Raw genomic sequence first — 241,233 nt, 5'->3', positions numbered from 1 at the left:
GTATCCTTTGAAGATTTCTTGGTTTTTGACATAGAAATACAGAAAGTTGAGCTTAGGATGCCTATTCTTATTTTTTACTCCACTATATTTTCAGGCTCTCTCCTCATTCGTTGCCTTTTTACCAAAATGGTCATAGTGCATTGTTAGGAGAAGAATCATAAAAAAGATGCTCCACTCGCTCAGCCCAGACGTCTGCCTTTTTTTCTCTCTCTCTCCTAACAGCTTCCCTTTCCCTTGGCGTCACTCTCCCTGTCCCAACATTCATTAAACTCATGCGACCTCCATGTGGGGCGTAGGCAGTGTGGCTGCACCACCTCTGATGCCGGTCTTGTCATCATACTCGCCAGCAGCTCATTTATGTGGCTTACTGAGCACACACAGGTGAATGTCTATTCACTCGTCATTGTGAGCGGCAACTCTCTATATGGTACACATGAGTCCTAATTAGGCCTGGGGGCTGGAGAGGAGCAATACCCTAGAACAAGCAAGTCTAATCAGACTCTGGCTGAAGTGAACGGCTCTCCAGAGACTGCTTGCAGGTCAAATCTCTCTCTCTCTCTCTCTCTCTCTCTCTCTCTCTCTCTCTCTCTCTCTCTCTTTCTCACACACACACACACACGCACATACACACACTTTTTCTCTTTCTTTTCAAATATGAATTCCCTCAGGAACCAGCCAATGCAAATGATGAAATCCTTTGCGTTTTGGAGCACCGTGACGTGACCTATTTGCACTCAAGCTAATGAGGTGCTTGTTAAGCTTAATGAGTATTTGTTAAAACTGATGTGTGAATACTGTTTTGATTCGTATTTCTTTCTTGGTGTCATGAAACATTATGACTATATGAACCATTTTCAAACACAGTCCTACACAAGGTTATGTTAATTGTGTCGAAAATCTAGATTCTGTTTTTAATTAAACGATCCTATAGCATAATTCACTTAATTTCATCCCAATGGAGCAGCTTGGTAATTATTTAATGCTCAAAACACCTGAAGGAGCTGAAGGGATTAGTTAATACTTTAGTGTGGATGAGCACTAGTTATTGCTGAGACTAATAATAAGACCTCAAGGACAGGAGAAGACACACATTGTTCTGTTTTATCTTTCATACTCCTTTGAGAGTTTTAGAAAGAGGCTTAGTGTTCATGATGATAATTTTTTGAACATTGGGATCTGATATTGATTCATGCTTAAAGCAGCAATATTGTTTTTTACTGGAGGGGTGAAAATCAAAACTGAAAAGGTCAACTTTTCTTTGGGGCACCAAAAAAATAACTGAATAATATCAAGCGCAGTGGCTGAAGACAGACTTTCAGTGTTTAAATGTCACTGTGATGTTCTTCATGCACATAATGTAGTTCATCTACATTCCCGGTTGGTTAATGTAGCTTCAAACATCACCACTCTTTTGGATTTTTAATGAGCTTAGTAGTAAGATAGAAGTACTGGCAAAGGAATATTTCAAAAGCAATCCTTCTCTGAAACCTTAATATTGGAGTCATTTTTATAAATTATTGTGAACAATGCTACAACAAATTTTAAAGCATGCCTTCAGGAATATGCATTTTACATGCATGCTCTTTTTGCACTGAATTAAAACAGCACACATTCACACAACATTCCTCGTCCCTTGCTCAGGATGTTCACATGAGATAGAATGAGGTTCCCTGCTATCCAAGTGAGACAGCAGCTGACACTGCAGAGGCAGAGATTCAGAAGAGTACCTCGTACAGTCCAATTGCTTCAGAATAGTTTAACTTCTGCAGCCGACAGGATATCCCAGTGGTCGAAATCACCAGTGGCTTAGGAGCCAAATTAAAATGAAGTGCTGACAACTGTGGCACAGTCTCAAGTATGTAATGATACATGTTCTACAACTATTTGCAGACCAGTGTTGGAACTGCAGTCTGTGGGGATGACACTTAATAAAGTGTGTGCGTGTGATGTGCTCTATTAACCTTATGGAACAAACCTTCAAAGTGAAGAAGTGAAATGGAATATTTTGACCCAAGAAATGCCATTTTGTGACTGTTAGCCAGTCTAAAAGCAGCAAAAAAAAGTCATTTTCATTTGCACTCAGATACAAATACTGTTTACAAATCAACAGCCACCTGCCCGCCCCTTTTTAACTCGCCTGCAGAGAGGGAGAGGAAAATGGCAAAGATGTGAGATTTTGTTGGGCGCGTGCCCTTTCAAGATTTTGATCTGTGAAATTCTGCAAAGTCCTCCAAATTAGAAACAGTTGTTCAGTGCCATCTCCTTGTTGTTGTATCCGTTTGTCAGACGAGCAGGAGTCTGTTTTCGCTGGAGTAGCTAAAGTGAGGTAGAAAGCTGATTAGATTGGAGCAGTAGTCAGACCTCAGCATCTCTCTCACCAGGAGATGTGTTCTAATTAGAGTGCGTGTCTCATGTCTCACTGAGGAGAATAACAAGCCTCATCCCAAGGCTGCCTCCAGATGAACCTCACATCCACAGCAAACCAAAACACATCTGATGTATCAGCAACCCATGGACTCCGGACCACACCTGAGTCGACATGCGGCGCATTAGGATTTTGATGGGGGTTTACATCATGTGGCAGCGCTCTCTAAGCAGGAGGCCTTGCAAAGCTGGAGCAACAATGAAAGAAGCCAGGTAGAGTTGCTCTGCCTCCTGTTTTTATTGCCCAAATTATTCTCTCAGGTAATGAACACATCTTCAAACCCCAATCATTAGCAAAATGGAACTTCCATCAGTAGGGCAGCCATTTCACTCTACTAAGAAGAGTTTGTGTGTGTGTGTGTGTGTGTGTGTGTGTGTGTGTGTGTTTTTCCTGAGCAGTCTGAAAGGAGGGACAAACTGAACCCGATGATGTTCTGGGGGCTGTGATTATAGGATTCAAGAAGCAAAGATGATCCTGCCTAAGCCTGCTCCAATGTGTGATGCCATTCTAAAGCGTGAGAGTAGGCAGGCAAATTAGATTTGAAAAGGAAGTTCTGTTTGAAATTCTTCCCAAATATGGTGAGAAAGACTGAATATTGCCCTTTTTTGAGTCTTACTATTTCTGATGAGTAAATAATGATTTTGTATTTGATTTGATCCATGCTTGGATCATTACCATTATTGATATTATGTTTCACAATGCCACATTAAGCTGATATTAAGCAAGACTTGAATTTCCCTGCACACCAATGTATTAAATAACTAATATGTATTAAACTTACATTTGATATTGGCAGGTCTACATTTCTTAATCTACTAATATGTTAATTGGCTGACCATTTTAAATCATAATCAACCCTGAGGAAAATTGCCTCTTCAATCAAACATTGAACTCAGACATTGAACATTATAAGACAATCTTTTGTACTTTTAGAAAAACAATCATGCAGTGCTTTACTTCACAGACATTTAAATTGTACTCCATCAGACAAAAAATTCTTTGTTGTGCCAATAAACATCAATGCACACAATCACACAAACACATACAAACACACACTCACTCACACAGCAGAGGACAGTCCAACCTCCCTGGGCGGCTTGTCTCAGATTGGATGTCAGATGCTGGAGACAGCTGCACTCATCACAGCTTTTATGAATACATTACCTTTTATGTTCACCCAAACACTGATTTATCTTCCTCAGAAAATCAAAGAGGACAGACATTCACTCACCAGTCCTCTGGAAAATTGGAACTTTCAGAAACTTCGTGTAAGACAAATATCTGCAGCCAAAATACCTGCAAATCTTTCAGCTGAGCGGTAATTCAAACCTCATCTTTGACAGAGCGTGTGTGCAGATGTTTGTGCCCGTATTTTTTTTGAGCAGAGATGGCTTATGAAATATCAAAGTGTGTTATTTGCTGCATGAAACTCCACAACATCAAAGACTTTCCTCCTCTCCCACAAGAACCCAAGAATATTTGAGTTTTTTTACGCGTGCAAACCTCGCCTGTCTTCCGTCTCAGCATTGCTCAAAAGGCAAAAGCCTCTAATGAAACAAGATACTAGATGGAGAGACTGCTGCCAACAAAATGGGGAGAAAAAAAAAAAACATTTTGGGTGATGATTGACATCCCTGCATCTTTTTATTATTCCTGTGATGTTCGTCCAGACACACTGATGCCAGAAACTGTGGCCTCACACTTTGGCTGATGCAGCAATCTGGTGATATGCGTCTCTCTGCCTGCCAACCACCTGGCTGGAAGAAACATAATCAACCTCTCAGTCAATCACTCCTCGCACAGCCAATGGTGTAGGATGAGTGTCAGAGGAAGCGAGGCAGACATGCGCCGGCTGTGTGTCCAACTTTGACACTTCACACCTTGCTCTCTAGCATCCTGATGAGTCCTCTGTATATGCAGGGCCAGGGGATCCCAGCTACACACTACTGTGCATTGTGGAGGAGAAACGCAGCGTGTGGGAGGAATATAGCTGCTGCGTCTCAGACATTTTACAGGTTAACGTTTTAAGTAGATCCTCTGCCGTCTTAAGCAGTAGCACTTGGTTGCCTAAAATGTCAGTGCATTAATTAATCAAGGCATTTTCAGGAAAATTACACTTAAGTTAAAATCATCTTGAGGATGTGGAGGGATGATGGAGAATCCTGTATGATGGTTCTATTGCATTAAAAAAAGGCTTTTGTGATCACAAATGACTCCTGAAAGGTACTTTGAGGACTAATCCTGGCAGTTAATGGTAGTTGCCTCTGGTCCACAAACAACAGCACAGTCTCCTGGGTGTTGAAGTTGTTTTCAAGGCACCACTCACTGCTCTGGGTTATGTAATTTAGCTGTGAATTTCCCACATGACATGTCATGTATATTGCATTGCCTTAAAAGCAGTTCTCTCTCCGCCTGCACTCAAGGCAGGCTAGATTTTTCATCTCCAATTAAAAGGGAGCTAAAGTACTGCATCACTGGACTCAAGAGAAGAGAAATAATTGACATGCTTGCTCCTGAAACGTGTGAATAATTGAATTTGTTTTTCATTTGGAGGAGGGCGAAAAAAAGATTCACATGGAGAATATATTTACAGTAGCTATGAGTAGGTTGTTGCTTGGTGTGATGCTAAACTCCTCTGTAGATGACAAATTGAATTGGGATGAGTTGGCCATATTGAGAGAAATGTGGTCATTGAGTCCAGAGCAGTTTTCTACACTGAGAGTGACCAACAAGAAGTAAATGAAAAAGAATGAAAGCGATCCCAACGGGAAGCTATTTATGATAGGGGACATTTTGTTGGTTGCTTGAAGGATTTAAGTGGTCAGGGAGGCTCATACTCTCAAAGGTAAGGAGAAATAGCATCTGGACTGCAATCAGCGGAACTGCTGAAGAAGACAAAAATTTTTGTGATTAAAAAATCTTTTGTGATTAAAAAATCAAACAAACGCCCCCACACATAACTAGAAGCCCAAGAAGAGAATGGTTTCAAACAAAAATTTCCAGTAATGTCTCTTGTACAGCGATGTTTAACTTAAAGGTTTGTTAATTTTAGCTAATATTACCAATATACCAAGTGAGGCTGCACCAGGCAAGATGTGTTTTAATCTTACAATTTTTTCATTTGTAAGAGAATGAAAGTGATACTACTTATTTTAGTTACATAGTCTCACTTTACAATCTTGTCATTTTAATGTCTAATTTTAATCTAATTCTTGATTAAAACTGGGTATGACATCACATCAGTTTGTGGATTCTGTTTTCCATTGTTCCAAGAAAAGTTATGAATGATTAAATTACTGAAAAACTTTTTTTTTTTTTATGTGAAATACACTGTTCTCTGATCTATAAATACCCACATGTCTGACATGAGGAGTATTCAACTCAGCTTTTCCACTTATCTGCGATCTCACACCTTTTTGTGTGTGTTTTCTGTCAGGCTTTTAATTGTCCCAGACTCCTTTGGGTTTTCTGTGTGTGGTGTTCATTGATGGCATGCAGGCATGTTAAAAGGAAACAAACTGTATCACCATCTAAAAATATCAAACATTGCATCAAAGTGTACAAGATGCAGTAGCAATATTTGTATTAGGAATTATGTACTGCATATGCATACATGCAACATTACCACAGACATGAGACTCAAAAATTATACCACAGTGTTAAATGGACAGCGTGTAGTATAATTATAAAGTTCACAATGTTGCAGTGTAATTTAATTATATTATTTAATAAGTATTAGATTTGTGTTGGTGTTTTAGCCACCCTCTGTATGTCACCTTCACCCCAGTAATTCATCAATCAATCCAAACAGCAAGCAGTGAAAAAGTGAAAGCTAATCATGAAGATCCTGCTCATCGTCTCCTTCTTTCCAGGGACCGAGTGTCTCAAAATGGAAACTTAGCAGTAGCACTAAGGATTGAATTTGGCCGCAGGAGCAACGAAGATTGGACTGATCAATCCGATTAGATTGCCTTTCTCCAATGCATTAAGCACATTAATGTAGCAAAAGCAAAACATGTAAAATAATTCAGCATGTTAGATGTATTATGTTCAGGAGTCGAGAAGGGTAATGCCACAGTTTTGTGTGTTAAATCCAGATTAAAGTTGCTGAATTCTCCACTGAGGTCTTGCTAATGATGTTCTCTTGGAACTGATACAATTGGCAAATGATTATTGATTTCAGCACAAGAGGAGGCTGGCTCCTTTACAGAATGTTCTTATGCCGGGTTGCAGTCTGTGAGTTTTCTAATTACATTCATACATGCATATTAATGGTGCAACCTCACGTTTTTCTTTAGAACACGAGAATGCTAATTTCTGATAAGGTATACAACTCAGAGCCTTCCTGCCGCGTGTGAAGAGAAGCATGTTGCAGCCCCATCACACCAGAGGCCATTTTTAAAATTTCATCACTTCTCAGACTGGAAGGGGTGAGAAGTGAGAGGGTGAAAATGTAATTCCCCAAAGTGATGACTGTTATACAAAATTACAAGAATAGAAAGACAAAGAGGGAGCATTAACTCTTAATATGTCCAGCCTTGGGCCAAACTAATAAAAGCACAATTGAATCAGCTCTAAATAAATGATGGTTCTGTAGTTTAATAACATATCATCTCCCTCACTGACACCATTGCATTTGACGGCACTATCTATCTTAATAATCCCACAAGTTCAGACTGAAGGGTGTTTCTCACGGACAAATTCACGTTGAGTGTTGCTTCATTTCCCTAACTCATTGTTTTTGTGTCTGCTGAGATTTTGAGGAAAACACTGAGCTCCACCAAGTGGAGGAAATGTGAAATGTAAATGTGCTAAAAGACAGTAGTACAAAAACAGTCACATATGTCAGCAAAATGTTACATAACGACATACTTTTATTTTGTTGTCTCGCACTGCTAAATCAACGCCAATGCACACTGCCCCCCACCCACCCCCCAAAAAAGATGAGCACAAAACATGTGAAAAAACTTACACAGAATATAAATAAAAAGAATCATCAAAATAAACAAAAGTCATCAACCTCGTGCATTTGTGAAAATAAATCATTCCAAATGACATTTTGTTATATCTATATATGCCTTTCATTTCATCAACACTGCAAAGTTTCACTGAATGTTGATGACATATATATATCAGTTTACATACCGCATGTGTTGGATATAATAGCACAGTATCAACACACTGTGGCCACCAGGCACTAACGATAATACGTTCTTTGATTCTGCACCATGTGCCAGAAAGCTAACGCAGTTTAAGTAAAAGCAGCGTGTGGTCTGGCTGCTTGGGTTACTGATGAACACTCACTTCGCTATGACACTGACATTCAGTAAATCTATAATTCTGATGTATATAATTGCAACTTTCATTTAAAAAATTGCAATTGGTGGGACTCCTAGTTAGTGATGCATTCTAGTGCAGTCTTTCACAGTAAAATCTCTCTTATCAAGATACCACTATTGTAGGTTTTTATGAGACTAGTTTGACAATACAACAATTGAATTTAACACACTATCAAATCACACATCATTCCTTTTTTAGGCTCTTCAGACAGCGTGGTTTTAAAGACCAAGTTCAGCATCTGGTCTTGAATGATCCCAGCCTAACCTGTCAAAATGTGTATATTTAGAACCAGACAACCAGCCTGTCATTAATTCTTGTCTAAAACACTAGTGTCTTTGGAACAGTGTCATTTTAATTTCTCAGCTCTCACAGAAGATCTGGTAGAACACCTCGTACCTCGTACATGCTCTCTATAAATCTCATACAATCACAGATTATAAATGAAACTTGTAAACTGCAGCTGTGTGTAGTTGCCAAAGCCATGTAAAAGCTCTCCTGTTAAAAGTTGTTAAAGGGTGTGACTTGTGAGGAAAAAACGTGAGACAAATGAATACAATACGGAAAAAACATTCATTGGCAAGTGAGTTGATTTACTTTGAGAGGGTGAATGAGCAATACTTATCATTCATACAAAATGTATATTACTTTGAAGAAATGTGCAAACAAAGCTTTAATAAAGGATGCCTTAACATGCTCTCTGATGCTGGCATTTGGAAAAATATACAGTTAGAAATATATACACATCCAAGAGTAGCACGTCTACATACTCAGTGTGGGCATTAGCAAGAGTCTGCTTGCATAGTTAAGTGCATGCATAAGCAATTTTTCATGCAACAACTGTCATTATACTTCACGAGTGGTGATCTCTTTTCTCAAACTGTGTCAGCGTGTTCAGTGTTGATCTACTCCATAATGCAAGCTAAAGATGTGCACAAGCTGCGATGTCACACGTGAAGACAGAAGATGAGGCTGACTCAAACATACCATAATGCTCTATGTACATGTATGGTGTTTCAACAAAGGCATCCAAGCTGTCCTTTAATATGTTGTCTGTGTGCGTAGTGGCTAATTTATAAAATTTTTTTTTTTTTACATTAACCCTGTGTTCATCTGAGAGGAATGTTTGGAGATGTCTGGCAGTCTGAAGAGGCTGATCCCCATGAGGAACATGGGCACCGCAGTTAAGTGTTGGCATCAGCAGCTGGAGGGCAGCTGGTGGCGAAGGGAGGGAGGTTTTCGGTGGGGTAACAGGTTATTACAGGTAAATAAAACACAAACATTTAAGAAACATTAAAAACCAAGGGCCCCAGACATTTAACACCAATGACACATGCTTCATTCGTGCACTTCTCTTCGGCCTCTCGATGACAATCCTGATTTTGGCTGCCCAAAAATCCTTCTTAAAGCTGTTGCGCAATTACTACATCATATGTAAACAACAGCTCAGGTTAAATATGCTTAAATTGTGTTTTACTTGAAATTACATTTTCAGTGCTTAATAAATATTAAAATTGAATTATAAATTTACCAACACCTGCAGTTATACAGTTTAGATTAAATACTTTGATAACTTTGATTATCTGAGGCACTGATGTTTTGTTGTTGACATGTGGCTCTCAACATTGAAGGAGAGCCATACATAAAGAGTTTTGGAAATAATTCCAAATATTTCACTGCATCAGCATGTTAAAAATTGCCAGTAAACTTCCTTTGGTGACTGAGTAGTCCATGTTGTATCTCAAAAGTTTCTTTCCACCATTAGATCTGCTTTCCATCTTGTGCAAAGTCACTTTTAATTTCACCTCCTATCGAGATGTACTTCTTTCCACTATGCTACAGACACAACAAGGCAATAATTACATACATGTGCAGCCCATGCTTATTTACAATACAGTATAATATTCCTCAAAATCAATGCAATCCATACAAAGTGCTTTGTTAAAATCCATTCCTAAATAACTATTTAACAGTAAGTATGGCAGCTGGTATTCATTATTCAACCACTGAAAAGCTACAGGTGCTTTAAAGATATTTGTCAGACTCTCTGTCTAGTTTGATGGTTGAAACACCTCAGAGCTGCACGAAAGAGATTGTTATCAGGCTTTTGAAATAATGTCACTTGGCCCTCTGGCTAGATTGTGTCGAGGTGATGGGGATCTTCCTGGACTGCACTGTCTTTTTAGCAGGCTCTTTCTTTGAAGGATCTTTTGCATTGGCAGAGGACTGGGTGGTTGTTTCTGCTCCAGAAAGCTTGGACTTTGTGGAGGGCAGCAGTGAATGCTTAGCTGCAGCGGACGCCTTAGAGGACTCCTTGTCTTTGGCTGTGGTCACATTAGTCTGGGCCTCAGAGGCCCCATTCTGGGCTTTCTTGGTCACTCCATGTGGGATTCCTTCTCTAGCTGCATCCCCGCCACCATCCTCTGGACTTCCTTTAGCCTCTCCCAGCCCTGCTTTCCCACTATCAGATGACTTGCGGGTCTCCTTGGGCCTCAGAGCAGTTTTGAAGAAGGATAAACCTTTGTCCTCGGTCTTACTGTTCCTTTGAGGTCCCCTTGGCGGTGGGGCTGCGTTTGCAGAAGAAACACCCACACTCGAGGATCGGAGAGAGATGGAGGAGCTACTGCTTGAGCTTCGCCCCGCTGCCCTGTTCTCCGCAGCACGGCCCGGCCTGCCCTCCGCTTTAGTAGCACCACTCAACCTAGAGGGAGGACCTCCAGGGTTAACCTTCCTCTCTGGGACCACATTGGTACGTGAGGATTCACGGCTAGCGCTCCTCTCTGCTGCTCTAGTCCTTCCTGAGGCTGAGTTTTTCTCGCCTCCCCCTCTGGGTGATGTTCTCCTCTGAGGGTGTGAGCTTTGTACTCCTGGAGAACCACTCTTCCTCTGTTGTACAGAGTCAGAATGTAATACCTCCGGGGTTTGGGATGACCCTTTCTTGGAGGGGGTTGCTGTTCTTGAGGAACCAGCCTTGCTAGTTTTAGGTGGTCCATCGCTTTTGTCCTTTGGGCTTGATGCTGATGCTGCACTCTTGGTCTGTGTTCGAGACGGTAACTTGTCAACAGCGGGGGTTGCAGGAGACAGAGAGCTGGATGACGTTGAAGAGGTGGCAGTACGCTTCTTAGGACTCCTTTCACTCTCTGTTCCGGTCTTTGCTGAGGTCCTTTTAACAGCAGAGCTATCTGCAGCCCCATTTCTCTGTTTCGGCTCCTTTGCAACTGCCCCGTGTCGAGGACTGACCTGTTCAGCAGCAGTGACTACATTGTTGTTATCCCCGGCCTGGATGGAGCTCCTCTGCTCTGCCTGTGCCACAGCCTTGGAGTGAAGCTGCTCTATCAGCCTCTTACTGCCTGGATTACTATCTAAAACCGTAAGGGCCGACTTGCCTGACAGTTTCTCTGGCTTAGGTGACCCAGTGGAGCAGGAGGTTGACAGCTTGCTATCAACAACCTCTCCTATCCTCTCCAGTGTTGAGGAGGAGGAGTGGGATTCCAGAGAAAAACGTGAGGGAGAGTTGGAACGAAGTTGGAGCTTAGCGGAGTGGGACCAGGATGGTTTAGTGCCATTTTCACTCAGCACCAGTGGACTGGCAATGGACGATCTGGAGGAGAATGTTTGTCTTTGCATGCCCCTGACTGCTGGCCGACACGATAAGCCTGCATGGAAGAAAGATATGCATCAATATGAGATACTTTAGGAAAATATTCATATTTTTCACATCTGAAAACAGGTCAGAAAATGCCCTCACCATCATCCTCGCTCCGCTCACCAGCAAACTCAGCTGACTCAGAGAGGGAGGCCAATGAGGTGCGTCTGGAGGAACCAGACGAGGCTTGGCTCGGTGGACGGCTGCCCATCAGCCGACTAATCCAGTGCTCACACAAAGAGGAACTGGTGGATCCTAAAGTCCCAGACAGACAGTGATTCCATACAGAATATTTAAATATGTATATAAGACACTGTGCAAGCTAATATCAATAAAATAATACCTCCCACAGAACTGTTGGCAGACCACGATGGAATTGTGGCACGTCTTTGATAAAACAAGATGTAACCAGTTTGCTTGCAGACCTCATCTTCAGAAATGGGATGAACATCGCTATCATCAAAGCAATACCACTGTCCATCAATGGAGTTCTTACAGTGAGCTACAAGACACAAAATATTATAATTATCTTAGAAAGCTTTCATGTGAATCAGTTCATACAACCACAGTCCATTTATTATTGGTTGGTGATGCTGCTCTATTACCTGTGTAATGTCCTCCTTGCATGGTCCCATGATGGTTACACACCGCGTACAGGTCGTACAGGTAGTCCTCTGGGTCACGGCCCATCCCATAAGGCCGTCTCCATGGTGACCAGTGGGAGGGGAGACTCCAGCTGCTCTGGCTCCTCTTCACCATATGGGGTGCCATGTCCATGCCTGTGAGCGGGAACTTCACCATGTTCTGCATCTTCATTCGTCGATCCCCATCCTGAAGTTGCAACACATTTATGGCATTTAGTTGGCACAAGCACGTTCTTCTATGAGCAGTAATATGAAAATAAAAAATCTTTTACTCTCTTGTATATTTTTCACACTTCTGAGCATTTTGGCACCTTCATTTACAAGACTGTCTACATCAGTACCTGTCTGAAGCGTTTTAGGTGAAGTATGAGGATGTCTGGCAGGGTCCAGAGACTGAGCTTGATGCTGCCCTGCTGAAGCTGCTTACAGTGTGGACATCGCCATGCATCATCAGGAGCGAGCTGAAATGAATGGGGAGGAAAAATCAGTTATTAAATAGCAAATAAACTCTAGCTCATGTGTTTTGGGTTTTATTACCCTGTAACATCTTTGTATATTTTTTTTTGTATGTTACATTTTTTTTACTAATTTGTTTTTAACATTTCATTAAAAAAAAGTGTAACTGTACTGCAATCTAGTGTTTGTCAATTTCACAATCCAACAACACACATCCCACAATTTACCCTTCCTTACTCAAACCACCATTTTTAATTAAAACTATGCATTGGGGGGGACAGGCTGAAATGTTGCATGCAGCAAAGAAATACACACTAAACAAAAACCTTCTTTACTTCAAAGATCTATTCAGTGTCAGTGATATTCTACTTGACACCACATCTCAGCCTACCTGTTCCTCTTTCGTGTAGAGCTGAAAGCACTGGGCAAGTGAGCAGGTCTGAGGCTGCAGGTGCTGCTCCTTTACTTGACGCACACTTTCAGCATCTGGTATGTATTCATCCTCGGTTCTTTTGAACAAACTGCGGGTATAACATGGCATGAGTCACAGAGGGGTCACATAGAACTTCAGAAGACATTAATAGTATGTAATTTGCGCACATATCTGAAAGGAGACGTCACACATCTGCCCAAAGTTTAATACAATACGTGTGATTGGCAATTCAGTCAGTGCCGAATCTCACTTACTAGTCTTTCGTCTCCTTGTCCCATTCAACAACAATTTTGACATGAGGTGGCCCTCCGGGACCACAAGATTTGAATGCCCTGTTGAAAGTGAGATTAAGAGAACCCCACATTATGTTTTTTAGAGAAGTCATTTAGCTGATACTCATATGCAGAACTATAAAAGTAAAGTAAATTAAAGATTCTGGCAAACCCAACATGTTACTATAATATACCAAGCTCTAAAACTCTCTTTAATAAGGTTGGGGTTTATTTTATTGGGGTTTGTTTGTTGTCAAAGAAGCAAATGTCCTTTTTTCTCATTTTTAAAAATCCATGCAATAACCGCAGAGGTCATCACCTTCTTAGAAGAAAATCTATAGAAACTATCATACATCTCAGGACAACATCAATACCACTGAAGAGTCGGCCTAGATACTGTAGCTCTTCCATCAAGTGGATTGAGCACACTGCAGGGTTTATATAATGACTACTCAAGCGCGGTAACACTCCCCCCTGGTGGTGATAAGTGACATTACCTCTCCACAGAGGGATGGCAGAGCGGCTGCTCCTCCTGAGGCAAGAGATATGTGATTCCAACCACTCCTACCACACGCAAGGTGAAGGGCCCTACCTACAGGCCATCAGGGATAAGACATTAAAAAACATAACGCATAAACGTAACTCAAACATTATAAATAAATGGGCCTGTGTGGATGTGATGATTATGTACCTGTACAAAGACTCCAGGGCGCAAAAGATGCAGCATCTTCTCCAAGATCTCTTTCTGAAGTACATCCCATGTCACTGTACGCTCCAAATACAGAATAAAAGGATTACCGAACCTGCAGGAATTACAAAAACAAAATAGTTTGACCTACATCCATTTTAAAGATTTCTTTGAGATAATGAATTAAACCTTTACAAGTGTTGTTGAATACCTGCGTCCTTGCTGTCCAGCGCAGGCTCTGTTACACACCAACAGGACAATCTTCTCAGCATTCCCACTATTCTTATTGGGACTTTGAGGTGGGGTAGTTGGGTCTTGTATTTGTGGGGATAGCCTATTATTATCTGTGCCATACTTTAGGTTGTTCTGGTTGAGATTTGCATGTGGGCTCCCTGTAATAAATGCAGAAAATGTCAAGTTACAACGTGAAATAAAGTAAAAAACTAAAATGATACACTAGTAAGCTGCTTTAAAAAATCAATCCAACATGCTGGTCAGTGTGTTTAGCAGCTTCCTTCTCCAATACAAGCCCATTTCTAATCTAATTTCGACTCCTACTGTCTTGATAAGACAAAGAGCTGAACTCATTTCTGTAGAATAAACAGGATGTTGTACCGCCTCGCTTGGAGCGGATCTGCTCCGGTCTGAATAGTTCAGGTGTCTCGAAGGCAAAGATGGAGTCACTCTCCTGAATGATCTCAAGGTCGTCGTCGTCGTCGCAGAAGGAGCGATGAAAGCCGTCATAGTACATTTCAGTGAGGACGATCTGAGCAAAGGGGTGGTTTGCATTTGGATTAATTCAATAGATCAGAATGAGTGAAAAATAAAATCTACCAGGCTGAAATACAGTCGATATTTATTAAGCACTTATGATAAAATGTTACTCAGATCAACATAGCTAATCCTTGTCTTTGATTATGAGATACAACAAATACAAACTTAGCCACCTAATTCTCTCATGGCTCACTGAAAACACTCCTTCACCATCCTGTTTCCTCAAATTGGCACAAACTATCTTTAATCCTCTTAATTTTGAAACATTAATGGCTTAAAAAAGGGACATTTCTAATAAGACAGCACCTGTTGGGCAGGGATTTTGGTCTCTTGAGCCACAGCTTGTCTCAGTCTGGACACGGTGCCAGAAAGAGGCACCGCCACCCCGACTCTCATACAGTGGGAGCACTTTCCTTGGTACACCACTGTCACATACAGGGGCCTGCAACACAGAAAGACTTAGATTAATTGGCTGTTTCATAACCATGGCTGGACTGATGTTTCAAAGACAGGCAGCATCTTCTAATTTTAGCTTTCTCCTGTCAGATCTTTCATGGTGTTTGTCTAGGCTGAGTTTGACAGTCTTTTTAGTGCCTGGATACGGTCTCATTGCATTTTTGGATGCAGGGACTTTTTTTTTGTCTGATAGATATTATCTTCCTCATAAACTAGATGCAGAGTCACCTTACCGTGTGTGAGGTACCGGGATTGGCAGTGAGATGCAGAGGAAAGGATCAAAGGTGTTGCTCTGTTTCTGGCAGTGAGGGCAAGTCAGGGATGACCTACAAAGAGACATGATGAGAATAATCAAATGCAGCTGGAATATTGTTAGTGCATCATTTTAAAGGAATAGTGCAATGTTTTGGTAAATATGTATATTCATTCTCTTGCTGCGAGTTAGATGAGAATATCGATACCATTCTCATGTTTGTAAGCTACAGTAGATATGAGCTGCAAGTTATCTCAGCTTAGCATAAAGGCTAGAAACAAGAGGAAACAGCTAGCCTGCCTTGGTCCAAAGATAACTTAATCCCTCTACCAACAAGTTCACCAATTAGCATTTTATATCTCTTTTGTTTAATCACATAAACCGAAGTTTATGAACAAGTTAAGCAAATAATGTGTCAATGACCTTCAAAGGTGCTTGAAGGAGGATTTTGTTACTCTTGGGACAGAGTAAGGCTAGTTGTTTCCCCCTTTTTCTAGTCCTTGTGCTAAGCTAAGCTAACGGGCTGTTGGTTTTATCTTCATATTTACCATACAGAGTGGTAACGGTCTTCTCTTCCCAACATCCACTTCCAGGAATAGGGTGATCACAGCCATGATCTTTAGAGTGTTAAGATGGCTGTAAACATCATTCTTGTTTATATAGATGTAATATTATTGGCACATCATTTTAAACAGTCAATACTGTGTGATATGGCCAAAAATGTTATCACAATAAAAAATTAATATCATTCGATATCGAGAATTATTACGATAACCTTTAAAAAAATTTAAAGGCTGCTTTTTGCTCCAAAGTTGAAGAAACAAGATGATTAATTGTGTTTTTAAACTATTCTTTATGGTCAGAACATGACAAACACTTGCCAAACAGGAAAATTAGGTCGCAGTAATAATTGTTATGGTTTTGTTGCCCAGCCCTATTGCTGCATATTACTTTAATGAAAAAAGTTACACAAAATAACATACACGCTTGATGAAAATCCCTGAAGTTTAAACAGAACTGTTTCCTTTTGTCAATGTGATCACCTTGTTCTGTTCTCAGAAGGAAGGCTGTGGGATGTTGTCAAAATCGTTGGCAAAAGCTTGAGAATAAACCTTGAGTTTAGAGTATGTGATTAAAAAGTTGTGTGTTTGGCATTTGCTGATCAAACTTTCCAGACAGTTTCCCTTGAGATAGGAGGATCCAGGATATTATGGACTTTGTTTTATTTTTGTATTGCTTATAAATGTTCTTTTTTGATTTACAGGCAGCTAATGTTAATGTGAGCTGGTAGCACATCAGAATTTACATTTGTTATGAACAGATTATGTACCAGCTTATGAAAATATTACCTGTATTGTGCCTGAAACAACTCCTGTACAAAAGAGCCAGGTGCTGGTAGTGGAGATCCTTCAGGGGCATTTTCCTCTTCTACTGGAGGCTGAAAAAACAAGATAGACACTGAACAATTATTTGGCAAACAAGTATAGCATAATGCATGTCAAACAACAGCAGCAGTCACAAGTAGTACAGTATAGTATCACAACATTCAGTTTTTTACAATATTGATCATTTGGGTGACACAAAAGGTAAAAGATTCTGTCAAAATTTTAACATAGAGTACTCTTTACTGAAAATGTAACATCTAACTGTCTTCTAAGTTGCTGTTTACCTTCCTGGGGGACCTGATGTCAGGGTGCATGATATGGTTGAGGTCTTCATGAACCCTATCCAGCAACCAGAGGAGGAATTCCTGGGCATCGTGCTGGGAGTTACCCTTGAACTGCAAGGCGCTCTTTGACACCACATTCTGCAGCAGACAACGGCAGGACAAACAATTGATGTGTTAAGTGGACAGTTCCTAAAACAGAAATGACTTTGTACAACAACACTTTATTTTTCTTTTGACAGCACTGCCTCATCATAAAATATTAAGTATGTTTGACTAGGATGACAATCAGCACAATCCTAAAGGTCAGCAGAAAATCGACAGCTTAACCTCACTGGCAATTAGCTATTGGAGATGACAACAGTGGTTGCTCTACAGAGCAACCCATCTACAGAGCTGGCAGCTACAAAGTCACCTCGACTGACTATCAAATGTCACGCAAGGTCAAAGATATGAGGCGACTGTGCACTGTGTGCCTTCCCAGCTTGCCCCATGAGATAGTCTTGCTTATTTTGAAGGCATTACCAAGGCAGCGTCAGCATATTGTACAAATAAAGAGCTAGCCTTTCTTCTCAGAGCCTCAGAGGTTATATGCAAGTGAAGGTTGCCTTAATAGACTCCTCTGATTATGAGACAATGAAGGATAAAAACTATTTGGAGGTTTAGACCGTGACAGAAATACAGATTGAATATTAAGGATGAATTGTTTAGATATCCGTTTCTCTTTTAAACAGCTTGACAGAAATAGTGTGTCCCATAATTGCCATGCGGTATGTTCCTCTCAAGGTTCTGGTGAATACAGTAAAAATAAAACACCGATGCTGCCCCATTCCATTTAGCATCTATGAACCCAGTTGCAAGTAATCTAATAGAGAGTAGCTACTGGAAAATACACAGTCAGCTAAGAAACCATTGTGGCAAAAATAAATGTGTATTCATTCCTAACAGCTGCTCCTATGTTCTTACACACTTACTATAATCAATAGTTCATTACATCACACTGGTTTGTGACAGCGTTGTACCAGTAAAGCCAGGATGGAGATCAGAGTGTCTACACTGATGACATGGTCATTTAGTTTAGGCAGATTTCAAGTGTGTGGAAGCTGGTGTATTGTCTATATCTGTGTGTTTCTGTGCTATACTGGCTGTGCCCAACTCCTTACTCGAAGAAACTGATCATTCCTTCCAAACTACTCCTTTTAAATGTGTGATCATATTCTATAATGGGTACTGTAGCCATAGATAATACAGAGCAGTACAAGTTGATCATTTCCTATTCCCTTCAATAGAGACTAATCCAAAACAGAAGTCTAATCATTTAATCAGCCACTGACTTCAGTTACCTTGTGTTGTTTACAGACTACCACCATTTGTTGGATCTGTTTCACCATCAATCACATTGTGAAATTAAGTATTGCTTTTCACAAATGGTGAATGTCTCTTGTAATCATCTAGGAGAGTTTGTGCACATCGGGCTCTCTGGCAGTTGGTTTGGCAGGATGGTGTACAACAACATAATCCTCAAGCCAATCGCTTCTGGGAGAAAATGGACACTGGGACACAGTGGATAATTCCCTTGTGTTATTTTTATGGATAACTTCCTAATGATCTTTAAGTGCTCTCAGTTTAGGCTCAGATTGTGGTCTGAGGCAAGAGGCACGAAACAGTCATGTGTCCATGCTGAGCTGTAATGTACACTAACTACATTAATGGCATGTTTCGCTAAGGTTCAATTAGCTGCATTTATTTTTTGTGGTGTATACTTCGCTGGAGGGTAAAATCAATTTTTAGCAAACACTTTCAAGAGACAGTTTGAGAACTGGAGTACTTTCAGTCCAACCAAAGATTTTTCTATTGTTATAAGTTAGTTAGTTTGAAATCTTATCAAAGTAAAATTAGCATTAATTCTAATATCGCAAATCATATCACAATTGCAATATCAGTTAAAATAATCACAATTAGACTCTTTTTTTTATGTTCAGTCATATTACACTGAACAAAATAACAAACACAACACTTTTATTTTTGCCCCCATTCATCATGAGCTGAACTCAATGATCTTTCTCTATGTACAAAAAAAGGCCCATTTCTCTCAAATATTGTTCACAAATCTGTCAAAATCTGTGTTAGTGAGCACTTCTCCTTTGCCAAGATAATCCATCTACCTCACAGGTGTGGCATATCTAGATGCTGATCAGACAGCAGGTGTGCCTTAGGCTGGCCATAATAAAAGGCCACTCGAAAATGTGCAGTTTCACTGTATTGGAGGGTCTGGGGGAGTCCGGAAACCAGTCAGTATCTGGTGTGACCACCATTTGCCTCACGCAGTGCAACACATCCCTTTCACATAGAGTTGATCAGGTTGTTGATTGCGGCATGTGGAATCTTCGTTCACTCCTCTTCAATGGTTGTGCGAAGTTGCAGACAGTTTGAGCAGAAATTCCTTGGTTATGCAAACCTATTGTTGCAGCAGCTGTCCGGGTGGATGTTCTCAGACAGTCTTGGAGGTGAAGATGCTAGATGTGGAAGTCCTGGGCTGGTGTGGTTACACGTGGTCTGCGGTTATAAGGTTGGTTGGATGTGCTGCCAAATTCTCTGAAACGCCTTTGGAGAAGGCTTATGGTAGAGAAATGAACATTCAATTCATGGACAACAAGTCTGGTGGACAATCCTGCAGTCAGCATGCGAATTGCACGCTCCCTCAAAACTTGCAACATCTGTGGCATTGTGCTGTGTGATGGAGCTGCACATTTTCGAGTGGCCTTTTATTGTGGCCAGCCTAAGGCACACCTGTGCAATACCCATGCTGTCTGATCATATAATATTAGAAGAACATTTCTACTGTATTCCCTCCCAAACATTTAAGGAATGATGCTATTAAAAAGCAACAGCTTTTGATGGTACTAGACAAAATAATTTACATTAGCATTAAAAAAAACTTGCCAAAAAGATGAATCACCATTAGCTTTTGGATATACTGGCATAATTCCTAGTTTATCAAAAATTTGATCCTAACTTTGACAAATATACTTTATCAAAGTGCCTGATAGCGTGAGCTTGCACTTCATTTCCCTACTGAGTTAAACTTATTCAAGGCCTCTCACTCTGAAGAGAATAATCTATATCCAATCAGACAGTTTGTACTCTGGCTGGCAACCAAAGGTAGGATAAAAAATGGACAGAAATAGTAACACTGTCAAGAATAAGTAAAGTGTTGTATGGCCTTGTTTAATTTAGTCCCTCTCTATTATGTATTTTGGGCATTTGAAAGTAGAAAATAGGTTATAAAGAAAAATACATGAAATAAAGTATCCCGGTTTTGCGAAAGAACAAACCTTTGTGAGTGTGACAGGGAAACTTTTCAGTGCTGGGATACAGGTTTATGGGGTGAAACGAGGAAAAAACTGACAAGGCTGGAACAAAAGCGAGTGTGGGACAGATAAAAAAAAGCAGTTAAAAATCTAATAATTTTGATGTGAATCAAATGAATATATTACATCCCAGCACTCAGCTGACCAGTTAAAACAGCCTTTTAGAGAGAGGAGAGTGTTTAGTAACACTGACTTCCCCTGGTTCATTAGGATTTATTATCCTATAAAAAAGTTGATTGTAAACGCAAATATTACATAAAGTGTAATTATAACAGTGAGCTGTGTTGGCTCTGGTATGGAATCTGACTCTTCAAAGACAGAAATTGTTTTTTGTTCATGTACAAAATATGAAATAAAACAATAATTTTAAAACAACAAAGAACAGACTAAACACTAGCTCTTAGTTAACTTAAGATGCTCAAAAGGATAATGCATGACAAGTGGCCCCACTTGGCAGGTATTACCCTTAATGATAGTACACAAAAAGCACAAACTGATGTATAGTGGCTCCTGGTGATCCATCTGTAACAATGTTACCCCTCCTGACTTTAAGAATTAAACTTATAATGCAGTTAGATCATATCCTCACCTGACATTTCAGGTAAGCTCCTCTGTGTGTACTGAAATAGATCAGGGGCACTGATGTTATCTGGAAACTCAATGTGCACTAAAAAGCCAGTCTCTCTTACCATGTGTGCACATTGTGTATCTTGTTGGTAGTTGATGTATTAATTAAACTTTTTAAACCAAAGTGGACCACTGCATGATGCACAGCCTACCTTGAAGTCTCTGCTGTGCTGAGGCGTGTACTCGAAGGTCCACAGAGCTCGAACCAGACCGGACAGCTGCTCAGTCACCTCCCCTGCGTCCTGCTGCTGCTGGCTCCCCTTCTTCTGCACCAGCACCCCGTTAGACTTGGCCTTGTCGCTGCTGCTGCTGGTCGTCTCTCCCCCTTTGAACTGCTCCAGGGCCAGGTACTCAGCAAAGAGCTCCGTGTTGCTCAGGCACTGTAAGATAGCGTTCATGAAGCAGGTGTTGCCGTGGTTCTTGAGTCCGGCGACACCCGGGACCTTGTCCCCGAAGGGAAACCCCCCGCAGTCGCTGTCGTCGGACGGGACTGACCCCCCGGTGGTGGTCGGGATCAAAGTTGCATCGTCCTTCTCATCCTCGGCGGCCTGTTCGTCGGTACCGAAATGAGACAGAGTCGACAGAGTCCGGAGAACTCTGTTCATAAAGCTCCCCACGGAGCGGACCGAGCTCCTCCGGAAGAGTTTTTTACTGAAGGATTTCTTCTCCTTGTTACTGACAACTTTCGACATGGTCAGGCTGATGGCTTTCCCCGCTTTTTACGCCTTAATTCCAGAAAGGGCCCCCTTTTTCAGAGCATCGGCTCATCCCCATGCAGCGGCAGCTCCTCCACAATGTTGTTTTACACAAGGCCTAGGCATATTTCACAGAAACATAAAGGCCTGGCAGTTCTGGGGATCATATGGAGACAGCAGAGTAGCATGAAATCAGCCCACTTGCAACACTGCGTCGGATTGCATAAACAGCCTCCATGGAGAGCCGCTATCAGGGCGCTTTGCGTGAACGCTCGGGGTAGTCCCGCACCGGCCAGCAGCCATCATGTCTAACTGTCCGTCCGGTGACATAACATCACCTGTGTCATTGTTTAGACACAAAAACAAGGCGCTGTGGGTGAGTATCAATGGACACAATGTCCGTCAGACATAGCCGAAACATCAAATCAACCTTTCACAATTAGGTTGAGAGAGCAGAGAGGAATCCCTCATCATTTATTAAACAAAGCGCAGCTCCACCCTATTGAAGGTATTTCTTCATCTATGGTCGTCAGACCCACGGTGGTGTTGGCGGGTCGATGATATTTACCCACTGGATGTCTTCCCTACATCACCTCCACAGTGGGCGCGCTCGCAGGAGCTCTGCCAAACTGAGGAACACCCGGACCGGAGCGGCACAACCCACCGCTCCCTTGCGTTTGACCACTGCGGAGCATCTCGTCGTGTTCCAGATGTGTAAGGTGCACGTTTCGGTGTCCCCATCCGAAAGTTTTCGCCAACACTTGTCTCACTCTTCGTGCGCCTCAATTCCTCCTCCGCATGGGATTCATGTCGAGGCCGATCCTCCCGTCTCCATCATCATCTGTAGGCACCGATGGTGCAGGCAGGGCGGTGACGGCTGACGTCAGGGCCAAACACTGGTCCATGTTGGAGGAGAGCAGGTACAGCGGCATGTGATGCTGGATGATGCTCCGCGCCCGTCTCTGAACAGCGTGGACACTGATGAGCGCCAATTGGGGAGCAATGGCAACATATCAGTTTTATTTAATTTAGAAAATAAAAATTGTGTTTATCTGGTAAATGTAGGGTCTACACTATAGGGAAAAAATGCTACAAGTGGAGTCTACAGAGGAACAAAGGTTACCATTACTCATAGTCTTAGTGCCTTCAAGATCCTTTAGGCGTTTCACAGTATTTACACCTATGTAAGGTAATTATACAGTGCTCCTACTAGTCAGAGAAATGTACAAACTTCATATAAGTGCTTCAATTCTTAGTTTTCTTATCATTAAAAGGAGGGCTGCAACGATTTTATTTATTTTCATTATCAATGTGCTAATTATTTTAGTGATTAATCATTAGTTCAGTAACACAGATTTTTAAAGTAGGAGGGGGGGCCTCGCCAGGGGGCCCTCAAACTGTTTCAGGGGAGGTTCAGTGAATGGAAGCGAAAAAATATCACCTTTTCCAAAGCCTTTATCTGAGGGGAGGTGCACAGTCTACAGACTTTGAAACCCCTTGTCTGTTACATGTCCGAGAATGGCGCCAGAGGTGACATGTTCAAAATGTTTTAGTCTGACCAACAGTCTAAAATCCAAAGCTTTTCAATCTAGTAACAAAAGGACAAAGAAAAGCAGCAACTCTTTACATTTTCTGTGAATCGACTCATCATTTTAGTACAAATCTCTTGAATCTTGTAGTCTAAAGTTGTTTAAAAGCCAGTTAATGTAACAATTTCAATATTTCATATATAAGATTTTAAGAATTCTAGCAAAATCTAAAAATGATGCCACTCTTTGTCAGTCAGTAGTTTTACAATAAAGTCTCCTATTTCTGCATGTATACCCCCTACAGTTGAGAGTGACAGACATGCCAATTTTCATGACTTGGGAGTGCAAATAAACATCAGTTAATAAGAAGAATATAGTATGAAAGACAATTTTAGCAGAAGCCATACATTTATTAAAGTAGAGTGACTACATTACAAACTCATTCAACCCCATACTTCATCTAGTGAATAAGTGATACTGCATGGGAAAATATGGGACTATATGGGACAACGTCCAAATGGAGACTATCCATCTTATTTGTTCAGCCCCTACTACAACGAGAGAGAGAAAGAGAGATAGAGATCACCTTTACCTGTACATTTGAAGTCAACAGCTGAATCTGAAGCTCAGTTAACAGGAAACAATAAACCTCAAATCAGAAATATTACCTTAATATAATTTAATATCATAGATGAATTTTATTAGTATGACAAATAATTAAGTATATATCAGTCATTTAGATTTCAAATGCTCTCACACGTCCCTGATGTACATTTTGTTACTTCCTTAGATTCTTCAGCAACTTAAAAATGCAGAAATATATAGTCAATACATTTTCACCCTTTGGCTTGACTTGAAGGCATTATCACAGGTGAAACATCATTCAAAGCCACACTTAGTTCAACATTTATCGGTATAAAAAAAAAGTCTGAATCACCCTGATTTCAATCTCTTTACATTCCCAGAAATCCTATTCGGACATGACTATAATCCTAAAATGCTGCAGCCCAAATCTGAGATTTTAAGGGATTGTAACATGTAAACCAACTACTATCGATATCACATTCTTCTTCACTTTGTCAACAACCTAGAATTAGGTCAAACATGCCTGCGAGTCCCCTGGTAGAGCTCTGAGACACTATACCTACAGAGTCTATCTTCCTCTCCCTTGCTGTTAATAGTCGATGAACCGCAGGGCAGCGATGGTGGAGGCCAGACGACGAGGTAGCAGTTTGGCGGTCTGCCTGTAGTCTTCTGGTTTGGCCCTCAGCAGGGTAACGATGTGCTGCAGGCTGCGGGAGGGCTGCAGGCCCAGAGCATCCATCACATTGCTCAGATAGTCTGTAGAGCAGGAGCAGGGGTCATCACCCAAAATCATATCATAAACATGAACCTAATTATACATCATAGTTGGGCCTTGTCATAAGGAACTAATAACTACACCCCTTACTGTACCGATATCTGTGGCCAGCTGTTTAGTGGAACGGGTGCTCAGCTGGGGAATGAGCAGGATGGCATCACAGTAGGTCTGCATCGTTGCCCGAGCAATGGAGCCCAGCCAGTAGTCTGCAGTGTTGTCCAGCTCGGGAAGGTCGTCACCTGAGACAGAAGAAAAGTCATGTTTCAAAAGTAAGTACAGTCCCATGAAACATTTGTGCAAATAACAATTTGACCTCAGCTCTTTGACTTCGTGATAGATCAGTTGTCTGAGTACTGACAGTACTGTTGGGTAATGTTTGTCATGTTACTGTCTTTGTGTATTGTCCTGCTCAATTCATTATTTGCACTACATATAAAACTGATTTAAGTCTAAATCAAACTTGCTCTATCTTTCCATTCTGTTTTAATGCTGCATCTCGCATTTAGGAGTGTATAGAATATTTTTATCTTATAAAATACAAATCACAGATCTCAGACTAACCCAGCCTCCGCTCCTATCAAATTAAACTGCACGTCTGTGTCGTGTTATGTGGGTATCACATTGCAAATTGTTGTTTCGATTTTCCCCTGCCATGGTTGCATTTTAAGACGACTGATTTCACCATTGAACATTTTGAAAATATTTAAGTTGGCACTGATTTTAATTTGCTCATTTAAACAGACATATCGCTGTGTCACATCAATATTGGCAATAACAGATCTATATTCTCTCTTATGTCATTACAGAAATGAAATACAAATTATTAAATTATGGTGAATTTGTGAAAAAGTGTAGTGTTTAACTGTCAAACTTAAATTTCACTGTATGTTCATTTTTATATAATTCAATATCTAATTTTGTCATATGACAACTAATGTGACTATTTTCCACTTTGAATATTGAGGACTAAGGTAAAATCAAGTGTATAAAAAGAAATGATAAACTGAAAAGGGTTCAGGCTTAGGAATTATACAGGAAGCAAACACAAATAGTGAAATAAAGAGAGAAGAACAAATATCACATGGAGCGTTCAATTGAGAAGAGTTGATGGCCAGAAACCTTGCTCTGGAGGGAAAGGCAGCTTCCCAGCATGTAGGGCCATCTCTAGTGCCGGGTCCTCCTGAGAAACAAATGGCTCCAAATGGAGAGGCAGAGACATCAGGTACTGCCCTATCTGGAAGAGAAAAACAGAGTATATATAGTTTGACATATCCGGTGTCTGGGAGCTGCAGTATCATATGTACTGTACTCGTTTTAGCTGTGAATATGTAGAAAAAGACCACTTCTTTGACCTCATCTCATGAAGCAAGTTATGTTTTTATACTAGTCTGCACTGCAAATCATATCAATTATGATTTTATTTGAAGCCAAACCTGACTAACATTTGTTATGTATTCTTGCGGTGACAGGCTGAAAGTAGGCAGGTCCTCTGTGTAGCTCTCTCCAAAACCAGGTGCCTCTTGTCTCTGAACACAAACAAGAGGTACGAATCAAACAGTGTGAAGTGAGATTAAAATAGACACCGTGCATTCAACACTAAAATGAACATGTACACACAGAGAATCTAAAAGCTCTCTGCAATGCACTCAAATCGTGTCAATCAGCATTACAAAATCAGATCATCAAGAAACTTGACACTTAATCACCTCCATCTTGGAGACAAGGCAGAGCTGGTGTTTGATCTGCAGGAAGACAGAGTCGAAAGCCAGCTGGTTGGCCTGCTGGTTGAGTCTGGTCAGAGCAGCCCTGGGCTCTGCTAATAGGTTGGAGTTCCCTGTGCCCTTCTCCTACAAGGGGAAAGAGATGTCAGCTGCAGAGGCTCCTTTATAAACCACCTAATAACATGCACTAGGTAGAGTAAGTTGTCATAGGACAACAACAAAATCTTGTCTCATTCCGACACCATGCCCTGCTCCGTACCTTTAGGGAGTAGAGCAATTCCATCAGGCTGTTGTATTCTGCCATGTTTCCCCTCTGAAGGTAGTTGTATTCCTGCCAGGGGTTCTTGGTGGAACTCTTCTTCTCTGTGGAGCTGGCCTCCTGGATGCCTGCCAGGCTCCGTGGGCTATATGACTCGGACAAGTACTTACCTGCCGTGCCCAGGATCCTATTAGAACGATCAATTGTATTCAGAGAATGTACACAATTCCTTAAAATCTAACATTTGTTGACAGTGTTTCCCATGAGCTACATCAATTTCAAACCGATAAATGGTTTAGGGCCAAAAGGAACAACTACAACATTATGAAATATAAAGTATAAATATTCCTCTTACTTGTTTGACAGCTGCTGCTCAAAGGCTCCACATTGTCTAAGCAATTCTCCACAAGTGGCAATAATCCTGGAAAATACAAAATAAAACTCTTTTATATTAAATTAAATAGTACTAATGGAATGACAATGACAGAATAAAATAAAACAAAACAAAACATTAACCTGACAGAGTTCTGGAAAGCTGTCCAGTCCTCCTGGAAAACAGATGAACTTGGCGTTTCCTCCAGTTTACACTTTGTCCTGATTGACTGCAGTGTTGTGGAGAAGTCCGACACATACCTGAAAGAAGCACAATGTTAAAATCTGGCTGCATAAAACGATTAAAGTGAGGCCCACACGTACTAAAAAACAAGTTAGATGTTTGTATCAATATAACAAAGGGGTCAATACATAGTTTTTGACTGTTTGTGACCATAAATGATCTTTACTTGGTAAAGAGGGCTTTGAGGGCTTTGAGGAGGCCACACACGGCCAGTCCGTCAGTCAGTTTGACACAGCGGTCCACAGCAGCGCTGGCCAGGCCGAACAACTTGCCGACAGAGTGGCTCAACTCTTCCACACAGTCAATTACCTCCCCATGTTCCTAATGAGAAGAGAGAATATGGAGAGTGCTAAATAACAGGTGGCACAAATACAGAAAACAACTGAAAATAGGAAGTGAGCCAGAAAAAAATAACAGTAAAGATTTTAATGAATCTATTATCTTGTGTGTATGTGTGGGTGGTTTCTAACCAAAGGCACAGCACTGATCTGGATAAGGAGGTGAGCTTCCTCCAGATCTCCATACTGTAGTTGATAAGGTTTGTAGGGGTCGTACAGCGCACAGACCAGCTCATTCACCTTCAGCAGATTATTCTCACCTGGGGTGAAAAAATAAATAAATAAACACACACAGTGGAACATAAGAACCCTAACTCCACCCACATCTGCAGCATCTACAGTCAAGTCGTGTCTATGCGCAGACCCAGGTGCGGCAGCATGGCGGCCTCCAGGCTGTGTCCGAAGGTGGACGTGGTGTGATGGAGTTCCAGCAGGGTGTCGAGACGCTGCTCTTGGGCTGCCCGCTCCACGGCCGTGCTCAAACACACAGGGATGGATGGCACCATGGCCCCCAGAGTTTGGATCAGCAACACTGTCACCACCTCATACGGGTTCTTGAACACCTGTTAGATGTTACAGTAGAGGTAATGTACAAACAATTAAAAGAGCATTCTCACAATGGTGCTTCCATTATTGCTATATAAATACATTTTATAATAAACTTACTATCCATGATTTGGTATTACACTTTTTCCTGACCATTCCAAGTAATGTGCTAGCATTGCTGCACCTTGTCACTGAAGGGCCACTGGTTAAGCGTGTGTTGGTACTGTAGTGTGTCTCACCTGGCTGCTCCACTGTAGTTGAGAATGCCATGTAGAGAGCAACGTGTCGTAGAACTCGGACAGCTGCTGATTCAGACTGAGCTCGCTCTGAGAGAGATCCTGCCACATGCTCACCAACTGGCCCTGGAGAGGCCAAAACAGACGTTCACAAATGGACATTAGAGCGTGCCTACACCAAACACACATGAGCATATGTTTTATTATTATTATTATTATTATTAAGGCCAGGGAGAGGCCTGTAAAACCTTGTGACACTTGTAGTAGTAGGCAAGGAGCTGTGGCATTCTATCTATCTCTGTGAAGACTTTAACAAACAGCTTGGCTTGGTCTGCAGAGGAAAAAAAAAAAAAACAGCGAACAAATAAATGGAAGTTGAAATAAAACTGAGAAATAAAAGCACTTCTCACTTACCTAAAGACATGGAATTAAAGGTTGACACTATTTGTGGGCTTGCCAGGGCCTCCAGTCTGTTTTTCAGAGCCTCCAAGTGGACACACTTTTCGGAGTAGTCAGGTGTGTCCACCAACATGGCCAGGCTGTTCTGCATGCTGGTCAGCTTGGAGGAGATCACTGTAAGGTCCTGGAAAAGTTGTTATACAATTATTAACACACACCAATCACACACCACTGTGCCTTAACAGAAATTCAATGTTTGCCCTTTTCTGACCTAAATATAATCAGTTCACATCAACTGCCTAGGAAAATGCTTGCGTCTGTGAGGGGCCTATTTACAGGATGCCTTGATTGTTTTGCACACTTTAATAATTATTATTATTATTATATTATTATTTCTTTCAAGTTTAAATGCTAGGCCCCTGAGTGAAAATTGAAGGGCCAGATGGTTAACTGTGTGGTTAAACTATTCTTTATGGTCAGACGGTGACACTTGATGCCAGTGGATCACTTAACATATCTGAGGTAGAATATTTAAAACAATTACGATAAAATCTTTTTTCAAATAATATGATAGTAACTTTTTTCTGTCCTTTTTCCTCCAAAAAAAAAAATCTTATTTAAAAATTAAGTGCAAATTAGTTCATGATTCAAATGAATTGAATCAAATATTCACTATTGACGATCTACTGAACATTTGTTATATTGTTATTGAGGAAAGTTATATTGTGATAATTATCATTATTGTTTTATTGCCCAGCCCAAATTAATTATGAACTATTCCTCAAAAAAAATGGTGCACAGAAAGTCACATTACATTAAAAGATAATATAAAAATAAACATAAAAAGATTCTACTCAAATATTTTCTTTTTAATAAACATTTATATATGTTTGAGGTTCATGATCACTAGGCAGCAAGCCGGACAAAAACTTAAGTGAAGTCCTGTGGCAGTGTCTTTCATTCATACCTGTGTTTTGAAGGTCTCCTCAATGTCTGCACTCAGTGTGCTCCATTTGTCTGCTTCCTGCAGAGCTTCAGCTGCCACCTGCATGCGTCCCTTCACTTGATCTATTTCCACCAGGACCTGATGAATAGGAACCACACAATGTAAGAGTCATACCTTAACATACAAGAAATATGCTTAGAACACAATATATATTATAGTACTGTTGTTATATGTAGTGATGACTCTGACTGAACGTATGCACACCTGCATAGACTGCACAGTGTCCTGCTCAAACTTCTTGATGTCCTCTTTGACCAGAATCATTTGCTCCTTGAGGAAGGAAGCTTCTTGTTTCAAAGCCTCTACGTCTCGCAGCACTCTGGGCATATTTTGGAGGGCCTGATTGCTGCTCTCTACACAGAGAAACACAGCAGTATTATTTAAGTGACAACAAAAACTTACGCACTGATATCCTTAGGGAAGTTTTGTAAATTAAACTTTAAGGGAATGAATATCACAATACTCAACAAAAACTGAAAGTGATTTAACAGTCATGAAGGTGGGATTTATTGCACTGCACCTAATACACTGGCAGCTGAGTATACCTTGCTTACAAACTTAAACAGTGCAAAATGTTGAACACTATTTCCTTTGATAGGGTTACCACCAGTTTTCTGATGATATACCTAGTATTGTGATTAACAGTATTCACATGAAATTTTAGTTTGAGTCAATACATCAGTAACTGTTTTTGAGAGGTGTTGATTCAACTTTAGTCGCTGTGTGTCTGTGGTTTGTGTTGCTGTTCAATTGTTTTTATATTACTAATTACACTATCAGAATAAGGATCAGGATCAGCTCTACTGCCAAGTAGGTTTTACATATATAAGGAATTTGCTTTGATGACTTGCTGCATAACAAGCAAACAATATATAAATATATGAAATTCACGTTATAAAAATTATAAAAGAATATGTGCAATATGGCAGTTTGTGCAGTGAATGCAAAATATTGAGATGTTTGCTATATTAAAGTCTGTCCTCATTGACACAAAGGTGGACACCACGACAAACAACTATTATTAAATCGAATAAAAGCCAATAGGTAGAAATCATTGCAGAGCTGCCTAATATTTAGATAGGATAGGTGCAGCTCATAAACTGGCAGTTTAAACTTACCCTCAATTGAATTGTTGACTTCCTGGATGAACAGCTGCAGTTTCATGACCAGTGTGGCTGCGTGCGTGTCAGCCTTCCCCGGCGCGTCCTTCTGCACCACCTTGAAGGCGCCGTTCACCCAGTCTTTCACATCAAAATCATCGTCCAGGAATTTGGAGAAATCCATCTGCCCTCTTCACACCTTCGCTAATGCAAGAAGCTGGGCGTTGCTCAAACTCTTCTGCTGCAGTGCAGTCTGTGTCATCGACCCATTGCTAACGTTAGCTAATTTTTCCCAAACAACGGCTTCGACACGAATATAAAGTAAATAGCCCAGGAAAATGAAATTACCATCACAACTAAATATAGTTCCAACAAGGCGACGGCTTCCTCCAGAGTTATTTTTAAATGTCTGCGGTGTTATGGGAGAAAAGTAGAGACATATTTCTAAATGTTTGCTACTGGCCCGGCAGTGCTAGCGACACTTGACAACAACTTCCTCTTTGTGCGTTCTATTTACCTTCCCCAGAAACAAGCGCCAGCACCCACCTGAGCACAACACACTGACCTGGGCCCCCTTTCAGAAAGCAGGTTCAACAAACTCTGAGTGTAAACCTGAACTCTGGGTTGAAGAACTCTGAGCTGTCAAACTCGGAGTTTTCCGTTTCAGAAAGGCCGATCAGAAAAAGTTCAATCAACTCTGAGTATGTTGAGCCTGATGGAAGCGCGTGCGTGGGGATGAAAAAGCCATCATCAATGGAGCTCCGATACTACGATTCACCATGGCAACAGGTATATAAAGGCAGAGCCTCCATTTTAATCGGGTGGAGCTAGAAATATGAATTTGTGCCAACGCGGACCCTGATTGGCTCTGAAACGCAGGAGTGGAGGATCGATACGTTAACAATATTACATTTTATACATCGTTGCTCATTCATCATTAACCAGACTGGAATTTCTTTAATGAATGATAAAGAGCTGGTATTCTCCTCCAGCCTGTTATTCATTTTAAATAGCTACAGGCCTGTTTATTCATCTGGAACCTGACGGGAATAAATGCCGGTGACAATAACTGAAAATGAAAATATTAATCGAACAGATTAGACACAGTTTAGGCTCCTCATGGACCTGTGATTGTAAAGTGACGTGATTGTAAAGTGACAGTCCGACTCAGCAGGCCTATTAATGATTTGTTTTGTAATGTAAAATGTTTCTAGGTTCAAACTGACTGTGAAGTTTAAGACGTCTGTCACAATCTTGCTCATTTCGTATTTTATGAAATGCTGTTAAAACACATTCCATCACCAGATAATGAAAAACTCACTTTTAAACTACATTTAGCCTATTTATTTCAGCTGCACCACCTTCATCCTCACTTAGAAATATTCACATATATCCAGTTGATAACTACGATGGGAATGTTCAATCTGTGCGACTACAATATGAAAGGTTACTGTTCATTGATCAGTTTTGTACAGATTACTTTAAACTGCAGCACTGTAGTGCACAGTAGGCCTAAATTTTTTTGCCTTAATGTCCACAGAGTCACTGTGTTATAAAGGACAGTGTAGTTTATAGATTTTATTCTGAGCCGAGGATACATTTACGATGTCCAAAGATAACTCTCTGTCCATACATCGATGACAGATGTTCAAGATCATGTTTGGGTAAAAAAGAAAACGATTTAGTCGTGATTTCGATGTTTCTAAAGACGTAATTCCGTTCCAATATGTGCTTTGATATCGACAGTATAATTGAGGAAATGAAACGGTGTGTGAGACAGCAGCTTCAAGCTCCGCAGGAGAGGAGGAGTCAGAGAGAAACTCAACGTTAGTTGAAGTAAACCTCCTCCCCAGCAGGTTAGGTTCACAGCGTAAGTTGCCGGGGTTACAGACCTAGAGTTTATCTGATCTCGCTCTCTGAAACCGAAAAGCCAGAGTTTCCCTCATCTCAGGCTCAACTTACTCAGAGTTTTCACTAAACCCGCTTTCTGAAACAGGGCCCTGCTGAATAAAGTCTTGCCAACACAGTGAAGAACATTTCGTCAACAAAATGGGACAATTCGTGTGTTTTGGAATGCAGATGTATCACATCTGGCCAAGACAAATAAAGAGGAACACGTAAAGTTGCTAGCTTGAAGCAGTGTCACAAATAAGTATAACCGTGCAGAAACGCACTTTGTTTTTTGTACACAACTTTGTTTTGGAATTTGTTTGCTTGGCCTGTTTCAGAAAGCCGGTTTAGGGAAAACTCTGATTAAGTTGAGCCCGAGATGAGGGGAAACTCTGGGTTTTCGGTTTCAGAGAGCGAGATCAGATAAACTCTGTAACCCCGGCAACTTAGGCTGTGAACCTAAACTGCTCTGGAGGAGGTTTACTTCAACTAACACTGAGTTTCTCTCTGACTCCTCCTCTCCTGCGAAGCCTGAAGCGGCTGTCTGCGTTTGCTAATTCAGACTGTCGATATCAAACCACATATTGGAACACAGTTAAGTCTTTAGAAACATCGAAATTACGGTTAAATAGGCTGTTAGTTGTTTTTGTTTTTTTTAACCCAAACATGATCTTGAACATGACGCTTTTATGTTCAATCTGTCATCGATGTATGGACAGAGAGTTATCTTTGGACATTGTAAATTTATCAGTACAGAATAAAATCTATAAGCTACACTGTCCACAAAAAACACAGTGACTCTGTGGACATTAAGGCAGATGAAACAGTTGCACAAACACACTTACCGTGCGCTACAGTGCTGCCGTATAGGCCTACTGTTTAAACTAAACTGTAGGCTATAAAACTGATACAACATAACCTTTCATATTGTAGTCGCAGTTTTGGGAGGTGGGTCTATGAGAAATTGACTGAAACATGGAGAGCACAGCTACTCTCACAATTTTGACATGTCTCACATGAAATGCCACAGATTTTTCCCATATACAGTCTATGATTTTTCCTGATATGCTACGGCACCTTTCGCCGTTTATGTGTATTGTACCTGCCGCTGTTTTATGTGGTATTTCCGGTGGCAATCTGCAAAATGCCACAGGTTTTCCCATGAGGGGCCAAGGTACCTTTTGCTGTTTATGTGGTATTTCTGGTGACCCTGACACAGATTCACCCAGGTACCTGCCGTTGTTTGTGTGGGATTTCTGGTTGCAATCTAACGTTACATGCCACGGCATCTGCCGCTGATTCAATCAATCAATAAATAAACCTGGACAGAGAAATATGTTAGTAACAGTAGTTTATTATGCAATATATAATATTGTGCATTTCTTCATGTAAACAGCAAGAGTCAGGTTTAATGTACGCATTGTTTGGTGCAATACAGTTGGTTAACCTAGGTAATTATTGTGTGTGCAGAGTTGTTACTGTTTAGCACTATATTTTTAATATTAAATTCATATTTAATGTGGTTTTCATAGTAATAGATCTGTTTGCCTTTTTACCAGCAGGTGGCAGAATTTAAACGAATGTCCGGTTTGTGTCTTTGTTAACTGTTTTAAATCCAGGTTACTGATACAGATGTATTTATTGTTCTTCATTTCATTTGTTTTTTATTATTAAGGATTTATTTGTAACCTAGTTACCATCTTCATTCACCCACAGCCCAGCGTTAAACCTGCATCTAATCTGGTTCTAACACTGCTGTCAGCTTCTTAGCAGCTCAGGCAACAAACACATCAGAAATGTCATAATACAGATCATCTGGCCAAAATAATGATTTATCACTGTGCTATATGTACTGTTTGAATCTTTCTTCTCGATACACATTCCAGTGTGTATAATATACAACACTCCCATTGTGTAATACAAGTGAAGAGAATCCATACAAGTCTTAAACATTTATTCAATAGCCTTTATTATGGATATCTATGCCGTGGCATATCAGGAAAAATCTGTGGCATCTCAAGCTGCCACCGGAAATGCCACTGGTAGCTGCCGATGCCACTATTTGAGCTAGGCCCTGCTGCACATTTTACATTGCAAAAAAATCATTAATAGCCATAGGCCTACTGAGTCGGACTGTCACTTTACAATCACAGGTCCATGAGCAGCCTAAACTATGTCTAATCTGTTCGATTAATATTTTCCTCTTCAGTTATTGCCACCGGCATTTAGTCCCGTCAGGTTAGCTGAATAAACAGACCTGTAGCTATTTAATATGAATAACCGGATGTAGGATAATTCCAGCACTTTATCATTCATTAAGGAAATTCCAGTCTGGTTAATGATGAATAAGCAACGCTGTAGCCTATAAAAAGTAATATTGTTAACGTATCGATCCTCCACTCCTGCGTTTCAGAGCCTATCAGGGTCCGCGTTGGCACAAATTCATATTTCTAGCTCCACCCGATTAAAATGGAGGCTCTGCCTTTATTTACCCGTTGCCATGGTGAATAGTAGTATCGGAGCTCTATTGATGATGGCTTTTTCATCCCCACGCACGCGCTTCCATCAGGCTCAACATACTCAGAATTGATTGAACTTATTCTGATCGGCCTTTCTGAAACGGAAAACTCCGAGTTTGACAGCTCAGAGTTCTTCAACCCAGAGTTCAGGTTTACACTCAGAGTTTGTTGAACCTGCTTTCTGAAAGGGGGCCCTGAACTTGTCTCTCAGCATCAACAGGAAGTCATCAATCAGCATTGTTAACCAATACACAATAGTGTATATTTACATAAAATAGCATTTGATCTTATTTTGTTTATACACGTCACATCTAGGAAATCTTCTGAGGCAACTCAGGTGTCAAACTGAGAACATAGCCCACGATAAGTGTTTTAAGTGTTGATTGGACCGCGGAGAAGGATCTAACAACTAGCCTATTGGAAATCTTCCACTGTTTATCTGGTTTAAAACAGAATGCCACTCTTCACCCTGTGTGCAGTGCCTCTTGTGTTGGCTTTTAAGTCTATAGTTTTTATTCAGGTTTGATCAAAAGTGAATAAGTTATGGGTGCCTTTCTGTAATAAAGTCCCGGTTTAAATTCTGGCATTACACAGTCATGCTCTCAAAGCATTTCACATACGCTGCAGCAGACATTTATCACCACACACTGTCATGATTATTATGCAAACTAGAAAGGCAATAAAAGACTTCATAAAAGTGGAGCTCTACAGGCAGTAAAGCAACAGAAAACACACCTCAGCCAGCTATCTGGGAAGACATACATAAGAACGTTTTTCAACTGCTCACCAGCTCAGATGGGAATAATTGATGATGTCAAGGACACAGTGTCCAAGGCTGTGTTTACTCCTTCAACTCTGTTATCCGGCCGAGGTGGGCTGCACATGGCTCAGATCATCTTGTCTCTGGTCACCTTTGTCCTGGGTTTCTTAAGAGGAGGGAGCACCCATACCTACTGGAACTACGCTATGTTCACCTGGGCCTTTTGCCCCATCATGACCCTCATCATCACCATCATTGAGATGTTTAAGCTTGATATCATACTCAATATGTTTTGCATGGACTGGTCTGACTTCACCACAGGGATGGCCATGTCCTCAACGCTCATGACCGTCTCTGTCGCTATCAGCTATGCCAACTTCTACGTCTGCCTGAAATTGAAATGCCTCTACGGCATCATAGTGAGTGTGTTTGCTTTCTTGTCTGCCATGGTCTACACACTTGAAGTGGTGAAGGACAAAATCCTGGACAAGAAGAAGGGGAGCTACCTGGCTGCTCTGCCAGGATTCTGGAAGGTTATGGAGGCCTTTGTGAGCTGCATTATTTTTATATCACTGACTGGTTACAGAGACAAGCCAGCTCTGATCTTTTGTGTCATAGCATATGCCATTCCTTTCCCCATTCTGCCTGTAATCATAGCCACCAACATCTTCAAGAAACTGAGAACGTGTTTGCCCTTTAACCTGGACAGGTTTGTGTTTATATTTCTGGTGATCTCTGTTGTGCTGTATATATTTGCTGCTATTATGTGGCCAATTTTTACCTTCAAAAACAACCCTCGTCCCAGCGACTGCCCGCCCAGCTTCTGCATCTGGGCCATACAGTTTATAGTTGCATTCATGACCTATGTAAATCTCATTCTTTTCACACTGGACCTCATTTTTACCCTGCTTGGCATCTGTGGCTTTAAACGTCAATAAACGTGGTGGAGACTTTCCTGTCTATTTTTTTTAAACCTCCCAACTTTTACTGCACTTTTAAACAGCTATGTGTTGTTAAACAAGTAACAATTTAACCCATACAGGTGCTCAACGTGTCTTTCTATATTGAATGAAAAAATAATTATATGAAAGTTAAGTTTTCCAGGTAATTAGAGGTTACTAGTTTTGCTTTTAAAGTGTGGTCTCATGTTGGTGAGCAGTGCCGTTTCTGCCCTGAAGTCACATCGTATTTTCCACATTTGGGCCCATGAAGTAGAGCGTGCACACTCTCGGAAAGAGAAACAGCACTATAGCCGTACACCAATCATGGATTGGGGCTTTAAACATCCATTTTCTGATCACATTTAAAATTACCAGACCTAAAAAGTAAAAGGAAGGTAATTTGACATGCCCCATGTATAATTTGGAAATAATTGACAAGAGCCCAAGAGCAGAATTGACCACAGCCTACATTATGTTGTCAAACACACTCAGGATCAGACTGAACACAGAACACAAAAATGGCCAAATCCAAGCCGTAGTGAAACTGAGAATACTAAGCATTCTTTTACATATTCTGCATATCATGTTGGCATTTTTTTGAAAGCAAGAAATTTAACATTAATCTGTTTGTTTGAGGGTTGTATTTTCCACTTTATTAATGATTTAATGTACTATGTTTAATTGAACTTGACATTACAATTCAGCTCTATGCATATATTGTCACTGTCCATTTCCATATTTCCTAATGTGTTGTTGTGATGTGAACTGCATATGCCACTGCCAGTGAATATTAATAGATGTGTTGTGTCATGTCTGTTTAAAAATGAGATTACATGAGATTGAACACACTTGTCTTTTCTAGGATCTGTCAGCCACAGACAGATAAAGTCCAGGATACTGAAAAGTGATGGGTGTCAAATGGAAATAAAATGATGCTCTAATGAAGACCCATTTGTGGCCTCGTTTTTTCAATACTAAATGACAGGGGAAAAAATCATTGTGTGTATGTATGTATGTGAAACAGACAGAGACATAGTGTGTATGTGTCTGTTTATGTTGGAGTTTACAATTGAATTCCAAGGTAAAAAACAAAAACAAACATTGTCATCTGGTTAATGATAAAAGAAATACATTTCTGTTCATTTCATTTCAAGCATTTGATCCTTACAGAGATAATAGAGATGTAAGATAAGAAGATGGAGAGTAAATGTTATTCTCTGGTCTTGGAATCTTAATATATTTTTTTGCCTGCTGATTAAATGACTGAAAGAACAAAAAATAATTATTGGCATGAATTATCTATAGATAAGCAGAATTTTAACAAAACATACTGTATTTTAGAAACAGTCAAGGATGCAAAAGCATTCTCGCTCCACTGAAGAGAAACTCATGAACTCAGGAAATTTGAATATTAAGTGTGAGAATTATGCCTGCCTGTCGTATAAGACGTGGCTCTATCTTAAAATGAGTAACAGCAGTAGAACAAAGAAGTGTTCACAGTTACTGATTAAGTGGCAACAGGTACAGTTCCTCTTGCAGAGAGTTTGTGTAAACGTAGAGACTTTTGCATCCTACTTTTTTACTTCAAGATCTCTAACTTGAACATCATGTGTGGCCCATTCAAGGGCTGTCAGGGCATTTTGCGCCTCCTGGAAATAATCTTCAGTGCTTTACCTCTCATCATTGTCATCTTCAGAGGCAGGATGGTGAGTCCCTGGGGTGTCTGGTGTGAGTTTGTCTGGGTTTTCTGCATCACTGTGCCCCTGGTCGTGAGCGTGGTGGAGTCCAAACTGTGGCACATCCTCCTGGCTGCCTTCCTCCCCAACTGGGCTGACCTGACCTGTGGGCTGACCACCCTGTGTGCTGTGATGATCACCTCGGCCACAGTTATCTTTGCAGCCGTTTTTGTCTGCCTCTCCTGCATCGTCAACATCTTGTGCTTCATCTTCTCCCTGGCTGCCACAGTTGTCTTCGTGATTGACGCTGTAATGCAAAAAAAGTTGTTTCCAAGCGGTTACCTATCCAGCCTGACAGGAGGTCTCCGCACAGCAGAGGCCTTTATGGCTTGTATTATTCTCACTGCCGCCACTGACCACTTTGTAAGTGGTGAATGGGCCTTTCGCCCTTTTGGGATGATATGCAGCATCATTGTGTTTGCTGTTTGCCTACTGGTCACAGTGGTCATTATAGTTCTCCATCTGCTCAAGCTGCTGCAGTGTCTACTCTCATTCAAGCTGAATATAATGGAGCTTGTGTTCAACATTGTGGCAGTGGTGCTGTATCTGCTCGCTGTCATCCTTTGGTCCACCTTTGGATACAAACGCAAAACGTACAATCCTTACATCTGTGGCAAGTGTTCATTTGTAGACATGAATACTGTTAACATCGGAGCCATTGTCAATCTTGTCTTTTACATTGTGGACCTGGTTTTAGCCATTAAATCTGGCTAGAAATGTAGACTTGACATGTACTTGCATGAAACTATTTAACAGACAGTAGCTGTTTAATGTAATGATGCCTAATGTCATGTTAAGTATTAGTTACTTAATTTTCAAAAGTTGCTAATTGTTATTGTTATTAAGTTACTAAATGCAACCTCATGATGAAAACATTCTTTTTTATTGTGGGGCATTTCTTGTCAAATTAAACTAAAAAAAGGTGTATTATGTGTGAACATGTATTAGAAATCATGTCTATACAATGAAGAGAACAAAAGCATTGTTAAACCAGAGTGGGCAGTGCAGTCTCCATCGTATTTGATCATTTAAAATGTTTTATTATAGACTTAACATTTGACTATTTCTACAACGTTTTATTGCCTCTCTGCTAATGCAACAATAGTTCAGACAGTATATTCAAATCCCACAACTCTGGCAGTTACAGGCCATTGAAACTCAGATAGTGAATGCAAATGGCATATCATAGCTACTACCAAAGTCAAATGGTACTGACATGTTAACAATAATACATACAGATATTTACACTATTTTTAAAATATTATTACAAGACTCCATAATGAATTAAAAAAACTGCCTGTAAAAACAATGCTTCATAGTCCCCAGAAAGAAAATAAAAAAATAAAAAACGAGTTCCAGCTCTTTCAGGCCTCCTCTGGTTCCTCAAACTCCACCGTCTCCAGAAGACCCTGGAAACAGAAGTAGTGGGAGTTGCAGTAGACAGGAGGCTTGTTGAGACACGAGCCCACCACTTCTGGTTTCAGCGACGCGAAGGGGTTGGCTCCACTTCCCTTCATGTTCATCTCCAACTCCAGCAGGATCTGCAGGGAGTAGGTCATCTCAGTCTCACTGTGGACGGAGGCAGCCATTACATGTTGGGCATGTCACAGATGGATTCACATGAACGATAAGAGAGCAGTGAGAGGATAAAGAGCGGGCTCCGCTGACTGTGGTGGTAACACGTTCACCAGACATTTGGTATATTTGCATACTTTCAGTACTGTTATGCAAATGCTATGCATCAATGTCATTGGGACAATTTGTATACTATTCACGGTTAAATCAAATGGATATCTGGGGGGTTAATAGTAATCTGATAGTGAGTGGAAGGGAAAGACAGTTTGAAATTATAATTAGTTACAGATTATGCAGTCTTCATATCATAGCTTTTTTGATGGAAGAAATCTGTGGTACAGTAGCGCATATTCAACCAATTGCATTTACTTCACAAATCCAAAATTTAAGCATATTACCAAATACTTTATTTGGAATGTAGGCAACAAACTCTTGTGTTAGTCAGTGGCGTATTTATCTACAGTGTCTGATCTCATTTCTACCTCCATACATAATTTCTGTAAACTCCTAACCCACAGCTCCTTTCCCCAAAGCATGTATAATCTGATAACTGTGGTGTAATATGTAATCTGAAACTTGTTTCTGTTTTTCCACAGCAATAAATTACTTACTTTCTATTTTAATCTATCATAATTCTGCAGTAGTAGAAGACATATTAGTTCATTTACATAAGTATCAATACTATACTATAGAAATACTCCAAATATGTGCTTGAAGTACTCATTTTTTAGAATGGATCAATATTAATCATGAATTAACATGTAGGCAGGACAATAAAGTTGTGGCTGGTGGAGGTACAGCAAATTTTAACTACTTTATATACTTTTGAGTAGTTCAATCTATTATAATGCTTGATATTAAATAAACCGATCATATGTTGTTTATGTAGAATCCAAAGAAGTTTAAAGTCAAGGGCAACTGGACTTGGTTGAAGATACTAAAAGACGTTTTGTCCCTCATCTTCTTCAGTTCTGACTGACTGGTAGGGAAACTAAGCTATTTAACCTCAGTGGGGTCGTTTGCCAGGATTGTCGATACCGCTGGTTCGTTAGTGTTTCTGGCTGTTGTAACGACAGTCGTTCAACCAAGTCCAGTTGCCCTTGACTTTAACCGTCTTTGGTCCAACTATGACCTAGATGAATCTTCACAGACATTTATGTAGAATCTTAATTTGAAAAGTCACTAGTAACTAAAGTTGTGAAATCAATGTAGTGGAGTAAAAACTATAATATGTCCCACTGAAATGTCGTGAAGTAGAAGTATACAGTGGTATTAAATGGAAATATTCAGTAAAAGTACCTAAAATTGTGTTGAAGTACAGCACTTAAGTAAATGTACTTAGCTACTTTCAACTACTGCAATTGTGTTGTAAAGTATTCCACTATCTGTGTGGCTGCTTTTCTGTAACAGTTGAAGGAGAGTAATAATAAGCACATCACGTAGGTGCAAGGTGACCAGAAAACAGCGTCACTGAAAAAAGGTAACGCCTGCACACTTACTCCATGCAACAAAACTTTCATAATTCTGTAACACTTACTTGAGAGCAGTGAAAAGGGAAGGAATCTCATAATCCCTGAGGAGCAGCAGTGTTGGAAGCCAGCCATCGTCCAGGCCCTGACTGGCATCAAATCCTTGACGCAAAAAGATGTAAAAGAAAACATCATTTAGAGTTGAACAAAAAAACCCTGTTCTGTAGCTGGTTAATCTAGCTGTTTACTGGCACACAACATATTTAGATAGATAATTCATAATTCGTCTAAAAGTAAGTTTGGCATTATGTTTTTGTGTAACGGGAACATGTTCTCACCAGGATGAAATCCAACCACCAGGTCTGGCTTAGCTGCTTCTTCTTTCTCCACCACATCCTCCCAGAACTGGTGGTAGAGGCCCTTGTGGGCGCTGATGTAGACCCTCTGCTTGGGGCCAAATGCCCTGAGAGGAGGCCTCACGATGGGGCCGTCCACCACCTCTGGTCCCACCGTGACTATCTCGATACCCTGGTGTCCAGGAAACATGTTGTTTAGCTCATCATAGTCAGTGAGTCTGGCAGCCAGAGTCTCACTAGGGCCCGCACCCACCAGGTGAATGGTGAGAGGTTTGGAAAAAGGGTTAAGGCCAAATAGCCTCATCCCCCAGGCTATGGTCAGCGGACGGGAGAAGAACTCACTACAAACTCTCCACAAACTCTGCTTCAGGTCCTCATCGTCAGGCTGAGTCCTGCCAGCGTTGGTCCACAATTCTTTCATGTTTGCTCCATTTAAAATGGGATCAAGGCGAGCTGTGAGATCTCCCTGCATCGCAAGCCAGTCATCCCAGCCTTTAACCTCTGACTGGGGCTTTGACCATTTTTCAGTAGGGAATGGAAGGTCTTCTGGTGATGGGGGGAGAAATATAATTAGATTTGTAGTTTACTATAAGTAGAGACTTTTTATGACTTTTTGTAACTATCTTTTCCTACACATTCCTTTCATTGAAGGAGACCTGTTTTTTCTCACTGTATTTTAATGTTTGAATGGACTGTCTTTTGCATAGGCCTTCGTTTTACCTTTGAATAAAAGCCATTCCACAACTCTGTCAATGGCAGCTAGACGAAGCTGTGAGCAGAACTTCTTGTGCTTTGGCCAGTCGTCCTTCTGACAATCTTTATGGCAGTAGTAAACATTTAGACATCTGTGCAAAGGTAGGACAAAAGTGAGAGATCTGTTATTTGTAAAATGAATAACTTTGATTAACTTGGCTACTCAGGCCCACTGGTTTGTCTTTTTACCTGGCGCAACGTTTCAGGCTCTGTGGGTTTGAGAGTTGATTTGGCCGCTTCTCGCAACATGCGCAGATTTTAAAAGATTCCTCCATCTTCTCAAACATCTCTTTTTGAGACCGGAAGGCCACTGGTTTACCCTTGGTCACAGGACCAGCTCTGGTGAGACAAATAAAAGACAGAACACAATAGAATTATTGACCAGTAATTCATTAGTGAGTTGGTTAACAGTTACATTTCTAAACCTCACAAGCTAAGATACTAATTGTAGAAAACATTCACTTTTAAAACATAGCTTGTCTACTGCTCACCTGTAAGACTACTGAGGCCTTCCCCCTTTTCTTGTTAGACTGGCCAGCCTGGACCATTTGCTATAGCATGAGGAAGGCTGTGGGGGCAGCTTCATAATGAGGTACATGTTGCAGAAAAGGGACCTGAGGCTTTAGTGGTGACAACTCGGACAGAAAGAGAATGGACCAGCGGGGAGCAAAGGTATGAAATAGGCTGTGGTGTCATGCTAGCACTTCAAAATGCCATTCAAGTGTGGAGCTGTCATTCTTAACGAGCACCAGGCGGTTCTGCACTTGCGCGCGCGGCTTCAGACACCTATTATTTTTATGGTGTAGTCTGGTGACATGCTCCCCAAAGCAAATTTCGCGGTAAAAGAACTGGAAATTACTTGGCCAAGACCTACTTACCTCTCTGTTTCGGTCATTTGCAGTCTCTCTCTCACGCGCTGCTTGCTGCTTCTTCTGCTGCTCCTGCAGTTTGTTATTTGAGCGGCCCGTTGTGGGGCTGCTGGTGCCAGATATAGCACATGTGCCTTCCCTTCTAGAAAGCTCAGGTGCCAGATATAGCACCTGTTCGTTCCCTTCTAGAGAGCTCTGTCAACTCGAGACCATTCTTTACTTAGCAAGAGCAACACATTTACGGGCCATTTGACAAAAACTACATTCATCTGTAAAAATATTTCCTGGCAAGAAAATCTAAAGCCCACCCATTACTGTGGGATTCGATTCAAGCCAAAGTTACGTTTAATCAAAATACAAGTCAACTTAATTTTAATCAACTCAGCAGGATCATATTTTTAAAAAGCCCTGGGCCCCAATGTAATTACCACATTAACTCCACTTTCTGTGTGCTTTTATCCGCTAGAGGGAGCTGTCACACTGTAAAAGCTGTTGCAATATCAATTTCCTCTTCTCAGGAAGTCAAGACAAGAAACACATGCAGACAGAGATGTAACGGTATGTTTAACACGGGTGTATCAGGGTTATTATTTGGCATAATTATGTATTTTCACACATTTATTCAACTAGCAACAGGGCAACCCGCTTTTTATTTTGAAAGGCAGGATTGTGATGTACACACAGCCTATTTAGGTTAGTAAGATTTGTTTAAAACATGAAAAAGACTAACTCCAATTATAACTTGACTACTGCTAAGCTATTCCTCTTTTTGATTGGAAGCTGAAATGTATATCACAAACCATTATTTGAAATGTTTGCTGAAACAATAGTTTTGTAGTCATTGAGTAGCAGTTTTAAAGCTGCTACAGAGGTACAATCCTGTGATTTGTCCATGTCTTGTAATATAATGCAATCCCTTAATAGGCTTGCAGTAGGTGAAGCATATAATGTTCAGGCAACAGGCAGTTGCATCTATCATGGTAACTTTTAAGCCCATGGTGGCTCATGCTGTTTTTGGATTGCATTAGTTATCTACTCTGAATAAAACTGAAAACTGCGGTCAAACAAATTATAGTCTTTATTCTTAAATTAAATTAAATTGTCATATTGTAGATAGTGTATACCAAATCCACCTACCTCAAGTCATAACTCCTGCACAAAATACTTATACTTATTTATTCTAGCATCCGTTGCACTATGCTTCATCACACTGTGTACATGTATGCATGTATATGTACCTGTATATCACATCCACCTCCGACATGTACATACTCCTGCATCCTTTGCACTCTGCTCACTGCACTATTTGTCAATATGTCTATATTGTTTTTGTCCATAGTGTGTATATTTGTGTTGTCTACACTGAGGCTGTGTCTGATTTTATTTTATTTTTATTATTGTGATTTTGTATTTTTGTATGAGTAAGCACATCGTGAGCAATGTACAATCCAGAGTCAAATTCCTTGTATGTGTACACATACCTGGCAATAAAACTGATTCTGATTCGGTCCCCATTCGCTTCCACAAAGTGGTCGTCAGTTTTCCTGGGGTCCACGCAAAATAACAGCAATTATTAATTAACAAACAACTATTTAAAATCATACAATATACATAAAACAAAAATAAAGACTAAACTAAATATAAAATAAAATAAAATAACTCAGAAACTAAAAGAGATGATTCTCTTAAAGACAAAAATAAACAAGATAACCTACACCTAACAATAATCAAACAAATGCTGTTTGGCTTGTTGGCCTTTTCATTGGTGAGTTAGAGAAAAGGCATGATTGCCCATAGAGAGTCTCCACTCAGCACAAAAGAGCTATTATATTTTCTATTAAAAAGGACAAATCCATGGTGATTAGGTGAAGGAAGCGTGAACACAGGATGAACAGAGCCATGAGTGTAGACATGTTAGGGCAAGTACATACTCCAGAACGCAAATTCAGCATTTAAAGTCCTGCAACAGATACAAATGTCAGAATCTCAACAAAAAAAATTCATTCATTTAGATCACGCGTTGCAGTAGTATGCATATGATCTGATTTCATGCAGCTATTGTGAGATTTGGGAATAGATCTAGCTGCAGAACAAATTACTGGGAACCGTCAAATGGTGACTGAACTAATTTTGGTCTCATTATGTATGTACACCCATAACCCTTTATATCCAATAACCATGCCACCTCAGGGCACACACAGAGTACAAACCGTAGTGCCATGCTGGTGCCCTCTGGTGCCATCATCTTAAATAATGAGCTTTGAGTGATTTCCATAATCTGTATCATACATTGATAATTTCAGAATTGAAAGAACAGCGTTTTGTGCTCTATTGCACCCTTGACGGTGCATTGTTTCTCTATGAAAAACACTCTCTGCCCCAAATAAGAAGGTTCAGCATCCATGTTTGATGCTGTATATGCTGTACTGTGGGCTTGGCTATACTGAATTTGGTGTCTTGTAAACCCATGCGGGATGTGCTTAATTATACATATGACACAATAATAAAACTTTTTTAATTCATTCATTATTCATTCATGTATCCATATCTACCAAGTGGCAACACATATTAGCAAAGTCCATCTCTAAAAGGATGCAGGAAGACCTCCAAGGACCTCAGGAAGTCCCACATTACAATTTTGAAAACCACATCTTTAAAGTGGAGGACTTGTGGCACCCCAAACAGGCTTTTCTTTATGATGGCCTCTTAATTGTCTGGCCTAGGCTGTAAGTCTTCTTGAGGCAGCAGTCCCTGGAAACAGATGTAGTGAGAGTTGCAGTAGACTGGGGTTTTGTTGGGGCAGGACTGGACCTGCTCCGGTTTCTGTGAGGTGAATGGATTGGGTCCACTGTCCCTGATGTGCATCTCCAACTCCAGCAAGATCTGGAGTGAGCACTTAAGCTCCATCTCGCTGTGGAGACAAAGAGATAAGGAATCGGTTAATCAAGTACGTTTTTTTTGTTGTTGTCCTTGTAAGAGACTGAGGAGAGATTAAACATCTATTCAAACACTTATTTTAACATCCACCCACAAGAAAACACTTTGCGAGGAAGTACAGAGGAACAGTATCAACAGAAGAGAAAGAGAACAGCATCAATGACTTTGCTCTATCATTAAGTTAGAGTCTACAGGGGGAGTTTGCTGAGAGCACCTGCAGCAGAAGAAATTTATCTTCTCTCCAACTTTGCACAAACAGGAAACTGTTTTTTGCCACCAGAGGGAAGGAGTGTGAAGTGCGGAAAGATTGGTGTGATGTGGGTCATGGGCAACGATAACTGTGTTGAGAGTGAGAGCTGTAGTGATGAGGTCAGGTAGGTGGGGAGTAGGGAGACCAAACATGATATGTGGGTGAACAACAATTGTGCCATAGAGGAGGGAAGGGTTTAAAATACAATAATACAGAAGGAGGAGGTGCAGTAGGTTGAACAGTTTCAATATTCATCAGGTATAACATTTCTTATTCAAAGAGGTTTGGATAGCAGATGGTATATTGTGAGTTAATTAGTCCCTCTGGCACAAAGAATTTAAAATATTTACTATTGCTCAAAAGGCAAGGAATGTTATTATCCCCACTTTAAAATGTGAAACATTATATGTTATATGTTTCAGAGTTACAGTACCTGTACACAGTGAAGAAGGAAGGGATGTTATAGTCTCTGAGTAGCAGAAGGGTGGGCAGCCAACCTTCTATCAGACCCTGGTTAGCGTGGAACCCTGTGTTAAAAACACATAAAAACTCATGTGTTAGGGATACATAATAAAGCCCACAAATAGACAGGAGCAGAGAGAAAAAAACAATTTGACTGTCAACCTGAATGTGATGTGTGAACACTAAACAGACCACCAGAAGTTGTACAACCAGCATGTTAAAATAACCAGCATCAGATTTGTTTAGGATCTCTTATCCATGTAACTGTTAACTTGGCTTTTCACTATAACTGTATTAGATTAGCTGATAGTCGTGGTAGTAGTGACTAGTGGTAGTGAAGTTAAAACAAGACACCAGACAAGAGACCAGTCACGTAGCAGCTCTATGAGGCTGTATTTTGCGCCACTACAGGGCCTCTTTGAGCTAAATGTCAGCATGCTAACATGCATAATGTTTACCATGTTCATTTTGGTTTAGCGTGTTAGCATGCTAATATTTCACTAAACACAAAGTACAGCAGAGTCTGATGTGAACGTCATTAGTTTTGCAGGTATTTAGTCATAAATAAAAGTATTGGACACATTGAAAGTTTGACCAGATAAAACATCCCAAACATAATTTAATTTCATCCTAAGAAGGGCATGAATGTCTCTTAATTCATCCAGTAGTTCAGACATTTAACAAAAAACACAAATGTAACAGCACTAGAGAGAGCTGTTGTTGGATGGAAAAAAGTTGTGAACCCATCAACCCATCAACATTTCCCAGTCTAGCATGGTTAGACTGGGAAAATAAAAAACTTTAAAAGAGTTTAATGCTCAAAAACTCAGCTAATCTTCTTCATCAGGACTGTTTGAGGGATGTTTTGATCAGATTTGATCGACAGTGACAAACAGCCCCTAAATGTAATCAGATATTTGCATGTTTGAATGTGACGTCGCCCTTTTTTTTCTCCAGCTGAGCGCGGCCAACTTCAACCCAGTGAAAAGAGCCCAAAGAAGAGTGAGAAATAATCCAAAGTAACCAAAACTGTTCTTGCTTTGGCAGAGAATAGTGTGTTCATGCAGGATATCATCAATCATAGTAAGAAGCTGATTGAAAAAATAAATTTTCAGGGCCTTTCATTTAAAACACCACTTGTGAAACATACAGTACCTCCCTGAATAAGTCAGCTGAATGACACAGACACTAGAAAGCAGTTATTGAGCTGTCTTGTTTCTCACCATACAAGTCTCTACAGAGAGAGAGGAAAAAGGCAGGTTGAGGTGAAGATCGAAAAGATTACGCTTGATTAGTCCCCAGCCACGTCTTTCTCTTTGTTAGCTAGAACATCTTTCCTTCTGGATGTGTCACTGACTGATTATCAGTCAATATTACAAAGTTAATCTTGTGTAAATGTTTGACATTCTCACATATACACAGAGACACTGCAGTGCAGCAGTCTGGCAATATCTATGCTGCGTTGGGTATTTAATCCTGACAAATGTCGCTGTCCCTTGACTCTGGTTCATATCAATACTATGTTTGTTTTTTTTCTTTTGAGCAGCAGGGTAGTGTGGTGAATAGCTTGACCTTCAAACACATGACTGGAGGTTCAAGCCACCATGGCAGCAAATACTGTAAATCCCTCCAGCTTAAATGCCCTTGAGTGAGACAAAACCAGGAGAGTAGCAAACAGAGATTTTCCCTGCGCTGATTAATAAAGTCTTACATTATTAGTTTGTCCAACTGAACGATATCATCACAGATTACATTTTAATCTGCATCTAGGAAAAAACTATGCATGTGAGAAATGTGAAAGTAAGCTATGACTTTATTAAAGCCTCAGCTGTTTGGTACATACTGGTGTGTATACTGGTTTGGAGTGTGTTGGGGAGCTCAGAGCATGCCACAGAGGCAGAGAATGGTAAAACCCGTGATACTGGCACACAGATGGTATCATGTTATCCACCGCCTGCCATGTTTTTCCAGGGAAGTCAAACAGTGCAACACCGCAAAAAAAAGAGACGATTTTAATTTGAATAATGCATGCCATGAGGTTACACCTCTCATGATGATAAATCATTTAACAGCGTTTAGACCTTCAGGAGATAAGGTGACAATGACATGTTACAGTCTGACTGTTAATGACTGCAATAATGCCTGGTTCCAGTGCAAATTTCGACCAAATAGTGGATAAAGTTGCGGTTAGTTGTAATAAAATTATTTCATGGGGGGAAAAAAAACAACTATCTGTGTTTGTGTTTACGCAGCTCACATTTTCAGTTTGTCTGTCTTTGTACGGATGACATTGCTTAGCCCACATCCATCTACTTTGTGAGAGCTGACAGCCAACATGTCCCTTCCTTCGCTTATTCTACAAGGTCAGTGTCAATGATTCACTGCTTTCTAGCAGCTTTTCCTCTCTCATTCTCTTTCTCTTTTGGACTTTCAAACATACACATACCGTCCTTTTTATTCATTTTGTCATGCTGCCTGCTTCCCTATCACTTAAACAGCGTCATAATGCCGTGTTCTGCCAGCTTTGAGGTGTGAAAGGCAGCCAGGCAGTTTACGTGCAGGATGACTGATTCCTGTATATTTAGCTTCTGTGAGGCCTGCAGTGATAACTGAGCCAGGGGTCATGGATGCGGATGGATAGTGGCTTTACTGCTGCTTTGCAGGTTAAAGGGTCAGAGAGCTGATTCAGTGCAACAGCTTAGGAGGTGCAGGTTTATAGTGCCACTTTAATGAGGTGAATGTCTGTGAAGGTGGACATACAGGGATAGACAGATATCAAGACCGTTCAGTCTGACGTGCTTTTTGTGATGAAGTGGAGAAAAAGCATTGCAGCATTCAAAACTTATGAACTGTATCATAATTAAAGATATAAAGGTTTATTAAGCCAGATCATTGCACATCCTCAGACTGAAAATGGTGGCAGGGATGGTGAAATTGTTTTAAAGAAATGAATTTTGCACACGACCGCGGCTTGCAATGGTCGTCAGAGTGAAACTGGGGGGAACTAAGACTCCCCTTTCAAATGGGCAGCTTACTGACATTATGCTGAGTCCAGCAATCAGAAGCCAAACTCTTTCCCAGCTGCTCCCATTAATCACCCAAATCCCCAAGAAAAGCCTGGCGCTAATGAATAGGCCAGATCTAGAGAGTGACACATCTCCTACTTGCTCTGTTCTCTGAAATAGGTAATTGTCAAATGAGCATAAATGGAGACAAGTCGCCGGTTCTCCAAGACAGCTGACCACTTAAGCTGAGCAGTTTCTATTAAAAGCCGGATTGATCATTCTGTTCTTTACTGATTGATTTAAAAGCATTTTGAGGTGATGGTCTCCTTTCAAACAGTTCTACAGTATATCTCAAGATTTTAGTGGTTGTACAATCAAATCTCTTAATTTTTGTTGTTTATGTTTGGCAGGATGTTGTATGCACATACCAGGATGAAATCCAACCACCAAATCTGGCTTGGCTGCTTCCTCTTTCTCCACCACATCCTCCCAGAACTGGTGGTAGAGGCCCTTGTGGGCGCTGATGTAGACCCTCTGCTTGGGGCCAAATGCCCTGAGAGGAGGCCTCATGATCGGGCTGTCCACCACCTCTGGTCCCACCATGACTACCTCTATGCCCTGGTGTGCAGGGAACATACGGTTCAGCTCATCATAGTCAGTAAGTCTGGCTCCCATGGTCTCATTGTGGGAGGCCCCTGCTAAGTGAATAGTCAGAGGTTTAGCGTATGGGTCAAGGCAAAAGTGTCGCATGGCCATCCCAACTGTGAGAACTCGAGAAAGGAACTCGCTCTGAATCCGCCATAAAGACTGTTGCAGGTCAGAGTCATCCGGCCTTGGCCTGCTTGTGTTCTTCCAAAGGGTTGCCATGTTGGCACCAGACATGATGGCGTCCAGACGTGGCTTAAGGTCCCCCTGCATGGGAAGCCAGTCGTCCCAGTTCTTAACATCAGCAGCTGACTTCGACCATTTCTCAGTGGGGAATGGGAGGTCTCCTGTGTGGGTGATAGAACATGTATGACGGATACATGTGACACAAACTGACTGAGGACACAGATTAGTGTCGAGTCTGTCTGGCAAGTTTACATGGTATTTGAAAAGCAATCAGAGATTCAAAGGCTGAGGGACTTTGATCAAAATTAATGCATAAGCACTGCAATGTGACTTTCTGTCAGTTTTTGTCTCCCAGGCATTTCATTTCCGCAGCTCAGCTTTAATATATGCCATCTCATTAATGTGATTTCTCTGTTTTGTGAACTCAAACAGGCGTTTTGATTTTAGCTGCACCGCCTTTTCATTGCTCACCAGTGAACATCAGCCACTCCACTAGCCTGTCAATGGCCACCAGACGCAGCATCTTGCAGACCTTTTTATGCTGAGGCCAGTCCTTTTTCTGACAGTCCTTGGTGCAGTAGTACACATTCAAGCACCTGTGCGTGAAAGATGGGGTGGGAATGCAACACAGAGCAATGAAACATAAGGCAACTATGCAAGGAAGTTAAACAAGTTAAACCAAAAGGAGCACTTTAATTGACAATTGAAAGTTGTATACTCTCTACTTTATATCCCCAAACTATAACTGATGGCAATTTCGGCTTGTCTGTTGGTTGGTTAGTCATTCTACCATGGCCCAGACTAAAATAATCCCCAGAGGATAAGTTCTGATGGCTTCCTGCCCTTTAATTTAGTGCCATCATCAGAAATCATCATTGAAATTTCTTTGCCCAACACTTTGGTTCATGTACCAAATACCTGGAAAATTAATGACTAGGCGGTAGTTTGTTTAATGCTAATTAGCAAATTTAGTATTCTAACACGCTAAACTAAAGTGTTGAATGTGGTAAACATCAACATGCTACCATTGTCATTGTGAGCATGTTAGAATGCTAACGTTAGCTCAAAGCACTGTGGTGCTTAAGTACAACCTCACAGAGCTGCTACCATGGCTGTAGCCTACGGTTCTGTTCTAAGATAAATTGAGGGGGGAAATATCTACTGATTGATGGAATCTGGAGGAACTGTTCACTGTGAACCTGAACATCAGTGAAATACCACTGATAATATTAGTATGCAGTGATGGCTTGTTATTACTCTTAAGGTATTTGATGCAAACCAAACTACTGCTATGATTGGACAACCACTAGAATGTCTTATTTGTGCCAGGACATAAATAGCATCTTACAGTCATAGAAACTGTCTCTATATTTGACCCCCTCATTCAGTGGCAACCTTGTGACACCGAAGATTAATTATGTCCTGTTTTAGACGGCAGCTGGCAAAAACAGCCGTGGAAGGTAGAAGTTGGAATTTGCTACTGATTATACAAACTCTCTGTATGGATGTGGGCTTTTGCATTAGGATGGTGAGGTAATGTGTTGGATTAGAGGTCTGACTGCCAGTGCCGGTTGGTGTTTTGGGAGACTATATTACATTACCTTGCAATCATTTGCAGCCTTAGGGGCATTCACATTTCCATAAAATCATTTACCAGCCAACATGCTCTGTCATCGCACACTTTGGACGTACTAATCCACCAAAAGAGGCTCACGAGTGGACAAAGGGAGACAAAACAAGCTGAGAAAACACAGGTGCCTTTGAAAGGTATAAAAACAATTCTGCAGAGAGATACCTTAAGAGTAATTCATTGATCAATGTGAATCAGAATGAGAATGAAAAAGGTGATGGAAAATCACAAACAGGCACCTGTTTTCTCGTAATACTCTGATGTAAAAGATCTTGCGGGTTTTTACTTGTCAGGAGCTCTGTTTTGTGTCTGCTGCTACTGGTTACTTTTCTGAGAGATGCGGTGGCAGCTGAGAATTTCAAGGGAATGCACATAGGAGGACAGTGTGTGTGTGAATGTGTGAATGTGTGTGTGTGTGTGAGTGTGAGAGAGAGAGAGAGAGAGAGAGAGAGAGAGAGAGAGAGAGAGAGAGAGAGAGAGAGAGAGAGAGAGAGAGAGAGAGAGAGAGAGAGAGAGAGAGAGAGAGAAAGAAAAGAAAGCAATAGAGAAGCAGAGAGCCAGAAGAAAAACAAGGCATAAAAACAATGGGGCGCTTGAGAATATGCAGCGCACTGTATTCCACCCTCTCTCAATACACTCCTTGAACTGAAATACACTCTGTGATGTTGCAACGTTATGAACTGCATTGAGCTGCTCTTAATAAGCGGCAGAGTTGCAGAGAGATGAATCACAGTCAGGGGACTTAGCTATATTTTGCCACTGGCCATTGTCCACCTCTGTAGAGCTGTCCACACCTTGGTGGCCTATCATTCTGTCACTGATACAGCAAGTAATACTTTACACATGACAGACCTGGTCAGGACAGCAATGTCCCCAACAATGTCCTGACTGGGTGATAATACAGCTGACCAGAGAACGGTGTAGGTTTCAGTCGCTTAAATGATTCTCCTTGTCAACAATGATTAATGTTAATCAGTGTTAATGCTAGAATATTGCAAATCATGCATCATGGAGCACCCACTAAAGTGAGCACCTCAGTGATCTCTGCATTCACTCTCAAGCATCACACTTCAGTTGTGGCTTTGCACTCACTTCACACAGCGCTTCAGGGTCTGTCCCTCGGTGAGATGCTCTGGCAGTTTGTTGCAGCTGGTGCAGAACTTGAAGGTCTCCTCCATGTTCTGGAACAACTCCTTGTAGTTGCGGAACCCGATTCCTTTAGGCTTTCCCTCAAGAGCAGCCCTTACAAGAGGCAGAAATTTCATTTGCCAAGCATAAAGTGTGTTCAAGAATTTGGTAGAATTTCAGACACTGAAGTAACATATGTAGGAAGTTGTGAAAGCATGGGACATATGAAGTTAAGTTATGAAGTGCAACTACATGAAGAAAACAATTTATAACATACATGTCAGTTAATCTAATCAAGGTCTGATGGTATGAAAATCAAACTGAAAGTAAGGAAGAGTAACGACTGTGCTTATCAGTTTTAACACTAGCTATTCTAAGCTAGAATCAGTAGTTTTTACCTGTATTCTCCGTAGTCCTTCATGTTGAGCTTGTTGAGAATCACCTTAGAGAGGCCAGGGACATTGGAGTCCAGAGAGTAAAAGCCAGACCGTACAGAAAAGACGCTGTCAGTCCCTGGAGCACAGGAGTCTGGGAGCGCTGGGATCTGGGACGCCATGCTGTGGCGTTCAGTTTTCACCAGAAGAGGAATGAAGAATTAAAACACTTATTATACTGTTTTGAACATCTATCATTTAATGTTTGGCCCATTTTAAGAGTGGGCAGACATTTAAAGAGTAAATGAACAACCCCTGCAAATCTTTTTTTTGCTGACTCATGTGGTTTAATTTCTCACCTTGCTGCACTGACGTGCAAGCGCACATTTCTTTTAGATTGCTTTGTCACACAAACGGCATGGTTTTACAGTTCACCTTGTGATTGTCTAAAGATATAATAAGTGCTGTTGGGATAACTTCCAAGAGCTCTAAAATCCTGTAACAGAGTATTCTAAAATGCCATGCAGTGTTTTGGTATCTGATAAGCTTTTAAACTCAAGGGTCTGTCACTCAAACTAGACCTGGATTGTATTTCATTTTCTCGCCAGTACCTGAAACTACACACCACCATCAACGTAGCCCCCTTTGACATTCTAAAACATAATATCCATTAGTTTACAAGTCTGTGTGTGTGTGTATGCTGCCAGACAGATACAAAGCAGAGTGAGTGGGATGTGAGGGACAGGGACAGAGACCCCCCCCCCATTAGGTTAGACTGACAAATGCGAAGAAGCAGGGCTGGATGTGGACACTGGTGGAAGAACATATGTCTTATCCCCATGCACAATGACAACCATGTAACACACTACACTGACCCAACAAAGGTTTTCACTGCTATTAGGAGAATCCAGACCAGGGTTTGAAATGCTGCCCATGATAATGCATCACTGCTGCCAGGCCCCACACAAGCTATTTCAGAATCCATGATAACATGTTAAAGTTATATATAGTTATATACAGTAATATACAAATACACAAAGTAAGCTTCTCCGGATTTTCAAGGATATGAGATGTTCACCAAGCAACAGTGAAGCAAGTATAAATACATCAATTAAGACAGGACATCTCAAGGCAGAGAGGTATGTTTTCTCAACATAGATACAATGATGGGACACATACAGACACGCACTATGGCCTAAAGATCGTGATTGCCCCAACACATACACTCGGACCTGAAGGTCCTGACAGAAACTCTCATGAGAAGAGGATCACCCAAATCTCAGAAAAAGTGGAGCTTTCACTAGTGCTGTTCTTGAGTTCATGCCTCTGCCCTTAATATAGATACTCTTTCCCCACATGTTACATGATTTATTGACTTGGTCAGGCATAGGGGAAAATAAAAGGGGAGAGAAATGTGATCACCTGGTGGCACTTCTCTATAGATCCAATTAATCTAATTGGTTTAAATCAAGTGTCTGTATTTGTTTCCCTATTTATTTAAATTAAACATCTACCCGTTTCTAACCTGGCCTTCAAAACACAGCAAATAGCATTTAACGCCATGCAGCTCGCAGCAACAATTTTCTTAAATGGAGAGCTGCACAATAAATGCTTTACTTTATCACACTGAGGCTTTTATACTCCTAATGCTGCTCATTCCAGTTTTACAAGAAAACAACTTTTCCCTCTACTTTGAGGAACTCTGTATCTTTTCAATTTCATATTAAGTGTTGCCGGGGAATGATTCAGCCTTATCATGTCTGCAGACAAAATTGAAAGGGCTATATCTAATTAGTTCCTTCGTATCTACAGAGCACCAGGGAGGCACGGGGTTGGAAATGAACAGATTTCCCACGGGAGGGCAGGTTCTTGCTTTTCTCTCGTCACATATCTGACCGTGACACTGGTAAGTTTTTAGCATGGCAAGTCTTTCCACACACAGTCCGGGGGAAAGCATTATCACATTTTCAACCTGCCTTGCCATACACTCCAGACTAACAAGAAGATGTATGTCACAACAGCAAGAGATGGACAGATATTTCAGCAATCATACCTTTGGTTCCAGACGAGCAAAGAGCCTTCTAGATGATTTTGAGTTTTCTTGGTTCTCAGGTCTGAAGAAAGTGATTGACAGCTCCTAATGCTGGATATCACCAAGTTGTGGAGCCTTCACAGTGTCTCTGCTGGGGTCAGTAAAACCTAACACCACAGAGCCCGCCAGAGTGCTCCAGGCATCTGAGAGTAGTGGGGAACTACTACCGAGCGGGTAAGGGAGTTGGATGGGTTGGGGGGGGGGGGGGGGGGGGGGTTGCCTTGGAGGAAGTCGGGGGCCGAAGAAGAGAGGACAGAAGTGCATTTTTAGAAAAAAAAAAAGTGTGGGGTGGAGTAAAAGGAGAAGGTGGGGGGAGGGTTGGAAGGAGAGGTGGAGACTCAAAACAGGGAGTGGACACATACACAAACACAACTATAAGACACCAGAGAGACATTTTCTGCAAAAACACACTCAGTCTACATGGAAGAGACACGTCACAGGCCAGGAAATGAAGAACAAAGGAATCAATGATAACAAACACAGAAAGGGGATCTCTGGAATCAATAATACTGCAGTAAACAAGTGTAAATGAAAGACATTTTGGATATGTAAATACATATCCTTTCATCAGACTGCTTTCCCACTTAAATATTTGTAACTTGAAAGATTTGACTTCCTCTTTATTATTCACAACAGCATAAATTCTGCTCCGACAGCTCTGTGTGCTTGTCAGGTTGTTTCTGAGTCACACACTAACAAAGCCTTCTTGTTACTGTATAATAAATGGGAATGTGTACGTGGAGAACATTGTGTTCGGAATGATGACAAAAGTTGCCTTTTAATTTAAAAAACTTTATTTGGTCCATCGGAACCTGAGATTGAAAATTAAACGTACATAATGTTTGTACACATATATTTATATTCCCCGCCAGAAAAGATCAATAAAATATATATCACATTCATCAGAGTTCCATTTTTTTTCAGCATTAGGTTTAATTTTTTTGTTTCTACTGTCATACTTTCACTTTTATTGTTTTACTTTTTTACAAGTTTAAAAAGGGTCAGTTAATTTTTTTTCTTACGGTTTTTATCTTTTGTGTGGCTTATGTTTGCAGTCTATACAATTTACAAGGAGAAAACCAGACAAAGGAGAGGAGAGAGAAAAGGCGTTGTGTTAGCTGGTCTGTTAATGACCAGCTTTTCTCAGGTGGCAGCCGCTTCAGCAGCAGGGGGCACCCATGACGCATAGAAGAGTCACCACCACAACTTCACAGAAGAGGAGTAGGTTCATAGGACACCAGCACGAGCCAAAATGACAATTATGACCAAAAAAAACAAACAAACATAGTATAAAACAAAAATCTATCTCATGTAAATGTAAAGTGATCCAGCAGTGACACTGAATTTCGAGGTGCCTCGTCATTGCAGGTGTTTCAGTGCAGGTTCATTTCACATCAAGCTAATCCCTCTGGGCTCAAACTAAAGCCATAAGTTATCACATTCCTTTATCTGTCATTCATCATTTCAGTATTCAACAATATTCATTAGGCAACAGGCCTGCAAATCACTTATAAAATAAATTAGACACCGAATTCACAGCTACTTGGCTGCGAACACACTCACACAGGGCAGACAGACATCTGAAAGTGGTCATTACACATTATGTTTCTTTGGAAAACATATTTACAGTTACTTCAGCTTTGGGGTTTCATCAAAGAAACCTTACGCTGCTGTAGTAGTTTTCTTACAAACTGTCCTGAAGACGTCGTGAAGTATAGTCTGCCAGCGCTGGCAGACGTGGCTGTGCAGAGGAAATAAGACTGCGAGCATGGGGACACAGTGCTGCCATCTAGCATCAACGCAAAAAAAGTTTTTTTACTCAATGTCACTGAGCTTAAGTCCAGAACTGAATCACGAATCTCATGTGGAAACTTCAATGTTTCAACTCAAAAATGATCTTGCCATAAAAAAAATGCATTCTTTTCTACCAAACAGTCATTCATTGTAGGACTGCTCCAGAGATTTTACTTATTAGCTTTCAAGTTTACCCCCATTTCACAACATAATAGTAAGACACCAACTTTGACTTGAAGTCTCCCACTCCATCCTGTTACTATAGTACCGCATTAGTCTTTTCCCCTCTCTCTGATTAAACACCTATGTTGCCATAGTGAGGACAGAAAGATCCTTAGTGAAACAGGAGTAATGGCTTTGATACTGGAGAAATTGGAAAGAACAAGTGGTTGGCGCCCTAAGAGGACATCCGTAAAACAGCTGTAGGCAGCCCATCATCTGAAACAACACAACCCAAATTGAAAGGGAACTACACTATTTTTTGTGTAAAAACATGTCTTAGAGGTCCCTTGCCTCTCTTGTTATGCGTGCAAGCAGTCTGACTAAATGGTACATGGTAACACGAGGACGCTGTGCTGTCGCTAATGTGCTGTCGGTGTATTCTTGTGGGAGGACGGCAGAGATGCTCGCGCTGCACCCAAGCAAACAAAAAATGGTCCCTGCCCTCCCAAAGTAAACTTGGCAGCTCCTCTTCAGAGCTCCCCTATGGCAAACTGACTGTTCAAACAGCCACTACCTCCTCTACTACTCCCTAAGTACACTAAAGTGTAAATCAACACACTAGCAAACTGTTGAAGTGTGAGAAATAGACTCACTGACCTTCGGTACCCCCCCCCCAAAAAAACAAACAAAAAAAACAAACAAACAGTACAAAGCCGCTCAGGTAATGATTCGCCTCCAGCGTTCAGACTACAAACTGAGGCGGAGTAAAAATTTATTAAAATAAGAGAAAGGTAAAAAAGGAGGTACAGTGGTTGTTTCTCTGTAGGGAAAAAAGCCAAAGTTATATGTTACATCTATCGAAGCACTAGGGTGGGAATTCTATGATGTGTCAGTATTTCAGTGGCTAAAACCCCCCATTACAACACTACTCCCTACACCACAGCTTGGCTTGTAACAACAAAAAGATGCTATTCCAGCTATCTGGCCACCATGCACCTGCCACAAAATCAGCTTGAGGTTTTGCTCGACTCCAGCTTACTGTAGAAATCACGGGTTTGGTCCTGAGCTACAGAGAACGCTAGACAGCACAGCGGTGATGATGGAGAGCGGGGAGAGACAGTGCTGTATGAATGATGTTTTTTTTCTACGACCTCAAAAACACAAATATGGACAAGACGGCAACAAGGGTCTCATATAAAAAAAAAAGACAGATGTGTATATTCTCAAATAAAAACAAAAAAAACATGTATGAATATGAGTAAAACTAGAAGATGGGTTTGGCTCATTAAGTACCGTACTGAGGGCTGGGCGAGACTCCCCCTGAAGTCTCCTGCTTTGTCAGATGTCCTTGTGGACGACATAGGGGTGAGTGTCTGATCGTTGCGGGTGATTGGCTCATAGGTTGTGGGCCGGAAAAATGGCTCAGTAGTTACAGCACTCCACCCTGACTTCTCACTGAAAGCAGGGTCGTCTCCAAGCATATGAAACTCAGGGGTGGCATCTGTTCCACTTACAGCGCTTGTACCAAAAACGTCCAGAATTCTAAGTAGCCTGAACTGGATCTTGTTTGGGGCCTGGCTGAAAATTTATTCTGTGAGTAAGTCCCGGTCACTCCATGTGGCCGCTTCCCTCATTTCATCCTGACTTGGCACATCCACTTGGCAAGGGAGAGTGTACGTGGAGCGTTAGGAGGATAGCACGTAAATGTTGGCCATTTCTGTTTTACATTCAGGTGTGTGTTCATCCAAAGAGACGCACAAATACACAGCTTGCTCCATGTTTTAGGACTGCACACACCTCTCGCCCTCCCTTGCCTGTATTTCCAGTGGTCTGACATTTTATTGGATTATAGACTGTGCGTATGCGAGATGGTGGGCGGTGGTCATAGTGGCCTGGGCCGGTGCAGGCCATCAATGTCCGGAGTGAGCTGGGGGCTGTGGGTGGCCTTGGTGGGGGTCCAGTCTCCCAGCGAGGCCTGGGCTGCCTTGCGGTGAGCCAGGCGGTGGGTGATTGAGAAGCCGGCGTTTCCTTCCAGCTGTGAAAGCACCACCAGCACCTGCCTGCAGGGGGAGACGGAGAGCATTCAAAACGTGGCGCTGTCTTTCTATGGTGTGTATGGTGTAGGGAAGCAAGGGACTGTATGAAATGATTGGCATGAGTTAAGGTGCTGTGGTGGCTGATGGACTACAGCACAATTATTCAAACTAAATAAGAACTGGTTTAGAACTACTTTTAAAATAAATATCACAAGGTAAGAAATAAACTATTAATCCTGAATGAAAGATTTCAGAATTTTTGAAAAGTCCCTATGTCTGCCACTTATATTGCTGTTTAACATTTAGTCAGCAAAGTTGAAGCTAGGGTTGGAGGAAGACAATTTGATTAGTCATCACCCCATCACAGTAGCTTGTTTTTCTGATTCCGTCTATTTTGAGACCAAGGTGAGGAAATATGGTGACAGGAAATGAGAAAAACAAAAACTTGCTCCCTTTGACTGTGTTACTCAGGCTTCCATTGGCTTGAGGATAGCGGAGTACAGGGAGAATTACATCTTGTCCTGACTATGAGCTGCTAAATGCTTTCACCTGTGAACTTATTGTATAACATCAAGTGAGAAAGTACATCCGAAAATTAGTGTTTTTATCAAGTGAACTGACATAATAACATGATGTTCTTGGGGGAAATGCAATTAAGAGACACGGCCCTCATGCATGGCGACTTTTTACAGTTTCCCATTATGTGGGACATAACTTTTAGGTGATACAGTCGTAAATTGACATTAATGTGCACTGTAAAGTGTCTGTAAGACTGGAAGTCATACTGTAGATCACCAAAGAACCTAAATTCAGAGAAAGCTAATGATGTGTGAACATCTCCACTGTGCTAGATTTCAAAGGTGTGTATGCGCCTACATTATTTTGCAGGTCTTTAAAGCACTGGGCTTTAAAGGGCAGAGAAAATGGGGACCAACAGAAAAACAAAGGCAACTATTACTGTGCTATTACCAGCCTAAGGTAGATTATTAAGAAATATAGAGCGCTAATCCTTTGGGATCACTGCAATTAAGTGTGTGTGTGTGTGTGCACACAGATTTAATCGTCTAAGTGTGTGGAGGTTTGCTTTACCTGTACCAAATGTTCCCAGAGCATTTAATCTCTTCACTTGTTATAAAGTCAGTTCATTTCTACCAAGGTAATATTATAACTTAATAAAATAAAAAATAAAAAGACTTTCAGAGTTGTATGTGGGTGTGTGTGAGGACGAGAGAGGGACCTGTGCAAAGGAGGTACGCTGTCGATGGTCTTGAGGCTGCCGCGCGTGGACACCACATTGAAACTGTCAGTGCAGTCACAGGAGACGTGGAGGTAGTATTTGGGGTGGCGATTCTCCACCACAACGATGAGTCCCGCCCAGCCATGGGTCAGGTAGTAGCACGTCATGCCCTCGCGGCCCTGAGAGCACACATGAACAGACGCAATCAAAGAAGTGGACAGATATTTAAGCAGAAAAGACACATTTGCAGACTTGGTATAGTGGGTGCAGAAGATCCGTGAGGCTCCTGCCTGTTATATGACGGTAGGAACACTTTAGTCAGGACAGGGCACTTAATACATATATGTATATCAATAATATGCACTTTAGTTTGGCGGTCTGACTCTTGTGATGCTCCAGGACAAATCAGAGCAGGATTGACAGTCTTTCCCTGAGCTCACAGACACCTCAGAGGAGCTTGAGAAACACAAAATTTGATGAAAGTGAACGGATATTTAAAATTAAGACATTCTAAATTCTCATACAGGCACAGACTGAAGTGTGTGCTGTTGGTGTAGAAGCAAGGATGCAGCCCTCAGTAATTGTGTATGCAGAGTAAATGAAATGCTACATTTGTATATGGATCACTTGGCGTTAAGAGACATAGGATGGTGAATGATTTTGCTGCTCCAATTTACAAATTGGTAAACAAATCTCATATACTCTTTTTTGCTAGAGATATCAGACTGCAGCAGATAAAAAGAAAAACAAACACAGCCAGTCATAACAAAAGGATATACAGCATCAGAGATAATCACAGACATCACTAAATACATTTTAAGATTAAAGTCGGTGTGAAAATGGATTGAGATCTGGTGACTGTAATTTTATTCAGGTCATTTTCATACTCAAACCATTCAGTGAGCCCTGGTGTACGGGAGCATCTGCATCTGTTAAGTTTCTCCACTCTTTAATTAAGGTTTTTCATTTAATTTGTCCCCAGTCTGTTTGTCCAAGGCAGGTGTAGGTGAAGATAGTGATATTTCTTCTTATAGCCTAATAAGGACTAAATGGGTTTTTCCCCCCAATTCAAAATACCTTGTGGCTGCACTGATCTGGTCTATTGAGGCTACTCTCTGCAGTGAGACCAGTAGGTTTTGCCAACTCAAAAATATTTTTCCTTTTGATGGAAATATTTAAGATGGCTGAAAGATACACAGCTGTCTGCTTACAATGTAGCTACAGTGAAAAGGCACATCACCACAACAGTGTTAGAATGCATTCTGCATTCACAGTAACAACTCTCTGAAGGTGAGAGGACTTTCATCTTTCATGCATTGGTTGACCCTTTTTTCTGGGGCTTTGGCTGCTGTCATTTCATGTCCAGCGGCCTAGTAACACCATCTAGTAATCCCACTGTACCTAAAATATATCTGTCAGCCACACATGTATGTGCTCAATACAAAACTCTTTTTTCACGACTCAAGACTGCTGAAATTATTTATTAATCCTCTTTTAACCATATTGTTGAAACACTACCGTTCGTGTAGTGGCAGCAGTGCACTCCCGAGTGCTTGGCCCGCCTATCTTGAGTGGTGAGTTCCTGGGGAGATGAATGACTTAACAAAGATGAATTCAAGTGTTTAAAAAGCTCTGTCATCCTCTGAAATACCAGCCAATGTGACAGCACTTTAAGGAAAGCACTGTTCAGGAGAGCCAGAATAATTTCCTTGGGTGTGAGTGGCTGTGTGTGTGTGTGTGTATGTAGGGGAGATGCGCACATACTTGCATGTGTAAAGACAGAATAGGATTGGGGACTGTGCTGAGGAAATCTAAAGTGTTATCTCAAAGCGGCTTACAGAGTTAGAAGCGTTCTCCGGCTTCACAAGCATATATATTACATTCAAAGATGAAGTATGTAGTTGTGAGACAGGGAGAAGGGAGGACAGAGAAAGTGAAAACTGGGGAAGTAGGAAACAATAACAGGTATGTAACAGAACTATGGGTTGGTTTATTGCAATGTGCTTGTTCTGAAATGAGTGTGTCTCACCTCGTGTCTTTCGCCTTTGTTTTCCGTGAGGAGGATGATGGCATCAGCCAGTGTGGTGGCGGTCGCCTCCACCTGCTCCACCATCACCTGTCTAGAGCTGTAGATAGCGAGGATGTAACCGGGGAAGTCCTGGCTGGGTCGTCGTGGCACTCCGCTGGTGGGGCTTGAGACTGGGAAGAAGAGTTTTGTATGGTAAACAGGGTTATAGTATGGATGAACTGATAAGCAACAAAAACAAGAAAAGCATATGCGTTGTGCATATTTTATCCGTACACCTACCGGGCGTGGGCGGACCTCCCGTAGTCCCACTGACATTCATCTGCCAGTGGTTGAAGGCGCAGCAGACAACAGCATACTCCCCCGGCTCCAGCATTACATCACAGCCAACAAACTTTTTCACCGCTCGCTTGCTGTGAGCCAACAAGCGCCCCAGGGTCAGCTTGTTGCCGTTGCCGAAGGAGGCACGAAACACCATGATGCATAGGTCCAGTAGGTGGCTGTCAGCTGTGTCCGAACGCCTGTAGAGGGAGAGGGGAAGAATGGGTTTAGCTCATACAAAGGTAAGGGCGGCAGAAAAAAACAAACAAAAAAAAAAAAACACTGAAGGGGAGGAAAGGGAGGGAGGAAAGGTGGGGAGGGGTGACGGAGGACTGAAAATGCTGAGAACTGTCCTATTTACCTGCTTCCCTCCTGGAAGAGCGCAAACTCCAACGCCGTCCTCTCCAGCACAGTGAGGGCTGTGACAGTGACCGGCCCGCTGGCCTTGCTGGGGAAGCAGCCCTGTAGCCTCACCTCCTGCCAATCTGAGTGAATCTTACAGATGTCCACTGAGTCAAAGTACCTGTGGGAGGAGATGGTTGAAAGGATAGAGCCTTCTTTAGAATATACACGGCATCAAAAGAAAAGTCTGCATGATTCCAGACGTGCATAAGGACCCGTTCTTCTGAGACACCAGCAGTTAGACTGTGCTCTGCCCCTGCCATGAGCTAAGTCTATTTATATGCATAACAAGCAGCTGTTTAACATTAGCATAGCCTCTGAGGGTACTGCTGTACAAACACCATTTACCTTGCTAACATATTAGGCCTCGTCCTTCAAAGAGAGCCCCCTCAGAGACATTCTCTTCCTCACTTTCAGTCTGTTTTCATTGTTTCATCACTTCCTAACCTTGCCTTGACAACTGTCTTACACCTTACTTTTGTCTCCTTGACAATAAGGAAGAAGGAGAGCAAGAAAAGGTAGGTTTGCTGAAGCTTTACATTAGGTTTACATCCCTAGAAATAAATGTGTCTGCAATGAAAAAAACTTCACTTCCACTTGACACACATGAATCAAAATAAGCGCCTTGATATTTGTCCAACAAGCTGACCACCTTTTCTTTTTCCACACTAAAACAAGTCAAGGCAGACACAGGGTGAAGGGTTTGTCATATAGCACAAGGGTGAGATTATTTGTCTGTCGGAGAAAACAAAAACAGAAGACAAATGGGATTCTCGTCTGGGCCGAGTACATTTTTCAGTTTTGAGTCGTTCAGGAGGACTGCCACATTGATCCTTCTGGACTTATTGCAACTCTTATTTTGTTAGACACAAGGGACATGAATAACAGACCTACACACAGACGCGCTCAAAATCTATCTTTGGCAAACCTACTAACCTGGTGGAGATTGTGACAACGCCTATTGATCAGACGGCTTGTAGACCGTAAGAAAAAAAACCTTTCTAGCCAGTTGCAGTGCTGTTCCTGATCTCACAGCTTGGTAGTGTAAAATCAGGTCATTTACACAAAATATAAACACTTAGTGAAAAGCTTTTGTTGACAGCCACACAGATTCCCTTCAAGCTTTATTAGATTTTTTTTCGCTTTTGGCTTTTTAAGGCTGTAATTCAGTTTTTTTTTTTTTTCTTTTCATTTCTAACATTATGGTTCAGTCAGTTATGTTTTAGGACACTCCTAGGCAACAGCTCCCCATTATGTTTCAGATTACTGTTGGTTTTGCTTTCAATCAAACTGTTAACAGGCAACCATGTTTACTGACCAATGACATTTTCTGAAAGCTAGGGATTTGCAGGCATGCATAAAAACCCACAGAAGCAAGAAAAACACTAGTCAATACTTGATGCTGTGTGTGACTTAATAGCAGGATTAATCCAATATGGCAAAACACACTGAGTCTAGAGTCTAAACCTCCTGCCTGCCAAATCCCTGGCTACCAAAGCAACCACAAAAAAAAACCCAACACTGGGGAACCAGTGTATGATGCACTTGTCAACAAACACAATGTATTAAAAACAACAAAAATGTTGTCCTTCAGTTTGTTGTCAATACCAGATGGCCAACAAAATCCACAAAGGCATGAGATTACGAAGCCTTTTAGCACATTACGTGCATCCATCATGGAACGATAAGAGGACATTTTGAGAGTTATTAACATTATTAACATTATCACATGAGCACAGAGTGATTGACTATTAAGTCATCTCTGAAAAAGGTAGTGCAAAAGAAATTCACAGTAACAATGACTTGTCAGCAAAACTGCTGACAAACTATTACTGTTCACTATCAACTTTAAATGCTACCATGCCTCCAGAGGGCCACTAGGGGGGGAGACTGGCAAAGTGGGAATCAGTGACTGAATGAATAGTCTGAAAGGGTGAGTTACTTTATGAGATGCTCCAACTACAAATGAGGTGGTCGTGGGTTATCACTTAAAAGATTTTGTGATGCTACTGTAGTAACATCTGTCATGGGGAAAATAAGCTTGCTTCCTGAGGTAATCAAATCAAAAAATGGTTTCATACAGCTTAGATATATGCAATTAGCACAAAAAAACATCTCTCTGTAAACACGTCTCTTACTTGATAAAGTCGCTGTACTCCATCCAGAAGACACCCTCGCTGCTGCCATGCGCCATCAGCTCGTGACGCAGGTGCTGTGGCCAGTCTGTCCACTCGTCCGACCAGCTGCCGTTCCACGAGAAGCGACCCCACGGGTTACGCAGCCGCAACAACCTGAAGCATGGGCAAAGATGATTTCCAGAAAGTAAGAGAGCCCAATACAGGATCCAGTTAAAGTGACAAGAGTTTTCAGTCAGCACAGTATCCCCATCTCCACAGACTGATACTGCTCCTCTTATGGATGATTGCCTACTTTTTAACAACCCAATTAATTTTACTGCCTCCTCCCTACAGTGAAAAATTTAGGAGGTATAATGAGAAACCATATTGGAGAGGTGTCCCCCCCTCCTACCTCCAAAAAAGGGCAGGTGAATCACTGTTTCCAAGCTGCTTTTCATCTCCTAGCAGAAGGACTTCAACTCATTTTAGATCAAGCGCTGTGGCCCAGCCTTCCACTACGATTGCTTTATGGCAGTAAATTAAAGTGGCTGTGTGAGGCTCTTGAGCAAATTACAGCTGGGATTTACAGCTACTCTAAACTTCCTCTCACAGGTAGGCCAGAAGAGGCCTCCATTGTGTTGACTCACAATGCTATCAAAATCAAAGTGATCAAATTGAACTGATGTGCACCTGTTCTCTATTGGCATCAAGCCTCCACCAGTGTTTCCCATTAATTAATTAGACTATGGCGGCCCGCCATAGTCTAATTTGCATTCGACTCGAGAAAACCACTTTTCTTTTGAGGTAACGTTAACTACGGTAACGTTAACGGCCTGTTTCTGTCACTTGTTTGTCGGCGATTAAGCTAGCCGCGCCTACATTTGGAGTGCACACGTATTAAAGAGGTGGTATTGGGCTTTTTGGCTTTTCCCCTCTCCTTTATTGAGTTATATATCTTTTTTGTGCATGTAACAGGTTTGCAAAGTGAAAAAGCCCAAAGTCCAGCCCAAAGGGAGTTCCCATCTCCCACAGAAAGCTCTGCTCTGAACTGCTTGAAAACAGCTCGTTTGTAGTCCAGCCCTTCACTTCCTTTACTTGTGACATCACAATGAAAACGCATCATAAAGCTTGCCAAACGCCCTCAATCCAAGCTAGTCTGAGCGGAGGCCCTTTGGCTCGACTCGCCTTTGTTTGGTTTTCCATTGTAGAAATGTTGTACCTGTACCTGCTTCCAGGTACTTTTTTCACCTCACCTCACCTCCGTCAAGGTTCCAAGCGAGCTGAGGTGATACTAAAATGTAACGTGAAAACACAGCAGACTGCTGATTGGTCAGAGAGAATATTCACTATTCACTGCATCATCATTGCTGCACCAGACAGAGGCCAGCAACAGAAAGTTTTATATTTTACAGTTTTCGTATGGAATTTCATCACTAAATCCACTTCTGAGAAGTTTTGAGGTGAGAAATCAGCTGTGTAGATTTCGTATATTGACAGTTTTACGAGAAGTGATGGCCCTCTGCTCTCGCCGTCACACAGACCGCTGCAGCAACAACGGCAGAGGAAAACACAGCTGGAAGGTTTTCATACCGCTTATCTGTCTTTACATTCTGAGTAATGCTGAAACGTTTTAACTTAAAAAAGAGAAAGCTGTGTGGATCGCTGGTGTGTGTGTTGCAGCGAACATTATATCGCTGCAGTTGTGTGTGGCGTTGCTATGACGACAAGCTACGTACTATCTCTGGGTACTGTCTGCAATGGAAAACGGAGCAGGGCCGAGTAAAGTCAAGTCTTTCGATTGGCGCTATGGTAGCATTTTTCAGCAAGGCAGCATAGATCGTCAGAACACCGGCAACAGTTCAACGTTTGTCCTAATGGTAAGATGTGGAACAATGATGTTGTGTGGTTGTGGACTGGTAATAACTTATACCATCTGCTAGGTTACAGTCGCAGACTGAAGCGGCTTTGATTTGGATCACACTACCTTGTTTCTGCTTCACGCCACCTTCTCTGCTTCTGATTGGCTAGTAGTCCTTACCTGGGAACTGTGCATGTGCAACTCCCAACAAAGATTTTGTACAAGTAAGATACATAACTCTGTAGTTCAAGAGCGGAGCGTACAACACATAGGGTGTAAAGAGGAGCTGCAGCAATATGCAGTATGAGAAAAATATGGTGTTTTTTGAAAATTAAATCATGTAAATCTGTTCTGGTACAACCCCTAAATAAGATTTTGAACCTGAAAATGAACATAATACCACCTCTTTAAAGCCTTTATGCTAAATCCACTGTAACGGCCCAGTGCGAGCTGACAGGCAGGTTAGCGACATTTAATTTTGCGCCAAATTAATGCATTTAACTTTTTTCTTCCGAGGGGGCATGCCCCCGGACCCAAGAGGGTCCGAGGCCCACCCACCATAGTCTCTTAAGAGCCTGTGGGAAACACTGCCTCCACCCCATATATCTATGAATCACTCAGGAAATACCTTCACAAAGGACGCATCTGTCCAACTAATTTAAATTTACGACAGATATGGATTTTATAAGTGGAGTTACCCCCCCCAAATTCTGTATTCCCATCTCAAGCTGTTCTTTTAATGATATCCTCAATGTTCCAGGACTCTCCCAGATAATGTTACAGTCATACTGGGTCATGGCCACCAGTTTTAGTTATTTAAACGCTGTTTATGAGAAGTTCCGTCATTTCAGCATGGCAAGCACCTAAATACTGCAGTACCCATTAACCTGTCAGAGGGATAATTCAGAGCTACAAAATCCTTTGTTGATGCAGTTAACAAAAAAAAAAAACAATCCCGTATATGCTTAATTCATCCCGTGTGTCCTAGAATTAAAAGGTTCATTGGTTTATGGCGCAGATTGTATTATCAGTTTTCTCAACAGCATAATATTGTGTTTCCACCCGCAGTTAGTTCTTGCCAATGTGCACTGTGGGAGTCGTAGTTAATTTCTAACCTTATGGTGTTATCTACACAGTCTTCATTTCATTTTACGTTTCCCTTTAAAGTCTACTATGCTTTCTGTTACAAAGACAAAATAGATGTTAAGAGGGAGGGAGAGCTGAGCAAAGGGGAAACGCAGGCATGCAAACTGGTCAGGGGTAAAAAAGGTGAGAAGGATATGGAAGCAGATATACACTGCTCAAAAAAATAAAGGGAACACTTGAACAACACAATGTAACTCCAAGTCAATCACACTCCTGTGAAATCAAACTGTCCACTTAGGAAGCAACACTGATTGACAATCAATTTCACATGATGTTGTGCAAATGGAATAGACAACAGGTGGAAATTATAGGCAATTAGCAAGACACCCCCAATAAAGGAGTGGTTCTGCAGGTGGTGACCACAGACCACTTCTCAGTTCCTATGCTTCCTGGCTGATGTTTTGGTCACTTTTGAATGCTGGCGGTACTTTCACTCTAGTGGTAGCATGAGACGGAGTCTACAACCCACACAAGTGGTTCAGGTAGTGCAGCTCATCCAGGATGGCACATCAATGCGAGCTGTGGCAAGAAGGTTTGCTGTGTCTGTCAGCGTAGTGTCCAGAGCATGGAGGCGCTACCAGGAGACAGACCAGTACATCAGGAGACGTGGAGGAGGCTGTAGGAGGGCAACAACCCAGCAGCAGGACCGCTACCTCCGCCTTTGTCTCCCAGGTCTGGGAGGAGATCCCTCAGGAGACCATCCGCCACCTCATCAGGAGTATGCCCAGGTGTTGTAGGGAGGTCATAGAGGCACGTAGAGGCCACACACACTACCGAGCCTCATTTTGACTTGTTTTAAGGACATTAGCTGGATCGGCCTGTGTGGTTTTCCACTTTGATTTTGAGTGTGACTCCAAATCCAGACCTCCATGGGTTGATAAATTTGATTTCCATTGATAATTTTTGTGTGATTTTTGTTGTCAGCACATTCAACTATGTAAAGAAAGGAGTATTTAATGAGATTATTTCATTCATTCAGATCTAGGATGTGTTATTTTAGTGTTCCCTTTATTTTTTTGAGCAGTGTACAAACAGAGACTGTGTCAGAGTGGTCTGTTTAAACTTACATGTTTGTATAGATAACGTGCAATTGTGTACTGCAACAAGAGAAAGATACCGACACACAAAGGCGTCATTTTGTGTTGAAAAGCGGTGGGGACATAAGGGCTCAGATTAGGGGTGTTTTGATACAGAGCTCACGAGGGGAGATGATACGCTATATTGGTGTTACGTTGACTGGTGCTGCACGTTTTTGGGTCGTTTTATAATTAGTAGCTTGATTTTAGCTTAAGTTAAATAAATAAGTTCAAATGAACCTTTCTCAAAACATTTTCAATTGTTAGGCCTATTTAACATTTCTGTTTTCAAGCTATTCAGAATTTTTTTGAAAAAGCGGCGGGGACAAAATAAGCCATTTCAGAAAGTGTCCACAGCGTCGCCAGTGTAAAAACCACAGATGCCAACACGTTTTTATCCCGTTGATGTTAAGCTTACCTTACATATAGCCTACTGTGCTGCTACTGGTCTCCATAAATGAACAATTAAGCTTAGCTAATAACAGTGGGCTACTTACACACTTAAAACATTACTGTACCTGACAGGACAGTTAATATTGTAACCTAGCTTACTTATATCTTACATCAGGCTTGCTTTATGACAGTTCGTTCAGCAGGTCGGCAGTCTTTCAACGTTCAGCTGTCTGACTCCACTGTGTAGCGGACTTGAAAAAAGACCCGCCCTACTCTGCCTCTGACTGGCTGTCAGGTTTAGCCATTAGGGGTGACGATTGGTTAGGCATATGCAGCTGTAATTTTGCTAAGTACATGCTGGAGTGGACTCAGTAGATATATATCCCCCCTCTTCCCCCCCCAAAAATATTTTCTCATCAGATCTGCGTAAATCACGTAGGTGACCCATTTTGGTCTCAAAACGTCAAATTTCGCCTAAAGGTGAGGAGTTTGCATTATCAAGTGATCAGGATAGGAAGAAACAAAGAACAAAGAAACTAGAAGCTGAAAGATGACGAGACAGGCAGGTAATCAGTCTAGTTCACGTTCATTCTTCTGTTTATTCAAACCTGTAACCCTGGACATCTCGTACGTCCAGGACGGAATAGGCATGTCGAGGCCGCAGACCCAGAGACTCATAGACAGCGTCATCTACTTTCATGTTGCCTCCTCCACAAGATGCACCCATCAGAAACCTAACAGACAAGGACACCACGCAGTGTAGGCCATTGAATTCACTTAAAATTAGGAAACATAACGCTGCAATCACAAATAATGCAATTATTCAATTGTTCTGCAACTAAAGGTCAGTACAAACTATTTTTCAACCTCTGTAATGTTATGCATAGTTAATTATGTTCATTATTTCTTTACTTATTTAATCTTTATTTCACCAGGAGAGCCTCAAAATTAAAATCTCCCATTTGGCAGCAACACACAGAGTTAAGAGACAAATTTTCTACCTGTGATTGCTGCTCCTTCTTTGCTGATGCAGCTTGTCTCTAGCACAGAATTTGAATGTTGTCATGCTTCCAGGCCATTCCTCTTTGATATATCGAATAATACTACAGGTTTACTGACAGATGGACCTGCAGTTTGGCCACAGATAATCTGGCCCCTTGTTGTGCTACTTGTCTCATATCGCTTTTAAAGCTCACATATCAAAGTGTTGATTAGCAGACCTCTTTTATTAATGACATATGCTACAAATTGGCATTCAGGACCTTTCCAGCTTTGTAACACCTTCGTGTTTGTAGTTATATTTACAGAATGTTTGAATGTGTCTGATTCAGTGTATTTACACCGAGATGCTGACTATTTATTATTTTGTCTCTTCCCTGTACTGTACAAGAATATACCAGTCTATTTTATATGTATGTTGTCTTGTATTTAACAGAACACAGAGGATAAATATAGTACCTATGTTATAATCCACTCCTTATCTTACCCTGCCTCCTTGGAGCTCAGCATCTTGGCCCAGATGAGGTCTGTATCGATGGGTTCCTCCCGAGGGTTGGTGGAGCTGACCTGGAGCATCAGGGAGTCACAGGGAGCCCCCGTCAGCGTGGCCAGGCCCTCGATGGCGCGCCCTGCCTGCAGGGCAAAGTAGGAGCCATGGAGTTTAGCCAAGGCCTTCTCAATCAGCGCCACCCATAGCTGCTTCCTCTGGGCCTGGGATGATAGGAAAGAGAAAGGGGAACATTTTCAGTCAAGTACGAGTCATGAGTATGGCTCCCTGACAGAGGTACATTTGTAACAGGATGTTGTGTTTGCTGTGGGTCTGTTTTTAAAGTGTGCTCTGAACCTATTGGCTGTGACTGAACATGAAAACCTGATTAAAAATGTATTATCAAATTATTTTATTATTTATTCTTCTTATATAATTGCCATACACATTACTGTTCATCACCATTCACCACCATGTACATCACCATTTTATTTCATTCATGCTTAGTCATCATGGTGAAGGATTTCACTTTAACCTGGCCTACCCAAATTCTCTTCTATTTCTTTTTTTCCCTTCCTCGTCTTCTTTGAGAATCTAAGGTTGGCGGTGCTAAATAGTCCCGACAAAATTATGTGGACAAGGTATGATGTGTGTGCCTGGATTTGTTTCTCTGTGGTTTATTTGTTGCATAATGCAATCCTTAATCTGTCCTGTAATTGACTGTTGATTAAGTAGACCTCCAGGTACAACCCTCCTCTCTGGGGTCCTTTGAGACATGCTTTGTGATAACAAGCTTGATAATGAATTAACTTGAACTTATATTAGGAAGTTAATATTGCACTGATGTTAGACTGCACCTCCGTCAACGAGGCTGTATGTCAAAAGGTTCTTGCTGCTCCTTCCTGCTGCCTTTAAAAGAGTATGTCAGATGGTGATCAGCATGTTGCTTTGGTCCTCTGTATATATTCACAATCTATCTTCTCTAACCTCTCTGACCTGGAAGAGGACAAGTGTCCATGCGACCTCTTTGACATTAATATAGTATCTTATTCACTGAATATCTATGATTCTGTTCAGCTTTCCGTTTCCTTGCTTTCACCATTTTCCTATCCATTACTTCATCCACCAGACTGCTCCCTCAAGGGCTTCCCACATCCCTCCCTCCCTTCCTGACCTGGGAAAAGAGGAGGTAGCCATAGTCATCGCACGGCAGCATGTCGTCCACAAGTACCGTCGTCCACGTCCCGTCTTTACATAACCGAACTTGGTAGGCGCCCTCTGTGCAGATGGTCCTGGTGATCATCACCCTCTCCACCAGCTCCGGGCGCTCCGCGAGCACCGCCAGTGCGCTCAGGAACCTGGACAGGGATAAAAGTCAATGAAAACGAAACGTCGGATCAGGATGGACAGATGGGTGAAGGTGGACGTGACTGAAACAAAGCGCAAAGACAATCTGAAAAAAGCTGTGAAACAAATGGAGATTAAAAGACATAAATGTTCAGCTGATTGTGATGGAGAGGTGGATGGCTGAATGGATGCCCACTGTCAAAAAGACAGGCGGGGGGAAAAGAATGTCGACTGACAGATGCAATCACTGAAAAGAACAAAAAGAAACAGATTGACAAGCAGCAATTAGACTGTAAATGTGGGATTAAAATATCCTTTTCCACAAGGTACTGGAGAGTGAGCAGTTCTGAAAGATTTTTTTTTAAACATAATTTGCACTCATTGAAAATCAATCACATTTGATGTCAAGCCTCTCAGCCTTCTGGTTACCTCCACATTAGTGTTAATTCACCCTGCAGCAAAGAGACAAACTGGCTCGCCTCCTCTAATTAGTTTGCAAGAGAAATTAGCTAATGAAAAATCCGGATACATCAGAAAATGCAAATTTCTCACACAAGAGAAATGCGGCTGGGGACATGAGGATCAAACTTAAAAGAGATATAAAGTGAACGTTAGTTCATCTGAAAATGCAGAAAGAAATCATACAGAACTGATGAAATAGCTGAATGAAACAGTTGAGGTTTTGGGACAAGAAGCTAAAATATTTGTTACTGTATGCTGCTGACAGTATACTGACCACCTTATTATTGACGTAACAAAACTTGACCAAACGGACTAGCTACTTTTGCCACTGGCAGTACTGTCACTATATATACAGACGAAAGTAATATCCCTTTCAGTCCTCCAGTTGATGTGTGTTAGCAAAGCAGCCGTTGAAAGAATGAAACTCTTTATACAGGGTTGGAAATATGCGTTATTAAAGCTATAGTCCATCTGTTTAAGTGGCACCTGAGCGAGGCCGATCAGCCCATTCATCCACTGATGAAAAGCCAATCGCATACAAAAAATCAAATGAAAATCCAATTAGCAGTCTCATAATGGGACTAATGTCAGCTTGTACTGCAGCCGTACTCAAGGTCGGACAAGGGTGACTGGCACTACTTTCTTCTGCTGTCATTGGCTGGCTGAACAGAGCTGGGTTGTTTGCTGGTTTAGTAGGACAAGTGTGTGTGTGTGTGTGTGTGTGTGTGTGTGTGTGTGTGTGTGTGTGTGTGTGTGTGTGTGTGTGTGTGTGTGTGTGTGTGTGTGTGTGTGTGAGTGAGTGAGAGAGAGAGAGAGAGAGAGTGTGTGAGTGAGAGAGATGAATTAGGGTTACATCCTGTTGCGAGTGAGAGGATTTGGCTCTGGGGAGGGTTATTTTTGATAAGCTGTGTGTGTACTGGTGATGAAGTGAAACATTGTACTGGGATAACTTTGTGAGTGACTGCTCTTTGTTGTGTGTGGCGTGCAGAGGAAGATGGTAGATGGCAACACGCGTATACATACCCCAAAGGACACACGGAACAAGGGCAGAGAGATAAAGCATGTGTCCAGACTCTCATTCCCGTGAATAATCTCCCTGCCAGGTGTATCTGTGCTTCTGTCCCGCTACACCCTGCTCCCCCTTTCATTTAATGCTTGCGTTCTGCCTCCTAATTTTTCAGTTTCTTGCTTCTTTACTTACTTTTTCACTGCCTCCCTCTTCATCTCTACTAGATTCAGGCAGCAGTGTTCATCTAAAGTGGACTCGAACAAAACCAGAGATATGAAATTTTATCTGTTGTCTGTTTTACACTACTCTGACCTTTCACAGAGACCAAACAGAATGAAAAATGTCCTTACTCTGGGGATCTTTGTCTATTCTTGTTTGTCTCGGGTCAAAGCATTAATCGCCTTCTTGTTTGTCCTGCCTTTTAAAAGTCTTTTTTGTAAATGAACTGCCTGTCTCTAGATTGTCTAGACGTTCTCTAGACTGATGAGTGTCCCGTGTGTCCTTGTGGTGTCCTGACAGCTCACCAGCAGTTTCCGAGTAGGCCTTGCAGGATGTCAGACGGCCGTGGTGTGCGGAAGACGGACCACTTGACTCCTCGGTCTTTGAAGTTGCTGCAGTTGATCTCGTGGGGACGGAGCCACTTTTTGATTCGCTGCTGGACGCTGTCACCCTCGGGGAAGCCCACTGAGCGAGGTCCCGGGGGGAAACTGTCATCCACAAAGTTCACAGAGTTCTGAATAGGGATGAGGGGGTGGGGGATGGAGAGGAATAGTGACAGGGAGACAATAGGGTGAGACTACTGAACATTACTTCCATTAAAAATTGATTTCAAAACAATGACAAATATCACCGTGACCCTGTACGCAGGATAAGCGGTTGATGATGGATGGATGGACAATGACAAATATGATTGTTAGGAGAAAACATCTTGTCTAAAAAAATCGGAGGAGCTTGTGAGAGCACTTAAAACTAAAGTTTTTTAAACAGCTAATACAAACCTGAAGGGCACTTAGGGCTCTGAGGACTAACAGTTAATCTCTACCCTGCATTTCTGATATGACACATTTTGCAGGTAGATGACAATTAATACAGGACACTACAGGCCACCACATGAGCCACAGACTCACACATGCAGCATCACATATGTGCACCGCAGGAGATCAGATGTCGTGCCATGTACCAGCCAGGATACAGGACACATATATGCAAATCACTTTCAAATATTTCCAACACTTCACTTTCTGGCATGTTCCCTGCAGAGCACAGAGCATTTAAAATAACACACTGGATTTAAACACGGATACATTAACAGATCAAGACACACAATCTGTCACACTATCTGCCCATATAAAACTCTCCTGTACAAACTTGAGAGGGCCAACACACACACACACACACACACACACACACACACACACACACACACACACACACACACACACACACACACACACACACACCTCTCCAGTTTCCTATTTGAGGTGTGAGAAGTGGGCTCGGTCGGTCTTGTTTGCGAGGCAGGCAGGCAGGGGATGTAATGTGGGCACCCTACTGGCTCACAGTGAAGCCAATTGATTAGCCGCCATCCCCCACAATCCAATTCTGTAGCCTTGATGCAGCCTTAGCTACCAGACAGAATCACTTCAACGCTGCCTCACCACCCCAACCATCCGAGGTCTCCATGTAGCTTACCGATTCTGTAGGCTTATGTATGACCCTTGTGTTGGCTTTTATTGTACGGGCTTAGGGGCCGATGTGGATTTACCACAGAGGTGGAGGGGAAACCTTTGGCCTTGGACGCGTAGAGGCTGCACTTTAAACTAGTGTAACTCACTGAGCACAGTATGTACACAGACTACAGAGGAATGAGAGACAAAATTGTGAGCAGTGGCCAAGGGTAAAAGAGGCCAGCCAAATTGCACCTGGCAGAGCTCAGCTGCAGCTACTGGCTGTGAGTTACTATGACTTCTTGTTGATCAGCCATAACAGAAATGCTTATCCTGGAGTCTGAGCTAAAATATTACATCATACAACATCATCATCATTAGAGCGAAGAAGATAAATTAAAAGCATGTTAATTGTAATAGATAGCCTAAATGTTGGCAACAATAACAGGTTAGTTAAGATGCTTGCCACAAAGACTCTTACATTTAAGGACATTATTTTATTAGCCTATACTGACTGTTTATTTCATTTAATTCCTGAAAATTAAGAGATGAGATGGGCCCTTCAGTTGCTATTTACAGACTTGTACATTTTGTGTTTTTAAGAATTTATTAATAATTTTAAGAATGACTTTACTGTTTGGCAGGTAGACACTTATTTTCACAGTCTCATCTTCAGGTTAAAGTGAACTTCTGTTAATGAATAAACCAAGAGGGCCTGATGATGTTAGTGTATGCTACATCCCAATATGTGCTAGGAAATTCTGCCATGTGCTTAAACATATTGTAATCTATCCTTTCCCTTCCAGAAGGCACTGCCGTTAAGAGTTTCTTGTTGCACTCACCTCTCATATCATCAACATATTTGAGTCGATTGTTCCGAGTCACTTGAAAGACATGATAATGAGCAGAGTGGTCTCCTGCAGTCTGCCCATAAGGAAAAGGCTGTGCTGCACATGCTGCAATTATCCTATTCACATCTGGAGCGCACATGGTGTTCTATGAGCATAATGTTTTTTTTTGTTGTTTGTTTGTTTTTCCAAGAGCTGTTGACACCATACAAGTCATATGGAACTCAACAGACCTGCAACTCGATTCTGGCCTAATGATAGGTGATTCATTTTCTAAGCAGTGAATCACAAACACGCAGTTTCCGCCACAGACATATATTATAACCACGACGATGTGTGTTTGAAGCAGAGTATGTAGAATGGGATAAGCCTTTAAGTAACATGAATTGGCTGAATGAAATAAGACATAATAACCTGCACACACACAAAACATTTTCCAGTTTTTCAGATTGCAGTGTTAAGACATCTGCGTGCATGTAAGTATAGCTGACTGTGTTCATCGAGTGAACTGGGCGATGCTGTTTTTGATTCTATCACTGGGCACATGCCAGCATGCAAACTAGACCACAATCAGCCAATTCAGTATTGAGCTAAGAAAACCTGCTGCCTTCCCGCCATCTCCCAGACTACAAAACACTGGCGGGCATACAAGGACCTTTTTGAGGATAGTAAACGTGTAGCTAGATATCTCCCTACTGATCTCCGAAAATGTGGTGACAAGGAACTATAGAGATGGATTTCATAGCGCCACACTTATTAAACCCAAAAGTGTCCCCAAACAGCCTGGTACATACAATACTGTCACAGGCAGGGAAAACCTGTCACTGTGGGCAGTCAGAACTTCCAATTCAACATGCAAACAAAAAAAAAAAAATGCGGCAAAAACCAAGTAGTATCAACAGTGGTTTAAAGAAGAAAAATAAAACAAATCAAAGTCATCCGTTGCCATGTAGCATCTTTTTGTTGCTCCCCCAGAGGGTGACATGGAGGGGGAACAGAGGAACCAGTTCTAGCCATGCTGGGTTTTACAGTTCACAAGCAGGGCTGATGGCTGTTAGTAACATTTACTCGTTTGGCACAGTGAGTAAGCGGACACACTCTGGGGCACCGACGCACACACACACACACACACACACACACACACACACGCACACTCAAGGAGAGTACAAAAGCAAGGAGGCAAAAGAAATTAACTTCACTTAGGTGAGGAGAGAATAATGTTTCTCACACCATAGTTTGGCCTTTATTGATTGCTACAATTCCGACAAACTCTCCAGTGACTTCTACAGCATATTTCAGCAGCAGCAGCATTATGCTATAATCCAGCAAGCTTAGAAAGAAAATCTAAACTAAACAAATAAAATAATGCAGTCTGAAACGTATCCGCATGGCCTGACTGCACAAACGCCTTGTAAACAGAGTAAACCAAAAGCTTTTATCATTATTACATTTTTACCACTGGTGTTTCGGTGCTTGCCAAGTGTTAATGCCTGGGCAGAGATGGATGAGGAAGACTAGCACCTCTCGTTTTCCCAATTCTTACCCTCCACCCCTAAAACCGAGCTGCAGCAGTTGATGCTGTTAGTGATTACATTCACTATAGGGAAGCAGATCATTTCTGCTCCTCTTCTTTCTAGCTCTGCTACTAAAAATAGGCCAGCCCTGTGTTCACCTTAGCACGTACACACACACACACACACACACACACACACACACACACACACACACACACACACAGCCAGCCACACATTGACTGCTAAACTGGAGAATTGAGCGCAGTCGTGTGGGGAGGGTTGGATGGGGGTGCGGTGGGTAGTGCGGTGGGTGGCAAGGGGAAAGCATATTTTGAGATATTAGCAAAGAGGAGGAAAAAAAAACCCAGGATGTGCGCGTGTGGGGATAGATGTGATGGAGGGAGATGGGATAAAAAGGAGACTTAGAGGGGAAAGTACTTTGAAGATCGCAGAGAGGCAGAGCTGGAGAGAGAGAGACCTAAAATATTTGTAGGAGGAAAGGAAAGATGACTAGCTTAAATGTCTATCTTAAATTGGGAAAACAGGAGGGGAAGGGTGGGGATGAGGGCTCTCCGATATCTTGCCTTCTTACTGAGCCAACTTCCCTCCCACGCTCGCAGCAGTGAGCCCTGTGACTTTCAAAGAAGCCATTAATAATGCACGCTAAAGCTCACTTCATGCTATTGTAAACATGGCATGATAGGTGCCATGCCAGCGTAGTAAGTGGACACGCAACAGACACCCAAATAAATTCAGAGAAATAAACCTAGCCCCAAAATAACCTGAATCTGATCAGTTAGAGATTCTGCAATACCCACATTAATCTGACGGTAAATTAGTCCAGTCAGGTCTGTCTCATTAGCATAGGTGTTAGCAGGCTTAAATGCTCTCCAATGAGCCCTTCTGACCACCCGGAGTAGCATATCCATGACAACGTCATACAGGCTTATTAAATGTTTAGCACTGCAGAATAAGGGAACATGAAGTGGTGTGATACAAAGAAGCAGCATAAAGGTTGTCACATTTTAACTTTAGTTGCTAGGGAAGAAATCTCTGTGTCTCCAAACAGCTGTGACACTGTGAATCAGACCAATCAGGGGTCATGATGACACAATTGACTTCAAAGTCTTCTTTGAACATTAAATGCAGCGGCGCCGGAGCAGGGAAAAATGCATCATTATTTTAGGTTGTTATGACAGCAGACAAGTTCGTAATAATAACAAAAGCATAATTAGGTTTTTATCCCTCAAAACACTTAATGATTAACATTAATGCAGCGTAATCAAAATGTTCTGTTTCACTGTGATACAAAAAAGGAGTGTTTGCTGTCTGTTTAAAAAGAACCACATTTCTGATCCTTTAATAACTTAGCAAAATGGATGCAGCGAGGTTCACTTTGATGGGAAATTACATTCAGAATGATGAAAAAAGGCTTTTATCTCTCACAGACAGGTCTACTATTATACAGTAACATGTATTTCATTAAGTAGTCTAATATCTTCCTAAATAAGTTGTGGTCGGTGCAAAGTGAGGACATGAAATAGAGAGTCTGACACAAATTAGGCTGTCAGCATAAAAGAAAAAGAGTCTGATCAGAACAAACAATACAACTGGACTCATTAGAGCCTCCCAATTCAGAATTTCAAAAGTCTCCACACTGTAATAAGAGTTACAGTGTGGAGACTTTTGAAATTCTGAATCCTAATTTAGTGAAGTGACTTCTCTGTGACTGAGGGCAGGCCGTCTGTGTATAAAAATTAGACTGAGGATCTGCAGCTCATTTAGGGTGGCCAACATTCACCCGCTGGTCGTTTAAAACTCTGCTAACGAAGCAAGTGCAAACAGAGGCAATGACAAAGCCTATTAACATTTCTCTGAAATGAGAGACTGAGGGAGTGGGAACAATGCCAGAACCATAACAAAAAGAGGAATTACAATGAGGAAACTATGCTCTGAAAGGCAATGTGCACCCTGTAACAAATTACACACGCAGCAAATCTGGAAGTCAAGGAAACCTCAACAAAACGTAAAGGTAAAAAGAAAAAAAAAAATGGCCACACATGATTAACTTATTGTTGCTAGACAACAAATGACCAAATGTCAGATGGCTATCAATGAAAACAAACTACTCAGACAAGGCTTTACTTGTCCACTCTTTAAAGATGATGCAACCATAGCTGTGCCTATAACTTTTTAACCATGTGTCATGAAAGTGTTGTTTTCTTGTTTTTCCCAGCTACAACTCATTTCCCCTTACCTCTCTGCAGAAGCTGACAATGTTCTCCCAAAGCTCCTTGGCCTCACCCTCGTCATTTCGTCGACGGGCCTCTACATGCATGCTCTCCCTCCTTTTAAGAGGCTTAACCACCTTGCGAAGGGTGAGGTACTGCTGGGCTGTGTGGCATGCCACACAGTACTTTGCTTTGATGTCATTGAGCAGCGTACATGCAGGGCAGCTCCACTGTCCTACCTTCTCCTGAAGGCTAGATGAGGTGGAGGAGGAAGAGGAACTAGAAGCAATAGCTGAAGAGGAGGGAGGGAGGCCCCGGGCCTGTTTCCGTGTTTTATGACCCTGGGAGGATGAAGAAGAGGAAGGTGTGCAGGAGCATGATGCAGTGCCAGGTCCCAATGGGAGGCCACAGTGTGTACAGCAGCGGGGCAGGGGCGCCTGCTGCTCCTGAAATCCATGCAGCTTGGAAGAACCACAGGCTGAGCACTTCGGTGCACCTGTAGGGTTGCGCAGCGTGCACTTGGAGCAGGCCCAGGTGCTAAAGTCCGGACTGGAGGGGCTGGCCGGGGTAAATCGTACCGTCTCGCATCCTACCAGGTCAATGAGGTCAGCACCTGCCCGTGTTGATCGGCAGGCCTCGCACTTAGAGAAGCCACCTGGGTTGGGCAATGAGCAGCTAGGGCACTTCCAGGTGGGGGCGGCTGAGGAAGCAACAGGGAGGTGGGGGGTCAGTGGATGCTGCTGTGGGTCTTCTTCCTCCAAGATACTGAGGCGCTTGCTGGGGTATGGAGGTTCCTGGGGTTGGGCATGTTTGGGCTTGGCTGGGCGCTGTGGGCCTGGCTGGGGTGGAACAGTGGCCGCTGAAGGGGAAGTAGGGCTAGGGGTGTTGGTGCCTGGGTTTGGTGGGCGCCCTGGAGGGGGTACCTCTCTCCTGCTGCGGGGAACAGGGTTGTTTTGGAGGGAGGAAGAGAAAGAAGTAAAAGGGGTGGAAAGGGTCTGTGAAGAGGCATGAGGAGGTTCTTGAGGATCACAGGGAGGGGGTGGGGGAGAGTCATCTGTTAAGTCTATGAGTAGAGGTGCAGCCCCTGCTGTATTTACAGGAAACCCCAGCACAGGTGTGCGCACCTCAGGCACCACTAATGCTTCAGGGGGAATTTTAGGCAATGAGAGTTTCCTGGGCCCACCACAGGCTGAGCATGACAGTGCCACAGGTGTGTTATGAAGTGTGCAGCGAGGGCAAGCCCAGCCGGAGTGCTGCCCCTCCAGGATAACCACTTCTCCGTTGCTCTCAGATCGTCGCAGCACTTCCTCCTTAGCTGGATGAGGTCCATGGGGCTCAAGAAGAACTGTAGGGGTGACAGTAGGTGTCGGGGATTCGGGCGGAGCGGACGGGAGGCCGTTGGCAGTGGCGGCTATGGTAGTTGTAGGGGGTGTGTGAGTAGCAGGGGACGGTCCAAAGCCGCAGACGGAGCAGGCTCCAGATCCCTGGGGGTTGTTGAGTGTACAGCGTGGACAGGCCCAGCGATGCTCCTCAGTGCTGCTCAGCCGCAGGATCTGGTTAAGGTCGGGTTTCTGGCGTGGTGCCTCACAAATGGAACAGCGAGGTGCCGCGCTGGCATTTAGGAAGGTGCAGCGTCCACATGACCACTCATTGCCTCGCACTGCTGCTGCCATGGAGCCAGGAGAGTGAGAGTGGCTGGAAAACAGTAAAACAATGAGTCAAAACAAATCAACAACTAAATGAGTCAGTAATGCATTCTGCCATGTAACTGTTTAGCAATCATACATGCATATTAAGTATGCCCCTGGTCAATCATCTGGCTATTTCAGTCACTAGTATTCTGAGCAATGAGGAAAGTGCTGGTGTGGCAAAGTATAAGGAAAGGAAAAGACATAATCAAGATGTGGTCAGAAAATGTGAGAAATAAGAAATTATGAAGAAGCCAGCTAATGAATACATGCTTCCAGTCAACTAAGGGTGATTATCTAAAGGAAGAGAGGACAGCAAAAACATCTGAGGCTGCAAGAGGAGGAGAGACAGACAGAATTAGAAGGAAGAGTGAGAGGAAAAAGATTAGCCAGTGCAGAGGGAAAAAAATCAAATCTCCCTCCTGGGGGCTCTGAGGGCAGTAAATCCATACACAATGGCCACATGATTAGAGCCAGGAAGACTGCACAGAGCCAGTGGAGAGGAGAGGAGGCTGCTATTGCCTCCAAATACTAAGGAAAATGTTCCTTTAGACCTCTTGACTGTCACTTATTAGAATGGAAAAAAACACGTTGGATCTCTTCCACTTCATATTAGTGCTTCACTCCCCTTTTACTCTGTGAATGCTAATGCAGGGCAGCCGGGGGCAACTTCAGGTCATGTCAATCCCATGGCCAAATGAATTTCCAAATGAATTTTGGATGCACAAGTCTATTAATTCTGGCAGCACTTATGACTCATTGTAGAGACAAATTTTTCATACTCGTGGATTTAAACCCATCTGAAAACAACTACTGTCAACATCTCTCACAAGACTACAATGGTGTAAACAGTGCAGTGGGGAATCAATTTTGTGTTTTGATTCAGAAGCAAAGGGAGCAATTGATCTACCTTGTCAGGCTACTCGGTTGATTTCCTCCTCCTCCAGTTAATAACCTAAAGCAGTCTGTTGTTGTAGATTGACTTGTATGTATGTGTGCCTGCAGTTCAGTCAATCTGATTTATTGATAGAGGGTATATTAGGACCTTTGGGGGGCACATCGCTGTTGGATACCTCCAGAGAACATGCAGGGTTTGGGGACAAGCCCATAAATGTCACTGTCACTCAAGCTGCTCATGTGTGAACACCAGCACATAGAAGGTGACATGAGAATAGCAGGACAGTGGAGGGTAAGGTGCTAAAAGCTAGAATACTGCAATGCTCTTCATATTGATCCCAGTAGCAATGATGTCGCCCACAAAATGACAGCGGAGCTTGTGGATCTGGTCACATGTATCCCTCTGTATTATATTTTGACCAAAATGTTTTATGGGAAAGCACTGGTTTGTGAATATTTTTAAAATTTATACTCCCTGTGAAAACATGTTTAGATAATCCTTTGTTGTTTGCATGGAAAAACAACCAACCAATAACCTCACAGTCCATGTGACAGTTTTATGCCACTGATCAAGTACAGCAGAGTCTTGTAAGGGTGACTGCTCTTTGGGCGGCCTAGATCCTGCTCTTCTCCACTGTAGCATCATGTGTCCTGGTTGGCTAACTGCCCTTAGTTCAACTCCATTAAACCCTTTCAAACCAGGCGAATCCACAGAACCCAGGGGAACCTCTTACAGACAACCACTCGCTCCCAGCACACTGTCCTTCCTCACGTCAACTCTCCTCCCTAAGGCAAGGAGGAGAATGACAGCATAGAGGGATCCTAATGTGTCTGTTTGGGTGTCTTTGTGTCCTTGCCACTGGGTGTGTGCGTGCTACTGTGTATGCAGGCATGTGGCTACATTTATTTGTAGATATTGCTTAGTTGCTTGTTTTACTGCCTAACTACATTTCTGCCTTAGTTTGTGTCCTAGGCCCCAGGGCAACAAAAGTACAGAAGCCAAAGTCCCAGTGCTTTATGTCAGGAGCCATTAGCACTGCATTCACTCTACTGAGCTGAAGTCAGCAGTCCACCATGAACCAGGGCCCACTGGGTGAGGACGAAACTCAGCCTTTACTATGTTAACAATATGCAAAACACATTTTTTGTGAAGACACACAAACACAGAGAAATCAGTACTTAGCTCTTTGTTTGCGTAGTCTTTTATCCCACAATACTATCTGCCATGAGCTCCTGGTAGCTATGCAATATTGTTTTTAACATAGGAGTGCAAATGCAGTTAAATCAGAATAGTTTACCTAAAATGAGTCTTTAGCATGGTCTGAAATATCCCATCTATCCCCAAATAACCTGTGCCGTGTCCTCGGACTACAACACGTTGCCCACCCCCTCAGCCTTTAATGTTAAATGTAGTTGAATTAAGTGGTGGCCCCATGCTGGCATTGATGGCGCATGCTTAGCTCTCCAACGTCCTGCCAATGTGAGGGCCGCAAACGGCAATGGCAACGGCGTCGACAACAAGTGTCAACACCTCTTGCTTGATGACAGGTTTTTCCCTGTGGCCATTTTCATAAGTGACAGGCCTCTTTCATCTCCAGCGAGAGAGCAAAGTCATTGTGTCAGCCCCACGGAGACTTTGTCAAAGCAGATGATTTGGTTCTCGGCGGAGCACAGGGATTGCAAATTCATTATTTCTGTCTGTAGGAGCCGACGTAGGAGCTTTTCATTGATTTGATCAACCTCTCCAGGAATTTTTAATATTGAGCTTAATTATCTCATTATCTGTTATGCGCATCACACCTATCAAATGTAAGTAACACACGATGAACTACAACCACAATTCTGGCCCTCAATTAAAAGGATGCGTGAATGCATACTGAGCGCACACATGTACACTACATGCCTGCAGCAGACGATTAACCACTATAGCCTGTGATCCTTGGACCCCACTTAAAAGGATGCTTTCCGTGTACATGCTCCACTCACTCACTGGAGTGTGTACAAGCACACATAGACGCACCTTTTGTCCTTGTCCCTGTGTTCAGTGGAGCTTCTCTAAAACTGCCCACTTTAGCTCCTCAGCTCCTCCATGTCACAGACCTGGGCCCGTAGCCAACAGCTTACAGTGGAGAGAGAGAGAGAGAGAGAGCGAGACTTCACCTCTAGAAAACCCATCTTTATGCAATGACATCCTCAATGTAGCCTGCTGCTCATAAAGTAACTCGTCCTAGTCTAAATTCAGTCAAGTAAGTGCATCAATGACCCCAATATTTCAAAGCTTCACTGGGTGTAAGACAATCATAGAGCACTTTAGAAGACTATTGCAACAAGTGTGTATGTAAACGCTACGTGTACAAATCTCATTGAAAATGAGCAAAAAGTTACATTAACTTCCACATCTGAGGGGCGCCCCGGCAGCTCACCTGGTAGAGTGCACACATTTATCAAAGCTGGAATTGAACCCAGGTCGCTGCTGCATTTTATCCCCTTTCTCACTCACTCTCTCTCATGCCTTTCCGTCTCTCTCCAGCTGTCACACTCTTAAGCAGAAATCCACCCCCCCCCCCCCAAAATAAAACACACACACACACACAAAAAATACTTCCACAACTGAGAGGACAGCAAGGCTTTACAGGAAAAAGCTATCTATGATAAACATACAGTGTAGAGGTATACAGAAAGTACACAACCCAACCCTGGATGTGAGATGGGTCAGAAAGGCTTAGAGAAATGCTAAAGCTAAGTCTACAAAAGCACTGCTGATCATGTGGAGGCCACCTATGGCTGGCTACTTGGATTCATTCCACATACTGAACTCTGTAGCAAGATCAAGTGAGTCGAGTCTCGCCAGCTTCTCCCTGCCTCCCTGTGAGACATTTGGCCTTTGTGCGACAGTCATTAGCACTGGCTTTCCAAGGCTGGCCCTGAGCCCAGTGTCTGAGGCGAAAAGCGTGGTACCCTCCTTCGCCATGGGAGGCAGAGCATTTCTGCTCTCTACATTCGACAGAAACACATTGTGTTGACAATCCTTTTCCTTGATGATTAAAACATGGCAATACGTCTAAACTGCTTTAACTTTTCATTCAAATGTCAGCTGTATATTTGTTATATTATCTTGTTATTTTTGTTATCATCAGATACTGCAGGGTACAGACATGTCTAATCTAAAAATGAAAAACATGATTAGCAAAGAAAGAACACGGTAAAAAAAAGGACATAAAAGTCAAACTATTAATTCTCCATCAACAATTCAAAGACTTAACTGGCTGTCTACTGAATAAATCCTGACATCAGACTAAGCTAAAACACAAAGGCAGTTAGTCAGCACTTCACAGGTATCATATAACACATGGCCTGTCAGTCAGCGCACAGCACAGGGTTTCCATGACAGTTCATCTTGTGATAGCTGTGTTTCAAATTTTTGCAAAACCGGTTTCTCAAAGCCTTGACTGTAAACACTAGTAACCACACAAAACGCCTCCATGACAACATATTGTTTACTCTATACTTGTGTTGCCCACTGATAACAACACAATCATGCTTCCACACTTTTCACCTTGTGTATGTAAACGCTACATGTTTCGAAGTGAACTTCCTGGTAGGGCTTGGTGATATGGCCAAAAATGTTATCACGATAAAAACATTTCATACCATTTGATACCGATAATTATCACGATAAATGTCAAATCATTATTTCTTTCAAGTTTAAGGGCTGTTTTTTGTGAAAATTTGAGTGAAAATTGAAGAAACCAGATGGTTATTTGTGTGGTCTTTATGGTCAGAACGCGACAACATTCAAAACAATGATAACATTTTTCAAAAAATATGATTATGAAATCTTTTTTTCAGCCACTTTTCCTCAACAAAATAAATATCTTAATGGAAAAAATGATGTGCTAATTTGTTTGTGATTCAAATGAATTAAATCAAACATTTATTGACGATCTATTGAACATTTGTTATATTGTTATTGAAGAAAATCATATTGCGATAATAATCATTTTTTTGTTGCCTAGCCCCTTGTCCTTGTATAATAACATACTTGGCAGACAAAAAACAAAACAAAAACTGTAATGTGTGGCTTGTATACTTTACAATACAGTGATGGCTGTCTGCAGTACATGCCAAGATTAAATAGCTGCAAGCTAAAACACAAGGCAAAAAGGTGTGCATTTGTACAATTGAAAGTATTTTCCTAGTGAATTCAATTGACCTAACTTGCTCTGACTTAATAATGTAGCCAGTCCACACAGTGTTGGGTCAAACCTCTCAGTAGGTTTATCATTTTCATCATTAGCAATTGAATATTTGAGCTGCAGCAATCTCAAGATACTCTCAAGGGTCAAATATGCCTAACAAATTATCAATGGGATGATCAATACTGAAAATAATGAGATGATATCTTGCCTTCACGCTAAAGCTGCAAATCAAATATTCATCCAGTAATTCCCTGCAAGCCTCAGCGTGACCTTTACAGTGTTTTGTAATGCACCAAAATTTATTTAGTAAATTGATGTTTACATAACAGTTATTAAGGCCTTTATTATAATTGCTTTTAAAATTTTTATTATTTTGCTATTTTCTATTACTTCTACCACTTCTTCTTTAGTCATTTGTAATACTATTTCACCTAGTCACCTGAATGGAATTAACAGTTTCATCTCATATGCATTTGACGTATTTGTTACAAACCTCACCTCTTTTCATAATAGCATTCCTCTGGGTTATTTGAAATTTGAACTAATAGGCTGGATCCCTCCAAGAAGCCTCCCTCTGAGAGGCAGGCACCAGATGTAGCCCCCACATAAACACACTCAAATAAAGTGAGTCACTGTGGTGAGAAATATTTACAGGCGCAGTTTTGTGTGAACACAGAGAGAGAACTGGAGTCGTTGATACCGAAGCTTATAAAATGTTCATGTCAGAAACATGCCTTGGTAATGTGCACTTGGTGATGAACCTGTTTAATAGCTGCAACCCTAGAAGTGACAGAAATCCAAGGTGATCCTAACTACCAAGTGCAATGGCATTACCCAGGGTTTTTTTAAGGCGCTGGCATTACTGGATGTATTTTTATTTATTTTTTTACCTCATCCAAGCAATCATCTCTGACAGACAGAACAATGATGATGATGATGATGAGTGGGGATTCTTGTTTAACGAAGCAGGGCTTGTATTAAATGAGACTTATCAGAGTCCAATCTGCCCTTGGACTAGACAAGCTGAAAAAAAAGGATAATAATGAATGTTGAAACATTCTGCTGCATCTGAACACACCCAGAAAACGTCAGTGACAGGGATTTAGATCAACACTTTCACATATTCTTTATCACAGCTGAGAATGTATTTTACCCCTTTAAGTAATGAATGCAGTCTGTCTGCAGTAGTTTTACTAGCAAAACAGGTTTGTTTATCACTTCATCGCAGGGTTTTTCATGCTTGCGAGATCAGAGCAACCTCTTCCACTTAAAAGTAGTTTTCTCCCTAGCAAGCATTCCTCCCAGTCTTTCAGAGGAGCTGATGAGTCAGGGTCAAAGACTTGAGGATTAACTGTCAGAGCCCCCTTTTTACCTGCCAGGTAATATGTAGTGGCATGACTATGACTCATTACTCAACCCTGATAGTTGAATTTGTTACAACAAATATTATGACGCTGAGCTGGCGACTGCCTCTTATCTGAGGCAAGTATCTAGAGCCCAGACTTTGGCGGTAGATAAAGAGTTTCTAGCTGTGACATGCTGAGACTTGGTGACATGATACAAGGGCTTGGTGACAGTGCAGTCTTAGTCACACGGTACAGTACAACAAGATAATTGGGGAAGTTTTGTGTGACACTGAGCAGGACACTTTTTAACAAGAAGACAGAGACTTAAAAAAAAACAAAAAAACAAAAAAAAAGGTGTTTTTGAAAAAGTGCCCTTAGGCTGAAATATTACTCTAACAAGCATCAGTGAGGCTTCACCCTAAGAGCAATTTGAAAACCTGAATAAACATGAAAATGGAACATTAGAAGAAGGGTGCGATGCTTTAGAAACAAGGGTGACGTGTAAATGTTATGTGCCAGGGTAATGCCACGCTTGAGTGTGGTTATGCTTTTTATGATGTAAAGTTCAAGACTGTTCGTTGCTGTTGTCGTCATTTTTTATGTAAGCCTGACCCAGATAATTCACACACCTTATGACCAAGCCTCATAAAATAAGATGTGAACTAACATTTCTCCTAAATAACACTAAATATGCAAATACTGGCCAAGAAAGGAGAAGAGACAGCTGCTTCTGACCTCTAGCTGTGCCCTCAGTGAATATTTCACGACCAGAGCTCATTTTTGACGAGTGAATCTGTCAACGGTGGAGACAGCTTCAGACATTTGAATCTATAAACAGAGGAAACTGTCTTACTGGGTTTCAGTAGACATCAGTAGCACAGAGCAAAGAGAGAGCAAGCAGGAAGCTGGCAGGAAGCTCCAGAACCAGGGAAGAAGAAAAGGGAAGAAATGGCAGGGCCATGATGCTGCTGCCTCTGTGCTTGACTTGAGTTCCTGCGGGCACACGAACCTGGAGGGCAGGAGCACTGCTGACACAGCCTTCAGCCAGAAGGGAACTTTTCAGACAGGCAGCGCAAAGCAAAGTTTTACTTCCTGTTTCCAAGACAAAAAATTTAACCCTTGAAGGCAGCTCAGTGAAAAAGACTTGCTATTGCCATGTCATTAAACACTGACATAAATAATCAGCAGGTTATATGGGCTTCCTCCAGAGGTGCAATTTGCCAGCACAGGTTTGTGTGTGACACTGCCAGGGGACCATGTGTGGTCTTATCTGGGGCCCAACAAATTAGGTTACTGAACATATGCTACAGATTTCCATGGCAACAAGAGTGGGGGAATCTGCAATCATGTCAGCTGCAGTGCCAATAGGCTAGTTTTTTCTTGCCACATCAATGCTCTGTTTTCCAAAGAAAGCCACACTGTGAGACAAAGCCTGCGTGCCAAATCTATTCTGGGGGCTTTGTGACTGTCCTGATGCGTCCCTGTCTTCATCAGACAGGCAATGGCAAGGGAGGTCCTGAAATAATTCAGACATAAACAGGGCCAGTGACCATGCTGGTCAAATCTAAGTGGAACCGTTTTAATCCAATTAAACGGAAGAGAGCCAGTGGAATGGGGCTGCAATAAACACCATCATCCATCATGCTGGGACAGCAGAGACACTGGGATTGACTCTGCAGAGAGCAGACACTCACTTTAAAGGGTTCAGGGCTCCAAAGGCCATGAGCAATGCAACACACCAGCACTATAGGGCTGAGATGAAATAAAGCGCAGTCAAAAAACAATAATAGCACTGGCATAAAACTGCATTGTGCTGCAATTAAAATGAAGAAAAGAGTGAGATTCCAAAATTATCAAACATTGCAGCTCACACTACTACACTGTCACTGTCGCACGTCTTTGTCTGCTGAGTGTGTTGTTGTCTTGAGTGAACCTTCACAGCTGAGGTACTGATTCAGTGCGCACAAACACTTCCCAAAGTCAATGGGTCGCTGCTGGGTGGAAACTAATTGAAAGCACGAAAGGGACAAGACTGTTCATGCAGTCTCCAAGCTAAGAAAAACAAGGGAAGGAAAATGGTTTACAGCACAATATATTAGAGAACAAACTGTATGAGAACGGCTGAAGTTAAGCTGGGCTCATAGTGGCCTGTTGTTTTTATATTTCATGCTCTGTCACAGCTCAGCAAAGCTTGCCTAACGTTGTTAGGCTCACTCAACAGTGTGTATATGTGTGTGAGTGTGCGTGAGAGAGAGAGAGTTGGGGTAGATAAGAGGGCATGTTCCAATGCAAGTGCTACAGCACAGTGTTTCTAAAACATCTATTGTATGTGTCCCTCTCTGCCTCCCAGCAGTAGACTGAATGGTGTATTTACTGTTCTGTGTATCTGCATTTCTGCATGTGTTTATGTGCTCAGCTGACTGAGGGTGTAGTCTGACTGGTGATGGAGGCAGAGGCTTGCTCCTACAGGGATGCACAAACGCAATGGAAGAGTCTGTTGAATAAAAAAACAAGTTGACTATATGATGCAAAGCTACACTGACAGTATGACCTATACTTGAGTTTCATTCATGCATGGAGCTATGGTTGATGGAACCACATTTACGCATCGTCTAGAACCAGCTCTGTCTATATTTTCAAACTCTTAGAAGAGTAAGCAACGGAAGCCATGACAGTCTTAGCTGTTAAATGTAGAGCAACTGCAAGGAAAGCATTGACAGCGGCGTACAGCAATCAAGAAAGATGAAAGCCCAACTGGAGACCGATGCTGAATAAATAATGACATCCATTGTGAGGAAATGTGATCGGGTTCTCTGAAAATCAATAACTAACAACCGGACCATGATGCCCCGAGTGACTCAGCAACAACTTCAATACACTACAGGCGGTCGATATCAACTGCCTGTTCTCGTTCCGGGAGACATGACCCAAAAAAGCTGAAGGAAAACTGGAAACAGTTCTAAACAAAGTTTCTGTGAGGGCGGTTGAGAACATCATCTTTTGGAAGAAAGTCAGTCAAAACTGCTGGATGAGCTGCATATTGAAACTGAGCTTCTAACACACTGCTGATGATTGGCCTTTCTTTCACTATGTTGACAGTGATTCTGAAAGCAATAATTGAACAACAGATTATAGCAGCAGCCTTTCTTGTAGATACAGTAACTGAATATATCTTTTTCAAGCAGTCAATACTGACAAAACTAGTCTATATGAAAAGCATGTTTCTTCCACAAATAGTTTGCTCAGCTAGATGCAAACCTCGCCCAATTACACAGCAGCTGCTGTCTGAAGTGTGTTCTTGAGAGACCCTGAAAACTTCAGACGATTTCAGACAATCAAACTATGGAGCATCTATCATATTTAAGTTTTTCTGTGGGTGGACAACAGATGTGAGTGTTGCCTGGGTGTAAAAATACCACAGCGAAGCAACACTTACCAAGACGCACTCTAAGAAAAGGTCTCCACTCTGTTTTTAAGTTTTCAAAATGAACAAATCTGAATCTAAAGGCTTGTCTTTAAGCCTGATAAAAAGCATGACAGCAAAACTCATCTTCTAATTACCCTTGGGCTGGTTTTCATTGGGTTCAAAGGAGGTTAGGTCAATCTATCTACCCAGGCAATCCACTCAGCACTGCATAAACTGTCACACATACTGTACAGCTGTGGCAGGAGGAACCAATGGCGTGGGATTTTGGTTTACAAATCCGGCTTAGCCAGATTTTGGGCGCATCAAAGAAAAGCATCAAAATGCAGGCTTTGATTAGATAAGCTTTGATGAAACAGGGGATTTGATTCATTGCTGTGAGGTTATTGAATCCTCAATAAGTATTTCTTCCTGTGAAAGAGAAAGTAGCAAGTTTCTCCAATGAACAACGCTGATGAACAGTGGCAGTTTACAAAGACAACAGAGCCTTGAAATGATGCCACTTTGTACGCTTACACCCAGCAGCTTTAAATGCCAGTACAGTTCCCATGAAATACAACCCCGCGTCTCATTCCTCCAGCGACTTCCCCGACAACTGGCAAGCCACGCCAGCCCCACCCTCTGTGCCCCAAGTGCACTCAACTGAGAAATGTGTTGGCACCAGACTGGGTAGACAGTGTTGGCTCTTACCTGCGCTCTCTGTGAGGCAGCGGCTGTTGCTGCTGACGCGTGATGAAGGTGGTGCCCCACACTGGGCTGCTGTGGCTGTTCCTGAGCCAGCCCACCGGGGGTGACGACGGGTATGGGGTGCTGCGGAAGCCATGGTCTGACTCGGTCTCTGCAGTGAGAGACGAGGCTGAGCTCCCCATCACCACAGCGATAGGAAATGAGTCTCTGAATGTGCTCTGAAAGGAGGATCTGTTTGTTTTGTTTCTCCCAAGAGCACAAACGTTGACAAGGGACCTTACTGTTGTATTCAGCGAGACATACTGAGATCCACTGATTGGGAAGAGACTAAAGAGGTTGTTTAGACCACAACAACAACCCTTACCATGTGTTTGTATATGCTGTAAACTTCGTGCTGACAACTTCCTGCTTCAAACAGGAAGAATTTCCTCCCGCCAAAGAACTGGGAGACTAGAGTGGAGAAAAAAAAGGGGAGGAAGTTCTAAATTCAAATAGTAATTTGATTAGTGGAGTGCCAATTCCGATCCAAGAGTTGGTCTCAAAGAGGAGAAAATACAATTATCTCACAGCAAAGGCCCATAATTCTCCCTCTTGTAGACTTCAAGCTTGTAACACTCTGCACCATGTCTTCCATAGTGCCACTCATAAATCCTCCCGCGTTCCTTCTGACACATCTCCCCAGTCTGTGCAGTCTCATGCCTGGTTCCTCTTTCCTTTGCACATGCTCAGAAAATCATTCGACCAGCAAAAGCAGGAAAAGGTGTGTCCAGAAGTAAACGCATTCACTGTCTTTCAGCATCTCAGCAGCCAAATGGGACACCCCGAGAAAATAAGTGGGGGGGGGTACACATCCAGGACACCGCAATAACATCATTGTCCAGAAAGACATCTGATAGTGATCAAAAATGGCGTGTATCTAGCAGGAATAAAAAGACATACAAAATATATCCACAGAGTTATTTACAATGCGGGCATTGGAGGAAATCAATGCATTGCATTTCCTGGGTGTTGGCAAAACTACTACTATGCTAATGTCCAAGTCTCATCTTTCAGACATCCAGTCTGACTAACAGCTGCTGTGGAAGTTTAGCAGTAAAACACAAGATGTTGGAAAGCCCTGGGGGGGGGGGGGCTTTATCACAGATTAGACCACTTCTGGTATTTGCAGGATTTTGGATCATCACGTGAAAACAGAACCACTAACATGCACATCAGCGTTTTAACGTGAAGAACCTCCCTGATACAGAGAGGGCAGAGTTTTTAACCTTCAAACTTCAACAGTTGCCACGGCATGAACCTGTTTACAGCTCAGCTACAAGTTCCGTGTAATAGCCACGACATTCCCGAGAGGAATGTTCGTTTCAGGCTGCGGTGCTCTGCCAAGGCGAGGAAGGGAGATGATCCTAGTTTCCGCTGTCTGAGAGAGGCAGCTTAATTTCTGTCTGATCCCGGCGCCGAGGCCGGTCAGCCTAGTTCATCAACGTGCGCTGGGATTTGCTTTGACTTGCCGGCCTGTCATAGCACGTCTCTACTGGCGAAGCAGCTGATGGAAACAAGTATCATTCCAGGGAAGTGATCAAGGAGGAGAAACCACATTTGCATGCATTGGTAGCTTGTAAAACCCTGAGGGAAAAGTATAAGGATGTCGATATCCCGTTGTTTGTTTTAGCTTTAATTACCATTTCAGTATTGGTTGATTATTGTGGGACCAACGCAGATATCACATCTAGTTTCCAGATTCCGTGAATGTTGCATGATAATTAATCGCTGATAACGCCAGGCGAATATGGACTTTCAATTTAGCCGATTAACAGCACTGCAAAGCGTTACTTGTATAAATAAGGTGCTGTGTGTCCGTTTCCACATAGCGGCACAGAGGCCAGGAGGAGTACCGTGCAGGAGGCGACATGCAGACTTAGGTAGGAGACGTTCAAATTGCCGAGGAGGTCTCATCCAGGAAATCGCGAATTTGACCATCTTCCGCCCGGTCCATTCCAGCCTGCGTTCATCTCATATTTCCAGCGTTTGGGCAGTAGATGCTGAGCCTTGTTGTCTTATGAGACATCCTCGCTCCAGTCCCGCTGTCGCCTGCTCCATCCCAGATGCCCGTATTTTAATGGTTCCACTTGCGGCATGTTAGGGTCCCATTACGTGTTCTTATTCTCCCGTTATAGATTTTTTTCCACGGGCTTTAATTCTCCCTCGCTGATAGCATGAGTGCAGTGGACGAAGATGAAATCTCCTCCTATAACAGCGGATTACTGGAGTGTCAGCAGAGCGCAGGCGCACTGGCCTGGCAAGCAGAGGAAACACTGGAAGGCTGCGTTCAAGAGATTTAAATAAAACTCAATAGAGCCAGAGATCTCGCTCGTTTATGTGAATAGAATACCAGAGTAAGGACTAGTAATGGATGTCAGTCCCAGCCCGGGTAGGATGAGGCATGATCATTCTGGGAAAACACTTGGCAATAATAAAAAAAACAGCTTACACATCACATGTCACATTTACAAAACTGTCTAATAGCCTCTATGTTTCTCAAGTGGTTCATTGAGAAGGAGGCCACCTCAGCCTTAATGGTCAATGCCAGAGGAGGAAGTGAAGGGTTAAGTAGAAGACGATGATGACTGCAACACTCATCATTGCTCAACTGTCCCTGCACATTACTGAGATAAGCCTTCAAACTTTCCCTCCCCACTCTCTTCCACTTCATATCACTTTGCTGACCTCTTTTCTGATTCATCTCACCCTATCTCTCTAAATGCACAGTGTTCACCAGCAAAGCAGTGCATAAAACACATGCAATGAAAATACTCATACCATTTGAGCCTTTGCATTCTTTGTTAAATTGAAAGCAGTGGGTTTATTAGCCATGGAGGCAGTGATTTGTCTCGAACTCTACTTAATAACCAGGTTCACAGTGGCTGCAAGGGTGTGTTCTTTGTGCACAGCTCTGAGCATGACTATTGTAACTGTTTGTTTGTTAAATGTGTTGAAACTGAAACCGGTTTGTCTGGTAAAGTTGACTTCCACTTGAATTCCAGAGAACAATGTACAGTCCAGCCCCAGTATCTAAGTGCATAGCTGGATCTGTCATGAATGCGTCACACCGAAAGCTATAGGCACAAACAGCTTACTTGTGTTATAAAACTCTTTTCAATGACCGTAAGCATGTGCAGATGGTGCAGTCACATTTGAGTATTTTCAATTTAGCCTAAACATGTAACAGCACACTCAGGACATAAATAGAGAAACTAACTGTACAGATTGTAGCCATGGGACAGCAAAAACCACACTGATGTGTAACCAAAAAATAATAATAATACACAGGCGAATGCACATAAACCAGACTAGAAGTCACTGCAACCCTTTGTTAATGGTGCACCTGTCCAGGGGCCACCTGTCCCTCTGCAAGTAAGCACCCAGAGATTCAGCAGCTGACACAGTCAGCGCCAGGGAGAGAGATTGGATTTCATTTCTATTCTCCAGGGACATCGAAGGGGAAGAAGGGAAAGGGAGGATGTGAGCTGATTTCACGGTACATTGTAAGCTGTCATTTCTACACCACCCAAAATGTCCTGACTGTCAAAACCCCTTTTTTCTCCCCAGTGGACATGCTCAAAGCAGAACACAAATGATCAGACCACACTACAAGCTCACTCTCAACCAAATAATGTAAACACATTGGTCTAGATGCTATTCTGATGTTTACTTCTACAGCTCAGGCCGCAGGTCACATATCATCCACCCTGCTGAAGTGTCCATGAGCAAGTCAACGTCAATGTAGTATCTCTAGATACAAGTTTATCTGTCTGACCCTGCCCTTTGACTTGCCCATCACCCCTCAACAGACCAGTAACGTTAGCCTATACAGCCTGAGTTACTGTATTATCCTGTCTGTGCAGCGAGGCGGCGGGAATAAAATGAACCCCAACAGTCGTTATGTGAAACCGCGGTTAAATACGAGGCACTGTCACATAATCAATCTATTTGAGTACAGAGTGTAAGCCTGTGAGCCCTACCACTAACACTAACATTAGCCATACAGTGCTGACATATGAAAACTCCGAGACAGCGCGAGCCGAGGACGCCGGGGACCTTGTAAACAAAGACACTCTTATTCAGTCATTTGGTCGACGTTACCGACGATGCCCGAGAGCTGTGTACTTCGTGAAGTCCACTTGCAAATCGGTTATTCTTACCTCAAGTCGGTTGAAGGGGAATTATGGCTGTTTTTCAGTCGTCTGTGCGTTAACTTTTCACAGTCATCGAAACGATAAGTTCTTCCCCGGGTTGTACTTCAGCCTCCGTAACCTTTCCAGGCTTTAGCTTCACGCACACCGCTGCCGCTGCATGTTTGAGACATTTGTGACAAACACTTACATGTACATCTTATTTTGACTCCGTCAGGTATTAACGAGACTGATGCGACCGCGTAGGTTTACCTCAAACAGCCCATGAAGGAAGGGGAATCTCCAAGGAGCAAATAGAGAGTGTACGTACGCCAAATGCGTGGCGGCGCGTGGTCTCCTGCTTGTGAGCGCACGTAAACGTACGTAAAATCCATTCAAGAATGCGAGGGTATGAAACTCAATTTCCCATGTTCAACACGGACGTTTTCAACGAGGATATCCGGGTACATATGTCGTCACCTTTGAACAACATAAATAGCCAAATGTATATATAACCTATGTATATTATGCCTTACTCAAATATATTTACATTTCAGTGTGTGATTTTGTCTTTTCTTTCCGTGTGTTTGAATATACTGTACAAATACCCTTATTATGGCTAAATTTGAGTTTAAAAAAAAATCTCAGTAGGTTCCCACTTCTACCTACAGGTCAGTGTCAGATAGTGGCATTCTAGTGTCATCTAGTGGCACTAAATTTTAACCGTCTGATTTGAACCATTATCAGTAAGTCTAAATGATATAAAACAAACAATTTCACATAACTTAATTAAATATGTTTCTAAAATTATAGTTTTATTTCTTTTAAGAGGTAAGCTATCACTTTGTTCACATGGGTCATATGCAAAGACAAAATAAGAGCACTGACGCTCAACAAAAAGTTCCATTTGGTCTAAACAAGTAAGTCCCTCTGATTCCTCTTGTTATATTATTCTTTTTTTATTTATTCTTGAATGACTGGTTATTGTCTTGACATCATGATAATGGAAATCAAAAGTTAGAATATGTAAAAAAGCCTCTAATATTCTAAGGTACTTAGGGGTTAGGGGTAGGGGTTAACCAAACAGTGAGTTACTGTGCTTAATACAATGGTAGAGGTACTGGAGGGTGATGGGGCAGTGGATAAGACACATACCTTTGGTGTGAGAGACCAGGGTTCAATTCCCCACTGTGACCTGTCCACCCTGAGCAAGGCAACCCCTAGCTGCTCCAGAGGGGTGTGACTTCTGACATGTATAGCAATTGTAAGTTGCTTTGGATAAAAGCATCAGCTAAATGTACTTTATGTATCCTTTAACATCACCATATGGATTATATTTTTTATATTTAGGTTTAAGTATTGCTATAAAGTAAGGGATGTTTATTATATCTAGTCAACCTAAATAATTTCGCCATTTGGACCTAACTTTCCAGCAATCTATAAACCAAGAATAAGCTTCATTCTAATTCAGTCATAAAATATTTTGATTGAGACTGAGCTTTCCTTAACTAGTCTATATTTTGAGGTCATATTTGCATATTTTGTTTACCAACTTGAACTGTCTGCGATTCCTTTAAAACTGTGAGTTAAATTTAAAATTTCATTAGGATAAAGAGTATGTGAAACATTCAGCTTGTCTGGATTATCTCTGTTAATACTGGTGTCACCCGGATTGTTTGAACCGGGGAAGTTCAAAGGATTAGGTCTATATCAACAGGGTCGGTGTAGCCTACTTCAATAATGAGATAGCAGGGCGAAGTCTAAAAGCCCATTAATGTCTTATTAGCTACGATAATTGTCATGTGTGCAATCAATCGCAAGAATTCACGTGGACTGTTTGAACTGTTGTAGAAAATAAAATCCAGAAAGATCACAATGATTGAATTTAACACTTTGGTCGGCTTCTTTGGGTTTGTGTTGGGTGAGTGATTCCACGCGAATTAGGCTACAACAATAACCTTAATGGATGTTCACAAATAAATAATAAGTAGCATAGAGCTCAGTGATAGGCTACCCTTGTAAATCTTTGGGGTAAAATAACAGCCTGCCATCAGTTGAGAGATACACACTATAAATCTCTTGGATTACAGTGATTTATATTCAGGCTTGAGTGAGGCGGGGCAAAGCATCCTTTGATAGAAGCAGGCAGAAGAGTTGAGAATGAGTCTGGGCGGAGAAAGTTGCCGCTAGACGTTGTTTCTCACATGTCGTGTAAATGCTAGTGTTCACAATGTCTACAGGACAAGTTAGAAAATGTTAGTACCGGAGTAACAAACCTAGTTGCCTAATCTTTTAAGCGGAGCGAAAACAAGTTAAGTAGTTGACAGCAGCTAACCGCAACACGGCCCAGAAAGGGAAGGAAAGCAAGGAAAGCAAGGTATGCGATTGAATGCATCTTTGAACACTTCTTTTTCTGTCTCCATTAGCTTATACACTTGTGCACTTGTCCTTCGCTAGAGCGACATAAGATTTCAGCAGCGTCTCTTCTCTTTTGTGCTTATTTCGACTAACTTTTCAGAAACGACTGAAAGTTGCTCGCTAGCTCACTTCACTCAACACTTGCGGGGTAACTTATATTGTTTTCTGTGGCCACTGTCGGTGCGTACACACTGTTGTCATGACACTACTAGGGAAACTCACCGCGAGGCACGTTGGGAGACAAAAGACACCAGCTTCAGTGTTCAGCTTGCTTTAGAACTTTCCCTCTCAACAAAAACGCCCCTAAAAGTTCAACGAAAGTCTAAAACTTTACCACAAGGAGCGTTATGTTATTCTCTTTTACTCGTCTGCATGGAAAAAGAACGACAGGCAGCTGTGGGATCCTGTGTCAATGGAAAGAAGAGCACTTTGGGAGGTAAGGGGGGCCAGGAGGATATGTGAAAACTGTCGGGCTAAGGTGTGTCCTGTGTTTATATGAGACAAATTGTGACCCTGCTAGTCAGGAAAGGGATGCTTTTAGTCGGCGCTTTGCTGTTTTATGGCCAACGCACATGTGGAAATGACATGGCTTCCACAGTAGAGAGTGTTCAACACAATTGTCTTAGGGGAAAAGGAAAAAGATGTGTGTGTGTGTGGGGGGGGAGGGGGGGTCATTGTAATTTTATAGGGCATGTGTGTGTAGATAGTAGGAAGGGTCAGGGTCACATAATATGGTCATCAACTCATGTGATGACATGAGGAGATGCAATGGTAGAGTGGGAGGGGGGTCATTACTTCAGATGTTACTAGTATACACACATCCAGACAGAGCAAATCCGGCAGCTATTGGTGTGAGTGTGGCTAATGGCAAGCAGGATAAGCTCTCCTCTGTGATGAATCATGATTATACTTGTTTACTATCTTGTGCAAGGGAAGGTTTTACAACTCCAGATGCTAAAAGATGACAATCTCATGGACCAGTGCCGTACTTGTCGTTGAGTGCAATGCCGGTAAAATATCAGGCAACATCAGCATCCACTCCTATTGCTCAATACATAAAACACCGGGCGGCAAAAACACTAGGAAGTCACGAAGCTTCCTATATATAATTATTACAATCTGTTCCATACATTTTATAAACCTAATTGTCTCAAACTTTTCTAACAACTAATATCTACAATTAACCATGGAAGCATAATCCACTATTCAGTTAATCGACTAATCATTTCAGCTTTGAAAGGTTGTAGGTTGATTGTGTAGCTTTTAGAAGTGGGAACCATTGAGTGACACATTTAATATTATTACCATGTGTTGTCCATGATTAAGATCATAATGTCATAATACAGTAAATTATATGGTATGTTATACTATATATGACATAAGTCAAACATCAATATACTATGTAACTGAAGATCCCTTTTGACACTGTGGGAAATGTATTTTGTCAAATTATTAACAACATGCACTGTTCCGTTTCACACAAGTGTTGTAAACCAGGTATATAAAAATGTATTTTATACAGTATATGTACTAATCTAAAGTGACAAAAGGCTGAAATGCTAGAGCAGGACAGTTACATTTAAAATTGAAGTAATTATATATTTGTGATTCAATCGAAGCAAAAGAAAACTTACCCTATCTACCCTTAGACCCTATCTAAATGAAATCCACTGAACATATAGTTCTGTACAACAATACTGTATGTATACTGGTTTTATACTGATTTCCTTTAGATATTTAGATGATATTACAGTCACAAAATAGCTTCCAGTCATGTTTATTATGCACTTAAAGATGATATATGGCAACATATTGCTGCATTGATTATTTGTCCTGCCAAATGTCAGCCTTCCATCTCTCCTTGTGTGTTGGGGCATGCAGCCGCATCTCCCCAGCTTGGCTTGGACCCGCAGGGCCTGGGAGACTGACAAAGACACATAAACTTACAGTAGACACACACAGAGTTCATACACTCATGCACATGGGGCAACATGAACAAGCCTACATCAAAGATACATCTGTTTCTTATGCATGTTTGATGGGACAGGAAGGCAGTGGCTGGCCTCTGCTCCAAGTTACAGCACAGATTAGTATGCATGACTAGATGGAAGCAAAGCCGTGAATGTGAGGGACTTTGGTGAGGGAAAGAAGGTAGATACAGTACAGATATGTGAAAAAACAAATGAAACATGTTTATAATTTGCTTTTTGTCTATTTTTCTTAATTCTGTTATAAATGACAGATGACCCTTTGGTTTAAGAGAAGCACAAAACCAGGTGTTCATAGAAGCAAAGCTTTGTTTATTTGGCACTAATCATATGATGACCAAAATGGTAAGCGGATGGAAATCTGGATCGAACCGCAGCACTTCATGAAGCTGAGACCCTAGTGAGATAACAACTTTTTCCTCTGTTGTCTTTTGTCCCTGCTGTTTGATGTATTATTGGCCCTTTTAGCTGTCAGCAGCCTTGTCTGGTTGTCAGTCTGTTGCCCAAACGTTGCCATTCTGGAACACAGTTACAAAAACTTATTTTTTTTCTTTATTTTTTATCTTAAGAAATTAAACTTATAATGATATGAAATAGAGAACACCAAGCGATCTTCACATTTCAGAAAGTGTAAGTAGCAAAGTAATCAAACTGCCAGCAGTTTCAGTCATGTTTGTGATTTAATTATAGTGAAAACCAGAATTGACCTTGCAGCACAATGCGGCACTCACTGTCAACAGCCGCTGTCCTTGCTTTGCCAGAATTTTCCTTTCAAATCAGTGAAAGCCGGGATTGGCTGCTTATCAATTTTGACTGTAGCAGACCTTGGCACAAGGAGATAATGCACATCCCAAATTTAACTAAAGTTCACCTTTCAAAAACACTCAGCACTTTGGATCAAGGAAGCGTCCCGTCGGCTCAGCTCGACAGTATGTTTCCGTTCTCGCCAGATGTTCTGCTTAATTAACATGCTGGCTTGGGGGCGAGAGAGGCTTCACCACCCAAAAACCCATACACAGTTTATCCAGGTGCCGCAGCTCTGCATAATTACCTCACATTAACATGAATAATATTAATTAGATTCATGGCATGTTTTCTTGAGCGGGAAATAGGTCAGTGTTATTGGTGTAGAGAAAGGTTTGATGATTAAGAAAGTCTTTCGAATGTTTTTAAAGCTCCCATGCACATTCTATTGAATGGAGTTTCGCTGTGTGTGTGAAGAACATAATAGAATATATCTATGCCGTGAAGCACATTTAAAAAGTCAATCAATGGCACTGCCGTTCAAATACACCAAATGAAAAATCAGACAAAAAGTAATGCTAGTTGAATAGGATCCTCTGTCAGGATGAATTGAAAAAGATGGAGAGATCTTAATAATCCTGACCACATTTATTTGCTTCAGCGCTTCTTGAAATTTTTTAGATGGTTAAGTAGCGGTACGGGTTCCTGGTTAGTGACAGTGAATACATACAGGAAAGTCAGAGGACAGCAGAGAAACCAAGGCTAGCTCTGTTTCCATCATAAATCACACAGTATGAAGACAACTTTGAAACTCAACACCTCAAGATTGAGAGAGGCCTACAGAGGCCCTTAAAGAGACAGAGAGAGGGTGACAGATATAGAGGACAGACAAAAGACAAAGTTATTGTTGTGTGTATTGTTTCCAAAAACACCAATGAAACCTCCACTTTTAAAATGAATGATGATTTTGATGAATGATTGAACGATACACAGCTTATTCATCAGTTTTCTGTCTTTATCATACGTTTAAGTGTATGCTAACTGCTAACTGGTGCCAGGCTAACACGTGTGTGATGTTCCCAGGTAAAAGCCAGAAGTCACGCTGCAAGAGGAGGACTCAAACCTGGGAGCCACTGGAGTCCCAGGGTGCAGGAATGGAGCAACTTATAGAGTAAGAGAGATTATGTCTATTTGTCTTATTTGACACTTGGTTTTACACCATTTGTTAACATAGTGTGTTTTCTAAATTAACTTCCTGTCTTTATTTTGGGGCTTCCTGGAACTGTTGCCCACTAGAGAAGCCTTTCAGCTATATATACTAGCAGATTACTTCAGCCTGCTGGGTCTCTTGGATACTGTACAATATGACTTGCAAAAACACTGCAGGCCTTTGGGATATATATATATATATATATATATATAAGAAATGGAAAACAAGCCCAGTCGCACGATAGAACTCTTTTGGCAGCTGGTGACATCTAAACAGATGATCTGTGTTTCTCCAACCTGTCTCTCAACTGTTTTAGTTGGACAGGTTGATGAGGTGCTTGAATCTTTACAGCTCTACATGTCTGGGCATTTTGAAGGACTGTTATTTTCTGTTTTTAGCCAAACAGGACATATCATCATCCAGTATGCAAAAAGGTTGCAGTTTGATTTGATTAATGCCGTTTCTGAGAAGCACGGGTTAGAAGCAGGGAGGGCAGGGAATACAAAGAGACCCATGTATAATTACACTTAAAATTACAACATTTCGGTAGCAGTTGCATACACAAATCCACTGAGGCACACAATTATACATAAACTTGGGAGAACACAAACACAAACATGAGTCAGACAAACAAATGTGTCAGCAGAGGGATTAAAAAAGCCTGGGAATGATGCCACAGAGGAGTGATAACAAAACTGTATGAAGGCAACCCCACACTGTTGGGGGATGGGGAGCTGATAGATAGATAGATACGTTCTTATCTATCTATCTATCTATCTATCTATCTATCTATCTATCTATCTATCTATCTATCTATCTGCCTCATACTCGGCTTCTTTTATTTGTTGTTCTCCATCAAAACCAGCTTTTCTACTTTCCCCACATAGTAGCTTCCTGTGTAAATACATCCCCTCCCCTCTTTGTCAGTGCTGCTGTGGCTGCGTGGAGTGTGATAAGTTGTATCTTATTGGCTCTACTGCATGTCCTCTTCCCTTCTTCTGAACACATTCTGCAGACAACAGGAACAGGGTTGGAATTGTGTTTCTGGGGTGTGTGTGCAAATACAGTAAGTTCTGGATTTCTGTGTGTGTGTGTGTGTGTGTGTGTGTGTGTGAGTGTGACTGTACATTCAGGTATGTGTGTGAATCACAGACTCCTCACTTGTTACTTCATTATACCTATCGCTCATTGGCGCGAGTAGATGCAACATGTATAATTCATACGCATGACTGTGCCTAGGAAGGGATACGTGCCTACATGCTTTCCCTCCTACTCCTCCTACACCTCAACCTGTCAAGTGAAGCCATTCATTTACAGTATGTCAGCACTGGCCCCACTCATGTCTCACATTCACCGTGACACATCAGTGATTGGTGAATCACCCTGCTCTTCCTATGCCAACGAGACTGGCTTCCTCCTAATGCTGAGGTTACGGCACCGACCTGCACAGCGAGGGGTTCCTGAGTTGTGCAACTCCGCTGTCCTGTGACTCACTGGTGAGTCATCGCAAGAAAGAAAGGGGCTATAAATGCACCCCCATGCAAGTGTACACACACATACACTCATGCTTGTAGTTGTACACACGTTGCACATGTGCACACAAGCACACACCTGATTGGTTGTTAGACAAACTCTGTTGGAGTCACAGTATGTTGATGATCACCGTGGTGTGTGTGTGTGTGTATGTTTCATGTTTTAAATCCCGGTGGGATGAATGCACACCATGGGGACAAAAATTTAAGGTTTGAGGGTTACTTGGTTTAATGATTAAGGTTACAATTAGGTCAAGGTTAGGGGTAGGATAGGGGTAAGGTATGTAGTTGTGATGGTTAAGGGAAGGGTAAGGGGCTAGGGAATGCATTATGTCAATGAGATAACAGGAATAGAGTAACAAGTGTGTGTGTGTGTGTGTGTGTGTGTGTGTGTGTGCGTGCGTGTGCGTGTGCGTGTGTGTTTGTGTTTGTGATGTGTGTCATAAGTCTGTCCCCCCACCACACACACACACACACACACACACACACACCATTATTTATAATAATCAGCATAATTGTTATGGTGTTTGTCTTTTCCAGATAAAGAGTAAAAAGCAGAACCAGTAATTGTTTGACACTTGCATGCATAATAATGAGGGAGGGACTGATATTTGTGGTAAACTGTGTTCACATTCAGCCACTAGAGGGAGACACAACCATTAGTTTTAGAATGAAAGGTTGAGTTCTGTTGTAGTTACTGTATATTATCATTATCATCTGAACTCAATGTTGACTGTCTAAACAGTATCACATTCCATTCTTACTGTAAATCGATATCTTTTTAAGGATGTTTGTTGCTTGCCAGTGCATACATTTAACTGAAGTTGTAGCAACAATGTGATTGCAACAGTTTTCTTTATCTAAGTTTAGGAGAGTGGGCCATAATGCCACTTCATTTTAATGCCTCATAACATCTTTTTACATTAACAGTTTCTCTGTCTTCATGCAATTTTGAACTCCTAAGAGGGGCATTTGCTTATGCTTGTAGCTCTTCTACTACTCAAACACAAATAAAATGGAACTTGCATAAATTACATCAGTCAGATCTTCCTGAATTAAGTGTGGCTCAATATTAGATTGTACTCTTTAATATCCCATGAGCAACCTGTCATGGCTTGACAGTTAAATGCAGGTGTGGTGACGGCTTTGTAGCAGTGGGACTCTAGAAACCTCATAATTCTCCTGCCTCTGCATCACAATTTAACTTGTATTACAAAGATAACACTGGCATTTACCTAAAAGGGACCATTATCAGAAATTTACACATCCAAATTGTCGTGTTAGATTTAAAAGAATTGGTATTTATTCCTATGGGATACCCTACAGTGCCATTGCATAAGAGATAGACACTTAAATATGGCTCTTAGATTCCTCAGGGGGACTTCTCTTCCCTTGAATGGATTTCTTTGGCATAAAACAACAACAAAAACATCCTGTGCAAACAAAATGTTAGATATGTATAGAACATATTTTATAACTCTTATTAGTGGAGTCATTAATGGAGAAACACATCTGAAAAAGATTCACACTGACAAACCACAACAATTGTTTTTTGATTAATTGCTGAGTCTTTAAAATGTCAGTTAAAAGTGAAAAATGCCCTTTGAGAGCCCAATGTGACACCAAAAACGACAAACAGTAAAATGTTTTGTCTGACCAGAATCCAACAATATTCAGTGAAAAAAAATAAACCAGATCCTCACATTTGAGATGGTGGAACCAGTGAATGTTTGGCATTTTTGCACAATAAATACGATATCAACTATCGAAATAGTTTGATTAATTTTCAATTAATTGACAGATCGTTTTAACATTCAAGTTGTTTACCACGTGCCCTCTTAATGACAAATTAGTTTTTTTAGACAAATATTGCTTCAGATATGAAGATAAACGTTCACAGATGCATTTGCGTTATTTGTGTAGGTTTAAAAATGTACCTCGCTTTTAGCAACAGTTTAATGAACTATTGAAGAGTTGAAAGTTTATTTTAGTTTATTATTTTTAAACTAATGTGTTTTGTAGTTGGATTCTGAAATGTATCTATGTAAACTGATAGCCTATAGGAGATGATTCATGTTCCATTTGGGGACAATAAAAGTGTCATCTTCATCATCATCGTCATCGCTATCGTCATCATCAAATTGCTGTCACAGACCTAAGCAATGCTGGATCATAGTTAGGGTCATTCTTCACTGGAAACTGTAGCAGCAGTCAAAACTTCAACTTGATGAGTCTTATGTACTGTCTATAAAGTGACATGAAGTATTGCAAGGTTTAGATATGGTTGCCTTGGGCAACAAATAAAGGAGATGGCCGTCATGCAGCAATGTTTGGAAGCTTTCAACAGCTCATTCATTTCCCTCTTTGTCTCCGTGCACATTGGTGTCATTTGTCTGGAACAGCTGGCCAGAGCAAATTAAACATAAAAAAGACAGCAGTCCCCTTTTCTGGGGATTGAATTACTTGCACTGGGGTTAAGCTGCCAGCAGTCTGATCGGGTGCTTCAATGTTAGATTTATTCCCACATTCCATAAGGAAATCAGTGTAAGGGAAATTGAGGTCTAAGCTATTTGAAGAGGAAATGGCCACAGTCAACTGGGGGGCTTTACACAGTATAGATTTAAGAAACCAGAGGCACGGGGCTGAGGTTGAAATCAGAGTTTCCAAAACCCCAAGTGTGATGCACAGGTGCGTGACAAATTACAACCTAAAACAAGTGCAGATGCTTTCATACGGCTCCAGTGGTCACGGGATGTTTTAATGATGATTAAAATGATGGAAAGTTACATAAGTAAAGAAGATTCTAAGTTCACTTAGGTTGCTGGTTTGTCGATGTGAGTAAGATAAGACTTGTCACAAATATCATTAGGCTCGTGCAATTCTGTGGGTTTTACTCATGTTGTGCAGGTAAACAGATAAGAAGAGAACGATTCCTAGTTAAGATGTTTATTTCTTAATCTTCGCTCTGATGAACTGATTAAATACTATCTGTCGCAGTGAGCAGGTAACTAGAAGGGCCCTAATTGGTCATTTGGGGGCTAAACTGTCAGACTGACAGAGACAGGCGTGCACAAACAAGTCGATGTTAAGACTTCTAGCCTTTACATTTGCAGCAATTTATGTGGATCACTTTTTTTTAAAAAGCGGATTGATGGGTGCTCCAGATCTCAAGGCCTCCTTGGCAATTTTTTTTATACTCAAATCATAATTTTAGTAACAATAAAGCAGGACATGCTACATTTAGCGTTATAGCAATTATTATTACTATTTGCCCAGGGCACATTACAACCAAACTACAAACATAAAACATCTACACACCCCTCGTCTGGTCCTGCAAAATACAGAGGCTTGGTGTGAAATTAAGTCATTATTACAAAGTCGCTGCTGTCTTAGGAACCACTTAAAGCGTTCTCATCAAGCCACAGGTTCAGGATTTGTTTGGCCTAATGACAGTGCTGTCAGACCAGTTTGCTTGTTTTTTTTACTGTTTTTGTTTTTCGGTTTAGCTGGCCTGTTTATATTTGTCACAATTCAGTCCTTGAGGTGCCTGTTTATTTTGCGCTCATCACAATGCATTCATGCTGAGTGGCAGGCGGCTGCATGCATTTGGGTTGAGAAAACAGATTATTGCTGCCTCACAGGGAATGCTGTGTGTCTGTGTGTTAGTGAGTGACTGTGTCTGATTCTGATTCTCTGAGGCTGTGCGAACAGCATAGCTGGAAGGTCTCATGTCTGTGTCTGGAGATAGACATGATCTCAGCACGCTGTGAAAACCATCTACAAACATGTGGTGCCCCCACAGGCTAACACGTCCTTTTTATTGTCATTATGTTTTCCTGTTGTCTCTTTCTTGTTATTATATCTTTTGGTGTGTGTGTGTGTGTGTGTGTGTGTGTGTGTGTGTGTGTGTGTGTGTGTGTGTGTGTGTGTGTGTGTGTGTGTGTGTGTGTGTGTAGCTAGCATCAGATGAAGAACAAAACACAAGCCACTCATCCTAAAAACTGTGTTTTAGTGTTGCGACCACCACCGGAGGAGCACTCATCTCACGCCGAACACTCCGCCTCCACATATACACGCACAGACAAATATATACAGCACCGGCAGCCTAATCACTCTCTAGACAATGGTGACAATGAAGAACGACACAGCGCAGTTCAAATTTAACTGAACTGCCGCATAATGAATCATGGAGGGCGGTCGGCTAGACATCAGACGTGAGCAAAAACAGAAACAGTGGTCGGCTTCCATCAAAAAAGGGTGTGTGTGTGTGTGTGTTTGTGTGTGAATGTGAGGAAATCACTGGTGTGAGGTTAAATATTCTTCTGAGATGTTTATGTGAGAGAAAAACAAAGACAAGTCAACAACTGTGTGCGCGTCAGTCACTTGATTGAAAGGGGGAGAGAGAGATAGAAATAAGAAAGAGACAGTGCCTTTTTGGGAAGTAATAGTTGCCCCCTAGTGTTGCTGTTTCTGTCCCAGAGATGTATTGAAAGTGTCACATACAACTACTTTACCCCACATGCTTGGTGAATGACATTATTCTCAGCATCAATTGCAAGTTTATTTCATTGCATAGAGGAACAAGTAAAATCCTGTGTCAAAACACTGACGCGTGTAGTCGTGATGCACTTCTGCCATGTACTGCTTCTGAATTGTGTAAAATCCACTGGATGTTCAAAGAGAAGTGAGAGCGGTTTGAGATTTATTGTGTGGCTCAAGGACACTTACCTACACCGGATGTGTGCACACACGGTGGCTTGAGCCCAGTAAAGGTGTTCACTACACTAACTTGCTGCTATAAAGGGGATTAAGCTAGAAACAGAGAACAGGAACTTTCAAGCAGGGATGGGAAGATTGGAACAAAATTAGTATACTTGGGAATATTCACAACCCAACCCTTCAAATGTATTATGTATGTATATGAATTGCACTTTTCAAATGTAGGGCTTGGAGGCTAACCTCTTTGGATACGAGTATGGTTTTAACAGAAACAGTTCCTGGAAGTGATGATTCATAAGCAATTTTAGAGTTCAAAGTAGTTTAAGGGAGTTCAAGAGAAGTTCAAAGTCAGCAGTCAATACTCATCTTTTATTCAGACCAGCTCTCAGGACTCTCTAAATTGCAGTGTGTCTGACTGGCATTATGCAGACTGGGAGGGGCATTGTGACATTATAGAGTGAGAGAGGCAGAGATGGATAAACGGGTAGGAAAAAAAGAGGAAGTAATGGAGGGAGAGAGGAAGAGAGCAAAATAGAAAATAGGTGTCTGGGTCCAAGTCCAGGCAGAGCACTTCCATTCTCCCTGAGGATGATTAATTTAGAGAATTCTGGCATTCCACTGTGGTGTGTGTGTGTGTGCATGATTACCTGTGTGTTTGTGCCTGTGTGTGAATGTATTTATAGAACAGTGCTCATTTAGTCCTTTTAAAGAACAGTGCTCTATTCAAAATACATACAGTTTTAAGCAAATGGTGAGCAAAGTTAACCTTGTTGCCTTTACAATAAAAGTTATTAAGAACTTAGGAACTGGCTTTAGTGAGCTCACAGTGCAACGGATGGAGAAGACAGCATACAACAGAGCATACTGATATAACTGCAATATAAATTGTCTACTGAAAACACACAAAATACCATAGAAGACAACAAGCTAGAGACATGTACCTTAAAGTGCCAAAGGGTAACTGCTCAAGAGTCAACTAGCCTTAGGGAGTGTTCTTCTTTTGATCCTCTCACACATTTAAAACAAACCACTATGTCTGCTCCCTGAAGGCAGTTCTCACAGAGGGGAGATGCTGGATGAGAATCATCCCTAACAAAATTCAGAGCCCTTTGGTGACACTGAAATTTATAAAGTGAAGAAAGGAAGTAGTCAGGCTACCAAACAAAGCCGCGATAGAGAAAGTTGATTCACAGCTGATCATTGCTTTTTGCATATAAGGTCAGCAGATACTCTTTCGCATTCTTAGCTGGTTTCCAGGAAGCTTGTGTACATTTGTCTATGCCCACACTTTTAACTTAAAAGCTTTCCTGCGAGCCAAAGTAAGATGGGCTTCCGCAGACATGGGGTCAGACACAGGCCATCATTTGACTGCGCCATGCAGTTCACAAAGGATATTTAAAACAAACAACTGTATTTACTACAGATTGAATACATAACCGCATGCTACTTTATATGTTCCCATCTTCCAGGCAGCCATTGGTTATAACATGAGGTATTTAAATCAACAACAAAAATAATAATAACCGTGCAAGACTGTACGTAGTCCATACATGTGAGCATTTATAGAAACTAAAGCAGACATTGTCTTCTATAAATAGAAAAATTAATTAAATGTCAAAGAAGGGTTTTCAGGAGAAAGGAAACAAAGTGATTTAGTCATTTGCACGTGTTATTATAAACAAACCATTTTTCATCCTGAAACCAGCTATAACAAGTATGGTATTTAAAAGAAGATAAATTACCATAAAAGGAAGAGTACATGGCTAACCAAATTACTTTAACAACCTTTGTTCATGATTTAGTATTGAATGACACTTGACAGAGATCATTGTGACTCAGTACTCAAGGGCAAACATGATTTTTAACATTGTCTCTTTGTTGTGAGGCTAATGCTCCCTTAGCTTCAAAGAGTGATACCTGTTGTCTGAGGAACAAAAATGTATGCGCACATATTAGTGTTTGTAAATGTGAAACTGTATTACTGAGAGATGTTTCCTCTTTGCTAATACAAAATATGTCAGTAGGGGATATGAATCATGCGGAACCCAGCTGTTGTTTGTTCCTCTCTGATCACCCGTTTAGCTGGGTACAGAATGTACCAGGCGGACACACATGCATCAACACATGTCAATAATTCTGTATGAACGTGAATTGAAATGCCAAGCTCCTCTAAATATGTAGGAATATGTGAAGGATGGATGATCCACCGGCAAAAAGGCTGGATAGGCTTATAGGAAAGGTTTTTAACTATGTGCCATTGTAATTCATAGAGCATTACTGCGTTCATCCCTGCACTCTACAATTTACATTTTAGTTTCAGCGTCAAAAAAATGTTGTTTATATATTCCTAATTTGCTGCTGCCGAATTTTTTCCAAAAGGGTTCATGACAGAAACAGTTTGAGACCCACTGACCTAACAGGTGTGATTTTACTCCTATAGCAGGTAGCTGTAGTTGTAATTGGCTGTAGAACCAAGCTGCAAGTCTTGTACCAATGTAACCTTTCTCATCTCACTTCACACAGTATGTACTATATGCACCTTTAAAAGGAGTACAAGGTTTTTATAGGGTTGTGATCAAAGAGGGTATACTAAGAGAGAGATAGACAGCAGTGAAAAGAAAGTTAGAGCCAAATGAACAAGTGACTAAAGATAAAAGAAAGGAGAAAAGAAAGTTAAAATTTGTGATGGCTCGGTCACAGTAGGGACGTCAAGCCAGCAACACACATCCATATATCTGCACAGAGGGAGATTATCCTGGGGCTGCTTGGTAGGGTCCTTTACTGATGACTCATAAAGACAGTGGCAGTGTTCATCCTAAGTGTGCGATGTGTCTGAGTGTATGTGTTTGTGTCTGGTTCTGTCGACTGTGCTTATCATTCCATGAGAATTTAAAAGATTCTTCCAATGTGCTCCAAAATGATGCCGTTCATTTTACTGTGAATTACTTGGATTCCGTGTGTGTGTGTGTGTGTCATCTTGTGAATGGTCCTGTCTGACTAATCCTAGCGGGGAGGTGGTGAGTGCTGCCACAGTAATTACAGGAAGAAGCTTTCTTAAACTGTCTTTTACTTTCTCCATGCCTGGCTGTTTCTCTCTTGTCAAATGAGCTGTAGAGGGGAGTGATGTATCGAGGTGTCTGCAGACTGAGCGCTTGGTGAATATTTATCATCTGTCTTCAGTATGTCACAAGCCGGTATTGCGTGCGGTGAACAGATTTCTGAAATGAAAACCAGGAACATGTCCAGTTTGGTGGTCAATAAGTCATTAAAATATTCAACGTTATTATCTATGAAATAAAAAAGGGGGACAGTTCCGGTTTCATGTATTTTGACCATGTTAACTCTTGGGTACTACCAGCCTATTCTTCAAAGTTTGTGTTGTCTGCAAAGAATGCCACGTTGTTTCTCCTCTCCAACAAAATCAAGCAGTTTTGTTTCAACAATATCTGACCACTATAGGCACCGCTTTATTTGTCCATGATTGGATGCATCAATCCAGACTACAGACTGCGACCATTTTTAAAGAGTGCGTGAGTTAAAATTTCGCGTGGTCTCACGCGTGCGAGTTTAACGTGCAGGGCTCTACAGGGTGACCATTTCTTTCTCAAATGCCCCTAAGTAAAGGTGCTCCGATCAGGATTTTTTGGGCCGATCACCGATCCCTGAAAGCCGTATCACTGGGTCTATTTGGAGCCTTTTATTTATCATGTAGCATTATACAGTATACTGTATATTTATTTAATTGGTCCTAAAAACAATGTATTAAGTGTTAAAGTTAACAGATGATAAAGTATCATGAAATGACAACTGTTTATTTTATTGCCAGGAAACATGGGCAACAAATTCCACTCAATCTGTGTTAGAGACTTAAACCATAGCAGCCTTTGCCTGGTTACTGTGAACATCTTATAGCTTAACAAATATAGCTTTATTGTGGAATAAACTACAAAAACAGAACAAACAGCATCTTTATAAATTTACTACAACCATAAAAACTGCAACAAAAAAGGCTGTAGCCAAAATATTTAGGAGATAAAGAAGCACAGGCATCATGAGTTGATGATAAACTCTGAAGTAGCTGCTTTTTGTTCTGGAAAGCTCAGGCAGGTTCTGTGGGCTTTAGGAGAGAGAGAGGAGCAGAGAGAGGGAGAAGGGCTACAGAAAGGAGTCATAACTGCCTTCAGTGAGATTTGAAAATAAAGAAAATTTAAAAAATAAAAATAGGCTACAATGTAAATTCCATATTATACAGTCAATTGTTAATATTACATAGGCTACTATATTCATTATATTTTCACATGGTTTGCCATTAGTAGGCTATAGGCCTTATATCATTTCAGTGGATTGTTTTCATTTTTAATCCTTGTGCAGGAAGCACAGTCTACATATCTTATGCTGCCACCGACTTTACCAGAGAAGAGAATAGCAAACACTTTAAATACGGCCAGAAGGTTTTTATTTGATTTCATAAAGGTTAAAAGTACGGGAGATTTACGGGGAAAACGGGAGGGTTAACATGAGACGAGTAGAGAGGAGTGGGGTAATGCGAGGCTACATCCACACTGCTACGTTTTTAAAACAGTTTCATAACGAAAACGATCTTCTCCGTCCTCAGCAGCGTTTCAGCTACATATCAGAGTTGATCTCTGTCTATATACGACTGAAAACACACATCTAGTGGCCGTTCAGGTAGCTACACTGGGCATGCGCGTGCCAGTGTAAACACGAAGCAGATGGTCTACTCCACAGTAGCGGATGATTTAGCGAAAGAAGAAATTAATACAGACCAAGAACCACACCAGGCTTTTTTCTTTTTTTGCATTGACCGACAACGGAGTGGAACTGTTACTGAAAGTAACACGGGAGTACGAGAGACGGCGGCGGGAAACAGACTGGGAGTTGTCGCAAAGTAAATACAGCGATATGCACAGTATGCTAGGCTAACTGTTAAGTGTTATTTACACAGTACTTATATTTTAATAAAAATACCAAAACTAAAACTCCTTAAAGCATCGTGTTTTTGCTTTGCATGACTTTTAAGACCGACTCACAAAACCAAATGTGAGTGTGTGTCATCGTTTTATGAAATCCTCTGTTTTGTCCATCGGTTCCGCAGCGTTTTCAAACAAACATCTTCTGATTCACCGTTTTAATCTGGAGGGGAGGCGGAAACGTAGCGAAAAGTCTCCGTTTTTGTTACGAAAACAGAGAGAGAGAGGCAGTCAGCTGATTGAGTCTTTGCATCAGGAAACTCACACTGAAGGATCAGTCTCTCTCTCTGCCTGATGCGTTAAACTGTTAAACTCCGGTTGCGGGTGGCGTGTGACTGAGATGAGCACAGCTGCGACAGTTTCACATGATCCCTCCTGCGTTTTGCTCCACTTGTCTGATTGCTGCTCAACTCTAATTGTAAATGATTATGTGGGCGCATTAATCCCTTCTTGTCTGAGAAGGACTTTGGTGCTAGGTAGCTTTGAAAACCGCTCAGACAGCGTAGTGAAACATTTTAGCTGCCCTTGAAAATTTGTCTGGCCAGTATTTCATCATCTGATCGGCTTTTCTTATCGGCCTTTTTAGCGACCACCGATCAAACTAGTTAAAGCCATTATCGGCCGATTATGATCGGTAACCCATCGATCGGAGCACCCTTACCCCTAAAGTGTGAGTAGGCTGTGCAAGTAAAGACTGAAACCTATTGTAATCGCCCCCGCCCCACCACGAATCGTTCAAAACAGTGTCTGACTGGCCGCCGGCACCGGCAGAAATCCCGGTGACTCTGCTGTGCTTGGGCAGCTTGTTATACAAAAACAAGAGAGAGATGCGTCGTCTGCAGCTGAAGCGGTGAGACAGAAGACAACAGTTTGAAGATAAGGAAGGTTTGTGTTTGGCTAGCTGTCTATTTTAGCTATAAGCCTATCAGTTGTTCAACTTTTCATGAAGTCGATGTGCTGGACAATGTTAAGTTTCTTCAACCAACCAATCACAGCCTGGTTGGGGCAGGACATTAAAGAAACGTTGGACTTGCTACAGTAAACTTTCAAATGATAGACTGATTTTTCTGCATGCATAAATATTATGATTATTGATGAGTTATCACTTAGCATTAACAAATTACAGACTAACCACTATGTAGAGCATTTTTGGTGGTGGTGTGACCAAATGATGTGCTTGAGCGATCAATTAAGAAAGTTGGTAGAACCAGTGCTACTAGATGAAAAGTTTGTCTGGAGTCCTAAATGGACAGGACCACGAATTCAGCCTGGTCTTGGATTCTTCTTCCTATCCACCACTGGAGGGACCCAGTTCAGATCCTGACAGCTGTGCCTTGGCTTTGTCTGTACACTGAATCCTGGTTAAGCATTATGTTCCGGTGGCTGCACTAGAAGCTCTGGTTCTGTGAAACTCCTGTCTGACGGATAAAGCAAAAAAAGGTGCAGACACGTATGGTTTACCCTCGCTGACGTCAGCAATAACAGGGATTGTTGCACACATGAGGAAAACAATTACCAAATTGTGGGAGAAAATAGCTTATTGTTGTAGCATTGCCTTAAAATCTGAATAAAATGACTGTGTGTTTTGACAGTTGGTTTAATAATAAGTCATAGATAATAATTTATTTAAATCTAAATCATGATTGAATTATTCAGCATTTACATTAAAAGTTCTAGTGACTGTCCAAAGATGACCTCTATTAGTCTAGTCTATTTTTAGTTGAGTGGAAGCAACTTTCCTCAGTCAGGTATTACTATCCCAAATGGATGTTGCCAGAGTGAGGATGTTTTTTGTGTTTGAATGAAAATAGCCCTAGAAAAATGGTGGTTTATGATTTATTTATCAGTCAAAAACCATTCAGAGCCAACTGCAGACTAAAAGCAAAAAGAAGCCCGAGCTGTCAATAGTTTGAGCTCAGCTCTTCCTCGCTGTGGTGGTAAATTCCCCTCAGAGACCTGTTGTTCGCTCCGTTGCTGCCGTATCCTTTTTTGTCAAGATTCCTTCTCTTTCACTGTGACTCACTCAATCCTCCGAACTCCCGCTCTCTCTGTCTCCCTGACTAACTCTTACTCTCTCTGTTTCCCAGAGTGGAAACTTCAGGACATTTTTTATATGTTTTTCTATCAGCCTTTCACTTTTTTCACTGCCTCTATTGCAGGTATGGATAACATCAGTGTGGCAGACAATTGTTCAATATGCCTTAAAAATATTAACATTTACAAATTACATCTATCCCAAGTATATTTTTCCCATATGGCCAAAAAAGGGAAAATTGGCTGCTACAGTTTACAAGTGATACAGTTTCAGACTTTGAGTGAATCTAAAAATCTGTAAAAATAGTTAATAAAATAAAATAAAATGCTGCAGCACAGGAAGTTCATACGTAGAATTGATGAATCTGTGTTGCAAATGTATATGAACTTACTGCAGATGAATTGAAGAATAATATTGTGGTGTCAGCAAGGATGATGAATGCAGAGGCTTTTACACTCATCAATATTACACTATGTTCACCTAATTTTTCTATCTCTGTTTCTTCGGTAGCCCCTGTCTCCCTCTCTCCCTGCTCTTATCGAAATATTACAATTCCTCCTGGGCCATGGACAGACCATGTTGCTTCTCAGATCAATGGGCAGTCGGTGAAGGGGCAGTGCAAATCATGACACAGAGGGAGGGAATGAAGAGAATTTTGATCGAGACAGAGGGAGACGACAGAGGCTGATCAATAAGCTGAACTCTTTAGCATGGGAACCTGCAAAGCTCACGCAGCCCACACCTTTCACACAAAATTAACAGCAGCGAGGGATCACAGCTCTGCAAACAGTAGCAGAACACACACAGCGATACACACAAGCACACACACCGACACACAGACACATAGGCTAGTCTGTAATTGTCAAAGTCTCAGTCTCTGCACCAGTGTTACTGAGACAAATTCCTTTACCCTGCATTAGGGTACAGGAATATGTTTTGTCTTGGCAGTGTATGTAATTACGTCTTGATTAATTGTTGATAACGATTCTTTTTGACCTGTCTAGGCAGTAACTGATCTTTACTGGAGTGTTCTGCAATGTAGCTTAACCGGCACCCATAACCGGAACCAATCACAGTGGACACACTTCAGAGCATTGCTGTACTACTTGTCACGCATCTTCAGTGATTTGATCACATGTGTATTCCTTGTGTTTACAATGAAGTGCGTTTTGGGGCACTTGAAACCGTCTACACTTCAGCTACCTTTCACACAAAGTAGTCTCCTTTGCACACTTTTCATCCTCCGTCTGTCAGTATCAGAGACAAACTGCAGCACCTGGAGTGGGCAATAAATAATAAAATGTACCACTTATACCACTTGTACCTATTCTGATCTATTTCTGACTGTTATCCACATTTTTAAATAAGGTTAGCTAATGTGGACAGTTGCATGGCAACCATAATAATCTGCCCTTTAATATTCTTGCTTTCTGAAACTGTGATGATTAGAGCTGAAGTGATTAATTGATTAGCTGATTGACAGAAAAGTAATTGGCAACATTTTTGAAAACTGATTAATTGTTGAATGATTTTTTTTCAAGAAAAAAACTGTTGATCTGTCTAGCTTTTCAAAAGGAAGAATTTACTGTTTTTCCATGTCTTAAATTATAGTAAGTGGAATATCTTTTGGAAATGGATTGCATGGACACGCAAAACAAGACAGCTGAAGAAAATTGTGCTCATAAATGTGCCATTTGAGCTGGAAGAGCTGTGTGATTCACACTTATGGTGTTCATTGCCAAAAATGCAATGCATGTTCAGTGTGATTGTAGCAACTGTGATTGCTGCTGATCTGAGTAAACCTGGCTTTTCTGATCTTGATCGACTACTAGACTAATAGACAAGCAAAGTGAAAGGTTCCATCCACCCATCCATCGTCAAACGCTTATCCTGCGTACAAGGTCGCGGGGGCTGGAGTCAATCCCAGCTGACATCTGGTAAACCCTGGACAGGTCCACACACAAACAACTAGTCACACTCACACCTAAGGACAATTTAGGGTCACCAATTAACCTAGCCCACATGTCCTTGGATGGTGGGAGGAAGCAAGCTTCTCACAGAATGGCTGGGGCAACCCGGGGTTTGAACCTACAACCTTCTTGCTGTGAGGCCACAGTGCCATCCACTGGACCACCGTGCCACTCGCAGTGAAAGGTTACATCATTAATTATATATTTGTTATTCCACAATCTTGACGCCACACACTGAGTCACTCTTGAGTCCAGAAGTCACATAGATCTTTAAAAATGATCAATACATCAATACATCCCAAATTGCCTGCACAATATATATATAAGGGGCAGCTGTGGCTCAGGAGGTAGAGCCTGTTGTCCACTAATGACTGATTAGTAATCGGTTACTAATCAGGATGAGGTTGGTGATTCAATCTCCGGCTCCACCAATTTGCATGTCCACATACTCAACCCCAAATTGCTCCCGATGGTTGTGCTGTCTGTGTGTGAGTGTGTGTGATGAGGATTTCTGTTTCTGATGAGCAGTTGAATGAGCAGTATGAATGTGTGTGAATGGGGCGAATGTGAGATGTAAATTGGTTTGAGTAGTCGGAAGACTAGAAAGGAGTCATACGAGTACAGTCCATTTACCGTGCATATATATAGTATATTTACAATTCACATTAGCGCTGTGATGTGTATAACTTCTCAAGTCGGCATGATGTACATGCCACATCATTTAGAAGCTACCCTCTGGCTGGTTGAATATAGGGAAAGAAGCGGGAAAGAGAGTGAGAGCAGGGATGAGAGGGAAGGAGGATGAGAAGTATAGAAAAGGGAGGCTTGTGGCGGGAGATGGATGAAAGGAAGGAGAAGCAGGCAGCTAAAGGGAATGGAGGGTACGACCCACAGATTTTGACAGTGAAAGCAGAAAGGGGAGAGGGAGCAGAAGAAGCCACGGTCACCTGTTCGAAAATAGATAAAAAAGCACAGTGAGAAGGAGACAACGAATAGCAAGAGGAATGCCTGTGTGTATGGTGTCTGGATGTGTGGGAGGGAGCCGCACATACACATTCACTCACTAATGAGCTCTTCACAAAGAGCCCTCCCTCTATACCTCCTTTCCCTCCTTCCTCATACACTTCCTTTCCCTCCTTCCCTTGCCCTCTCGCTCCCTCGCTGTCCCTGTCCTCCTGTCATTCCATTTTAATCCGTGCGTGTGGATTTCCTTCAGAGAAATGCACAGAGCCACCAGCCGGTCAAACTGGCCAAACCTCTCTGCTTGTTTTTTTTTATTGATCAAATTAGAGCTAAAGGGAGTGCTATCCTTTTACACAACACACATTCACACAAACAAACACACACAGGCAGGGGGAAGTTATGGTCGTGGAGCAGGTGCACTTCAGGTTGAATGTGTGTGTGTGTGCCATAGAGAGAGAGGAACAGAAGAGAGAGGTGGAGAGCGAGGCAGAGTGATACACTCAAAGCTCAGCCGTTTCATACTGCTATCCAGCTTTGATTGCAGGTGTGTGTGTGTGTGTGTGTGTGTGTGTGTGTGTGCTCACCGAGAGTCAAACGGTCATGTGAAAGAATTCATACCAGAGAGAGAGAGAGAGGGCTTGCGAGCAACACAGAGAGTATGTACTAAAAAAACAGACAGAGAGAGAGAGAGAGGGTGGGGGGGCTGGGCGTAGATACAAGCATCATAGCAGCTCATATTCTCCCACCAGCTCTGCTTTCTCCAGCACACAAGACCGACGCTCAGCCACCATCTCTCCCTCGCTCATTTTCTCTCTCTCTCCTCCTTCCTGTTTGCTCGCCAGTGAGGAGGCACTCCTGCTGTGTCGATTGGTAGGCAGTTACAAATGTTACTATTCTGAGAGATGTAGTGAATGCGCTCTGCACGCAGTAGCCACCGATCGAAAGAGGAGAGAGGCAGAGAAAGGCAGAGTGAGGTTTGGCTTGTTCTTCATCACATTTAGTGCTGAGCGCAATAGGATGAGGGAGCACAGGGAGACTCGGACCTGCGGCTGACGCTGAGCCGCGACACTGAAATCCAGGAAGAAGCAGAAGAAGGCAGACTGCAAGTCAAGAGGTTGGGCACCAAGGAGCTTTGAGAACAGAGCCAGAAACATTTTTTATATATTTGTGTTTTACGGATCAAAGGGAAAGAAGGCAAGAGGACAGAGGGAGTTGGAGGTGAGCGGAGAGGGGAAAGATGGCGAGTTTTGGGAAACTCACAGACTACTTTAATCGCCGTAAGTCTCAAGAGGAGCTGCGGGTGGGCAGGAGCTCGCAGCGCAGTGGCAGTTACTGCTGCACTGTGGCAGAGGCCAGGTAACCTGTGTGTATGTCGTTGTGTGTCTGTGTCTGTGCACAGGTATGCCAGGCTACATGGCTCTATGGCTGTAATCATGCATTGTCACGTCCCTCTGTGTTTCCCTTCATTCTCATTTCTCTCAAAATGAACATGTTTGTATGCTGTGTCTTAGAAAGATTATGCTATCATTTCTCATTGTCCATCACACCTTAATTTTTTCTCATTGTCTCAGTGTTTTTGTCACAATTGAATGATTTAATAATATTTACTTGTTTATATTGGGTGTGAATATAACCTATATTGGAGAGAAAAAGGATTGGTCCCTTCAATCAAAGAGCACCACACTATGGCAATCTGAATAACAGGTTTAAATAATCTGTCAGTGTATTTATGCATGTCTGCACACAAACAGGACTGTCAGGCATACAGGTGTTTGTATACACGTGTGTGTGTGTGTGTGTGTGTGTGTGCGCGCATGTAAGCATGTGTCTGTATGCATGTGTGAGCAACAATTGTGTTACATAAATTTGGAGGTGCAGTGGATGTGTACTGTCAGGCATGGTGCTGTCTACTATGGATTCTTCCTACTGACGCACCGTTAAACACAGAGGCTTTTCTATAGATAGAAATAGAGGGGATAAAGTCGATACACTGGATATAGAGGAGAAGGAGCGAAAGGAAGAGTGAGAAAGAGCTGTTCTGGGCAAAGTCTGCCTTGTGCTCTCTTTTCAAGCAGCATCCTGTCACAAAAGTCCCACACATTCACAGTCGGAGCTTCCCAGCAATAGTGACAACTCTTTATTGTTGATTGCTAAGAGGCTCCAGCACAGAATGTAGTTTCTGTAAGTGCCTTGCTCAAGGGCAGATTGGCAGTAGGTGTTGTTGATATAAATCTTTCAGGTTTTACATTCAGTAATTCCCAGACAATCTGGGGATATGAAGTAGCAGTCTTAACATAGCAAGTTCTCGGTCAGAGTAGTTACATTTCAAATTACTTTTGAAATGTGTGTGAGAAACATGTTTAATCTTCTGTCCTGAACCTAGATTTCTAAATCACAGTCAGCTCTAAAGAGGACTGTGCAAGCAGATGTACAGTATAATAAGATGTAGTCTAATTGTAATTTTCCTATGTGGTTTTATCTACATATGGAGTACCTGAAATGGTCTGATGTGTGTAATGAACCTTTCTCAGATGGATTTGAAAATATTAATACCCAGTTAATTTTGTGTCACTCAGAAGCTGTTCACACCCTGCAAACTTCATTTGTGTGGCTTTGTTAAGTTCTAACAAACTCTTGCTTTGCATCAGAGCGCAGCAATTAGTGTCCTAAATTTAGAAAGATAATGTAATTTGCTTTGCCTGCTGCTAAAGCAGGACTCCCAGGAAAAAGAAACTTTGGTGTCCTGCGTTTCTTTTTGCTCACCACTTCTGAACCTTCAGATATCTTAAGCTTTAACATGAATCCCATTAAATTGCTTGTGAGTTGATAAATTATATAACCAGGATGAAAGTACAGATCAAAAAAAATATTTAAAAAAATACTCCCACCACTGCCAGTACTCTAGACTTTGAAATAACGGTCATCAAATCTCATATCATTCACTCACAGCGTATGTGTTGATGTGGGTGGACATCTGGTACAAAAAAAGCTCTTCCCTGCAGTTACAAATCCAGCATTTCTCTCATTCCCACAGTGTCTTTGTCTCCGTTTCTCCCACTCACTGTCTCTTTCTCGCAGGCCACCCCCTACCTACGCCCCTCCATCTCTTCCTGTCTTTTCTGTCTGACTTCAGTCCTCCTTGTTATTGTTTTTTTTAATCATTCTCTTTCCCTATCACCCCTTTTTCTCTCATACCTGTTTTCTCTGTAATAGAAGGGGAAGGAGCCAGAGGGGTTTGGTACGTAAGACTGTTGCGACAAGTCTGTTTGAAGGACCAGGACAGTGGAGCGCTGCCTCCTCGTCTCTGATTGAATAGGAGCAGGAAGAGAAATGCAATCTAGTGCAAAACCGGTTACTGCAGTCATGAGCTTGAATTAGATTAAGATGCATGTACGTGTATGCGTGCACGACATATGTGCTGAGAAAGAGAGTGACTTTAGCAGGGATTGCTATCAGTCAATGCTTCAGGTTCACAGCCTTAGAAATCATCTCTCCAACGTTCTAGTAATGTCTTGCAAGTACCCATGTCACCTGCCACCTTCTGCTGAGACTAATTAATGACCTTGCCTCTAAATTTAGATTAGCCAAGAGCTCACACTGTACTGTATTCCTGCCTCCCACTGACCTTAAAGCCATTACATTTCCACTCGTGCCAGATTTAATTGAGATATTTGTAACTTTTTAATTAGAACTTGAGCCCATATTAGCCTTCAAAGTTGTCTTTGTTACAATGAAACCACCAAATTCCATCTTAAATGCTATTGAAATGCTAGAAGATATGTCAGCCTGGAATTGCCATTATTTTTTCATAGTTCGATCACTCGTGTTGACTATTTTTCCATAACTTTGCTTTCAACAGCCCATTTTTCCCTTATTCACATCTTTTCAGGTCTTTCAGTTATTGCTTACAAATTACATGCAAATATACTTCCAAAAGAGTTATACTGTAGTTTAAGCAGTTTTCTTTGCAGAGGGTGGGCACTAACTGTGCATCCTCTGTGATACAGCCATAATCAATGGTGACAAATCGGTCAGTTAACCATGCGTAGAATCTGCAGTGTAATGAACAAATTAATGTCCATCATTCTGTAATGTAGAGGGATACGTCTGCGAGTCCATGATGGCTGGCCTTTGCTCCTGCCTGTCACTTAAGGTACTCAAAGCTGCTTTATTCAATCTGTCCAGTCCAGTGACTCTTCAACGATGTATACTGAATCAGTGAAAGATGAGGACAGAGGTTAATCTCTCCACCCTTTAGCCACATAGGGTCAGTACTGTTTCTGCCATCCTCCTGAAAACATGTCTTCCCTACTCTGCACTAAGGTACAACAATGCTGCTATCACTGGTCAGTTTTATCTGTAGGTTACAATTTTATGAATATCCTTTAGTAAAGAAGGCAATGTGAGTGTGGGAAAAAGATGATGCAAGGCGAGAAGTAAAAGGAAGAAAAAAGGAAATGCAAGCAAGTGGTTGGAAATTATCTGGAGGAAAGACACAAGGAGTGTAAAGACAGCGATGAGAAGAGTCAAGTCAAGTCAAATTTATTTGAAGTCAAAAATCACCAGCAGTAAGATTGCAATTAGATAAAAAGTCTTACAACACATAACAAGATACACACATTAAAAAAAACAATAAAATACTAAATTATAAAAAAACAAGAAATAAATCATTTAAACACAAAATAAAGAAAAACCATCCCTAACTAAAATTTTTACTAAAAAGAAAGGTTTTTAGGCTACTCTTAAATATGGAAATGTTGGTTGCTTCCCGACCCCAAACAGTGGTCTGATTCCATAGCCAAGGTGCCTGATGGCTAAAGGCTCTGGCTCCCATTCTACATCTAGAGACCCTAGGCACTACAAGTAGCCCTGCATTTTGGAAGCGCAGTGGGGCAGTATGGTGTAAAGAGTTCTTTCATATAGGATGGTGCCTGACCATTAAGGGCTTTCTATGTAAGAAGAAGTATTTTAAAATCAATTCTCAATTTTACCAGGAGCCAGTGCAAAGTTGCTAAAACAGGGGTGATATGATCTCTCCTACTGGTTCTAGTCAGTATGCGTGCAGCAGCGTTTTGTATTAACTGGAGACTTAAGAGATTTTTTTGAGCTGCCTGAAAGCACGGAGTTACGGTAGTCAAGCATTGAGGTAACAAATGCGTGACCAAGTTTCTCTGCATCATCTGGATGCAGAAGGTTTCTAATTTTCGAAGTATTGCAAAGATTAAAATAGGCAGTCCTTGTAGTTTGCTTTATGTGTGAGTTAAAAGACAGATCTTGATCAAAAATAACTCCCAGATTCTTCACGGTGGTGCTGGAGGCCATGGCAATGCCATTAAGCCACTATGTCTGCAGACACTGTGTCTCGGAGGTGTTTGGGTCCAAGTACTACAACCTCAGTTTTTCAACAGTTCAACATCAAGAAATTATTTAATAACTAAGACATCCTTTTCACATCCTTAATGCACGTTTGAAGCCTAGCTAACTGGTTGGTTTCATCAGGTCTGATAGAAAGGTATAACTGCGTATCATCAGCATAACCATGGAAATTTATACTGTGGTTCCTAATGATATTACCTAGCGGAAGCATATCTAAGGTGAATAAAATAGGTCCAAGGACTGAACCTTGTGGAACTCCATGGGTGACTTTGCTGTGCAGAGAGGACTCATTGTTTACATGTACAAACTGGGTGTGATCTGATAAGTAAGATTTAAACCAGCTTAAAGCAGTTCCTTTTATGGCAATTACGTGTTCAAGTCTCTGTTATAAAATATGGTTGGTCAGTTGTGTCAAATGCCGCACTTAGATCCAACAAGACCAATAAAGAGACTAGTCCCTCATCTGATGCAGTTAAAAGATCATTAGAGATTTTTAGCAGTGCTGTCTCTGTACTATGATGCATTCTGAAACCTGACCGAAATTTTTCTAATTAGTTGTTGCTATGCAAAAATTCACAGAGTTGATTTGACACAGTTTTTTCAAGGATCTTGGATATGAAAGGAAGGTTAGATGTTGTTCTGTAACTGTCTAAAACCCCTGGATGAAGAGCAGGCTTTTTAAGAAGTGGTTTAATAACCACTTACTTAAAAAACTGAGGTACATAGCCTGTTGTCAAGGAAAGGTTTCTCTTTGAGCAGTTTGGTTGGAAGGGGGTCTGTGAGGCAGGTCGTTGGTTAGGACGAGGACACAGCTGAAGTAAGTTGGTGAAGGTTGATGGTAGCAAAACAGTCCTAATATCCATTGAGCTTTAAAGGTGCTTCTGAGGAGACTAAGGGCAGGTCGGCATCCAATGAAGGCAGTAGGTACTGAATTTCATCTCTACTAACTAAAATTTTGTTGTTGAAATAGTTCATAAAAATGTCACTACTGAGGTCAAGAGGGATACATTGTTCCATAGAGCTGTGGCTTCCCGTCAATCTGGCTACAGTGTGGAAGAGGAACCTGGGATTGTCAGAGTGAGGGGGCTGCCACTCAGTGCGGCGCCCCGAGCAGTTGGGGGTTCGGCAGTGCCCAGGAGGTGAACTGGCACCTCTATAGCTACCCGTCCACACTCTGCAACTCTGGTTGCGGCGACCCTCCAGTTCCTAGCGTAATCCTTATGGACTGAGCTACTACCGCCACGCCGCTTGCATGTTTGGCTATTGTACCATAGAGGTAGTCTTCTGTGTTTAATCAGTTTCTTTTTCAAAGGAGCAACAGTGTCAAGTGTCATTTGGAGCAGTCCTGTAGTGCTATCAATGAGATGATCGATTTCTGAGGGATTGATGTTAGCATAAGAGTCTATAGGTAAATATTGCGTATCGGTATAGGTATTTTGAAACACGGAATTGAGTTACACACTGAAGTGACTGAATCCTTAAACTTAACCACAGCACCATCAGATAGGGATCTAGTATAGGAGTATTTGTTTGGTGGCTTAAAGTCTGACATTTGGAACTCAAAAGATAATATATAGTGGTCAGATAGAATGGGATTGTGAGAGGTAGAGAAGAGAAGTAAAAAAGAAGAAAAAGAAGCCCCCAAAACACACATCCGCATCCAGACAGAGCGAAAACATTGTTAATGAATGGCTCTGTGCCAAGCTGTAAGTTTGGTCTATGAATGAGTAACTGTATGCTTTTTAACTGGCTACCTTGTTCATGTGCCAGTAGCTGAATGTTCAAGATTAGAAAACAGAAGAAAGATCAATAGTACTAATTAGTCTCAATTGTTTCAGTCTGTGTTAAATCATAAAATGGTTTAATCATATACCTGAAATCGTCTCACAGATAGTTTCATGAAAACTCAACAAGAATGTGAGTAAAAAGAAATATGAAGATGTGCAAGTCCTACTCTGTACGCTTGTGTTCCAAGTTGATTCAGCACCTTGGATAGTTCTCACTACAGCGACTGCATTCATCAACAGAGCCATTTACCATCACACAGCATTCATCAAGCTACTGGAAACTGACTCCCATTTAGCCAAGCCTTAATGATGATTTGACATCATGTACAGCGGCTTGAATCAAGGTTGGAGGGTGTAAACTAACCAGGCATTACTCTACTCAGCTGCTCAGAAATAGGTTTTAGTGTCAGGGTTGGGAAAATACTTCACCAGTTGCAGTTTCAGTCAGTCAGGTGGTTTCATGTGCTAATTTTAGCATTAAAATAGGTCACTAATACAAATTGTTGTACATATGTTGCACTAAAACCTGTTCTTGTGGAAGTGGGAGCAAGGCATATTGTAGCCCGCAGTGAGAAAGAGAACAGAAGCTTTTGCAAGGTCTTCTGAGCTCTTCTAATTGTCAGTCAAGCACGAGAAGACACAGAAGGAAGAGACCAAAGAGCCAGAGGATGAGCACTCAAAAGCATGCACAGAGTGTGTTTGTGCTCAAATAAACTCATTATCCTATTTCAGCAAGTATTTTCACACGGAGTTTATTTTTCACACAGAGTGTACTTTCACACGTCACCATTGCATCGTCCTCTATTGTTTTGCCATCTCTCCTCTTCCTTCTCTTATTCACCTTGTTGTCTGTCATTCAATTTTTTTTTAAAACATATTCATTTACTGTTGTATTTTATTTTTTTACACGTAACGGTGTTGCACACGCAGACTGACAAAGAAAGTGAGCTGTCTCCCTTGACTGCAGCACCAGACACTGGCACCAGAAAACATGCAATGCACTTGGTTCTTACAACTTCGGGCAAGACATTGTTTTTGTGAAAATGCAGATTGCTGCTGGGTAGCAAAAATAAGCCCTCTCCTCCTCTCCTCTCCTCTCCTGCACTGCATGCTGCGAGTTTGGTGGTGTGAGAGAGCGTGTGAGGGAGTGTGTGGTGGTGAATGAGTTTGGAGTTAATTTACTTTGTTTTGTCTCTGATTTCCGCTTCATGTTCTGCATGATAAGGTAAGGGGAATTAATACTTTATTACGCGGATTGAAAAAAATAGAAAGAAAAAAAAGGGCTGATTGCTGTCTGGTTGTGGACATGTCGAAAATGTAAATCAGACATGGAGCAAGGATTGTAGCTGATCCCCATTTTACTGTGGAGGAAGTTTTGTAAGTGTTGGAGAACAAATTGGTTATGGCAACATAACCTACGGAGCTTGTATGAACAAGGCTGTCGTGTTTCTGAAAGAAGAACGCTTTGTCCATGTGCTGGTTCAGAACGGCGTCATATTAAGTGACTGTCTAATAAGTGTCACCCCTCTGGCTGTTCCTTCCACCTGGGTTACTGTATCGGGAATCCCTCCATTCATCCCAAACGAAGTGGTGGAGAAAGAGCTATTAAGGTTTGGAAAATTTGCAAGCAGTTTTCGAACTATTAATTTAGGGTGTAAGGACGCTAATTTGCAGCACGTGCAGTCTCTTCGCAGACAGGCTTATATGTTTTTGAACGATCCTACGCAAACTTCATCAGATTTGGAGAGGGATTTTACCCTTGTGCTGGACAGATGAAATGTCTTGGACGCTTGCCCGGCATTGATGGACTTTCTTCTGAGTTCTACAATTGTTTTTGGGAGCTCTTGAAGAAGGACTTGCATGATGTTTTCAAAGTTCAACCAGTTGTACAAGAGCTGTGTTATCGCTCTTACCTAAGAAGGGAGACCTGGGACTTCTAAAGAATTGGAGGCCGGTCTCACTACTTTGTAATGTAAATGCTCTGTATTTGTATAGCACCTTTCTAGTCTTTTTCAACCACTCTTACACTACATTTGCATTCACCATTCATACACTGAGCCTAAGTGCTCAAACAGAAACTTACATTCACACACTGGCAGAACAGGGGCAGTTCGGGGTTCAGTATCTTGCCCAAGGACACTTCGACATGCAGCCTGGAGGGGACAGGGATTGAACCGCCAACCTTCTGATTAACGGGCACTACATCCTGAGCCAAGTCTGGTGGGACTGAAGATGGAAAATCAGTGTGGTGTTGTATTGAGTGCCTACGCAGATGATGTCACAGTTTTCATTAAACAAAAAAAGGATATCAAGGTTATTATTCAGAACTTATCCCTTTTTGAGCATGCATCATCTGCAAAGGTAAACTGGGCTAAATGTGAGGGTTATATTTAGAGCCCGACCGATATGGGTTTTTGGGGGCCGATGCCGATATTAAAGTGAAAAGGAGCCGATTTATGAGCCAATATTTCGATTTTGAGAGTAGACCCCTTTAATGTATAAACTACATTTAGAACAGGCCGATATTGAAAGCTGGTATGTATGTGGGCTATAAAACCTTTGTTAGCCGTTTGTATTCTTGTAACTCTGAGATAGTGTCTCTTCTATGCCATTTTGGTCCGGACTGAAGACAAACCCTAACTCATGGTGGAGTCCTGAACTGGCTTGTCTGTGTAAGGATGTAGCGCTCGTACGATGTTAATAAAATCGATTACAGTCTCAAAAAGTGAACATGTAAACAATTGCACATCATTAGGTATTTGCTGCTGGAAGGTGCAACTTTTTCAGTGAGAGAGAATAATCATGTGTGTTTCACTTCACACATAATCTGCCATAATTTCAATGTAGCACATTCACATCAAGTTCATCCCTTTACCAGCACTCTTTAATTCTAACCAAAGCTACGTGAAACCATTTCTTAACCACCATTCTGTCTAAATCATGCCGTCTACGATTACGTTACGGCTCTGATTATAGTTAGCTATATTAACACAGCCCTCTGTGTGTCTACATGCTGCAGGCTGGCGCCAGTAGACTCCGGTCAACTTCTTCTGTGGTTTTTGTTGTGAGGCAGTGTAGTTAACAGCTGCAGCGCGCTCTGGTGGGCAAACTATGCAACACCCATGACATGAGTGAAGTATCTGAATCTGTGTTTCTTTTTTAATAGTCATATATCTGCTGTTATAAACGGCCGATGCCGATTAAATGCAATTAGCTCATATCGGCCGATAATATCGTCCAGCAAATCGTTCGGGCTCTAGCTATATTTTGGGCCAGTGGGAAGGTACAGGACCCCCGAGACTTCCTGCAGGTCTGGAGTGGAACATAGAGGGAATAAAGCTCTTAAGTGTTTATCTGGGAAATGAACTTTTCCAAAAGAAAAACAGGGAGGGAGTTGTGGAAAAGGTGTGTGACCTGGGTCCTGCCTCAGCTGTCTTATAGGGGAAGAGTTCTGGTTGCAAACAATCTGATTGCTTCCATGCTCTGGCACTGTTCTGCTGTTCTAGAACCACCTGAGGGTGTACTTTACCTGCCGACGGTGCAGACGGTGGTCAGGGTCTGATAGACAATCCGCAGTCGGATTGCGGCTTTTCGTTTACAGTCAGCACAATGCCTGCTATACAAGAAAAGAATACTGTGGACGGAGATAGCTGCCATGCTTTTAAGAGGAATTACGAATCTAACTTATGATAAGCTCCTCTTTCTGTTAGATATCAGTAGAGTGCTTTTGATGGAGATGGAACACAACCTTATGGGAGTATTGGAGAAGAACCGCTTCTTTTGAATTTCATCATCAACAGCAAACTCCTGAATTCGCCAAGCATACAGAGAGTTATAAAACAAGCAGGTTTATTGAAGCTGTCTGATTTGTTGTCCAATGGACGATGGAAATCCGCAGAAGAGATGAGTCTTGAGACTGGAATAAAATCAATCCGACTGTTTGAAACACTTACTGAGGAGGTCAGGTCGGCACCCCCTGGTCATATTAGGGCAGCGTTGGGGAGAGAAAAAACCCTCTGGAGGCCACTCATGAGAAGGAGTTCCCTGAGTTGAAGGTTTCACCGCTATTGAAGATTGGAAGGAGAGAGGAGGGTCACTAATGTCCCTTAAAGCAGCGGAATGTGGAACGTTCAGTGGAATAAATAGAAAGACGCTGTACATCACAAGTGTTAAAGTCCTTAACCTGGCTGCATTGGCAGAACTGAAAGAATTAAAGTGGTCAAAGGTGTTTGCACCGGGTTCTTCCCGGCGGGGGCAGCTGGAGGTCCCTGTATAAGGCCCCCATCGCGAAACGCACTCACATGTCCAGTGGAGGATTGTGCATGGGGCGGTGGCTACAAACAGATATGTGGCACACATTGACGCCACAACTAGCACGAGCTGCCTCTCCCAGGAGGAAACTCTGGAGCCTTTGTGGCTGAGATGCCCCAGGTTAAACAGGGTTCTCTCCTTAACAAAAAAAATGGTTTATGGATTAAGTGAGGATTTTAATGACTGTGTTTTCATATTTGGTCTTAAGTATAAACCTGCCTCAAAAAAGAAAATTAGCATATTGAACTTCTTGCTAGGACAAGTTAAACTGGCTATATGGTTATCAAGAAAAAACAAGGGTAAAGGTTTGGCTTCATGAGATGCTGAGCTGATAGTCAAAGGCCTGGTTGAGGCCCGGCTAAAGGTGGAGTTTGCTTTTGCAAAAATGACTGACAGAGTGGATAAATTTGTGACGTTTTGGGGTGAAAAAGATGTGCTATGTTCGGTGGATCAGGAGTCTTTATGTCTGTCTTTTAGCTAGCTGTTGGCTTTTGTATTGTGATGATTAGGTAATGGTTTTTTAAATTATGTAGTTGTGCCAATAAAGTATTGGTAAAAGTCAAAGTCTCCTCTCCTCTCCTCTCCTCTCCTCTCCTCTCCTGCCCCCCCCCTGTTGTTATAGACAGAGTCGCTAAGCAACAGGTTTGTAGGATGATTGAGGCACAAATTGTCAGAGTGGCCTGGGCCGGCTGTTCAGCCCAGTGTGTTATCATCATGATGTGTTGATGGGAGACCAACTGTGTGTGTGTGTGTGTGTGTGTGTGTGTGTGTGTGGTTGTATGTGTATGCATGTGTTTTTACCGATGGACCCTGAGATATTTCATCTTATGCCAACTGTAAGATGTGTGTGTATGCTTGTGTGTGTGCTTCAGGCAAATGTTTATTTTCATGCAAGTCAGTATGGATTGCTGTGAAGTGAGAGACCTGCCTGTTTCTAATACCATCAAAGTGTGTATGTGTGTGTGCTACAGTGTACCTGCATGTACACAGCCATTACCAGCTCTTCCTCTGATCTTCAGCACTACAAAAGCATCATTCATCATCAGACTGTCCCGCGTCCTCCACGTCTCTGCTTTGAATCTCATTCAGGGATTCTCTGATCCCAGGTCAAATATTCACAACTGCAACACCCACCTCCTCTATCAGGGGAGTCGTTTACTAGCTGACAGCGGGCATACTGTATGTCAGTGCTTCTCAAGCCTTTAGATATGCTGACATAGAACTGGCTGTCGGTTCACCTGATAGCTCCCTGGTGATAAATAGCCCCAAGCCTGAAAACACATCCTGAGCCAGACATCTGAGAGAGTTTAAAGAGAACTGAAGTATTTCACTCGAACACAGGCAGATTTAGAGTTTTACTCAGGAGCACTTGTCTGTAAAATGAAACAAGTAGCTTATAAAAGCATGCTGGCACTAAGAACATTGCAATTTAATGTGTAATGCATATACAACTGAATGATGCTACATGCTGAATTAATGATTAATAATCTTGTATTGTAAGTCAAGCCTTTAATGGATTAGATATGATTCCATGCATAGATCAAAGGATATGGAATTGGGTGGCTTACGTCAGATAATGCTGATGATATTTGATTAAATATGCTCATTGGGTAATGACGTGAAATTGTTTTGCCACAGTTACCAGTATTAAAGCCCTTTTCGCCACATATGAGACATTTATATGCAATCATAGTCTAATTCTAAATCAGAATAAGACAAACGAACCTCAAAACAAACCTCAGCTCAGTAATTTAAATAAATAAATCTCAGCATAAATCAAAGGCTGAAACCCTGCAAATGTCAGGACACACAAACCTGGGGGAGCTCAGCTTGCACGTCCCTGACTGATTTCAAGCCTCAGATCATGTGTTCTGCACCTAAACTTGAAAAAGAGGGAAGTCAGACATCTTCCACTTCTGCCAGACAGACTCTGATGTCTGAAGTGCTGGCCACGTTTCATTGAATCTGATCACATCACGCTGATCAGAGCTGGCATTGGAGGAGGATTCGCTGCAGTAACTCAGTATTGTTGGGGTTTTTTGTTCAGGTTTTATCTCTGTTGCATTATACATGAGACACAAGGATTTTAGGGATGATTTTATATAATATTAACCACATCTGTTGTAATGTAATGTGATATTGGCAATCTAGGATTTGTGTACTTGCCTAAGATGTTTTGACTGATATATTTTTTTCTGCTTAAATACACATAACAAAGTATGGCTATGACATGATACTGCGGTAAAACTAGGGGTGTTGTTTCTGTTTGTACTTTGAGTAATAGGGAAAAAAACACTCATCTGTGTCTTCTTTGAAAATACAATTTAAATACAAAGGCCACCTTAAGACAAAGCTGTTGATATATGCATATTATTTGACTGTGTAGTGGCTTGTCACCAATTTGCTGTTAAGCTGATCTTGTGATTGTGGCTATTGATTGGGGTCCCACTGGAGCATGTGTGGTATCAACTGCTATCAAAGAAAGCCATTTCTATTGGTCGTGTTCCAAATGGCCTACAGACTGATTATGCTGAGTTGGAAGTAATTACACTAATGATCAATACAGCTGCTGTCTTGTTGCTCATTAACAGTAAGCTGTGTGTGCGTACCAATGTTTGTGTATGGGTGGGTGTTTGCGTACATGTGTTGGTATTGTATTGCACAGGGATAGCTTAAAGGAAAAGTTCACAAATGTCCATGTTTGTCTTAAAACAATAGCTACTTGAAGCCAGGTTTGCCTTGCTGGAATCATCCCTCCCAGGTTCACACCGACCATTAAAAGATTCCTTCTTACTATGTTTCCAATGGAAGTGACCATCTGCAGCCCTCTCTCGGTGCAAAAATGTATTCAAAGGTTATCTGAGCCTTAAATAAGGAACACTGTACTAGCCATTATGCAACCAATAGTATCTTTTCATTAGATACAGAAGAAAGGAAGAGTCATTTACAGCAAAACCATTGTTCTACATTTGCCAAAAACTACTTCATGTGACATAAACCAAACATCCATGTGCAAGCATGGAAAGAGTAGACATTCCACAGAAACCACCAGACCACCAGACCATCTACCAGCGGTTGAACAGATTTTAAAAGGTTTAGAACAGCGCTTATATAGAATATAGATTTTTTTAAAATAGTAGTTTCCATAGATGGACTGGCTGCTAGTGACTGGAAACAAAACGCTCCCATGTAATTGTCTATTTGCTTGTCTATGCTTTCTAACCAGGTCACTGGAAAGGAAGTTGCAGAGACCCCTACTGGCGAAGTCCCGTACTCTCCCCAGCATCCCCCAGTCTCCTACTGTGTCCAGGGTCCATCACTCGGATTTCATCGGTGGGAGTCCTCCTCGCAGGAAGAACCCGCCCGCTGCTGCCACCAGCCACCCAAAGGGCTGCACTCTGCCACCTGCAGGTAAATATAAAACGGAATTTGGCAACTACTGTTTTTTTTGGGGGGAGCATTTGTTTACAAAAAATATCAGGCGACTTTGTTGAATCGACTGCATCTGTGTGATTCTTCCATATCCTTTGTTTGTGTGTTTATTCATTTGTTTAAGTAATATCTCTGACAAATCACTAATCCGATTTTGACAAAGCCTGAGTAAATTCTCCAAAATCTCCCAAATGTACTTCAGCAAACAATTATGGCATTGCCGCTCAAAACCCTTCTTTTCATCCTGAAATGTCTGCATCTGTCTGACTTACATTGTAGGGAAAGGAAAGCCCCTTTAGCTTTAGCAGCAGGTTCTTATTCATTTGCCAACAATCACTGTATGTCTCGTTTGTTTATGAATCAAACGCCATGTCTTCACTTGAGAGGGAAAACTGTCATGGTGAAGCCTCAAGTTGTAACCTGCTGACAGAGATATCTTTCATCTTCTGGATGGATGGGTGAGGTGTTTTTTCAAGGATGAAAACATTTATAGGCTAGGTGGTGAAAATTTCACGTGAAAGGAAACCTTACACTAGGCCTTGGTATGCTTTCCAGATGTCCAAAACATGTCTATCTATCTTGGTCAGGTCCCCCTCCCTCCTAATCTCAGGGGACTTCCTGGTTAAATAAAGCAAATGGCAAATAAAAAATGTTAATACATTAACACTGAATAAATTAACACAAATGAAGGTACTAGTATAAACAAAACAATCGAGCCAAGAATTAGTCAAATATTCATAAAGGTATGAAACATTATGCTTGAGCTTGCTTTTTAACAGTTTCAAAAGTGACCTACATACAGTGTGTTTTAATACATTCATAATTTCTCAGTGGATAATTTAACATCAGTTGATTCTGCTTCTAGCAGCTCTCACAATTTTCCAAAGTGGGTCATTTGTAAAGTAATCTTCTCTATAACCCTTGAACACCACATTCAAGACTTGGCCAGACTTCATAATCGTCAGCAAGCCAACAACCATCACATCACAGCAGGACATGCCTCAGGTCAAGCATCCCTACACACCTGTCTCCTCATTCATGTCCATTGACACACACAGAGCTTTCACGTGAGGCACACACAACCTCAGTCCTCCACGTCCCGAAACCGCACTCTTTTGAGAGAAAAGAAATGTGTCTATTATGCAAAGCCAGAAAAGAAACGGCAAACATCAGAAGAAAGAAACTTTTATTAAAATAAGGCAAAGTCTTCTACTTGAAATAAACCGAAGTCCCACTGGATTCACGGAGAGACAGGCAGCAACACAGGAGGTACCGACTTCAAACAAATCAAACAACACAGTCACCATGCGCCCAAAATTTAATGTTGACCATAAATAAACTATAAATTATCAGATTATCAAAGTGACCTAAAAGTAAATCTTCCATCCCTAAGCACCAATAGCAAGTGGCAATTCATTTAGCTTAAAAGGTATGTTTGGAGACTGTTTCTGCCCTTTTCCCCCTCCTAAAGCCAAAGTGCCAAACATGTAAGGGCACATTTGACTTTAGTTTAGATTCAGTTAATATTAAGAATAATTAATTGTGTCCCTTCCTTGATTACTCATCACCAAAACAGTGTGCAGTGGTTAAATGAATAAAAGCTGAAGGGGCAAACATGATATAATAATAATTAACTAATAAAACTAATCTCTCGGCAAGAGACTTTATTTCTCTCGCTCCCTCCCTCCCTTCGACTAGCTCTCTTTACCTTTTACTGTCCCACCATCTCCCTTGTTTGATCTGTCAAAGTGTTATGTTCTCAACAAACCCATTTTGGTAGAAGAGCCAAGCCCAGACCTCACAGCTCTTATGCAATAAACCTTTACTGTTACTACTGTTTTAATGATCCTGGACTTGATACTTGTCAGTGATTTGATGTCCTGACTTTACCTCTCTGAGTCTGAATTTCTGTCCGAGTCTGTCTCTCTGCCTGTTCTTCCTTTCGCCCCACTGCTGCTCTGTTGCAAATATCAAATTGAGAGCGACTTCAGTCTCACGTGGCCCCTTGTTGCCTAGCAACCACTGTCATCGACCATGATGCTGCCTCTCTCTGTCTACCCCTCTCTCTCTTAATCTCTCCAGTTGTGCTGAGAAAACTTTTTTTTTAATTCAAGTTGTTCAATAACCCAGGCACACGTCCTTCACGGATTTTAACAACATCCCGTATTAGTGACAAGAATGCTTTGGATCTCGCATTGGGAGTTGCTCCCCTGTCCTTTTGTTGCAGTGTTATTTGGCCCAACTACGAAAGCCAGATGCATTTTGGCTGCTGTTCAGACAGTGGAACTGATACTGTCATATTTCACACTCTGAAGATCATTCATAAGCACACACAAAAACAGTCTCTGCCAAAAGAGCTGCTGTTGAAATCATTTAATAAGGGATGTCATTACAAGGCTCAGGGTTAAGATGTGTATTGAAGTACACAAGTTAAACAAAACACAAAGTATAACTTCAGAAACAAGGGTACTACAATATTCCACTGGCTCGACCCCTTGTCTTACACTAAGTAGACAACATATATTTGTATTTATTGCTCTATCTTAACTATAATATATGATCCAACAGTAAAAAAAGCAAGGCCATCAGTCTCAAATTGATTGACAGATTTTTTAATACAAGCCCTTAATGATAGACAACAACTAAATCTAAGTCTTTGTTCTTAATACTTTATATCAGTGATGTTTTTTAAAAGAGTAATATATGCTGTCAAACTTAAGCACAGTGGAATATGAATGTGGAAAACATTTCTTAAATGAAAATTTGTATGAGATATCTAAACCATGAACATAACCCAAAACCATAAGGAGGAAAATAATACCATTAATGAAAACCATCATTTTTAAACAAGAAAAGAATCGCTGCACTCATGTAATGAGTTATCCTCTAATTATATCCATTATAATTATGTCACCAACAAAAGTTTACTGATTTGTCTGTTAGCTAACATTAGCCATTTGTAGCTAGCTTCAAACATTACAGTTCTTCAGGTTAGATTTTTGAGAAATGCTACTGAGTCCTTGTCAGATGGAAAGGCATGAAAATGGAAATGAAGCTGTTTCAGTTTGTTGTAAGAGCAGTGAAGTTAATTAAGAACAAGACATTTGCAGCTCCAGTGTACCGTTCTATCGTTTTCGTTCATGGTTTAGATATCTCATTTACATGATACATTCTTTTCATTTATGATGTTTTCTATATTTACATTCCACTGAGCTTAATTTTACAGCATAGAAACATGCCATATTTTGATTTATGAGTAGCTGGCAAATAAACAAAATGAAAATTTCTCATCTAATGGCTGTATGTAGGCTAGTTAAATTATATCAGTATTTATGGTATAAAAAACTGATTGAGACTTATTTTATTATTTGCTGTAAATTACTTGACAGTGTCCCTCACCTTGAAGTACAGAATTGCTGTAGCTTCGCCAGCATGCATCAAGTGCTGCAAGTAACTTAAAGACCACTGAGTGTTTTACGAGTGCCGTTAGTCAGATGTTGCTGGATGGATGCTGACAGGAAGTCTGTCAAACATCAAATGCAGAGTGATGGAAGTACATTGTGATTAGTTTAGCTGGCCTGCGTTCTGACTGTACACATCCATCTCTGTTGTGTGACTGCGAAAGCCATCATGTCGGAGCTGCAGAACAACCCCACTGTCACTGCAAATTTGTTCCTCTGCATTTTTCATGAGCCATCATTTCCATCGAGCGCATGGAGTCATAAACGAGTTGTTAAGGAGGCGGGCTGAGAATAATTGGTTGTTGTAAAATATTTCACCTTAAAAGGAAGCTTAATTACATTCAGGAAATATTTTCTGAAAGCAATCATCTGATGACAGGCCGCAATTTGTGCTAGTTTGCAATAATTGAGCAGTAGAAACAAATATTCTGTCCAATCTGTCTTGCTCTCATATATCTTCTACGTGCAACCCTTCTCTTTCCATTTTCTTACTTCTTCTCTTGTTTCATTCGTGGCTATACCCTAATCTGATCATGTGTCCCTTTTGTTCCTCCCATCTACTCTCCTCTAGGGGAACTGTGGCGTTTGGAAGATGACATGGAAGGCGAAGATGAGCCTCAGCACGGTCGGTGCACCGAGGCCCGCCCTCGCTCCCAGTCACCCTTTTCCCACTTCCGGGCGCGAGCTGCCTACCTCCGCAAGAGCGTCTCAGCTGATGACAACCTGGACATGGGCTCGGACTACAGCTCTGGGACTGTAGTCGAGGGCAAGCCAACCCGTGGCAGTAAGGGCAAGCTGAAGAGAAAGTTTGTAAGTTTGATCCCTCTTTACATGTTATTTAAGGTGAAGTATGAGTTTGGCTCAAAATAAAACTTTTTTTGCTTCTGTCCAATTATGAGTGGCTACATTCCATGTTATCACACAATTCAAACATTTTGGTAGGACGGCAGGTCCAGTTACAAATGTTTTCTTTCTTCATCTCCACATTCACATATTCCGATAAGCAAAGGCATGAATTCATTCGGACACATGCTCACACATACACCCATGCAGGCACACACCCATAGACACGCATTACCACACCATGGCACAATGTCACCCTTGGCTTTGGCTTAGACAGACTTGATTGGATTTGAAGTGATCCCTACAGTACGTGGCTGTTTAGTAGAACATGGCATAATGCGTGATGGCATATTCTCGCTGTGAGAATATGCCATCACGCAGACTCACAGCAGCTCTCAAATGAAGACACCATGACTCTCTGTTTGCCTGTTTTTCTCTCACAGTCTCTTACCTCCCTTTACTATTATTTTGTTATTTTTTCACAATTTGGATCCACCTTACTTACCCCACTTGCAGCTCAGCTACCGTTATCAGATCCTATGCTAATACAATATAAATCTCACTTATGGGATCCTTAGGGAGTGCCCTTTAAGGGTCAGTGTTTTTTTTACAAGAATTAACAGCAACACAGCACACAAGTTACAGATTACAAAATATTTTATTTATAAGTATTTGCAAAGTTATATTTTTTTCACATCTCCATAGAACATGCAGAACACAAAACATAACACTGAGGCAGTCCATGATAAAAAGATGTTGAAACAAGACAGACACTATGAAGCAATGCATGGTTGATAAAAATTATGTATTTGGAGTTATTTCAGTGGTAGCACAAATTGAATCTGAATTTAAGTTTTGAATTTGAAATGTTCAATTTGAATATTGTATGAAAATTTAAATTGAATCTAATGGTTTGAAATAGAATTTTAACTGGTGAAGATTATGTCCAATTTCAGTGCAGAATTCAGTTCTGAAATTCATTTTCTCAAAATTCAGTTTCAACTCTGAGGTACTCGAGCTCCAATTCAATTCAGCACCTTTCTAGGTATGTAGCCATACACAGTGAGTTGAAATTAAATTTTTTGAAACTGAATTTGAAAACTGAAACTGAAATTCCAAACTGAACTTCGAGCTCCACCAAAATTGAAATAATACTCATAAATTGAGAGAGTAAAATTAAATTTCAAACCATTAGGTTAAATTTCAGTCTGTGAAATACAATTTCAAATTAATTGTCTTATTGTTTAATAGTAATATTGTATAGTTTGTTATAATTTCAACAAGTTCGATGTCTGTTTCACTGGATCTTTTGGGGCCAGTGATGCCAGACAGGGACTGCAGGCTTGGTGAATATGCATTAAAGATTGAAGACCTCTATATTGTCCCTTTGTCATCGGATCAGGTAACTGGAGACCTCATTACCAGCCTGAGCTTTATAATTGATTCTCCAGTGTCACAGGTACAACAGGACACCAGCATAGGTAGGGGTATAGTCTGGTGGAAGAGTTCTTTTTGCTATAGTACAGCACTGGATGTGGATAGATGCTGTCTAAAAAGGAGATATTGCACTGATAAGGGGATATTTTTGATAGCCGATCTTCAGACACAAGTAGTTGAAAGGGTCGTCGGGATTTCAAATGGAACTCACATGTCAGAGCTCGAAAGGACTTTTCGTTTATCATCCTTGACACATCTCGTGGGCGCATGAAACAGATATTGCTGGTTGGAGTTTGAGTACTTTATCGGTACAATCAAAGACCAAAGTCAGATCTGGAAAGGAAAGAAGCTCATTACACAAGCTTTTTATCGTAGTCCACAGTTCAGCATCTTGACCCGAGCAGTCAAGTGTATGTGTTGGTATAATGGGGACCGCACTGGATCTGATGACCTGCCGCGTGTGTTTTGGGGTGAGACTTCAAGCAATGTTGTCTTCTAATAGCACACAGCATTTGTCTGGTGTGAAATATAGCACCATAACCAACAGTTTACATTCTTACACTTAATGTTATGCATTTGGTGGATGCTTTTATTCAACGTCCCTTTTTGTGTAGCTTAACAGGGGCGGATGGAAAACAGACAGAAATAAAAACACATTAACAGTTCATCAGAGAGACAGGTTATATAAGGCAGCAGTGTCGAGGTTTCTTCCACTTAACAACATATATTTCTTTTAATTTATCTCCACCTGTAAGAAACAAACTTAAACTTGGGAGAAAGATAGGAATTTATCTCACAGTAGGGATGGTTTTTATGCTTCTCTGTCTCAGTCTTTTCTTTTCCTAACTCTGCACAAAAGCAGCAGTGTTGGCATGTTGGTTGTGGATGCAAGGAGAACATATTTAGCTCACTTTCGTCATTTATACGCTCGTCGAGCAGTGCTCCATGAAAATTAAGGGCCAAAAAACAACCGCTGCCTGGCTCACACGAATTGCTGCAATGCAAAGGCCTGGAGGTGAATTATTCTGGAGGCTGGCAGTGACACAGCAGTGCAACAATGACTTAATATCAGAACAATGATGCTGCAGCACAAATTGAGTTATACTGAGTAATTGTGTCTGTGTGTTAAATATATATCTGCTGTATATTATGAAGACGAATGGAAATGGTATAGCCAGTTAATCACGCAATGAAAACTGTTCAAATTTTTTGCATCACTGAGACCAGCTAGTCTCCAGCTAGGGTGTACGAATGTGTCCTAGTTTGTGAGTTTACGTGTTTGATTGTTGTGTGCGGACTAGTGTGATGTATTTACATATGGGTGTGGGACTATAATCTTGGTATAGAAAGGGCTTACAGAGGTGCAAAGCGATTTGAGTTGTAAAGTAGAAGGAGAAAGGAGGCAGAGACAATGAAACCCCATACTTGTCAAACTGTGTACTACAGTGAAAGTCAATTGTCTACCATAACAGTATCACTTCGTCTCCAGCAACTTTCCCTCTTAGCCATCACACTCAGAGTGCTGTATATCTTCTGTTTTCTTCTCAGCAGCATACAGCATGATAAAGTTGTTTTCCTGTTACATTTTGTGTTAAAATAGCAACTATTCCCCGGATACTGCGCACAAAAGCAGCAGCTTGTGACTTTTTCGAGAGCTCCTTTCATTTTTACGAAGACAGAGACTAGAGCTTGGTTCGGCTATATTACAGTAAAGCAATGACGATGGGGGCTTAAGTGTCTTCCTCAGTGACCATTAAGCAGCAGCTCTCACTTCATCTGTCCATTCTTCAATTTAGCAGAGCATAGCTAAAAACACTAGTAGCATTTGTAGGATATGGAACTGCTGTATCTAGCTGGAAACATGAGAAAGAACCCACTCCTACAGAGTCAAATATCTCTGCAGGATGGAGTAGTGGTTGTTTTTGTCTTGTGGTGTTTTCTGCGGGTTTCAAGTGAATCAGGAAATTATGACAAACAACTATTTGCATCTCCGATTTGTGAATAAATTGAACAGATACCTGCCTGTGTGTATGTACAGTATGTGTGTGGATGTATGTGACTTAACTGCCGTCTCCTGTTGTGACACTGTAAACAATGATGCCTGAAGAACAGCTGGAATCCGTCGCCTGATAATGTCACTCGCTTCAAATCGAGTTTCACCTCATTCTTCACACTGCTTCCACAGTATTGGTTTGACATTTGGGCACTGACCTGAAGTCACCTTCATGCTGCTGAAAGCATCACGAGATGATGACAAATTATATCTGAAGGAAGTATCCATTTATAAAAAAAAAGAAAAGTCTAGACTGTAGCTGGAGACATAGCTTGTCATCTGCTGTACAAATCTCAGGGAGCCGTTTCTGAGGCGATACCAGTGTGCCTCATAACAACAATCAGAATACATTCCAAGTTAAAATCAATCAATTGTAATCTAATCTCCTGACATATTGCGGTTTAATCATATTGGATTTATTTTAAATGAGTTTGCAAATGTGAGTAACTAAGTGAAAAATTTACTTCTGCAAATGTGTATGTGTGTGTGTGCGTGTGTGTGTGTGTGTGTGTGAGTGGGTTTTATGTATAAATGTGTCTGAGTGTGCAAATGCACTCAAAGCGTAGCAGCAGCAAGCTAAGGGGCTGAGTAATCAAAGTACAGACCGTATCATTTCTGTTGATTGAACGGCTGTAGCTTCATAATGTTTTGTCCGTGCTTATTTGCAGCACTTCAGTCTGACTCAGACTTCAGATGACTCACAAAGTTCCGCTATTAAATAAAACAAGGGGAGTCACTTTCCCTTCAATTTACTCATAAACTGGGGGATGCATATAGTTGTTTGTCATCATTTCCTGATTCACTGGAAACCCACAGGAAACATCACAAGACAAATTCAAACAGATCATGCACATAGATACATACTCACACACATGCAAGACTTTTAATACTGCGCTGGCAGGAAACTCAGTGGTACCCAGTTTGTCCAATGAGGCGAATGATATTCAGCATGTTGCTTTGGTCAAAAGGCTCTGGGTTGTCTGGATTGGTTTAAGAGATGTGCCGCTGTTCCCTGTGGTTTAAGCTCTGCCTCTCTTTGGAATCATTAATGCTGTCAGGATACAGACGCAGTGTGTGCTCACACATAATCATTCATAAACACACACATCACACACATGAAAGATGAAGCCAGAGAACATCTTGCGTAAATACAGATATCAGATATTGAAATGGTATTGGCGAGACAGCTTAGAAGTAATATAGTACTGCCAGTTCTGAGGTCTATCTCATCTTACCACCTGATCCGTTTAGAAATCAGCACATTTGCCTCTCTAATAGAAAGTCTTCACCTGAGGTAAGGACTGCAGGGACCTATTCAAAGATTTCAATCAACAGCACTAAGGATTCTGCAAAGCTATTGCTTTTGATTTAAAAAAGACGGTATCCACTCAGCCCGACCTGCTCACAAAATACCTTCAATGATTTTCTATTGTATCCTTTTGAAGACAGACCTTCCTAAATAATTAAATGAAAGAGAAGCATCCTAATAGTTTGTAATGGGCTTTTTCCTTGACAGTTGTTTATTTCCCATCTGTTTCAACCAGTTTTGTGCTACAGACTAAACCTCTTTTTGGACGCAGTGTGTTGTTTTTGCGGTGAAGACTAGAGTCTTCACTCACACAGAGCCGGACCAGGAACAGAACATCATGGGCATCATTCGCAAAAGTTTTGTTTTAGACCTGGTCCATCAACCACCTACATAATTGGTTCTCTGTCAACTGCTGTATATTCTTGTCTGTACACCAGCCACCCTTTTCTATTGGTTTTCTTCTGAGTAGATAGCATATAGTCAGCATTGGTGAGCTTATCAGAGGGGTGAGGATATGTATAGTTTTATATGCGAGTGTCAATTAGACCAGGACCACACTGACCGATATAGTGAGCTTAAAGTGGCTTAGAGAAGGATACACTCGCAGAGTGGAGTGTTTATTCTCTGCGGGATTGACTATACTAGCAACCCTTTCAGATTACAGGAAGTTATTTGTTTCAATGTTAACGTAAGAACTTTTTAGAAGAATTACATGATGGAGCGTTGAAACAGTGGCTGCACTTGTGCTTGGACAAAAGTTGATGTGTCTACTCTGAATTGAGGATGGTAGTTAAAATTGAATGACCAGACAGTGTCTTTATTTCTGTCTTAAATTTTTCATTTATGGCAAGGGTAAAGCTAAATGACCTTGAAGCACTCAGAACACTCTAAGTGGCTGTAGACACTTTAAAAAAATGTATGATGATAATGATTATAAATGCGTTCTGCAATATTTAGATGCCTTTGTGCAGGAGTGATAGATTTTTAACTGGGAACTAGTCCCACTTGAAACTGTAATGATACCATGGATACTCAACTCTGATGAATATTTTTATAGATAGTGTGTATAAATGTTGGTGCTGTGATGCTGTTGGATAACCACAGGGAGTTGTAGTGGAGGGCCTCAGTGTGCACAGCCGCTTAATGCTCTGATTACAGTTATTAAAAGGTGAAGTGGTTGTTTGTAGTGACACTCCTGTATAACACCAGCTAAGGGTCGAGGGTCGTGGGGGGGGGATCCTGTTAAGCATTATCATGAAAATGTCATCGCTTTTGTACAGTGTCCACCTCCCAGACACCAACATGTACACACCTGGACACATCTACTGAAAGGCCCAGGATGACAGATGTTGAACGGCACACTGGCAGCAGTTTGAGAGCACTGTTCTGTCAAGCTGCCGAACTTCCAGTACCCTCAATCAAAACAGGATGCCTCAAGGCCTTTGCAGCATTAGCACAGTTAATACTGGGGTAATTAGCCTGATGAGGAGGGCCATGTGGAGCCAGGGGAAGGCATGGTGGTGGATCTCCAGTTTTCCTTGCTGTGATATCATCCTCACTGTCTTTATTCATGCAGTTCCCCACGTTTTCTACACTTTTCATTGTCTACCATGGTTAGTAACTCTTTGTCTGTGAGCATCTTTCTCATCCTCCAGAAAGATAATGAGAACTAAAACCACAACTGTTCTGGCGTTGAATAGTCCTGTGGTCACTTGGCTAATCCCTCCTAATTAGCTAGATGAACTAACCATAGCACAAGTGCCAGAGTACCTAAGAAAGACTTTGATCACCAGTGGCAGCAATACCAAATCTTACTTAAATGGCTGTTCCATTTTTGAAAAGATTTAATTATATTATATTATATAATATTGTCATGTAAAAGACTACGATATTGACAACTTTGAATTAGCTTCACATGTTCCCTTGTAAAACAGGACTTGTGCTCGTATTTAACATTGTCGGCATCCTTATTTCTAGCAGTGTGGAAGTTTGATTTTGTTCACAAATCTAGACTCAGCTGTCCAAGATCAACAGATGAGCTCTTTACTGTGGATTTTCTAATTTACATTTGGCTTGCTCTGTTCCACTGCAACTAAGAAATTTTTTCGACACACAAATAAGCTTAACTAAAATCCCTAATTGCCGGTATGAAAAATACACCAGCTGTAAGGACTGCATTGAGGATTGAAAACAATGTGCTCTGTCAGTGCTATTAAAGTGCCCAGTGGAAAAAGAGCCAGACTGAAAATGTGATTACTTTCTTCCCATCACATCTACTCCCTGTATCACGATGCTGCCGTGTTGGCACTTCTCTATCTAACACCTTCCTTTTAAATTCCACCTTTGGATGCTCTTTGTCTGGTGTGTAATATTTATCATGCATTCCAGGAGTGTGTTTCAGTTTATTTTTTTGGCGTACCTACTCTTCTTTAGTTTAGATCACATAGCATAGCAAGGGTGTGTATCATCTAGCTGTTATGCAAATGTTTGCACGAGTTTTGTAAAACTAAGAGTTATTATGATAACAGATTTTACATCCTCATTGACAAACCAACATACCTACAATCATTCTAGCTGATTAATGCCAAACTCCTGGATAATAATCTCTAATTTATGCTTTGCAGCTGCATGCCACTGCCAGCTCTGGTCATTCTAATACTGGCCATATGGTGGCAGTATAATACCACTCAATGGGAAATGAGTCAATACAATGTCAATACAATCCCTCACCTCACTGGTCTTGGTGCTGTTATTTTGTGTGTGTGATTGTTTGTGTGTATGTGTGACTGAACTGTTACCTGGGTGGTGCTTGAGGTTTCTCTCTTGTGACTCATTCGTCCTGAGATGACTAACACACAGACACCACAGTGGACAGTCATAACTGCCTTCCGAGCCAAGGTTTGGCTGTGGAAGGCCTACTAACATTCATTATCTATGGAGACTTTTATTGGAATGCACAGCAGCAGGGCGAAAAACAGGAGAGAGAAGCCAGACCCTTGGCTACTTTGTGAAAATAAAACAGTGGTGTTTTTGTTTGCTCAGCATTCCTATGCTGAACACCGCTTTGACAATCAGGGCTGTGAACTGGTGGCTCAGCAGGCTAAAACCCATAAAGTAATGAAGTCACAGCTTTGGGTCTGTTTCATAAGCTTTTTTAGATGGCCACCTCTCTCATTCTCCATCTTTTCTGCCGCCTTGGCCAGTAATACATATGTAGGATGGATGAATAATATGAATAATGCTGTAAAAATGATTAATGTGAATAAACAAACAAAGATAACCACGCTAAAGTGGGATTTTGTGGAGTGTCTCTTGATGTAAACTGACTTCAACACATCATTTTTCATGAACTGCTTTGGTGGCGAGAGTTAATTTAGGAAACCAAAGGCAGTGGTGAAAGTTAGTTGTAGTTCAGAGTCAAAGTTAGGTTCAGAAAAATGCCAACTCTGGCTTGGAAAGGCGCATTTATGGTTAGTTTGGTTACGGTTGGCTTTTTTGTACACACTCATGTGCACTTACTCGAATACCCATACACACAACTCACATCATCACACATAATTCATCATCATTTGCAGCCATCTTCTCCCTCTTTATGTAGTACACTATTTTCCATCTATTCCCCCCTCTCTATTTCTAAAAGAAGCCAAAGAGGAGAGCCACAGGCTGGTTGTTTTACCTAAAAACAGAGAGAAAATACCACTCATTTCAATAGGCTTGTTCAGTGAGACCCCTCTTTGACACACGTGCACGCACACGCGCTCACCCAAATGGGCCGAGAATGGCATGGGAATGTTTTATGGAGCCACTTCGGTTGCCAATGGTAACCAGTGAAATGGTGTTCATTAACTATGTAGATTCAGAATTGCTTCTCTCCTGATCTGTCTCTCTGTCTAGTTCTCCATCTCTCTCTCTCTCTCCCTCCCCCCTCCCATTCCCTTTTCTTTCTCCACTCTTTCTTTCTGAATTCTCCCTGCAGTCTGGGCTGGGGTTTGCTTTTTACTGACATGGGAGCTCTTGCTGAGGATTACTGTGGAGTCAGTAGTTAACTAATAATGATGTACAATAATCTCCTCTCCTCTCCACATTTACTGTTTCAACTAAGAAATCAAACTTCTAAACCACAGGACATATTTGGGGCAGTGGAATTATACATACTTAATAGTTTTGAATTCTCTTGTTCTGTTTACCCTGGCTTCGCCCTCTTATAGGTTTGACCACTGTCCCCTGCAGAGAAATGCACTAAAATTGATATGAACCTACTTATATGAACAACTCTGCCATCCAGGATGTGCATAGTCCATTCGTGATCGACATCCTCCAATAGCACTCTGATTTCCGTGACTACTTGGCATTATATGGGGAGTTATACAGCAGCAGTGCTGTGACTACTTGGAGCACTGTGATCTAGCTATTCGATGACGAACTTCATGGCGTTTACCTTTAACCCTGAGCGACCCCAGCTGACTCTTCAGTTGTCAGGTGATGATGACCTGGATGCAGTGAGTGAGGCGCTCGCTCACCTTACCACTTACCTTAAATGCTTCATATTGGGTGTGAGGTGGCACAGGCTGAGCCTCACAGTGGGAACTTCCTGTGGTGCTTAAAGTTCTCTCAAGAGCCCTGTTTTAAACCATAGATGAGATTTCCCCTTAAAATTACCATTTGCTTTCCAATGTGTTTATTGCTGCTTTATCACATGGAAATGTTCTAGTACTGTGCAGTAATTTGTATTATTTATCACAAATTCTGCTTAACATTTAAATAGTTTCTAATGTTCTGATCAGGATTTAGTAGATCAAGGTCAAACATCATTTAAGAGGTTATGCTAGCTTCCAGGATGCTTGTTATTTCAACGAGACTCATGCCCTTTTCCTCGATACCTTTTCCAACATGCGCGATCGGGTGGAATTGGAATTGCACTGCTTGTGTCTTGTCCACGTATGCTCCAGAAAGCTACATGGAACACGCAGCCTCTCAGCAGCTGTTCGTCTGTTATGGTGATGGGGCACCTGGCAAGCCCTTTTCCAAACAGAGGCTCACACACTGGCTATGTGAAGGCATTTTGCATGCCTATGAGCTCACAGACTTAGACCCCCGGAGCCATTCGAGAGCACTCCATCCATCTTTGGAGGATCTGCTCAGAAAGGCATCAGTAGATTATACCTGTCTGAAGTTGTCTTTAAATATTTCTGGATCATTCTGAGATCAGTGTTCAGTTCTCACACTGTGGACCTTTAGGATATATTTTGCTGGGCTACTTATTGAAGTACTTCCTGATTGTCAGGTGTGGTAATCCATGCTATATAAGCTAAAGTGCTGCTGTGTCCCTCTAACGAGAATAGGGAATGGTCAAGCCTTAATGGCTTATTAGAGATCTATGTGGGTTTTTGCAGAAATCCAGTAGGGTTGCAGTATGAAATCTTCATACTTGAATACTCCTGTCTGTTAGAATTGTCTGTTTCGCTATCTGGTATCTATTGGTGTCATCATTTTATCTCTGTGTCTCTCTCGCTGTTTTTCTCTTTTGTTTAACGTTATTTTTAAAGGTCAGCTGTTTCTTTGTGCATGTTTCCTTCTATCTCTCCCTCCTTCCCCCCCACAGTTTATTTGCTTTAGTACTCACTGTGTTTTTGAAGTAAGCCAGCACTAAACAAACACTATTGATCTCTCCTACCCCCCCACCTCTACCCCCACCATCTCTCCTTTTCATATTCCTTCCCGTACATCTGTTCTTCCCTCCTCTTTTCCTCTCACCTCTTTCAACCCTCCCCACACACATCATTTCTACCACACTCCTTCACCTCTCTGCCCCAGCCCCTCTCTTGCCATCTGCCCTCCCCTCTCACTCTCCCATCTCCCACCTCTATCTCATAAGCCCCCCTCTTTCTCTCATCCCTCCCCGCCGCTGACCTGCCCCTAATTGGTCTGCTGCAGTTGCACCTACGAGATCCAACCAGCTGTCAAACAGATCCCTGCCTGTTGAGGTTAACATTAAGTGGGCCTGAGTCGGGGCCAGAGCCCGGGTTTTGAGTGGTTCTCAGGGTCTAGGGCCTCGGGCACAAAAGGAGGGCCAAAAGCATTTCTTTGAGAGCACCAAATCTCCTGTCTCCTCTTCTCCCTTTCCCCGGGCCTCCCTTCCTCCATCCCTCTCTCCCCCCATCCCTCCCCTCTACCCCCTCCAGACTCTCTGTCTGCACTGACACCGCCTTTAATAAGGGGGAGTGGGGTGCACTGTTTATTTGTGTGGTGCGAGGTTAAAAACTTCCCCCTTAATTGACATTCCGGTAACACTTTCCAATAATGGGGCAAGCAATTTCCTTGAAATTGATGTGTGTCCACCGCAAGGAAAAACACTGCTTCTAGCTTTCACTGACCCATGGATGATCTACACTTGCACTGCGGCTTTGTCTGTGCGTGTGTGTGCTTCTGTCAGCGTGAGAAATTGCATGAATGGTCTTTCGTTGGCAATAACAGCTTGTTTGTGTGTGTATGTGTGTGTGTGTGTGTGCGCGCGCGCGCGTAAGAGGGCAAGCACGCATCATACTCGTCTGTCTGCTGCTAATATGTGTTTGTCAACATGACGGCGAGCATATTTTGGCTGAGTATTAATGAACACTCAGCGTGTGAATGTGCGTGCCTATGCTTGCATGTGGACGTATCTGTAATTATCTTGTTTTCAGAGCTTTTGTTAGCCTATTTATTGCTTGCGTGCCATTTATTTCTGTTCCCGGTGAGGTGGACGTAAATAAATAATTCAAATATTTTCATTTTCATTCATCCCACATGCCAATGAGTGACAGTCGAAATGTTAAAACAAATCCACAGTAGAAAGCCTATTTTGCTCTCTGCTCAGTCAATGTCTGTCTGTGAGAAAGTATGCAAACACAAACATCGCCCTCTGCTGCAGACTGCATCCTTGGCCTAAACGGTGACCACTGGATAGGACTTGTGGTGTAATGACGGTTGGTGTTAAACGTGTGTGTGTGTGTGTGTGTGTGAGGGAGAGAGAGAGCGTAAGAGACAGCCTGTGTCAATAAGTAGATGGGTTAGTGTGATAAATTTGTGTGATAAGTATGACTGTGCGTGTGTGTCAGTGTGTGAGCGTGTGTCTTGTGTCTGTGTGTGGCTGCAGGCAGACGCTGGCTGGTTCCTGGCCTTGTCATTCTGTCTCCCACACACTCTCTGATGTGGTTTTGAGGCTGTGGCTTTCACTATGGAGGGGGATAGCCACCGCACACACTCGCACTGTTCTCACGTCTGTGGAAACACACAGTGCACGCTGGTATGCAGTCACATTCTCAGAAATGCCGATGCACATTCTGAACAGGCGCACACTCACACACACACACACTCACACTCACACACACACACTCACAGCTCAACCCCTGAAGGATGTGACAACACAACAGCGGCTTGCCAAAGTGTCTGAATGGACGGCGAAACGCACTCATAGACTAACACACACACAGCGCTAGACGCCATCCGTGGTGCTGGTGGGCTCCCACAATAAGCGGTTAGTTAAATAATATCAAAGACAGATGTTGGCTCTGGTCCCATCATACTTTGTGTGTGTGTGTGTGTGTGTGTGTGTGTTTATGGTGTGTGTGTGATTGAGAAAATAAAGGGGAGTACTGATATGCAGATCCTTTGGAACACATGTTTCCTTGGAAATGATTACATGTGTGTAAATAATTGTTATTCATTTGTAGCGCTAAAGAAATTATGGAAGATACAAATAAATCAAGCTTCAACTGTTATAGCATTTGGTTAAACTAAATATTTCAGAGAAAAGCCATGTTTCCTTCATCAAAACAGTTATTTTGAGGGACTAGGCGTCGTTTGTCGCTTTTCATGTGGTTGACTTTCATCACACTATTGTTCGTTCTTTCTCTCCCCAAGCATTACTTTACATAGTTGCACTGTAAGAAATAAGAACATAAGAAAGGAGTGATACATAAGTAAATCACTGATTTTGCAGTTTGTAATATGCGTATAATATGTGCCAAAATTAATTGTATACCCAGTAACCAAAGGGTCATTGAATGATTGCCTTAAAACTGTCCCAGTTTATTATTTCAGCCCAGAATGATGAAGTATTTGAGAAATATGACACACGCCATCATAAACTATTCCTATTATTAAAGTTCAGTTTATTATAGACCTCTGTTGAAGTTTATGACATGCTCAGAGTTTTGACATTGTATGAATCCTTTCTTATGAATTTATTAAAAAAAGGGAAAAAAAGATATATCAAAATTCTACACCTGCTCAGCTTTGGCTACGCATTTTTTTACACAAATGCAAATAGCACAAAAAATATTTACTTTTTGTGTCTGTTCTTTTAAATGCCAGATGTCAGCTGACTGGTGGTCTGTCCATCACAACTTTTTACAGTGTGTCTCTCCTTTTAGTTTAGTTTTACTGTAATGACTTGTTGATTATAGACGGCAGAAAATGTAAGGCGGTGTGCAAATAGGTTGATCAGCTTTGATCATTTTCTGGCACTTGTCTTTATCATTATCTTGTCTATAGCATCTCACCATTTCCAACTACTAGTAATCTACCGGCTGTAAAACAAAATGCTAAGATTGTTTTTGAAGGGGGAACTACCGTGTTTATCATTGCATTCCTCGGCTCACCCCTCACCTTACCCCTCGAGGGAGATTCTTGCTCATCAATAACAGCCACTGCCAATCCCAAACTAGCTTGTATCTCTTAGAGGGCTCTTGAAGGGGCCCTGCTGTCCCTCATTTTCTGCCAGCCTGTCTCTTTAAGGTGGTGTTTGTTTATGCCGAGGCTCAGCGCAGTGAGACCTGTGCAGGCTCAGTGCTGGGCTCCTTTCATAGGGGCTCCATTTTGTTCTTAATAAAATGGCACTCAGTGGCCGGGGGACTGGCAGGCACCCAGCTCCCTGGGAAACCAAAGAATGCCGGCCTTCATTTAGCGACAAACAGCTCCTGCCTGAGGAGGCTAGTTCTCCACTCTGCTCCTCTATACTACTGCCGCTGAGGCCCGTGTGTGTGTGTGTGTGTGTCACTGTGGAATGGGGCCATGGTTGAAGGAGTCAGGTATGGCGGCTCCTTGCATAGCTTTTCTCTTGTTGACGTTTGCTTGCACCATTCTGTCTTTTGCAACTAGCTGTCTCTCTGTCTGCGTCCCTGTCTTGGCTGCCCCCTTGAAAACATGCAGCTCCACTTCTCCTCGTCCCCTGCCTCTCTCGCCCTCGCTCTCTCCATCACTCGGTGTGAATGGTGGGAACAGAGCAGCCATTAAGATGCATATTTAGAAGGACTTACCCCTCCTTCTCCTCCCGTCTCCTATGCACTTTCATAACACACGCATACACATACTGTAAGTCACTAAGAGTGCCTGTCACCAGGGACACACGCATCACTACACACACACACACACACACACACTCACGCACACACACACACACACACACACACACACACACACACACACACACTGAGGTAGCCTTGTTGGAAAGCTCCTTGTTATTGGCTGTCCAAGCTCAGGCTGGACTTTTCTCTATCCCGGCCATCCACCTCATTGCTCCTTTCTTGATGTTTCATTTTTTAAAACCTGTATTTTAACAGTATTTGTGTTGACAGGACAAGGGGATGATTTGATCACCTGCCAGCAGGAATACCTGTGGTTCCAGTGACAAGGTTTTAAACACTACTATGTGTCTTGGCGTAGGCCAAAAGAGATAAAGTCAGATGTGACAACGAAATGTGTGTCCTACAGACTGGGAAAGTTTTAGTGATCTGATAACAGGGCTACCTGAGCCCTATTATCAACAAGACGAGGGTAAGCAGATCCCAGGCAAAAATCTGTTTGTTGCCAAAATAGCAACAATACACTGAGTGAAAGATGCAGAGAAAATATTTGGGATGGCAGATAAGAAAATGAGGACATGAGAGAGTAGAGAAAGTTAGGCAGTGACAGGTGCATTTGACAGATCTGAAGTGGATGAGATAAAAAAACGCACATTTCTCACCACGTTTCCTCATTAATTTCCTGTATAGAGGCCGACTGACTGATTGAAAAGAGCAGACTGACACATAAAGAAACAAAATGAAGACAGTGGGAATGTCAGTGAGAACGAGGTGGGGGTGATGAAAAAGGGGATAATAGATACACGTGAACCCAAAGAGTAAAAGTGAAATGACAGCAGAAGGGGGAACAGATAAGGGAGAAGAGGGTACTGGGGAAAAGGAGCTACTAAGGAGGAGACGGGGGGGACGGGGGGGGACTCTGTTTTGTTTGCCGTCTCCTCCTAATGCAACACATATGAGGGGCTTCAGAAACAATGAGTCACCTCAGATAGTGTCGCCACTATCGGGCCCTAACAGGCTCTCTCTGCGGAGGATGATTGTGTCGCCGCTTGTCATGTTGCCACTGACTTTCCCCCCTGCGATAGGGTGAATTTTCACTCTGCTGCCTTTTCGACGGCACGGCTCTGGTGCGATGAACACAACTGACTGATGTTTGGCAGAATGAGGCGATGCAGGATTGTTGCTTGTGAAAGTGTATTTTTCTTTAACACGCACAAGAATACAAGGTAAATAAACCCTGCAAAGCATATGTACATTGCATACACAGATCTCCTTAATCATTGGGTAAGCTGCATTTTTCTTTGGAGAGATACTCCAGCCATGACCTCATCACATGGGATACGTTGGGGGGGGGGGGATGCTTGTAAACCCTTTGTATGGAGTTGTCTGTTCTCTCCTCTTTCAGCTGCTGCACTCTTTCATCCTAACGCATTTCAGAACAAAGCCTCTCACTCTCCCTTATTGTCCCACTCAATCACACACACACACATACACACACATACACACACACACACACACACTGACACACTGTCAATCCCTATCAAGTTTTCACTTCTTTTCCCCTGTACAGGAGCATTTTGATCTTTCAGACTGACTGACTGACTGACAGCGAAAGCCCTGCTTGCTTTGACACACATTGTTCCAGCACCATAAAATAGTCACTTGATTGTTAAACCTGCGCGCCTTCTTGTTAGACACAGCAAGCCGTCATTGTGCTGACTGATTGGCAGGCCTAGCTGCTTGTACAGCCGGTTATGCGGGGAGGTAAAGCAATCAGGAGCAAGTTGCAGTGCGCTGGCGGTGGCCTTTGCATGGGGCCAATTAGAGAGGAGATTTCTCGTCAGATCGCTGTAGCTCCGTCTGTGTCTGGGGCTGTGCTTTAGTTTGATCCCATGAAATTAGCCTGAAACAATAGGGCCGAGCCATCCACTTTTTCTCTGTCTGCAAGCTGTCAGTTCTCTATGTCCCTCAACCTCTTTTTTGTTTCCACAAGTTCTCTCTCTCTGCTGCTTTGTTGTCTTTTCACCTTCATTTTTACCTTTTTGATCCTGAGTCTTTCTCCATGTCCTATTTATACTCTCCCTATGTCAGCTCCCTGTCTTTTGCTTGTCTCTCTCTCTCTGTCTCTCCATCTCTCTCTCTCTCAACTCACACACACATACACCCCTTCTAGGATACTCTCAACTTCTGTGGATGGAGATATAGTAGAGTGGGGATTGCCATTTGTATTGGGTCATCAGGCTTGAAAATGAACAGTGTGATGTGTCTTTAGATAGCACTGATTATGCTCAAGTAAGTGCAAGACGCAATGTCCACAACTCTACACCAAGCAATACCTTAATGAGGACTGGAGTACAAGTTCCTCCAGTGATTTCATATATCACACTTAAATGTCACAAGAGACATATTAAAAAAGAATGGTTAAAACAAAGCATTAGCGGCCAAGATATGATGATGCTTTGTCCCTAGTACAGGAAAAGCAACAACAATGCTGAATCCTACATTCCCCATAATACAACTTTATAATGTCTTTCATTAGCTAATGTCTTGCTTCTCTTACCGTAAATCCCACCTCAAACATTAGAAATTAAACTTTTGCACCATCATTTAGCTTCATCCATATTCAACACTCACCTTTTTTCTTTTATTTATTTATTTTTTACAGCTAATACTCTGTAGGGTTGCTAGGCAGTAGCTCATTCAGTCTGCAGGCAACATGCAGGTCAAGAGGCCAGAGGGATGAATAGAGTAAACAAGAAAACGACAACAGGTTCTGGAGGAGGTGAGCGATAGAGAGCAGTGAGATGTTAGGAGAAAATGCCAGGCAAGAAAGAGAAGCGCACGTGGAATGAGGGAGGATATGGAGAGGATGAAGTGAAGAGGAAAGAGGGATTTGGGTTGTGAAATGAAAGATGGGGTGGGATGAATCAGGGTGGTCCATGTGATTGAGCATGTGAGACCCAGGGTATGGGGCACTATAAAACAATTTTGAGGTGAAACTTTGGATAAAATTGGGAAGCAGCGTGTTCCCTTTTAGTTTTGTTGGGTGCTACAGTATGCGCGACATGTCAACAGTTTACACCTTTTTTTGATTACTTGCAAGTTCTCCACACAATGGAAAATCTCAGAATAAAAGTTGTATTGACTAAGCCCTTTACATCTCCTAATGATTGACGTGGCGGTAAACCATTGAGTATAGCCTTAGACAAAACAAACAAGAATATTTAGCTCAAATGTTCAAAGGTTTATTTGGTTCCGAAGAATAATCGTTTTGGTGGCATCTGTGGGCCGGGACATACAGAGGGGGTTTAGGAGAATGGCATGACAAGGATTGTAATTAGTGTCGCCGTAGAATAGATGGTGATCATGAAGATTTTCAGAAATGCTACTTTTAAAAGATTTTTAGTCTGTGTTTTAGCCAGTATTTTTTAATAAATAATCAAATAAAACATCCTGGAAAAAAGGAAATAAAATCCATCCTTTGGTGTTAAAGTTCACCACTCTGTGTGTTATTGCCTGAAACAAGTTTTTCTTTTTTGGGTTGCGTGCTGAAAAGGTTGAGAAACATTCATCTAGATGATGGATTGGCTGATAAGCCCTTTTTTTTCTCCCCTGATGACTCTGTGAGTTGTTGAATTCTGCTGGTTTTATTTTAGATTTCAGCAGGGATGCCAAGCCTTTAAAGCTGCACTAATGACATAACACACACACACATATATATACATACATGTATACTGGACACTCACTTAACACACACACACACCTGTATTTACTTAAGGGTGCGCACACTTTCTCTTTTCTCTAACACAGACCCACACATGTCCTCATTATATTTTCTTCACACCAATGCACGAGCTACCAAATCAGACGCCCTTCTCCATCAAAGAGTTCCTACATATAAAAACACTGAACCCACACACATTCTCTCACTCCTCTGGGTTTTCCCCTTATCTTTTTTTTTTTGCCAAGGGCTTTTATAGAAGATCGGACTAACAGCAGATACCTGCATCCATTAGGGCTTACCAGTCACTCAGCAGCAGTATTGTGATACAGGAGAACAGACAAGGGGACACGCTCGTCGCTCAGTGGCAGCCTAAGGGAGCACTGCTTCCATCTTGACAGATATCTCTCCTCTAATGTCCCCCTAGAGAGGCCTACCTGCCCCTTTGGTGACTGATGCACAGAGGGAGACAAGAGGGGACATGGGGGGTGGGGGGTGATATTCTGAATGACTTTACCATAAATTCACAATGTTCATATACTTTACTATGTATCCTTCTGTCTTTGTGTGTGTGTGTGTGTTTTGTGTGTGTGTGTGTGTGTGTGTGTGTTCTTGTGTCTCCATGAATTGTAGTGGAGTCACACTTTTGTTGACACCACAGTCAGTTTGGCCTCTGAGAAACATTCATTGTTAGTTTATTGCACTAAATAATCTGGTCTGAATGATTGGATGACAGAAGGAATAAAATGTCTGTGTTTTTATTCTGAAACAAACCAAATTACATTGTAGCCCAACCGTACAAAGGTTGTGTAATGTTGTTTTTCCGTTGAAAATCATTGTCAGAAAAATTAGGGTTATTAGCTGGTTATGGCAGGGCTTCCTGCTGTTGTTTATCGTAGAATCATTCCGCCTCCCGTGCAAGAAAGAGCACCCCACTAGCGAAAATTATTACATTTTTATTAAATATGATATTGGGCATAGCTAGGCTTCTGGAAAACATTCTGGAAAACTACAGGCATCACAAAGCAAAGGCCACATAAGGCCATGCAGATGTCTGCAAAGTTTGTCTGGTCTTTAGTGATGTATGTGGTAGAGGTTAATGATCATAGCATTTTTGTTGCAGTTCTGGAAAAGATCCTGTTCATGGCCACTTGCTCCATAATCAGACATTATAGTGAAATGCTGTTTGTCAGTTTTACTAACAGATAAGTACTCTATCTATCTAAAACGGTGTGAAATGTACCTGTATAAGAGAGTGGGTCTAAGTTGTGAGGGAGGATCGAGACGGGTGAGGGAGGTGAATTTTAAAATGCACACAAGTCAAAAGCACCCCAGTGTTATTTTTTAATATTTCTAGACAATAAAACAGGATGCAGCAGCATTCTGAACAAAAAGAATAGGTGAAGATTCTTTGGCCCCTTGCGCTCTAATTTGCTGGCTGACTGCAGAAAGACAACACTGTCTCTTTAATGTGGGGAGGGTCAAAGGTCATTGTATTGCATTTGTAAGGTCAGCGGTTGAGGTCACGCTCAGCTCTGGGCCTTCCTGCTGCAGACAGCTGGGTCATGCCACCTACATAGAGTCCAATTATCCCTGCCAGCCAATAACTGCTCAGCTCGTTCCGCACTTGCACAAAATTCACTGTTATACAAGGAATGTCTTTCCATGTGCATACTTGCATGTCTTTGCAGACACACCAACCTGTGCCAAGTCTTTAGGACACACAGAAATCCCAAACGAAAAGGCGGCCAACAAAACAACCCAATTTAAATCAGAACAATTCCAAGCAGAACAATACACGTCAGAAAAATTCTTGACAGCTCACAAAGTGGTACAATTTTACAGAAGTACATTGGGATAGTGCTTAATTGTTATACTTTTATACTGTTGTTATTCTGTATACTGTTATAATCAATTTAGGAACCAATTATAACAACTGAAATGGGGATTTTTACACTCGGAGTGTTTTATATTGAAGTGTGTTTTATGGAGCGACCAATGATCAATCAAATGATCAAATCTCAACTTGTCCTACACCCTATGTTATTGCTTTATCTAATTTTATTTGTGTGGGTTATGCAGCATAGTAACATTTGCACTGTGAGGGTGGGTGGCCCTTTTAAACAGTACAAATAATACAGTTTCCCTGCTTCCATTATAGCTTACTGTTTGGCCTTTGGGGGGTGACTTTGCACGTAAGTAACATGATCAGTGGGCGTATAGTAAAAGCAATGAGTTACTTTACGACCGAAATGTAACATTAAATAGAAAGTATGATGTTAGTATAATAATATATTTACAGGTTACACTTTATTTGGTTCATCTGCCTACAGATAGTTTATTAGTTGACATTCAGTTGTTCCACATATAAAACCATTTTCTGATATTAGCCTACACCACTGTGGTTAAGTGTGAATTAGTGCTAATGCTTGTATATTCATTACAATTTCAGATAATAGTACAGGCTACTATAACTTACCATTAGTAGCCTATAATATTACAACAGCAACAGCAGTTTAATCTTTGTGGGGTGTTTTCAGTCATTAAATTATTGTGCAAGAAAAATGCTCTACATGGTGGTTAGACTCTGATCTGTTTATGCAAATTACTAACTTGTCAGTAATAAAAACTGCATACAGAACAACAAGTTTCTAAACTTTGCTGTAGTGCCTCAACCTTTTTTTAATGTCCCGCCTCCTCCTGGCTGTGATTGGTCGGTTCACAAAAAGTTACTTCGATGAGTCACTATGCACACAGATTAGCAGGCAAGAGAGGACGGGAACAGGTGACCGTCACTTAGTATGCAGAAAACCTGATCTGGAGAGGGCAGAGATTACTGATGCCGGTACGCCAAAGAGTAATATATAAAAGTGACAGTACCGGTGAATACCGGCACACTTCAAGCACAAAATAAAAAATCTCCACCATTAGCGCGAGCTTCGCAGCGGAGCATTCAGGCGCAGTCAAACAAACGCAGCAGCTGGTTTATTAATGCTTGCTCAACAGTTGGTCGATAAATGGCTATTAAAACACATTCGGAGATGATTTTTATTGCAATTCTAAAGATTTTGGCGCTGGTGATTTTCCTTTGGCGCTTGCTAAATCCTCTTTGGGGGGCACCAAAAATTTCTCTATGCAGGAAAACCCCTGCTTTTATGATATATGACGTCTCCTAGCTACCTCCTACCTACTAGCAGCCACGGGTTACATCTGCTGGAAGAACCTTTAATTTTGTTTGGACTGTACAAAAGACAGTGCCCTCTCAGTTTGCAAATCCATTGTAAATTTAGCTTGTGCATTAGCTGCAATTGATGTATTTAATTGATCATGTGGGTCAATGAGTCAAATATAGTGTTCTCAGAAACAACCGCCACACCAGAGTCAGATCTCACCCAGTCCAGGGTAACTCAATTTCTTACACAGAGGACATTGGGGTCAAGCCTGTTTGACCACACCCCAATGCCAGCAGAATGACAGCTTTGCAGGGTTTCTGAAGGAAACCCAGGAAGCTCAACTCACCCTTCTCCAAATGGACCTTATGTCGTCTTGTGTCAAAACCAGAAGTGCAGAACATATCTACAAGATAGATGTTATCGAATTGTTCAGCAGGTGGTAAAACCGTGTTGCGTTATAAATCCACTCTATGTGAGTGGAAACTCTAAACCAAACCCTCCCTCCGGTTTGGTATGGAATGGAATGTATTTAGTGGTATGAATGTTTAAGCCAAACCACTTACATACCAAGTAGACAGATGTCTTATTTGGTTTACTTAGGGCTTTGTATGATAAACATAAAGAATTTTCAGAATTTTAGACAATCTATCAGATAGCCTTCCCACAAAGACAACCTTAGCCTCACCAGCTGTACTACCAAAACCACATGTTAGAAAAAAACACATAATGCTAGAGAGACAGAGAAGGCCAGAGAGAGGAGATATTTTGAGGTGTATCCTGGCTGTCTGGCTCTGGCTAATGCCCTCTTCAGTGAGGTGGAATGGCACATAAGCTCCCATTAATACAGGAATGAGTTGAATTTAGCTCCGTCTGCCTGCACGGCTGGCCTGGCCAGGCCCCTGGCTTTCCATGAAGTGTGGGGCGCAACACTTACTGAAAAGCTCTGCGCTGCGCTCCGGCATGCCACACCCTCCTGACACCCCCAGCGCTCTCCTTTGTTCTCTAACTATAGCTGCAGCCGTGCCAAGGCCCCCGACTTAAATATTCCACTATAAAACAAGTGATAATGAACATGAAAAGCACCCAGTGCTGGTAGTTGACTGAGCCGCTAAGTACATGCAGCCGTGTGCATACACGCATACACAACAGTGTTACGTGTATGTGCACGCACAAAGATACATTAAAGGTATGTACACACACACTCATGCAACACAGGTGCACTCGTACACATAGGCAGTGTGCGCACAATGCACACACATAACCCCACTCCCCCTTCTGCATATACACTCTGACTGTAGAATCAAAAAGGAAAGTGTGGAGAGAGGGGATGAGAGGTGTAGAGACCTGGGAGTGGAAAATGATTGATCCGTTTTAAGGGTCCTATAAATCCACCAGCTGATGTGGGTATAAATGGGGGCACGCATGTCTTTCCTACCTGGCAACCCATCTCAGCATCACAACAGGGATATTTATACTGTCCATTCTACCGTAAGACCTTGACAAACCCCTCACATGTCAGGAATGGACAAGGAAATTAGCATACATCGCTTTTTTCTTACTTTCATAGTGACAGCTAAGTTCTTGGTGCTTTATTAGTTGATATGAAGCATGTTTGTTGATAAAAATTTATGTGCTGATTCATGAATGTTACTATTATTGTCTGTGTGTTGGAGTGTGAGTATGGCTATTGATGAGTGGCGAGGGCTTTTACAGTAAACTGTATGTAACTGACTGCGGAGCGTCTGTACCGAAGGAGGCTCCATGTAAAGGTTGCCTGTCTCTGGAGCTCCCTGGAGTGCCCAGGCAGCCAGGCACCTTTGACCAGGACTAGGCCCCCTCAGGCCTTTGCACACACACACACACACACACCTCTCTGTGGGCCCCCCACTCTCCCTTTGGGTGAGATGAGCCCACCAAGGCCCCTCCTGGAGCTGTTCCCCCAGCAGCCATGGATCTCCACCTCTCTTACCAACCGCTCCACACAGACGTGGCCAAACGCCAGGGGACACCACTGTCGGGATCAGGGGTTGAGGGTGGTGGATGATGTGTGTGTCTGTTACTGTGTGTGTGTGTAAGTGTGCACGTGCCTGTATACGCGCATGTGTGAGTGTGTTTTTTCATGTGTGTGTGTAAATGCGCAGAAGGGGGGTCTCTCCCCAGACACAAGTTGCTCAGTTTTTTGGAAAGTCTCTGGCCCACCCAAGAGGAAAGAGTAGGAGGAGGAGGCAGTGTGTGTGTGGGGGGGTGGGGGGGGACCGAGGCCTTGGGGGAACAAAGCCTTATTTCAAACTTGCCGAAAACAGGGGTCTTTATGCTGTGATGCAGGGCCCCCCTCCTATGTAGGGAGATGTTATCGCAAAGATGCAATATCCACCTCGGCATAGGGCCGGGGGGGCGGCTGCATAGGCCTCCAGTGTTACACTAAGTACCCTGGGGCACTGACCTCACTAATGAAGTCTCCCTTGGCTGCTGCTACTCACTACTGTACCCTCCTTTGTCTTTCACACGGGGATCTCTCACTCTATTTGTCTGTCTGCCTTTCTGTCAGCCTGCCTGGCTGGCTGAACAACAGCTGTGTGTGTGTGTGTGTGTGTCTGTTGGTCATATTGTGTCTACTTTGATAGTTTGTTTATATAGCTTATTGTTAGTCTTGCATGGTGATGTTTGTTTGTTTTGTCTGCCGTCTTGAATTGCTCCATGATCCATTTCTTCGAGTCTGAATGTCTTTCTTTGCCATTCATCTATCTGCACGGCTGTCTTCATAGCTTGCTTTGAAGTGTCTCCCTGATTTACTGTCCGGCTGTCTCTTATAGTCCTTTTGACTTTGAAGCTTTCAGTTATCTAACCATTGAAGCCTCCTCTTTTACTCACTGTAACTTTTATATGTGGCCTTGTGAGTTGCATTTAAAGATGTTACACAAAGCTCTTCAGGGAATCCACAAAGTGGGAAAAGGGAAATTTGATTTTGCGAGATGGGGATCGGGAGAAAAGCACAATTAAAGTGGACGCCCCACATTCCTGTGTGGAGCCAGTGGCCTGGGGATAGGATTTGCTCAGTTTTCCTGACAGCTTGGAAATCCCACCACTCCACGGCTTGATCCTCGTCTCAGCTTGCATCTTCTGTCCCAACCCAAAATTTAAAGATTGAAAATTATATTAATTTAGAGAAGAGACAGGAGAGGGCTTTGAGGAATCTGTGTGAGCTGCAGAGATGTCGAGCACTTGGAGGCTGTGAGACCAGTTGACGACTTGATTTCACTGTAAAAACACATCAGTAATTGTGATGTTTTTGTACAAATTGTGGATTCAACACACACTCAGGATTCATAAGAGGGACGTATGGTTAGCAGTTCAGCCATCTTTATCACACACTCGGGATTCATAAGAGAGCCATCTTTATCATGCACTTATAAATGGTAAAAAACTCGACCATAAAACTATCTTGATTTAGATATGGGTATTTTATCCCAGTGCGGACAGTCATCATATAGGATGGATCTTCCATCCTCCTGTTGATGTTGCCAAGCTGTCACTCGTCTCTGAATCCACCAACCACTCAAGGGGTGTGGCACCCCTTCTTTGAGGCACTGAGCAAAGAGAGCAGGTCTCTCTGCAATTCCACAATGCCCAGTCCCTAGAGAGCCAAAGTGGAAAGTTTGCTTTAGCACCCGCTGGGTTAGAAGATGAAAGAGCTTTGGGATGACATGGGTCTATGGTTGGGGGTCGAGGGAGAGCACTGAGCACGGGAGGAGGGTGGTGGGCTTATATCTCTTTATCCCGTCTGGCGTGCTGTGGCTGGGCTCGACCAACATCAGCTGTCCACTTTTCTCCGGCTGCCAATCGCCGTGCAGTCCAAAGCTGGCCTGTCTGCTGATGGATTACCTGGGCGAACGAGTGTACCCCTTCATCCCCTTCTGCTCTGAATATACAGCTCACTCTACCCCGCCTGAAAGCTCTCACCTGAGCACCCCTGCATGGCCCTGGGGTGCGGTTATAAAAAGATGAAGGGGTCTGGAGCTTGGGTCGGGTGGGGCTTGACTAGGGCATTGGCAAGGGTTTGTGGGGGACTGCTGGAGCTGTGTTTATGGGGGCTAGCTGGGATTAGTTGGCGGCTGGTGGTTATTGATTCAATTTGAGATGCTTTTTTATCTGCAAGCCACCTAAGGCCAGCGCACATGCTAGCTTCCTCCAATGGGCCCTAATCCCTGCTGGTTATAAAAGGAATATGCCTTTGGTGGCGGAGGAGATGCTCTGAATGCCTGCGCTGCAGCAGAGTAGGCATCTGTCATGTGTGTGTTTGGTTGAGCCGGCACTGGGATCAGGGGGGCTCGGCATGTTGGCTGCAGGTTTTAGCTGGTGCTGAGAGCTAGAGTAGAGAATGAGTCGGCGTACTTTAGGTATGCACTCGCAATTTGCACTGCTGGTGGTATCCATGTCTCCAGCATTAACATGCATGCAGTTTAACTTGCAGCTCAGGAGAGCCACAAGACACATTTTTTTTTACCTTAGTCTCACAAGTGTGTGATCAAGCATCCAGTGACCTTAAAAGTTTGTGATTAAAGTAAAAAGTGAACTGGGAAAAACAGACTTCCATTAATCTTATTGCAAAAGGACAAATGACTTCATATCTTTACTGGGAGAACTGGGAGAATGAGTGAAAAGAAAGAAAGTGAGTGACAGGCACCAGAAGAGAGTGAGGGGCGGAGACCAGAGGTTAATGAGAAGACCAACAGAGGCTGATGGATGATGAAAGAGTGATTCAGCTCTTTCTCTCCCCCCAACCCCCAAACTTGTGTGTTTATTCTGAGACTGTCATTTGTCATTGGTGTAGGGCCTTTTTTCTCTGACAGCCACCTCCGAATCATGCGCAGACAGAGGGAGGGGCCAGCAACTCAAATAGAGATGGGATGGGGAAGAACCAAGGCCAGCATCCCACGTTTGATGTCTTTCCCCTGGGCCTCATCCGCTCTGTTACCCCCCTGGATGGTGCTGACAGATGGGACTTTGAGACACAAACCCACTGGGGACAGTGACACAGAAGTATGAAACAGAAGGAGGGATGAGTGTGAAAGATGAATGGCTTAATGAATGGAAGTTGATGTATGAAACAATGTGAAAGGCAACAGCATCTCTCCGTTTCAGCCTTTCATCATGCATGACTCAAGTTTCATGTACCTCGGTGAGCATTGAGTTAATCAATGACACATTTTCACTTGTAGAAGTAGCTGGGAAGAAAGAAAGGCCCTGAGTTCCCTGTCCTGGTTATCAGGTACCACATTGTTATTGACTTACACTTGAAATGCACTTAAATGAGTTAAACAACTGTGTTAAATAATTAGCTTAATAGAAAGCCTTCTGGGCTGCAGAGCTTGAATTAAAGCATTCAGAATCACTCGGCTTTGCCTCCTTGTCATTGACTACCCATTTCCGATGCAGTTCTATTCAGCTGAAAGATGTCAATTGTGTCAGTAGTAGTGTTGCAGCTCCACCAGTAGAAATGGTATGCTTTTGGATGTTACTGTTGTAGAGAGCTGAGAGTTCTACAGGTAACCACTAGAGGCTGACAAACTGCTGTGACCAGGCACAGCTTGCCACAGCTACTGACTGCTGTATTGTAATGGCACACAAATTAAAAGCAAACAATCAAATAATGCACACTTTAAAATTCAGCATCCAATCACATACAAGTAAACCACTCACCAGCTTTCACTCATGTAATAAGGAGGGCCTGAGAATTTTACAGTTAACAGGAATTCCTGGATATGTAAAAAGAGATAATCTAAGCTGATTACATTCATCAAATTAACCTACTTATCCTTGGTAGCTGCCATAAGACGGAACTCTCTTCAGTTTTCTCTATCCATTCATGTCTGTGCTGCCAAAGAAGTGCCAGTACCATGCCTGTATGAATGGATAATTGTTGGTGTGTCTACCTCTTGCCCAATATGGAATTTGAGAAGCTGGATGCAGTGCAGGTGACAGTGGCAGTGCCAACCATCTGGGTCTTTCACCTGCTATCCTGCCCATGAGCCAAGCAGGAGACCTGGATGTTAGGGCCCTGAGTTATTGGGGCCAGCTGCCTATAGCAAATTCTCATTTCCAGCTATCTGTGTGCAAGAAACCTTTTGGTTTCCTCTGTGGCTTCGATGTCAAGCCAGCGAGACATTAAACAGAGAGGAAGTTGCAATTTATCTATTATGATGTGACATTTTCAGCTTTTTATTAAACATGCACATTTTTGCACATATGCTATTAAGATAAGATATCTCAATATACATCATTTTTGCAGAGTAGCTATGCTGTGTAATTTACTCCGTTTCCAAATAGGACCAAACAATGTACCTGAGTTACCACTTCTACCAGTTTTCCTTCTCACTACCACCCTGCAACCCAAACTCCAATTCCTAGCTTGACTATGAGCTTAAAAAGTTTGTATGTATGTATTTAATGTGATGTCTGTAAATTCATTTGGGAAAATAATTAGGTACTATTATAAATGTATCTCAAGAGATGCACCCAAACGACTTGCTCAATTGACCTTTATATGGGCCTAAAGTTACTGAGGCCAGTTTTTTTCATAATTTCCTTCCGAGACATGTTTTTTTAACTTTATTTTAAAGAAATTAGATAAGCAACTATATTTATCCACATCTGTTTTGCTTTCCTGTCCATGAAATTCACCTATTTGGCCGTTATTACAGTCAACAGATTATAAGGGCTGACATCTTTGCAATGCTGCTATAAATACATAGTAGAAACGGATGCAAGTACATGTTACATACTACGCAGTTTATCAGTTTTGGGGAATTTGAGAAGAGAAGAGATTTGGCCCCTGCACACGTGGTGGAAATCGGGAGGCCTGGGAGCTGTGTTCGTGTTGGGGCCAAGGGGCAGGTCAAGTTTAGCTTCCCCTGCCTTTGCAGCCTGGTGCTCATTTAGCCCCCCTGTATTATGTACTGTATTTGTCTGGCCTTTTTGATTGCTGCTGCATGCCCTGTGGAATGCAGAGCACTTATGCACAGTTGTCATTGCAGTCTCATTCCAAAAGCTGCATTTGATGAGGACATGTAGGTGTGTGTGTGTGTGTGTGTGTGTGCGTGTGTGTGTGTTTGTGTGTGTGTGTCCTGTCACAGAGTTCCACATTGTGTTCCCATCACAGAACAAGAGCTTGTGTCACTAAGGTCAAGTGTTCTGTACACTTTTAAATTGAAGTCTAAGAGCAGGAGTTTTGTTTTTGTACTATACAGTAGTATAGTAGTATGTATCTCTCTCTCTCTCTCTCTCTCTCTATTTCTTTCCATTGTGCCAAGCCTGTTTAAGCCAGGACCTGTTTTCCATAGTCATAGTCGGCTAGACCTTTGTCTCGCCCATAAACATTCCTTGTTTTGGAAGTCATGGACCAGACATGAATAAATGAAAGCGGTTGCATCTCATGTAATGGGAAAAACTCCCAGCTATTACAGTCAACGTCTTGCAATTCTTTCATTTGCTCCAAACATTAAAATGAGAGAACACATTAAGTGAAGTGAAATTTCTTGCATTGAAACATTTGTATCTTTACCATGCAAAAAAACGCATGCAGTAGACAGGAATTTGCCCACATGCACGCCACTTCAACAACATGCTGTGAAACACGGACTCAACAAACATGTATGTCCAAAGAGCTGCATGGGAAATAAACAAGATCAAGATATATTGTACAGTTGGGAACTATGTTAATTCACTCTGCAAGAGCTGATGTGTGGTGGTGGGACAGAAAAAAAAAGAGAGAAGTACTTATTCAATTCCTCTTTACCTCGACCTTTACGCATGTACCCCACTCACCCTGGCACTAAGCAGTAAGTGCATACTCTGCAAGTGATGATGCAAGAGCAGGCTTGGATGCCCCTTTCCCTCCTCCCCTCTTCTCTCCTCCCTTTCCTCGCCTCACTCTTTCCTCTCTTAACCCCCCCTCCCTGAACTGACATGGCATCCACCAGGCCAGGGACCAGGCTGGGGATTCTGAGGTGGCGCCCAGACTCGGATTATTTACAAGAGCTGTAGCGCTGCAGAGGCTGTGGTATTTCTTCTTTCAAATGCCTGGGATGGAAAGGCATGTTATGGGGAACACAGAATCAGCCTGTTACTATCTCTTTCTCTTGCTTCTTTGTTTTGCTCTCAGTCTCTGCTTTTTGCAGGGTAGCAATACTGACACAGTCTAAATCACTCGTGCAGTCTCACATACTTACGATCATGAAAAACACTCATATGCTTTGTATTTAAATGAACAGCTATAACTGAACATTTTCTCTTTTGAGATTAAGAGGGATCGTGATCGTTTGGTGTACTTTCTGGAAATTAATTTGGAATAAGATGCTTTCTTGCTTCCCTGAAACATATCAATCTAGGCCACGCCTGGGTCACCCTTTCTTACCACTAGTACTCCCAAAGCTCCTGGTATCACTTCTCTAGCCTTTTGTGACAAAGCAAAATGTTCTCCAGACTCTGTGGCTGCTACTGGGCAAGACACCTGAGCCAGCCTGTATGAATGCTTCTGCAGAGGATGGTGAGTGTGGTATGGTAGTAGGGTGCATGGATTCGACCCGGCATTGATGTTCCACATGCCCAGAATAGCCAGCCGTTCACGGATATCTCAGTACGCACAAACACTGTAAATTAGAGGCCTGCAGGTGGCAAAAAAGGTTGTGAAGGGAATGGGGTGGGGGACACCAGGCTTGGGAGGGAGAGGGTTGATGGGATTTGAGGCTGACTGTGAGGTGGGGGTATGTTTCTGGGGAGTGTGAGGCAGTGTGGAGTCAGCAGGGGTCAGGTTTGCTGTCTTGGGTATCAGCATCCGGACACCGACACCAAAACAGCACAAACTGGAGAAACGATTAGACGAAACGGAGAGTTGGAGAGTCCCGTCTCCTCCAGTGTGGGTCACACTGTTTCACGGATACTGTAGCCCCCTGGAGAGATGAAGACATAGCAAAAAGGGAAAGGAAGGGGGGGCTGGAGAATGAGACAGCAAAGAGGAAGCCGAAAGCCTTGGCGTCAATGGGGGGTTGGGGAGGGGTGTTATGACATGGAAATCCCAGGCTGTTGGTCATGCTGGCCTGTGTGGGGCATTGAGCGGCAGGAAGACCTCAGAGTCCAGCCTGGCTGCCTCCTACCAGGCGCTTGTTGGAGCCAGGATACAAGGAATGAACCTGTCACTGACTCCTGCTTGTAAACAAACCAAATACCGTGGGAAAGATGAAGTGTGAAGCAGAGGATGCTGCTGTCTCCATGTCCTGTCTCTCTCTCCCTCTTGCTCTCTCTCATCAGCCCCCAACTTTTTCCTCTTGTGTCAGCTAGAAATCAAATACCACCCCCTTCCTTCACTGATGTCCTGAACTTGTGAACTTTCTGAAAACCATGTGCCGTTTTATATGTTTGCCATGAGACCTATTGAGGTGTGCCAAAAGCTGGAGCTCAGCTCCTCATGCCTGAAAGAGGCTATCAAAAAGACTCTCCAATTCAGGAGCTCATTAATGACACAAAACAATTCAACTCCTGCCTGCCGTTCCTAATGACACATGGATATTAATAACCAATACAGTTTCTGTATTTCCAATATTTCAACGTGTGCCCCATAGTTTTAAATGTTTTCTTCCCTGATAAATATAGATTTCTGTCCTCAGTTCAGCATGTTGGACTTTGAGAATTCCACCTAGTTTACTCTTTTAATAATAAACCAATGTACCAGAATAGGCAATATTGCGGGTCCCTATGGCAACCACAGGCTTTGCTCACAAGAGATAGAGAACATGGCCATCAGCAGCCAGGGAGGAAGGCAGGCAGGCATTTTTAATCTTGACATTTTTGGAGAGATACCATTACAAGTTAGTCCAAGACTTCCCATCACCAACCCAGCCATGAAACCCACTCTTAATGTTCTTTCCAGTTTTGGATACATATTCACCCCCACCTCCCCCCCACCCCCCGATCTTCCTCTCCCCGACAGGTCTCACAAACACAGCCTGTCATTTTTAATAAATGCTTGAAACTAACCGATGTTTTTTTGTCCTGGAGGATCTTGAAATGACTAAGCAATGGCTGGTTGCAAAGATTATCTGGAGAGGCCCTAGGGTGAGGGAATGGAGCTGGAAGGAGGAGCTGGCCCCCGAGACGCCTGCAAGCCGTCGGGATACACACTGGCCCGGCCACAAAAATGAGCCTCTGGCTAGTGTTGGCCGCCCTCTGGCTTTACACAAATACCCTCTCACTGACACACACACACACCAATGGAAAAGCGTGACTGGAGGTTGCTGATGAGCATGTAGAGAGGATGATGGGAGCATTTGGGAATAGAGGGTGGAAGTGGAGGGTCGGGGTGTTGCAAATTCATTCATATTTCTCCCCCTCGCTGTACGAGCAAGCCAAACCTCACTGGGTGAATCAGTGTTCCTCGTAAACAAGCCGCAAGCACACAATGGCGCCTCCAACTCTACATAGAAAGAAATGGGTACCCTGAGGAAATAAAAGAGAAGAGAACTGAAAAACAGTGACAGAAAGAAGGCCAACTTCCAGACTTACATGCCGGTGAGGGGAACACGCTCAGCAAAACATGCAAAACAAACAGAAATAAATGCCAGTAAAAAAGCAGGAAGTTGTCATGGGTAATATTAAGAGGATTACATGATGATCCTGATCCTATCACGTCACTGCCAGTGGCTCTGCTCTTAACCAACAGCCACCTTCAGTCTCAGATTATCTAGAACGCCCATGCGTATTGAGGCTTATCATTGCACTAGAATTGAATTGAAGTAGCAGTGGTCTAAAACACTTTCTCAAATGTGACAGGAGCCCACTAATGCTCATGAGAATCTAATTCAGCAACATAAACGTATGCTGAAATTCTATGTACATTGTGACTGTTTTGTGTATTCTAACATATGCTATTCCTGAGCTAAGGCAAAATCAGTCCCCTGTTGGCTCCCAGAGAGTCATACACCTTTCTTACCTTCGCATTTTAGTCCTCAAGCTCTAACATGATTGCACACAAAAGCAGCAGCTTAGGACAAATGTATTCAGATTACAGGCAATTATGGCTTATTAGCATTTCGTGGGGGAAGCGGGGCTCATTTGCTGTATTTGTTCAGTGACTGTCTAATAGCGGGAAGGGGACGGAGCCTTGTGCTTCCTGCTGTGCAAGCTGAGAACTGTAGCGTAGCACAAATATTAACGACTCATTTCCCCCTCACCTGGAAGACGAAAGTGGAGCTAATCCAGATACATCAGTGCTAATAGCCCAAATAAATCACTTGTGAGCTCACTTCGTGGCTTGTTGTCTTTTGGAGGAACAGATATGGAAAATCAAGCCATGGTCTGGTACTCATGAAAGGAACATACTTTTCTTATGTCTGAACTTCTTTTAAACTATCTCTTTGTTGCTACAAAGTATATACTGTAATCTATTCGTTTTTTTCTGAGTGGGAATGGCTTACAGAAAGGTTCAGTTCTTGACATGTCAACAAACACCACACCATCAACTTTTGTCACATTCCTTTGGTACAACTTCCATGTTCCATGTTCCTTTGCTGCAATTATACACACATGCTCAAATAGACCCTTTTTCTTCGTCCCTTCCCTTCTGATTATTTTTGTGTATGTGCACTGATTCTCTCCTGTTAGGGAAATCACAGTGCTGTGTGTCTTTGTACTGGTGAGTTGTGGGGCTAAATGAGGTCAATATTTAGATTTTAAGCTGACATGGCTGTTTGCTTTTTACAAAAGAAATGCTGTCATCTTTGATATTCAGACTTTACACCAATCAAATTGCTGGATAATCAAATGTTAAATATCTGGCTGCAGGGGCTGCAGCTTTATTGCTTGCCCAGCTTAGCATAGGCAGGCCAAAATCAATGTCACTCTGATCCAATTTACTGACAAACTAAAACAACCTTAGCGTAAGTGTTAAGTGGGTTTTGGAAAGTTGGGGACCAAGGTTTTGAGAACTTAGACGTTTCCTTTAACATTAAGAAGCTTTATCTAGAGGCCATGCTACTTTTAAGGGGCAGTGTTGGTGTGGATTTTAAATTAACATAATGAAATTCTGGCAGGACAGCCCAGCAAACTTCCCCTTTGTACACTTAGCAAAAAACTGCCAAATGACACTGTCACTTACTGGCTAATACCACCTGCTATCAAACTCAGCATGCTTCCAGTGAAACCTTTTGCTACACCAAACGTGCAGCATGAAAGGGTTGCTCTGTAGCACTGTTCCTTTCCTCTGGACTCCATTTTTGTTGCTATGTAATGGAGTCTGTGGCAGTATATTTAGGTGTACGGTTTGGGACAGGAAGAGGGGAAGCGCTGAGGTTGTTTGATTGCTTCATTATGGTCATATATATGGCCATATATTTATGTATACTTTGTTATGTATGTCATTACATGTACACCAGTGAGTGTTTGTTTGTTTGCGTGCGTGCGTGCATGTGTGCGTGCGTGCGTGTGTGTGTGTGTGTGTGTCACCGAGTAAAGAGGGCCCAGTGTTTGGACCACCCTGTGAGCTGGGCTGAGTGACAGCATGGGCCTCAAGACTCTTGCAGTACACACACACACAGGCACACATACTCGAGCACATACAGTACTCAAACACACACGTCAGTGAGCTCATTTTTCAACATGTTTTCTACTCTATTAATGTCTCATGACCAAATACATATCATGCTCCAAAGCAAACATGCTGTATTAAAATGAAATAAATCACTTTGGGATCAGGAGAGCACACACACTCTCTCTGGTACAACACAGTACCACCCAGTAGTATCACGGTGAATATACCAATGTACCTGCTGTTTTAACCCTGCCCCTCCACCATATACTTTGAAACACCTGATTTGAAAAGACAGGTCAAACATTATGAAGGTGTTTTAGAAATAATATTTTCTCTTTCTATGTGAACTTGAGGAATGAAGTAAATGTGGTGATGACATGAAGCTAAATTGAAATGAATTGTTACTTATTTTCAGACCATTTTGACTGTAATTTCCCATTAGTCTCCAGTTGTTCCTCTTTATTACGAGGTAATGAATAGAGGCATGAGTCCAGATATCCACCGCAATGAAGTGCTAGCCTTGCTAACAGTGTGTGTTTAGGCCCCCAGTCAGAAATCCAAAACAGGCAGGCTGTGATGATGTCATTCATATCAAAGGCTTATTTTTCTTCTTAACATTTCTTTTTAATCGTTGGACAAATGGCCCAACACTCTGCTATTATGTAGAGAGCACACACACACACACACACAAACTCCCCCTCACTGGTGGTTTTGCCATACTCACAAGGACATTATATAGACTGATATTTATTTTATGGAAGCTTATACAAGTGCTATACAGTACAACAACATTGCCATATTTTATCAGAAACACTGATTCTGATAAAATATGAGTGATATGAGTTTGTTGTTGTCAGTCATAGCAGAGAAAATGGCCTTTTTGCGGTTGCAGTGAACCTCAAACACACGTATTCAAGAATAGCAGCACATTTTTGCAAGCCATGGCTGGCGCACCTGTTAGATACCTCCATAGTTTCATAGAAGAAGCTCATATCTGAGATAGCCTGCTGAAATCAAAGCTTATGATGGCAGGTTGCATGTTCAAGTACAATACTCTCAGCATCTAGAGGAAACTAAATCCCAAGTAGATTTCTATGAACCTTTTGCGCCAGTGAGATGGTTACCAGGATGCCATTCCCATCCCGTAGCTATCTCGATAGAAAGGCTTTTTGGAATTGGTTCTATGACCATGATATCACTGAAAAATCACTAGGCCTTGTACCTCCCAAAAATGTGCTGGTAGTTATCAAAAGAAAGAACAGTATTTTAAATATTTCAAACAGACCATCATACAATTCTATCTGTCTGGTTAATTGTATAATTCCAACACAGTTTAATAGCTATAAATAGCATGACTGGTTCAGAAAATCCCAGAGCGATAAATATTTGACCTCTTAATCTCTCTTCTATGATATCTCCTGTTGTTAGATTGGCCCCCCTGGGGGCTGGCGTAGAGCCACTTCAGGGGGGTCGTGGATGTTGAGCGTTCCTAAAGTTGCATGAATATGATTCTTGTGGTGACATGAACAAACATAAGGTCCTTTGATGCTAGCACGGCTATTTTGCTAACCTGAACTTTGTTTATTTCACTCGCCTGTATTATTAGAAATTGATCAAAATGAAATCCACTTTTGCTGGAGTGCGGCGGTATGAACTTCTTTTGGCTTCTGAAGAGGGGCGTGACAGAAAAAGTTTGAGAACCACTGTGTTGGATGATAACTGTACTGATTCTGAGTCTCAGTCAATGCGTATAGTTTAATAATATTATTGCATAATAGAAGTTCTAAAAATAAGACTGCTGAGAGGCAACTTATCTAGCAACTGAAAAGCCAGTCATCTTAAATGAGAGGCCAGCGTTGGTAAATGAGAAGCCGATGGGAGATTTCTTTTATTACTCTCTAACTCATGCAGTACATCCTTGCTATTGGGCTGTCCCTCTGCATCAACACATTAACATTAGACAGTACTAGAAAAAAGCACCATGGCTTAATTTGAATCATAATTCATACTTTGGCAACTTAAGTTGGGCTACGGTCTACACATTTTCTATTACACCTGCATGTTAGTGAAGCCTCTCTTATATACCAGTATTGTAGTTGCACACACTGTTACAGTCTTGTTTCTGGTCTCTCACTGTTGTTAGCCACACATCATTTTATGTGACTGTTGCTGTCCTTTCCTTCAATGCACTTAACTCCCAGCAATTAAGCAGAGATCTGAACACTTACAGTATTTTGATAGATGTATGAGTCAATCTGAAAAGAGCTTTGCAAAGTGTGGCAGAATGGGTAGCTGTTTGCAGTAGCAAAAAGGGAAGGGAGGAAAGACATTGGCTTGCTGGTTGGCTGGCGGACTGACTAGGGACATCAAAGAGGACAAAGCCAGCGCTGAGCTGAGCTCTCTTCAATGATTAAAAGCAGGGGCCACGGTAACGTCTGGATGGGCCATTTAAAACTAATGAGGGAAAGGCATGTGTAGGTGGAGAGAATATGTGTGTGTACATGTGTGCATGCATATGTACTATATGTCTGATAATCTGTGAGCAACAAAACAGCATGTGTGTGTTACTGGGTAAATGGGAGGATTTTGAACGCATGAAAGCATGACAAAGGCAGACATCACTGACCACCAAATCTTGACTTTCAGCTATATTCTCATTGGGATCATGTAGAATTTGACAGAAAATGCGTGCAGGCAAGGTCTGCCTCCTCACTGATGTGTCACTGCCTGTAGATTTATTCTTAAAACCCCAGAACTGATCTGTATAGTCATATGCTGATCTTTATCGTCATCATATTTTACATAAAACTTGACTCACCCTGTTGCTGTGAGTGTTTATAGTACTGTGTGTGGTACGTTCTGAAAGACACACTGTAGGCAGGAGGCATTTGATTTTATGAATGAGTCATATTAGTCTGGATCATTTGTCATTTCCTCATGCTGCTGTGACACAGACAAAGGGGAACATGCGCACAGAGTGAGGTGGGTGACGGTAAGTGGAAGTGAAGTGCTGACATGGGCACATCAATTTACAGAGAATCTGCGGGGCTGACAACAAATCCAGTGTGTTCTGATTCATCAAAGGTGAAGGGTGTTGTTACCGGTGTCTATAAGTAAATTTTGTGCGTCATGAGTGCATTGCAGGCGTCATCATCATTACCCACATTTACTTGCTTGGAACTTGTATTTTTAAGTCTTAATTTTCTTTGATTCCTTAACCAATCCACTTTTTTAACTATTATGCTTCTGTTTGTTCTGCAACATTTTTCATTTTCTTTAGTCTTATTTTCTAATTTGCAGTTCTCTTCTTTGTCTTCTTTTTCTCCTTGTTGTCATCATCTTTTCCATGTTCAAAGCGCAGTTTGAGAAAAGCAAAGACTGCAGAGCTCCTACAACAAGCCACAGTTTTCTTTGTTGATAATCCAAGTGCTTGGCTGGATGATAGCACGAAAAGCCAACCCATCTTAACGGATTCCAGGCCCCTTTCACAATGTGACTTTTTTATTATTACAAGTTGCATTTAGTGTCAGAGTTGAGTTATTTCTCAATCCAGTCCTCTTCCAAGATCTAATGGGCAATTATCTGTGGAGGAGAAGTTAATGGGTGTCCCATTTCACAAAGTCCCCAGTTATTTATGTCAATGAGCGCCATTGTGTGGAAACGTGGCAGACCCGTGCTAACCGCTCAACTTATTTAGATTTTCTGTATGGAATCCCACACCCATTGTAAGCCAGCACTAACCACGAGACCAATGTGTGTGCGTATACATCTGTATGTCAGTGTATGTGTCTAATATGTGAGTGAGTATAGACCAATGTAACATGTACATAAATGCAGAGACATGATGAAAGTATATACTGACAGACAAATACACACACCATCATTGGCCACCCCAGTACACGCAAACCCATATAAACAGACATCCCGCCTCCCACATACACCACACACACACACACACACACACACACACACACACACACACACACACACACACACACACTCACCACAGACACTTAGACAAGCAGAGCCGTAGACCTACCACCACATAGCCAGACACCCCCCTGCACACACACACATATGCCCATAGCTAGAGTGTGCAGGCATCCCCCATACACACACAGAACCAGAGACCCACCACCAACATCAACACCCACAGGCTCAGGCTTGGTGACATCATGGCTTAGATGACAGCACGTCTTCCAGCCCTATTAGTCTGATTGTAGGTGGCTCCGCCGCAGTGATTTATGGGTAAATATCCAAAGTCTCTCTCTGCTATGTTGATTTATGAACCATGTTTTGGTCCCTTTGGTCCCCAGACCACAAGACTTGGGAGGGGGAGTCCTGTACAAATAATGACATTGTAAAACTGTAGACAGTTAGACAGAGCGAGAGAAGACCCGCCCTGTCACTCTCTCATCACCCGGTGTTGTTGACACGTTTTGATTGGTCAGTGAAATCAAAAAGCACAGCACATGCATGTGTGATGCCAACTAAAATGTCCTCTCTCAGTCATCTTGTAGTTTTCACTCTTTGCATACATCTGCCCACATGTAAATGTACAGGTGTACTTGCCTAACATCTGTCTTCATGTTAGCCATCCAGTCTTTCTGTCCATTTGTTTTCCTATTTATGTAATGTATCTGTCTTTCGGCTCTCCTTTGTCATCTGTTTTCTTTCCCTCTTTTCTCTTTGCCTCAGAAGTGTCTGAGTTTTTAAGAGCCCTATTAATTCTGTTTAACACCCCAGTGGAAAATTGATTAGGACAAGAAAGAAAGAAAGAAAGAAAGAAATAACACACTGTTCCTCCACATCACCCTTGCATTCGTTTTTGTTCTATATTTATGGAGCTTATTACTGTTTGTCTTCTGTTACAAAAATTGCCTGGTAAATTATTTGCACTCTTTGGCTTGTGAAACCATTATATAAACCCAGACACACCTTGTGATGATTTTTGACAACATTTTTCCAATTTTTGTCATCTTTTAGGATAACAAGAAGTTTCTGTATAATCACGCCAAGAACTTGGCTCCACATGCATACATAATTTAAATTTATTTGGCTTTCTTTTACAATCTTTGTCGTCTCTCTCCCATTCTTTCATTTTCTTTTTATTGCTCCCTCTTTTTCACCTTCTCACCTTTGTTTTTCTTTCTTCCAACCCAGATGCGTAGGATGCCCCCAGTTGACTGCTATGAACTGTTGTTTATAATTGGTTTGTGCTTTGTTACCAAGGCATGCAGAATGTTGCCCTCAGTCTAAACATATCTGTCAACTGATGAAGCAGTAAAAATGCACACAGCAAAAAGAACAGCTACAACAAAATGTATTTGTCTAGCAAGTCAGTGGAACATTTTTCTATCACAGAAATTTACTGTATAATTTTCACTCTGAACACTCACAGTTAACAAAAACAGTAGTTTATTGATTTTATACTGTATTAATTGCATTTGAATATTTTTAGCAGTAGTATTTTGTACATTGTTGTTGTGGGGAGGCTTAGCAGTGCATAGTGGTATTCTAAAGCCAGCTGTCACACTCTCCTCCCAGGAGCCTGTATAGGAAGGATACATTGAAAGGCCACTAGGAACCGATAGATAGCCCTTCAAGGAAGTTGCTAAACATATGTGTGGATGTGCTTGGATGGGTGCGTAATTGTGTGTGAGTTATAATTAGAAAAGCTTCTCCTGACTGACAGATATTTGGACAACTGTTGTGACTTCTCAGTGCTGCATGCTGGGCGCCTGCACCTCCTCTAGTCTCAGCCCTAGAAACTGGCAGGTGGATTTTACAGTTGCCGAAAGCAAGGTTGGATGGAGGGATGGATTGACACAAGTAGGAATGGGAGGATAAAAAAAGAAAGTATGACAGTCTTTCCTGTGTATCCTTTCAGAGCAATACCAGCGTGTTTGACATTTCCACCAGCTATGAGTAATGCTCCCTATACCACTCAGGCTGCACAGTGCTCGCTCACTGGACAATGAGGTGGCAGAGATTTGTGTGTGCCCACAGCCAGACACTAAAAACACACACTGAGTCATAATATACCATGCCAACACCATACAAACACATACGGACTCTCATACATACATACACACAGAGACTCACCCACAGCAGTTAACCACAATAAAGGTCAAAAGGCACTAAGCACAATGTAGACTTCATTGCTAAACTGATTTATATTGACATTCTCCAGAGCTAGCAGTCTGAGCGGGTGGGCTGTTACTGTAACAGGAAGCATAATTTGCCTGTCATAACCAGTGCTCTCCTGCTGTCTACGCGCTGGTTTTCATCTGTCTAATAGTTCTTTTAAACCGATACTCAACCTGTGGGTCAAGAACTCATGTCCAGCAGCCCACTTAGTTTATGCACTTCGAGGTCATTGCCTGACACAAGACTCAAAAAAGTACAGCATGTGCAGTGAGTGAGCCACTGGTAAAAATATTCCAGTGCTGACCCAAAAACCTGTGTTTTATTTCAGCACCTGGCATAAAATAAAGTGAAACTATTACTTTATTGAATTAACTACAATTTTGTTTGTACAATTCCTTGTCACCACATGAACTGAAAGTATGAGATTCACTTGCAAACTCTGAGTACCTCTTCACAACTGCTAGAAGTTGCATCAACAAGTGGCTCACAGGCAGCTTATGTGCTGAAGGTAAATGCTTTACATAATTAGATGTAAATATTGTACCACCATCTACCATGTAAGTCCCTCTTTCAGTTTGAATGACCTAGAAAGATTATTTAAAGCTTATATTAAATAAACTCTCACTAGACGATTAAACGATGAAAATGTTTGAGCAATGACACACAGTAGATGTGTGGATTATGATGAAGATTCCAATTTATGGGTTGCCGTGCCTTATTAAAGTCTCATGCCCACATCTTATGTAAAGGACTTGTCTTCAGGTCAGTAGGTCCCATGTGAGTCAGCTTCATGTGTAAACAGTAATAGGAGCAGTCATTTGCCCATGCCTCAGTGGTGCTAATCTTTTTTGTTGTGGAAAAAGATAATTATGTTTTTATCAAATATAAATTTGCCTGATCATTGACATGTAGAAGTGACTGAACTCATCCACTCTGGCACTGTTTCTTTGTTGTTAAGCATTACAGTGTAGTAGAAGTAATTTTGAGAGAAGCATCACTATATTTAAACAATGACGTATTAGTTAATTTTGTTTAAAAATTCATTGTTATCACCAACCACTGTATGTTGATGACTAGCTGCTATTCCTGTCTAACTTACACATTGTGGCAAATTTTGTTCTGGCTCACTATATATGAACACCATATAAAGCTTTCATCATTCTGACAACTTGCAACAATGGCGTGGGATTCCATTGGAAGTAAACACAATATACACAAAAAAAAGCAAGTTTTAGCAGCTTTAGACATCTGTGTACATTAAAGTTAATAATTATTATTAAGAATTAGCACAAATGAGTTGTGGCAAAGTGCTCAAATAGATAATTAGCTAATTGTTTATTTACTGCTGACTCTAGATCTGAGTTTTCCTTACGAACATAATTGAAAAACAATGATGTAGTCTCAGTTTATTTCTGCATTTAATGAGCAGAAAGCCAATACTAACCCAAACAAAGGATTTTCAAGAAGTATTTGATGCAGAAAATGTGACAGGGCTTTGTGTAAATGTCCTCTAATTGCTTGTCCATTAAAAGTATTACTGCAAATCCTCCAATTGTGCTGTGGCTCAGGCTTAAGTGCAGTTGCACAAGGTGGTTCCAGAGTAGAAACAAGGATATTCACCTGCTATGTTAGGTTCCCTCGTCTCCATTCATCCATGTCTCTTAACTGCACAATGTCTTCCCCTCCTGTAAACTGTTCCCTCCTCCCCTCCGATCATTCTCTTCAAGCTACTGTGACTATAATGAACATTTCCTCCTTACCCCCCCCCCATACTCTCTCGCTTTCTCCCCCCCTCCTTCTACCCTTCTCACTGTGTGCAGAATTGGAGAAGCTTATCGCCTAGCAACCACAATTAAAGTACAACAAGTCAGTGGCGGTAGCAGCCACCATTGGAATAAGCTTCACAAACGTGTGACCAACTGCTTTAGACGGAAAGAGAGGAAGATAGAGAGACTTTGACAGGGAGGAAGGAAAACGGAGCTTAAGAGTTGAAGTTGGACAGGTGAACAGCAATTAGAGCCACCACAGGGTCACCACACTGAGGACTTTGGGTATTAAGAACAGGAGAGAAAAAGAAGACAGGGACACTGGAGTAACATTCTGCGGCTGGGTTCACTTGGTTTGACTCGACAGACGTGTGTCTGCTGGAATCAATGGATGCAAAGTGAAGGTATTCCGCAAATACGATGGGGTTTTTGTGTTTGCCTGTGTCACTGCTTGTGTATTTTTGTTTGCTCGTGAGTCGGTTTTTGAAGAAAACCATGTTAAAGGGATTACGCTTTTGAGGGATTTGGCAACAATACAGCATGTATTATCACTGTGATTTCACAGCTGTGAGGGAAGTTTTTTTTGCACCTGTTGTAAAAGTATGCGTTCACACACACCTGATTCTATACACACACACACACACACACAGGAAGACGCAAACCTAAGCCTGTGGGTAAAAACTGGAATTCAATATATGATTTGAGGACTGTAATTATTATTAATATTACAGTAGAGTATTATACTTGGTGGGTAAAGCCAGCTAATTTGTCGCCTATACCTTCCCAGCTATCATAAGATAATTGACTATGGTGCTAATAGCAGTTGTCAGGTATGATGCCTCTTGCTACCATTGTCTATGGAAATTTTTTTTGTTCAGGTGGATTTAAGGACGGAGCAGTGACGGAGAGAGGAAGTGTTTGTATGAGTTGAGATTGTGCATGAACTGTTAGTCCTGAGTGGAAATTTTCTCTTAAATTTGTATGATTGTTAGTGATGCTTTCTGTGAGTAACGTTACAGATGGGCAGAGGTGAGAGAGTGAAGATGGCGAGTTGAATGACCACTGTAAACCAAGTTTGTGAGAAGCTGGTGTACATACAGTATAAGCAAATTATCATTCAATGCCATTAATTTGATAAATGATCACACCTTTGCCAAGTAGGCAGATTGAACTACAATGAAATCCACATGGAAACAGCATTTTAAATGAATATTGACTTCACATACTGTACATTTCTGTCTGACAGAAGATATTGTGCATGACACGCTGTCACATGGGGAAATGCTTGTATGCTTGTTTGTTTAGTGTTTCAAGTGGTCATAAACTAAAAAAATAGATCCTAGTCAGCCCCCAGGAATCAGTCATTACATTTCCTGAATGATGATATTGTGATTTTGGAAATTGAGAAGTTGTGCATTTTATATGACAAGAGGGAGGGAGGCTGTGATTGCTCAAAAGTCATTGATGATAATATCAAATTATATCGGTTCATTTTATGCACATAAAAAAGTGCACTATGAACTATAAATATACTGTTTACTGTACGTAATGATATGAAGAGTTGAACGAGGACAAATTTGTCATGGCTTTGAACTGTCAGTATGTCAGCATTGTGTTCACTATTTGTTTCCGCTACCTCAGAATGGACAAAAATCTATCTGTTGTAGTAATGGTGTTCCTGTAAAGTAGACAATTTAGACAAATTACAAATTCAATCGCAGCCTTGTTATCTGAGCTCTGATGCGGTGTTTAATTCAGCCTGAAAGCCCCCTCAGACCTGTCTTTCAAATGAAGAACATCAACCTGCTCTCATCCCCATGGGAAGTGGCACTACCTGACGGCACTGTGGGGGAGCTGGGAGGTGAAAGGTCAGTCAATCTGTATGGCCTATCCTGTCCCCACCAGGAGGGTGAAACTCGTGTGCAGACTTTACACCCACGGAGAAGTCAATCGCTGGTCAAAATGTCACTGTACTGCACACATAAAAGCACATGCACAGACACACACTCCCCAACCGCTAGACTAGAGCAGTCACCTGCTGGTCAATATGTCATTGCGCTGCTCACATAAAAGCGCACACACACTCACTCCAAACTACAGTTCCCTCTGATGTCCTCAATTCTTTTTTAAGCATACACTGACAGTTCTCAAAACACTTTGATGGAGAGTCATAGAAAAGAGGTTGCACCAGAGTCATCGAACAGGAGTAGATTAGTCCATTAATGGCTCCAGTGTTATAAAGATAAAATTGGAGACATTAGGCCCCATTTTCGTGGTAGCACAAAGACCAGCACAAGGTGACAATCGGCGCATCCACAACTTATGGCGTATGGTGCACAGGTGGGAGGAGAGGCGCAGTCAGGTGGGAGGTTCATGCTAGTCAGGCAGCACAAAGTAAGTGAGGTTGTGCTGAGAATAGAAACACGAAAGCAATAACAACGCTTAAAACGTAAATAAACAATTTTAATTAAATGTTCTATATATGAGATTCTGAACATTTATATAGTAGCAAACAACTACTTGCTATGTAACGATATAGTGAAGTAACAGCGTCCTGAGCAGAGAATGACATCACACTCTCCCTGTGGTGTCGTCATCAGAGCTTCTCCGTTCTTTGTTTTGGTTGCCGGTCCGGCTGTGCGTGCATGTTAGTGCATGTGAGTCCCTCCCTGTGAAACTGTGGTTTCTTTTCTCATCTTACACCGTGAATTAAGGATTTATTCTGACCGAACCAGAGTTGGTGATTGGTGGAACAGTGGAAAGACTAACAAGGATGGGTTTGGTGAGTCTTATTTTGTTTCTGTCCAGTCTGAATGAAGTGTGTTTACAGATGATCTGCAAAGTTAATTATTTTCAACTGAGTTTTTTTCAACTGTGGCGAGCAAGAGTAATAAAATGTCTGTTTCTTATTAAACAAAAAGTTACTGTAAACTTACTGTTTAACAAAAAGGTCTATCTCTATAGGTATCCTTTCCGATATGCTGTCATGTTGCACTTTTAGTGGAAGAGTTTGCTCCCAAGTAGTAGCCAGTCTTTGAAGCCAGAATATTTAGATGAATTAAGGGTTTATTTTGACTAAACCAGATTGGGAGATTCTTGGAAAAGTGGAAAGACTAAGATGTTTCTGTCCAGTTTGAATGAAGTTTGTTTTTCGCTGATCTGCAAGGTAAAATTACAGTTTTTCTCAATAGCCTGTATGCTCTCAATGGTTGGGCTGTAGCCCTCATTTGTTTTGGTCTGAGATGCTGTTGTTCTATTGCAACATTAAGTGGCAGTGAATGTCGCATACAGCTTCTTTAAATGTTCTCCAACCAGTACATGTTTTTAAATCGGCATCAAAAAATAACCTTTAATGTGATAAATCAAGGACGATGGTGAAAATCAGTCTGCATAGATCAAAAACGATGAGTGAGTCTTACAACATCTGTTGTCAACAGCTGTTTTAAGCTGTATGAAAAGCTTCTCTTAAATCCCTGCAGCCATCTGAAGGCAGCAGGACTGATATATTGATATCTGTAGCCTCCGATTTAAGAACTGCCACGCCAGAGCACCACACCATTATGCACGGCCGACCACCATGTTTACCTTAATTAAATCATGTGCAAATAACACCAGGCTGCACACAGACACACACAACTTTACACCTCAGACTGGTCGCTTATAACGTTGTATTCTGCTGTTTGTGCGGGAGACATTGAATTGCCAGAATGCAGAAGCCTGAAAAACATTATTTGGTGTGGACACCTGATAAGTAACTTTCCTTGGAATGAATGGAGCACCATATTGAAATATGGTAACAAGTTCTCTGAATACATCCATGCCTGTACCACTATCTCACAGACTTGTTTTTAGAGTGAATATATTCTTTTATTCTATTATTAAGGTTTATGTGAGCCTTGAAACCATTGCAATATTTTGTATTATATTGTATTTACTTTGCTTTTTGCACCTCTTACATATTATTCACCAGTGCTGTTTTAGTATGAACATAAATTGGGGGAGTAAATTTCATTGTTAAGGGAAATGAGCCAACCAGTCACTGCCTCTACACAAGCACTCACCCTTGATTATGGAACAGAGAATATCTACATCAGATTTCATTAGATTTACTATTAAGTGCAGTGGGTTACACTGAGTTACAAGCACATTATGTTGTTAAATGACTGACAGTATTGGCCTGGCCCACTCACTAAGTGGTCCAGATGCTCTATTGAGTCTCCAAGGTGCTACAGCTGATGGAGCGTGGCAGGGGGTGGGAAGGGCTCGATTATAAGGAGCCTGAATTAGCCTCCTTGCCTCGGGTGAAAATGCAAAACAGCAACAGAATTTCACTCCAAAAATGTCGCCTGCCTAAGGCCAGTCTTGCGCTGTGTGCGCTTCTGTCTGTCTCAGCATGTGTCACCACTGAGAGCTATACACTTCCAGAATATGCGGACGGCAAGGGGATGCTGTCTGTGTGTCTGCACCTTTTGGGTATAGGTGTGTCAATGTGTGTGCTGTGCATGCATGCCTAATAAGGCGGCTCTGCTGGAGGGATGTATTCAAACATCCCCTGTTGAGCAGAGCTGGCAGCACTTGGCGTTTTAGAACTTAGTTGACTTCATCATCAGGGAAATGACTTGTCTCTCACTCTCTCTTCTTGCCTCCTCTCATACTCACTTTTTTCCCCTAGACATACATACACATGCACTCTCATACACAGACACCACATTTTGATAAATGCATGTAAATCAAGTAAATCACTGGATAAGTGTTTGTAATTGTAGCCAGGGAACTAATTATTTTCCACTAGAGACGAGGTCATTACCTATGTAATAGGCTCTTACAGCGTGGCATGGATCATTTGACTGGTGTTGCCTTGAAGGTAAATGTCCACATTAGTGGAAGCGTTGAGACATACTGTAAACATACTTGGGGCAATACGTTTTATGCAGAACTTAATGTTTTTTATGTCACAGGCTTACACATAATTTTCTGCCTGCACTATACTACTACTAATAACATTCGGCTATTTTTTTCTGAGTCTGCAGAACAGCCAAGCCTACATGAATGTAATAAAACACAATCGCTCTATATACTGTATGTACACATACTAAATATGCCCTCTGACTTATCCTATGGTTTTATAGCATGTAGGGGAGTGTTCTTTATAAGTGAGTACTTAAAGTTTGAGAACCACAATATGGCTGTCTTAGATAGTCATTGTAATGTCTGTTATTCTTCTGTTGTTTCCAGAGTCTTGGCTCGGCTGATCGAAAGGAGAATCAGCATAAAAAGTAAGTTCCATCTATTCAACTGCCTGTACATCCTTCCATCCATCCTTGAATTCCTGTTATTTGTCTATATTTGATTTCCCCTCCTATTTTCTTTAGGCACATGATTAAAAATCAATGATTCCAAGAGAATGCCAATGGAGATCAAGGCAGAAACAAAAGCTAAATTCTTTGTTGCTTTAAATAACATTAACAGTGCATATTGTTTGCATCCTGATATTTAACTTGAGTCATGTAAGACACATGTGTAGCTATGAAAATAGAACGCATTAATTGGCTTACTCTAAAGAAATGTACCTGATTCATCCATGTACAGATACCAGTGAATTACAGTGAGTGTGTGTTCGGAAAAACATGTTAAGTCTGTCATTCCAGTTTTTCAGCATGGCATTATTTGGATCAATCAGAATAGGACTTGTCACATGGGACAAAAGCATTTACAGGTTTTGTACTTGCTTTCAATGATCCCCAAAATGTGTAAACAGAAAATCAGTATTTTGAAAAGATGAAATATTACTCGATAAAAAGAAAACCAAGAGGAGTTGTGTTGTGTTTTTCACCAAGTGAGCATGCCTCTGTCAAGTGATATCTTGACAATTACATCTTCTAGGTTGTGATTCACACCAAGGCCTTTTTTGCTGCGAGACAACACTGTTAACCAGTGAGTCAGTATCTTAACTGGTATCAACAAAATAAACTGCCAGATGAAAATGGCTAAATCAATATAACAGCAGGAGAGGATAAGTAATTTATTTGAGATAAACCTTTATTTCTCCAGTTTTATAGTGAGAAGCCTCTCTATTTTCTCATCTGTGACCATTAAATGAGCCCATTACTGCTATTTGATATTAATGCAAACTCTGATCTGAACAAACAAAACACTATTGTGAAGAAATTCTCTCAGTCACTCAGTAACCATTAGCTCTGCTAATAACCCAACTACACTGGGGCCAATAATAGGACAAAAAATACACATTTTAATGGAAAGCATGTCTTTTTGCACATCTGAGACTGCTGTGTGAAAACCTAGAAACTATGCCAACATTTGAGGTGCACTGCAAATCACTGCCAATTGACAATGGGCGCATAGTGAAAGACAAGTTGGGTGGAAATTTAACTCAAACTAAATTAGCTGTATATTTTAGTTGCCAAGCAACCAAAGGCATGGACACCCATTGTGTTCCCAACATGTCTCTCTCCTGTCTCTTTTGTCCTAGCAGCAGTACAGACAGCATGGTCTGTGCTCTTAGAGTTTCTCTGTATGAATGGATGCTTGAAATGATGGAGGTGGTTATTCAATGTTTATCTCTTTATCCCAGTCCAAGACATTTTGAGGATGCCTCACTTTGGACCAATTAACCAATTAACTCATTAGAGGACTGCATGCTATCTTCCTTTGAAAGCTTTGAATTGAAGCTTCAATGAGTGCAACCTTGTTTTTTACAAAGTATATTCAAGCTGTCTCAGACAGTAGTGTCAAGTGTGATCATGTGTTCTCCTGAAAAATCAGCTTTCAGCTGTGCATTTGAACTATTTTGAAAAAGATTTGAAAATCTATGCTCACATGGTTTTATAGCAACAGGCCTTTGCCATCCTGACTAAATCAAAGAAGATTTCACTTGTTGACTGAAAATGTTCCCCAATAGTGGAAATCACAGTGATTGGCCATTGCATGTCTGTGGTTTCTGTATGCTGTGCGTCTGAGGCTGAACTGTCTTTCAAAATGTAACATTTGCTCCATCATAGATGTAATATATACTTTTTTGTCATAAGATGTGCACAATGTGCCATGTGTGCCGTCACATTGTGCACTCACTCTGTCAGGGAGACATCTGTTGCCACGAGACAAGCAGCTGTTTTCAAGAACCGGTAAAATCATAATGGTACGTCAAGAAACAGGCGTCTTCCCCTGACAAAGAGTGGAACGAGAAGAGTATTCAGTGCCACACTTTTATTGATGCCAGCAGAAACATGTGAAGGAGCATAAATTAACATATACAGCAGGCTAAATGGCAAACAGTGTGCACTCACATACTGCACATGTACATGCTTTTCATCTCAAAACGATCATTAACCTGAGGAGCAAATGATGACATGCGGTGTGCGCGTGTGTGTATGCGTGTGTCTGTTGTTGCCCTCCGTTGTTGCCTTTGTAGCTGGCTGAACAGTCTGTGTTCTTTAATTATCCCATCGTTATCTGACCTTGATACTGCATACTGCATTATTTACACTGTTATTATATATTGTAGTATGGTGCACATATTTGTTGTACATGTTCTGTTATTTCTTTCTATATATATTGATATATATTCTAGTATAATGCACAACATTTTTACATACTATTTATTCTATTTCTATTTACTTTCTATTCTATTTACTATATATACAATATTTCTACTATATATACAGTATTTCTATTCTAGAATGGGAGAAACTGTAACATGACCAATTTTAGTATTTCTAATTTTGATATCTATTCTACCATATTAAGAATCACCTCCTCTCTGTCCTAGTTCCTATTCTGCCTTCTGTTCTGCTTTTCATTGGGAAGATGATTAGGAGTTTTGGAGATGTACCTATCCTATCATGGCTATGTCGATATTGCTTAACCTCAAAATATCAACAACATTTTTTTTATATAATTACTTAAAATATTTGCTTGTTTCTGTTCCGACATGATATCCCACAAGATGAAGGAATGGGTCGGGTAGCTTTCATTCATTCATTTTCTTACTCTTGACCAGTGTGTCAAGGATTTGAGTTCTTCCTCTTCTTACCTACGGATGGAATATTGCTAAACCCTGGCTCATTGTTCCTCCAGATGGAGATAATCATTCATGCCTTTATTTTATCCCACTTGGACCACTGCGACTCCCTTTTTATGTGTGTTAGCAGGTAATCACTGGATCATTTACAAGTGGCTCAGACTACCTCTGTAAGGCTTATTACCAGGTGTACTAAAAGGTCTCAAATTACACGTACTCCGATATCTCAGAGGCACAGAGGATTTCTACACAAAGCAGGACAAAAAATGCGACCACTTCCCAAAAAGGATGCATGTATTTACTGGTCAATTAATTATCATTTTGGATATATTTTTTTCTGTACATGTCTTTCTGCATGTGGTTCATCAAGACATTAGAGATTTTTTATAAAACTTTTATTTTCAATTGCCTTTTTAATCTCTTAAATCTCTTGTTGTTATTATTAATGAATTTATATTGTTCATGTGTAGTTTTCATTACAGATTGTAATATGAGATCCTTAGCTGTATATTGTTGCCGCTTTAAATCCAATCTTTTGATGGTGCTTTAGGAGTTGTGGGTCTTAGACTCTCTCTTTCTTTCTCTCTTTCTCTTTGGACTTTATGGACACTGTAGACACCTTTTCAAAAGCAGCTCAAATGCAGTTAGCACTTTTCTCTTATTATGTTTTATTCACTTTATCTTTTACAATTGTGAAGCACTTTCCACTCAATATAAGAAAACTTTACTTTCTTAACTAACCCGTCTTTCCTACTTACGCCGCAGACAGCACAGGAAGGAGGGAGTAATGGAAGGATGGGGTGCTGGAGGTGTCTTGGAGGCTGGGGGATGCTTTGCTTTTTTCATGGAGCAAGGGATTTAGGTACGGATGTCAGGGAAGAAAGAACTTGATTAGACAAATTTATTCACGGGAGCAGGCCATGTAATTGTTCTCATATGGGAGTGGTGTGTGTGTGTGTGTGTGTGTGTGTGTGTGTGTGTGTCTGTGTGTGTCTGTGTGTGTATATTGTGAATAAGTTAAGGTGAGTAAGAAGGGATATTTGTTCTCCAGCAATGCAGGGTCATTTCTCAGCTCCACTGGCAAACCACATGGGCATGTGGAAAATGTGGTATACACCTTAGTATCCATAGTGTTAAATATAAAGATGTTTTGGTGTTTCTTCCTTAAGTGAACTTGCCACTTAATGAAGAGACAGTTTCAAATAGATGCACACCACTTGAAAACAACTTTTTTTTATCTATAACAAACTGTTCTAATTATAAACTATAAAGTTGAAGATGCTTTAAAAAGATGCATGCCTTTAGGCTTTTTCTCTCTCCTTTGAGTTAAATACCCTTTTAGTGCATGTAATAGGTTTGCAAAGTGCACCCTGAAGGGAGTTCCCATCTCGTTTGTATTCCAGCCTTTAATTGAATTTGTTCTCTGTGACGTCACAGCAAAATAAACGTCATAATGCTCGCCTAGCAGCTAGTCTGCCACACCCTCAAATACACCGGTGGAAAAACACACTAAGCTGCAGCTCTCTTCTCCCTTCCAAACACTAGCTACCCTCCAGGTAGTGAATGGACATAAAGTTGTTACTGTGATGTAGAGACAGTGCACAGTTAAAACTTTATAGATGAAAGATACATTTGTTACATTAAAAACTCACCACTCTGAAACTCTTGTTCCAGTCCATGTTGCAAAGCTGGTAAGGGGAACATATACAGATAAACCGAAGCCGGCTTTTCAGGGTCCGCCCTACTCTGCTTCTGATTGGCTAGTAGTCCTTAGCTAGGAACTGCGCATGTGCAACTCCCAACAAAGATTTCGTAGAGGTAAGATGCATCACTCCATAGCTAAAACAAGGAATTCAACAAACAGGGTGAAAAGAGGAGCTGCAGCAATGTGCAGTATGACAAAAATATGGTGTTTTTTGAAAATGAGACTTGTTCTGGTACAATCCCTAAATAAGATTCTGAACCTGGAAATGAGGATAATATGACCTCTTTAATTACTTAATCCAGTGCCTTTTTGTAATTTTGACACCTATCCAAGAGAAGCTATATTTGCAAAGATGACATCTATCCGTCATTTTCAAAAATCTACATTAACAGTATTCGAAAGCTGTCACGAAAATCACTTTGCTATTTAGTGGAGTGAATCAGCAGGCGATTTCATGACCTCTCTGTTGCTGAGATAACCGTCAGACACTCTCAGTTCCTTTCACTCTGAAGCCGCTGTGCCTCACACTCCGCTGCTGTTTTACCGCCACACTCCCCACAGTTGACGGACTTTTCCTCCCAGCAGTAGCTGCTTGTTGCCGTGGTTACAGGTGTCACTGGAGCCGAAGCCCTGCAGCATTTTAAATCAAGGCGTAATGTTGATGACATTGCAGGTTTCATCGATTTCATTCAGTGTACAGTTTAAAATGCTGAATGGGACTGATTGGGTGTCTTATGTCTCATGTCAGAGGACAGGAGATGAGAGAGAAAAATCAGTCATCTATTGTAATATCTAGAATTCATAGGCATATGAGAAGATGCACACACGGCAATGAAAAGTAACATGTAAAAATGTCCTCTGCAAAGTAATGGAAAAAGAGATTTAACATATATTCAGTGAAGTGACAAAAAAAGAGAGAAGAGGGAGAGGATCCACCACATTACTCTATCTCATCCCCCACAGGGACAATCCAAGGCAAAATCTAGCAGAAAGATAATAAGGGCCGAGGGTTCCCGCTGTCTGACCAGCGTGAAACACATTCCTTCATTTTTTCCAGCCTTTTTTTCTTTTCGTCTCATTTTTTTTCCAGGGTTTTGAAATCCCAGTGTAAATACATATTGAGGAGTATTTACAATAGTGGTAACGGTGGTAGGAGAGGGAGCTAACTCAGCGGGCCGGAGGAGACTGCCGCTGGCTGACTATCTGAGTGTGCGACTATTTGTACAGTTGATCTAGTGTGTATGTGTGCACACATGTTCTCAACAGCCAAGTCTTTTTGTGCCCATGCTGTTCGTCCAGTGTGTGTATCACAAATATGAAGAGTGTATACTTGTGTGTGTTAGCAGCATTTATCCCTGTGTGTGTGTGTGTGTGTGTGTGTGCGCGTGGGTGCTTATTTGATGTGGCTTGGCTGCAGAGATGTTGGGTTGTTTGAGAACTTCCCAAGAGCAAGCTGCCAGGCCAAAGAACTGAGCAGGCAGAGACAGCCATTGTTTTGGTATGGCATCTTGGCCATAATTGTGTGTGTGTGTGTGTGTGTGTGTGTGTGTGTGTGTGTGTGTGTGTGTGTGTGCGCGTGTGTGTGTGTAAAAGAGAGAGAGATAGAGGGAGAAAGACAGAGATGTAAAGGGAGAAAGAGAGCTCATTTGAAGTACTTGAACAGCAGCAGTGCATAGCCTTTTCCATTGCCTTTTAAATAAAAAAGCATGCACACACATTCACACACACACGTAACAACATAACACACAAGCACTCCATCCTCACAACCACATTAGCTACGGGAATTGTCAGGGAAAATGCCGTCTATTATGTTGCACAACAAGTTGAATCCTTTACCAAACCTCTCCCTCCAATTTGAAACCACACATCAAAATTTGATCAGCTTTCCCAAAAACACCTCAACACTTGCTCACAGTTCGCTGGCTTACAGTTGTACAAATATGATTTCAGGACTAAACTGCTTTTGCTACAAACAAGCTAATTCACTTCAACTGCGATGATTATTTTAAGGTCACCCTTAGACATTTTGAATTCAAGTTTGCTGTTTTCTCTCCGATCGACTCCACAGCATTGCCCTTCACTTAACCTTAAAATATGTTACTGGTACCATAATGGTGGCCAGCTGAAGATTCTGCATTTCCCATATTTCTAAATTCCCATTAGGAGAGCCCCCTCCTTTGTAGGACATGGCCTATGATGTTGTAAGACTGGAAGCGAGTGAGTTAAACCTCTACCTCTTCCCACAAGTGACAGAATCTAACTGAGGTTTGATTCACCACGGCATTGTCACTCCTTCCTGTCCTTAACCACAGAAAGGCCTTAGCGAACGCAATGTTCAGGCATTCCTTGTAACCCATCGAGTCAGAAATTTCTGTCTACTGTCAATCACAATGAAACTTTTTTTTAGTTAAGTACTAAATATCATTTAAACCTCAATAACATTAAATTGTACTCTCATCCCTAATATAAATGCCTGTTCACCAAAGCTGAGCAGTGTCCAACCCGCATTCAGTAAAGGTCAAGAGGACAGTCGCGAAGCCAGGCAGGAGAATACACATTAACGCATTCAGATTGACCGCCAACAGGGGTTTAACCCACATCACACCATTTGTCCGAAAGAGGTATTTGTTTGTGTGGATGTGAATGTGTGTGTGTGTTTGTGTGTCTCCCTGATCTTATGCCCAACACTAACCTTCTCCGCTAAATTCTTAGCATAACCATAACTCTTTCCCAAACCTTAACCTAATCCCACTGATATAAACGGTAAACCCAAACTTTAATTGCAAATTAGCTCTTTAAATTGTAACTGGAAAAAGGATTTTGTTCAACTTTCAATCCTTAAGATAGACCTTTGGTTCTCACAAGTATAGAAATGCATGAAACAATCCCGCATCGCTCTCTCTCCTTGAGGTTCCCTTCTCCTTTCCAGCATAAATAATCCCCTCAGTCTGCTGGCTCAACCCTGATTGGAATCTCGACGCCGTGCTCAATTGTGGGTTGATGGGGAAAAATGGGGTGCCCTTTGTGTGTTTGTGTGCGCATGTGTGTGTTTAAATCTGTTTCAAGGCTGTAAACATAATACCAGAGAGATGTCCACCTTTGTCATGCTTGGCCTCCAGAAACCTCAGTTTAGAACTAAGGCTGGCACACAGATCCACAACCGTGGTCTCGCGTAAGCTATTCAGACTCATTCACTTGAATGAAAGTATATTTACTGCAAATTGCATAGAGATGTACTCTAGCTGGAATACGCACGCACTCTCATATTCACTTCTTTGCCTTTTATCCACCATTTAGCTGAAAGACCAGGAGCAACGCTGCAATACTGAGGGTACCAATACAGGGGGTTAAGACCCAGGCTGCACAAGGTTTTATCAGCTTTTCTGTGTCCTAGAGGAGACCAGCTGGAGTTTTATGTGGATATTCTGTGGAGAATTATGAGATTGTGTGCAGAATTATTAGTGGTTTACTATCTCATGTGATGTTGTGGGTTGATTTGTGGTGTGGCAACTATAGATTTTGGACAGCAGTGATAAGGCTGTCAGGTTTGATCAGATAAGTCCAGCTCCCCAGACACTTGAACAATATTATGTTACGGTATGCCTTTCCTGGATTGTGGCCCACTAATAAATCATATGAGTCAATCCCTCTGCTCACCTTGGATTCAGGATGTCACTGACATTATGGCGTGTGTGCCTTCATACTGTAGGTCTGTAGTGTGCTCATGTCTGCTGGAACTAGAGTGTACACGCTGTTGTATGTTCAGTTGGGTGTTACCACATCTCCTCAACGTGATAGCTATTAAATCAGCCCAGATCAGTTTCCTCCAAATCACATTCACATTATTATCCCCCGAAACCGAAAGCGAATGGAAAGAGAAAACGGTCTGTGGTACCGCTTGATTTGCCTCTCCTCTCTTAGTGGTATGGTACTCCAGCTACAGTCTTTAATAGTTTGCTGGCTTCCATGCGCTTGTCAGCTCAATTCAAGATTAATTTGACTGCAGATCCATCATCTGTATATCTCACTGTGTTGAGTCAGCCTTATGCCACACATCAAACGCATAGGAGGACACAGAGGGAATGGCATCAAACCCAACACCACAGGGAGCCAACCAAAGTGAAAAAAGGCATTGAATTCCTCCCTCATTTTTTTCTCCCTGACAAATTTTGCACTGTATGTGCCGAATCCGTGGAAAAAAGGAGTGAGAGAGAAAGCAAAGTAATTACAGGGAGACATTTGAAAAAACAAAGAAGATGAAATGCTGAGTGTGACTCGTGAAACGTGCAAATGAAGGGACGGAGGGAAAGGAGCCGAGATGGAAATATCTCTGCAGCATAGTGCGTAGGGTGATAACAGAGTCCCTTCGTTTGGCACGTAGCACTATGATTAGATCAATAGCACTTTGTAGTTGACGCAGTTATTGTTAAGATTTATTTGTCATGGCAATGAGCAGCCTGGTGAATGCCTCCCCTCGCCTTTGGACCCATGTGAGTGCTAGAAGAACTATCCTACTCGTCAACATACTTGCACTGTGTAGACTTGTTTTTAGTCATGCATTGTATCATTTTGATGCATTATTTCAGACATTCGTTCAGATATTCGTAAGAACAAACTCACATTCATTAGACTCCAGAGAGCATCATGTATTATGTAACAGACTGCTGTGATATTGCTTCTCATTTACTGACCCTGCTACTACCAGCGATTAAACGTTACACTTTGAGCAATTCAGATAATGTAATCATATCACAACTGAAGGAAAAGCTTGTTAGCGTGAAGAAATATCAGTACGTTTTATTGGTGAGACTTCAGGCCAAGTAAAATAAAGCGGCCTCCACCATGTAGAGAGACGTACACACAGACATGGGTTTGGATGAAGATGGCGAGTGGAAAACAAGGCTTTCTTTGAGCAGATTTTAATTAGCAATGTTCATAGCTTGGCTGCGTTCTTTTATGATTGGACCATTGAAAGCCTTTTTGTTTGCCTAATGAAACACATTGAGGGGTATGTTCCTGAATTAAACTGTGTTTGTGTATGTGTGTGTGCACTCGCTAGCAAGCATGTGTGCTCGCATCCATTTTGTTTGTGCGTATCTATTAAATGGGTGGGTGCCCACATTCTTTTTTGGCGTATTAGAGTTCCATTGGCAGGGATAAGAAGCCATAGCAGGAGACAGAGATGAAAGAAATCCTAGTGCTTTGTTTTCCCTCCTTTCCAAAATAGTTGTTTTAGGTAGGGAGCCATTGCCCATAATTGCTGAAACAGGGTCAGGTATTTGTCTGTCCTGCTTATGATTTACTATAGTGTCTGTGCCTTAGTAATCTGAAATAAGATCTGTGGTGGTTAAAGGCAGCCCAACCTCAGACAGACCACATAGATTATGTAATACATAGCATTCTGCTGGTTTCAGCGGGAGCCCTTTATAAACACGTCTCACACAAAACCTTCTCTATGATCTGAAAAGCTGTGCAGAGCATGCTTTACATATTATTATTATTATAAAATATGTAAATATAATGTATGAGCTTCAGATAACAAGGATTAATTTAGAATTCAAATTATTGTAAGATAAAATGCTTTTAATGTCATACTAAAATACTAGAAAAATAATTCTAAAATAATATTTGCAACGACTTTGGAGGTACTTGACCACAGTCTATGGACTGTACCTGTACAATAAATTGAATAATTTACGCCTAGGGAAATGGAGCTTGTAAATATGCATTCCTAATTTATGAATATTTATAATTTAGTAATAGTAATTCAATTGGGAATATTCTACAGTCTACAGTATAAATAATCCTCTCCATTTAGCTCACTGTTAACTCAGCGGCAACGTTTTTCTGGAATTCCATGCAGTCTTATTTCTGCTCTCAAATAGCAGTGGATTACTGAGGCTGAGATGGCAAGGTCAAAGGGCACAGTCGATAGCTTTGTGTACTGTGAACAAGAACAATCAGTTCTTTAGCAGAGTTTGTTCTGCACATGAATACCTCTGAACAGTTAATTGCTGCCATGGCAACAGAACAGAGAGGGAAAGTGACATTAGGTGGGTTGTTTGCAAGAAAGCGATCCTTCATGGTGACAGTGTGAAAGTGTGTGTAAGGGCTAAAAGTGTGTATGTTAGTGTAGGTCAACATTTTCTCCGTATCACCACACAGGCCATTCACTGCTGACAAAAGCACTCTTGTGCTGCAGGACTGGGGAAAGTTACTAATGCTGGCAAGATCATAATCTAAGTCACATTGCAGTCAGGCAGAGGTGGGCTTTAACATTGGAGGGATATATTAGGAAGAATTATCGTATCTTGTAGTCACTGGGACTATATAAGGGGGAACAAGGGATGATAAGAAAGTGTAAAATACAGAAATGGTGGAGATTGGGCTTTTTTTTCTCATTAACCAAAGGAAGAATATACTAAACACTTAACTCCACAGCTTTTTGTAATCAGGCACAGCAGTGTTATGAGCTAAGTGCTAATGTCAGCGTGCTGACATGCTCAAAATGACAAAAAATTATTACCATGTATACCATCGTAGTTTAGTGTGTTAGCATGCTAACATTTGCTAATGACACTAAATTTAAAGAACTGCAGATGATTTAATTTTAATGTCATTAGTTTTGCAAATAATTGGTCATAAACTAAATATTGGACAAATTAAAATGTTGACATGATGATGGTGCTACATGAAAAGTTTTTACAACTAATCCTGAAGGGCACACAGGTGTCTGTACCTAATTTCATGGCAAAACCACAAATGTCAACCTCATGGTGGAGCTAAAGGAAAAATCACGAGATCAACAAAGTCATCATATCGTCTGGCAACAATGAAAGTCTGTACAATCCATCAGATGTTTAGATATTTCCCTGGATAAGTGGGGATGACCAAAGTCATCAGGAATCATCCTCTGGGCGCCATGGATATCTGTACTGAATTTCATGGCAATCCATCCAATTTTCATTTAGACATTTCATTAAAAAAATAAAATGTCAACCTCATGGTGGCGCTCACAAAAAGTAGGCTTTTACATCTCAGAACTGCAAAATTTCATGACTGCCTTACTGAGAAACTGACATTGTCATGTCTAAAGCTGCGCTGCTAAGCAGTTATAGTTAATAAAAGACACAAACAGAACATAATAAAAAAAGGCCAAACAGATTCCAGCAAAATAGAAAGGAGATGGAAAAGAAAGCTTCAACTGCAGAGCTGCTGTTCATTGTGCACACATGCTGTGCAGCCTCGCTCAGCAAGTGATCTGCATCCATTCTGCATGTGGTCTGAAATGATTTAATAGCCTTTGTCTTTGTTCAGTGAAAGCAAGGCAAAGAGGCTGAGGTGTGAGATGAGAAATGACAAGGGACTGACACATACAGGTGTGCCTACATTGACTTTGTAGGTATGAAGAAAGAGGACAGCCTGTCAGGCACCGTAGCACTGGCTGGCTCCATGTATGTACTTTCCTGGTCGTATAGGTTCAAAGCTTCATTGGCTGTGCGTGTAAAGGATCACATGGCTTCAAGGGCAGATCATTTTGTAAGTGATTTCACTTGACATTGACTCCGCTAGCCTCAGCTCTATAAAAAAAGCAATCAATCAAATGACTTATTTCAGAGTCAAACAGAAATAAACACTAGGAAATGAAAGAAAAAATATAATTCTGATGAGAGGCTAATCGACTGGGATATCCTGAGTGGGCCTCCAAGGGGATTGCATCATCAGTGTGCCTGCTGTGATGATGTTATCAGGGACAGCTGCATGGGGCGGAGCCATTGTTGACGCTCTCAGGGAGCCAAGAGGCAGCCAGTTGCCAGCAGATCCCCTCGGCTGAGACCCACCTGCTCCGCATGTCCATTTTTCCTCTAAACCCCTCAAAGGGATTCCCTGAGTCCTCTTCTATGTCCACAGGCCCCTGCATCTTTGAAGTCATGATCCTATGTGTTTTCATGGCATTGAAGTCATTATCCTATGGTCGTGTCGTGTCTTGCGTTTGATCTGAACGTTTGTTTGAAGTTTTATAGGGAAGTCTTAATGTAACTATTGCTCGTATACCTATAGATCTATTTAAACCAAGACAATAATTAACAGCCAATGATGATCCTAACCAATCGCTTCCAAAGTCTATATATGAATTGGAATTTCTTACACCGGTGAAATCTACCGTTTCTGTAAAGGGACATCAGCATCAATATTTGGCAATAGCTGGCATGCACAGGGCAGTGCTACTAATTTAATTAAAAGCCCTTGAAGAAGAAGAAGCCCAGCCTAACGTAATACCATAAATTAGGGGTTGCTCTGCCATCTGACTAAAATCCCACACCCCATTTGTGTGATTCATACAGGAAAATATGCCTCTTTGTCTTCGAGGTCAACCAACTCTTTGGAGAAGCTGGCGTATGGTCAGGAAACAGTAGTTGAGGATGTAGGAGTGGGAACGAAGGCAGTAGGACTGGGGGTTGTTCTACTAGATAAGCCATAGCATGATGTCATTTTGAATGAGAACTTGTGTATTTTCATCTCAGCCTATGGCAACTTTAGAGTGAAACAGCTGCTCTTAAGAGGAATCTGTTGTAGAGCATGAGAGAATATTTTCAGGGTTTCATTTCAATCAGAAGACAATTAGATAGAAGAGCTTTCCTTAGAAATATTTATTGTAAATTATGATCATAGTGCAGATTTATTAGTAGTCCATGATCCAGATGCTTTGATTTCATGCCCACTTCCAATCTGTGAAAGGTTTATCTAATATTAAAATGTACTTTTTTTGTTTTTTAAGTTGGTGCTCAAAGAAAGTTGATGTATGATGCCTGTCAAGGATGTGGATTATGCCCCTTATGAGACAGGGATGAAATACATGTTGGCAGTGAAGCAATTTTATTATGAGACATTTATTTTTTTATCAGTTTAAAAAAAGAGGAGAGAATGTTGCAAGCAAGATAGTAGAATGTCCAGTTGGCATGGATCTGTAACTTTTTAAAAACTGTTTCACTGTAATGTCCAAGGTTGCAGAAGTCACACCTATGGGAACTTTTTCAAGTCCATGATGCAATAAAGCTCTTGATCCAATTTTATCTTTTAGTGTAATCATTCTCTCAGATCTGATCGGTCTCTCATAGAAGCAGTAGACTTGACAGGACACTCTCAGACCTTCTGTCCTCTTGCGGAGTTAGTAGTCTCCTGGACAAGAACGTTTGAATTACTCATTCAAGGTCCTGTCAGACCTGTGCAACAGGATGCCAAAAAATGAACGTGACATTATGCCAATTTGGTAATTGAATTAGGTGCAACTGGACGAATCACCACACTGTCATTCATCCATGTCATTGTTTAGTAATCAAAGTAACAACATGAACTATTGTACGATTTCATCAGTCCTGTTTTATCAAAGCCTTATGTGAACTGTTATTTCTGCAGCATCTCACATAAACCAACGACAGTGATGGCAGATGCAGGCATTGTTTTTGAGTGGCAGTGTGCACCCCAGCAGTCTGTGCTCCCCTCAATCCAACCTTCCCTGCAGTTTGTCTCTGACAGAGCTCACCATGGAGACTAAAACACTTTTTGGCTTAGGTTGAGAGGGAATCTATGTATGTGTGCGAGCATGTATGAGTCATTATTAGGAATGTGTTATCATTTCTTAATGAAATAGAAACAGCATGTGTGTGAGATTAGGTGAGCAAAGAATGCCGCACAATGCTTGGGCATCATTTTATTTGATCTTTAGTCGTTTAGGGAAAACAGTGTTCATGGCAAGACCAATAGAAAATTCCTTCAATGATATATTTTAAAGGCTCAGACTTACCTAAAAGTTACAGATTTTTATTCACTTTGGCTACATTTATATAAACCGTTGCTTTATAAGTCTTGAGAATTTTTAGATCACACATTTTTATGTGTTCCGGCAACGTTCCTCTGTGAGCCTGGCTCTTTGATAGAGAGTATTATTACATTTTGATTGGTCCCCACTGTTACCACAGCAATATTGCAATGCTGAATCTCATCAAATGTGTCCCGGGCTGAAGTGGAAGAAATATTACATTTCCTGTTTTTAATTTTGAGCGAAAAGTTGAACTGGGACATTGGCAGCCCAGTAGAGGAGATTAAAACGTGTGTGACTTCACTTTTTTCTTTTTTCTGTGAAAAAGATTTGGAGAAAATTAGGCAGGAAGTATGCAGCTTTCCCTGAAACCTGATGTTTCCTCTGGGAACTGCAGCATTGTTGCACTGTTCACCAACTTCATAGACTACACTTCCACTGAGTACTGTGATTTCTGCAAAACTGAGTTTAGTTTTAGGCATACGAAAAAGACATTGGTGTTCTCCAGCAATATTGATTTTTTTTGGCATAGAGAATTCCTGTAGCACTATACATGATAAACCCACAGCACAAATATCAGTCACTCTGTGTGTTTTCTTATTAGCAGTTATTTATACTAAGAGTTTAAAAATCAGCACTGGTGACCATGCATTGCCAGGACATCCAGTGGATGTTAACTGGACGTTTAACTGCTCCTGATCTCCTATTCATTAATGTATATTGCCAAGATGACAAGGGAATAAGTTGTAAGACATATGTTTTCTTAAAGATTCCCCAAGCAATGGGCGAAGTTCCATGTCCAAACTAATCCATAGAGTCTTATTCTGAATCTGATTAATTTTTTTCTTGATCTGTCCCCAAGGTCAGAGTCAGGGATATCCAAATTTACCCATCGTCTATCCCTGAAGGAGCGTGTGGTCAAAGCAGAGAAGACTTCCTCGGACAGACCAGCTTCCTACAGGAGACGATCTCTTAGTGTGGACTGGTAAGACCAAAGATCTTATCTTAATCTGCTTAATCACATTCCTTCATAATCCCTAAACACATCTAAGGTTATTATAGTATATTGTCATTACTTCCTCATGGCTTTTAGGTTTTCAGACTGTGAAGATTATGAGGTGAAATAAGACACATCTGAAACAGGGTTTTGTATAGTAAAATATTTCACCTTTCACAATTCAAATCCAAAAAGTAATGCCTAATAAGAGAGTGACAGCTACAACTGAGCCTTACTGTGATGTGTCTGTGTGCAAAGTCATGGCTGAGGTTGATGAGAATTGGGGGCTGGTGTTTGGGGCTGGGGCAGAAAGTGGGTGGAGTGGTGATAGGGTCCTGTTCTGTCTCCACGTCTGGGTTTCGTTGAAGAGCGCCAAGCAGCTCCAGTGGCGCCGGCTCATCTTGCTCTTGTAAAGCTCCAGTCCTCAGGCAGCCGATGAAAGGAGTTTGTAAGCTTTCCATCACGAGGCTGCCTTCCCGTCCCCACCCATGGGACTCCTTCCCAGTCTCCCCTCTTGCTGCCTGTCCTCCCCTCGTTTATCTACCCATCCATCCTGCCGTCCATCCATCTGGCAACCCCCCTGAGCTTCCTGCTATGTAGGCTTGGCTCTTCCTTTATACTTCTCTTACCATTGGGAAAATAGCCCCGGGTTAAAGCGGATTTTACACTTCCTTTGCACTTAATTTTGTCAAGTAAAAAATGTCCAAACAGTCACGGGTCTAAACAGTTTCCAGGTTTCTAATTGCTGTGAGGGGACTACAGTAGCTATTCAGTAGAGTTACTTTGCGGTTTGTGGAGTTACAGGTGTGGGATTCTCTTGGGTCCTATCGAATAATGTTAGGGCCCGGTGTGAGGTCTTACGAGGTCTTTTGTCGGCCTTATGAGACCTACTGTGTGGTCTTGGACTGACGTTGCAATGTGTGGTCTGCCAGCAGAAATGTGGTGTTAAGTGTATGAGCGTTGGAGTGTATGTTCAGTGTGAGGTCCTTTACTTTAACAGCTCAGTGTTTTTCTCCCATGTTGCTGGAGAGGGGACCTGGCCTTTAAAGTTCAGGCCCTGATTGATGTAGTCTGGTTTTAATGAAACACAGTGGGTAGATTGGACATGCTTATTTACGAGAGGGATGGGGGGGCTCTGCTACAGCTGGATTCTGACTTTCTCCGGGGCAAGCCACCGTTGGAGGAGTGTGACTGGCCTTTTGTGACATAATAAACAAGGGACCCCAGGAGGAGAGATTCAAGGTTGAGGGCTGAGTCATGCTACTGGAAGGTGAAACAAGGTCAGTCCAGCTCCTGACAAGACCAGCACAGCTCCTCTGGAATGCACAGTCATCAAAGCGGTCAGAAGATAAACACGTGTGCTAGTAGCATCTACTGCAAACATCCCATGAGTCAGCTGCATTTTTAGGATTGTGAGACATTTATAGCACTTCCTGTAGTCTGTCTGTGAAATCTGTCTTTGTTTAACTCACTATTTATGAGAGTGTTTCTGTAGTAATTGTTATCACAGAGCTATCTTTTTCTACGTAGTGTACTTGTCCAATATAATGTGTTGGAATGTGATTTTTAAAGGCATGAGGCCCGGCTTACTGTATATGTAAAAATTGCAGCGCTAAGTTGCATGATAGTTTTCCCATAGCTGAGCATTTTTTAAAAACAAGGCCAAAATTAATTATATTTTATCTCGCGTTATCTCGTTAGATATGAGTTGAAAATTACATGTGAGTACAGATCCGATAGATCTACAGTAATTAGGTACCCTGATGTTTAAGAACTGTTGGTTGCCTTAATGAATCTTTTGTGCCTTGAGACAGAGGCTGTAAAACGGTTAAAGAAAGCTCTGGAATGTGTTTTCCTCTAATGAAAGTGTGAAAATGTGGAAATGTGGGGTTATCCGCCAGTATGGCTGGAAACCTATCAGCAGCTCTCCGCGGTAAAGCAGTCTGAGGTGGCTTAACACTTTACTATCTATTTAGTGGACCATTGCCGTTTATTTCGATTCAAGTGAGATACCCAAACAAACTGTGACTATTAAGGGAATTCTGAGCCAACGCAGCCCTTATACAAGCTTGAAACAGGAGCAGTTTTGTAGCTTTATCAAAGTCTGTAAGAGCTGGCAGGGCCTTGGGAAAATGCGATAATAAAAGATAATGGCAGTGTTATTGTTATTGGTAATCATAGTAAATGGCCTCTAGGGTATGGGTGGAGAAAAGAGTAGACGGAGGGGGAGAGAGGGAGTGTTAAAGGGCAAATAAGAAGTTATTTGCTGCCTGTTAACACTGCTGAAAATTTTTTATATACATAAGTTTTTCCAGGAAAATGTTTCTTTAGTCGTCCTTGGGTAAAATTGGTGGTGAAATTTCTTATGAGAAAATTCTGAATAAAAGGCGATTTTTTGATTCCAGATCTTCTGGTGCCATTTTGATGATCAGCCTGCTGCTGGTATTGTGTGTGACTAAGGGAATTCTTTGCATTATGAGAACATAACTTCAATATTTAAACTAATACACTTGGCCTCACATAGGTCTGTTTCCCACTGGCGCTTATATTTGCAGCCCTGTTTCCTGTGCATGACGTGGACACAGGAGACATCCAGTAGAGTCTGAGCGTCAATACAGGGGCTATAAAGGGACACTGGTTCTGTTCCAGCGTAGGGCCAGTAAATGTCTTTATTTCCATATCCTCTCATAGTGATAGAAAGGCAGGTCTAACCCTTTGCCAAAACCCCTGAGTACAATGGAGAGGCAGCCATGTATGTCGGCCAAGCACTTTTTATTTCCCATAACAGTTCCCCTGCAGTACGCCTGAAGAGGAAACTCTATACATAAGTACTTAAACATCAACGTGTAATATAGCATTCGGCACACAAACCGCATCCGCTTTGTAAATACATTAGATATGAAAAATGTTTAAATTCGAAAGAGTGCAGTGGCTACTACACTAGTAAGTGTTTGATTGTGATGTGTGTGGTAATGCAGCATGCGCTGAAGGGTCTCAATCCCCTGAAGGCCCCTCTGCTCCGCCTGGTGCCACCCTGTCTTCAGGGATAACTCGGAGCTGACAGCACTCTCAGGGTGACGTCTTAACTTCAATGTCAGGACAGAAACCAGGCTCCCCTTCCCATAGTCGATATGCTTACACACACACACAAACACAGAGCGGTAGACACTCATGTCTGCATGTCTGATTTTCTCCTTGATATTCATGCTCACACACATACATGAGCAAACACACATTGTAATAGTTATCGTTGTGTTGAGTTGGGTGTGTAAAGGGGAGTGGGGGTTACCAAGTGCTAATCCATATGAATTGTGCGCAAAGGGAATGAAAAGAACAGAGAAAATCACCAAAGCCTTTGTGGAAAAAGAAGGGCAATGCTCAAGGGGCCCGAGTGTAAAGTGGTTTTGGACAGTGTGCCACTCGCCTCATTTGGTCCTAATTTGATTTAATATTCCCCACTCTTTCTTTTTCATTCCTGCTTTAGATTTTTCTGTGGCTGAGAGCTGTCAGCTCAAACAAGAAGGACAAATGAGGAGGTTATAGAACCCTATAAATTTTCTCTTTAGAAATTCTGATTAGAACATACTTTTAAAGATCCCTACAGAATGGGACTGATTCCTGCTTGTAATGGAATGTCTAACATTTAACTTCTGTTTTGTGACTGCATTAAAATTACGTAGTAAGAATTCACTAAACACCTTTGACACACATAATGGTGTAAAATGTGAAATGCTGTTTGAGTTAGATATAATAAAGAGAATATATAAACTAGATTCATGGAAAGTCAATTCTTGTTTTTGTTTTACCCCTATTTTTTTCACTGTTTCATTAGATTGAATATATTAGATTGGAAATCAGAATCAGTGTAAAAAGTATCAGTGTGACTGGGATCTAAACATTGTCTACTTGGATGAGTAATTACCTGTGGTTTGGAGTCTGTGTGCAGGCATACCTCTTTTCATCATGGAAAATATATACCATATTTTCAGGGCAGAGACTATTATTAATGCTTTTATTTTTCAAGCCAACATGGATGAGAATTTACAATTCCATGACAAGTGAGCAAACTCCATCTGATGATGAAGATCATGTAAAATGATTAGAAAGCTTCAGAACAGCTACAGTACTAAATGGACATTGTGGTGACATTGTTTTCTTTACTATTTTTAGTGCTTCCAGAACAAATGACTTAAAAACAGTTGTGCTTTTGATGGCACTTCAGAAATACGAGTTATATACAAGTTAAATAAATATTAACTTGTTTGGACTGGGTTTTTGGCAAGATGAGAGACTGTAGATCCCAGTCCACATGAGGGAGTTTCTGCTTCCCTCTCTGCTTTTGGATAGGCCCTGGACTATTCTTTCTTACACACGCGCGTGCACGCACACTTGTGCTCACACATAAACAAACAGAGACATATATAAACCCACTCACATGCGTGCCCCTTCACAAATGCATGCACTCACACAAATTAAGTAGATTAAGTAAATTAAGTACACGCACGTTCAAATGCACGCACACATACATATAATCACCTACGTGCACACTTGTATTTGCAAAAATGAACACGCATAGCTTCAAAAGTGCGTGCACCCACACACAAATGCATGCACTCAAATATTTACACTCACTCACACACTGCGTTCTTGAATCTGGATGCTGTGGGCCGCACTAAGGGAGATTTATGAGGCTGGCTCCCTCTTGTCCTGTGTGTCTCCGACTTGATACTCTGGTTTCCACTCCAAACCTCAACTCAGCACACAGACACAGAGAGATGGGGGGACAGTGAGAGGGAGGGAGGTAGACTGAAAGAGAGGAGTAATGGTTCAGGGGGTTGGTGTGTTAGAGGAGACTGAAATAGGTAAGAATAGGGAGGAGGATAGAGTGAGAATGATTGAGACTGAAGTAGATGAAAGGGCAGATTGAAAAGATGATTGAGAGAGACGGCAAGATTGAGTGACAAAGAGCCCTGAAACCTGGACTACAGAGCTGGAAAGAGAGGGAGAAGTTACGAAATAAAGAGTATGTGAGAAAAAAGCTGGTTAATGCGGTGTGTCTGTGTGTGTTTGTTGCTGTGTGTGTGTGTGGGGGGGGGGGGTGCAGAGACAGACAGCCACTGGGTCAGAGGGTTAGCGTGGCTCCATGTGTTGCTTATAAGCTGATAAAAGACAACTGAAGCAGGGGAAACTGCACTCCTCTGCCTACTTTTTGTGAGTGTGTGTGAGGGTTATATTCGGGGTCAGAGGCAGAAAGAAAATCAGCCGGGGACCCAAGAGGCTTGCGGTTTGAAACGAGTCTCGGAAAATTGTTTACACATTGAGATAGGAAACTCAGGTAGTAGGGACCTCCACACCTACGTCAGTGTACAATGGAACAGAAGCACTGAGAGAGTCAGTAAAGAGTTTTACGTACTCACTTAAAGATGTCAATCCAGAAGAATTCTTTTGACTTTCTTTCTCTTTTAGGATTTACCTCACAATCCCTCTTGTTTCTATAAGAATTTAAAACTGTTCCTTTCTGAGCTGCTGTCAGCCTATTGCTCTTTAGGCATGCTTTTTAAATTTCCTCTGGCCGTCTCTGTATCTGTTTGACATGACCAGCCTCCACCTGTCCACCTCCAGTTTTTATCAGAGCTGGCTCCAGAGGGTGTCCAGATTTGGGTCCAGCGAGCTCATCAGGAATCTCCTTCCACGTCTCATTCATCTTGATGTTCATCTGACGGCTCAGTGTTCTGGTCCAGCACCACCTAGACTCTATCAGGGAAATAGTGATTTCACAATGGTGTCTAATCGGCATTGAACTGGACATTTATAGTAGCTTTTCCTATATAGATTAACCTATGTCTGTGTCTAAATTTCTGTTATAGGTTGTGAGTGTGTGTATATGTGTAGAATGTTTGTAGGCATGCATGTCACCTGCCACCGGGTAACGTGTACATGCACTGAAGTGTGAGTGTGAGTTTATGTTATAATGTTCTCTTATATACATTAATGCTTACACTCTCTATGCATCCATCCATCTATCCACCCAATCACGAGTGTATTTGTATGTGACCATGCACTTTCTCCTTTTTACAAAGGGTCTATCACAGTCAGAAGAATAACTGCCTCCACCCAACCACCTCCCACCATCACTATCCCCGATAAACAGCCGTGGGACTTTAAACATGGCGCCCGGCCGGCGTGTGACTGAGAGAATGGGCCAACTGCTGGCTTCAGTGGCCAGGGGTCGCCCCCGCCCCTCTCCTCTCCCTGGCTGGGTGGGTGGCATATGGCGGCCCAGGCAGGAACCCCTTTGGTGTGATACACACACACACACACACACACTGGGAGACACACAGAAGGCCTGGAGCCACCCAGGCTGGACCCACGATCGCTGTGGGAGACATGGTGTCACCAAGCCTCTGACAGAGGAGGGGTTGTGCGTATGTTTCTGTGTGCGTGTGTTTGTGTGTGATCCCACCTTGGAGGACCCCCCCCCCCCCCCCCCCCCTCCTGAGAACGTCGGCCTCTGCCCGCCACCACATCCCCATGGTGACTCCACTGTTGTCTCTGCTCATCAAAATTAGAGAGATTTACCTCTGGGCGCACACACAACACATGCACACACACACAGCCAACAGGTGGCAGGCCTTGCTCGGCACAGCAGGCCCACTTCAAAGGTTAAACATACATCGGACCGCCCACCCTTTCTCTGCCGTTCTCACAAGGGAGAAAGAGCGAAAGGGAGAAGAAGACGAGATAAAAGTAGAAACAGAAGGAGAGAGATAAAGGGCAGTGTGAGCGTGTTCATGTGGGAGCAGGCAGGATGGTATAGTATATACCTGGTGTCCATAGTTTGTTCCGACTCCCCAATTATGCACACAGCTCACACTTCAAAGTGAGTCACATATGAGCTCAAAGCATAAGTAAAAACAGAATGGCTACAGAGTTTTCCACTTCAGTTAGTTTTTGACGTAGTGTGACTGACAGCAGATGTGAACAAACCAGGGATTTTCATACACAGACAAGAATAGCCTAATTTGCTCAAAGCTAAAAACAACAAAAAAAGATTTCACCTCACAACAGGAGTTATATGCAGAACACCATCTCAGCACAGCCATCTTACCAGAAAGAGGAAGTTGAGGCTACAGTCGACAGTCAGTTACCAAAACTGGATGACTCCACTGTGGACAAATATTATCTAGATGGTGTAAACAAAATAACCCATGGCTTTATCCTGTCTGGTATCAGTTGCACTGTCTGCTGCCTGTGGTGCAACAGGCTGGGTTATGTTTTCTCAGTACTTAAGAGGCTGCTTGTTATCAAAAGAACACCATTTGAATGCCACAAATTATGTTAATAATCTTGCTGATCAGGTACATTGCTTCCAGGCCAGTCTCCCACTTTTCAAATGCACATCTGGTAGGATAATCCATCCGCATCTCACTGTGTAGACGCCTTGGGGATAAAGTGAAAGGGGATGTTTTTAGCAAATGTGTACCACTGAAGCACTAACACACTCATGCACACACCTAATATGTCCCTGAATAAAATCTCATCCATAAAATATGACCCTAAAGAGCCTTAAGAGTGAGTCTAATTGTCTTCTAGGCTCTAAAATCATGCAAAATCTCAACAAACGGCTTTACATATGCAAGCGTATGTGAGCATGAATGTGTATGTCTGCGTTTGTTGTGTTGCCATGCTAACTTAGTGTGCATGAGGGGCTGTAGGTCACAGTGTTGCCTATAAGCTGATAAGAGCCAAACAGAGGGGACGGATATATGAATTCTCTCTCTCTCTCTCTCTCTCTCTCTCTCTCTCTCTCTCTCTCTCCCCCTCACTCACTCACTCACTCTCTCCCTCTCCCTCTGTGTGTCCAGCAGCCCGCCTGCTTCCAGCCTGTCTGGTGCCAAGACTCAGATTTCAGAATTTCCTTCTACAAGCCACATTTAGAGCAGCCAGCGTATATGTGTGTGTGTGTGTGTGTGTGTGTGTGTGTGTGTGTGAGAGTTTGTGCAACTTTCTCCTCTCACTGTCTGCCTCTCTGACCCCCACCACCCTGTTTTCAGTGAGCACTGTCCTTCTGGTGCCGCTATTCGCCTTTTCTGCCTCCCGCTCTCTCTCTCTCTCTCTCTCTCTCTATCCATCTACCTCCAGTTCTTTGTTTATTTTATGGGACTTGACCTCTGCAGACTACCAATGCAATACATGTCAACTAATATGAATGGTCACTTGTGCCTGTGTGTAATAAACACGATTAGACACACACTAACATGCAGCCAAGATGTATGTGTGTATGTGTATCGAGGGTGAGGTGGAGCAGAGGCAAGGGCAGAAGGATAAAGGTGGTGTGAAGGGAGATGAGAGGAAAAGATGGGGAAAAAAAGAGAAGCCTGAAGGAGGCTGGAGTTCTTACGGAAAAAGTAAAACAGACAGAAAGCAAAAGAGTATTGTTTAAAAAGGTTTGTTTGAAGGAAAAATCTACAAAGCTCCATGCTTTGAAGGTGTTTCAGATACATGTACAGTATGTGCCCATATATAGTTGCAGTATGTCCTTCTCTGTCTTTCTCTGAGCCCATATGCTTGTGCACATATATATATATATATATGTGCATATATACACACACACACACACACACATTAAGACATGCCTGTATATACCACACCACAACTCTTTGTGCCTGTGTGTGTGTGTTTGTGTTGTAAAGAAATGTTCCATTGTTTATAGTTTAGATTAATGTAATCTATATTTATAAAGGCAGGAAACTCTGGCCAAGAACAATTTTTTGCTCACATTCAAGTTCCCATTTGTCTTAACCATTCCTACATTACCACGTATGGTGGAACAATTAATAGTCTTAAAATAGTGATTTTCTTAAACTTTCCCTGAGTTGCATCAACGCCATTGCAGCCACATGACAGGCAGAGGGGGTTAGAAATGAAAAACAACTTATGTGTGAGAGAGCAACAAGAAGAGAAATAGAAAAGAGAAAAAAAAGAAAAATGGGGGAGAATGAGGGGAAAAAATTGTCCAAATCAAAGAAATGGTGATGACGAGAAAGAGAAAAACATGTATCCAATCCAAATTCTGACAAAGTTGAACCACTAGAACAGGACAGGTGTCTAGTTGCTGTGGATAATTTCATTGTTAGCACACCAAGATGCTCAGATTTAAATGTGGGAATCTCGTGTTTCCATTAGTGTGTGTGTGTGTGTGTGTGTGTGTGTGTGTGTGTGAGTGGGGGAGGGGGTCAGTTGAATGGATTGATTCTTTTTCACAGTTCTGACCGTGTCATTTATATGTTGCAACATAAACTTGGGAGTCGTCAGACTAAGCAACATTTTCCACTCTGCTGTCAGTTTGCAGATTTGCTTTGAAGTGTTCCTGAGATTTTCCTCTGCACGCCACTGTTATGAGCTGTGATGTGCATACTTGTGGCTGCCTTTTAGCTTGCATCTCAGAAATTCTGCGATGCTGGAACCAATTTTTGTTTACATTTTCTTAAATCACGGGTCTTTCCAATCTTGACTTTTAGCAAAACAATATGTAATTGTCTGGTCTCTGTCTGCGTATTTTATATGTTGTCTTTGTTTGTATGTGACTCACTGTCTGGAGGACTAAGCTGTTTGTGTAAACAGTCTGATATAACTAATAAAGCGGATGCTGTGTGTATATTGTTTGCAGCTTGAGGGTGTTGATTGTTTGTCGGGCTGAATCAGTCTCACTGTAGCAGCCTGGTTGTATTTGATGTGGGATTGATCGGGGGCCAAACATGGAGACTTTGGTTTCCCAGAACAATTACTTCCTGTTTCCCAAACCTGGTAAAAGTGTAGGAAATTGTGTGACATAGACTCTGTCTGTGTGCGTGTCAGTGTGTATGGGATGTCTTAGCTTTGATCTCAGGTCATTTATACAGATTACTCTAGCAGTCATAGTCTTGGTCCAAAAGCAATGCCTTCAAGGTGGTTATGTTGTTGATGATACGGTCTGTTTTGTGTAACTTCTATAACTTATACAGCCAACTTATGTTATCAGTTTTCACTCAGTTTAAGTATTTGACCCATTGTTATGGCAAAATACAGAATTTTTCTATGCCTTTTATAAGTTGGGGAAAGTTTGTCATTGTAATCCTAAAGGTTTTCAATAAATCTGAAAAGTAGTGTTCTTGCGCTGTATTTAAATTACCTACCTAAACACAAGAGATTCACAAGAAACGAAGCATGCATGTAATCCATGTAATGAATATTTCCTAGTGCTGCTAGTTCACTTTAAGCACGGGGTGGCTTTTATTGTGAAGCTGTCACAGGAAAACGCATGTATTTGTCACTGAGGTTAGCATGATTGGTCATCAAGTATGCATCTACAAGAAGACACGGTCACTGTCAGCATGTGCTGACAGCAGATCAGCATTGAATATTGCAGGGAGTAATGGAATAAGAAGGAGCAGTCACAGTGAGCTACATTTAATGCACACCTTCAAATCAAAGTATCCAACTCCTTCAACTGTGCCTTGCTGTCGTGTGGAAAAATACTTGCACCATGTGTAGGTCATCAGCTTACCGTATGGATACATAGGTTGCTGAAAAGCTGTGTAGGAATCCCTGCATTCATTTCTCATCAGCAAACATTCTCTTTCTGATACACTAGGTTTGACACCTTGTCATGATATGAGTTTGGATCTCTTTTTCTCAGTTTTTTTGTGTTACGATTGTCTTTTGTCTTTCTCTAGGGTATGAGGCATGTCAGTGGGGAATGACATCCCAATCTCACATGTAGGATGCACCATCTCTTTGAAAGTAAAGACACACACACCCCATACCTCGTTGAACACTCCCTAATGTCGTCAGAGAATGATGGGGCACCGTCCTGCCGACAGAAAAAGGTTGTATGTTCCATCTCAGGCAAATAACAATAAGCCTGGGGCTGGATTCCAATGGGCTTTCTCTTTGAAATGGGATACCGGCACACGCATTACAAATATATCTCTTGTTTTATCTTCCGGGCCAGGCCCATGGAAAAATTATTCCAAATACCTGCCGCGCTTTATCTGGAACCCTGGAATAGGTTAGGCCCAGCCGGGAACACGAGGATGTCTAAAATAAGGCCTCTATTACGGGATGGAGTGGAGATGGATGGGACAGAGCGGGAAGGGACGGGGATCGGGGGTATTTTAGGTGTATCGGCCCTGTGAAAAAGGGCTTGTTGCGGGGGCTCGGAGCTGCTTTAAAGTCTACTATGTGGGCTGCTGTCAGCTGTTGTACAAACTGCATGTGCTAGGGGAGGGTTTGTGCGTAACCGTGTATGTGTATGCGTGCTCATGTGGGCTCACACGTCCATAGCGGAGCGGGAGTATAAATAACATTTTTCCTACAGATGTTCTCACCTTGACAAATCTGTTCTTGGCCTGCGTGATACTTCTTGGCATATGGCACGATGGTCCAACGTAACTCAACCTTTATTGACTTTCCTCAACATCTCCCTGCCCCTGTTCAAAGCATTGCTTTTTAAGAACAACATGTACATTTGCGGTATTTAACTGATGATGTTTTCCAGAGTGGCTGATAATAAGCAAGGATTTCTGAAGGACTTGAAGAGGACACATGGCTGAAGACAAACACATTGACTGCTGCAGGGATTCAAATAATGGGCTTTTGGTTACTGCAAACAAAGTTTTGATAATGATTAGGTTGGCAAATGCTGCTCAAATGTGGTAATTATCTTAATCTCATTCTTTTGGAACATAGATGTCTCAAAAGTTTACTTACTAATGACTGTCTTACAGATCAAGTCATTTTAACTTTTCATGACATTTTATCAGAAAGTGAGTAAAGAGTATGGAGGCTTCTAGTGGGTTGTGATGCTAGAACTATTTCAGAAAGATATTTGATTGTAGTCATACTGAAATAAAATTCAGAGTTGAATCAGTGTAAGAAGAGAGGTGTTTGGGAGAGAGGGATGGGGGAACAAGAGAATGTGGGAGATGATGGGAGAGAAAAGAGAGGCAATAGGGAGAGATGGGGAAAGAGCGAAATGCAGAGAGCAAGGGGAAAGAACAGCAGAGGGGGAGAAGACGATAAGATGAGAAACAAGTTCATAAGATGTTAGGTGAGGAGGACGGAACAGAAGGAAGTAGGTGTTGAAAGTGCGTCCTTGAGGAATTCATTTATCTCTCTGATTCTGTTTGGTGGGGCCCCATCATGGAGTCTGTCACCATCGCCTGTAGAGTCCTGCTGACATTTCCTTCAGCAGTTAAATGTGTTTCAGCTTCCATGTACCAGACTCACCTTAAAAACACACTGTCATATACATAGTTCCCATGGTAAAAATGGAGAGGGGCAGCATAGTCGTCATACCAGTGATGCCAAGACAAGATCGGCAAGAGATGCCGATCTTTTGAAACTCATAAGAAAGAGATTATGTTACAGAGTGGCGCTGACAAACCGGCTACCAGGCTGGCATTGCCAGTGCAGGATGACTCATATGGCACCTATGACTGAGAGCTGATAATGCGAACATGGTGCCCATCTGGCAGATCAGTGTAATTTATCACCATGCCATAGATCAGTGGTTTTCAGCCAGGTGTTTTGACCCCTGTCTCAAAGGGCTGAAGATAATTTCTTTGGGGTTGTGGTGTTAATGGGATTTTAAAAAACAATTTTTGAACTATGTAAATGTATTTTTCCTTTGACAACCATGTTTTGTATTTTCTTGTTTTTTTCTGATGATCGTACAAAAGCTAAAAAGGCTAAATAAGTCTGTTCACTTTTCTACATATGCATACATAAATCTTGATAGGCACCGCTATACTTACGTTACACAATGCATTGATATAGGGAGCTGATATATAGTACAATGTGAGTCATGTAAGACCCTGATGCCGTGGCTTAACACAGTATTACCACATTCAGTTGTATGAATTTCTGGTGCTGTTTTCCAGAGCGAGAAACCTAAACTGCTTAGTAACCTATAGAGTAGAAACTGCTGTCCTTAGATCTTATTGTGTTAGTCCACTTCTTTCATGACTGGATTTTCCCCACATTTTTAGGTAGGGTGTCTGTTAAACAAGCAGTTGGCCTTACTTCCTTTAAGCATCTTTATCACTTCACCATTATCACTTCACCATTAATTCATTTTTACATTTTAGTAACAGAAATTTTAATTATTCAAATTTAATTAAATTAGGGAAGTTACCGTTTGCTTTATGGAGATAAACGGGCAAGCTATAAAGAAGAGAAGAGGAGAGGACTGGCTTTTTAAAAATGCTTTTTCTAAGCTTAAGCGTGCAGAGCCTGACTCTGTTGTTTTGGCCTGGTGGCGCCTTAACATTTGTCTGTGAGTGCAATGATCTTCTCTAGAGATGTAAACTCTTGTAATGGTTTCTAGAAGTGATCAAGCCTCATGCACTGAATCAAATTTCATATTCCGCTCTTACAGTTTCCCTCCTGTCTCTTACCCACCCGTCTCTCCTCCAGGGCTGACACTGCCAAGATGACGCAGCCCATGAGGGGGGACCAGGCCCACCAGGCGGCCCCAACCCGCAAGTCGGCCAGCCTGTCCTCACCAAGCGCGGCTCGCCGCCTGTACCGCAACTTGTCTGGAAAGTTCCGTGTGGGCACAAACCCCCCTGCCCTGGAGGACAGTGTGGTGTCAGGACGGGGAGGAGAAAAGGAGCGGCTGCGCAAAACCACCATAGTAAGCCAAAGAGAGAAAGAGAAGGAAAAAATAATAAGCCCAGGAACATGTAGTCTCAAAATAGTCAGGCAAAACATATAGACTTTGATAGTAAGAGAACCTCAGGTAGTAGCATCATGCACCCACCCATCTAACTATTGTAGAGCAATATTGCAAATATATTGTGAGAAACATTCTCTATGTTGTGTGCGGGGATGCTGATATGTTCAATATTCAGCGATACAAGCTGAAATGCCCAAGGTATCACAACAGAAGCCTTTGGTACTGTTCTTTTTTAAATTCATCTAAACTTTCTTTATATCACAGTTCCAGAGTAATGAAGCTTTGTTTGAGGCAGTGGAGCACCAGGAGTTGGACTTGGTACAGCTGCTTCTGTCCCAGTACAGTCTGGAGGAGCTGGACCTCAACACCCCAAACAGTGAGGGCCTCCTGCCCCTCGATATCGCTGTCATGACCAACAACGTGCCCATGGCCAAGCTGCTTCTGCGGGCTGGAGCCAAGGAGAGCCCCCACTGTGAGTAGAGGAACACAATGTACCAGTAGTACCCAGTCACAACACCTGCAGTAGGTGTTGTGCAATGTGACAAGACGAATACTGTGTTAAGCACAGTTGCTGTGTAGTTGCATCTGATTTGGTAGAGAGTAGATGAACATGCTGTAATATAATGCTCAATATAGTGGGAGTTGCAAGATAATTTTGTTATTTTACCACATAGCGCACCGGCTAGCTAGAGAGTGTTCATTTAAAGGGAGGACGTGCAAAGTTGCTAAACTCCTATTGTTCATAAAATTGCACAAAGGTAATCATTCCATAAAACTGAGTCTTTTCTGTAGAAATTATCCAAACTCTCTTCTGGGGTCACCACAATGTCTCTGTGCTAATAGGAGCAATGTTTCTCTCATAAATTCAGTCTCTTGTATTTAATCATTCATTTCCTTGTAAATTTTGACAGCTCTTCACTGTTGTTAGTAGAACTTTGGCTTGCCTACAGATGAATCACACCATAGCAAGTGCTAGCTTGACTTTGAAGCAAGCTGATTTCCTGACCCTTAAGTCAATGGGTGATATGTTCTAGTAACCCAACGTTACTTGACTTCTGCCAGTCACAACATGTATGCTTTACAAACTAATTATGTGATTTTTTTTCTAATGTAGATTTCAAATTTCTTTAGCATAGCTCAGAGCTGATACCACACAGAGTTTTTGTTTGCGCTACAGTAGACAAAGCTGCTGTCACGACAACATCAGCCGTCACCAAAGCGACCGCGGGTGTTGCCCAAAGCAACGACGCACACATAACTCATAACACAACCTCTTCTCATGCATACCAGTAATGCATTCATCTACATGCTATTGACAAACTCACACATCTCGTTCTGTTTTCTGCTGGCAGTGAAAACTTATTAAAGGCGATGAAGGGGTGGTAATAATGATGCAATATTAGTCATCTTCGTAAGCACTTTTCACTGTCTGTGATCTGCTGAGCCTCTGCGCCCTTCCTCTGTTAATGATTAGAACTCGCCAGTAAGACTCCTTGGCTGTTTGTTTTTGTGCTTGTGTGCACACATATACACACTTCTGCAGAGCTGTGCCAGACGTCTTATAAAGGTATCATTAAATTGAAAACACTTGAAAGTGATGTTTACTGAAGTTTGCTCTTTGATTGTGCTCTCTCCAGAACTCAAGTAACTCATGAGAGAGTGTGAGTTATGTGTGTGTGGGAGGGGGTTAGTTGGTTGGGTGGGTGGGTGGGTGTGTAGTTGTACAAAAGACTGAAAGGGAGAGAACAACAGCACATAAGGAAAGTAAAGGCCTGCCTTGTACTAAGCATGTACTAATCGAACTCCATGTGAGGACAATTGACATCAAAGACTGCAGACTTTTCCTTGAGCTTTGAAAGGAATTGATTCTGATGCATATTGATATTGCCACGCTTGGCTTTATTTTGTGTAGTTACCAGAGAGACAGACAAAGGGCAGACGAAGACAATCAAACAAAATTTCAAAAGCAACTTCATATATTCATTATAAATCCCTCAGTGGCTCTCAATAAATAAGACAAAGCCACTTTAATGTGCTGTAGAGGATCCCAGCCTTGATGTGAAATAAGGACAACTCAAGACACACGTACTCACTGGTGACAGCATCTGGACCAGTTTCGAGGCCTGGAAGGACTGGAAAATGTAAATAAAATTGGACCTTTAACTGTTATTTTCATCCGTCCAAGTCCAAGGATCCTCAGTAATACTCTTAACTTAAGCCCTAACGCTAACCTTAAAATTCAACCCTGAACCTCGCGTTGCCTGTTTTAAAAGTGACAAACGGCCCTTACATCTTCACACAAGTGGCGGAAGAGGACAACAAAACTGACACCCAGAAGAGACACTCAGATGAGAGAGAAGCTCGCAGCCAGTGTGGAGACACGGAGAGAGCCGCAGAATTAAACACCCAGATGGACATTTTGACACGGAGCTTTAAACTTACTGTCAACAGTGGAATCTAACGCTCAACAGTGGAATCTACAATGAACAAACACAGACCACACAGACTAAACACAGACACACACTAGTCCCAAACACTCCAAGAATGACCAGCCACCAAAGACGAAGCACAGTATGCTACTGTACTTAGTGACCTTAACAGCTTTACATTACCTGTGATCTGTACACGTTGTGCAATTGGATTGGATTATCTTTGATTCTTGTGTTGTGCCACCACCAGTCACTATCACTAACCACACGGCCATGATTTAAATATTTTCATTGGGTGTTACATCTCATCTCCTATAGTGATGCGTTTTTTGTTTAAGTTAACATCATTGCTCACATTATTTTAGTAACACCCTACCCCATTTCAGGAAAACGTTCCTCTGATGGAGGCTGTGTGAGAATGTGGTATATGATATAAATAGATCAGTTACACACATTTTTTCCGCAAGTTTTGCAGAAATATAGTTTTACAAAGGCAGTTTAAAATGATGCCTATGCATGTTCTCACCATTATGTGTTCCCTTATAACCACATATGAAGAATACTCCTCCCTCTCTTGCCACTCTCACTTTCATTGCCACATTTTCTGTGTCATTTTCTAGGTGATGTCATCTCTAAAGAGGGACTGCTTAGTTAAATGAAGTTTATTGAGGTATCTGCTACAGCATTTTGGCAAACAAAGCCATTAAAAAGAGTGGCCTGCAAAAGCAATTTGCAACAATGCAGGCTGTGGGTTTCTTGCATTATCAGCCCAGCCATGTGGATTGTTGAGACACTTGATAAAAGTAACGTCAACACAATATTAACTTCTCTAACTGAGCTGGTAACGCATTTTGTTCCTGAAAACATCCACAATGGTTTAATTCTACTGGATTTAATAGTTTTAATAAAAAAGCAATGCTTGTACAGGAGAATTCTCTTTTAATTAAGAATTTTCACAGTTGACAGGATTTTGCATTTACCCTTTGATTCTTGGTTGGAAAAACAGCCCACTCAGAGTTATAGTCCATCCAGCATTACTCAGCTTTGAGCTGTATTTACCAACTGCCTTTTCATGTGTGAATAGAAAAGCATTTTTATGGATGTCAAAGTAGTTTTGAAATAATGGAGTCACTTTAACATGTGCCCAACTGTAATGACACTACTCTTTCAATACTGTATGCACTAACTTTTCTCTCTCTCACTGTCTCCCACGTGTGTTTCTTAGTTGTGAGTCTAGAGGGCCGAGCAGTGCATTTGGCCACCTTGGTGCAGGAGGCTGAGCAGCGGGTGTCGGAGCTTCAGGCCCAGGTTGGAAGCGATGGTCCTGGTGAGCGGGAGGGATCTGACCGGGAGAGGCAGCTAAAGGCCTGGGAGTGGAGGCTCCGGCTCTTCCGACGCATGCAGACGGGCTTCGAGCATGCTAGTAAGGCTTCAGGATGACTTTGACGGTTGTGTGTGCTGTTGAGGGCACAGTTGAGGGAAGCTCAGATCACTCCAGCAATTGACTTTGGTTTTAAGTTTTGCACCCTTTCTCTCTGCTGGCGTTCTGTCTGGGCCAAGTTAATGGCTTCCACACTGGGAAGCCTAGCCCACTACTCTGTGTGTGTCTGTGCGTGTGCAAACATAACACGCCTGTATTCCTGCTTTAATTTTTTATAGGCATTTCATGACACGCTTAGTGGCAGGGTAGACAGCCACCCCCCGAAAACATACTCACTCACACGCACACACTCCTCCCTTTCACCCAAAGCAATCTTCACTTTGATGCAAAATAGGTCGTTCCCTTCTTTGCAATTCCACATACTGGTGTAGTTTGACGGGTAAGTGGTGTGAACATGGAAGGAAATTATACACCACGTGTCAAAATGATGTTTATGTAGTGACCAACACGTTTTGCAACATGCTAGGAAATCTATATGATGTCATTGTTAGCTGCTTATTGTATGTGCTCGCTGGTGGTTATATGTGCAGTGTAGGATCTTAGTCTGCTTGTGTTTACCTGGCTGTCTCTATGCTTATTTACTTGCCATCTTTCTGTCTGTCTGCCTGCTCAGACCCTCCAGACGCTCCCAGTGTAGCTCGCCTGTCTGTCAGCAGCAGCACCAGTCTAAGGGTGGACTTCCAAGAACCTCTCTGCGTCAACTCTGCTGTGGTTACCAAGTACAAAGGTCAACCACCGTGCCCATCCAGCTGCTTCAAAAAATAATGTCACAAGTCTTTTTGAATTTTTTAGCTCCCCTTTTTTTTCTTAAGGTGTATATCGAAGACAAGTTTTAAAAAATAAACAATTATAGCTTTGCAAATGTTTGTGTATATTTGCAGTGAGTTGGAGCAGTGCTCCTTCATTCAGTCCTTTGCTGGGTGAGATGGTGGTGGAGGATGCCACTCTGCTACAGTGCAACATCACTGGACTCACTTCTGTAAGTACTGCCAGAATCTCCGTCTCTACCATATTATTGACAGTCCATCAACTGTGGAATCTTTTTCAGTATTTTCATTTAATCAGTAGGAATCAGAAATAATCAAAATATCTTATATGATTAGATGCTGCCAAAGGGAACACAAAGAGCTGCACCACTGACTACAAATTTGACACTTATTTTAAGGGTTTCCTGGATGGAACATCTACCCATGTGTATCTATCCTCCCCTGCACCCATGCTCATCACATCATTTCACATAAACCTAGTGAAGTGGTTCCCACCTTAGGATACAATCCTGCTTTATCTGGTAGTTTATGGGTGATACAGCAACGCAAAGAACCACTAAGCTCTAGCTTCTCCAGCTGTTGGTGCTATCTGACAAAAAATTTAGAAGCTATTCTCTCACATGAGGGCCCCTTATATTATTTACATGCAAGCTTGACAAGACATTTGAAAGTATTTCCCAAGTGACTCTTCTTTATTACACACATCAAATTCCACATACAAAGTTGTAGTTACCATCAATGCCAAATGATGGGGGTGAAAGACTTATGGCCCTATTAAAAACACAATTAGAAAACCCAGTTTATTTGTTATTTGTTGACAGTCTTGGCTGCTGACCATTCACATGCAACAGTTGCAAATAATCCAAAATGATTAAAAGAGCAGCTTGGTAGCCTGCCACCTGATTTATGTTTGGCATTTTTAAACGGGCATGTAGACAAATGGACGCTCCACTGGTTGTTTGTTATTGTGTGAGAGAATCACCCCCCCCCCCTTAGACGCCTGCTGCCAGCCAAAGCTCTCTCCTGTCACATGACAGGGGTCAAGGCGAGGTCAGAAAGTGTCAGCGGCTGATTTGATTGATCTGGCTGAGAAAGGAGAGACAGAGGCCTGCTGTCTACACACTGGGCACAGAGACAGACAGGGCTACTAGATAGACCTTTCACCCTCCAAACACAATACACACACTCATTTAAGACAGACAGGGACCTAGCAAGAGACAAACAGATGCACTGAACCACACATATATATGCATATGTTTTTACGCCTACAGAAATTCACAGACACTGTTCTTTAGGTTGCAGCTGTGTGTGTAATTACATTTTGCCTTAACTGTCATGTGTCCTGTCCTTACAGGGGACCTATTACTATGTCCAAGTGTCGGCCTACAACATGAAGGGCTGGGGGCCTCCACTAGTTTCGACCCCTGCCTGTGCTGCACCTTCCAGTAAGTCTCAATTGTGTATACGCACATGTGTATGTTCATCTCTGTGCCTCAATTTTATATAAAGCAAAACATAGAACTGACAATCTCACTAAATTAACACCACTGCAAAATGGTTTTCACACAGGACTTAGCTACAAGATGCAAGTGTGTGTGCGTGTTTTGTGTGTGACCTGCGTGAAAGATACAATCCCTCATAGCTTTCCCACACACATAAAGAGACTGGGACATTGCATCATTTCACATCCACTCAATCGATTTGGTTATTCCAGCGTCATACCGATGTGGCTTTGACATCATTACGGGGGTGACAGCTGAACCCTCTCGGCCAGCAGCCTGGGTGGGTTTCGGGACCCCCTCTGCGGACGTCAGTGTGTGTAACCATAGCCTCAGGATGTCGTTTGGGGTGGGCTGGCAGAAGAAGCTGCCCGGGTTCAGCCAAGAAGTTAACCGTGGAGTCATGTGCAACAACAGCTGAGGTGTTGACTCACCACAGAATCTCTGACCCCCTTTCTCTCTTTCTCTCTTTCTTTCTTTATCTTTCTGTCTGTCTGTCTATCTATATTTGATGTTTTCTATTAAGTTAGGTTGAGGACTTTAAAATGTTTTCTTTTGTATGTAGTTTTTATGTTTGGCCAAATAGTATAGGATTGCATGTGTTTCTAAGTAAGCGAATGAATTTATGTGAAGTAATTATTTCAGTGTAATGATTTAGATGAGTTTCATGATTACTGTTTGTGTGCAGCATGTAAATCCTGTACTGTTGGTACACACCTACCAAAGAGAGCGAACATACAGTAGGTGCTGTGACTGTGTGTGTGTGTGTGTGTTGGCACATTTAGGGCACATCTGGGGAACACATGAACATGTTTGTCCTCATCAGCACACCGTGTTTTTCAGCAAGTGTGAGTGTGTGAGTGTGTGTGTGTGTGTGCGTCTTCATTTTAGGAGACTGGGCTTTCCCTCTCTTTTTTTCTACTGTCCACCTCCCTCCCGCCCTCTCTCAGAGCTAATTTCGATGTTGCGTGTTTGTGTTTTCCATTTGGGCCTACCACTGGAAATATTTGCATGTCTGTGCTGTAGCACGCGGCGCGGCCCCAACAGTGGGGGCCTTATACCGGCCCATGGACGCCCATTAAAGGGCCCGCTTGTCCTGTCTGGACAGGCACCTTTCCTGGAATAGAGCTCACCGTGTTTCAGCCCCACGCACCCTCCGGGGGGCTCCGGGAGAGGGAGTTGGGGTGGGAGTGATGGGGGGGGTGGTGGTTGATGGTTGATGGTGGTAGAGGGGCGGGTTAACGCTGACACATCTTCTAGTGAGCAAGCAAGGATGCGGGCTTACTAACACAGTAGGCAGAAGGTGCTAAAGGATCGTTTTCTGCAGAGCTGGTCATATACTGAATGTGCAGGGAAGGGAAAGTGTGTTTGTAATACAGTTTCAGTTTTCAGTGTTTTTAAATGTGATTGGAGGAACAACAACACACCATGTTTGTTTGTCTGTGTACATGTGTCTGCTCATGTGTGTACTGACTGTTCTGAGCCCAAATATGTGCAGGGCAGCCAGTAGCAGTGTTGTTCAGTAGGTCTGTCTGTCGGCCAACCACAGCTTTCTCACACTGGAGTGGGTGCTGTTTCCTATAGTACTGTACACACACTAGACCTGTTTGAGAAGCAGGCCATCTCACACACCTCACACTATATTAGTATAATAGTATTGGGAGCCTCAGGAACAGGGCCAGCCCAAGATTTTTTGGGTCCTAAGCAAGCTAATTTCATTAACCCTCTCCAAATCCTAACCTCACTTAAATGTGATTTATACTTCTGCAACAAATCGATGGCCTAGCCTACGCATAGCCCTGTACCCTACGCCATAGCCTGACGTGCACCTCCTCAAAAATTAAACTACACTTAGGGGCGACTCGGACTGTAAGAACTGTAATTGGTCAGCTGATTAGCCTCGCAATGCCTCCGAGCTGGCATGAACTGCTCCGTGCTTTGATGTATATTTTACTAGCGGCCAATCCAGCGGCTGTAACACAGTGGATCAATATATTTGAGCGTTACACCCCAAGGGAAATGACTCGTTTCATCAGAATGTGATCCATTCGGCCAATAACATTTGAAAAATCTATAATAGCCGCATGTATATAATTTTACCCCCATTCAAGTTAGGGGAAGGCTAAACCGGAAGTTAGCCTGCTTGGCCGGCAAAAGTCAACAGAGTAGACGCTGTAGTGCTACCGCCAACTAGCATTTGACAGTGTAATTACAAAACAACACAGACACTGACGCACGTAGCCATAAATGAATGCAGCTGACGCTGTAGGTTGAGGTATGGACCCGACGCAGAAGTATAAATCATGATTTAAAGCCCCACTAATGTATGTGTCAGCACCGTATGGTCATATAATAGTAAAAGGGTCACAACAATTACAATTAAAATCACTAAAAAAAAAGAAAATACAGTACAATTGACCTGTATTTGGAGCATTTCATAATGTAGTCTCTGGGAGCCTGCCGCTGAATATTGTGATTCAGAGGCACGCTTCAGATGAACAAGTTTTCCATAAAGGTTCAAACGCAAAGTCCAGTTTATTTTCATTTAACCAAAGTTATTGCTCTGTAGTCCATAGATCCAGGTTCACCAATTTCAAATAAACCAAATGATGTTGATGTATTCGAACTTTCCACTGTGAGCACAATTTGTAAGCTTCCCCAGAGGCAAAACGTCCAATAAAAATCTTACAAGGTTTACACACCTAAAAAACAAGGAACTTCTAACAGTAGTCTGGGTTGGTTGATGTTTCTTTATTCATAGAAACAGAATAAACTTTACTGCAGTTCTTCTTGGATAGAAGACGTTTCGTATCGTGTTTACATACTGAGAAGACCTATTTTGCAGTACCAGACATACGGCAGGCAATATGCCAGCTCATCTCTGTTAAACATGTCTTCAAGCATGTACACTTATATTGAGTAATCTTGGCTACTGTAGATGATGTAGCAAAAATCAAACTGTTGAAATAAGTTTAAACAAAGTCTGACAAGACAAGATACCGTCTAAGTTTGGCATGTTAGACAGAAAAGAAAGCACAGTTGGTGAAGCTGATGGGAATGTCATTACATTACGAAGTATCCAAGTACTGGACAAAAAACATTGTCGACCTACATAAAAAGTTAAAGGATAATTTTTCACTGCATGCAGATTTCCATTTTTTGTGTGCGCGTACAGTATTGTGGCATCTTTTTGCAGTTTTTGCTTTGTTGAGCTGGGACCAGTGGTTTCTTCTGGAGAGACATTAGACTCAAAGTGGTCACAAATACAGTATGTATTACATGATCTACAAGAGAAAATTTGTGTGTAATCTTTAGTACTCAGAAATGCGTGTTTTTTGAACACATGCATAACGATCACAACCTGAAAACATAACAATATTTTACGTGCAAATATTGAACTTCAGCGTCACAGATCACGCTTTCAAAAAGCTTCCTGTGTATACAAATGTCTAAAAATATTTGTGACATTCTTTCAAGTGTGTTAAGTATGTATGTGTGGATTGCCTGATACACACAGATCTTTTAATACGGCCTTTCTTCCCCCTCTGTCTGCAGGTTGGAGGGATATCGATGGCCGTGCTCCACGTCAGAGAGGCCAGAAGGAGGCACTAGACCAGCTACTTGGGCAGATAAAAGAAGCTCACCGCCACTGTGTCTGCCATGGTATCAACAACTTTTTGATCGATTTAGTGGGCGTGTTTACCTAAAAGACTTAAAAGTAATGTGAGAGCTTTAACAGTTTGCATGCTTGGCCCCTACTGAAAGCAAAACCCCATACTTGGTAGTGATAGTGACTTGAAGTACTCACTGAACTACACGTGTGTGCATGTTACATCGTACTAGATGTTTCAAACTGCTATTGAGTTTAAATGTGGCATTACATGCAGCAAATTCTTAAGTAGAATAACAACCTGAAACTACATGACCACAAATATACTTGACCCAAGCCCTAAGATACAGAATTTTTAGGGCCCTCAGCTGTGGTATGAGCTTCTGACATTAACCTGCACTTCTGTCGTTGTCACTGCGCTCGTCACATTTTAAACAAACACGTCTGAATTTTTCAGCCATCGTGTGGTTCATGTTTCAGAAATATTCGTGGTGTAAACAAACACGAACATGAGCAATCGACAGTTCAACTCACAGGTGCAACATGTCTCACCAATTGCTGTGTTTCATCTCACCTTGACAGACACTTTACAATCTCAAGCACGACAAGTACTTTGAGGGCCACGCACCCTAAGACGGCATGCCAGCCTCAAAAATAATACCCTCCCCTCTGTCTTAACAACCATCATACCCCCCCCCCTACCCCCCCACCCTCCTATGCGTCTTTCCATGACTCAGCCCTTCCTCTGCTGAATACCTCTCTCCCTCTCTGTGACAAAATGCAGATCAACTTCTCTCACACTCAGGCTGTTTATATCCCCAAACACTGCTGGCTGTAAGCTGGTCCCATAAGTGTCAAAACCTGTCCACACTGACTCTTTTACATGACGGCAAACTACATTTAGCATTGAGCAAGTTGTCTCTCTTTTTCTCGCACACCCACATGCCCAAACACACCTACCCACTTACTATTGTCCACTGTGGCCAGACCACATTTGCAATAGGGCGAGATGCAATATAATAGTCAGTATTGAGTGGCTCTTGCTTCTTCAGACGGCGACTGATTGAGTTTGAGAGTTCAGGCACGGTAGCCAAGGTGGCGTGTCCCGGGGTCATGTTTGTTATTCCTGTAAGAGACGAGTCCTGGGCTGGAGTCGGGAGAAGGCATAAATTAACACTGACTACTGCTGCCCCCCCCCTCCACCCCCCGCAGCCTGCCAGTCGTCCTGTCTACTGTCCATACATATACACACATAAAGATAGACAGGCACACGCATAGATACCCATGTACATGAACTGGCACAAATATTCAAGTACATGCTTTCAACTCTGACTCTCTCCCACATGTCCATGTACGCACCCCCATCGCAGCCTGCCTTATAGCCTCACGCCACATTCTCCCTCTTGTCCAAACACTATTAATTAAACTGTGAAAGAGGCCTTGACTAACACAGGCTCCCCAGCAGTCGGCCTTACTTGTCTGTCTTACTCAGTGTCAAATAGGGACTGAGGCCAGGAGGACTGGAACTGAACAGACTCGCGAGTAAAGAGAAATTTGGGGAGGTGAGAGGGGTCGAGGGGCACTGTTTTCTCTTGTTACTCCACCTCAACTCGTCCACCTGAAGAGAAAATTAGTTCTTTTCGGGGGCCTGAATGGGGGGATTTATTGACTTTAAGTGGTCTGGGGCTGGCATAAGATCACCTAGGAGGGGAGGAGAGGCAATCTGTGAATGGTTTAGGACTCAGGGTGTCTAATGAGTTGGGAGGTACGTTATCTCACCAACAGGCGCCCACACAAACACACAAATACATATATACATACACACCTCCCTCTCTTGCCTCCAACCGCCTCCAGGCCCACTAAAAATAAACATGTCCCCACAGACTTTACTGACCTCCCTGTCAGTGAGTGGCAAAGGGTTAAGACACATACAGACACACACACACACAAATTACTACAGCTCCTTGGCTCCACTCATATGGCTGTAGCTCAAGCCATGCCATGCTCCAGCAGCTATAGTAAATGCAGGTAAACACACACACACATATACACACGGTTAGGGTCCCTCTGGGACCTGAGAGCTAGTGGTTCCCTCAAGGCCCATAGTCTGCTGTTGGCAGCCAGCATGACTGTCAAATGGTGCTGCACCACTGGAGCACATGAAATGTCGAAAAACATTCCACTCTGACCATGTTGTTGGACATGTCAGGTTGGTTGTCAATTAGGTAACGACCTGTCACTGGAAGAGATGCTTCTAGAGTTTGTCAGGACAGAGGTTTGCATTGGCGTTAGCGAGGAAATCAGGCAACCAAACGGAGTCGCGCCGCAGTTTTTCACAAGTACCCTGACTTTAAGCTTCAAGACCATCAGAATATTCACTCAAAAGAAGTAATCTTACTCAATTATTCTGTCGCTATGGAACAAACAAGTCTTCCTCTTTTCTCCGTCTTGTCCACACAGAACAGTGCAAAGCTCCACCACAAGGGAGGAAGCACTCAGTATCCAAAAGCCTGCGCCACCTCTTCCAACCCACCAGCAAATTTGTTAAAAGCTTGAAAAGGTACATGGTCTTTTTGTCCAGCTTTCCTCCATGAAATGTGACGTAAAAGTAGTTAACCTCCATGCTGTACTTTTAATATAAAAGGAATTGCAGTTAATATGTGTATGGCAAATATTTGTCATGTCATTTTACATACGTTTTCATTACATTTGGAGAGAACACATTATATCCATTATTGAATATTAGTTAATACTACTTATGTGTGTCATGACTGTCATGGTTTGCATTACAGCAACTAGCATTAGGGTCTTATTAACACATTTTAGATGATATGTAGATATTTTGTTAATTGTTACTCTCAGCTTTATTCACTTTAAACACCTTTATTCACCACATTGGCTTTACACACCATAACAAGATAACCGTAAAACATTTTGTGAACAACGCATGGTGCAGTGGTGAAGCGTTATGCGATGTGTCATTTTGATAGTTACCCCTTCGGTGCTGGGGTGTTTCTTTTGTAACACCTGTACTTTTCCTTTGTTACTTTCCAGAGGTCTCTATCTGACATCCATATTCTACAGAGATGACAGTGTCTTGGTGACGCCAGAGGATCAGATTCCTATTGTGGAGGTTGAAGATTCCTACTCCAGCTCGCTCATGCAGGACTTCCTCTGGTTTACCAAGGTAGATAGACAGATATACAGGGAGAGAGGGAGAGAGAAAAAAAAAATAGACCGCTACATAACAACAAACTTTAACTTAGACAATTGATGAAACACTATAAACCTATTAATACAGTCATCGTGCAAATTATAAAAATAGTTAAAAGTTAACTAACTAATAAACAGAAATTATTTATTTAATAAGGTTATGCTTTTTTGCTCATTATTTATCAGCTGCAAACAGAACAATAGACCATACTATCCATGCATTTGAAAAACTTGTGTATCCAATCTATGTGCCAGGTATCATATCTATGGGAGGAGATTCCCTGGCTGCAGCAGTGTCTCAGTCCTTCCCAGTCGTCCTGTTCCTGTACTCTGCAGACACGCCTCAAGATGCTGCAGGCTGTCTCCCAGCTACAGGTAGCATGATGCTCAGTTCACTTGCCCTCAGTTATTATGGTTATAGTAACTATGACCTCATAACTTCATGGTCTGAAGATTATTTCTATTCTATGTGTTTGTCCTTCTGCTCTAAGAAGCAAGAAAGGCACTGAACAGCAGTACAATGATTATCTGATGTCTTTCCTCAGGGAATGCTGGGGACCCAAGACCTTGGTCAGGTGTATTTTGAGCCAATCAAAGACAAGCATGGTAATGCCCTGCTGGTGCTCCTGAAGGACATGAATGCCTGTCCCAACCTGGATGGGGTTCGCTGGACGCAGCTTTGCAAACTCCAGCTCCAACGCAAGTCCATCTCGTCCCCCGATGAGCCCACTGCCTTGGACGTGCTTCTCATCACACTCCATGTGAGTCCTACAGGAAGACAGGGTTGGTTATTGGAAGTTAGTTCCGTTGTGGAAAATTGGTTATTTTTGCTTTTTGTTTTGGAGACAGGCTGCTTCCACAGCTGTCAGGAATGGCAGGAGGCTTTGTCAGCTCAGTTGCGGTTTTTATCAGGCTCATTCTTTGCATTTGTTGTTACCCGGAGATTTAGCAAGAGAAACAGTGCAGTGTAAGGCACTTTGTCGACAACAAAATGCCCCCAAAAAGCCCTGCAAGACATGTATTTATTGTTATCGTTGTAATGTTTTCAAACTCTCATTCACAGAAAACCAGCAAACACGAGGCTCTGTGGCTCAAACAATAGGATTGTAAATTGAAATGTGCTTCCAATTACGAGTGCTTGTGCAGACACTGTTTATTTAGACAAACATTAATCACCATGACTCTCCTCTTCCATTTGTCACCTTCTTTGTAAGGACACATATTGAATTGACTTGCCGTCAAATTAATTAAAATGCCAATTTCAGGCCAAATCTTGGACAGATGCCAACCGAGCATGAATGTTAATTATCTTAAAGTCACTTTACTTTTAGAAGCTGCTCATTCAGGCTGTGGAAATTGGAAAGCTACATTTGAATTTCAGCATTGTGGGTGTAATGATGATAATCTTGCTAATTGTTGTTGTTTTGTGTTTTGTAACTAATGCTGTGTGGCTGTTTTGTTCAGAACGACCACAATCTGGACATAGACCACAAGTTGATTTTGTCTATATAACCCAGTAAACTTGATACCATTGTTGCAATGCTGTTTTGTCTCCAATGTAAGTTGGTTTGGCCTTGTGGTTAAAAACAATGGTGGAGACTCCCTTTGGCAAAACCACATTTCGCTGAAATATTTGTTTTGTGGCCAGTTATGAACCAATTGTATGATGAAATACAAAAAAATGTGCTGACTTCCACTTTAAACATGTTCAACTTCACAGTGAAGTCTCTCAAGAACTAACAACAGCAAACAACAGCATTTAAATAATATGAGGGTGGTTTGAGAGACAAATTTAGAATCAGTGTCACACCACACAATCAACCCCAACCAACACTATCATACAGTCCTCTTACTTAGTCTTTGTTTGCCTGCTGTTCCCAGGAGAAGCTGGCGTATCACAGGCGGAGCAGGAAGACCTTGTCTCCAGGCTTATACCTGGGCTACCTGAAGCTGTGTACATCAGTGGAGCAGATCAGAGTGCTGGTGCCCCAAAAACTCCCCAACATCCTCTGTCACACAAAAATTCGGGACAACAGCAATGTGTCCAGGTGGGGGATCCCATTCCTCTTAATGTGGGTCCGTGTTTGTGGGTTTGGGGTGGGCATGAGGTGCAGTGGTTTGGAATTGTCTGTGGGGTTTTGGGTACTATAAGATACTTGTGACGTGGACTGAAGCCCCCTTTATAGCAGTCCTGTGAGTGTGTGTTCTATGTGTGTTGCTTTAGAGAGGAGTGGCAGTGGCTGCAAGCTCTCAGCTCTCTGGAGGAGTCCTTGGAAATGGACCATGAAGTACAGAGTGCTCCACATCGCCTCCTACAGGACCTGCGCAGCGCCATCAAGGACCTGATGGCACACATTAATGTCCCTGACAATCAGGTCAGCGTTAGGCTAGAGTCAATCTGAAACTGTGTGTAACTTAAACACAAGGTTCTGTAGTGAGATTTACAACCACTTCTTTCCCAAATGCAAAAAAATATTTTGTGTAGTATGAGTAATTTTGACTGATGACATGGCACCAGTGAAAATTCCTCAAAATGTATCCAGCCAAGCTCCAGACGCAGGCTGTAGCAAGAGCTCAAAGCAATCAAAATGGCTCCAATGGACGATCATCCAGCTCTGGTTAGACCACTAATTCTACATGATTTCTGTTAAAGAACATGGTTTGAATTCCAGCACAATGGCAATCACTGTCCATTTAGCTTTAACCTCTTATCACCCAGTGTTCCAACTAGCACTATACAGAACTGTACAGACTGCTACGATGTACTAAGAAAAGTTACGTGAGTTATATCACAGATGTATGTATTAATATACTGTATGTATCGATAGATTAGACTGTCATCAGAATGTCGAACTGAAACCTTAAATATGATGTTTCCAGAGAGGATGGACTAAGATACTTTTACTCTCGACCTGCTCCACAAAAGAGCTCAACAGTGTATTAGCGATATGCAATAACCCCTAATTACAGCAAACCATGCAGTTACCATATTCCTTACTTCTCATTCCACTATTGGAGTTGGAGCCTCTGCTTCTACTTTAAAGATACTCAAATAAAAACTGACTTCATGGTGGCCTAGCCACCTAGTAACTGTAACTTTTTGTGGTTTGAGTGCAACCAAGGACTCTTTACCCTACTCTATCATATAAAAGCCTTAAAATAATAAATACATTTTAAAAGATAAAAAAAATCATGGTGATCTTGCACAGAGGGAACATTGCATACATGTTAAACTGAAATTTAGGTGGACATGATCAGTATTCTGTGACTGCTAGGTGAGGTTAGACTTGCATAGGTTCCTGACCTCACTTGTCTGTGTGTCTAGGCACAGGACTTTCGTATTTACAGCCAGGAAGTGCTGGAGTTCGGAGAGAAAGTATCCTTCCTGCTCCTCCTGCCACCTTCAGATGAAGTGTGCACAGCTCCTGGTCAGAATAACCCATACTCCCCCCGCTCTGGCTTCCTCACCCTGCCCCTGCAGATCTTTGAACTGGGTCAGTATATCAAATTTTAGGCGGTTCATAATCACAGACATTCTGCATGGTATAAAACAAGTATTTGACACCAACTGCTGTTTCCAATATGTTTCTGTTTTTACTGGCACAGCATTTAACTTTTTTTTTCTTTCTTGTTGGATTCCCTTCCCCACAGTCCACTTTAATGCCTATTGCCCGAGTTTCATTGGCCAGTACTGCAGAGTATCAGCTTTGCTGGAGCTGGAGTCCCTCATGTCCCAACAGGCACTGAGGGAGGCCTTCTCTGAGGCTGAACTCCTTTCTGCTAAGAAGAAACACCAGCAGGTCCAGGAACACATACAGGTGGGACCATAGCTGGAATATATACAGTATTTGTTCACATCTCACATCTCATGACATCTAGGTGTTTGTACTGTCAAACCAGTATTTGTGTGGGAGATAATTTCAAATGAATCCAAAAATACATTTGATTGTTTCTGAGATGAACTGTTATGGTCTTGATGATTGTACAACAGCAAATGGAGGAAGTGTGGCGTGATGCGAGGTGGATCATGGACGCCTTGCAGTATGCCCGCTACAAGCAGCCAACGGGAGGCCTCTTTATAAGCTGGATAATTGACTTCTCCACTGAAGTGATGCCCGACAAGCCTCCCTCCACCTCCTCTCAGCCAGACTTCATGCCCTCTCCCATGCCTTCACCTGAACCCTGCCGCAAACACTCAGGTCAGATTCAACCCTTAAGAAAGAAACTTGTCCTATTCTGCAGATAATGATAGTTGTAAATATAGGACTTCATATGCAACTTACAAACAGGACTTAATACAAGATGATATTTTGCATTTCTTTACCTCATATATATGCTATATATGCTATAAAAGTGCTTTTTCTCACATTCTGCAGATTTTGCTGGACTATCAGACGAGGAGGGGTCATCTGAGGTCTTCCTCACCACCGACAGTGACTACGACTCCAGCCGTGCCCAGAGTCCCCGTGAGCTGGACCTGTTGCCCCCGTCGCCGCTCTCATCCTCTGTGCCGCTGGAGCCCCGTGGTTTCCTACGTAGTGACGGGAGCGGCTCAGGAGGAGGGATGTGTGGAGGTGGACGCGGAGGGGGAGCGCTAAGGGATTCCACGCCAGATGTCCTCCAGGCGTCAGAGCATCAGCACGGGAGGGAAGGCGAGCGGTGTGGCGGAGGCAGAGGAGTTCGGTGCGGAGGGGAAAGGCGAAGGGGTGCCCCGGAGCTGTTTGACAGTGATTTCATCCTGCCCAGCAGGCAGATCGAGCTGCTGCACATCACAGAGAAGAGACAGGCCTTCTGTGTGAGAACCAGTAGCCTGGAGTTCCCTTCCACCACCTCAGCCCACCACCGGCCTTACTGCTGCCACACAAATTGCCCCTCGCCCTCCACCTCGCCCCAGCGCAGATGGCACAGGCCTTCGTCAGTGGAGCGCTGTTGCACAGCTGAACGCTGCCTACCGCCACTTCCACCAGCGCGTACGTTATCGGAGGACAGCGGCACACAGAGACTCTCCTCACCATCGCCTGCTGCCCTCAGGAAAGGCTGTCATGCCACACTCAGAGTGTACCCACAGTACCGCACAGGGCTGCCAAAGGAGACCAGTGTCAAGGTGTAGATCTGTTTTGACATGTTGACATAATTCACCTTTACACTGTTGTTGTGTTTGTGACATGCTGGCTAAAGCTGACTAATATCTTTCCCTCCTGTGTTTCAGCTTTGTGTGACTCCAGGAACATCAGCGCGGGAGATGGTCCAGCTGGTGGTGCAGGAGATGAACGTAGTGTCTCGGCGCATGCTCGGCAGCAGCGGGGGCGGCAGTGAACAGGAGCAGTGTGTGTACTACAGTCCTGAACAGTTGATGCACTTTGGCCTTGTGCTGGTTGTGGACAATAGAGAAAAGTGGCTTCAGGATGATTTCTGTCCCCTGGAGCTCCAGAACCCCTGGCTGAGGGGCAAACTATGCGTTCGCATTAAGGAGTATTCGCCACTAGCGCTCACACACAGCCGGGCCACCACGGTGTGATACATCCAGCAGAGATAATGAGTTCAAGAAAACGGTTAAGAGTTCATGCCGTGTGCAGATTCTCTTTTGATAAATGTGTATTGAAATTAAGGAACTGTTAGTACAAACAGGCTCCTAACCAGCTCCTAAACTCTAGAAGCTGTTCTCTACACTATCTTCTCTCCCACCGTCCAGAACTGCAGCTATAACATATTGTCATATTTTCTGCTGTGTTCATGTTATCTGAAATGCTTCTGTTTCCATGAAATGTGTTCTCCCGTACATTGGACTTTTTTTTTTATGAACATCAGAGACCCTCATATGGACACCAAATGAACAATAACAAAATGGAACAAAGAGAAAAGTTTTTTTGTACTGTCAGAAATCATTGGGAAAAAACATTGTGATGCTGAGCAAGATCAATGGAGCGCCACTTTGACTTCTGGTATGATTGATGCCGGCGCATCGGGCCGTGCACGTTGCCAAAGTGACATGGGCAGCGTCATCGCCTCCCAAGCCACACGCGGACACGGCGTTTCCTATGAACTTTCTCATTGTGTCATTCCCAAAGAGCTGTCGGCTGCAGCCGCCCGGCTCCATGTTCCCAGGATGTGGGCTCTGGACCCAGCCCAGAGGGCAGGAAGGAATAGAGAAGTACAGAGGGGGGCTGGCGTCTCCGCTTGAGGACGCAATCGGCCCGACGATTTTGCCCGTCAGCCTGTCACTCAACTGCTCTTGGCCACTGGACTGTCTGGTGGTGAAGCAGCCAAGCAAGGGGGAGAGAGCTTGATAGAGAGCAAAAGAGCGAGGAGGAGGAGGAGGAGGGTGGAGGCTGCATCTTTTAGAACCTGGCACTGGCTCTCTGGTACTCTTTTTTTCCCTTTTGCTGAAACACATGCTCTGTATAGCAGACTCAGTCATAGTGTAGCTAACAAATACGATCATCTCGTTTTGTGAAGGAACACAAAATAAAACCAGCTAATTTGGATTTTCACAACAGAGACAAAACAAGCAATACTCTTTTTGTTTTTCTAATAGATGGTGAAAAGCATGTAAACCTTCCAGAATTGTTCATCTAAAGTACTGTAGTTATGCTGTGCTAAAAGTTAACCAGTTCAGTGTTTTGTTGTGTTTGGTTCAGTGGTATTCCCAGATGCATCAGAAAATGGTGCCCGTCAGTCTAGAGCAGCGTCTCCCAAAGGGATTCTAGTATGAAAGGGATGACTCAAGTTAAGAGGCTCTGTGTTTGTTAGAAAAGTAACATACCGTGTATTCCAGACTGTCTCCTAAACTGCTTCAAAATAGAAAGGACTAAACTATAAGATGGTTTAAAATATTTTTTAGAGACTTTCAACTGCGGATTCTGATGTGACTGATGGGCATCAGAAGGCCAGTTGTTGTCGCCTTGGTAAATTGTCTACCTTTTACTGAAGGAGAAGACACAGATAACACAGCTGTCCTTGGAAAATTAGTAAAACCTTTATTTATTATTTTCTGCAAATTGTGATTTGAACAATGATTATGAGAAACAATCAACACATGTAGCAAGCCAACCTCCCTCCAAAATATGACACCTACTATGCAACAGTTTCTTACTTTCAGAACGCGCACACAGGGAGCTGCAGACAAAGTGTGAGCTTCAATGCAATTTCATTGAAATTAAAACATCAAAAGATAGACGAAAACATTTGGTATATAAAGCGTGGTATACTGGAGTCATGTGACATCTTGTAATTTTGATGGAATTTTATATTCATTCAAACATGACTTCTAGTAAATCAGATTTTAAAAACCACATCTCTTCAGTCTACAAGGTTTTCAATAATCATTTCCAACTGAAAACTGTCAATTGTAACATTTTTTAAATTAAATCTCATAAAACAGCGTGGTCAAACCCACAGTCACTGTGGTCTCTTAGATAACATTTTAATAGCTCGCACAGCCAATTGTCCATCGACATTGAATATACTAGCAGATTAGCTTGGCTTGCAAGTCGTAGAGCTCAGTTGAGTTTCCTATGAAACATGAATTCTGTCTCTAATTTGATTTACCAAAAACACTGATGCAGGTATTGCACAGTTTGGCATGTACCACATTAATAAATAATGCCTCTAAACAATCCATCCTTTTTAGTGAAGTGTGTGGAACCTGTGCCAAGTTTTTGGCTTCTCCGTTCATACTTCAACTCACTTCATTAAATTTGAAACAGAACATTGTTTACATCAAACTCTGCATCCCACACTCACAGGAACTGCAGGCTGTTGAGTTTTATTTATTTGTTTGTGTATATCACCTGTTTTTCAGCATATGAGCCAGGTCTCTCTTGTAAACAAGATTTTTTTTTATCTCAATGGGACTTCCTGGGAAAATTATGGTAAAATAAATGTTTTAAAAAATACTTTTTTTTCTTGCTGTAAAACCTCAACCAAGCTTGGTAACACCATACCATTATAATAATCTGCAGCAGTTCCAAATGTAGCACCAGAAAGGGGAGAGTTTAATGCGGGAAGTCAGTGGACCTGGCCTCAGTTACTGTAGCATTCCAGGTTGACAGGATGCTATGGGACCTGTCACAGGGGGAGTTAACAGTGGTGTCTCTCAAAGTGTTTACAGAGTTTAGTTTCCTTATACCTTCAAAGATGTGTTTACATGTAACTACTGTATAAATATGTCTTAAGAAAAACTGATGTTATAAGTTGTAATTGGTTTTATTAATGGCTTGAACTACTGTGTTGGATGTCTTCTTTATTCACATTGTGATAAGCGGTTTTTATGAGGGCCAACTGCAAAAGCACACGTCCAGAAACCGAACCATGTACATAGACAAACAAGACCAGGGGATGAATGTACAGTATCTGCCCTAAATGTGAAAGTAAATGAATGTAGGGCTGTCATCACTGCAGAGGTCCAAGGTCAGAGAAGCTAAAGGCTGTTTTAAGATTATACTGAAGGGAAAGAGGGGGGTTTAAAATTCTCTTTCCAGTCAAAAACTAAAGTCAAGCCCCATGTTTACAAGGAGCTGTTGGCAGATCCATCAGGCGAAGTCATGAAGGAGACATCACGTCACTTTTTTAAAAATCTATTTTTATTGAACAATAAACGCATATTACAAAATAAAAGCCTTAGTTGTTTGTGTGGGTTTCCTCTCTTTTAAAGCGGACCGCCGCACACGAGTGTAGGATGTTTCCAACCTTCATGTGTGTCCCACTGAGCAATAACAACATCTTTTATGTGATATTGACCTTTTTACACTTCCTGTTTGAGAGATAGACCACTTATAGTACTTTACGCATTAACTGCGTAACTCCATTATCATAGTTCAAGAGCTGAACAACTCCACTAGGTTCCATAATATAAATACTATGGCATACCTCATCAGCCAGACGATGCATAGCAAGTTTATATTTCAAATGTGTGCAGATCAGATTTTCTTTGGGGCTTATTCTTTTGGTTTGAAGTTTCATCCACATGTATGATACACTCCCATGAGCCCACGGTCATTCATATCAGATGAATGAACAGACCGTAAATGACAAATAGAGGGCACTTGTTCCTATCGATGCCATATTGCAATGACTTCATCAGTGTTTGCCACACAGTTGATGAAAACTGAATGGTGGGCAGCTGCAGACAGAATCTCACAGTGTAAGTGGTGGGCATGGCCACATAAAACTTGCGGCGTGCACTCGCCGGGGATGAACAATGACGTTACTATTGCTTATGTTAAGGGAGTGTTTTTACCGTCATTTTTGTAACAGGTTTGAATGGAGTTCAGGCTTAGCATTAGGAAAATACTTGACATAATGACACCCCCTCCACCAATTTCAGGGTGATGCGCATTACATCAGTTTTATATTCTCAATGCAGTACTGTAAAGATGAGATATGCATGTTTGTAGGAACTACACACATACTTCGGATACTGAAGTATAGTTTACCAAACTCAGTGCTGTTACTCTTATCATTTAATAGCAGTCATTGCTGTCCATAACTGACAGGAAGACTCACTTTGAAAAGAGTGTTTTCTTCTTGAAGACAATGAAAAAAAAGATAATATTGAAACACTGTGTGACTACACATTAAACCTTGAAAAAGATGATCCCACTCACACAAGATGTCATTTTGTTTCAAGTTTGGTCCTCTATCAGTTCAACTATATTTTTGTGAGAACAAATTATCTGCAGATATTAAAGAGTAAAGTTCTTGATGTTTAACTTAAGGGAACCAACGGCCTAATTTTGAAAGCTGACCATATAAGTGTGTTTGGGTGTGTGCAGAAGTGTGCTTTGTTTCACCTGTAACCACACCCAGTAGTGAGTGCAGCAATGTGAGGTGCTGAATCTAATGTTGTAAATTGATACATTCATTTTCTGTTGTCAGCATTAAAGTGGTGATATTATGCTCACTTTCAGGTTCATACTTTTATTTAGGGGTTGTACAAGAATAGGTTTACATGGTTTCATTTTCAACAAACACTGTATTTCTGTCATTGCCGAAGCACCTCTTTTCAACCTATGTGTTGAATGCTCCTTTTTAGCTACGGAGTCAAGCATCCCATTTCTGTTTGATCTTTGTTGTGAGTTGCACATGCACAAGGACTGTCAATTGTCTCGCTATCTCCGTAGCTATCCAGTCAGCTGAACACTCATCAATAAAGCCACAGGAGACACTGATGCCATTTGTGGAGTTTATCAATAAAGTTTGTGAAAATGAAACAGATACAAACAATACATATCAGTAACAGCATTACAGTACAGTCAACAAAAAGCTACTGCTAAATAGCTAAAGCAGTTGAATGATAGCTGTGTGTAGTACAGCGCTAGTATAAAGATCCATGAACTAGCTTCAGAAATGTCTACAGGACAAATATAACAACAGACATTGCGTTTAGCAGGACATATGAAGGACAAGCAACAAGCATCAGTGCTGCCAAAACTGCGTTCTACAATGACAGAATAAGCAGTGCCACTGACTCAAGGAAATTATTTTCCACTTTTAAAGCGCTACTAAATCCTCCTCCACCTCCACCACCCACAAACTTGTCTGCTGATACCTTTGCTGCCTTCTTCACAGGCAAAGTGGAGGCTATAACTAGCCAATTCTCTGAAACACTCAAACTCAACCATTGTAGCAGTCCTACTACATCTTTTCCTCTGCCCTCCCAGGTCAGTGGCTGTTCACTCTCCTCGTTTACTCCTCTCACAGAGAGCGAAGTATCAGAACTCTTGATCCGTAGCCGTTCAACTACATGCCCACTGGACCCGATTCCTACGAATCTCCTCCAAGCCATATCTCCTACTGTGGTCCCAACAATCACTCATGTGATAAATACTTCTCTGGCTTCAGGAACCTTCCCGACCACTTTCAAAAGGGCTCGGGTTACACCCTTGCTCAAAAAGCCCTCACTTGACCCAACTCAAGTTGAGAACTATCGAGCAGTGTCTCTTCTATCTTTTTTATCCAGAACTATTGAACGGGCAGTATTCAAACAGGTCTCAGAATTCCTCTCACGGAATGACCTCCTAGATCCATATCAGTCTGGTTTTAAGAGTGTCCACTCTACTGAAACGGCTCTTCTGTCTGTAACAGAAGCCCTAAGGTCAGCTAAAGCTGCAGCCCAATCCTCGGTTCTTATCCTGCTTGACCTATCAGCTGCCTTTGACACAGTCAACCACAGGATCCTGCTATCCGCTCTCTCAGCAATGGGCATCTTGAGTAAAGCACTCCTGTGGTTCGAATCCTACCTCTCGGGGCGTTCCTACAATGTTTTGTGGCAAGGACAATTATCCTCCTCCCACTGCCTCTCCACAGGGGTGCCCCAAGGCTCAGTGCTTGGGCCCCTTCTCTTCTCAATTTACACCACCTCACTGGTGTCGATCATTCGCTTGCGATCATTCGCTTCGTTCGCACGGCTTCTCTTACCACTGCTACGCAGACGACATGCAACTCTACCTATCCTTCCCGCCAGGCGATCCCACCGTCTCGGCGCGGATCACGGACTGTCTATCGGACATATCTGCATGGATGAAGGCTTGCCACCTTCAACTAAACCTCTCTAAGACTGAACTCTTGGTCATTCCAGCCAAGCAATCTATCCACCATGACATCAAACTACAAATTCACTCCGCAACCATCACTCCAACCAAGGTGGTGAGAAACTTGGTTGTCATGATTGATGACCAGCTGTCCTTTTCAGACCATGTTGCTGCTGTCTCTTGGTCATGCTGCTTTGCTCTATACAACATAAGGAAAACCAGGCCCCACATCACTCAGTACGCCACCCAGCTTCTGGTACAGGCCATGGTTATCTCTCGCATCGACTATTGTAATGCCTTCCTTGCAGGTCTTCCAGCTTGTGCGGTGATACCCGTACAAATGGTTCAGAATGCAGCAGCGCGTCTGGTTTTTGATCAGCCCAAAAGGACTCATGTCACTCCATTACTCAGTGACTGGCTCCCCGTGGCCTCCAGAATCAAATTCAAGTCACTAATGCTTGCATACAGAGTGACTACTGGGTCTGCACCCATCTACCTAAACTCCATAATACAAACTTACGTTCCTTCTCGGCCGCTACGCTCCTCCAACGAACGCCGCCTGGCTCTGCCATCCCTTCACACAAAGCAATCCCAGTCCCGGCTATTCTCATCTATGACACCACGATGGTGGAACGAGCTACCACATGCCATCAGAGCAGGGGCGTCCCTCTCTAACTTCAAGAAGCTCTTGAAAACTCATCTCTTCTGAGAACACTTCCTCTTATAACACCTCTAACTCCTAACCTCTAACATGCACTTCCTGTGCTCTTCTTCTTCTATCCCCTACAATGATCTTGTATTGATTGCACTTATTTGTTTTGATTGGACTTTTTGTTAACTCTTACTTCCTTCTCTAGGTATTTACCCCATTGATGTGATATGTACTATGAGCTCTTACTAGTATTTATTGCTGCACTTACTAGTATGTATTGTCAGTTGTAGATCTGTATTTGATGCTCTGTTGATGCTTGTATGTTGTTCCTCAAATGTAAGTCGCTTTGGATAAAAGCGTCTGCCAAATGAGTAAATGTAAATGTAAATGAAGGAGGATGGAGAGAGATGTTATATCAGCACCAAAATATCTGAACTGAATCCCTTGTGCATGCTGAAAACAACTTCCGGGATCACCCAGCGCAACTACTTCCTGTATCACTAAAGCAACAACTTCCTACTTCAGCAAT

At 42.0% G+C, this 241,233-nt stretch overlaps 8 protein-coding genes across 13 annotated transcripts; 3 read left to right on the top strand and 5 right to left on the bottom strand.

The window, feature by feature from the left end:
* Positions 1-8,334: 8,334 nt before the first annotated feature.
* Positions 8,335-22,830, bottom strand: LOC119916318 (ubiquitin carboxyl-terminal hydrolase 31-like). Its single transcript, XM_038736294.1, has 16 exons — positions 21,201-22,830; positions 17,054-17,191; positions 16,734-16,822; positions 15,365-15,457; positions 14,982-15,117; positions 14,517-14,667; positions 14,113-14,293; positions 13,905-14,016; positions 13,711-13,805; positions 13,196-13,273; positions 12,900-13,029; positions 12,394-12,513; positions 12,014-12,239; positions 11,752-11,910; positions 11,511-11,663; positions 8,335-11,418 (listed from the first exon to the last, which is right to left on the bottom strand). Exons 1-16 carry the CDS (start codon positions 21,738-21,740, stop codon positions 9,881-9,883), a joined length of 3,939 nt encoding a protein of 1,312 aa, XP_038592222.1. The 5' UTR covers positions 21,741-22,830; the 3' UTR covers positions 8,335-9,880.
* Positions 22,831-23,661: 831 nt separating this feature from the next.
* On the bottom strand, positions 23,662-31,381 carry cog7 (component of oligomeric golgi complex 7). Its single transcript, XM_038736299.1, has 17 exons — positions 30,872-31,381; positions 29,958-30,106; positions 29,715-29,831; positions 28,763-28,931; positions 28,597-28,679; positions 28,352-28,474; positions 27,931-28,129; positions 27,699-27,826; positions 27,395-27,549; positions 27,129-27,245; positions 26,968-27,033; positions 26,613-26,799; positions 26,339-26,479; positions 26,075-26,158; positions 25,752-25,866; positions 24,728-24,871; positions 23,662-24,613 (listed from the first exon to the last, which is right to left on the bottom strand). Exons 1-17 carry the CDS (start codon positions 31,035-31,037, stop codon positions 24,447-24,449), a joined length of 2,310 nt encoding a protein of 769 aa, XP_038592227.1. The 5' UTR covers positions 31,038-31,381; the 3' UTR covers positions 23,662-24,446.
* A 4,616-nt stretch (positions 31,382-35,997) lies between these two features.
* LOC119916333 (myeloid-associated differentiation marker-like protein 2) lies at positions 35,998-37,905 on the top strand. Its single transcript, XM_038736315.1, has one exon. It carries the CDS (start codon positions 36,058-36,060, stop codon positions 36,958-36,960), a length of 903 nt encoding a protein of 300 aa, XP_038592243.1. The 5' UTR covers positions 35,998-36,057; the 3' UTR covers positions 36,961-37,905.
* A 64-nt stretch (positions 37,906-37,969) lies between these two features.
* Positions 37,970-39,572, top strand: LOC119916334 (myeloid-associated differentiation marker-like protein 2). Its single transcript, XM_038736316.1, has one exon. The coding sequence runs from the start codon at positions 38,571-38,573 to the stop codon at positions 39,411-39,413; it is 843 nt and encodes a 280-aa protein (XP_038592244.1). The 5' UTR covers positions 37,970-38,570; the 3' UTR covers positions 39,414-39,572.
* A 144-nt stretch (positions 39,573-39,716) lies between these two features.
* LOC119916330 (putative protein MSS51 homolog, mitochondrial) lies at positions 39,717-44,094 on the bottom strand. Of its 3 annotated transcripts, none has more exons than XM_038736311.1 (6): positions 43,731-44,088; positions 43,042-43,191; positions 42,820-42,944; positions 42,082-42,645; positions 41,812-41,905; positions 39,717-40,268 (listed from the first exon to the last, which is right to left on the bottom strand). In XM_038736311.1, exons 1-6 carry the CDS (start codon positions 43,745-43,747, stop codon positions 40,064-40,066), a joined length of 1,155 nt encoding a protein of 384 aa, XP_038592239.1. In that variant the 5' UTR covers positions 43,748-44,088; the 3' UTR covers positions 39,717-40,063. The 3 variants fall into 3 exon arrangements, with proteins under 3 accessions (XP_038592239.1, XP_038592240.1, XP_038592241.1); XM_038736312.1 differs by lacking the exon at positions 43,731-44,088 and adding an exon at positions 43,344-43,603; XM_038736313.1 differs by having other exon boundaries at positions 40,087-40,240; positions 43,731-44,094.
* Positions 44,095-46,221: 2,127 nt separating this feature from the next.
* LOC119916329 (putative protein MSS51 homolog, mitochondrial) lies at positions 46,222-56,578 on the bottom strand. The gene is made up of 7 exons (XM_038736310.1): positions 56,392-56,578; positions 54,363-54,521; positions 53,929-54,078; positions 51,678-51,802; positions 50,804-51,367; positions 47,342-47,435; positions 46,222-46,632 (listed from the first exon to the last, which is right to left on the bottom strand). The coding sequence occupies exons 2-7, from the start codon at positions 54,518-54,520 to the stop codon at positions 46,428-46,430; spliced, it is 1,296 nt and encodes a 431-aa protein (XP_038592238.1). The 5' UTR covers position 54,521; positions 56,392-56,578; the 3' UTR covers positions 46,222-46,427.
* Positions 56,579-57,206: 628 nt separating this feature from the next.
* Positions 57,207-98,288, bottom strand: capn15 (calpain 15). Of its 3 annotated transcripts, XM_038736297.1 has the most exons (13): positions 98,246-98,288; positions 98,003-98,149; positions 81,589-83,257; positions 75,827-76,035; positions 73,659-73,842; positions 72,485-72,708; positions 71,607-71,732; positions 66,547-66,699; positions 64,368-64,529; positions 63,968-64,206; positions 63,689-63,858; positions 61,660-61,838; positions 60,269-60,446 (listed from the first exon to the last, which is right to left on the bottom strand). In XM_038736297.1, the coding sequence occupies exons 3-13, from the start codon at positions 83,233-83,235 to the stop codon at positions 60,269-60,271; spliced, it is 3,471 nt and encodes a 1,156-aa protein (XP_038592225.1). In that variant the 5' UTR covers positions 83,236-83,257; positions 98,003-98,149; positions 98,246-98,288. The 3 variants fall into 3 exon arrangements, with proteins under 3 accessions (XP_038592223.1, XP_038592225.1, XP_038592224.1); XM_038736295.1 differs by lacking the exons at positions 98,003-98,149; positions 98,246-98,288 and adding an exon at positions 93,807-93,985 and having other exon boundaries at positions 57,207-60,446; XM_038736296.1 differs by having other exon boundaries at positions 98,003-98,282.
* A 1,852-nt stretch (positions 98,289-100,140) lies between these two features.
* Positions 100,141-238,404, top strand: LOC119916317 (ankyrin repeat and fibronectin type-III domain-containing protein 1). 2 transcript variants are annotated; one of them, XM_038736293.1, is made up of 24 exons: positions 100,141-100,349; positions 104,206-104,293; positions 135,243-135,427; positions 139,481-139,719; positions 186,518-186,558; positions 201,708-201,830; positions 215,301-215,520; positions 215,827-216,034; positions 219,217-219,414; positions 220,046-220,159; positions 220,314-220,411; positions 221,554-221,644; positions 225,254-225,361; positions 227,769-227,868; positions 228,363-228,495; positions 228,777-228,896; positions 229,067-229,282; positions 230,403-230,569; positions 230,746-230,896; positions 231,847-232,015; positions 232,173-232,339; positions 232,513-232,720; positions 232,898-233,625; positions 233,731-238,404. In XM_038736293.1, exons 2-24 carry the CDS (start codon positions 104,277-104,279, stop codon positions 234,037-234,039), a joined length of 4,110 nt encoding a protein of 1,369 aa, XP_038592221.1. In that variant the 5' UTR covers positions 100,141-100,349; positions 104,206-104,276; the 3' UTR covers positions 234,040-238,404. The 2 variants fall into 2 exon arrangements, with proteins under 2 accessions (XP_038592221.1, XP_038592220.1); XM_038736292.1 differs by lacking the exon at positions 100,141-100,349 and adding an exon at positions 100,361-100,826.
* The last annotated feature ends 2,829 nt before the right edge of the window (positions 238,405-241,233 follow it).

This window comes from Micropterus salmoides, unplaced genomic scaffold, assembly GCF_014851395.1.
Source record: "Micropterus salmoides isolate LMB-PRFRI ecotype aquatic unplaced genomic scaffold, ASM1485139v1 Ms_hic_scaffold_21, whole genome shotgun sequence".
Lineage (NCBI taxonomy): Eukaryota > Metazoa > Chordata > Actinopteri > Centrarchiformes > Centrarchidae > Micropterus > Micropterus salmoides.
The sequence above is the reverse complement of the archived record's forward strand: the minus strand, read 5'-3'. Positions and strand labels throughout refer to the sequence as shown.

What these genes read in the sequence shown, in the direction of transcription:
- LOC119916318 (XM_038736294.1), bottom strand. Translation starts at nt 21,740, where the DNA reads ATGTCGAAAGTTGTCAGTAACAAGGAGAAGAAATCCTTCAGTAAAAAA. An exon ending in GATCCGCTCCAAGCGAGGCG is followed by an intron (nt 14,294 to 14,516) that starts GTACAACATCCT and finishes CATTTATTACAG; the next exon opens with GGAGCCCACATGCAAATCTC. An exon ending in GACAAGGAGACGAAAGACTA is followed by an intron (nt 13,030 to 13,195) that starts GTAAGTGAGATT and finishes TTATACCCGCAG; the next exon opens with TTTGTTCAAAAGAACCGAGG.
- cog7 (XM_038736299.1), bottom strand. Translation starts at nt 31,037, where the DNA reads ATGGATTTCTCCAAATTCCTGGACGATGATTTTGATGTGAAAGACTGG. An exon ending in AGATCAGTGCTGTGCCTTTG is followed by an intron (nt 27,550 to 27,698) that starts GTTAGAAACCAC and finishes TCTTCTCATTAG; the next exon opens with GAACATGGGGAGGTAATTGA. An exon ending in CGCAAGAATACATAACAAAT is followed by an intron (nt 25,867 to 26,074) that starts GTTAGTCAGGTT and finishes TTTCTCTTCCAG; the next exon opens with ATAGGGCAGTACCTGATGTC.
- LOC119916333 (XM_038736315.1), top strand. Translation starts at nt 36,058, where the DNA reads ATGGGAATAATTGATGATGTCAAGGACACAGTGTCCAAGGCTGTGTTT.
- LOC119916334 (XM_038736316.1), top strand. Translation starts at nt 38,571, where the DNA reads ATGTGTGGCCCATTCAAGGGCTGTCAGGGCATTTTGCGCCTCCTGGAA.
- LOC119916330 (XM_038736311.1), bottom strand. An exon ending in AGCCTGAAACGTTGCGCCAG is followed by an intron (nt 42,945 to 43,041) that starts GTAAAAAGACAA and finishes ACCTTTGCACAG; the next exon opens with ATGTCTAAATGTTTACTACT. An exon ending in GGAATGGCTTTTATTCAAAG is followed by an intron (nt 42,646 to 42,819) that starts GTAAAACGAAGG and finishes CCCCATCACCAG; the next exon opens with AAGACCTTCCATTCCCTACT.
- LOC119916329 (XM_038736310.1), bottom strand. Translation starts at nt 54,520, where the DNA reads ATGGCGTCCCAGATCCCAGCGCTCCCAGACTCCTGTGCTCCAGGGACT. An exon ending in ACCCTGAAGCGCTGTGTGAA is followed by an intron (nt 51,803 to 53,928) that starts GTGAGTGCAAAG and finishes TTTCACGCACAG; the next exon opens with GTGCTTGAATGTGTACTACT. An exon ending in TCCTTCTTCACTGTGTACAG is followed by an intron (nt 46,633 to 47,341) that starts GTACTGTAACTC and finishes TTGTCTCCACAG; the next exon opens with CGAGATGGAGCTTAAGTGCT.
- capn15 (XM_038736295.1), bottom strand. Translation starts at nt 93,985, where the DNA reads ATGGGGAGCTCAGCCTCGTCTCTCACTGCAGAGACCGAGTCAGACCAT. An exon ending in TTGTCAGCTTCTGCAGAGAG is followed by an intron (nt 76,036 to 81,588) that starts GTAAGGGGAAAT and finishes ATCCCTATTCAG; the next exon opens with AACTCTGTGAACTTTGTGGA. An exon ending in GAGTACAGCGACTTTATCAA is followed by an intron (nt 64,530 to 66,546) that starts GTAAGAGACGTG and finishes CTCCTCCCACAG; the next exon opens with GTACTTTGACTCAGTGGACA.
- LOC119916317 (XM_038736292.1), top strand. Translation starts at nt 100,763, where the DNA reads ATGGAAAAAGAACGACAGGCAGCTGTGGGATCCTGTGTCAATGGAAAG. An exon ending in ACATCACTGGACTCACTTCT is followed by an intron (nt 220,412 to 221,553) that starts GTAAGTACTGCC and finishes CTGTCCTTACAG; the next exon opens with GGGACCTATTACTATGTCCA. An exon ending in CCGCCACTGTGTCTGCCATG is followed by an intron (nt 225,362 to 227,768) that starts GTATCAACAACT and finishes TTGTCCACACAG; the next exon opens with AACAGTGCAAAGCTCCACCA.